Source organism: Chrysemys picta, chromosome 4 (assembly GCF_011386835.1).
Source record: "Chrysemys picta bellii isolate R12L10 chromosome 4, ASM1138683v2, whole genome shotgun sequence".
Lineage (NCBI taxonomy): Eukaryota > Metazoa > Chordata > Testudines > Emydidae > Chrysemys > Chrysemys picta.
Genome location: NC_088794.1, coordinates 125,039,520 through 125,310,086, shown reverse-complemented (window position 1 = coordinate 125,310,086; position 270,567 = coordinate 125,039,520). Strand labels below are relative to the sequence as shown.

The 270,567-nt window shown below is 41.8% G+C and overlaps 3 protein-coding genes across 16 annotated transcripts; all 3 read left to right on the top strand.

Moving 5' to 3' along the window:
* The first annotated feature begins 5,298 nt into the window (after positions 1 to 5,298).
* Positions 5,299 to 54,972, top strand: TC2N (tandem C2 domains, nuclear). Of its 6 annotated transcripts, none has more exons than XM_065595627.1 (13): positions 5,299 to 5,509; positions 18,866 to 19,025; positions 29,676 to 29,801; positions 30,434 to 30,664; positions 34,359 to 34,526; positions 38,536 to 38,627; positions 39,228 to 39,303; positions 40,979 to 41,079; positions 42,223 to 42,339; positions 45,213 to 45,404; positions 46,915 to 47,029; positions 47,517 to 47,716; positions 51,683 to 54,972. In XM_065595627.1, exons 3-13 carry the CDS (start codon positions 29,735 to 29,737, stop codon positions 51,791 to 51,793), a joined length of 1,470 nt encoding a protein of 489 aa, XP_065451699.1. In that variant the 5' UTR covers positions 5,299 to 5,509; positions 18,866 to 19,025; positions 29,676 to 29,734; the 3' UTR covers positions 51,794 to 54,972. The 6 variants fall into 6 exon arrangements, with proteins under 6 accessions (XP_065451699.1, XP_065451698.1, XP_005285466.1 ...); XM_065595628.1 differs by lacking the exon at positions 5,299 to 5,509 and adding an exon at positions 5,526 to 6,083; XM_042858618.2 differs by lacking the exon at positions 5,299 to 5,509 and adding an exon at positions 5,528 to 6,242.
* A 41,615-nt stretch (positions 54,973 to 96,587) lies between these two features.
* On the top strand, positions 96,588 to 174,102 carry CATSPERB (cation channel sperm associated auxiliary subunit beta). 2 transcript variants are annotated; one of them, XM_065595623.1, is made up of 20 exons: positions 96,588 to 96,634; positions 112,869 to 112,961; positions 117,304 to 117,336; positions 117,932 to 117,998; positions 122,960 to 123,006; positions 123,793 to 123,945; positions 125,188 to 125,340; positions 125,973 to 126,117; positions 126,862 to 127,013; positions 129,506 to 129,660; positions 131,620 to 131,813; positions 136,335 to 136,694; positions 140,431 to 140,570; positions 145,068 to 145,265; positions 149,045 to 149,155; positions 157,160 to 157,270; positions 158,604 to 158,742; positions 162,632 to 162,732; positions 165,080 to 165,154; positions 173,036 to 174,102. In XM_065595623.1, exons 2-20 carry the CDS (start codon positions 112,959 to 112,961, stop codon positions 173,243 to 173,245), a joined length of 2,547 nt encoding a protein of 848 aa, XP_065451695.1. In that variant the 5' UTR covers positions 96,588 to 96,634; positions 112,869 to 112,958; the 3' UTR covers positions 173,246 to 174,102. The 2 variants fall into 2 exon arrangements, 1 of the variants encoding a protein (XP_065451695.1); XR_010601140.1 differs by lacking the exons at positions 158,604 to 158,742; positions 173,036 to 174,102.
* An 11,163-nt stretch (positions 174,103 to 185,265) lies between these two features.
* PPP4R3A (protein phosphatase 4 regulatory subunit 3A) lies at positions 185,266 to 265,353 on the top strand. 8 transcript variants are annotated; one of them, XM_065593512.1, is made up of 16 exons: positions 185,266 to 185,312; positions 191,511 to 191,611; positions 209,344 to 209,399; positions 223,013 to 223,111; positions 225,920 to 226,537; positions 244,733 to 244,810; positions 244,895 to 245,011; positions 245,619 to 245,735; positions 250,914 to 251,045; positions 251,161 to 251,263; positions 252,319 to 252,477; positions 255,266 to 255,435; positions 256,764 to 256,906; positions 259,410 to 259,600; positions 260,172 to 260,398; positions 264,302 to 265,353. In XM_065593512.1, exons 1-16 carry the CDS (start codon positions 185,281 to 185,283, stop codon positions 264,413 to 264,415), a joined length of 2,457 nt encoding a protein of 818 aa, XP_065449584.1. In that variant the 5' UTR covers positions 185,266 to 185,280; the 3' UTR covers positions 264,416 to 265,353. The 8 variants fall into 8 exon arrangements, with proteins under 8 accessions (XP_065449584.1, XP_065449585.1, XP_023958926.1 ...); XM_065593513.1 differs by lacking the exon at positions 185,266 to 185,312 and adding an exon at positions 186,820 to 186,877; XM_008165728.4 differs by lacking the exons at positions 185,266 to 185,312; positions 191,511 to 191,611 and adding exons at positions 197,006 to 197,293; positions 263,909 to 263,975 and having other exon boundaries at positions 264,302 to 265,165.
* Positions 265,354 to 270,567: the final 5,214 nt, after the last annotated feature.

Sequence of the window (270,567 nt, the reverse complement as noted above, 5' to 3'; positions counted from 1 at the left end):
AATAAATATGAATGCAAATAAATGGTTCAATGCACTAAAAATGTGGCTATCTTAAAGATGTCATCTTGTCAATAAATGGTTTGGTTTTGCATTAATAACCTTGCTGACACTTGTGGCAGTAGTTCTGGAGCCTGTACTTTCAGGTGAGTGAGTGTGGACAGCTGCAGCTGTCTGTACACATTATACAGCATTATGCCAGAGAACTCTGCCAAAGTGCCAAATATTGTAATAGCTGAGACATGAGGTTTTTTTTTATTAAAATAATATCTGTTGGTAAGTGTTGAAGACTGGGAGTCAGGATACTTGAGTTCTCTAACTAGCAGTGATACTTGATTCACTTTGTGCTTGACTGTAGGCAATTCACTTAACCTCTGTGTGTTTCACTATACCCATGTGTAAAATGGGGGGGGAGCAGCTCCGTGTGGGAGGGAGGGGGAAGGAGAGTGACTCAGGAGGGCAGCTCCACATGGGAGGGAGGGACTCGGGGGGGGGGGAGGAGGCAGCTTTGCACAGGAGGAATATGCTCTGTGCTCACCTGATACGGCTTGGCCAGGGGGCGGGGCCTCAAGGGGAAGAGGAGGAGCAGGGTGGCGGGGTCCCGGTAGGAGGGAGAGGAGGAGCAAGTGGGGGGCAGAGTTCTGGCTTGCGGAGGGGACCCTCCAATTGTTCAGGGCCTCTGGGCACCAACCCCATATGGTAATCCACCACTGATCCTGTTTTACACCAGCTGAGGATCTGGCCCCATACTGCAACATGGCATGGCTGTAGTAAAACTCTTGGTAGGCTTCCACTTTGAATAGAGGCTGCTCCCTCTTTGAGAGTATTATGCATTTATTTCTTTAGCTTCTCCTTTTCTTTTTCTCCTTCAGTAGCAACCTCCAGCATTTGTATTTCTTGCAAGGTTCAGATGTTAGGGAGAGTACAGTTCTTTTTAAGCCTTGATTATGCATGTACTACTTAAGTGCTCTCCTGAATCGGGGCCGCTATTACCAAGCTAATTATGACTGCACTACTTAAAAACACAAAGACTTCTTTGTTTATAGCTATTGTTCCTTAACATAACTTTGAGTCACCCTAAGTAAAGTAGCTCTGTGAGATCTGTTATGTCCCTGGCTTAAAAAATAAAATAACTTTTTACTAGATTACACTAATATTTTGTAATTCACTCTTAATATTCAATAAAGCTCTGCACAATCCATCCCACAGGAGGAATATGTGCCAGATGTCAAACACATTTGCTTCAGATACCAGAGTTCATGAGCTTTCATGTTTGTTAATGTGATGCCATGGAAATTATTTAAAAAAAAATAAAAGTATAGCAGAATCAGGTGTTCTTATGGGCAGTTTTCAATGATATAATCTTTCCTGGAACAGGTCTTTCCTGTTTTTTTCCTAAGCATTCAAGTATTGGGAACAATTGTAACCTTACTATTGAACAGAGTCCAACTGTACTATGATTTGCACTGAAATAAAGACAACGTCAAAGATATCTCCAGTTTCAAAAGTTTCCTCCTGTGAGCTGCAGATTACAACCTCCTGCTTGGTTCTCCATTCCCCTGGTATAGTGGTTGAAAATTGTAGTACAGGTAGCACAGTCATGTGGTGCATAGGTTGGTTTATAGCATAATATCAGAATAAGAAACTATTTTAACTATACTGATTAAAATGACAAAGGTGGTATGCCCACTATTATTGACTGTTTGTATTACTATAGTGCCTAGGAGCCCTAGAGGTGGACCAGGACCCCACTGTGATTCTTGGATGTAGTGTACTAGGTCTTAAAGTCAGAGACCCTCCGCCTGGCACATTCTCATAGACTTAAGATGCCTTGAAAAGGTCCTGCGATGCCATGGGCTCTGTTGTCAACCATATGCTGATAGTATCTAGTTCCATCTCCTTGTCAGTAGATATGACAATGGCATCACAAAGCCTACATAAGATCAGTGCCCAGATGAAGAGCAGCTGGCTCATACTGAAGCCAAAGAAGACTGAAATGATACTGTTGAGCAGTGCCAGAACATGGCACTGACCTCTCCATCAACCTATCCTCCATTAATCAAGATGGTATGACGTCTCATGGTCTTCCTAGTGTCATCACTAATCCTGGATGCCCAGGCAGAAACAATGTCAAGAAATGCCTTCTTCCATCTCCTTCTTGCCAAGAAACTGCACCTGTTCCTTTCAGATGATTATTTCCCCACAGTGACCCATATGTTTGTCATTCTCTAGGGCTGAAGATGGAAGCAAGATGGAAACTCCAGCTTACCCAGAACTCAGTGTCCAGCCTTGAGAACAAATCACATCACTGTCCCACATACCCTGCCCTCCACATGCCATCCAATTCCTGGCCAATGCCAATTTGAGGGCTTGAAGAAGGCCCAGCTACCTCAGAAACAACCCCGCCAAGCACAACACATCAGTACAGCTGAATTTCCATGTGTCAGAACACAAAGCCCAGGGTAAAACTCTTGAGAGACAGAGATAAGGGTTTTTTTGTCAAGAGCCTTCAGTAGTGGGATGACATACCAGCATCAAAAAGACTGAGCCCAACTTGGCTTATTTTCAGAGCATGTTTTATAGTTTTTCATAAAAGTTTTCTTGCTATAACCAAAGGCAAGGAATTAGAACAAGAAGACAAAACAAACCACCCCAAAGACACAGTTAATCAAGGCTGCTGAACCAGGGGAGGCAAAGCAAAGAGACTGCTATGAACAATTCTGGTGAATCTTCCTACTTAATTATTTGATGTTCTGTGCTCCCTAGAAACACTTTAGATATACTATCTATATCTATATAAATCTATTAGATTTGTGTTGCAAAAGCATTGCAGTATTGAATATCTGGCAGCCATTGCAAATAGTAACTAGAAATCTCAATGAGAAATGTCAGAAAAGTATTAAATTAAATATATACTTGAAAAAAGGAAACTCAAATGTAATCGCTGCTGGTTGAATTATAACAGCTCTATATAATGAAGGGTATGACCCACACCTTGTGTCTGGGGGAGAAAAGGTTTAAACTCTCAATGAGCAGAGAAGGGAAGCCCATTGTCTGTTAAACTGCAAAGGTTGCACTGGGGTGGAAAAGGTGGAATCCAGCGGAGATTATTCTTCATCAGGACAGGCAGGATGGAGGGACGCAGTTTGGGGTTCCTCCCAATGAGAACTCAAGGGACAGAGTCTGTCTGAAGAAGTTTTTATGGAATTGAAAGACTCTGGCTGCAGAAGTTGGCTGCAAGGAAGGTGTATTAACTTCTTACAGGCTCTGGCTGAGAAGAATTTATATTCTTCTGTTTAAATACCTTGCCTGCTGGACACTTTTCTCTCTCAGAATGCGATGGATAAAACAGCTTTCTTTAATCACTAAGCACAGACCTGGGCCAGGCACCCTTTGCTGTGTGTCCCCGCAGAGCCCTAGTTTTAAATCCTGAAAGCTGGACAAGGAATATATGCTGATGTACGCTTACCAAAATAACTGCTATATGCCCAACTCACCAAAGGAAAAAGGAAACGAGGAGGCCAAAAGAAATGCTTTAAAGACACACTCAAGGTAAACATCAAGAGATGTGGCATCGACACCGCACACTGGGAGACAGCACCCCAGGATAGGGGTAACTGGCGAAGACTTGTCAGAGAGGGAACATCTACTTTTGAGGAAAATCGCCTTGCCCTGGTCTCAGAAAAACACCAGAAAAGAAAAGAAAGACAACGGTCATGCAGCAATCGCGGCCCAACCGTATGTTCCAACACCACCTGCAATGTCTGCCAATGACGCTGTGGCACAAGAATCGGACTCTTCAGTCACCAAAGGACCCATGAAAAATAAAACCTGTGAAAGAGATCATCCTTGACCATGAGGGATTGCCAACGACGATAAATACCTATATGGGGAACAACTATCTAATAATAGGCTCTTCAATCTAGCACACAAAGGTATAACGTGATCCAGTGGCTGGAAGTTGAAGTTGAAGCTACAGAAATTCTGACTGGAAAAAAGGAGAAACAATGAGAGTAAATAATCATTGTAACAACTTATTAAGGATCATGGTGGAGTCTTCATCAGTGACAATTTTTAAATCAAGATTGGATGTTTTTCTAAAAGATCTGCTCTAGAAATTATTTTGGGAAGTTCCATGGCCTGTGTTACACAGGAGGTCAGGCTAGATGATCACAATGGTCCCTTCTGGCCTTGGAATCTGTGAAATCAACTGTTGTCATGAACAGTAAAAATATATTGTTAAAATCAATTAAATGTAAAGTGATGCCTTGAAAGATTTATTTAACGTAAGCTTCAGACAAACAGATGTTTTAGAAATAGTAGCAAATTACTTTTATGTCTTTAAAATATTGCAGCAGACTAGTTAGTGTGCCCTCTGCTGGAGAGAATAAGGGCTGCTCAACCACGTGGGGGTTGGCTCTGTACTAGTGACAGAGATTAAGAGCCTATGCTTTAGGAGTGGGAAGAGTTGAGGCTCTGAAGTTTCATGTGGCTATGCCACATAACATGGTGACAGACATGATATTCATAGTTGGCATCAGATCTGTGACAATATGAATTTTAAATATTCTAAAACTGGGGAAACCTCAAAAGCGCTATAGTTCAGGTGCATTTAGTTTGAGCACTCAAAATTTGGAGGCTTTTTTTTTTAAACTTTCCAAAATTATAGATTCTGCAGAATTGCACTGGAAATCCTGAGTGCCTGGTGTCTCTATTTTCCATTTCTACAGCTGAAAATGCCACAAGTAGAGCCTCTCTCAAGGGATTTTGTCATTTCTGGTTTTGATCTTTGCCAGAACTGGAAGGGAGGAAGGGGAAGTGGGGGAAAGAGAGGACCTACCTGAACACTGAACCTATGTAAACGTTTTGGAATCTCACGAAACATTCAGTTAGTGATTGAGTCTAGAAATGAGCAAATGTTTTTGGGGAAAATTCTGAATTGCTTCACTATATAGACTGTGAAGACTGGGGGGCTTTACAGTACAGTGCCTAGCACAAGTGGGAGCTGTTTCCTGTCTGGGGCCTCTGGGCATTATACCAATATAAATAATAATTCACCCCTCCCTAAATATTCTCTTCTACAGAGGTTTTATTGCACTCAGCACCATAGTATGTGGGCCCAATCCTGATAATAAGGGCCTAATCCCAGTCCCAATTCGTTTATCGGGAATGTTGCCATTGACTTCAATGGGAGCAGGATGGGCACCTACCTACCACAGTAACGGGGAAGTTAATTTAATGACATGTTTCCTGAGTTTTGCCCTTCTGAGAAATCCCGTAAGCAGCTACACCTGTGAGGAGCTGCGGTCAGCCTCGCAGACTGGAAGTTACCAGGGGAACCAGCTCCCTCCTCTCCTAACAAGAGCGATCAATCACTGACCAAGGGGAACCGCTCCACTGAGGGAGGACACCTGAGGTTTACAGCGGGCTGGGACTGCAGCCCTGGACTTGTCAGGCGTTAGGACCCAAGGGAAAGGCTGCTGCAGCGGGTGTCAAGGAGAGCGCTGGGCAGGTAAGGAAGCCAGTGCCTGGGGAGACAAGGGAAGAGGGCAGAGAGCTGCGGCACCAGAATCGCTTTCAGGGGGAGACAGGCGGGGAGCGGCTGAGCCCAGCACCAGCTGTGTTACGGGGGCAGGCGAGGGAAGCCCTGGCAATAAAAGCTTACAGCTAGCTGTGTACAAGAAGGCTGGGGAGAGGCTGTAGCTGGGAGGGAACCGCACTGAGCCTACAGGTAGCTGGGGCAAAGTCCAGGAGGTGGGTGCCTAGAGCCAGCTGTGCAGAGGAGGCTGGGGGATAAATGCTGGGCATTGAGTCCTAAAGCCAGCTGTGTGCAGGGGACAGACGCTAGGCACTGAATGCTAGAGCCAGCTGTGTGCAGGTGGGATCATGGGACAGACGGAGGGTATTGAGGGCTAGAGCCAGCTGTGTGCCGCGGTGGCTGGGGGAGGAGCAGGTGCAAGCGCCGTCCGCTCTGCAGCATGGCGAGGAAGCCTAGCACCCAGCTGCCAAGTGTCCTGCCCGCCCAGAGGAAGCTCCGCAGCGGTTTTGCCAAGCCCCGGCCCCTGTGAGGAGGGGAGAAGTTGGCGGTGAGTCTCACACAGCAGCCAGCCCCCAGCCTCTGCCTGGCCCCGGCGCCCTGGGGAGGAGTCAGGTGTCTCCAGCGGGGCAGCTCAGCTGCGCCGGACGCCGCTACACCTGCCGGGAGGAGGATGAGGAGCCGCCCTGCCCGAGGGGAGATTGCCGAGGTAACCAGCCCAGTCCCCAGCGGCGCGGCCGCTGCGCGGGGGAGCCCGTCTTATTGGGATTTTTGCCTGACGCGGGGATCTTGCTGGTCTGTTTGAGGAGGCTCTAAAGTCCCACGGGGTAAAGTTCTGGGCTCTCCCGCCGTCAGCTTGTCCCAGCCTCGCCACGGCCCTTTTAGCCCTCCACGGGTTAGAAGGGTTTTCCCGTTGCACTAAACGTAACCAAAAAGTGCAGCCGAAGCCCCGAACTGAAACATGACCCCTCTGTAAAGGGCTAACAGCAGCATGTGCTTGGTTACTTTACCCAGTCTGAAAACCCGGGCAGAGGTCTTCTTTAAAACAAAAAATTACTCCCTGTTAGTGCGTGATGTTGCTCTGTCCTTCAGAGGCCTAAAAATGAAAACCACAGGCCCATGCGAGCTACAACCCCATGTCTTGTATTCTTGCACTCTAACATTAGGGAAAGTATCCAGGGCATTATATTGTGATATTGCCTTCTCTTTGTCGGATGCAGCCAGCCTGCTCTCTTTGGCAAATTGCAGGAGTGAGATGGCAATGTAGCTACATAACTGATAAAATACTTATTTTGAAGGAGTGTCAGACAATCCCCACAGTCAATGGTTGGGTTCTAGAAACAATTGAGTTAATTCCACCCCTCCCCCTCTATATAATCACTAATCTGAAGACTAAAGTTTAGCTCTACAGGTTTCACAAGAACTACATTATTGTAAACCCACACTGCAACAGCAATGTGCTCTGTAATTCATGCTGTGCCTGGCTATTGCAAGAAGTGTTCCCTAAGAGTAACTAGGAACAGAGTTAGGAGAGGGTGTTGGAGACATTCTGATTGGGGCCAGCCTTTAACTGTAACCACTTGGTTTGTTGGTATTTAAAAATTTAAATATTAAGAGCTGATTGAAATGTGAATTGACGTGTGCATGCATTAGGTTTATATACATACAAAATGTAAAATATTAGAGTGCAGATTATCATTCCATGCTGATATATACAAGGTTCCTGTGCAAGGAAAATAAACTGTGCTTAACTTTATGTATGAGACTGTTCATGTGTGTAAAGTTAGACATGCATAAATGTTTGTTGGATCAGGGCATTAGTTTTTATAACTTCACTCAATCTTTGTCACTTTTGCTAGTGGGATAAAGGTAGTTCTGTGTAACTTCAGCTGGCAAAGTATCAGTTGTAGACATTGGTAATCACTTATCTGTTCATGAGAGGTGCTGAGGGCTCACAACTTCCATTGACTTGAGTGGGAAGTCAAATTGAGTCAATGGGGCTGAAGAAATCCATCTATGTGCTACAGCTTGCAATATTGGGGCTTTTGTTTTTTATTACAATCTCATATTAGTTTTAAGCTGACAGTATCCCATTAAAAATCTGCTTGCAACAGGTCTTTCCTTCAAGTTGCAAACAGCCGAGAATGGAGCTTGATGGTGGAACTAGTTACTACATTCAACTATAGAATCATTAACTTGGCATAAATTATGCCATAGTCCATTTGTAATTCAGAATTCTCACATTGAATCAATTACTAAATCATCATTACTGCATGAAGTTGTTTGACTTAAAATTAAAATATTTCATGTAAACCAAGACTGATTATGACCAAAATCCAACTGGGCATTGTTCATTCTTAAACTCAGACAAGGAGCATTGTAACTAATCTAATCACATGCAAAGGAGCTCTTTACAGAACTAGTGGTTTAGCCGAACCACAAACAAAAGTAGAGTATTGTCAATGAGGCATCTCTCCCTTATTAGCAACAGAACACACCTCATATCAACATATTCCAAATTTATAATATGCTTTGTCTATTAACCCTGGTCTATTAACCTCCAGGTATCATTTGTGAATTGGAAGTGGCTTCAAAACATCCTGTTCTAAAGCCCGGCTGTCCTTTTGTTAATGCATTCTGCATGCTTGGGTTATTGGGTGTGTTCAGGCACTCTAGTCATTAAAGTAGCACTGTAAGAATAAAGATTCGTTGTAATTAAGCTCATCTTATAACTTTCTTTAAGCATTAGGCATGCTGCCATACTGAAAGCAACACATTTCACTAGTTAAGAATGAAAGGCAAATATTGTGGCACTGAATCTCCTCTAACTTACACTGGTGTATATTGGCAGTAACTCCACTGAAGTCAATGGAGTTGTAACAATGAGAGGAGGAGAACTAGGCTCTGGACTTTCCTCACTAGCAAATCTGACAATAATACTCTTAACTTTGACTTTGCTTGATTGATTGAAATGACCCACTGATTGAGATGTGTGTTTTGTTTTGTTTTGTTTTGTTTTTTTCTGACCATTAGCAAAACTACTCATTCCCTTCTTACTTTGGGCTTTTATTTAATTTTGCAACCTAGCTAACTGTATTTAGAGCAAGCTAGTACATTTCTTCAGATGCCTTAAATCTGGTAAATATCCTCACTCTAATCTTACTCAGACAAATCCCTAACTCCCCAAACACAGAATTTGGGACCTGCTCCTTTTGAAGTCAAGGGTCAAACTCTCACTGACTTCAAAGAGAGCATTGTGTTAAATCCACGTGTACCCAGAAGCCTCCTGCTACAAGACAGGCCCAGAAGAGAAACCAACAGAACTCCACTGGCCATCACCTACAGTCCTCAGCTTAAACCTCTCCAACGCATCATCAGTGATCTACAACCTATCCTGGACAATGATCAGTCACTTTCACAGACCTTGGGAGGCAGGCCAGTCCTCGCCCACAGACAACCTGCCAACCTTAAGCATATTCTCACCAGCAACCACGCACCGCACCATAACAACTCTAACTCAGGAACCAACCCATGCAACAAACCTCGATGCCAACTCTGCCCACATATCTACACCAGCAACACCATCACAGGACCTAACCAGATCAGCTACAACATCACCAGCTCATTCACCCGCACGTCCACCAATGTTATATATGCCATCATATGCCAGCAATGCCCCTCTGCTATGTACATTGGCCAAACTGGACAGTCACTACACAAGAGGATAAATGGACACAGGTCAGATATCAGGAATGGCAATACACAAAAACCTGTAGGAGAACACTTCAACCTCCCTGGCCACACAATAGCAGATGTAAAGGTAGCCATCTTACAGCAAAAAAACTTCAGGACCAGACTCCAAAGAGAAACTGCTGAGCTCCAGTTCATTTGCAAATTTGACACCATCAGATCAGGATTAAACAAAGACTGTGAATGGCTATCCAACTACAGAAGCAGTTTCTCCTCCCTTGGTGTTCACACCTCAACTGCTAGCAGAGCACCTCACCCTCCCTGATTGAACTAACCTCGTTATCTCCACACTGATTTATACCTGCCTCTGGAGATTTCCATTACTTGCATCTGAAGAAGTGAGGTTCTTACCCATGAAAGCTTATGCTCCAATACTTCTGTTAGTCTCAAAGGTGCCACAGGACCCTCTGTTGCATGTTAAATCCTGTTATCCACCCACTGAATAACAGTACTCAGTTTCCCTGGCAGCCTGATGATTGCATCAATGGATGAAGCCCCTCTTCCTCCAGCTATCTAGATGGTGAGAGAATTAACGATAATGGGTGGTGTGTGTGTTACGATTAAAATGTTCTAAATAAATTTTACTTGGATAGCAAACAAACATAATTTGAAGATTTGCATTGTGACCCTTAGGGCTGGTCCACACTGAGCCCGCAGTTCGAACTAAGATACTTCGACTTCAGCTACATTATTCATGTAGCTGAAGTTGCGTATCTTAGTTCGAACTTAAAGGTACTTACTGTGGGTCCACACGCGGCAGGCAGGCTCCCCCGTCAACTCCGCCTACTCCTCTCACGGAGCAGGATTACCGGCGTCGACGGCGAGCACCGGGATCGATTTATCGTGTCTAGCCAAGACGTGATAAATCGATCCCAGAAGATTGATTGCTTGCCGCCTAACCAGCGGGTAAGTATAGACGTACCCTTAGGGTACGTAGCTGAAGTTGCGTATCTTAGTTCGAACTGGGGGCTTAGTGTGGACCAGCTCTTAGAGAACAGTCAGCGATTGGGGATACATCATGAACTCTGAATACATTTTATGTAAATATGAGAGGTGGTGGCGCGCGTGTGCACGCGCGTGAGATTGGATTCTGAATAAGAATCTGCTTAGGGATTTCCCAGAGGACCTGATCCTGCAAATAGTTATGCACATGCTTAACTTTACTCATAGGAGTAGTTCCATTGAACTGCAAAGGTTTATTTGTGAATATAGTTAAACATGAGCATAAATATATTTAGGATTGGAGCCTAAACTGGGAGGACAGTCAGATCCTGGGTTTGGTTTGAACCTATCTGCATAATGTCTCCTAACTATGTTAGCCCATCAGAACATACAGAATTCCCTAGGTCATGTGTCTTCTGCTTAGTATGTGTGTTTGTCTGCCTGTCATCTTAGCTAGGTTTTACCTGGTCAGTGCTTTAATAATTAATAATAAAAACCTAAAACCACCCTCACTATAAATGCTGATGCTTATTTTCTCTCTGGATTGCACCCCTGAATTTGTTCTGAAATTCTGTACTCTAGTGAAAATTGAAAATATTTCCTCAGCTCTAGTGAGGAGTTCATTTTCTTGAGCTGTCCGTCCATACACCAAAAGTATCTTAGGTGTGTCTTACATAGTCTTGTGGCACCTTAAAGACTAACAGATTTATTTGGGCATAAGCTTTCGTGAGTAAAAACCTCACTTCTTCGGATGCATAGAGTGAAAGCTTATGCCCAAATAAATCTGTTAGTCTTTAAGGTGCCACCAGACTCTTTGTTGTTTTTGTAGATACAGACTAACACGGCTACCCCCTGATACTTTACATAGTCTTGGGGCTCAAGAGATCCGGATTCTATTCAATACTCTGCTTAGTGTGTTACTTTCAGCAAGTTACTAAGGGACACACTTTCCAAGTTGGGCCCTCAAATCTAGCCTAAGGGTACGTCTTCGCTACCCACCGTATCGGTAGGTAGCAGTAGATTTATCTGGGATTGATATATCACGTCTCGTTAAGATGCGATATATCGATCCCCGAATGCGCTCACCGTCGACTCCGGAACTACACCAGAGCGAGTGGCGGTAGCGCGGTCAATAGGGGAGCCGCGGCCGTCGATCCCATGCCATGTGGACCCCAGGTAATTTGATCCAAGATACTTCAACTTCAGCTACGTGAATAAGTTGCGTATCTTGGATCGATTTCTCCCCCCGGCCCCCCAGTGTAGACCAGCCCTTTGACACCGAAGTGATCTCTTCTGCCTACAGTATTCCCTCCTGGTTATAGTGTTTGTGAATGCTTACAAATGGCTCCAGTTCTTCAAGTATCAAAGGCATAGCAAAATACCTGATAGTTCTATTCTCTCGCTACTCTTTTTCCATCTCACGTAAGAAAGAGGAGAGAGAGACTTCTGGGTGCAAAAACATCTTGGAATCACAATAAATTTAGAACATGTTAGATAAAGTAAACCCCTTATACTTAAACTACACCTCTACCCCGATATAATGCGACCTGATGTAACACTAATTCGGATACAACGCAGTAAAGCAGCGCTCGGGGGTGGGGGTGGGGGTGGGGGTTGCGCACTCGGCAGATGAAAGCAAGTTCAATAGAACGCGGTTTCACCTATAACACAGTAAGTGTGGGTTTTTTGTTTGTTTTTTGGGGGGGGGAAGCTCCTGAGGACAGCGTTATATCGGGGTAGAGGTGTAGATTATAAAGTAACCATTGATGACTAGGATAAAGTCAATAGTCTGCTGGGTTAGAATGGATGAAACTTCTCATGTTGGAACTACTGCCACATTTTCACTAAAAGTCATAAAAAGAACAGGAGTACTTGTGGCACCTTAGAGACTAACAAATTTATTAGAGAATAAGCTTTCATGGACTACAGCCCACTTCTTTCGTAGTCCATGAAAGCTTATGCTCTAATAAATTTGTTAGTCTCTAAGGTGCCACAAGTACTCCTGTTCTTTTTGCGGATACAGACTAACATGGCTGCTACTCTGAAACTAAGTCATGTTGTTCTTGCAGAAGTTTCATTCTCAGTTTTCTTTCATTGCTAGCCCCCATCTGAATCTGAATGATCATGCTAGCCAACATAATGGATTCATTCATTTGCATTAACCACCTCCACAACTTATTTCACTGTCCTTTCTTGTCCAAGTCAGTGAACATATCTCCAGCTCTCAGGAACAATGTTATCAATACAATAATTGCAGTGGTACTTGCCTAATGCTGTGTTAGGCACATGGCTATAGTACTTCTAACAGCTATTACAGGCCATGGTTGGGGCGTGCATGTTTCAGTATATTTAAAAAAATAGGTCTTAAGCATTATCATGGGACCACTTTATAATGTCCTTTCCTTTATATTTGAGCTAATCTTGCATGTGAAGAATTAGTTGAGATTTATGGATATTATGCTTTTGGCCCTTTTTAAACTATATTAATCCTCTGGTTATTAGGACTTGGATGATGAGTGTATTTAAGAACTGCAGGTGCAAGACTATAATGCTAACTTAAAAAAAGAAAGTGATTTGGACACCAGCAAACAGCTGCTCAACTCACTGGAGGCTCCTGTTGCTGCAATGTTTTCCTCCAAGGGTTTTTTTTTTTTAAAAAGTCTTGGCTTAAGATGCTCTTTCACTTTTTTTCCGTTAATTTTTGTCTCTCCAAAGCACACTGGCCCAGCATCAGGGGAAGATTGCCTCCATTCTTGTGACTATTGGGATGCGGGGGAGGGGGGTGTGGGTCAAAGCAGAGTTGTCATTTGGGGCCATGTCACAGGAACAACTGCCCATAGTATTCTCCTGCCAAAGTTTAGTTCCCCCTTCTCGGAGGGGTGTCTTAAGAGCAGAGGCAATTGTTCTGACAGCTGCAAAGGTTCAAACACACACTTGCTCAACTTTATTTTTCTTCCGGGAAGTAGCCAGCAGCAATTCAGTTTTACTTTGTGCCTTATTACTGTGCTGGTGGTCTGTTCCTGGGCTCTGTGCACAGATGTATTGGTTTGGGGTGGGCGGGTGAGGGGTTTTATCTGCCTTCCCCAGTATTTGCGCTCTGTGCCTGACGAAGCAGCTGCTAAACCCATAGAGCTAAAGCTAGAGTACACAAGTCCTCATCCTGCAGAGTTCAGTTAAAGGCCCGCCTGGAGGGAAACATGTACGTAGATCTTCTTTGTAAGGGCGGAGACGTCTGAACAAGTTACTGTTGGCCAAGCACGGTAGTTAAGAGGTGTCAGCTATTCTGATGCAGGCAAAACCCTGTTCACAGGCCACTGTGGTAGTTCAGCTATATCTATATGCCCCCTCAGCACAGGAGCCAGTGAAATGAATAGTAGAACCACAGTGAACCGTATTTCTGTTATCAACAAACCAGCTTCCTTTGTCTGCACATGGATGTTACATCAGAGTAACTGTAGTTTGTTTGCTTCACAGTGCCAACACAATTTGGGGGGGGGGGGGGAAGAAAAGTTAAGAAAATTCTTTGGTGTCTTAGGCTGCAGCAAGTAATTCCTCTTGGAACAGGAGTAACTCTACTTTTGCAGTGAGTTTATTCATTTAAGGTACAGGTGGTCCCTTTCCTAACTATTCCACTGCTGGCAGTCTTCCCAATGCTATCCTACACTGCCCTGCATCACACCTCTAACAGCCTGCCTGTGTGCCCTCCACTGCTCCAGAGTCATCATAATTGGGTGTCATCTCTCTGTTTAAATGTTAGTGTAATGCTGACAGACCCTGGTCATCAGTGGACAGGATCGAACCAGGGACCTCTGGAATTTAGTGCATGAGCCTCTACTGCAGGGGTAAGCAACCTATGGCACACATGCCAAAGGGAGCACGTGAGCTGATTTTCAGTGGCACTCACACTGCCCGGGTCCTCGCCACCGGTCCGGGGGGCTCTGCATTTTAATTTAACTTTTAAAGGAAGCTTCTTAAACTTTTTTAAAAGGTTACTTTACATACAATAGTTTATATGTTACAGACTTATAGAAAGACCTTCTAAAAACGTTAAAATGTATTACTGACACATGAAACCTTAAATCAGACTGAATAAATGAAGACTCAGCACACCACTTCTGAAAGGCTGCTGACCCCTGCTCTACTGCATGCACTAAAAGCCAACTGGCTGTTAGCTAAGGCTGCAGAGCAGACTCATTTTATCTCTCTCGCTAAGTGGTCTTGGTGCCACTAGATGGGACAGAACACCACACCCAGGAGGTGTGTGGGTTACATTAGCACTTAACCAGGTATAACCCTTATGGATACCAGGTCACACACCTAGTTGTATACCTGTTATAGCAGCTATGCTCCCCCGTCCCTGCTTCCATGTAGACCTTTGCAAAGATCCTGGAATTGACTGCCCTCTTTGAAGAGCTGCATGTTCAGTCCAATCTGGAGAAGTCACCAGAATGCAGACATCTACCAGATGCTTTCTGAGCAAATGAAGATGAGGGAAGGTGGGGCCAGTTCCTGGTTCCTGGAGGTGGGGCCAGTGCTGATTCAAAGCCCAGGAGCACCAGTCCAAGGCAAAGGACCAGAACAAGACTTCTAGTAATGCTCTCACTGCCTCCCCATAATGTTAGTACCTGGAATTTCATTTTTTGAAGGGATGCTCATGCCACCGCCACGACACAAAAATGATGTGATGGAAAGCTTTCCAGAAAGCAACCAAAATCCACACGGGTGCTTTTGACTGCCCTAAAATCCAGGGGATCCAAGTAGGAGGGATTTTTTTTCTGGGTAGGCAAGAACTGTGTGACCCAGCAGATTCAGAGATTACATGGGAACCCCATGCAGTGGAACAGAGCTCTTCCAGCAGCCAGCCTGAAAATGCTGCAAAGGGGAGCTGTAGCAGTCAGTATTATGGGCTGTATTACAAAACAACCTTTTCTGGGTACTAGCTGTCCACCACTATGTTTGATGGAGCTGGGAGCCTCTCTCCAGCTGCTTGGCATTTTAACCCTCACCCTATAACTATGCTCAAAATGGCATCTACACCAGAGAATCGACACTATCAAGTTTTAGTTCCCTGTAGTATCCAATCCCACAATCACTGGCCCCACTTGCCACCCCCCAGTCCGCTTCCTGAGCTGCTTGCTGTTGTGGACCCCCTTTTGCCCCTCAAGCTATCAGCACCATGGTGATTAAAAATCAAATGCTTTGCCTGGCAGATACAGTCAGAAACGGCAATAGACAAAGTAGCTTGGCTCAAAGTTCTATAAAAGCCCTCAGCTTTTAGCTAACATGAGAAATTCCCCCAACCAGCCTTCAAAGATATTTCAGAATGCATAGACATTTTAAGCCACGAGGCATTCATTCCTGGCTATCTGGAACTCTTGGGTTCAGAAGAATTACTGCAGTTTTATATATTTCGCAGTGCACCTTATACTGAGGGGAGAGTGTCATAAAGAGAACTTAAGACAGACAGTGCTCTCTTGGTGCGCACAAATTACATGGAAGGATGGAGAGGTTGGATGGTCCAATGGTTAGTACCCTAGTCTAGGATTTGAGGCACACTAATTCAGTTCCCTGCCCCACCACAGACTTCCCGTGTGACCTTGGCCAAGTCACTTAGCTTCTCTGCATCTCAGTTTCCCATCTGTGAAATGGGAATAAGAATAATCCTCTACCTCCACCGGGGTGTTGAGGCATTTGATACTATTGTGATAGGGGCTATATACATTCCTAAGACAGAAGGCAATGCACCTCTGCTGGGACACCTGTATATAGCTAGTGTTTCCCTCCTTCTACTCCTGCAACAATTGGAGCATCACCCTCCTAGCCAATAACAGGGCTGTATAGCTTTCTGGTTTGCCCATTGCCTTTTTGAATAAGACCCTTCTGTGTCTCCTGGGGAATTTGTCTCAGAAGGACATATGACAGCCTGCAGAAGTGCACATGTAACTACTAGCCTGCCTATGCCCACCCAACATTTTTACAGTGCTATACAAGGCAGGGGAAACTTGGAAAACACAATATTGTCTCAAAGCAAACCCCAGTATGGGAAGAAGAGATGGGAATGGCATCCCCAAATGGTGGGAAAAGCAGCCCTTTATCAGTGCTGGCACAGCAACTAGGATTGGGAAGATAAATACTTGGTCTTTTTCTGACTTCCCTCAGCACCTGCAATGCCCCAGCTTGCACATACAGGGGACTTACTACTTGCTGAGAGAGGGACAAACCTCAGAAGGAGAAAAAGGCAAGAGGCGGTGTTCAAAGGATGAATGACTGCAGCCCAGCAGAGGGCTGGGAAGCCCAGAAGTGTGGAGGGAATGGCTTCCTGGAGCACACTCAGAGGCTCAAAAGGGAGCGTGTGGTCCTGGAAAATGTGATGCAGAGGCAATAGCTGCAGTGCAGCACCTTCTGTTACAAAGGTCAAGCACAGCGCCTGATCCTAGCACTGTCCTGCAAGCTATGGGGAGCATGCCATACTGGGATCACCCTTTCAAGCAACTAAATTTCAGGTTCTTCCCACTGCAATCCACCCCCTGAAACTAAAAATAGCTTACAGGAGCGTGTGAGCACGCTACACTTTGAGCATGCCACAGTTCCATTGGTTTTGTGTTTGCACCATGTTCTTGGTTATTTTTTAAGCTCAAGCAGTGTTATCGGTTACCTATGAAACTTATACATGGTTTTTAATATAACTCTGCTGATAAAGTTTGAGGAAATTGAGGAGGGGAAAAAAAATCATCCTGATCACAGTGCATGTCTTCCATGCTGTCTGACAGCAATGCGAAAATGGCACTGGCAAAATACAGATGCCAGGAGAAGAATGATGAGAGTTTGATACTAGGTCCCAGAATTCCTTAAGTTCTAGTAGGCATTCCACAGCGCACTGCGAGAATACCACTGTACACACTGAGTGGCAGAACGTTGTACCACGGGATATCTACCCAGAATGCTTCATAGTTAATTTAAACAAGCATAGAGCGGTGTATGCAGTGATTCATAAGGAACGTACTTTAAACCAGCATAACAAAGCGGTGAGAGTTCAGTTCAATATAGTTGAACTGGGATTGTTTAGTCTCCAGAAGAGAAGAATGAGGGGGGATTTGATAGCAGCCTTCAACTACCTGAAGGGGGGTTCCAAAGAGGATGGAGCTCGGCTGTTCTCAGTGGTGGCAGATGACAGAACAAGGAGCAATGGTCTCAAGTTGCAGTGCGGGAGGTCCAGGTTGGATATTAGGAAAAACTATTTCACTAGGAGGGTGGTGAAACACTGGAATGCGTTACCTAGGGAGGTGGTGGAATTTCCTTCCTTGGAGGTTTTTAAGGCCCGGCTTGACAAAGCCCTGGCTGGGATGATTTAGTTGGGAATTGGTCCTGCTTTGAGCAGGGGGTTGGACTAGATGACCTCTTGAGGTCCCTTCCAACCCTGATATTCTATGATTCTGTGATAGTTAGTTCACTGTTTCTAGAGGGAACAAACTAATCCAATGGAACATCTTCATGTACACAGTGCCTTAGAGCAGTGGTTCTTAACCAGCGTGTGTGTAGCCATGGGAGTACGCACAGGTCTTCCAGGGGGTACATCAACTCATCTAGATATTTGCCTAGTTTTACAACAGGCTATATAAAAAGCACTAGTGAAGTCAGTACAAACTAAAATTTCATACAATGACTTGTTTATACTGCTCTATATACTATACACTGAAATGTAAGTACAATATTTATATTCCAATTGATTTATTTCATAATATGGTAAAAAGGAGAAAGCAAGCAATTTTTCAGTAAGTGTTCTGTGAAGCTTTTATATTTTTATTTCTGATTTTGTAAGCAAGTAGTTTTTAAGTGAGGTGAAACTTGGAGGTACGCAAGACAAATCAGACTCCTGAAAGGAGTAACAGGTCTCTGGAAAGGTTGAGAACCACTGCACTAGAGATTTGCTCAGAGTAGGGTCATCAAGAGTCTCCCATTCGAGGATTCCACAGAAGACTTTCTTTTAAGAACATTTCTGCTTTTGTTGCATTGCTGGACAAACTATTGTGTGACGTTATCCATCTGGAATGATGTTGACACTTTAAATGAGGCCTCTAGGTTTGACTGTTAAGAATTGGGATGCTAGAAAACCTGAAATGGTTTCGGCAGCACAGGGAACTGCAGTATCTGTATTTGGCCTGTGATTTTTGATTGCCTATTATTAGCTCTGTTGCACAATAGCAACATAGAGTTTATTTGTATATTATACCCCAACTAAAGACTGCTTCCTGAGCTGATGCTCTTCCTCCACCTTGGCTGGCAACCTTCTAAAGTTGATAGTAATAGCAGTACTTTCTAGACACATCCTGAATGCTAGCAACAAAATGCAGGACAAATCTGTTGGTCATGAATACTTTTTAAAGTTTAGTCTAATTTTAGCTATGGCTGTCTTCCCCTGGTGAACATAGCAGTCAGCTCTATCTGAATCTGAAGGTTCTGTCTGAGGCTGTTAATGGAGGGATGGGGAAGATTGGAGATCATTCATAATGGCAATGGGATCATTGGGCTAGGAAACGAGAGTGAAAATGACTCTCTAGCCTCGTGATTAGGACAGTCACGTAGGATGTGGGGAAACCCACATTCAAGTCAATGCTCCAATGATTCTTTATTTACACACAGTGGAACAGCTTCAACGGGAGAGTTGGAGGGAGCTCTCTGCCAGAATATCCCCTAGCCCTATGGCTAGGGTGCTCTCCTACAAAATGGGAGACCCAAGTTTAAATCCCTTCTCCACATCAGGCAGAGGGGGGGAGTTGCACCCAAGTCTTCCACAGCCCAGGTGAGTGTTCAATTCACTTTTTTTTTATTGCAATTTTTGGATTTGGTTTGGGTTGAACCAAATATATATTTTTAAATGGGGCACTGCCAGCAAACCAAACAAAATCAGTTATTCTCCCAATTGTAGGTTTAAATTTACGTGGAGGACTTACTGTGGGAGACCTAAGGAGCTCAATCTATTTATCAAAGAGAAGGCTAGGAGGTTATTTGGTCTATAAGTGCCTATGTGGGGAGAAGATATCTGATATTAAAGATTTCTGTTAATCTAGTGGGCAAAGGCATAAAAGATCCAATGGCCGGAAGTTTAAAGATAGACAAATTTCAAACTGAAAATTTTCAACCCTGAAGGTAATTTACCACATTCCTTGATTATCTGTTCCAATGGTTGATTCTGTTGTCCAGTCTTGATATCAAGACTCCATCTTGCTGAAGGACTTGCCCTAGTTCAGTCATATACTGCACTGGATGCAGGAATAACTGGATGTAATTCTCTGACTTGTATTATATAGAGGGTCAGACTAGATGGTCGCAATGGTCCCTTTGGCCTTAAAATCCATGATTCTGTTGTAGGTGAGGGTTATCCTCATTATGATTGGGAAGCATTCTGGAGAGGAAAGTCTGGTGCCTGGAGAAGTGTTGTTGGTGTTGTGGTCTTTTGTTTGTTTTTGTTTTTGTGTGTGTGCGCAAGTTTCAAGCAGAGGACTCGCCAGTGGAAATATGACGGGTGGGCTGCATGCTGATTAAGAAGAGAAACAGAATGGTGGGCATGCTGAAGACTATCAAAGCTATGTCCTGCTGCGCAACCTGGAAATCCAACTACTTGTATGCACAGAAGGAGAAAATATCTTTTGTGGTCAGGCCTCAGAAGGAGCCACTTGTCAGGCTCAAAAGAAAAAGCACTGGGAACTCTATGGACCCTCCCATCCTGCATCAGTTTCTTCTTGCTCCCACCACTCTTGAAAACTAAACGAAATAAGAATGTTCCCTCCGTTTCTATGGATCCAATTATAGTGAATACACATAAGAAAAATCTCAGACATTTTAACTTTAAAATGGATGTTATGAGTAGTATATTTTAAATGTAGTTTTAAACTTCAGCCTCCTTCCTCCTCTGACCCTGAGGTTGTGAGGTGGCTCTGGTTGACTCATCACAGTGGCTGGCACTTAAGCACCTGATACAAATATGTAGTTGTCTATGTCCTGGCAGCTGCTCAGCAAGCACCAAAGCAGCACTTCCAGAAGATCAAAGGCTGAGGTAGCCAGGGGCCCCCGTTTTCCTCATTACAGGATATAACTCCTGCTGACTTCAATGTTACTCATATCCTGCAGTGACTCTGAGCTAGCAGATCAGATCTACATCTCACAGTCCAGGACGTTCATTTCCAGTGTCCGGGTATCCTCAATGCCTCTCTTGTATTGAGGATACCCGAACATGGATACTGCCATGCTGCTGCCGACCAGTATTCCATCTAGTCCTGTATCCTGTCTCTGACCATTGCTAGTACCAGATGCTTTACGTGAAGGTATAAAGCCCCCACACTGGACCATTATGCAATAACCTAAGCAAGTGGGACATTTCTTCCTAGCCCCAGGCAGTTAGTGGTTTGTTTGCAGCATGGTGTTTTCTCTTACCCTGTGTAACTGTATTTTTATTACTCATATTTATATGGGATTTTTTTAAACCCTGCTATGCTCTTTGCCTCAGTACTGTTTTGTGAGAGTCCATCATAGCTTTGTGTGTGTGTATATTAAAAATTCCACAACTTTTTATCAGTTGGAAATTTATTCTTTTATGGTGTGTCATCTTGTTTCTTGTATTATGAGAGGCTTAATAGCAAAGCCAGATTTACTCTGTTCATGATGTAATACTTGGTCACATTGCCTCTTATTTGTCTCTTCCTCACATGGAAGTCTTTCTGCCCGTAATAATTTTCATTGCCCTTCTCGGGAACTTTTCTATTTCTACTCTAACCCTTTTGGCATCTCTTCCAAGATCTATTGGTTTGAGGGGCTACATCTCCTGTCTCTTCTGGGGATGGGAACAAATGCCCTCCCTGCATTTTCCCAAAAGACACAAGAATTGGAAAGAGACTCTGTATGCCAACTCCCAGGGTTTCCACGCTTTTAAGTTATATCTATGTAGGGAAGAATAGGGTCCTTGGTGCATAGATATTGTAATGTACCACTAGCTTGCTATAAGCATTACTGGCTGTAGGGGTTCTGCTACTCTAGGCAAACCTGCAAGCATCCCTCTCTACCAGGCTGTAGTTACATACATAGTAACTTCTACCAGCAGAATTCAGTAGTCTGATCACTTAAATTTTTACTTGTTTAACTTGAATTCACTAGAATTGAGTAATGGTAACTTGGACACAAGTGTTTGTTCCTACTCAGACAACCTTCTGCTGCCTAGGATTAAACTCCACTAGGAACAAATGTTTGTGTCTGGCCTATTAACAATTGTTTGTACACAATTAAAAAGTCAAGTTTAGATCTACCCGAAGTGACAGCATATTTTACCTGTATGGTCTGAACCAGCCAAGCCTAGCTACAGAACTGAAAAAAGACTGTTTGTTTGTTTTTTAACCACACACTCACTTTGGCTTATAGATGTTGTGAACGACGAATACGTGTACTTACCTTGCTGCTACTGTTGCAAAACATCTTTGTCTGAAGGCAAAATTCTCAAAACCATTTGCTCTGCTCCTCCAGTTTCTTGATATTTTAATCTGGGAGCCTTCCCTTTCCAATTGCCTGGTCTCCCCAGCCCAGCGTCACTTACGCAGCTACTCCCAACAACCCACCCGACATTCGGCTGCAACCAGTTGGTCCTGCTAAGACGTGCACGGAGTGTCTGAGGGAGCCTTTCCAGCCTGCAGTGGAAGCAGTTTTTGCTGTAGTGAGTTTTGTTAGACCTCCAGTGATGTGTGGTGTTACAGCTATGCTCTTTGCAGGATTTACAAGGCTTAAAGTGGACTGGATCTCCTAGGATTGAGATCCAGCCAGCAGAGAAAACAGAGGCTTGAGTGATCAGTCCCTAGTGAGGGAGTGGTAAAGTCCAAAGTGGCACTGTTCAAGGGGCAGATGGTCAGCTGGCATAAATGCTCCCAGTGCCAATGAAGTCAGTGGAGCTATGACCACCTATGTCAGCTGAGCATTTGCCCCCAGATGGCTAATAGGTACTGACCATTCCTCCTCCTAGTTAGTTTGCTGAATACTTCCCATTTTGTCAGGACACGTTACTATTTGCAGTGGTGCTGTAATGTACTTGTGGAATGAAAGTCTGGGAATGAGTTGTATGTATTTCAGGCTCGAAATAAATCTCATAACTGTTTTGGTGTGTCCTCTAAATGTAATCCTTTGGGAAACTGCAGTATGGCAGATCCAGTCAGGGATCAGAATATTTCACTTTTATCTTCCTTTAAAAACACATGTCCACCTCCAAAAAGCAGTGGTATTATTAAATAAACAAGCTATTTTAGCTCTAATTTTTTTAAATAATATATTTGCATCATGGGACAGTAACAAGTCTGACATTTCTTTGAGACCACTTCCAGCCTTGAATATTTATACTACATTCAGCTATTTCCGATCCTGTTTAGTTTATTTAATGAGTTGTTGAAAATATTTGCATCTCTGTCCAAACATTTGTGTCTCTCATCTTGCAATTATTCTGAAAGCATCTGGGAGTAAAGTCTTTTGATATCCAGTTTATCTGATTTAACTCATTTAAAATTTCTATCTGAGAAACCTGGAAATCATTAAGGTAATTATCTTCTCCGGGCTAAATAAATTAAAAAAGCAGTGATTTAATTCTCTGGATTGTGTGTGGTGGTTTTTTTTTTTTTTTTTTTTTTTTAAACAATTCTTTCATCTTGTCTTCTATGTTATTAGGGGAATAATTGGACTTTCACTTTATATGTTTTGTTAGAGTATTATCACTGAGTTATATTGGATTATCCAACTGTTGGATGATCGGGGAAGATAAAGCTTACTAGAGTCAAATTCATATTGAGATGTGGTGTGAGGAAAGATTGGGCTTTGTGGATAAAGCACTGGATTGGCACTCAGGAGAGCTGGGTTCAGTTTCTGCTCTGCTACGGTCTTCCTGTGTGACTCTTGGGCAAGTCACTTAATTTCTCTGTCCCTCATCTGTAAGTTGGGGATAACAACGCTTCCTTTCCTCCATCCTCTTTGTCTGTCTTGTCCATTTTTACACTGTAAGTTCTTCGCATCAGGGACTCTCTCTATGTATAGACCTAACAAAATGGGGCCCCAGCCTCAGTGACTGGAAGATAAAGCAGGGCAGGATTCCTGATGCTGACACAGCCTTTCTTTGGTGCAGTGGGACATCAATCTCTCATGTGTGCTTAACATATATTTTTGCTATTTTATAAGTGTTTCTTTCAATTGGGGCTAAATATAGATTGGCCCTCATTTATATGTGAGTATAGCAGTGAGGCACTGTACTGAAAATTTGTAACTAGATGTCTGAGCAAAGGGTTCTGGTTTACAGAATCCTTCCTCCTTTAGAGCCAGCACCTAAATCATGCAGTACTTGATAATTATTGGAACATAAAGGACAGGCCTATACTACTCCCCAGCAGGATTTTTTTTATTAAATAGTGTATAAAACAGAACTTCAGTATTGCCAATCTTAAGAGAACCAAAATCATGAGTCAGAACCCTCTAAAATTGAGATGCCCCAAAAAAATCACAAGATATTTTTAAACAAACCAATCCTTGTGTGTTTTTTAGTCTCTTTTGACTTTTTAACTCCTCTCTATTCCTCTGCCACTGCGTGTGTGGGAATTTCAGGTTGAAAAGTCAACCTTTAGTACAAACCCAAATATACACCTCTCCCTAGCTGCTCAGGTGGTGACTCCTTCCCTCATCCCTATGAGAGGGAACAGACATCCATTTTCTAATACTCTCTGGGACTTCTCCATCCAGGATCCACCAGCATCACCCTTCCCCCATTCTACTGACCCAGGTCCCCCTCTCTGCTCTAGGACCATACATGAAGGTAGGGCTTAGTGGCAGATCGCCATCACTATTCTCTGCCCCCACCATTCTCCTGCAATTCCATGATCAGCCCCCTTCATTCTCCCCATCTTCCTTTCAGAATTTCTACTATTCCTCACAGCCCCGGTGTCCTGTCTAGCCCTATGAACCCTGGAGTGGCAGCCATTTTGCCTATATGCATTGCTTAAATCTCACTGAAAACAGTGGGAGATCTCAGCCAACTTTCTCAGGCAGCCTCACTTCCATGTGCACACAGACTGTAGGGAAGTATCGGCCATATTGCTGTCCTCAGCCCCATGGGCAGTAACCTAAGATATTTTCAATTTTGAATAAGAGAAGATTCATGAGTTAGCAGCTTTTGATCAGGTTTTCATGAGAAGTTAAAAACATGCCAGAATTGCTAAAGTCCTGATAAAATTGTGGGAGTTGGCAATGCTGGAACCTGTTAACAAATCTCTATCCCACATAACTTCACTACTACTAGATTCATAAAATCAGTGGCAGTTGTGTGGCTAATCCTATATGACTCTTTGAAAATGTAGGAGTGAGAAGCTAAGTGCACTGCAGACTGGTAGATAAATTATTCTGAATTATTTTAACTGCTACTTAGTTTCTAAAGTGGAAACAAGGGTCTGTAACATCTGAATATAGCGAAAGGCTTTACTCTCAAATTCAGGGTATTCTGTTGTTCATGGTTAGCTTTAAAAAGTAGTTTTTAGAGCATCCACTTTATCACACAGGAACCATGTCAGACACGCTAAGCAACATAAGTCAAAACCATGTTTTAGATGATCAGTCCCTCAGCAAGCCTTCAACATGCTTCTGTAATGTGCTTGTGGCACAAGCAGAGGCTTCAAAACTGCATCCAAAACATGCCACCTGCTTTGAAACCATTATGTTCTTTAACACACACAATGCTAGCACAAACATGGCTTTTAGTTACCCATTTGCTCTAGGAACTTTCTTTTTTTTAAAAAGTCTAATTTAAACTAATGCTGTGATGTAGACATTAAGTACGTGTCTGTATACTCTGCAGCTTGCCATTGATATTTCTCTGCCAGTAAAACATTAATGTGTAAATAGCATTATCTGAGCATGTTTGTTTCTGTACAGTAGATGATGAATTACTCTTATACATACTTACAGTACAGAAATGTGTGGCTGGTCCCACACTGGACTTGATCTCCTGTTTTCATTAATGAAATGATAAAGTCATAGTTTGTTTTAATGTGGCCTGATTTCATTTAAAACAAAAATCTGCCTAGGATGCAGAAATAAGATACTACTATTATTATAAAGTCCATTAAAACAATGCTTATGTCCTTCCTCCCAAGCAAGGGACTCAGCACAGTGGTGAAAAGGATAATTTTGTCATTGGGGTAATGAGTGGGTATAACTATATCTGTATCACAGTGGGTCCTGCTCAATAATGTTAGGGGTATGAGTTAGTAGATCTGTTATGTACCAGAAAAAGTTCAGTACATGTGTGGAAAATTAGTTTTTCCTGCCCTTGGAAGCCTGGGGCAGTTCCAAAAGACTTTTGGTTTCTGTGCTAGTGGTGGTGATAAATTCAGTCTGGTCATTCTAAGATAGAGAATGTTCTGCCCAAGCAAAGTGTTGTCAAGTCTTAGGTACCATTGTTACAGAGGTTAGAGCAGGGGTGGGCAAACTCTTTGGCCTGAGGGCCACATCGGGGTTCCGAAACTGTATGGAGGGCCGGTTAGGGAAGGCTGCGCCCCCCCCCCCCGCCAAACAGCCTGGCTCCCATCCCCATCTGCCCCCTCCCACTTCCCTAGGGTTACTATATTTCAACAATCAAAAAAGAGGACGAGAGGAGCCCCGCCCCTGTCCTAGCCCCGCCCCTGCCCCTTCCACTCCCTCCCACTTCCTGCCCCCTCAGAACCCCCAACCCTCCCCCCCACTCCTTGTCCCCTGACTGCCCCCCAGGACTCCACCCCCTCCCTAAGCCTCCCTGCCTCTTGTCCCCTGACTGCCTCCTCCTGAGACCTTCCCCACATCCTAACTGGCCCCCTAGGACCCTACCCCCTACCTGTCCCCTGACTGCCCCAACCCTTATCCACACCCCCACCCCCTGACAGCCCCCCCCAGAACTCCTGACCCATCTAAACCCCTCTGCTCCTTGTCCCCTGACTGCCCCCTCCTGGGACCCCTGCTCCTAACTGCCCTCCAGAACCCCACCCCCTACCTAAGCCTCCCTGTTTCTTGTCCCTTAACTGCCCCCTCCTGAGACCCCCCCCACCTGTACCCTGACTGCCCAAAACCTTACACCCCCAACCCCCAGACAGCCCCCCCGAACTCCTGACCCATCCAACCCTCCTCCCTGTCTCTTGACTACCCCAGAACCTCCCTGCCGCTTCTCTGGCCCCCGGCCCCCTTACTGTGCTGCAGAGCAGCGCGCTCGGAAGCGGGGGAGGGGAGCAGGCTCGGAGCTCCAGACGAACGGCCGGCGATCTGTGAATGCAGGGAGGGAAAGGGAGGGAGAGAGAGGAGGGGAGTGGTGTCAAGTTTCAGGAGAGAGGAGGGGGAAGTGCAGGAAGGGCTCTGGCTCTGGCTGTCGGAGCCCCGGCTGCTTTGTAAGCCGCGCGCACGCTCTGCATGGGGGGGGAGGGGGGAGGAGGGGAAGTCCGGACATTGACAAATTCCCCCCGGACGCTATTTTTAACCCGAAAAAGCCGGACATGTCCGGGGGAATCCGGACGAATGGTAACCCTACACTTCCCGGCCCCTGACTGCCCCCCTCAGAGCCCCTGACCCATCCAACCCCCTCCTGCTCCTTGTCCCCTGACTGACCCCTCCCAGGACCCCCCACCCCTAACTGCCCCATGGCACCCCAGCCCCTATTCAATGCCCCCTGACAGGCCCCCAGGACTCCCACGCCTATCCAACCTCTCTGTCCCCTGACCGCCGCCCTATCCAACCATCCCCTGCCCCTTCTCCACCCCCTGCTCCCTGCCCCCTTACCATGCCGCTCAGAGCAGCAGGACTGGCAGCCGCACTGCCCGTCCAGAGCCAACCAAGCCGCCACGCTGCCCGGCAGGAGTTCACAGCCCTGCCACCCAGAGCGCTGGTGGCATGGCGAGCTGAGGCTGCGGGGGAGGGTGGATAGTGGGGGAGGGGCCAGGCGCTAGCATCCCCGGCCGGGAGCTCAATGGCCGGGCAGGATGGTCCCACAGGCCGGATGTGGCCCACAGGTCCTAGTTTTCACACCGCTGGGTTAGAGCAAACTTAGCAGCTGTTACAAGCCCAGTTTAAATACTGTGAAAGAGAGAAAAGAATATAGGCTCCAGTTGCATACTGATAAAAACTGGGAAGGAAAATCAGCAAAGTAAACCTCTAATTCCACAATGCTTAGCCAAGGGATGGTATGGGCCTGAGGGGTAGGGGCAGTCAATCAGATTTGGTGTTGTATAGTATCTTGCTTCCCTTCATCAACCAGATAAACAGTTAAATTCTTATACTGTACATCTTTTTAATTGATGTGCAGAAAATCTATTGGTGTAATCCATTGGTAGTGTTCTAATGTCTGAAGATTGTAGATTCAAATCCCACATGGTAAAATGAGCTCATTAATGATTCTGAGGCCACTTCCTACAGTATATATCACTTCCTTAATGCTCAATGAGAAGTGTTCTCTTTGGAATGGGATATTAAACCAAGGTCCTGCCTATCGTTGAAAGTTAAAGATCCCGTAACTCCTTTTCCAAAGGAGCAGAATATTCTCCAGTTTCCTGGGTAGCATTCTGTCTTTCAGCAAAATATGTCCCATATTCAGGCTGCTTCTGAGCCAATAATAGTTACCATATTTGAATATATAATCATTGGGCTACTGGTGTTTAACTCGGCCCACAGTGAGATCTTGAGCATGAAGGGAAATAGATAAGAAACCATATTAGATGAAGTTGTGGTCCCCAGCTTCATTTCTGAAAATAACCACAACCCTTCAGAGAAGTTAAAGTAAATTAAAATTACCATAGGCTCTTGCCACACTGGTGGAACATTCACTGTTGTGACTTACGAGGGTTTCAAACACCTGAAACTAAAAGCAAGAGGGCTATATGGACACGTATTTCCAACCACAGCTCCCAGTTGAGAAAGAGAGAGAGTTGATGAAGCAATATCCATTTGCAGTTAGCCATTCTGGACCTTTTATGCAGCAATTGTAATAATGACAAACCTTTTTCTAGAGAGAGGGCATTTCCATTTACTTTTCACTTACATTGCCATCTTGAACTCATGTATTCACAGCCTTCTAAGTGAAGCCACTTGTGGGTTATGCATGATCATGGCTAACAAATTAAAACATATATGCTATGCTTGTCATTAGTATAATTAGGTACCCACTGGTCACTTATTTCCCACTGATAGGTACAGTTGAAAGAAAAGTCTCACATGGCAAAATGCCTGTGTGTTTCATCTTACTTAGATGAAATTTATACAATTTACAATGGCTCCAGAAGGAATTTATTGGAATATTTGGTGGCATCTAATAGAAACCGTATTTGTTAATAGAATTGACATTTAGCAATAAAATCATTTGATCAAAGTGTGTGGTGCTCCCTAGCTGTCTCTTTGCATACAAAAAAAAAAAAAAAGACCAAACTGTTCAAAGTATACATGGGAGTAGTCTCTATACTGGATCATGAAAATGTTCAGCATAATTTCCTGTGACTAAGATAACCAACCATAAGTCTGTTTTCGTATAACTCCCATCTTTTCTCTTTGTTGTCTTTCCCACCCCGTTGCTTGTCTCCATGTTCTGTTTGACCTCATCTTGTAGCTCCAAAGGGAGGGGATTGTGTCTTCACTATCTTCTGTAAAGAAATGCACATTTGAGATGTGTGTAGATAATAAGGCAGCTAGAATATGGGACAGGAGGCTGTGCAGCTGTTTGTCTCTCTGAAAAGAGATTATCAGCATATGAGTAAAAGAGACATTTAAATAAGAGGCCATTTATTACTGTCATAAAGTACTTTTAATGTTAACCGACTGTTATAGGTTTGTTTTTATTCCTCTCCACTTAGTTTGCTAGAGGCTGTCAGCAATTTCCACTCTTCTATATGTGTGGCGGACACAGTTGTATATGAAATCGGTCTTCCATTTGATACATAAACAACCTGAGAAACCAGTAGTTCCATGGAAAAAGTAATTTTTGGTATCCTGCATAAATATCACGTCAATATGTAAAACATGGAATTTACACTGAGTAATGTAAAATTGTGTGTGAAAATATTGGACAACAAAAGGACTATGTGAACAAAGGAAGTTGGATAAAAAGAAACATCTTGTAACTGACTTGACTAATGCTAATAAACTCTGTGGAGCTTAGTGGCTCATATGAATGTGAGGAGAGCATTCACACTCTTGAAAAGAAGCATTTTGTTTATCTTCAGTGTCCCAGCCTTAAAAACACCAAATCTTATGATACTTTTCTCCATCTCCATGCTTTATGTATAAGAAAAACTAGTTAAAATACGATAAACCTAATGCTGCTGCTCTTGCTCCTATTGAAGACAATGGCGTTGGCCTCAGGATGTGATGTGGCAGTAATTTTAAAATAATGGTGTTGCATTTTAATTTCTGCTACTCTCATGTTGTGTGTTTTCAGGGTTGACTTCTGCGTTGGAGCCTTGTTTGTGTTTCACTTAAGTTGAAATATTAGAAGCTATGGCGAAAGAATGCCTAAAGAACTGCTGCAAAGGGTGTTTCTACGTGGAGAAGGAAAAGAATGACTGTGAGTTTCACACCATAATAATAAACATGCAGGTTAATAGTTTTGATATTGAAGCTTCATTAATAACACTTCCCAGAGATAAAATGTTAAATCATCCACTTCTTTTGGATTAACTTGAATTATTTTACAGCATCCAAACTATAGCCTCGATTTGAAAGTTAGCATATGCTGATTAACATTTATTAATTGGAGACGAAAATGACAATTGTACAAAGACTGCTGCTTGTTGTATTTGGCCCTGGAATACCAGCAAAAACAAAAACCATTGTTACACTAAGGGTCATGTAAAGGTCTTATTGCTCTCAAATAACAAAGGCTAGAATTCAGCGCTCTACTTTCTGGAAGCTTGTAATCACAGCTTTCAATTGGTATAGTGTATTAATCACTTTTCTTACTGGATCATGATACACTGTATGGTGAAGTCTTGTAAGAACTGAAGTGAAAGCAAGGTGCTCATTACAATAAAGTCTGGGTGGCCACACATTTTGGGACAGAACAAATGCTTCCAGAATCAGTAAACTTTCCAGTGCTGCTCCTATATGCAATGACAGTAAGGAAACCCTCTGAATCCTTGATCCTGTTAAACCCAAAAGATCCCTTCAGACTGAATGCACTTTATTTTTTTTTAACAGTTTCCATGGAGAAGGAATCTGAAGCTGCAGCTGAAAACAGGCAAAGCATTGTGGAGAAACCTCCATTGTCTTCTGTGTCAGTTAAGCGTCAAGTTGGCTGTTCCGAGGATTATCTCCTTGCGAAACTGCCATCGGATGGCAGGGAGGTCCCATTTGTGCTCCCTCAGCTTAAACTAGCTTACATACAACCCAAGAATCTTGGCAGTTTGTCGCACGTTGGGGAAATTCAAGGTAAACTAAATTTCACAGTGGTGAAATAGCGCCAAAAAAACCCAGCAGAAAAATGACACCATTTCATTAGATATTTTAATTAGGTCTGTGCCCAAGCGATGTAAATCAAACCAGTCTCCAGATGCTGGTTTGGATTCCAATGCTTCCTAACCAAAATTTGAAGGTAGGTCCAGGAATTTTGGTTTTAGACAATCTCTCTGTTTCTAATGTTTAAACTAATTTTATCTTGGCATTATAGCAAAATGAGGGTTTGGTGTTTTATTTAGGCGTTTTTTTTTAACATTCTTAGTAAAAATCCATGCATCTAGAAATTAGTTAATAGTTAATAATATATAGGTCCCAGAAACTGCTGTTCAGCCATTGTTACATCTTGGAGAAACCAAAGATGCTGAATGCCCCTTCTGTAAATATTCATGGCAGATTCTGAGATTAAGAATTTCTCCAGAAGCCCAGTCTCCTGCCTTTTCCTCAGTCATTGCTCTCTTGCCCTCCACAAGAGCTGCTTTGAGGAACACTTTCACAGTATGGACCCACTCATTCTGCAAGATGAGAAATGTTCAACGTTGACATCCATCAATAAAGCCCCAAAGTCTCAAGTTTCACTCAGAGTAGAGAAGGACACCTGGAGGAAAACAAGTTACCTGCAAAAAAGCAATGTGAAAAGGCAGTTTTGTAAGGTCTGGAGACCAGAAAAGGCCTTAGACATCCACACCAGCCAAACTTCCCATGTAAGGAATGGGGTGCTGAGACCCACCGGCAGCAGTAGTGACTCAGTGGCTTTCTCTCCAAGGACAATGACCAGTGTAGGCCAACATTTGAGTTAGCACACAGCTCTCCAAAGCAAGCATATGTATTTTAATGATGCAAGCACACAGAGAGAACCTTAAAATGTCCTGTATATCTACTAAACGTGCCAGGAATCACCCATCTTCCATGTGGAGAGTTCAGTAGGCAAATGGCCTTCCAACCTTTCAGCAGAATTGGAAGAAAGCGCACATCCATTTGTTGGATCAGGAAGTCTGTTTAAATTCAGCTTTTTATACCAAAAACACATTACTTGTCTCCTAGTTGTTGGAGAACCCAGTCTGAACGAGTATATGTAAACCACATGTGGGGGGAAGTACCTCTCTGGTATTGTTCAGTCTTGGCAACTTGCCTTAATCACAGCCTTCCCCATCCTGTACCTGGAGGAGCTGTGATAACCCTCCCCCATGAAGTAGAACAGTAGTGTGCAAACTGTGGGGCATGAAGGAACATTTGGGGGGCAAGCGGCGGCACCAGGCAGCTCGGGCTAGCCCTGTGTGGCGGGGCCTGCACCAGCCCCCACCAGGGACAGGGAGGGAGTGCTATCTCCACCCTGACTCACCTCAGCGGGCCACCCAGCCTATGGGTCAGGGTGTTGCACCGATTTCTGCTCCTGTCAGTCTCTGTGCCCAGTGCTGGCTCCGCCCCCAGAGATCATCACGTGCACCTTCTTCCACCCTGGAAACCCGAGGGGGAAGGGGCAGGTATTGGTCCTGCCCTAGGAGTGCAGGCTGGCTGCTGAGGAAGCCTTGACTGTGCGGTAATGGAGGGGTGGCATGGACAGATTCCGTTAACGATAAGGGAAAGTTTGCTCGCCACTGGAGAAGAACACAATCCTATATAAACCATTCATAAGTGTAATGCAGTGGTCCCCAAAGATACTGCATGGGGTTGTCATATCTTTCACAGTTGCACTGTCAAAACATTTTGTATTTTGAAAATGGCTAGTTGCTATGACGTTTTGCCAACAGAGAATACCAGTGCTTTTCGACTAGCTGCACTTTTGAGGGCCACTCTGGGCATAAGCAGGAAGCTACTGGGGTGGGTGGGTGTGGGTGTGTGTGGGTGGGTGTGTGCGCGCGCAGGAAAACACCTCAATTATTCAGTTGTAATAATACGTGGTCCACTATAAAACAATACTTTTACTCAGCTTTGATTGCTTTGCTTTGTATGTTCAACAAACAAATTTCTTATTTTGTAAGCATCATGCTTTTGCAAAAGTGTAGACCTTTAGACTTTTTTTTACTATACATCATGCTACTATCAGGTGACTTTTGTTCATTGGTATCTGGGATCATTGTTTTCTGGAGAGCTCAGAGATGTGCTATGAAAAGTGTCTCTTCACAAATATGCCTCATAAGTAAGCATTTAATATAAATAAATATATGGAGATATACCTATCTCATAGAACTGGAAGGGACCTTGAAAGGTCATTGAGTCCAGTCCGCTTGCCTTCACTAGCAGGACAGAGTACTGATTTTGCCCCAGATCCCTAAATGGCCCCCTCAAGGATTAAACTCACAACCCTGGGTTTAGCAGGCCAATGCTCAAACCACTGATCTATTCCTCCCTACTTAAGTATAATTCTTATAGCAGATAAAAAGCTGTGTCTTTCTGAAATGATTATGTTCATTCATAGCAGTGAAAATGTATATTTATATTTGGGAAGGACAAATAGCTTTTAAGAGTTGTGAACGCTATTTGTGTTAAAGGCAAACTGTACTTTTTTTAGGAAGATTTATTGAATTTAGAGAAATGTGCTGCAATTCCTTCTTCACTACAATGTAACACTAACTAAAGCACTAATATGTTAAAGAGAACCATTAGAGTACCTGGTTTTCAGCCATAACAGTCCAAACTCTGCTTTTAATGCAACACCATTTTCTATATGTGTGATTGTGTATTTTCCTTTCTTTAAACAGGACATGCTCTCAGAATTGCTGCTTGCATCTTTACTGAAAGTGATTATGCTCTGGCAAATTTTCTTTGCAAGGCTTGCAACAGTTTGTCTCGTGGTCTTACATGAGAAGCTAAGCTAGCGAAAGGAAATATCAGTTTTTGACCCCATATGTTAATATTAATATTCATCTAAAGGGCTGAATGCTCTGAACTAATTTAACTTTCTGGTGTTAGTGCTTCCATCACACTTGAATTCCTGAATGATCATTTTTTTAGTTATATAGGATTCTTTTAGTTATTCTCTATTTTTATTCATTCTGACACCATCTAGAGGAATGGATGGGGGGCTTCAGATAAATAAAATGAAATTATGTCAATCTGTGTTATTGTTCTGTTTACCAAGACCTTAATATTTTGCATGAACTCGTTAGAAGAAGAGGAAAGAAAAGTAGAGCAGCTATGGTCTAATGGACTGAGCATGCAGGTGGGAAACAGGGATTCTATGGTCTATTCCTGACTCAGCCAATGAGTGAGTGATCTTGGGCAAGTCATTTTACTTCTCTGTTCTGATAGGTATCCTATTGAAATTAAGCGAAGAGTATACACAGCCACAGGCTATATTCTCTCTTCTTCCTAGACCCTCCTGAAGGTTCTGGGACTAGTATAGCAAAGTGAGATGCCCCACTGGGATAGAGCCAATGTGGAAGCACAGGTTCTCTGCATACATGGCCCAGTTTCCTGTGAATATTTGTCTTGCTCTCTGTCTTTGGAACTATCTATGTATAAATCAGGTTAGGTTTATATTAAGGAACTCCAAGGGGTGTGTGTGCATGACTTCTCAATGTACAGTTTCATTTTTGTGCCAGTAATTCCTAAGAGTGCAGAAATCTGACATAACCTGTTGAAAGGCATGTTGCCTGCTTCGTGAACCGTGGCAATACGTTCATTAACTGCTAAGACTCTTACACGTGGCTTATGTTGTGCTTCACAGGATCTGCCAGAGCATTTGTTGGTGACAGGAAAGCAGAACTTTCCAATATATACCAGCAGGGGCCCCATGGTGACGTGGTGTATAATCCATTCTATAGGCAGCAGAATATTTCACCGGATCTGACTAGGCGCTTCCCAGAAAAATCGGATGTGAGATTATATGGATCAGGTAAGAACTCATCCTGTTCTCTTTCCTTTCTGACCAGAAGGTTTAAATGCAGAAGAGAGCACCCATTGGGAATATGGAAGGTATGTCTGAATACAGCAATTCCCAAACTCTGGTCTGTTGGCCACAGAACTAGCTGGTCATGCGATACGGGCGGCTCCTCCTTGTTCCCAACAACTCTGCTTGCTTCTTGCCTCTTCATAGCCTAAAAGACCCCATATACAACCTTTGGTACACACTAAGAAAATATTTGACACTTGATCTTAATATTAATAAACCTGAGAGCAAGTACTATTGTTCACTAGACACTTAAGTGAAAGAGTTGAGACTATTTATTATTGGAGCAACTTCTGCTGGTGAAAGAGACAAGCTTTCAAGCTTACACAGAGCTGAAGAAGAGCTCTATGTAAGCCTGAAAACTTCTCCCTTTCACTAACAGAAGTTGCCTCAATAAAAGATGCCAAACAGTGATATGTACTGTCATTAACCATTTCCAGCTAACCAGGAGACTCTGCCCTTCTTCTCAAATGAGGACCTTGCTATTGTGATATCACACTTTGTCACCTCCCCGTTAAACTATTGCAACTCGATCTACCTGAAGTTTATGTATAGATGAAACATGAGAACTGCACTATTAATGACCTTATATACATTTTTCCTTTGCAAGGTTTCTGTCACCTCTTTCAACAGCTAGCTGGTACTCTCCTAAGCCTGCTGTGCTGCAGCATGTAGAAGTGCCACTATGTTGCATGCTTGGGAACTTAAAACTAGAACTGGTTTAAAAAATGTAGAAGAGAAAATTTATTTTTGAATTTTTTTTCATTTCATAGGGTTCAAAATAAGCAGTTTTGAAAATGGGTTAATCAAAATTTTTGTTTTTTATAAAATGAAATTTCACAAAATTTTAAATTGTGGTTACCAATTTTTTGTGAACATTTTTTGTTTTGGAAAAAGCCACTCTTTTTTGTCAGTCTGTTCATCTGAAAAATGTCAACCAGCTGTACTAGAAACATACTGTAAATATGCCATCTTCAAAACCTCCAACTGATTTGTAATCCTTTTCTTAAGCTAGAAGAGTAAACAATTTGATAAGTTTCCCAATAGTCTATGAGAGTTCCTCTGTTTTGCATATAGATTATATTTCAGTAAATATATTTTCACCTTGTATTAAATCAAGTTATGGGCTTGCCTCCGCTCATTTGCTTCCATTACATCAAAACTATGTTTCAAGGGCTTGCATGTTTCTGTAACCCAGTATTTCTGTATAAGATTTTGTAAACGGACCAGAAGTCCTGTCTCTCTCTTGCAAACAAAGAGAGATAATTTGGAAGTGATCCCAGACCCACAGATCTTCACTAAAATGTATCTGAATACTGTTACTGCTTTCCCCTCCTTCCTCCAAGCCAAGTCAGAACTATTTTTTTCCTTTTTGCCTCTTTCTCCCTCTCGGGAAGAACATTACTCTGTCATGACCGCTCATACTAAGCAAAATTGATTATTTCCTTTGGGAGGTAGTGAGGAGGCAACTGAAAACGACAACATCCACATTTTCATTGTGTCCTCCTTTTGAACTGCGAATAATGGAAATCTCTTGAAATACTGGAAAATACAGACCAGGCAGTAAGGAAACCAGTGTAACAAGTGGCCTTCTAGAAGGTTTAAAATTGGAGATTAGTCAACATGGTGGAGTTAGAGGTATTTTCAGGCCTCTTGAACAGTGACATTGGGATGGAGTTGAAAAGCTTCTGAAAAACAGTGACAGTAACTCACCCATGTTAAGGTGTATTTTCTGTTATCGATGTTGGGGTATTTGGCTGGTGCACAGCCACTCTGCACGGCTTCTGGGCAAAAAAAGATGCCAACAGTGATGAGTACTGTCTTCAACCATCTACAGCTAGCCAGCTCTCAAATGAGGACCTTGCTATTGTGATATAATACACTTTTGTCACCTCCCAGTTAAACTGTTGCAACTCGATCTACCTGAAGTTAAATGTAGATGCAACATGAAAACTGCATTATGCAGCAGTCTGCTCATTTAGCAAGAAAGGTTAATGATAAATTACCTCACTGGTTCTCTGTGCCACTATGGCCTCCAGACTGACTTTATAGTCCTAATTCTAATCTACAAAACTCACTAGGAACTGGACTGTTGAGACCAGTTTCCCCATCTGTGACCCAGCAACACAACTATGACCTACAGAGAGACTGCAGCAGGCACAGCCAAGGATAAGACTCCTTGGTGCAGAAGACAAAGCACTCTTGGTGATGAGACCCTTGTTGTGGAAAACCTTAACTAAGGAGGTCAGTTTGAACCCCAAGCCTGACCAGCTCTAAAGATCAGACCCATCTCTTTGCTAAGACATTCCATAAGCAATGCTACTTCCTGCCATTGGGGAGAGAGAAGCGCATGAAGAAATAAGGAGGCAGCAGAGGATGTCAGTTTGGTATTTGGCACATAGGTATTTCTAAGGCATCTATCATTTCCCTTTTTCTGCTTATATATGTAGTTCTGTCTATTGCAGTTTGATCTTATAAAATTGTGTGTAATGCAGCAGTGTCAACTTTGCTGCTGAAACCTTAACTCTTGCACTTCCTTATTGCTTACAGTGTGAACTGTGCACCCTTGTGCACGTAGCCTGACTGGATTTGCTGAGCACCTAATGGCTTCTTGAATTTAATAGTAAAATAAAAGCTGCAGAAACGTTTGGAAATTCTCATTTCCTTATGTCTCTTTCTTCATGATTTATTCTTAAACTATAACTAGCTTTTCATTTGAAAAACAATGACCAGCTCTTTCTCATCCAGCAATGGGTTTTTTCCCTCCCCCAAAGAAAATTCATAAATCACTGACTCTTTCAATCAAAACTCCATTTTCAGTACCCCTTTTTGGTAAAAATGCTGGTTTTTAAAAATGAAAGGGAGCTGGGTCTTAACCTTTCAAAATGGAAACAGTGTTGCAATTTTTCATGATTGGTCCCACCCCCTAGGCACTTTTAATGAACTATATTTTAAGGGTTATTTTAACTTGTTCAGCAAAAGCCACAGACAAGTTTTTTCCCGCTCCAGGTATGAACTGTCACTAACCTAGACTTTGTTTTGTAGCAAAGTGTATTGTATGCTGTAATTAATATCCCTACGAAAGTTATTTTTCATGCCCTCTGCAGTTACAATATGTAACCCTGTAGTTAATATATTAAAAAATGCAGTGATTTGGGTCTGGCTCTGGGGTACGCAGGGCCGGCTCTAGGATTTTTGCCGCCCAAAGCAAAAACAATTTTGGCCACCCGGCCCCCTGATTTAATTACCCCACCCCCGGCCCCGCCTCAATTCCGCCCCTTCCCCAAATCCCCAGCCCTGCCTCCTCCTAGGCTTGAGAGCCTGGGGGGAGGAGGGAGGGGGAGAAGCGGCGCCGCGCTGCGGCCACTTGGAGTCTCCCCCTCCCTCCCAGGTTTGAGAGCCTGTGAGGGAGGGGGAGACCCCGAGCCGCCGCGGCGCGCGAAACAGCTGATTTGCGCGCCGCTGCTCCCTCTCCCTCCCAGGTTTGAGAGCCTGGGAGGGAGGGTGAGTAGCGGCGCGCGAATCAGCTGTTTCGTGCGCCGTGGCAGCAGCAGCGGAGGTGAGCTAGGGCGGCTGGGGCACATTTTTAGGGGCGGCATTCTGGCGCCGGCCATGCTGCCCCTAAAAATGTGCCGCCCCAAGCACCAGCTTGTTTGGCTGGTGCCTAGAGCCGGCCCTGGGTGTGTGTGTGTGTGTGTGTGTGTGTGTGTGTGTGTGCTCTACCATGCAGAACATCCACATGCACCTAAATGGTTATGAATGTTTTCAAACTTATAATTGTTTGTTTGGCTTGAGACTGGATGAAATAAGCAAGTTTAGGGATGGACAAACATTAACTTGGCTTTGAATCTGGCATTTACTAAGAACTACTTTCTCTTCTTTTCTTTTCCTGCCAGTAAAAATGTTAGTTGTTCCTGTTGTTCAAAGTAAATATGTTTGTCCCTTTCTGTTTCAGTTTGTGATTTAAGGAGTAGCACACTTCCTGGATCACCTGGTTTAAGCCATTCGCTGTTTGATCTCACAAATCCACCCCATCGTGTCATCCAGGTGAGTTTTTAATAATTTAGGCTACACCCAGAACTCATTTTCTTTTGTACCTGTGCCTGATACCATCACATTTCAAGAGTAAACATTTAAGGGCCATTCTGATGTGCAGTGGAAGAGCTTGAAGAAAAAGTTCAAAATCGTAAATAATTTCACTAGGTTCTTTCCTAATCCCTCCCTTCTCCCCCACAGTATAGTTGGGACATTTGAGTCAGTTGGTTATCAGAAAAGTATAAGCAACTGTGGTTCCCTGTTTTGCACTTCCCTTGCAAAATATAAAACTGGACAGTGGGGTGATGTAAGGGGTTAGTTTTCCATTGGTGCAGCAGGAAATAAAGATCTTACTAACTCCCATTTATGCAAATGGGACAGAACCTTCATGCATCAGTAGGGCAAAAAAAATCAATGGTAACTGTGAATGCATTTTATGTTAAATCCCACCACCAAGGAATTCTGCACTACCAGCTTCAAGGGTTAGTAAGGAATGAGAGAACTTCAATTTACATCTTCCCAATTATCAGTGTGTCCCATCTTTTATGATCAGAACTTGCTGGGCTCTTTGTCACACTCACTGCTCTGATTAAAGAGGCATTTTCTTTGCAGAGATATGATTCAGTCTCCAGTGTACCCAGTAGTACCTCCTCGAAGAAGGATTCGCAAGGCAGTAACAGGAGCCTGGGTAATAATTGTTTGTTTTTGAAACCAGCAATGGAATAATTTCCTTCACACAGTGATATCTAAAATATTACACTGTGTTTCTGCAGACAGTGGTTTTATGGATTGGTATTGAGGAGCAAAATAATTGGTGGGTAGTTTGTAACTTGACGTGTAAGATGCCTACTTTACTCAGTCCTCCATCTGCAGCTTTCCTATTGAAAGAGATTGAACATGGGATTTTTAAGAGCACCTTAACGACCCAAGATATGGAGATGCCGTACTTGCAGCTTGTATGATTAAAGCTAGCTAGATCGGTGAAGCTGTGGCAGCGCAAGCTTCAGCTTGGGCTAGCCCCGTGAGTAATTACCCAGAGGTCCAGGCATGCTTATACAGCCCCTGTTGAAGCATGTACTGCCACAGCTTCACTGCTCCAGGATCTGAGTTAGCTAGATTAAAGCTAACTCGGGTATGTCCGCTCAAGCTGTAGTTGCACCCTGTGATATACAGTATAGAGATACCCATAGGAGCACAAGTTTCAGTGCTCAGGAAAATCCCATCCTGAGTTGACTAATATCCTAATTAACTGGCTAGTTAACTCTGGGGGGGGGAGGGGGAAAGGGGAAGTATGGTAATAGCTCTGGTCCTTTCTCCTCCTTTTCTAATGGAGAAACTTGCAATCCAATACCACTGTTATTATTGAGACGGATAGTGGAATACTGCATACAGTTCTGGTGTAAACATTTTGAAAAAGGATGGTGAAAACCTGGAGAGGGTGCAGAAAAGAGCCACAGAAATGATTTGAGGACTGAAGAAAATGCCTTTATAGTGAGAGCCCAATTTGTTTAGTTTATGTAAAAGATTGAGAAGTGATTTAATTAGTGTATAAGTAAGGCTGTAATTTTGTCATGGAGGTTGCAGAAGTCACTGAATCTGTGATTTCCAGAGACCTCTGTGACTGCAGGTGGTGGGGCTGGAGCTGTCAACTGGGGGGCTCCCCACGCGCAGCTCCCTGGCCACCGTGAAAAGTGGGGGACCCCAGAGTCCCAGCAGCGATGGGTTCTGGAGCCTTCTACCTCCCCATTTTGTCACTTATTTTTAATAAGTCAGCAGCAGGTCATGGACTTCCGTGAATTTGTCTTTATTACCTGTGACCTGTCCATGACTTTTTCACTAAAAATATTTGAGACAAAAATCTTAGCCTTATGTATACGTTCATTGATGGGGAGAAAATACCAGCTAGTAAATGTCTCTTTAGTCTAGCAGAAAAAGGCATAACAAGAACCAATGGCTGGAAGCAGAAGCCAGACAAATTCAAGTTAGAAATAAGGCACAGGTTTAACAGTGAAGGTGGTTAACCACTGGAACAGACTCCCAAAATAAGTGGTGGAGTCTCCATCTCTTGATGGTTTCAAATCAATACTGGATGCATTTCTGGAGGATATGTTTTAATCAAATATACATTATTAGGCTAAATACAGAGCAAATGGGTGACATTTAATGCCCTGTAATATACAGGGGATCAAACTGAAGCTCTATTGGTCCCTCCTGGCCTTAAAATCTGAGCTGAGCTATTTCAAACTCAGTTTGAGAGAGCTTTAAAATATGCGGGTCACAAAACTGAACAGCATCCCAGCTTTTCAGAATGGGCGCTAAGATATTGCAAGGCTTTTAAAAAGACTTGTTGGCTTTTTCCCCAGATACCATTACGTTATCAGGTGATGAACGAGACTTTGGAAGAATGAATGTGAAACTGTGTTATGTTCCTTCTGCAGAACAGATCTGGATCACAATCTTGCATGTAAGAGAATATTGCTGGGCTTGTATAACTGACTCAAATGGAGACTTTATTGTACACCTCTACCCTGATATAACACTGTCCTTGGGAGCCAAAAAATCTTACAACGCAGTTTCACCTATAATGCAGTATCGAACTTGCTTTGATCCGCTGGAGTGCACAGCCCCGCCCCCCCGGAGCGCTGCTTTACCGCGTTATATCCGAATTCCTGTTATATCGGGCCGCGTTATATCTGGGTAGAGGTGTACTTAGTAATCTGTGGTATCCGTTCTCCCAGCTAGATTGGACTCTTTGCTTCTGTAAAACAATCTCAAAACTGAAGTATCAAAATATACCCTCCGTTTGGCCTAACTGTGATACACCTTTACGTGCTTCTTTTAAGATGTCGTCTCCTCCTGGATTCTTACTGTTTTAATCACTAATCCCTGCTCCCTTCCTATCCTCCCCCCAAGATTTAGTCAGAGGTATATAGTACAAGTCATGGACAGATCACGGGCCGTGAATTTTAGTTTACTGCCCGTGACTTTGACTAAAAATACCTAAAATGTAGCCTTAGCCATGGTTAGTCATGCTGGATAGTATGACTGCTTGTGGAGTAAGGTAGTGTGCAAGAGTGGCAGAATCAGGTCCTATGTGATTGCTTCACTGCATCTTATTTCAAGAGCAAAGCTATGTTTAATTCTGCCAGTACTTCAGTGGCAAAACCACAACACCGATATTTTGGGATGTAACTTCTTGTGGCTTTTCTGTTTGTGTGTGCAGCAAGTGTTTACACAATTCCATGAACTGTGAATGATTTTGCGGTCGTGGAATTTTGAATAGCCAGGGTCCCTGCAACTTTGCATGGAACAATACACAGTGCCTTAGGGGCATTTTCCTGACTGACTACTACTGTAATGCCATATAATTAATTCACTAAAGTTTCCTGGATAACTATTCTACCTTGCTGCAGAAATTGATTATCAAATACTTCAAAAATTAAATTCTAAAGCAACATGGACATCACACGTGGTCTGATTTACCTTAAAAATATATCCTGGAGCTTTTTCCTTATGCCATACAGTAAACAAGAATGCATGCTTCTGTGTTAGCCTAAAGCTAGGGGCTTATGCTGTCTAAAGTGACTCTCTGTTTTCAATGTCGTAGTGCAAAGATCTGAGTTGGCCTTCTAGTTGTGGAGAAAATCCTTATATTTCTGTCAAAGGAATTCTGATGTTGCCTAAGCCAGTGCAGTTCAAATCTTCAGCCAAAGAAGGTTCCAATGTAAGTGGTGGCAGAAAAACATCAATACATTTTTTTTCTGCAAACATAAATTATTTTGATCCTGTTTCTACTTCATTCATTTTCTTTGCACCATGTTTTCCATAAGAATTGTTTAGTGTCAGGACATTATCACTATAGGCTTCTAAGAAGTTAAAAAAGGGACAAATCTTGTTTCTCTCGCCATTCCTCTCTCTTTCACAGACCCGCTTTTTGCAGGCGTAGAAAATGCTGAAAAACAGCAGAGTTGTTGAGGCCCTGCTCAATTAACAGTACACTTTGGAAAATATGAACTAGTATTGGGGGGAAGTGGAGGAGCAAAACCTGATTATCTTTGTAGGCAGTGTTGTTGTAGCCATGTCAGTCCTAGGATATTAGAGAGAGAAGGTGGGTGAGGTAATAGCTTTTATTAACTCCTGGGAGAATTCTGTGCCACTGCGCATATGCAGAATTCTTGTTATCCGCAGATTTCTTTGCTTCCATGCAGAAAAATGACTGCTGACAGGGAAGCAAAGGGAAGCCACAAGAGTAGTCATGTACCCTTCCCCGGCAGTTCAGGCACCTAGAGCAGCAGGTAGAGACGTAAACCACTACTGCGGGGGGGAGGAAGGAGGCTGGGCAGTCATGTGTGTGAGAGAGTGCTTGCTATTGCAGCACACTCCGCGTGGAGGGGTAGGTGTGGGGCAGGTTCTATCCCCTCAGGCAGAGCAGAATGTAGCAGCCTTCCTTCTTAGTGAATTCCCCCAAGAGTATAAAACAGGTGTAAAAGTTATAAGGCTCCTTTACATTGCCAGAGTGGTGTAAAGGAGCCTTATTGTAAAGGATAGTGTGGCCTTATAAATGCTTATGGTGCTTTATTGATTAGAACTGGTCTAAATTTTTGTACTGAAAAAAATTTCCTCTCAAAATGTGCTCCATAAACTGTTTGCTACTGACCTTTCTGGAGATGGTAGCCAATATAAATTGTGAGTTTGATTGCCACACTTGCTCTTCAGTTGCCTATGATGTAACACTGAGCATGTGGCTGCATATATTTGTTGACTAATAATTAGAAGTAACGGGTCAAACCTAGCTACATTACTATTACGCAAAGGAGGTTTGGGGATTTCCTCCCATGCTCCCCACTCCCATTCTCCATCCATTGTATTGTAGTTTAAATAAATTACCAAAATAATTGAAACCGGCGTGATTACATTGCGTTAGTTTGACAAATGAAATTTGCAGAATTTTAAAATATGGTGAGCAGAATTTTTGATTTTTTGGCACAGAATTCCCCCAGGAGTATTTTATTGAACTAACTTCTGTTGGTGAGAGAGACAAGCACAAAGGAAACCTACACACCACTTTCAAAAGATGAGCCTTGGAACTTAAATTCATAACTCTGCTAGACACTGAAAATCATGACCTGAACAGAGATGCTGGATTTAGGGCTTATTACAACAACCTATAATCTACTAGCAACTCCCCCCTACCCCACGTTCCTTCCCACCCCCTTCCTTTCTCCCTTATGATTGGAGGTGTGTTAACAGACTACTTCACCTGGAATGCTCCCTTGAAATATGTGTTAACTACTTATGTTAAACAATCTGTTCCACCTTATATGTAGCTGTGACACTGAGTACTTTCCCCAGACCTGAAGAAGCGCTCTGTGTAAGCTCAAAAGCTTGCCTCTCACCATGACTATCTTTGGTGATATTTAATTATTAAAATTGGGCGTGAAGGGAGAAAGTGGCACAGTCTGAAATGTTACCCAACACGTCTAGATCTTCCCAACCCTTCTAGAGAAATGTGCAATTTAACCCTTTTTTCTGAGTTCCCTTCTCTCTGCTTCTTTGTACAAATATGAATTGGGGACTGTATCATTTGGTGCCTTAAATTTTACTCTGCATTTCTCATGTGTCGGGGTCCTACTGGCTGATTAATGACTGAGCGTCCACTTCGACCTGTCAGGAGGGCTAAATGGGAAAAAGACAGGCCTAGATTCACCTTGCTTGTGCAAAGGGGATAGAAATCCTAAAGTTAGGGGCCTACTTTGTGGAAGCCAATCCCCAAACTCCTACTGACTGTGAGAGCATAATGATATGTTGTGGTACTGTCTAGAGGTCAACTGAGAATGGGACCCCACTGTGCTGGGTACTGGATAGGCAGAGTAGTGGGTAGTCCCTGTCCTGAAGGATTCATAGTCTAAAAGAGAGGGCAGACACCCGGAAGGAGCCAGAGGTGTAACATACAAGCAGAGGAATGGTTTGTAAACATCCATGTTGGTGCCACAAATTTTTTGTTTGGTTTTGTTGTTGAATTCCTTTTGGGGGGTTGGTAAGGAGGTGATTAGCTATATAGAAAGTCATCAGAGATGGTAAAGACAGGTGGGGCAGAGAGGGCAGGTGGATTGAGGCTGAAGTGAAAAGAATGAGAGAGCTAGGGTGGGAGGGGTTGGCACAAACAGCCAATCAGCACCAGGCAGAGAATGTCGTGACTGAGAACTTTGTAAGGCTATGTCTTCACTGCCAAAAAAAGGTGTGTTTTTACAATGAGATAACCAAGGCGTTTTAATTGTCTCCTAGAATTTTATAGTGAGACTCGGTGAACGTAGTGTATTTCTGCAGTGTATCACACAATTGGTCTCTCATGTGCAGTTGACCTTGCCTAGTTACACTGCAGTAAAAAGTACAGAGCGTTCTCTCTACTAGGATTTCACCCGAGATAGCTAGTCCATGTTAGTTATCTAGCTATAAAAACACACCTCTGTAGGCAATGAAGACAGCCTAAGAATATTTCCAATTACACCTTTTGTAAGGCTTAAAACATTTTTTCCCCTGGGTTTCATGGTGTATAGGGCTCTTCATTGTTGTATTACATATGTTCCTTTCTTTTAGGACATTGAATTCATGGAAACCTTTGTGTTTACTATCAAATTGCAAATTCTGCAGACTGTAAGACTAGTGTTTAAAATCCAAACTCAGACTCCCCGGAAGAAAACAATCGGAGAGTGTTCCCTGCCACTACGAGAGCTCAATTCACAGGAATCCGATCATTGGTTGGATATAATGCCTCCTTCCAAAGTTTCAGTAAGTGACTGATCGCCAGTTATGCACCATACGCCATGGTAGCTAGTGTTATCACATACACTAGAAAGAGAGCTGAAAATTAATGGGAAGAAAAGTAAAATCACAAGTGTAAGGTTAATTCTGGAAATCTGAGTGTTATAATTAATATCTTCCTGCGCTTTGTATTTCATTCCAAAAGACTTTACAACTGTACACTTTATAACTAAGCTCCTGAAACTCAGCCGCTTCTGGGGCAAAGGGCTGCAACCAGCTGTTACGCGGAACACACACTGTGGCAACTGGGGAAATTTTTGACCAATGACAAATTCTCAGCCCTCAGATCTTTCTTGTTCACACAAAGTAGACGGCCTGAATTCTTATGGATTAAAAGTACTAAGTAGTATTACTTGCTCTTTATTGATGTTTTAACCATTTAAATGTGTTTGTATTCAAGCTGCATGCTCTGGAGCAATAATTCAGGCAGTTAACTGAGCAATAAACAGCAGGTGGTTGCTAAGTGTTACAGGAAAGAATAATAATAACCGGGGTTAATTTATAGGACCAGTTAAATCAGAAACTACAGTAAAGCTATCTTTTGAGAAATGTAATAAAAGGTTTGTTTTACTGTCTATTCCCAAGCCCAGTGCAGCGACACACCCACAGTATGGCAGTTGTTACAGAACTGCGTGTGTCACAACAGCAGGATCATCTTAATTTTCGTTGTGGGGTTTTCCCCCTAATATGTTTGCCATGAAAATGTGTGCAGATGCTAATACTTTTTATAAATCAAATTTGAATTAATGATTTTGGAAGCAAACTGCATCTGAATAAATCCGTAATGTTCTAATGTAAATGATACTTGCCATGTGTAGATATTGTTATTGAATAACCATAAATGCTCCTCATGCTTCACCTGAATCTATAATCCCCTCTGTGTGTGACATCAGAGAGCATTAAATAATTAGTGGTAGGATTCAGATGAACTCGTAAACACAAGCAGCCCCACAAAGAGCCAACTCCTGAGGCTTGCCTGGTTACAAAAACCTAAATTTTGCTTCCAGATTGTGTTCATGAAGTTCCATCCTAATATTTCAAAATAGGGAGAGAGATACTGGAAATAATGTATGATCATAAGCATTATTTTTTATAGAGCTTTCTAAGATACTCCAACAGGTCTTAAAGTTTGTCCTGAGCATTTCATTTGTGTAGTGTTCATTAAACTCCGAGATCTTATTACATTTACACTGTTTATTTATGGCACAAATACATTTTACATAGTAAAACTCCAAAGCCTCTGGTCATCCATAATCATATTGGGTAAGTGTCAGGGTATTTATGGAATAAAGTGATATTTATCTGTCTCTACCTCAGTATACAGAAATGCATGAGGAAAGGGTCACCAAAGCACGTTTTGGGTGCTTGTGGAATAAATCTGGTTTCTATTTCAATATCCATATAAGTAAATTCATGTGTTTCATGAGTTTATATGCAACTTAATCCAGAAATTAAAGCAACATTCTTCTTTTTATAGGTGTGCAAAGCAGAACTTCAAATAGGAACCTGTTTTCAAGCAATAAACAGCAGGATTCAGTTACAGATTCTTGAAGCCCAAAGCCTCCCAAGTTCATCTACACCACTCTCTTTAAGTAAGTACATCAGCTGTCTCATACCTCCTGTCTAGAAGCATTTGTAACAGGTAGAGTACTGCTTGAATGACCTGGCAATTCATAGCATTCCGCACAAACCTCGAGCTAATATTACATAGCACAGTAGATTTCCATTGCCAAGATTCGTTTCCATAGATGTCATACTAGATTAAATTTGTTGTTTGGTTTGATGCTATATTGGTGTGTTTGGGGTTTTCTTTTGTCCTAATATTAATTCTGACATGCAAGAGCATTAGCCTGCCCTTGCCATTTGGATGCTGTGTTAATCAGTTCAATGTTATGGAATGTATTAGGCATGTGTGATTTTAATGAAAGCTATTGTATGGTTCTTGCAATGTTTAAGTAAATATGAACACATTTGGCCCAGCTTTTAGGTAATTATTAGAATATAAACTACACACATGGCTCTTGTCAGGTTTTAGTGCACTAACCCCTTTGCGTGTCACACATTTTTCCTTTATCCTAGATTTCTTTGTGAAGGTTTCAATGTTTACTACAGAAGGGTTGATTTATAAGAAAAAGACTCGTCTATTGAAACCCACCAATGGCCAAGTGAAGTGGGGAGAAACAATGATTTTTCCAGTTAGCCTGAATGAACAAGGAATTAATTTTCTCATCAAACTCTACAGCAGGACCTCAGTGAGAAGAAAACAGTTCCTGGGACAGGTTGGTTTTTATTCTTTCCAACCCCCAACCCCTGGTAACTAGCATAAAACCAGAGGTTAAAAATTTACTCACCAGGATCACTGCTTAGCTACTAAGTTACGTAATCTCTGAATGTCAACCATTTTCGTTTAATAAACAGCCAGTAGCAGCTTTGGGCCCTGTCCTACAAGGACCTGAGCGTCTCCTGAGTGGTGCTGTGCTCCTACACTGCCCATGCAGTGGTAGTTGAGGGTGCTCATTGCCCCTCAGAATGCACTTTATACCTCACAGGATTGGGCTCATTGATTATTCTTCCCCCAGAGTCCCACCATGTGAAATACCACTCTCTCTCTCTCTCACACATACATACAGATAAACTCCTCCTTGCTGAATACCTAACCGACTAAAGCTTTGTCGGTCTTTTGTCAGTCAGAGGTGTGGGGAAAAGAACACCTTCCTGACCCACAAAAGTTTCACTGCCAAAAGTGCCGGTGTGAACAGCGCTATGTCGGCTGGAGACGCTCTCCCGCCAACATAGCTACCGTTGCTCATTACGGGTGGTTTAATTAAGCTCATGGGAGAGCTCTCTCCCACTGCCATAGAGCATTTACATGGGAGACCTTATAGCAGCGCAGCTGTGCCACTGTAAGGTCGGTAGTGTAGTCAATAGCTTAGACTTTCTAAAGTAAAGCAAATCTGGCATTCACAGGAGCACTGCAGCTCTGAATAGCCTCTACAAAAAGAGGGTGTATCAGCTTGCAGTGCTCAGGCAAGTATGCAGAGAAGGAAATGTCAAGAGCTTAAATGACTGCCTCCCCTCCCGTCCCCTACCATTAGAACATTAAATGTTACCTTTGCTTCCGTCTCAAGTCCCTGAAAGGGAAGCAGGAAGCTCAGGAATCTATTGCAATGGATGTTGAAACTAGCACAGTTCTGAGTACACAAGACCTAATCACAATTCCATTGTTATCTTGAACCTCATAATGATATTTGTTTGTCTGTTAGATAAAATGCTTGAGGGGAATACAATATTTTCTTTTATGGTAAAGTTGGTGGTTTCCATTGCATCTTCCTGAAAGTACCGTGTGGCTACATTTATTTTACTAACCAAGAGTTTTTAGTTTGGCTTTTTAAAATCTCCTCTCCCAACTTCCTGTCTCTTCTGTCCTCCTTTCTTTCTCTAGTGGACCACAGGCCGGTCTTGATAACCTACTCTCAGTGCTGTCTGATCTGTTCCAGAGCCCTCAATGCTAGGTAGTGGTAGTTGTCTCTCTGAGAGCCATAAAATAACATGTATCTGAAGGGTAGCCGTGTTAGTTTGAATCTGTAAAAAGCAACAGAGGGTCCTGTGGCACCTTTAAGACTAACAGAAGTATTGGGAGCATAAGCTTTCGTGGGTGAGAACCTTTCACCCACGAAAGCTTATGCTCCCAATACTTCTGTTAGTCTTAAAGGTGCCACAGGACCCTCTTTTGCTTTTTATAAAATAACATATGCACCTAAATTTTAGAACCCCAAAATGTCTGGGGGGTTTTGAGAGCCTCACTACCTTTATAATGACAGGTTTCAGAGTAGCAGCTGTGTTAGTCTGTATCCGCAAAAAGAACAGGAGTACTTGTGGCACCTTAGAGCATAAGCTTTCGTGGGCTACAGCCCACTTCTTCGGATGCATGCACGCATCCGAAGAAGTGGGCTGTAGCCCACGAAAGCTTATGCTCTAATAAATTTGTTAGTCTCTAAGGTGCCACAAGTCCTCCTGTTCTTTTTACCTTTATAATGTCCACATCCCACTGAGGTCCTATGCTCTTTATCACAGTAAACATGTAACTTACCATTGTATCAGTATACCTTGTGCTTATGATATTAGAAACGTGCACAGTTACTGGAGAGCTGTAAGTGCTATGGAGGCCGTATCCTAGCATGAGTGATTGTAAGGTGAGCTTCTCCATGCTGGATGGAGCAGCATTCCACACTTGTGCTGGATCTCATTGTGATACTGTTAGTAAAACTATATTAAAAAAAGGGAAAAAATAGGCTTGTGCTTTCTAGCTATTTTAATTTGGAGTAAATAACGTGTGCATGATGCTGCAGTTATCAAGCTTTGTCACTTCATCTTGATTTGTGGGGCTGCTTTTAATAATAAACCTTGCGGGGGGGGGTTGAAGAAAAAGAAAAGTGCACTACCTCTGCTCTTGAGAGCTGATTTGGAAAGGCTGGTTTAGGCTGAAACAGGCAGACCCAAAACATGGCCATAGGAAAAATGTACTGCGAGCAATTGGCTGTAGAGCTGGAAAAAGATGAATATAGCTGAATCCAGTAACTTCATTCTTTAGAGAATGTGATATTTAATTGGATGACATTCTCAGAAGACAACTTAAAGCTTAGACTGTGCTGTTTATAGGTATGTCTTTGATCATAAGCATGACTATTTTAATGCATAAAGGAATTTATTTGGTGATCTTTATTTGGGGACCCAATCCTTCAGTCCTCTGGCTGGCAAAATTCCCACTGACTGCCCTGAGAGCCAAAATTGTGCATGCATAGTGTATTTTGACAAAAAATCACATTTTAATCATTGGGATTTGTATGAGCAAGATTGGTCCTCTGAAGCACGGAGAAAAGAATGAAAAGCCTTCATAAATATTGATAGAGTTCTGTTTGTCCCAATAACTTTTGTTAATGGAAGGGCGGGGGTGTAGGAGGGAAATGATTAGACAGAAACTTCCTTCTTTGCTCTGCGCTTTATTTCCTCAGTTTGTATCTGCCATCTGTTACTTGAGCACTGCTGACAAACTGATTTTTCTCGCATGATTATACATGGTATGGGCACATTCCTTCACATGTTGTTCTGGCCACTTCACCTGGAATGGCCTTTTAGACTATGTGTTAACCACTTTTGCTAAACAATCTGTTCCACCTTGCCTTTAGTTGAGACTTGCTGAGTTCCTTTCCCAGACCTGAAGAAGAGCTCTGTGTAGCTTGAAAGCTTGTCTCTTAGTCTTTCATCACCACCAGAAGTTGGTCCAATAAAAGAGATTACCTCACCCACCTGGCCATTCGGGCAAGAAGTCCATTAAGTTCAATGGAATGCACAGTTAGGCCATATCTGTTTTTTAATTGTGAATTTAAATGCATTGTGCACTTTCTGAGAAAGTGGATAAGGAAAAGTTATTTACTTATTCCCATAATATAAGAACTAGGGGCCACCAAATGAAATTAATAGGCAGCAGGTTTAAAACAAATGCAAGGAAGAAGTTCTTCACGCAGTGCACAGTCAACTTGTGGAACTCCTTGCCTGAGAAGGTTGTGAAGGCTAGGACTATAACAGAGTTTAAAAGAGAACTGGATAAATTCATGGTGGTTAAGTCCATTAGTGGCTATTAGCCAGGACGGGTAAGGAATGGTGCCCCTAGCCTCTGTCTGTCAGAGGATGGAGATGGATGGCAGGGGAGAGATCACTTGATCATTACCTGTTAGGTTCACTCCCTCTGGGGCACCTGGCATTGGCCACTGTCGGTAGACAGGATACTAGGCTAGATGGACCTTTGGTCTGACCCGATATGGCCTTTCTTATGTTCTTATATTCTTATGTTAAGTTCTGTAGAGCCATTCCGAGTCCTAATGAGTTCTGAGACTCCCCCTGAGTGTTGACTTGCAGTACCCATGGAATTCAGAGATCACAAACAATGCTCAACTGGCTGTGTGTTGCCCAGTCGAGATATGTATGTTGCCTATGATGAGTCCACCAAACTCCTAGTCACTGTCCGGGACAGAAATTGAACTGAGTGTTTTAATACCCTGTGCTCCCAGCCTGGGGTCAGACCATACTAACTTTGACAGATTTTTATTATACTCTGCAATACATGCTAGCTTTCATTATATGTATGCAATGGTTAGAAGTAATGTTGAGGGGATTGGCTGAGGCTGCCAGTAATGTGTTCTGTATGACAACTCAGCTGTGGTGTGTTTTTTCTTTTCTTACCACAGGTCTGGCTAAGCTCTAATAGCAATAGTAGTGAAGCAGCAGATCAGTGGAGAGATACAATCGCAAACCCCGAAAAGGTAGTCATTAAATGGCATAACATAAATCCATCCTGAAGATGTCAGAGATGAATTCAGTACTGATATGGACTTGCTACAAGAAACTCTTGCACTCTTAAAATGAACTAATACAGATAAAAAGAGGGAAAATACTATCTACTTGAATGTTTCAGGAAGTCTGGAATTGCATCACATATTGTTAACTGGAATAAGCCAAAAGGAAAAGGGATCAGAGCTTTCACAGAAGTACTGCTGGCAAAATACTGATATGATAACAGGTGGGAATTAGTGAAACTGTACACTGAAGTAAAACACCACCTTGAGAAGTGAACTGTTGTTGCTGTAGTTTTTCCAAGAAGGATTATATAATATAGTGTTTATGTAAATTTAAAGCCTATTTTAAAAAGGGGTGTGTGGAATTGAACTCATGTCCTCTTGCATTTTAAACTTCTTTATAGAAGGCTTGAAAGGGGTTTTGTGTGTATTTTTGGTTTTGTTTTGGGTTTTTTCCAAAAGGATTTCTCTGAACTTTTTAAGTAACAATAGAAACGCAGTTCTCATCTCCCCTGGAAATGTCTATAGATGACTGGAGAACTGGCAGGATTATATCTTTGATACCAAACAAGTGAAATCATACTGAAAGGGAAAGTGTTGTTTGTTTGTTCAAACTACTTATAACTATTTTTCCTAAAAGGCAACAGAGAGTCCTGTGGCACCTTATAGACTAACAGATGTATTGGAGCATAAGCTTTCGTCAGACGCATTTTTTCTAAGTAACTCCTGAATAAACAGGAGAAAAGATGCAACATCACACTTCCATTAAGGGTTGAGAATTTTTCCCTTCCTCCTGAGACTTTCACAAAACCAGGGAAATGAAGACATGATATTCCTGATATTTCAAAGACAACACAAAAGCAGCAGAATTTAAAAAAATAAACAAACCCCTTTTAGGCCTTTTTATTTTATTTTATTTTATTTTTTTTCCCTTCTTTTTTTTTTAATTAAAAGAGGCAACAAACTTTTTTTTTTTTTTTTTTCCCCTTGCAGATTCTGTAACAATGTTGGTATCAAGTCTCTGAAAGCAGAAACTTGATTCTGATTTTTTTCCCCATTGTTCTCTGTCATGGGTCTACATGTGAAGCCTTTAGTTGGGCAGGCTCACATTGACATCAGTGGGAGTCTGCCCACGTAGGTACTTCCCTTTTGGGGACCCTCCATTAAGATCGAGGGGGTCGCATGAGTATTGACTCCATTTGAATGGAATGAAATGAACATCTCTACAAATGAGCAAACTTCAGGGGGTAGAGCCTCAGCTGTGGCCTTGGAGCACTTAGCACAGCTAAGGAGTGGGGAACACACAGGGATCCTGGGGTCACCCCAAGCAGTAGTCAGAGCCCAAAGACTGCTCTGCCTTGTGCCAGTTGGCAGCAGCCACAAAGGGTCATTACAGCAGCCAGGGATAGTGGTGGGGCACAGACGCTCTTTTTTTCTCCCAGCTGCCTCTGCTATTTTGACACAGGGAGTGGAATAGTGCTGTAAGAGTTACTATGGCTACTCTGTGCCACCCAAGGATCTCCCTATGCAGGCGAGGTACTGCAGGGGCTGGATCTGTTTGCTTTAGGGCTGCTTTGTGCTGGTGGAATGGGGAAAAGTGGCCAGAGCAAGGCCTGGGATTGGGGCCAGCATTTGTGGATAAATTTCTCCATTTGTATTTTTTAAAACCATAAACCACTTCCTATCTAATCAATGATGCTGTAGTGTTTACTTACATTTTTTGAAAGCCAGACTAACCTGTACTGTGGAACGAGCAAATATTTACTGATCTAGCAGTGCTTATAAAATGTTCATTCGAACACAGCACACCGTAGGACTCGGGTTTTATTTAAGAGGTAGGCCGAAAGTGAGAGAGAATTTTAGTACAGCTATAAGAATCTGAAGAGTAACAAAATTTGAGGTTTATCTTCAGTGCAAATGGCACCAATATTTATTTATTTTTTTGTGGTGCCACCTTGGCACGCCATAGCCAAACCTAGCTTCTTTTCATTCCATATCTTCACATAGCTGTTTATGAAGAAGAAGAATTTCCACTCTGGTCTTTAATTTGATAAATAAGCTGCATGTATAATATACAGACATCTAAAACCCACAACCTTTTTGCGCTCCTGTAACTTTTGGAATGTTAAAAAATAAATCTTTAAATACGTATTTACACGATCACTCATCCCTTACCAATTCTTTATTTGCTACCTATACAGAGTGCACAGACACTGTCTGCGTACTCTATATAGATAGACAAAATGAGTTTACCCTATTGGTTTAACTTCAAATCCACTCACACATGATGGGTTTGCATATTTGGATTTGAATGAGAATGTTTTTGGAATATGCTCTTCTTAGAGGAGAGAGAGGCTGTGGGAAGGAACAGCTGAGGGCCAGAGAAAATAATCTAATGGAAGAACACACACCTTGTAAAGACAGTCCTGTAATATTTGTTTACGAGTTTGACACGGGGGAGGATTTTCATGAAATGTCAAAAAACTGGAAAGACCAGCTATATTGTTGGCTGAAACTTTTCAAATTTCAGCAAATTTTCATTGATGTTTGAACAAAAAACAAATGGGGGAGAATGCAACGATTTTGTGTGTGTGTATTTCCACTTTTTTCACCAGTTCCAGAAAACAACTAAAACAAGATTTTAATATTTTAGCCCTGGATCCTCACCGTTGGGAGACAAATATTGAATCCTGCTCCTGTTGATGTCAATTGCAAAATTCCCATGGGGCCCAACTCATCCTAGGTTATAGTACTCAGGATCGCTCTAGGTTTTTTGCTGCCCCAAGCAAAAAAAATTTTGGCTGCCCCCCACCACAGCCCTGGGCTCTCTCCCTCCCCCTCTCCCCCCCCCCCCCCCCCGCACCCTCCTGCCGCCCCAGCCCTGGGTCACTGGTAACTCACTCCCAGGGCGGGTCATTCAGCAGGAATTTTGGATGTGCACAGAACACAGTCAGGATTGGTTCCCATATGGTTACAGAACAGCAGTAAAGTGGAACAATTTTCAGCTTGTGTGATTGGAGGATATCTGGATGCGTATTATAAGACTGTCCTACATAAATGAGGAAAAGTTGAGGTGCTTTTATTATCCTTTTGTTCCACTCTTTGTTTCTATGGGGAATGCACTATCCCGGTCTTCCTTTTAAACAAATAAAACTAAAACTTAAAAAAAAAAAAAAAAAAAAGAGCAATGGCTGTTGAAAATAGCTTCCAGTTCTAATAACCACTGGGAAGCATTTCTTGCTCAATTTATTCTACTTTTTCTACAGCAAGTTACAGTGGATCAGTATATTTGATTTGGGGGAAATGAAGTAACAGCTACCCAAATTGAGCTTGAGCACTCCTGAATTTTGAGGGTGTTCAAATCTGGAAGGCAGGTGCTAGATTCCCTTTCTGAATATTAGCTACATCTGGAAAGGAAAAGTCCAATTCTGCTTCCATGGCTCAGAAGTGGAAATCCTCCTACGTGCCTGGTACTGTATCTAAAGCTGCCCAGTCTAGTAGAGCCTCCCCTCCCTTACTTTGCATTTTAAATTCTAGTGAGATCCACATACCTCCCTTGCTAGGCTTCAGAAAGAGAGGTGCAATGTCCACTTAGTCCCCCCCAATTCCTTCTTTGGGGGAGAGCCCAGGGCTGGGGTGGCAGGAGGTGCGGGGGGGGGGGGAGAGAGCCCAGGGCTGGGGAGGCAGGGGGGGTGGGGAAGAGCCCAGGACTGGGGCAGCAGGGGAGTTCAGGTGGGGGCCAGAGCTCAGGCAGCAGGGGATGTGGGCGGGGGAGAGCCCAGGGCTGGGGCAGCAGGGGAGTGCAGGTGGGGGCCAGAGCTGGGGCAGCAGGGGGTGTGGGCTGGGGCAGCGCCCAGGGCTGGGGCAGCAGGAGAGTGTGTGGGGCGGGGGAGAAGAGCCCAGGACTGGGGCAGTAAGGCGGTGAAGGTGGGGGCCAGAGCTGGGGCAGCAGGGGGTGTGGGCGGGGGAGAGTCCAGGGCTGGGACAATACAGGGGTGCAGAGGGGGTGGTGGCAAAAAACCTAGAGCTGGCTCTGTTCCTACCATTCACAGCAAGCTGCAGATTTCAGTGCCATATTCCTTCCCCCACCCTTTCCTGTTGCTAGTGGCCAAGGGAATGCTGGGAAATGTAGTTCTTTCCCTGTTCGAGGGCTGGCTCTATAGGCAGGGAGCTAACCAAGGAACTACAACTCCCAGGGCCCCCTGTTGGTTCTCAGCTCCCATGCTGGATTCTTGCGCCCCTTGCAAATCTGCTGCCCCAAGCAACTGCTTGCTTTGCTGGTGACTAGAGCCAGCCCTGATAGTACTGATTTATGTCTGATCAATTTGGCCTGCTGACTTCAGTGAGAACAGGATCGGGCCTTCACTGATCTTTCTGTAATCTCTCTATTTTAATATGTCCGATGTATCTCCTTTCATGATAACAAAAGTATTGTAAGCAGCAGTGCTGAGTATCTGATGCTTCATGCAGTCCTGGTCAGCACTACTAATGGGGGAGGGAAGGAGAAGGGCAAGGAATGTTCCAACATTTTGGAAGCCACAATTTATTACAAAGTCTTCTCTAAAGAGGAGAATTAGTAGTGTTTAAAATTACTTATGGTTGTCTTCAGACACTGAGCCTTGTTTAAAACATAACTGGTCATGTTCCCTTCTTGCTATGTTGACATTTTAATATATACCTTTATGTTAACATTTTATTCCAAATACATAGGTAATAAACAGAAGTGTGGTGTTAAATCTGATTTGTTGTTGTTGGTTTCTCTAATGCTTACCTAGTCCTCCATACTCCACTACAGTTCCTACATTTTTCTCTACCAAGCTCCTTTCAGCTTGGTAATTTGTGAGGGGGTTGAGGTTTTTAATTAAAAAGGGGTATTTAAATTAAAACTGCAGTTGTGCATGGTCTCTGCATTTTTGAGCAGGTGCTCAGCTATCACAGCAGTAGTGTAAGTGTCTATGCAGAATGTACTGATTCCCTTGGCTCACACAAAATGACCCAGAGCTTTAAAGAGCTGTACTTAAGGCTCTTCGTACTATTGTGTAACAGTCGCATAACATTCTTAGTAGCTAGAAAGATGAACAGAGCAGTGAACTCCACTGTTGACCTTAAGGAACATTACTTCTCTGAAGTCACTTAACCATCATGGAGAAGAGGTTTTACAGCATCATCTATGTGGAATTGACTTGGCAAGACTCGGAAACTAACTAAAATGCATGGAAACACCATCTCTCTGCCCCTTCTCAACACAATTTCTTGACTACGTCCTCAACTGCTTCCAGACCCTTAGCATAGATGAGCTTCTTAGCTACAGAATGAAGATCCAAGACTACCTTTAAAAAAAAAGGGGGGGGGGGCAAAAGCTTATTGTGGGTCTTATTTTTAATTATATATAAAAGCAGTTGAGCACCCACACCCCTAATTAAACTTTATAGCAGTTATAGGCACTCAGAAGCCCTGACATTGACAATCAGTACCCTATGTACTAACCTGTTTCTAGATGAAGCTTCCCTGTGCTGTCAACTGCTTTATACATTTCCGTTCAGTGGTGCTTTGTTCTACTCTGGTCTTTATACATGGAAAGTAGGAAAATTTTAGCCATGTTACACATGCCTTTTTGGGGTTTCTTGATCTGTTGTAAGATTGTCCAGTCTAAGCTTCAAGCACAAAAGGATAGGGTGTAAAAGCAATTATCGGACTCCCTTTTGTAGCACAATATAATACTACTACTTTATAGGGTAAAGAGGACTCTCTGCAAGTTTCTTGAAACCATAATGTTCAGAAGAAGGTGGGTGGGGGTAGAGGGGTGTGTGTGTGTGTGTGTGTGAGAGAGAGAGAGAGAGAGAGAGAAATTGGGTGACAAGGTCTTCTACCATCTAGAAAGAAGACACCACTGACCACATACAGCAATTAATATTTTCCAGCGTCAGTATTTTTTTTCCACTGACAAACTGGAGGGGCTTCACATGAGTCCTATGTTAAAGGACTACTTGTTTGGGGCTCTGTAAAGGAAGATCTCTCATTTAAAATTAGAACTTGATCTCTCTTCATTGCCAAGGTAGCCTAGAAAATATAATCAATGCAAACTGATTAATAAGATTGAAAGGAATCTAGAGCTGTGTGATTCCTTTGCATTAGGAAAGTGGGGGAGGGGGAGGAGAAAGGGGTGGAAGATCTTTTCTCTCTCTCTTGCTTGCTCTTTTTTGTGTAAAATAGATCAGCCGAATTGGGAGTTTAACCCCAAGAATCTTTCCCCCTGGCTATGTGGTGATCTGGATGCAACCAGGTAAGACAGCTGCTCACCCAATGCAAGCCAGAGACTGCAGGATGACCCACCTGACAACACTGCTGATGGTCTCAAGGAACAGCTACCAAGTAAGGGAGTTGCCTACAAGAGCTTCTATGAGGTGCTGGGAAGGGGAAAGAATACAGTGGGTTGGAAGGTACTGGAACAGAGGATTGGGGTAGGGAGGGACTGATGGATTTGGAAGTATGGAGTTGATTTTTATTGTTGGGAATGGGAGAAAAGTGTGGTGCTGACTGGATACTTGGAGAGGGGAGAAGTATTTTACCCAGGGGACATAACACCCTGAAGTGGAATTTTTTTGTGTGTGTGTTTCCTGTTAAAACAAAAAAGGCAGCAAATTGTAGTATTGTAAATGCCAATAACTCAGTTCTCAGATAGGGGGGATTCAGGCAAGGTCCTTGGAGCAGATGCAGCAGCAGCTAACCCATGATAAACCATGAATCAACTGGGAGGTGGCTGATGAAGGACTCCATCGGCAATGTAGACTAGATGGGCAGTCTGTTTAGGGAGGCAGCATGAGGATGGTAGATCAGAGACTGAGGGTGTGGTCAGGACCACAAGGAAGAGTCTATGTAGAAAGGCTTGATGTACACTAGGGGAGTTGAGCAAAATTTTTGTGGCTCTGGGCCTGACCTAGATCCTGAATTTCCTCCCACTGAAATCAGCAATAAAACTACTATTAATTTCAGTGTAAGCAGGAGTTAGTCCTCTGTCTTCATCCACACATAGGCCTCAAAAGCATTTACAAGTTATTGCAATGTTATTAAGAGAGCAACTGAACACCCCAGGTAACTTCTCCTGAAAGCTTTGGCTCTTTGCAGCAATTTGTAATGAAAGAGGTGCTGGGGCTCAAGCAATTATTTTACTTTCACAACTGACTCAGCAAGCCCTGAGGTGCCAGCGTTATGAACTGCCAAGCCCAGGCTCAGCCCTGGGAAGCCCCGGCACAAATTAAGCACTGCTTTGCAGGAGAATGCTCTAAATCACATGCAAAAGAAATTAATCCCTAATGGGTTTTTTTGAATAGATTCTCTTCCTCAGCTTGTCTTGTATATTGTAAAGAAGTTAAGGTGAACACAACCAGGGCCAGTGGAAGGATGTTTCGCACCCTAGGCGAAATTTCCACCTTGCACGCCCCCCCCCCGGCCTGAGGTGCCCCCCCTGCGGCAGCTCCCCACCCCCCACTGCCAATCAGCTTAGGCGCCGCAAGCCTGGGAGGCGGGAGGAGTGAAGCAGTCACGGCGTGCTCGGGGAGGAGGCGGGGCAGCGGTGAGCTGGCTGGGAATTCCCCTGCGTGCCGCGCCCCCTCTCCCCCTTGCTGCAGGCGGCCCTCCCTGCACTCCACTGCCCCAGTTCCCTCCGCCTAAATGCCGGCGGCGACCGGGGCGGCCGAAGATCCGGTCTCTGCCGAAGAAAATGGCGCCCCCCAAATCCTAGTGCCCTAGGCGACCGCCTAGGTCGCCTAAATGCTTGCCCCAGCCCTGAACACAACCAGTTACTGACAGCTGTGTGACTACCTGTCGTGTAAAAGAGAGGGTTCTGCAACAATTTTATAGTGGGGGTTTGGAGAGCCATTGAACCAAACTGAAAACCCTGTATGTAATGGAAACCACTTCAAGATGGGGTGCAGCAGCACCCCCTCACCCTGCTAGTTCCAGCACCTATGGTAAGAAATCCTGCTGCTTAACTCCAGAATCCTTTTTTTTTTTTTCCTCAAGAGCTGGTAGCTGCCATGCTATCAGGACTTGTATGAGACCCTGATCCCATTGAAGTTGATAGCAAATCTCCCACTGACTTCAATGGGGGCCAGGATTTCACCTGTAAAACTGTAATAGTGGGAAAAATAGCCATCACTTTAGGAGCAATCTTCTGACACCAGTTAGTGAAGTCACATGTACACTTGATGTCTACTTCTGACCATCCAAAAAAGATGGAGGAAAAGGGAAAATGTAGCAAAGAGCTTTCTTTAAAGGGGCAATCTAAAAACATCACTCTTGCATATGAACATTTTAAAACTACTTGTGTTACAAGTAACACCCAAGCTGGCTATCGCTGAAAAGGCTAGAGAAAATATTTCTCTTTATTTCAGTTAGTTTACTTTGTGCATTTGGCAGTAGGTGGTGTACAGTCACTTTCACCATTTCTCCTATATGTTAGTTTGATTCTCTCACAGCAACAAAGGGGAGAGAAACACTTTTCAAAATGTAATTGTAAAACCACAAACAATGGGAAGAGGATTTGGAAGACACACCAGGGGACCGCCACAGCTTAGTTTATCAACAGTGTCCCTCTCTGTAGTCCAGGAGGAAAACCTGCTCTCAGGTGTCAGCTGTTGCCTTTCTTGGGTGGAGACTTATGTGTCTCTCCCTCCTGAATGGGGTATCTCAGGCTGATCAGTTCCCTGCCTTCACTGTGCTAAAGAGAGTCTGCCTCACCTGACCTGTTTCACTTCTCTCCTCAGAGATGGTACACAGTGTGATTGCTACAGTTATAAGGTACCAAACATCATTTCCTATGCAAGCCTATTTTATTAAGGTGAAAGCACTACAGAGAAAACATGCTGAAAACAGTAAAAGAACTTGCATGCATGCTAATAAGCTTACCAGAGATCACCCCCTCCAACATGGGCTCTGGGAGGAGCAATCCTTCAAAACCCCACCCAAGGGTTTTCCTGTGATTTCAGGTTCATCACACCCTTTGCTCAGAAGAAGAACCCAGTTTTATGAGGGCCTCTGCAGGCTAAAGTCCCTTCCAAACCTTCCCTAAGGATTGGGACCCTCCATGGTCCTGTTCATCTGCTGTATCAGAAAGAAGGCCCTGAATCAGTTTAAACTCAGGCTACTTATTCAGAAGTCCTTTCTTTGTCTGTTGGTCCCTGGAGAATCCAGTGTGAGTCTTTGAACTATCCTTATGTAACAGGTGATCAGCAGACAAAAGGTCTCCTCCTTCAAAGGCTGTTCATAAGTGGGGGTTTGCAATTCTCCCACCCCAAAACCCAGTATTTCCCAATAATTCCACTTCACACATATAGTCCCAAAAGGTCAGTTGTCTGCTACATTATTAAACAGTCTTTTTTGAAGTTCACAATACCCCAAATATTGCATTAATCCGGTCTTCCTCCAAAAGTACTTCCATATATCCCACAATAGTATGTAAACATTTGCATTTTTAATACAACCAGCTCCCAAAATACTTAAACTACATTCAACAAGGTTTAACTTACTTCACTAAGGTTTGTCCAGGAAATTGCCCTTACTCACAGAGCCAAAGATTGGTAGCTGTCACTCTAACAGACCCATATCCTCGGTGGGTTTGATAGGGACATGTTTACACACACAGGGACATGTTTACACACACATACTTCTGGACAAAGGAAGTTCATCCAAAGGATCTGAGGTCCACAGTAGCTTGGTTCCCAGACATAAACTCTTTCCCTCTGTGGATCAGCATAGAGGGAGATCTGTATCATGCATTGACCAGTGGGTTACAAGTGCATGGCCTTGTCTTAACTCAGAGGTTGCACCAGTACAACTTAAATCAGTTTGAAAACAGACGTAGTTGAACAGGCACAGACACCTGCCTGGGCACACTTTTCAGTTGAACACTGGCTATAAACCAGGTTTAAACAGACTTTTAAGAATATACATACATAAAGTTGCACCCAGTTTCACTAAATCAGTTTAAAATAAACGTTTAGTTGATGTAGACTTGCATCTAGACCAGGCCCATGAAAATGCACATAACTCTCTAGCTTTCAATTTGATGGTGTTCCTTTGAGAAAACAACACAAGATTCTTATTTTAAAGATGGTTGAATGTTGTATTGAGCTTATAAGTCATAAACTATTTTAAAAAACCCTCAACTCCTTAAGTGATTGTTTTTTATAATTAGGGCAATAATAGTTTGTAATTTTCTGTCCTGGAAAATCCATTTGATAACACCAGCTCCTTTGTTTGTTGGCAAGACATGTGTATGTAACGAGATAATTTCTAAACATTAAAATAAAGACACATGCTGCTTAACTTGACATTTCTGTCTGACACACGTAGCTTTAGCTCTGAGTTACGAGTTTGTTTTGCAGCCAGAATGTATGGTTGATTACAAACCAGGAGTGAGGGTGTCCTCCTAGTTGCTTTTAGTCTGGCAAAATATACTTTGCTTAGTTACATGGGGGGGAGGTTGTGGAAAGCCATGATTTATGCTGAGAGTCACCTTCCTTGTTTTTCCAGCTTCTGCTGTAAAATTACATCATAATGTAAATACAACCCTTTACATGATGTAATGCTTGGTGCTGCTCTTAGCAATGTTTTTTTTCCATGCACTATGTTCTACAAACATTGCTTTAGATGGCTTACATTCTTTTACCTAGCTTACACTAAGACCCCAGTCCATATCCCATCAAAATCCTTGACACAACTTCCATTACATTCAATGAAAGCAGGACTGGTCCCGAAGGCTATTTTAGGTATCACAGCATCACTATGGTATAATTTATCTCCTAAAATAACGTGTCTCCCGTAATTTTTTACATAGAGAAGACTGTAGAAGGGCTTCTGTCTTCAACCATATTTCTATAGATGTACATAAGATATACAATTTTGTAGACAATGGGCATATTAAATACCTGCTCAATCTCCATTTCGGTGCAGATTTAGATCCCTACAGTCCATGGAAAAGTGCCTTGACTATTTTTTTTGTTTAAAACACCGAAGTCATGATGCTTCCATCTCTTTCCTTGGGAGAATATTAGATGTCCTAATAGATCTCACTGTCATCAGCCTCTTCCTAAGAGGGTGATTCTAAAGCTTATTGAACTCAATGGGGGTCTTTCCACTGACTTCAATGGCCTTTGGATTAGGTCCTATTACTGCTAGAGCTATGTAATCCCTTTCCTTGCTTTAAATTATTTGTAGACTCTTTTGTGCACATTCCTCCTCTTCCTGCCCCCCATTCTCCGTTGATCACGCTCCAGTCCCTGGATCATTTCTCTTGCTCGTCTCTTAACTTCCACAATTTGGTCAATATCTTTGCAGGTTTGGGGAGCTGAGGAGCAGCTGGTCTCTATGGCATACTACTTAAGAGGCCATAATGAGTTCCAGTCTCTAACCCACCTGCAAGTAACAGCCGCAGTGACCTGCAATAACTGATCCTGTGTATCTGCAAATCTCCCTCTCCACCAAGATTTTCTTTTTCCTGCCACTGATAGGAATGCATGGTAGATTGATTTCCAAGACACATGTTGCTATACTAGAAGGGAACATTAAAGGAACTGTGCTGAGGCCCAGAGCCTCCAGGCAGTTGTGTTCCATGTACAGCAATGTCCCCAAATCCACATGCTTCTTGGGCTAGTTATTAACTTTAGAAGGTTGAACCCCTGCCAGGTGTGCTGAGGAAGGAGCAATCACGCTGCTTATTGTACCCCCAGGGGAAAATCAGGGAGAAGCTCTTATGGTGTTTCCTGGCATCTACATAAGGAAGTCCACGTAGGAATAGCATGTGACTCATAGATTTCTGTGCAGTGAGAACTCAAAGCATGAAATATTTGGGGACTACTTTTAAAATAAGTATGCTAAGAATCCAACTTTTCCTGATTTGTAGCCAGCGTTTATCACTACCATGACAAAAGAATGGACTTTGTCCTGCTAGTTTGTAGCTCTAGAGGAATACTTCGCATCGTTCCCCAAATCAGATGTGGAATCAGTGACATGGGAACAAGGCAAACCTAGTTGCTTTCTCGCCTTTCTTGTCCTGCAAAAAAGAGGTGCAGGTTGGAGGGAAATTATTGCAGGAACAAAAACAAGGGTTTGTTTCTGAAAACAGTGCAACATACTGGTAACTATTGACAGTCTTTTATTGCAGTGATTTAGTGTTGGTGATTTTTAGCTGTTTATTTAGGAACTTTCAATAATTTCTCAGCTTTGTTAAATCCCAAGTACTTCCTGATGCTTCATTTTGGTGCTTTTCTTGGCATCTATAAAACAAAAAATGGCAGATGACATCACTTTCTGCTCTTCATTAGATTGGACTGCATTAGCTGAATGTGAATGTTCAGTGGTGGTTAGAAACTAGGATACATCCTTCCAGAGTCTTGCTGATTGTCGCAACTATTTTATAATGGCCAGTGGGCAGAAATATTGAATAATGCTGTAACTCTTATAACACTTATGCATCAATCTCAAAGCATTTTACCAAGGAAGATAATGACAGTTATCTAGCTTATATTATGGATGAGGAGGTGCCTAAAGCATTTGTGAACTTCAAAGCTTGTCACGGTGGATTTGAACTTTTCTCATAAAAATAACCCCTCTGTGATAATCTCAAATCTTACTAGATGTGGAGAGTTAATTTATGTTGGCTTGTAAGAAATGCTTGCTAAGTTTGATAGGTAATATAATGGCCAGTGGCAGCATTCACAAGAATGGCACCATCACATGCACTCTTATCTGATCTGAGAATTCTTTAAGGTCCACAGCTAGCCAATGGTAACAACTTTTCTTTGCTACCAACCTATGCCTCACATGAACCAGTGAACTGAAAATGAAAAGTGCAGGGCAATCCAGTCCTCTCCAGTCTAGTGTGTATCTATATTAAAAGATGGCTGCCTAGACAGAATTCAAGTGCAAGCTCTTCTGCTGAAGTATAGTCTTTGTTTGGCACTCTCCAATTCGCAGTCCATTTTCAGCTATGCTCCTTTCCTCCCTAGCCTGTGGAAACCATCCCTTGACTAGTCAAGTACGAGTTGACTTGAAAATTCATAACTATATCTAAGTTATACAAGCCAGAGTGTTAACTTTTTACCACAGCTTCAAGACTTGCCCTGGGATCAGGACAGAACCTTAGAAGTGAAGTTCTGCCTCTCATATCTGTGTAGCTTGAGGCAATGTTGTTTGTTTTCAGAGCACATAAGACTGCATCTCATTGGGATCTTGCAAAAAAAAAATGCAGGCCTGGGACACGGCTTTTACTACAAGACCTTTCTCAAAGTACCTCATGATGGACTGATGTGAGAATGCAATAAGAAACTGGAACTACTTGAAAATCAAGTTTTTAAGTGCAGCATATATAGATACTGGGAATCATGGATGGTGAAGGTGCAACATGTGCTTGACATTATGATGAAATACTCCCAGTTTTCAACAGTAAGCTGATACATCTTTGTAGATAGAGGAATGCCTCAAAGCCCCTACAAAAGAAAAGTATGAAATGGGATAGTTGCACTCTTACAGAGAAAATGCAAAAAATTAGGATAAGTATATTCTCCTCCTCAATGTACAAATGAAGAAACTGAATCTTGGAGACGTTAAGTGACTTGCCCAAGCTCTCGCATTACGTTGGGCTGCAGTTGGGAATAAAACCTGGGTCTTCTGAGGCCCAGTCCTGTGTTCTAACCCACTAGACTTTGCTGCCTCCATCCACACCAGGCATTTATGGGCCATGCAATGTTTATTCTCTAGGGGGGGAATTTCTTGAGCAAACTATATCCCTTTTTTTATATGACTGATTTCAAAGCAGGTTATAATTAAAAGACTTATGGTATTAACTTTGTTTTCAAAGCCAAAGCTCACAAAACACAGAATCTGTTACATTTCCTTTATTGTCCATGTAATTCTCCAACACCTTTCTGAGATATAGCAGATGCTGACATTCTCACCCAGCTCAAACCAGCCTGAACAGTACTCAGCACCTTCTGATTCTCAGCTACTTTATTTCCTCAGCACCCTCTTTCTCCTCCCCACAAATGCACCTCTGCATTAGTCACCTGACAGGCCAGGGGTAGTCAAATATGTCCAGCTATTACTACTACCTCTAACCTGCCAAATAGTTATCACCCCAATGACTTACTTTCTTCTATCCGCTGGGAAATGTTTGATAATTTATTTGCAAATGGTCAGCTGTATGACCAGATCAAAGTGGTCTACAAAAGCAGCCCGAGTATCAACCTTGCCACCTTCATCAACACATCAGCTTCTGGCAGAACATGTAAGTGAGAAATTTGACTCTGAGCTAGATCACAGTTGATATAAATTGGACTTCACTTCAACAGGGCTATGGCAATTTAGCTCAGAATCTGGACCTATAGAGATGAATGAGCTCTCAAATCATAGAAACAACAGTCTTTGGTTACAAAGGGATTACCATGGTTACAGCAATGGATGCAAGAGTCACCATTCCTTACCCAGCAAGGCTGCATTTGAAGCTCAGAAGTGGATATTATGGGATGAAAGTGCAGCTTCAAAGTTATAAGTATGAGGAAGGAGATGCATGGCAAATGTTTCAAATAGATGCTGATTGATTATTCTTCTCTTTTCCCTTTCCCATGAAGCTCCATGAACTATCTGAGCTGGATATTTTAAATACTAGTAGTTAGAATATGGTTTTATGATCACTTAATAAACCTCATTCATTTTTTTTTAACTTGCTGAACAAGATTTCTTGTTGGGGGTGGGGGGGGTGTATTGTAACCTTTGTCAACTGTTTAGTGAGATATTTTGATCATTTTTTCTGACTGACAAAACTCTGGTGTCAGTGAGCTGCAGGCTGACCCCTTTGTTCTTTGTTAGCTGAAGGATGGCCTTGTGGGTAAGGTACTGCAACACAAAACCCCAAGGTTTTATTCTTGGCTCTGTTCTATTTTTTGTGATTTTGGGAAAACCACTGAATCTTTGTGGGCTCACAGGGATGTTGTGAGGCAAAATTGAGAAGTGCTCAGATAAATGCCATGGGGAAAAAAATCTACCAATAAAATACATTATTTGGAATTGCAGTAAATACTACACATATTGTGACATTTGTACTATTTAACAGGTTAGGACTTTTAAACCTTTTCTTTTTTTTTTAAACAGTTTAGATCATTAAAACTGCAAGCATTTTTAAATGTTTATTTTTCCCTATTTATGCTGTTTGTTAAACTCTTGGATTTCTGAGCTCAATCAATGCAAATAGACTGGTCAAGTTTACTTTTTTGAGTGAATTACACTTTTCTTCATACATGAACAAAATGTTGCAGTGTTTGGGCTACTGGGTGTGACATTCCCCAGGGTACAATCTGGACTGTTGAACAGCTGTGTCCCCTCTCACTCTCCAGTCTGGGATACCTTTTACACTGTTTGCCTTTTACACCATTCCTGGTCTGTTCACACACAGCCTGTAGCATGCAAAATCACTCCCAGCTGAATATATGAGTGCTTCTAACCAGCCACTCCTGAATCATATTACAGAGCGACATCAGCAAATTCCCAGTCCCAGACTTGTCCCCAGAAACGTGCATCTTGTACTGCCCAGCTCTTTCGTTCTGTGCACTACAAGCTCATAGCAAGTCTGTCATTTCATTAGTAGAAAATGGTATTCACAAACCCTGTTTCTCAGTGGAGGTTCTCAAGCCCTTCAATCCAAACAGACTTGCTTAGATAAAACAAGTTTAGTAACTACAGATTTTAAATGATTACAAATAATGAGGCATAAAAGAATTGGTTACAAAGAAATAAAATGTAAAACTAATACCTAATTTATCAAGCTAAGTGAACTCAAAGCAAAGATTTCTCTCACTATAGGCTTACAGCAGTATGGCTGGATCTCTCAGCCAGGACCACTCTCCCAGTTCAATGATTCTTCTTTTGTCTTTCAAACATTTTGGATGCCGTGAGTAGAGATGAGGGGACAGAGGTGACTTGTGTTCTCTGTTCTCCCTTGTTATAGCATTTCTCTTCTTTGAGAATCATCTCCAGCTGTGGTTCAGGCGATAGCAAGTCTGACTGCCAAGATGTAAATTTCTCGCTCACACCCTTTCTTCCTACTCAACCCAATAATAATCCATTTGATTATGCTGACAACTCGCTGAGGTAATAGCTAACCTTTTGTCTCTGAGGAACTGGTCTGTGCCTGCTTTTCTAAACTTGGAACATGTCTCAATGTCATACCGTAAAATCTTATAACTTCACATGTAGTGTTGCTATCCACATTTTACCAGGATACTAGTGCTCAGTAGATTGGGTTTTCAAAGGATACCTTACAAGGCATACTTTGTACAAAATTTATCAGAGTCTTGTAAAATTGGTGAATATAAGGGTACAATCTGTGACACAGGAGCATGTTTATTTGTTCAATAATTGTTTAAATGGAATTTCCCTTTAAATGAAGCCTCTTTATCACTGGTAGCTTTTGTGGAAGTTTGTTCCAAAACCTGAGTTTGCAGTTCAGTTTGACATTGCACTGTCCATTTAACTGCAATGAGCCAAATAAAGTGTGATGTAAGCATGGGCAGCGTGTATCGTAGGCTGGGGGAGGATATACCTCCCCCAAGGAGCCCAGCATGGCCCTGCACACGCTCTGTCTGGAAGGCCCCCTCTTGTCCTGCTTGCTCTTCCCCCTTGGCTCCAGCCCAGGCAGGCTGGCTGCTCCTCTTAAAGGGAGTGTGCTGGTTGGTACTATGCATAGGGCTAAGGTGGCTGCAGCCGGCCGGGCCAGGACTTGGGGTGACTGGGGCCACCCAGCGCTTGGGGGCCACCAGGGTGCTGGGGCTGTGCCACATGGTACTCGGGGGAGGGGGGAGGAAAGACTGTTGGAGCTGCTCGCCCGGCTCTCAAGGGTTGCGGGAAACTCTGGGCTCTAGTGGGGATAGGGGGGTGGGGCCGGCCAGGGGCTAGCTTCCCTGAGCTGGCAGGTCACCTACTGCCCATGGATGTAAGATTGGTCAGATGTGAAGTCTATCAGTCTACTCCAATGTTGTAAAATATTATTGTGAGTTGGATAAACCTTGTCATGGGTTCAGTTAAGCCGCATTGAAACTGATGGGTGTGAATGTGTGCTTCATTTAAGACTGCTTAAGAGATAGTTAAGAAGCCTCACCTGAAACAAAGCATTATGAAGTCTGCCCAGGCATTTGCACTGCTGGGTAGAGGGGCTTAAATGAGTATTGTCTGGATGGGTATGTGGAACAGACAGCACAAGAAGTGACGCTCAGGGACAGAGAGAGCGCACAGAGATAAAACCCAAGCAGACACAGCCTGGAAGCAAAGCAATGTGGCCCTTAGATAAAGCTAAGTCCTGGTGTACACTTAAAATTTAGCTCAACCTAGCTATGTTGCTCAGTGGTGTCAAGCCCCAGAGTCAAGCCAATCTAATTCCTGGTGTAGATGCAACTAGAACGATGGAATAATATCCAGGTTGAGTAAATAGACTGCACATCTATTTAAACCATACTACTTTAAAAATGCAGCAATATTTCCATATTTATCTATTGATAAATTAATCTTATTGCTGAAATCTACGGTAAGGATGTAGGAAAGCAAAGGAAAAACAGCAACACACTAAATCTATGGAGCACCATGTTCAAAACTCTCATTTTCAGCAGAGGAAATAAGTTCTTTGCTCTGAAGTATGTTTATCTTCATTTTTTCCCACCTGCCTTTGCCCTACCTAATTCTGTGTTGCACATCACACTCCTACTCAGCATGGGATGGTTTAAATTCTTTTATTCAGTTAACAAAACAGTACTTCACAACACGAGGAAAAAAATCAATATTAGAGGGTGTCTCTCAGCTCTTAGTCAGAACCTAAATGACTTTAACACATAATAAAGCATTACAGCTTGATCTAATAAGGGAGGACTTCACTTTCATCACAGATTCTACAAAACCATTGCTTTCAGTAGCTCAACCCAAAATGTTCTGTTTGCAGCAATTTTCCCAGTCCCCTTTAGGCCTGGTCCACACTAGAATAGTAGGCTGGCATAACTACATTGCTCAGGGGTGTGAAAAATCAACATGTCTGAATGGCAAGAGTTAAGTTGATTTTAATCACAATGTAGACAGCACTAGATTGACAGAAGAATTCTTCTGTCAACCTACCTACTGCCTCTCAGGGAGGTGGATTACCTATGCCAACAGGAGAATCCACTATTGAAAATTTTCTTTACTCTATCCCTTCTCCCTGGCCCCTTTCCAGATATTGGTACTGTGTACTACCCTGGGGGCTCTGTATGGGTCACTATAAATATTTGAAGGGAACATATCCAATGTTTAAAAGACCATCCAGATGATGAAAAGCACTTTCAACAGGAAAGTAACACAATTTTAAGGGTTGCAGTTTGCTTTAATCAGGTAAAATGTTATGCAATCTTCAGATATGCAAATCAGGCCATTCACTGAGGTGTTATATGGGTTTAGGTACCTAATTTCAAACTCTTGTTTAGGACAGTCTAAGGCCATATAGTAGGTCAGTATCAGAAGTTGGAGTAGAATGCAGGACTTTCTGACTCTCTCTCCCATGTTGAATTCCCTAGGCTCTAATTAGCAGGGAAATTCTTTACCACTTTTCTGTAAAACTTATGCTGTTTCATCAAATGCTGTTTTAAATAGGTACGGCTATTCCTGCCTTAATGTTAGTCACATACATTACTTTGAAACTGAAAAATCCACAGAAAAAAGGAAAGTACTTTAGAAATACATCAGCTCTTTAAATATATATGTAAATATTGTAAATCCTTTTGGGAAGAATTTAAACCAGAAAATCCGGAAGCCTGAGATGTTTGTATGGTATATCAATGCAGGGAAGAACGCAGCTGTTAGCCTTATCTCTGTGCATTAAAATAAAGGCAACACCAAGTCCATCTGTGACTGCTGTTCACAAATAAACGTCACCTAGAGAGTCTCTGTTTTTACCTTTAAACTGTCTTCACCCCTCTCTCGTTAGTGTTTAAACAGCTAAGCAATGTAAATATGTTGGTGTAACCTGAATGCCACAAAAACTCACTTATAAAGAATAAAACCTATAAAATCCTTCCTTTGGGAATTTACATTCTGCTCAATATAAGTAATTATCAGTCCGTTAAGTAACTTTAATGCCACTATTACCATAGTATATAGGTGTAGAGTATGCCAGACCCAGGCTCTGCATACTGTGCCTCATCCACTAATTCCTCATGGTCTGGGTCTGGGCCACATAAGATGTTTAGCTTTGCATCATAAAAGAAATGGATGAAAGTTTAAAATTGAACTCTACTGACTTTCTTATTCTTGGGTGCTATCCTGTCTTCTTTGTCCCTCCCCCCTCCTTCCTTGATTTCAGAGGGAGTTTGGGGTGTGCATGGAATGTATTTTCAGGCCACTCCTGCCTTACTATGTACTCCAAAGAGAGCTAGTGAAAGTTTTTTAAAGCATTTATTCAATGTCACTTTGAACTTGCTTTGGAGGATTTTGTATTGATTTCCACTGACTCTATCCCTCATCTGCTTAGCTGATGACAAAGATGTTTAATAAAAGAGGATAACTGTGTCCACAGAAAAGCTGCAGTGGTATGCAATTGAAGGGGGATTTGTTCCAGCAGCGTGAGTTCTGGCTGCCTCCTGGACACATCCAGGACTGGATAGAAATCGGTGAGAATGCTTTCTTTTTTTTCCTTTGAGAGGATGTCTCCACCCACACCTACTATCATTTTCTTCTTTCACTTAACAGCAAGAATCTGAAATCTCTGGTATTATGCATCTCTGTGGGAATTGCAACTATTTATTCATGGAGAGTAAGTTAATAATGTGGAACACAATACAGACAATAAAAAAAACAATTGTTCTGAATTCAAAGCAGGAGTGAGAAAAATGTGAGTTGTTTTAGTGTGTCGAATTGGTGGTAAATTTAAACCTGTTTCTGCACAGGCTTATTAAAGTTAAAAGTGTCATTCTGTGGTAATTTATGCCCTGAAATTTAAGATTTTTTTTTTTTAAATGCAAGTCCTATAATCAACAGGAACGTTTTCATAAAGTGAATTTCAAAAAACAGCTTGTGTTGAAACATGGTGTTCTTATTGTACTTGCAGTAACGTGGAGCTGAAAACTCTGCCAGCCCCATGGCACAGTGGTATTGAGACAATTTAGATTTTAATGCCTAATATTTATTACGCATTTATTATTTCCTTTTCCCTCTTGGTTGAATGTTCTTGAATTTTAAAACCCTTGTTGACCTAGCCTGAATATCTGTTTTATACATAACTTTTAAGGTCTGATACTGTGGTCTTCATTCAGGCAAAATTTCCACTGGCTCATCTGGGAGCCATCCCTGACTGCCCCAAGTCCAAGGGCTGCAGGGCTAGGCCTAGAGTGTCTGTGTTGACTCAGTGATGATCCTTTATTGTACCTTACTGACATACAGAAACCTTTTTCCTTTACAGAGCTTCCTGCTGGCACACGGGATTTTCTGAAAATACATAATCTCGGCTAGTTATGCAATATAGTGCAGTCTAGTGCCAGCTCTTTGTTTAAGAAGGGTGTGAAAGGATTTGACCAACGAGAAGGTGATGCCAAATGTTAACTGCAACGTCATTCAAGCACCTGCCTCATGAATAATCCCGGATCCTCTCACAGATGTACGTACACTTGGAACTTTTATCAACTTAAACATGAAACCAGCCATAAAAATCACGTGACTCCTTTTTAACTGTAGTTACTATACTAAATAAGAACTAGTTTTTGTTTTATATGAACCATGAATGTAAAGGACTTATCAGACACTTAATACTTATCAAACTGCTTTAAACTCTATGTTCTGGACAAATTCCAACTGTAATAATTATTTTGACATTTGTAAATTTCTCCTGCTGTTTCATTTTGGTACTGCAATCTTCACTTCCTGTCTTAAGCTATTGTGTAGTGTTGCAGGGTGCTGCTAAACAACTGAGAGACACATCGGGGTGGCTGTACTTCACTAGTTGTGGGTTATTCCTATATATCCCTTTCTTGAAATAAAAGGTTGTAAAGAGCTTTGGTTGTGCTTTACCAATGCAAAATTATTCAGCAAGGCAACAGCTGAGAGTCTTTTTGCAGGACCTGATGAAAATGGATACTGAGTAGTCACGAGATTTTGGTTCAAAATTTTATTTTCTAACAATTTAGGGCCCTCTGCCTTTGCATGTTTCTATTTATTTAGGTTCAAAATGCCAAATCTTCTCTTTGTTACTTTGGTGTCTCTTTAGTAATTTCATTGACGTATAACTGAGTGAATTTGGCACAAAAAGCAAACTTCAGTTTTTGTATGTGTTTGGGCATATATGTAGTGAGTACTTTTAGCAATCTTTAAGATTAAAAGCACTGTGTGACGCTAAGAAAACAGTACAGATTTTAAAAGATTTACTTCTGTATTTATTGTCCATCTTGTCAAGGGCTGGGATTTTTTATGTAAATAAAGTTTAGATATGAACAGAGAAAGGGATTTAACAAAACACTGATTGCAAGTAAAGCTGCTTTTTGAAATAGTTGGCTTAGAGCTCAGGCAAGTGTTAGGACTCAGGGTAGGGTCCTTCAGTGAACAAGTACTGCCTTCGCTATTCAGTCAGTGATTATGAATCTTTTAGAATTGTCAGTATGCTCAGCAATGTAGAATTCAGAGGAAGAGGGTCCTTGCTGAAAGGTGCAATTTTGTATTAGAATTGTTTAAAAAAAAAACAACTCAGATTTATAACACAATGAATTTTTTAAGATGGGAAAATATAATATAGGTGTGAATTAGTGAAACCATTATCCCCTGATACAACAGTTGAATATGCTTCAAAGGAGACTGAGGTTTGTCATATAATTTCTGTGTTTACACACACACACGTGCATCTCTGGTATACTGCACATGTCAGACTATAGGATTCTCTGTTACAAAGCTCTGTGTGTATTTATAAAATGAAGTTATAGGTGGGGCTGGTAGTGTTTCCTGTTATTAAGGTTGCCTGACACTTCCCATTTTAAGATCCTGTTCTCAGTTGCTCATAACTTTGCTAAATTTTTATGGGCGAGGCTAACATTTTCCTTGCTGGGTGTCTGCCTCATGCTGAATTTGTTCTGGAAGATTTCAGTCAAACAGTTCAGCTGATTCCAAGAATAAGGCCAGGAAAAAATACATTGTTTTGCTCTTTTTTTTAAACAAGAGACCTTTTACTTGAAATGTTGAAGGGCCCTCTATTTTAGAGCAAGGACTTGAAAATCGGTAAGGGGGGGATGACCTTTGTATCATGGATGTGCCTTTTGCCATCCCGCAAAAATCTGTCCCAATTTTGACAAGTTATAAACTTTTGAAAAATCACAATGTGCACATGCCTAGACACTTCTTAGCTTTTAACAGCTTAAAATCTCCAATGTCCATCCTCTCTGAGCATGCTCCATCCCCTCTGCTGACTAGACTGCACATGAGCAACTGAATATGCTCCAAACCAGGGATACAGATGCGAAGCAGGACTTGCCCTGTAATTGCTGCTACCAGCTGCTCCTGTTAAGGGCCAGGCACTGAGAATAAGGAGCCTGTTGGCCCTGTGCTCTCAATGATCCGCCATCCCTGCGGGCACCCAGGCATAAGGAGAAGGAAGCCATCCGATTCAAATGCAGAGGAGACAAAAGCCAGACCAAAGGAAAGGGAAAGAAGTAGATTTGGAAAAGGAGTCTGATGAGATTGGGGTGGAAGGAGAGGAAGAGATAGGGTTGCCAATTTTGGTTGGATGTATTCCTGGAGGTTTCATCACATGACAGTCTTTACTTAAAGATTAATCGTTAATTCCTGGAGACTCCAGAACAATCCGGAAGGGTTGGCAACCCTAGGGAGAGAAACTATGACTGACAGTTGGAGGGACAAAACTGGGCCTGGCTGGTCAGGGAGCATGGGATCAGGAACCAGTGGGAGGGAATAGGGCAGAGGGGTAGGAGAAGAGAGAAGTCTGAGAAGCAGCTGGGGAGAAATGGAACTGGCTAGGCAAAAAGACTGGGATTGGAAAGGAAAGACAAGAGACTGAAGGAGGAGAATAGGACTGGGTGGCTGGGACAGGAAGCTGGTGTGGGGAAGAGATAAGCCTAGGACAGGGACAAATTGGAGGGGGTGGAATAAAAAGAGTCAGAATTGGGGAAAATGGGCAATAGATCTGTGTTAACTAGAGCACACTCCCCACTGGAGCCTGGAGTGGACCCCAAGATGCCTGAGTCTCTCCATTCCTCTGCTGTGAGCAAATACCTGTGAAACACAGTGGCAAACTGAGTGCTCCATCCCCCACTAGTGCTGGTCCACATAGAGGATGACAACCTATTATTCCTAACATTTTCTCCATTAGCTCAAGTCTCCATTAGCTCAAAATCTCAAGCAGAGGTCTGTGCCTTGGATCTAAAAGTTCAAACCCTGCTGATGACCCATGTAAGTGTCAATAAGATGCCACATGCTGGAATTCTTGTGTTTTTCATTTTGCTTTTACAAAAATCTAGGATATTTCACAGGAAAAATGTTAGAAGAACATTAAGGTTGCAAAGTCAAGCACTCAAAAGTTAGGAAATACAAGAATTGAGATTGCCCGTGTGCATTATAATATTATCTTTAATTACATGATCACATACTATTTTTTTTCCACCGGCCCTCCACCTCCTTCAATACACAATGTAGACCTGCTTTTGGGATGGATCAAGGTTGTGTAGTGAAGGTGACTGACCCCTTGCTTTGTTTATTGCGTAAGATGGAAGCTGTGTAGTGAATGAGGCAGGGGACTGCAGAAAGAAGAAAATATGGTCTGATGGTTAAGGTAGTTAAATGCTGCTCTGGGAAATTGGATTCTAACCTTGACTCTGCCACACTGTTCCTATGTGATGCCAGCCAAGTCACTTAAACCAGACTTTTCAGAAGTGGTCATTAATTATATGTTCCTCATTTTATGTGAGTTTGACTTCAGACCATGAGGGTCTGATTTGCAGAAGCGCTAAGCATTCACACAACTCCATCTGACGTCAATGGGAGCTGTATATTGAATGTAATACTAAGTACTCTTTTAAAAAAAAATAATAATAAAAAATCAGGTCGTAGGTATCTCACATTCGGCACCCAAAATTTGTGATGCCTTTGACTCTAATTTCTGTTTCTCTACCCATCTGTAAAATGAGGATAATAACATTGTCACCTCACAGGGGATTTATGAAGATAAATTGTTTCTGAAGCATTCAGATACTATACTGATGGGTGCCAGAAAAAATCCCATGAGGAAGGGGTGAATAGTGTGCAATAAATAAGGCATGAAGCCACATGTGGAAAAATGAGGATAAAACAAAATATTGAGTAGTTGCTTATTAAATGAGCACTGTCCATCCTATGCACTGAATAAGGCAGGAGTCATGTAGAAACACTAGAATATGATCATGTAATTAAAGACTGTATCATATGCATACACACAAGGGCACAAATTAAGGTTGCCCAGGTAACTTGAATTCTGACATTTCCTAACTTTTGAGTGCTTGACTTTTCAACCTTTAATGTTTTAACTTTTTTTTTTATGTCTTATATGACTATATGGGGGGGTGTCTGTGTAAAATATATATAGGAGTCAATAATTTTAAAAATGGTTAGTGATTTTGGGTCCCAACTTAAGACAGTACAAAGAGCCTGATTTTTCAGAACATGGCTATTCAGCTCTTTCTGAATCACAGACCCCTTTAAAGTGTCAGATCATCTCAAATGGGCACCCCAAATCACTATCTCTTTAACATGTTTGGATTTCTTTTAAGTTTAACCTTAACTCTGGATTGATAATGCTTGGTTTTGTGATTATTATATCATTCCTCATTCCTATAATAGATTTTACCCTAAATTATTGATCTATATGCTCAACCTACCTGTATCTTAATTTAGTTTTTGTCTGGGAATATAATTGCTTGAGTTGGTGGAAAGTTGTCTGATGAAAATGTTGAGGTTTTTTGCCAGAAAATTGGATTTTTGACTAAATGCAATTTTTTTTGGTGAAAGTTGCCTTTCTGTGGAAAAATTCAACTTTTAATTGAATAACCAAATACCCCAAAACTATAAAGTTTTTGATTTTTGGCCAAAACCTGAACATTTTCTATTTGGAATTGCCAATGTGAAGCATTATTGGAGTTGTAATTTGGGTTTATCACTCTCCTCAATGGGCAGGGTTTCCCAGCCAGACTACATCTCCCAGGATACACTTCAGCAGATCATGTGGTGTATCTTGGTAGTTGTAGCCCAGCCAGGGATCCCAGGTCATAGAGGAGAATGGGAACATGAGGTATCTGAACTATGAGGCACCATGATAACATGTCTGAATTTAATTTTTTTTTTTTTTTGGATGAAAGATTGGGTTTTTTGGGTTGTGGCTGAAAATTGTCACATTTTTAAGATTGGTTTTTTAATTATTATTATTATTATTATTATTATAAAAAGTCAATTTTTTCCATCAGTGGGTGGGATTTCCAGCCAACCTTACAAATCACAGTAGAAATAATGAGCATCATCTCCCTCCCACTCTCCAGTCCCATCATCCTTACTCTTTCTTTAGATATTGCCTTCTCTGAGGTTGTAAATGACCCTCATTTGTACATTTTAAGCTTTTCGTTGAAAGGAAATCCCTTCTAAAGTGTTAGAGTTGAGAGGACTTGGCATCTTTCAGGATTGGTGCCAATATTTTCAGCTAACAGTTCCTCCAATTGACAACTAATTTTAATAGTTTAAAAACCCACTAGCTCAGGGTCTGTTTGTCTTATAATGATATTTTTGAAGATGTAAAGTACTACATAAATTTTAAGCAATGTACAAACATGATCTAATCCTCAGAATATCCATTTATGAATCGTAAACAAATAGTCTTACCCTCATTTTACACTATCCTCTTCATCTACCAGTAATTCACACTCAACATCTGGTTTCATCTGGAAAGAGCAAACTTACCTCTAGAGTCACTTGACTCTGGTCCAAACAAACAATAATTCATGACAGAACATCTGCCTGAGAGACTCCCCACATTTTATGATAGATGTTTAATGGGCCTTAATATGACACTTTTTATTTATATATTTCTTGCTGGGTGTCGTTTAATCTCTCTCTAAGTATTTCAGACAGACATTCCCCCAAAATATTAGGCACTCTGTTTTTTTTTTTAAACAAGTACAGCTTAGCTTTTTATTACATGTCAGAGAAACCATGACCCAGGTCCCCTGTATCAGAAGCAAATTGGATCTATATTTTGCAACAAGAACATAAGAATGGCCATACTGGGTCAGACCAATGGTCCATCTAGCTCAGTATCCTGTCTTCTGATAGTGGCCAATGCCAGGTGCTTCAGAATGTGTAACATTCTATACCTTGGGGGAGCATCCTGTAACCCCCATATTCCTCATTTATATATAATTGTGATATTGCATATATAGCAGGCCATGTGAGCTATCCAGGGAAAGATTATGATCTGCTGAAAATCATTTTTCTATCATTAATGCATATGAAGTTATGAGAATGTGTTGTATGGTTGTCACTAAAATATACTGTGGGTTTGGGAGGTGCCAAGATACTAGCTTTCCAGAGACAATATCAAGGGAGGTAACCAACACCTGGGTGGGTGCTGAACAGACATCTCCAGCAGAGAAGGTACAATTCAGTGACTCACTCACAGGAGACACACCAGGGTATTGCTTCACCTTGTGACTCTGCAGTGTCCACCAGACATGCCTGGACTTGTGTTCTCCAAGCACATGGACTAAAGGTATAAAACAGAACAGTGGCCACATGCTTGGCCTTTCTCCTTCCTCACCTATGCTGCAAGCAACAAGGACACTCAGAAGACTGAAGACTCCAACAGAGGGGACTGGCCCAGGTTTCAGGAGTGAAACCTGTATACTGTGAACTGCAATATCCAGTGGGGTGAGAAAAAACTGCTTAATCTAGATGTTGCCCAGTCTAATAGGATTGAGAGTTTAGACTGCATGCTTACGTTTTATTTTCTTTTGGTAACTAACTCTGACTTTTTGCATATCACTTAAAATCTATCTTTTGTAGTCAATAAATTTGTTTAACTGTTTATCTTTACCAGTGAGTTTGCCTGACATGTTTGGTAAGAGTGGCTCTGGGAGCATTCATGCAATCTAGCTGAGTGTGGGGCTCCACATGTGGTTGTGCTGAGTGATAACAGTGCCTGGAGTGACAAGCAGCCAAGCCCCTAGCAAAGCATTGTGAGAGAGAACCCAGGTTGGAGAGTTAAGGGGGCACAGCAGTCTCAGGCTGCACCACAGAGGAATGAACAGAACAGGGCAACCATCAAGTGATCCATCCTGTTGCCCATTCCCATCTTCTGGCAAACGGAGACTAGGGACACTTCAGACGCTGCATTCTGGTGAGACGCAATGCATATTCTGCAGCAGCATTTAAATTTAAAAATGGGAGTTTTAAAAATGAATAACATCACAGGGACATCTGAGAGTCATTTTGATAATAGATTCCCCACCAAGTGAGGCAGGTTGGGCTAGGGATAGGCACACTTGATGGATATAGCTGCTAAAATGAACAGCAGTGGAACAGTTAAGTGTTGACATTTATATTAGAGAGACAAGGTAGGTGAGGTAATATCTTTTATTGGACCAACTTCTGCTGTGTAAGTTGAAAGCTTGTCTCTTTCACCAACAGAATTTGGTCTAACAATAGATATTACTTTACCCACCTTGTCTCTCTAATATCCTGGGACCAATAGGACTACAACAAGACATTTAATATTGTCATCTTTCATTTTCAGAGTCAGAGTTTATGGGGCAAGTAATTTGTCATGATTTTCTTCAGAGCCTTAAGGACTAGATTCATAGATTCATAGATTATAGGACTGGAAGGGACCTCGAGAGGTCATCGAGTCCAGTCCCCTGCCCGCATGGCAGGACCAAATACCATCTAGACCATCCCTGGTAGACATTTATCTAACCTACTCTTAAATATCTCCAGAGACGGAGATTCCACAACCTCCCTAGGCAATTTGTTCCAGTGTTTAACCACCCTGACAGTTAGGAACTTTTTCCTAATGTCCAACCTAGACCTCCCTTGCTGCAGTTTAAACCCATTGTTTCTGGTTCTATCCTTAGAGGCTAAGGTGAACAAGTTCTCTCCCTCCTCCTTATGATACCCTTTTAGATACCTGAAAACTGCTATCATGTCCCCTCTCAGTCTTCTCTTTTCCAAACTAAACAAACCCAATTCTTTCAGCCTTCCTTCATAGGTCATGTTCTCAAGACCTTTAATCATTCTTGTTGCTCTTCTTTGGACCCTTTCCAATTTCTCCACATCTTTTTTAAAATGCGGCGCCCAGAACTGGACACAATACTCCAGCTGAGGCCTAACCAGAGCAGAGTAGAGCGGAAGAATGACTTCTCGTGTCTTGCTCACAACACACCTGTTAATACATCCCAGAATCATGTTTGCTTTTTTTGCAACAGCATCACACTGTTGACTCATATTTAGCTTGTGGTCCACTATAACCCCTAGATCCCTTTCTGCCGTACTCCTTCCTAGACAGTCTTTTCCCATTCTGTATGTGTGAAATTGATTTTTCCTTCCTAAGTGGAGCACTTTGCATTTGTCTTTGTTAAACTTCATCCTGTTTAACTCAGACCATTTCTCCAATTTGTCCAGATCATTTTGAATTATGACCCTGTCCTCCAAAGTAGTTGCAATCCCTCCCAGTTTGGTATCATCCGCAAACTTAATAAGCGTACTTTCTATGCCAATATCTAAGTCGTTGATGAAGATATTGAACAGAGCCGGTCCCAAAACAGACCCCTGCGGTACCCCACTCGTTACGCCTTTCCAGCAGGATTGGGAACCATTAATAACAACTCTCTGAGTACGGTTATCCAGCCAGTTATGCACCCACCTTATAGTAGCCCCATCTAAATTGTATTTGCCTAGTTTATCGATAAGAATATCATGCGAGACCGTATCAAATGCCTTACTAAAGTCTAGGTATACCACATCCACCGCTTCACCCTTATCCACAAGGCTTGTTATCCTATCAAAGAAAGCTATCAGATTGGTTTGACATGATTTGTTCTTCACAAATCCATGCTGGCTGTTCCCTATCACCTTACCACCTTCCAAGTGTTTGCAGATGATTTCCTTAATTACTTGCTTAATTACTAGAAATTTCCTTAATTACTAGAAATTTGTTTTATTTTTAAATAAGTGATTTTGCAGCAATGAATAGATCCTGTTACAATTTCTCTAGCCACAGAATTGTGGAATATAGTATAATATTATAAATGAGTATGAATAGAAGTTGCACTTTTAGTTAGGCCATATAACTGATGGTCATTTATTAACTTAACTGTCTGTGCTTTGCACTGTACAATGCAGATCAAAACAGTCTGACAGTTGAGAAGACATGAAGAAAAGCCAAATGAACATAGATTCCTATGAAGAAGTTAACTTGGATAATATTTCTCTCTTCTTAAGTCTTTTCATTTATTCCACTTGCAAAATACTCTGTTCTTTGTACAATAAGGGCCTGATTCCACATTCCATGCACAGCTGAAACTCTCCTTTAGTGTTAAACAGGAGATTTGGGTGTAACAAGAAATGTGGGATCAGGCCCAATATTTGTGGATTTTTACACTTTTTTGTGTAAGTAATAATTTTAGTTGAGCTGCTTATCAGTTTTCTCAGTACTTCTGCTGTCCCACTGATTTCTCATTGCTCTATTACCCAGTTTTATTACCTGTTTAACTTGTCACCCTTACTTGGAAACTACTGCACATTTTAAAAAGGCATGGGATGGGTGTGAATTTGTTGCTCATGAAAGTGAGGAACTGCTAGCATAAAACAGGGAACTCATCCCATAAAAGGGTCAGCTCTCCGGCCCCAGTTTAGCAAATGACTTTAAGCATATGAGTTGCCCCATTGGCTTCATTGCAACTAATCACATGCTTAAAGTTAAGCATGTGCTTAAAAGGTTTGCAGAGTCAAATCAGATGGCTTAGTGCACTAAGTGACTTTTTTTACTCAGAGAGACTGAAGAGTTCTCACTATTGAAACAATGCACAAGTTGGTAGGACAGAATCCATCTCCTCATACTCGAACCCAGAGGTAAGGTGTCAATCTACTACTGAAAGCTCCAAAACACGAAGCTGAACAGCCACATCTTGCCGTGTCCTTTACACAGTTTCAAAAATAAATAAATAAATAAACTCCTGTGTACTCAATTTGCAGGCTGTTTACAAACTTACATGAGTTTCGTGTTTGCAGGAAAACTCCAAACCTTGGTGATTTTGCCTGGTTTCGCATTTCATTATGAGTATTTCACAAGGCTGTGTTTAACACTATTCTCCAACCACAGCCTGGTTTAGTTCTGAAGTGTATTTTGGTGAAATGGCCGTAGGGGGGAGTTAATGGCAAAGCTAGTGTACTGTGACCACTGCTTACTACACCAGTCATAATTGTCTCACTGTTTCCTTGTATTCCTCCACATCTGTTTGTTATAACTACCTGTTGTTTCTCATCATATACTTTGGGGCAGGGACCATCTTCTCTTTATATGTGTCTACAAAGTGCCTAGCACAACGAGTCCTTGATCCATGGCTGGGGCATCTAGGCTTTCCCACAATACAGAGAGTAGTATTTCATTATTATTTAGACAATTGACCAGGACTTATTTACAAAACAAAGTGCTTTTCTTAAATCTCTGATGATCATGTGCAACATTTTATTTTAAATTATGATTAAAATGCTTGTTCTCAAGACATGTTTCTTGCTGTAATGTATGTGAATCGCCAGCTTTTATGCTGCTGAGAGAACGGTCTTTTGGGTTTTTTTTTTTAGGCCTCAGCACTTAATTTTACGCATTACATTAGCCTGGATTTCCCCACATTTTATCTGCTGCCCTCTTTGGGGAGGATTGCATTTAATTTTATTTTTTCAAGCCATTTTTGAGTTTTGCCTGGCTGACCAGCCCCTTCTGACATGTCCACCTTCAATTCACGCAGCCTCCATGCCTAGAACCACCTTCCTGGCTTCATCTTCCTCCTCAAGGTCCTTCTTGAAACACACTTCTTTAATAAAGTTTTGTATAAACTATAGACATAAGCATACAACAACCCCTTCCCCGTCTTCCCTGGTGTAATGCTCGAGACGTGTGCACTAACCTAGCCAAGCAGCAGCATAAATCTATTTTCTTCACCTTCCTTCACGCTATTTTATTTGCCTTCTCATGGTGTACCTGTTTTCTTAGTAGTACTGTCTGTAATGTATTTATTGTGGGAGTGCACAGATGCCTGAATCGGGATCTCATTATGCTAGGAACCCCACTTCCCCACTCCACCCCACACACAAAAGATGGTTCCTGCTGGCAAAGGCTTATAATCTAGGAGAAAGTTTGAGCACTGCCCCATGTATGAGACTGTCTGTTGAAATGTTGGCCTTCTAGTGGGGAGGAAAAATAGTTGTGTTCTACTGCTACACAGTGGCTGTTGTAAAGAACAGCAAGGAAATTTAACTCTTGTCTAAGCTACTTATAGTATTGGAATTATGATAGGGACTGCCAGAGCTGAAATCCAAGACCTCTTGTGGTCGGAGGTGTTAGACTAAATAAAACAGTCCCAGCAGTGCAAGACAGAGCCTTATAGCCTCTTGTAATGGAGATTAAATGACGACACAAAAATTAGCCTCCTAGCTCTGGCTGTGGAATTCCAGTACAGGTGCGTGTCTTCAAGATTTGCTCAGGTTGGGGAAGCTGGTTTCTCTACTATGAATAGGTGAAATAGGCTAGCAACAATCAGTCTCTCTTGATCCATAATATCTACAACTGGATTTATGTCTGAGAAGACAGGTCCCCAAAGAAATCTTTGTTTAATGATCATTCTGGCAGGAAAAGAGATGTGTATCAATCTTGGAGGGTCTGATACACGAAGTTCAGGTAATCCCAAAGCTGGGAGATGTTTGGAGACAGTGTTCCAGTTTGGCTCATAGAAGAGAGAGCAGGAGAAATTAAATTTGGACTTGGATCAGGATCAGAGTTTTTGGACCCATTGTTCCATTTCAGGCCCATTTCTGATTTTGTTTTGAAGAATTTCTGTGCTTCCCTGAAAAAAGAGCACTCTTAAATTTAAGGGCATCCACTCTGCATTCAGAATTTTTTGTTTAATTAACTATGGCATTATTTGTATTGCCCAAGGAATTTACAATCTAAAAACATAACTATGTTATTGAATTGGTTGGGAAGTTTTCAGCGAATCATTTTTATCAAAAAATGCAAATCTGTCTGGTTTTGAAACAGGGTTGGTTTCAGTGAATCTCCCAACTTGAAGAAAAAGTATCAAAATTGTCTAAACCTTTTGCTTTGATGCTTCCTAAATGAAAAATTCCAGTTTTCCAATTCAAACTGGTTTTGTTTTGAAATTAAATAGACTGAAAAAATGTTTTGGAAAAAATTAAAGGAAAAAAGAAAAATGTTCAAAATAGAAGGAAAATGTTTTGCAATTATCAAAACAAAACATTGACCCAAACTGAACTCTATTTTCAGTTTTCAATCATGAACATTTTCAAGATTTTGACGTTCCAGATTTGGGATGGGAAAACTTTTTTTTAATTCTTGAAAATATTCATGAGACAGGATAACCAGAAGAAAAAGTTTCTGTCCAAAAGAGTTTACAATCTAAGTGTGAGAGAAGAGTCATCTGCTATTGTTCTCTATTCCAAGGAGACAATTTGAGTGCCCACAAACTCTAAACTTAAAGGAAATCCCATTGTATACAGTAGTTTTAATATGATGTGATCAGTACACTTATTCTGGGGTAGCACAAAATAAGTCAATGGTTGATGTACCAGAGTTAGTTGTAGAGTAAACTTTGGAAAAAATCTTACATAGATCAATTTACCTGGCTGTGTTGAAGTATACAAACCCTACACTGGGATGGAAGGGGTTAAAGGGAACTACTGGGCCCAACTAGCCCCACCCCTCCAACCCTGCAGCTCATGCTCCAACGGGGGACAGGGTTGAAAAGGCAGCAACCCAACTCAGAAGGCTGGAGAGGAGTACAGACCTACCCACCCCAGGCTCCCACCAAAAGGGGCTAGAGACACTTCCCTAAAGTACCAGGACTATATACTGAGCCCAGGTGGGGTTGATAGTTTGTTTTCCTTTTTATTTTTCCTTATCTGGGACCAGAAGTGTAGGGAACAGTGCTTGAATTAGAAAAGAGGATTTAAATCCTAATCAGAGAAGGCAGAGACACAATAATACTCTGCAGAGTACAGTACTGCCTGAAGAATAAGAGCAATAAAAATATCAAAGGTAACTAGATAGTCAACCCAATTAATATTAATAACAAGGGGGAATGAACCGCAACCCAAAATAGGGGAAGAACGCATTAGCAACTTATTTGGATAAGTTAGATGTATTCAAGTTTGCAGAGCCTGATGCCATTCCCTGCACCAGGTTACCCTTCCCTGTCAAGGGATTCATCATCCTTTGAAGTAGCTGCTGCAGCGTGTGCAATTGCTTATAAAGCCAATCGTGGCTTGTTGTTGTTTTTTTTGCTGCTTGGGGTGGCAAAAACATTGGAGCTGGCCCTGATCACTGATTTAAGTGCTCACACTGATGTTGTGGTCTCTATTCTCCAACCATACAAGAATAAAGATGGGCACCTTTACAGAAAGGTGGCATGTTTAGAGGGAAAATATATAATGTGAGAGACTTTGGGTTTGCATTTCACTTTTAATGATTCCCATTTGATAAGAGGTGTAAGAAATCACCCTATGAACTCAGTAACTTTCATGAGCAGATCAGGAAATCCCATACCTCATATCAAGTTATTTAAAACTCATCCGGTCTCTTTCAATCCCCCTTCTTGTGTGGACTGGGGAGGGGATGATTTAATATTGATTCACTCCTTTCTTAGTGATCCCAATCTGTAGTTGTCCTTCCTCCCAAGTGAGGAATTTTGCTGTCTTTAATTCAAGAGCCTCTTGGAGCAAAGGGGCTTTGAGCAGGCAGAGAGAACAGAGTATCAGTCGAGAGAGCCATCGTGTGGATCCAAGAGCAGAATTTTGTCCTAAGTTTTTAGCTCTCTCTTTGTCATGCAGTGTGTCTGTTTTAATTATGAACAGAAAGAAACAGCTCCTGGCCTGGTGCAGGAGCAGCCTGTGTTACAGGATAAGAACCAATGTGTAGATTAGCCTGTGCTCCCTGTTAACTCAGTAATAAAGACATTAATTAAGACAAGCCTGTTGTCAACTATGTGAAAGGGGGTGAACATAATGGGCCCCATGCCAGCCAGGGATCTGCACTACAGTTCTCACTGGCAGGGACTTCTGAGAGCCCTATACCTGCTGCTCATGGAAGCACGGAGCAGAAGGGCTGCCGCTGTCTATCTGAGGGGACAGTTGGGAAGGCCAACTGCCATCCTTCAGAATCCTGAAGCTAGTCCCAGGTTAAGGAACTGCTGATTGGCTGCTGCGGAAGATAGGCATGACAGCACAGCCATGCAGATGGGGAAAAAATGGTGAAGAGGCCAGTGTGGGGTTGGGGGAAGAGAGGACTGGGTCTATTTTGCTCGCTGTTTTAGAGCTGCACTCAGAGGAAATGAAGTGTCTTGAATACACACAAAAACAAGAATAAAGTGAGCCAAATGGGGACAGCATGAAGAAGAAAAGATTAAGACATCAAAGGGAATTATTAAGAGTTGGGAAATCCTGATAGTTAAATGCTGTATATTTTATATAACACCTTCTATCCCAGGGTATCAAAGTGGTTTATAAATATTAGTTCTCACAATGCCCCTGAGAGTTCTCATTCTACAGCTGGGAAAACTGAGGCACAAAGAGGCGAAGTGATTTGCCCAAGGTCACACAGCTAGTCAGCGGCAAAAGTTAAACATAGACCCTAACTACTAGTTAGTACTGCCTGTTCTGCAGCATTCTCTCTACAAGAGAGAATTGCATTGTGGGACACTGCAGGGTAGGTAGCGTAATCCAAATAAGGAAAAGTATGGCATAGAGAAGTCAAGTGAGTTGCTCAAGGTCAGGCAAAAAGCCAGTGATAGAGAAGGGAGTAGACGCCAAGAGTCTTGCAAGTCTCTAGCATAATTTTTTGTGAAATGGCCTCAGTTTCTGTAGAACTGATATAAGATTCCCATAATATGTTGTTAAGATTATAAAATGAGGGTGGTTGTTTTGTTTTGTTTAAACAGATGGACTCACTGGTTTTATATATTGCAATTGGAGCAATTTTAAAGATGCCTAATCTATCTTCAGGAATCACTTATAATGTGGAAGGCAAGTTGTGATATAGCTCTATCAGGGGGCTTTCAGATATGTTAACTTACTGGTAGTCAGTGCAGGAGAATAGTTACGGACTCACATTCAGAGATGTAAAGTGGTAATATTGAAATTATCAGTACCATAGGCCCATGATGACTTACAATGCACTGTCTTGTATCATGTGGCGAGGTACCATAACATTTTTATACACATTTGGCCAAACCAGTCTTTTGTTCAATCTCATTTGATCTCTTTCCCATGCTGATCACTACAGCATTTGAGCGCCTTACAAAGATTATATAATACCAGTAGTCATCACTCGCACTGGATCCCCAGATACTGACACAGGTGAGATGCTTTCTTCCACCTTCAGCTTGCTAGAAGACTATGCATATTCCTTTAAGATGAAGACTTGACAACAGCAATCCATGCATTTGTCACATCCAATCGAATTAATGTAACATTGCTCCTAGAGTTGAAGGTGGAAGTAATACAGAACATCCAGCTCGTGCAGAATGAAGCAGCCTGTCTTTTCAGCAGAAGAAGCCATTGAGATCATACGACAGATTTCTGCATTCCCCTCTCCCTCCCAATTTGTTTTCAATGCCAATTTCTAGGTTTTAGCATTGTTCTACAAAGCCATCAATGGATCACAACCCAGCTTCATTACAAAATACCTAGCTACCCACAACACCCTGAGAAAACTGTATTCTGCTGGAAGAAGACAGATAATGCCCAGAACAATGGCTAGTGAGAGTTTCCAAATAATACCTGCTTGGTTGGGTTGTGAGTATTTTGTGGTTGTTCATTATAATAGGAAAGCTTTTGTAAAAAGATGCATCTGGACGTATCCTTTCAAAGCAGTCAGACTTTGGCTCAGTCTAGTAGCCTCTGGTATTTCATTCGAAATCAGTGCCCTTGGACACACACACACTCACAGCCTAACCAAGCAGAGCTCCTAGATTGGCAAAGAGTAGAACCCAATATGAATGTCCATTATGGGCAAAAATATGCAGATTTAATTTACCATGTTCATTATTCAGATACCCTTGTGGGGAGTGTTGTAGAAATGCCAGACAAAAAGAGCTCTGTAGAACTTTTTCTAATTCATACCTGGAATTTGTCAGGAACTAGAGCCTTAAAGATTGCTTTTAATAGTCACATGAGGTTACTGGCGTTATAGTGGACCACAAACTAAATACAAGTCAACAATGTAATATTGTTGTAAAAAAAGTGAATATCATTCTGGGATGTATTAGCAGGAGTCTTGTAAGCAAGATGGGAGAAGTAATTCTTCCACTCTACTCAGCACTGATATTCAACTGGAGTATTGTGTCCAATTCTGGGCATCACGCTTTGGGAAAGATGTGAACATATTGGAGAAAGTCCAGAGGAGAGCAACAAAAATGATTAAAGGTCTAAGAAACATGATTTACAAGGAAAAACTGAAAAAACTGGGTTTGTTTAGTCAGGAGAAGAGAGGAATGAGGGGAGACGTGATAACAATTTTCAAGTATGTGAGAGGTTGTTATAAAGAAGTGGGTGAGAAATTGTTCTCCTTAACCACTGAGGACAGGACAAGTAATGGGCTTAAATTGCACCAAAGATCAGACGGTAGGAATAACTTCCTGTCAGGGTAGTTAAGCACTCAAACACATTACCTTGGGAAGTTGTGGAATCTCCGTCATTAGAGGTTTTTAAGAACGGGTTGGACAAACAATTGTCAGGGCTGGTCTGTTTACTTGGTCCTGCCTCAGCTCATCTGGACTAGATGACCAGGGCTGGCTCCAGCATTTCTGCCTCCCCAAGCAAAAAAAAAAAAAAAAGCCGCGATCAGCGGTGGCAGTTCAGCGGCAGGTCCTTCGCTCCTAGAGGGAGTGAGGGACCTGCCGCCCCGAATTGCCGCAGGTGCCGCCCCTCTCCCTTGGCCGCCTCAAGCACCTGCTTGTTAAGCTGGTGCCTGGAGCCGGCCCTGTAGATGACATATCAAGGTCCCTTCCAGTCCTACATTTCTATGATTCTATGGTCAGGTCCTGATAGATGAGTGTAATTTTTTTCAATGTGTTTGCTAATTTTCCTTATACCTAGTACAAGTTAGTACATTATCTTTTTCCTTTCCAAAATTAATATTTAGCTTTAACAGACATTTCTACAAAGGATATTTCAATGATTAAACTATATTTTTGTCTCCCTCAGTGAAGGAGAATTCAAGTTTCTCTTGCTATACTGAACCATTAGATGATGCAAGCCCAAAGCCCAAGGTCATTAAATTGTACCTTGGTTCACAAAATTTGGTAAGTTCCCAAGGTAAGCTTTATATTTGTAATTGTTCAATGCATATGGATAAAAAGGACAGCACTGTGGTTTACTATTTTATTATAATTCGAGGACTGTGAATTAATTCCTCTTAGGAGTTGAAAGTATTACCATATGTGTAAACCTGTCATGTATAATAAGGACTTCATTAAAAGTGAAATAATTCTCATTAGATTGATTGAATGATGACCTCAAGGTAACAAATTAGATTTGAGAGTTGACCTATAGCATTGAAGAGTGCAGTGATCTGGTATCATTCAAAAAGGTAATTTTCCCTAGATTTGCAATGGATTACTGCTTTTACCTAACATCTCAGTGACCAAATAATCTGGATATTTCTTCATTGGCTTACTTTTACTAATGGATATATTTAACAATAGTCTGAAATTATCCCAGTAGAGCTATTCCTTCCGATGAAGAATGGATATATGAAGAATATCCAGATTATTCAGTCACAAGTTTTGGTCACTGTGATGGGGTGAAACTCACCACTGCTGCGCCTCCTACTGGCTGTCTTGGGAATTAGTTCTGCACCCTCTTCTGGTGGTGTCTCTCCCACCGTCACCTCTGCTCTTGGACCCATGTCACTCTCAGGACCACAGTGTCCTCTTCATGATGCTGCCCTCCAGCTGCACCACACTCTGGGTTCACCACTTTTGGGGGACCTGCAATCTCCATCTAGCCACTTCCCTCAGTTGCAACTGCAGTCCATTGTCCCAGGGCCGCTTCCCATGCAGCTCCAGCTCCAGCACCCTCTTTTGCCCTTACCATAAAGCCTCAGCCTCCAGACTCTAGCAGCCAGCCAGGAGCTCTCTCTAGCTCCCCTGTCTGCAGCCCTTCTTATATGGGCCTGCAGGGCCATGACTGGCTATTCCTCTTTCTAATTGGCTGCCTCCGGTGCAGCCTCCCTAGGGCTGCTTTTAACCCCTTTTCTGCCAGTGAGGGGCAGCCGCCCCGTCACAGTCACCAATGTGACACTAAAAATGGCACATTGGTATACTGCACATACACCGTACCTCTTTTAAAAATATATTTGGAGTCGTATGCACTTGTATTTCATAGGCAAATATGCATTTTCTACTATTGTAGCTCCAAAGGCTACTTGACTGCAGAACTGCATTCTGTTCTGTCTCATGCATCAATGGCAAGCTTTCCAGATTTAAAAATCTTACAGCCAGATCTTGATATTTAAACTCAAGCCTGTACTTTATAGGTGTGTAATTGTGCACCTGCAGTCATTTGCAATTGTAGTTTTTGCACACTATCACTTGTATCGCTTTGATCATTTGCCTGTACATTTGGATGACCCTGATTGTTAGACTTGCTTGCACAAATTTGTTTTCCTTTTACAGTTAGTGCATAAAAATGATAGCTGTAGTGTGTAAAACTTACATATAGAAGTGATGGTGCATGTGAAGTTGCTTTCACACAGATAGATAGAGGCCACATTTTGAAAATTAAAGTTGTAATAATATAGGGGTTTGTGTTTAATTAATTACATTGTAATTACCGCTACTGACAGAATCTGAACTCTTCAACTGACCCTGTCCTGATAACTATTAATGAAGATTCTCCTTCAGCTCAAGTGGTAGGGGACTGTGCTTCTGGAACTAGAGGATCTTATTCCTATGCCCACAGTTGACTTGAAGTTCAGCATGGCTGTAATGTGCATTGTAGTGATACTATGAAGCCCTAGCTGGTCATGGATTTGTTACAATGTGTTGATTTGCAGGGCAAATTGATATGTGCAATCAAATCCCACAAATTAATCCACCTAAACTGGCCTGTTGAATGTTTGATCATTTTGGTAACTGAAGCATGTTGGGGGAAGAAAGGTGTTCCCCTGCTAAAAGTTTGTGGGTTTTTTCCTCCTCAAAGAAAATCAGCTGTCATTTATATAATGTAAATCAGGAGGATACTTTGGAAAACAGAAAAAAGCTTCTTCTGCGATATACCTCATCAGGGCTTGCTCCCAGCATTCAGATCTTCAACAGTACCTATTCTGGGATCTTCTACTTCAGAATGAAACTGGTAACATTTTGTTCTTTTTCAATGCATGTTTGATAAACAGTAATTTGGCAAGCACTGGTCAGTGTAAAAAAGCAATTTTAGCCTGTTCCTCTCACTTAACCCTTTTTCCTTCCTACCAGGCTGTTGGATTACCTTTGCATTTCTGTCAGAATTAGATACAAATACAGAAGAACTGCACTTAAATAAGGTTGAGTCCAGTGTAACCCCTTCATTCCTGATACTTTTCTATAGTTCAGAAATGAAGCAGGGAGAAATGGTAGTAGCAGCTGAGCGGTCAGGTCAGGTGCATGGTGGCTTGGGCTATTTCTGAGAGATGAGGTGCGGAATTTGGAGAAGTAAGAATGGAATGTGAGAGGTAGGTGGAGAGAGGCGGCGCCATAGGGAGGCATGGGCAGAGAAACAGGAGGTAAAGCAGCATTCAGGAGAAGCTAAAAGAGCTAACTACAGGCCAGCAAGTCAAAAGACTAGCAAGCTGCAAACCAATTGAGAAGGAAATGCATTGGGTTGGGATCTGGATGGAATGCCAGAGCCTTATCTGCACAGAGAAAGGAAGTGCTGCAACCTTTCAAAGTTTCAAGCTATTCTGAATGCACCATTTTAATGGCAGATAGGAATTAAAGCGCTAAACCCAGAAGAAACAGGTTCCGGATGCCACCCTTCTTCCCCACGCTTTGTTCAGGCTTTGCAGGCATTTCAGAATAGTGGGTTACAGCCCAGAATAAGTATGATACAATCTTATTTCTTCCATTTTTGGGACATCAATTGATGAGTGTCTGAAATTTCAGCAGTGTTGAATCAGATCTGAATGCTAGTCCTGCTGTGGCTACTTATTCAAGCCATCCCCAGAGCTTTAAATGAGGCCTTATCTCTACACACAAGTTGTACCACTATACTGTAACCCCAGGGGGTGACTGCAGCGCAAGCTGGCATACCTGAGCTAGTTTGAATCTTGCTAACTTGGGTACTGGAGCAGGGAAGCCATAGCAGCGCATGCTTCAGCATGGGCTTTACAAGCCCACCTGGAACCCTGGGTAATTACTCGTGGGGCCAAGCTCACTCTGCCATGGATTCACGGTGAGGAATGGAATCATGCTTATTCTTTTCAATGAGTTTTATCCGTCATCCATGTATAGATATAAAGTGTGGATACAATGAATAAGTACCGTAAAAGAGAGAATCTGACAGCAGCTTGTGTGATTGCAGTGCTTCCATTTCATCACAGATGATTTAACCCAAAGTTTTGACACCCTTTGAAAATAATGGGAAAAAGGGCAAAATAAAATGTGTGACTTAGAATCACAGAGAAACAAAATATTTCATTGATTTTTTTTTTAATGAAAGGAAGAAAGTCAGTCTACCTGGACTATTGATATCCCCAGAAGAAATATTACATATAATACAGGTAAAAACTATATTTTTAGTTACATACATATCACTATCACCATGTTCTCCCTCAACTTCAACTGAAGTTTTACTCTTCTTAATTTCATCCCATTACTACTAGGTTTACCTGCTCTTTGCCTCATGTGGGGAGGGGACGGGGCTAGCCCTAGGGCCAGAGACTGGGACAGCTGCATGCAGCACCGGCAGGAGAGAGACATGACACTGAGCTGGGGTTGGGAGGGGCGGGCGGAGCTTGAGCCCCAGTGGGCTCTCCCGCCTTATGGGCTCACCCCACAGTCTGTGCACCCCAGGTGCCTGCTGAGCAGGAAAGGGAGTGGGGGGAGGCAGACTACCCCATCCCTCCTGCCCTCCTCCCCAGGGCACTGGATCCTTTTTGTGGTCCCTCCCCTTCATGCCAACTATCCCTCTCTCCCCCCCTCCAGGGCAAGGAATCCCTCCTGCGGTCCCTGGTCCTTCCTGTTCCCCTTCCCTCACCCTCCCATCATTGCCTGCCCACCCGAAATCCAGGGCCCACCTAGTTTTTCTGTCCTAGCTACACCGCTGCTTTGTACCACCTTATATAAGTCCTTTTCATTCTTGGCCCCCCCCTCATATACTTGTAGATCATGTCCTCATATAGTAATCTCTGACCCATTCTGTAAATAGTTAGCCTTGTTAGTCTTTCCTTACAAATCTAGTAATTTTTATTTTCTTCACCTTCATTTAATTTTTAATATCTTTTTGATATTGAGTTATGCAATTCTGAATGAATTTCAGTGACAGCTGAAGGTGCTCATCACTTAACAAATGAGAGTTATTTAGGTGCCTAATTTTAGGCACCTATTTTTGAATAACCTTTGCCAATGACTATCTTCTCCCTGGTTGAGATTTCATGACTTCGTAGACAAAATTACACTGGCATATTGCATTGGAAACTCCTGTTTGTTTTCCTTTATCACCTCTGTTTCTTATAGAGTTGTGGCTTTCCATGTTCATTCCCTGCCTTGTGTATCTGTTTTTCATATTGGTTTCCCTCCTCTGTATTGGTTTTCACTTTCCCAATCTGAAGCTTTTTTTTTTGTTATGTTCTGTCCTCCTTTCTAACATATCTAGGAATATTTCTCTGCTGTCACTGTTGTTCACAGTTCCTCCTAACATCCAATCTCCTAGAACTGGAAGGGACCTTGAAAGGTCATCGAGTCCAGCTCCCTGCCTTCACTAGCAGGACCAAATACTGATTTTGCCCTAGATGGCCCCCTCAAGGATTGAACTCACAACACTGGGTTTAGCAGGCCAATGCTCAAACCACTGAGCTATCCCTCCCCCCTAGATTAACAGATTAATATAATCTGTTAATTTCATTATTTGGTTTACTCCCACTTCCACTTATTTAAAGATGTTAAATAAACCCATGTCAGACTAGATAGACCCACAGCTATATTAGCAGTTTCCTAGTTGTTGGTCCTTCAGCAATTTTTCACTCTGTGTGGCAGTGTTTGTATCCAAGACAATGCAGATAAATATTTTGACTAGGAATCAGTGAGATACTGTATCTTTAGCTTTTTAAAAATCCAAATATACTTCATCTTATATATTCTATGTATTATGTCACCTTGCTATGTGAAATGTTGAGAAAAGAAGTCACATAACGAATAGTCTTTGGGCCAGATCCTGATGCACTTTACTCAATTTTATTCAGCACTTATTTAAGAAACCTTCCCATTGACTTCAATGAATGTTTTCGCTGAATAAGGCTTCAGAATTGTTTGGTTCTTTTTATAAACAGGAATGTCATGGGAAGTTATTCAGTTTGGGTGGATTCAAGTTATGGGAAAACCATTGTATGAAGGCAGACTGAAGTATGAACAAAGAACCTTCTGTGCGAATCACTTTTCTGTTGTGTTTTTAGAAGACTCTAAATGCTGTCCATTTATATTCACTTTATGTTCAACCAGATATTGCTCCAATAGAGGAATGGTTTGTAAGATTCACCATGCATCATAGATTAAACATGTTTACTACTGAAGGAACACTACTAGATATTTTTAGAGGTAAGATACATTTAGAAAGAGAGAATCATGTAGAATTTTTTTTTTAAATACCCTGTTAAAATGCAGTTAAGGATGATATTAGTCTGAGTTAAGCTTACACTTAAATCTAAACATTTTAAGATATGGAAACATACTGCTAAGGCACACAAATAACCTTAACTCTGCCCTTTAGTGACACCATTAGGGGAAAATTGAAAAAAAAATCTTTAAAAATCAGTTTCTTCTACACATGCTAAATTGCCTTAATGCCTTAATCATATTCATATAGTTATTGTACAACCTCAGTACAGGACAGAGTTCATCTAAAAAGTTCTGTCTGTGGTAAGGTATAACAAGATGATCAGTGCACCTTTTTCAGTTAATTTTATTAGAAAACTATGTCCCTTCTGTAGAGCAAGCTAAAGAGCCTTCCTAATTTCTTTGTCAAGACTATTGTCTTGTAACATGGTTATTATTGGCAACACTGCCTAATTAAGGTTGCCCATACTTCCCATGAAAAATCTCCTGTTTTCAGTTGCTTAGAACTTTGTGAAATTTCAGTGGTTTGGGCTGAAGTTTTCTATGCCTGGTGTCTGCCTCAGGCTGATTTTTTTTTTTTTAATTTCAGCCAATATAGTTCAGCTGTTTCCAAGAACGAGGCTAAGAGGAAAATATGTTTTTCTCCATTAAAAAATACTTTGAAATGATCTGAGAGTCCCCCTGCTTTGGAACAGAGACTTAAAACTTGGCATGGGAGTAGCCTTTGTGTCAGGCCAACCCCTTGTGCTTTTTCCTGACCCTGTGAAAATCTACTTGAATTTGGCCAAGTGTCACAGGGTGTCTCTGTCACTACCTGGTGAACCTCACTGCCTGGCCAGTTCAGATGGTTCATAATCTCAAACGTACACCATGCCGTTTATCTTTCACCAAAGTGTGAATTTATTTCCCTCTTTCTTCACAAGAATATGCAACACAGGCTAATAGCAAAGACCGGCTTCCCTGCAGCCCTCACTCCCGAGCCCTTGCTCACCCTCTGAGCTTCCTTCTGAGCTGAGCTCCTCTCGCACTGCCCTTGAGTTCCCCTTGCTTCCTGATCCTCCCCTTACAGTCTCCCCAGTTACCTTGTTAGCTCAGTGATTGTCAGCCAGTTGCTCATAATCCCCAGAAAGTTACCCTCAGCTAGGTCTGTAATGTCAATAATCAGGGTGCTGCTGATAGCATCCTGTCACACCAAGTTATAAACCTTTGAATGAATTCTTCCATCAACCTGGCTACCGCCTCTCATAGGGGTGGATTTACTCTAGTGAGGGGGGGAAATCCCTTCTGTAACACTGTAACAAGTGTCTATCCTACAACAGCACAGCTGCAGTGCCGGAGCTGTACCTCTGTAGTGTAGGCAAGCCCTTACATATGTCCTCGTCCACGTGCACATTCTTTCTCTATTGCACTCCAAATGTGAAGCCACTTTAGGTTCATTTCTTACTTAGTCTCTTATAACCAATTACATTTGTCTTCTGTTTATCCATGAAATATATAGGACAAGTGGCAAGGATGGTTAAATAAACATGCAGTGTATTCATGCTTTGTATATTTTAAACATCTAGACTTTTTTCTTCCGCAGAGCCTCTTCTTCAGTGGCATCTTGGCAAACCAATAGGCTCTACTGAAATTGATGTTCTAATACCAGATGTAATAAATATCACGGTGTCAAAATGCCCCTGTGCTAATGATGTGGCAGTAATTGCTCTTATATGCAACGATACAGTACATGGTAAGTTGTGTATCTGTGTGTTTGAATATATTCACCATAAATCTGTAGACCAGTGCAAGGCAACGTAAGTTGGATCAAACAGTTTGTACTATTCACATACTCTCCCTGGTTCTGAAATAAATAGAACCTCTCGCATTACCTTATGTAAACATCTGTACCCTCCCTTCCAAAATTAGACAGGTCAGTGACATTGTCTGGCCCCGTGTGCAATCACAGCCAAAAGGTGAAAAAATAAACCTCCCAAAAATACTATATTTCGGTTATGCAAATCAATGATACCTCCTCGCTTTGACTGCTGAATTTAGGCTGCATCCCTTCATTTCAAAAAGGCAAAGCAGAAAGAGAAGAGGTCTGGAAAAAAGCAACTGAAATTATCTGAGACATTCAGAGAGATTTAAAGGCCAGCACTGTTTAGAGGAGAAAGAAGGAAATAGGATTGTCACCTGACCTAATGAATGGTATAGAAAAGTCTTAATTGGCCACTTTTGTTTTGCTCATTCCCAGAAGAGGGCACTCTGACATGCTTTTTTACGCAATACATAAATTACTTGTGGGTCTCAGTGCCTCAGATTACCGGCTGTAAAAATGATCTGAGGCACTGAGGAGTGATGTAACTTGACCACAATCACTTAGCAAGTTGATGGTAGAGTTGGAAATAAAACCAAAGTTGTCCCCCAGTCCAGTACCCCATCTAATGCATCATGCTCCCAGATATATTTTGATCATCATTTGGGTTCAGGAAAATAATTCCCAATAGGGTAGTGTTGCACACTTAGTTGAATTATGAAGGTTTTAAACCTTCCCCTGAAGAAGCCAGCAATGAACCCCTGCTGGAGGATGGACCATTGGTTGATTGTTAGTATGACCTTCTATTATTAGATGTCTTTTGGTCCTGATAAACTTGGTCACATTTAGACAATCACTCTGAGGGTATGTCTACACTACCCGCCAGATCGGTGGGCAGCGATCGATCCAGTGGGGATCGATTTGTCACATCTAGTCTAGACGCGATACATCGACCGTCGAGCGCTCTCCTGTTGACTTCTGTACTCCAGCACCGCGAGAGGTGCAGGCAGAGTCGACGGGGGAGCGGCAGCAGTCGACTCACCATGGTAAAGACACCACGGTAAGTCGATCTAAGTAGGGCCGGCTCCAGGCACCAGCTGAGCAAGCTGGTGCTTGGGGCAGCAGATTGTTGGAGGCGGCATTCTGTCCAATCCTAGGGCAGCACGGACGCTTTTTTGTTGTTGTTGTTCTTGTTCCGCTCCAGCCGCCCTGTAGGGGATGGCGGCACGGAGAACCAGAGCGCCCTGCAGGGCAGTCCTCTTCCTTCCCTCCCTGCTGACCGGAGAGGAGCCCTCGCGGCAGGAGGCGGCGCAGCGGGAGGGGCCGTGTGGCAGCGCCCCTGCTGTAGCCCTGGCCGCCCCCTTCTCTCTCTCTCCTGCCCGCTCCCCCTCCCCTCCCCCCCCCAGCCGGTCCCCCTGCACCTGCGCTCCGGCCGCGCCGCAGGTGTGGGGTTTTTTTTTTTTGCTTTGCTGTTCTGGCTGCCCCGTTTTTTTTTTTTTTTTTTTTTTTTTTGCTTGGGGCAGCCAAAAAGCCAGAGCCGGCCCTGGATCTAAGTACGTCGACTTCAGCTACGTTATTCATGTAGCTGAAGTTGCGTAACTTAGATCGATTTTCTCTCCCTCCCCCCCAGTGTAGACCAAGGCTTATACTCTGTTGTACAGTATGGTGAAATTAGCTTTAATATCTCAGACAGACGAGGACTGAGATGCAAATAAAAGTGAGCACTGCCATCTAATGGTCGATGTAGGAAATGCTAAAAAGTAAAACGAGCACAAACTTGCTTGACAGTAATTTTGTAAAACAAAAAACAAAGTAAAGATAGAGATATTCAGTAACTTACTATTGTTTAGCTGTATCTGTTGGAAAAAGCAGCAGAGTTTATGGGTAATCTGGTCTGTCACACCATTATGGGAAGAGCTACCAAACCAAATGTTAATCCATTTTAGAGATGGACAAAATGGTTTTATTTATTTACTATTTATATAGCACCATTGGTATCAAAGTTGCTTTATAGACATGTAAAATGATAAATTCATAGACCCAAAGATTTTAGAATCCAAATTAACAAAATAGAGGTAGGACAGGAGGGAAGAGAAGCAACAGAAAAGCAAAACGATTGAGCAATTTTAAAAATTGTCTTCGCTCACTTCTTGTGATGAGTGTTCTGAATCTGATGAGTCATCCCTGAGCCTGCATGTTCTGAACCTCACACATCACCTGAGATAATTATCTGTGAGTCCTAAGGATCCAGCCAATCAACAAGCCAGGGTCTAACTAGGTGACAGCAAGGCAGGTATAGAGGTTGCTAATGAAAGTAGCCACCCCAGTCTGCTCAACATCACTACCTTGTTCGGGATACTCCCAGCAGCCTGGTAGTTCTGACAGACTGCTCCTGCTCCAGTGACAGTCAGATGCCTGCCTGCCTGTTCTGACACTTCTTAGCAATTCCATGGTGCATGGTTTTTTTAATACATATTGGCCTGAATCCTGAAGTTACTACTCGCTTTTTACTCCATTTTTACTCAAATCAAACTCCTTTTGGCATACATGGGAGTTTTGACTGAGTAGAGACTTCAAGATTCAGTCCATTGTGGTCAAACCATAATATAGAGTAGATGAAAGGATTATGAAGAGAGGTCTGAGAGCAGGGATGAGTGAAAGCCTTGCTGAAATAAATGGATTTTGAATAGGGATTTGGAGGAAGGTGAATTTGCAAGGCATGCTAGATCAGGGAATCTGTTTCAGGCATAGGAAGAAGCATGGAAACAGGTAGTCTCACAAGTGGTAGGAGATGAGAGGTGGTTTTGCACTTGCTTGTCTGCATATAGACTCACAGACTTATAGACTTTAAGGTCAGAAGGGACCATTATGATCATCTAGTCTGACTTCCTGCACAATGCAGGACACAGAATCTCACCCACCCACTCCTGTAACAACCCCCTAACCTATGTCTGAGTTATTGAAGTTCTCAAATCGTGGTTTAAAGACCTCAAGGTGCAGAGAATCCTCCAGCAAGTATCCTCCATATATTCCAGTGTTGGTTGTCAAGATGAATATTTTTGCTCAGCAGTGTCTGTTGGGACCGCACTTGCACCCTATGTGTCTTCGTGCCTCCAACTGAGGGCATAAAGAGTTGTTCCACCCGTCTGTTCCATCTCAATATCTGTGGCTACAAGTCAGTCAGAACTTGCAGTGTCTGAGCTTTTTCTGAGTTGTGTGGCCTTTTTCTGTATATGTGAATAGTCGTAAGTAGTCGTAGTAAGCACATACTTAGTGATTAGTATAGTTTGTCTTTTTATAGCATTTCCTTTCATCTCTTTGTGAGGAAACTAGTTTTATTTTGCTTGGGGGAGGTACTTTCAGCACTGAGTTCAGTCACTTTGTTTGATCATAAACCCCAGGCTTTAAGAATTGCCCTTTGTATAAGGCCATAGTGCCTTTAAACTATGGGCATCCTAGATGCTATTGTGTCTAAGGGAAGGGCACATCACGGGAGAGATGTGCCAGCTGTAAGTCACGTTCAACCAAAGAGCCAGGGAAGCTCAGCTAAAACTTTTTCTGATGGAGAGAATGATGCATCCTTCCTCTGATCATGGATCCTGGGTTTCCAGGAACAGAAACATCTGAGCACTCTCATCTGAATGTGCTCCTGCTGCCTCTTTCACTTGTGTCTCTGATGTTCCTGTGCTGAAGGATTTGTTCTCTTCTAGGAAAACATTGGATGGCAGTAGGAAGAAGGAGCTTTTAGGGGAAAAAGACAGAACTCCTTCTCTGGGTCCTTCTACTTCTAAGGCCCATTAAGCTTCTTGAGCATCAGAGGCCAAGGATAGCTCATGAGACAAAAAAGGTTTGACCAGTGCTCATTCAGGCACCAGTCACTTTATCTCAGAACCTTCATCTTTGGTGCTAAAGAGATCACCTGATAATGACGCCTCAGTGCCAAGGCATCTGGTACTGATGTCCCCAGTACTGACTCTTCCGGTATCCTCTACCCCAGTACTGGCAATGGCAGCTTGCTTATCATAGGCACTGTCATATTTAGTACCAAAGATTTACTTAGTATCCAAAGACCTATCAGTCTCCTCAGTAGCGGACTCCCCCTTGTTACCAGTGGTAAAGTCACCATTGCCAGTACTGGCCACTGTCCCAACTATGGTACCGAGTGCATTCTCTGTGAACTAAAACATTCTGTGGTGGCTCCACACAAGCCTACTGGTACTGCCTCTCCTCTTAAAGAGGAGTATTCTTTTTCCTCTTCTAGTCTGAGGACAGTAGAGAGCCTTCATCAGCTAAATTGCTAAGGTCAAGGTACTCAGGAACATTTACCTGTGGGAGAGATTCTAGGGTTGATTCCTATTATCATAGGCATAGGTATGGACACCACTCCCTGGAGCTCTCTTCCTTGGCTACCAGTCCCTTATGCTTACCAGTACCTTTGGCCATATTGAATTCTGTGGGGAATAACTTGAACAAAAAGACCTGAACCAGCAGCCCAATACAGGGCTAGACCCAATTGTGCACCTCAAAAGGGGTATCCATCATCAGCCCATCCTATGCCTTCATTACCTGATCTCACTGTCTGAGCTTTGGATGAGGATTCCTAGATTGGAGACCATCTGGCCCCTATACATTTGTCCTCATTAAGTCTGGATGAGGCATTAATGCCTGAGTTATCAAGTGCCACCCCAGATGATGACAAAACATTCCAGGACCTTTTGAGGAGAATTGACAATACGTTGGAAATTGCTGTTGAGGTGGCTCAAGAAAAATCACACAAAGTCCTGGACATTCTCCAAACGACAACTCCTGGATGTCTAACTTTACCAGTAAATGATAGACTTTTAGTACCTTGGTGAGGTCTTTGCAGATGCCTGATTCTCTGGTTCCAACATCGAAGAGAGCAGACTTCTGCTATCACATTCTCTCAATTGGGATTTGAGAAATTTTATATTCATTTCTGGGAGTTGCAGCAGCCAATCAGAGGACACATCAGTGTCAAAGATCTACTCTGAAAACCACAGCCCAAAAAATTGGACTTGTTTGGAAAGAAAAATTACTCAACATCTACCTTCTAAATGAGAGAGACTGGTAGTCTTTGCAATGTGGCTCGGCCCTCTGACTAGCTTACATTTGGTCTCAGCCCTTTTGGGTAAACAAAGGTTTTCACTCAGTATTCCCAGGACCTCACACTACGTCAACAACTCAGGTCCAGGCCCAGTAGACTTTCTGGCACCTTGTGTTTGGGGTTTTCACAGGCTGGCTGACCTTTTAAGGCATACTGGGCTCAGCTTTGCCTGTGACCAGAAAGCTGTGTCCCAGCTGAGTGGGGTGGAGACTTAATCCCAGCTGCAGGGGATCAAGAGAGGACTGCCTAATCAGAGCTGTGTACTCAGTCTAAGGGAAGAGAGAAGCAAAGGGAGTTTCTGCTCTGGGAAGGGCCTGGGGAGGTCAGGCTGGAAGAGACCCACAGGAAGCAGGTTAGTTCCTGTAAGGAGCAGGGTGACCTCTGAGGTCCATGAACTCTCTGCCAGAGTCCATGGGGAAAGGAGGCAGTGGACGAATCCTTTTGGGGAAGAAGAAGAATAGAAGGAATTCTGCAAGTGTAAGGGCAAAAGCAGAAGATTTTAGAGTAGCTCAGAGAGGCAGAAAAATTATTAGTTTGGCTTTATTTGGATTTATAGTTGAGCCTTTGTTATCCCAGAAGGGCTAGAACTTTTAAGTGACCTGGCTGGCGGGCCAGGCCACAAAAGATCCTTGGCCCCATGATAGCCTGTTTCTGTCTGGAAGTGGCCACCAGAGGGTGTTAGAAGTGAAGTATCCTGCAACATAGTGCCCTGATGCCAGGGAGTGCGACAACAGTAAGAGCAACTGCTTACAGGGGTCTTCATGCTAGTCTCTTTGTGAGGCTGTAGGGAAACCCTGGTCCCTCCCTCTACCCTGGGTTCTAACTCAGGGACCCTAGTAACAGGTGGTTACATCTGTCTGGTCAGACTTCTTGCTTTTTCTGTGGACTACTTCCTACGTTGACCCAACTTCTCCTCAAAGAGCTTGTATTCTCAGCAGATGTTTGCCTTGGTGTCAAGTCCCTAATCTCAGGTCTCAAAGTAACAAAGGAAAGGAGACTAAACTAACAGAAATGAACTACAGGACCAGCTCCTTTGTCTAGCCAAGATCCTTCTGCTGTCTGTCCTACTCTCTGTGCTCATGGGTAACCAAAGGTAGCATGGTTCTTTGCTGTGCTCCTCTCTGGGAGCTGAGGGTGAGAGGTCTGCCCATCTCATCAGGCTGGGCCCTTCTGAACTGGGTGTTTCCCTTTTTAAGGCTCCTCCTCCAAGACTGGCATGCCTTGAAGGGGCAGGGCAGGGCTGCCTGCACTCAAAGCTGCTTTTTAACTCCTCCTTGCCTGTTGCAGGGTTTATGCACCCTGTCACAGGTGGGCTCATCCATCCAATTGCAGACCCTCACCCACGTTCCCTGTCCCTATTCAAGTACCCGTCTCATGACAGCATGGTATTTCAAGAGGTGCAATCACTTCTCAGTCTTGCAGTAGTACTAGAAGTTCCTCAAGAGTATAGGGGACAGGATTTTTAGTCTCACTATTTTCATATTCCTCCAAAAAAGGAAGTTTACAACCTATTCTGGTCCTGAGGCAACCAAACACCTTCATCCAAAAGCTCAAGTTCAGGATGGTTCCCTTGCCTCTATTATCTCATCCCTTCATCTGATCAATTAATATGCTGTTCTTGATCTTCAGGATGCCTATTTTCATACCATGATTCACCCAGCCCTCCAAAGATATATCATAACTAGTACAGAGTATTCCAATCATCATGTCAGCAGCATCCAGTTTTCACAGAGTGCTTCATGGTAGTGGCAGCTTCCCTCAGAAATCTATCAATTCAAGTGTTCCCATACCTGGATGATTGGCTTATTCATGGGAAATTATACCAGCAAGTTGTGGGCTCCATTCAGCAAACTGCATCTCTCTTTGGACTGGAAATAAACAAAGACAAATCAATAGTGACTGGAAAAAATATAAACCTCTTAAGAGCCAGTCTCTACTCCACAACAATGGTGGCTTATCTGCCATCAGAGAACAGAACATAAGAACATAAGAGAGGCCGTACCGGGTCAGACCAAAGGTCCATCTAGCCCAGTATCCTGTCTACCGACAGTGGCCAATGCCAGGTGCTCCAGAGGGAGTGAACCTAACAGGCAATGATCAAGTGATCTCTCTCCTGCCATCCATCTCCACCCTCTGACAGACAGAGGCTAGGGACACCATTCCTTACCCGTCCTGGCTAATAACCATTAATGGACTTAACCACCATGAATTTATCCAGTTCTCTTTTAAACTCTGTTATAGTCCTAGCCTTCACAACCTCCTCAGGGTAAGGAGTTCCACAAATTAACTGTGTGCTGCGTGAAGAAGAACTTCCTTTTATTTGTTTTAAACCTGCTGCCTATTAGTTTCATTTGATGACCCCTAGTTTTTGTATTATGGGAATAAGTAAATAACTTTTCCTTATCCACTTTCTCCACATCACTCATGATTTTATATACCTCTATCATATCCCACCTTAGTCTCCAGCTTGGAAAGAGAAGAGTCCTAGCCTCTTTAATCTCTCCTCATATGGGACCCGTTCCAAACCGTTAATCATTTTAGTTGCCCTTTTCTGAACCTTTTCTAGTGCCAGTATATCTTTTTTGAGATGAGGAGACCACATCTGTAAGCAGTATTCGAGATGTGGGCGTACCATCGATTTATATAAGGGCAATAATATATTCTCAGTCTTATTCTCTATCCCCTTTTTAATGATTCCTAACATCTGTTTGCTTTTTTGACCGCCTCTGCACACTGCGTGGACATTTTCAGAAAACTATCCACAATGACTCCAAGATCTTTTTCCTGACTTGTTGTAGCTAAATTAGCCCCCATCATATTGTATATATAGTTGGGGTTATTTTTTCCAGTGTGCATTACTTTACGTTTATCCACATTAAATTTCATTTGCCATTTTGTTGCCCAATCACTTAGTTTTGTGAGATCTTTTTGAAGTTCTTCACAATCTGCTTTGGTCTTAACTATCTTGAGCAGTTTAGTACCATCTGCAAACTTTGCCACCTCACTGTTTACCCCTTTCTCCAGATCATTTATGAATAAGTTGAATAGGATCGGTCCGAGGACTGACCCTTGGGGAACACCACTAGTTACCCCTCTCCATTCTGAGAATTTACCATTAATTCCTACCCTTTGTTCCCTATCTTTTAACCAGTTCTCAATCCATGAAAGGACCTTCCCTTTTATCCGATGGCAGCTTAATTTACATAAGAGCCTTTGGTGAGGGACCTTGTCAAAGGCTTTCTGGAAATCGAAGTATACTATGTCCACTGGATCCCCCTTGTCCACATGTTTGTTGACCCCTTCAAAGAATTCTAATAGATTAGTAAGACACGATTTCCCTTTACAGAAACCATGTTGACTATTGCTCAACAGTTTGTTTTCCTATATGTCGGACAGTTTTATTCTTAACTATTGTTTCGACTAATTTGCCCGGTACAGACGTTAGACTTACCGGTCTGTAATTGCCGGGATCACCTCTAGAGCCCTTTTTAAATATTGGCGTTACATTAGCTAACTTCCAGTCATTGGGTACAGAAGCTGATTTAAAGGACAGATTACAAACCTTAGTTAACAGTTCCGCAACTTCACATTTGAGTTCTTTCAGAACTCGTGGGTGAATGCCATCTGGTCCCGGTGACTTGTTAATGTTAAGTTTATCAATTAATTCCAAAACCTCCTCTCGTGACACTTCAATCCGTGACAGTTGCTCAGATTTGTCACCTACAAAAGCCAGCTCAGGTTTGGGAATCTCCCTAAAATCCTCAGCCATGAAGACTGAAGCAAAGAATCCATTTAGTTTCTCCGCAATGACTTTATCGTCTTTAAGCGTTCCTTTTGTATCTCGATCATCAAGGGGCCCCACTGATTGTTTAGCAGGCTTCCTGCTTCTGATGTACTTAAAAAACATTTTGTTATTACCTTTGGAGTTTTTGGCTAGCCATTCTTCAAACTCCTCTTTGGCTTTTCTTATTACATTCTTGCACTTAGGAGCATAAACACTGCCAAATTTTCTATTTGCCTTACTAGGATTTGACTTCCACTTTATAAAGGAAGTCTTTTTATCTCTCACTGCTTCTTTTACATGGTTGGTAAGCCATGGTGGCTCTTTTTTAGTTCTTTTACTGTGTTTCTTAATTTGGGGTATACATTGAAGTTGGGCCTCTATTATGGTGTCTTTAAAAAGTGCCCATGCAGCTTGCAGGGATTTCACTTTAGTCACTGTACTTTTTAACTTCTGTTTAACTAACCCCCTCATTTTTGCATAGTTCCCCCTTTTGAAATTAAATGCCACAGTGTTGGGCTGTTGAGTAGGGTTACCATATTTTGAGTGCCCCGGCCCTGCCCCCAGCCCCGCCCACGCCCCAACTCCACCCCTTCCCCAAAGTCCCCGCCCCCTCCCCTGCTTCCCGCGAACATTGGATTTGCGGGAAGCCTGAAGCAGGTAAGGCGGGGTGGGGGGAGGAGGCGCGGCCCAGTCTGGCCCCCCCGGCGTCTCCAGCCTGGGTCGGCTTGGGCCCTGGGCCAGCCCCCGGACGAGCACCGCCGGCCCCCAGCTCAGCACCGCCGGCCCGGTCCCGGCCCCCGGCTCAGCACTGCCAGCCCCCGGCTCAGCGCCGCCGGCCCCCGGCCCGGCCCTGGCCCCCGGCTCAGCACCGTCTGCCCCCGGCCCAGCACCGCTGGCCCGGCCCTGGCCCCCGGCTCAGCACCGCCAGCCCCCGGCTCGGCACCGCCGGCCCCTGACCCAGCACGCCCGGCCCGGCACCGCTGGCCCCACCCCCGGCCCGGCCCAGCACCGCCGGCCCCGCCTGTCCCGATTTTCCCGGACATGTCCGGCTTTTTGGGATTTCCCCCCGGACGGGGATTTTGAGGCCCAAAAAGCCGGACATGTCAGGGAAAATCCGGACGTATGGTAACCCTATTGTTGAGATGTTCTTCCCACCACAGGGATGTTGAATGCTATTGTATTATGGTCACTATTTCCAAGTGGTCCTGCTATAGTTACCTTTTGGACCAGCTCCTGCACTTCACTCAGGACTAAATCTAGAGTTGCCTCTCCCCTTGTGGGTTCCCGTACCAGCTGCTCCATGAAGCAGTCATTTAAAATATCGAGAAATTTTATCTCTGCATTTCATCCTGAAGTGAAATGTTCCCAGTCAACATGGGGATAATTGAAATCCCCCACTATTATGGAGTTCTTAATTTTGATAGCCTCTCTAATTTCCCTTAGCATTTCATCATCACTATCACTGTCCTGGTCAGGTGGTCGATAATAGATCCCTAATGTTATATTCTTATTAGAGCATGAAATTTCTATCTATAGAGATTCTATGGAACATGCGGATTTGCTAACATTTTTACTTCATTTGATTGTACATTTTCTTTCACATATAGTGCCACTCCCCTCCCTGCACGACCTGTTCTGTCCTTCCAATATATTTTGTACCCCAGAATGATTGTGTCCCATTGATTGCTCTCAGTCCACCAGGTTTCTGTGATACCTATTATATCAATATCCTCCTTTATCACAAGGCACTCTAGTTCACCCATCTTATTATTTAGACTTCTAGCATTTGTGTACAAGCACTTTAAAACTTGTCACTGTTTATTTGTCTGCCCTTTTCTGATGTATCAGATTCTTTTTTATGTGAATGTTTATCATCTGATCTGGCCCCTACTTTATCCTCTTCCACTCTCTGCTCCTGACTATAACCTGGAGATTCTCTATCATTAGACTCTCCCCTAAGAGAAGTCTCTGTCCGATCCACATGCTCCTCTGCAGCAGTCGGCTTTCCCCCATCTCCTAGTTTAAAAACTGCTCTACAACCTTTTTAATGTTTAGTGCCAGCAGTCTGGTTCCACTTTGGTTTAGGTGGAGCCCATCCTTCCTGTATAGGCTCCCCCCATTCCAGAAGTTTCCCCAGTTCCTAATGAATGTAAACCTCTCCTCTCTACACCATCGTCTCATCCACGCATTGAGACTCTGAAGCTCTGCCTGCCTACCTGGCCCTGCGCGTGGAACTGGGAGCATTTCTGAGAATGCCACCATAGAGATTCCAAGCCATTTTAGACCTATGTTACCATCTAAGAGTTCAGCCCAGGACATCAGTAAGAACTTGCCTCAGACTGCTGGGCCACATGGCTTCCTGCACCTTCATAGAATCATAGAATATCAGGGTTGGAAGGGACCTCAGGAGGTCATCTAGTCCAACCCCCTGCTCAAAGCAGGACCAATCCCCAACTAAATCATCCCAGCCAGGGCTTTGTCAACCCTGACCTTAAAAACCTCTAAGGAAGGAGATTCCACCACCTCCCTAGGCAACCCATTCCAGTGCTTCATCACCCTCCTAGTGAAAAAGTTTTTCCTAATATCCAATCTAAACCTCCCCCACTGCAACTTGAGACCATTACTTCTTGTTCAGTCATCTGCTACCACTGAGAACAGTCTAGAGCCATCCTCTTTGGAACCCCCTTTCAGGTATTTGAAAGCAGCTATCAAATCCCCCCTCATTCTTCTCTTCCGCATAGCTCAGCATGCCAAACTTCCCCAGTACTGTATGCAAGGGTCATTGAAGTCTGTATATCAGCCAAGCAAACATCAACTTGTCATGCTGTACGTATTCCACCATGACTCCAGTCATCATTAAAATGGTGGATGGATCCAACAAAAGTCTGCAGTGAGGTTCCATTCTCCCTCCTCTTCCATCTAAGGCTGGTGATTGATGCTTCCACCTTCGGGGAGCCCATCTGGATGACTATAAACACAGAGTTTATGGACTCCTCAAGAGGAGAAGCTCCACATAAATGTCCTGGAGTTGAGTCATTTGTCAAGCATGCTCAGTTTTCCTTTCAACCCTCAAGAGCCTCACTATAAAAGTCATGACAGACAACTACTGCAGCCATGTTTTATATAAACTAGCAAGTGTGAAGGAAGATCCACTTCACTATGTCAAAAGCCTGCACTACTTTGGAACTTACGTAATTACTGTGAAATCACCATGAGGGCAGTGCATCTACCAGGAATACAGAACATGATTGCATATTGCCTCAGCAGACAACCATACATGGCCCATAGATGACAATGTGATTTTAACCAAGTCGGTTTCTTGCCATCAGAGAGAACGGGAATTATCATGGCTTCTGCTCCAGATGGGGGGCAAAGCCTGGGATCCATTTCAGAAGCAATCCGGATGCCATGGTCCTTGGACTTTTGCTATACATCCCCCCAAATTCCATTAAAACCAAGAATTCTCAGGAAGCTCAAGCAGGTCTCGATCAAGATAATCATGGTTGCCAAGGCAGTTTTGGTATTCAGGTCTCAGAAACCTCTCCATCTAAATACTGATACACTTAGTTCTACTACCAGACCTAATTCTCAGTATTGTGGCCAAGTCCTGCCTTCCAATCCATGCACTTTCTATCTTGCGGCATGGATGTTAGTTGGTTGACAGCATCAGAGCATGTTTGTTTGAAGCCCAGGACAACCTTATCTATAGTAGAAAAGACTTTATCAGGCACCCATGTTCTGCTATGTGGAAGAGATTTATAAAATGGGCCTGTCAGGACTTAATTGTCACCTTTCAGAACTGAGATTCTACACTATCTTCTGGAATTAAAGAATTCAGGACTATCAATGAGCTTGTTCGTCTAGTAGCTATGTGATCACGCCACCTTCCAATTCATGGATATGCTACATTATATCGTCCCATCATGTCTAGATTCTTAAAGGGGCTTATGAGAGTCTAATCCTCCCTCCCTCTTCTTCCCCCTCCAACCCCCAACCCCCCCACACCCCGGTTAGAGAACCTATCCTTCTCTTGGTTGTAAATATAGTCATAGCAGGGCTGATGTGACCTCTACCTGAACCCAAGGCTACTTGCTCTTTGTTTCATCTTTCTGTTAAATCAGTATATATATATATATATCGGAAACCTACTGACCGCTACACTTACCTACATGCCTCCAGCTTCCATCCAGGACACACCACACGATCCATTGTCTACAGCCAAGCCCTAAGATATAACCGCATTTGCTCCAATCCCTCGGATAGAGACAAGCACCTACAAGATCTCTATCAAGCATTCTTAAAACTACAATACCCACCTGCTGAAGTGAAAAAACAGATTGACAGAGCTAGACGAGTACCCAGAAGTCACCTCCTACAAGACAGGCCCAACAAAGAAAATAACAGAACACCACTAGCTGTCACCTTCAGCCCCCAACTAAAACCTCTCCAGCGCATCATCAGAGATCTACAACCTATCCTGAAAGATGATCCTTTACTCTCACAGATCTTGGGAGACAGACCTGTCCTCGCTTACAGACAACCCCCGAACCTAAAGCAAATACTCACCAGCAACCACACATCACTGAACAAAACCACTAACCCAGGAACCTATCCTTGTAACAAACCCCGATGCCAACTCTGTCCACATATCTATTCCAGTGACATCATCATAGGACCTAATCACATGAGCCATACCATCAGGGGCTCGTTCACCTGCACATCTACCAATGTGATATATGCCATCATGTGCCAGCAATGCCCCTCTGCCATGTACATTGGCCAAACCGGACAGTCTCTACGCAAAAGAATTAATGGACACAAATCTGACATCAGGAATCAAAATACTCAAAAACCAGTGGGAGAACACTTTAACCTGTCTGGTCATTCAGTGACAGACCTGCGGGTGGCTATATTACAACAGAAAAACTTCAAAAACAGACTCCAACGAGAAACTGCTGAGCTAGAATTGATATGCAAACTAGACACAATCAACTCCGGTTTGAATAAAGACTGGGAATGGCTGAGCCATTACAAACATTGAATCTATCTCCCCTTGTAAGTATTCTCACACTTGTTATCTAACTGTCTGTACTGAGCTAGCTTGATTATCACTTCAAAAGTTTGTTTTCTCTTAATTAATTGGCCTCTCAGAGGTGGTAAGACAACTCCCACCTGTTTATGCTCTCTGTCTGTGTGTATATATATCTCCTCAATATATGTTCCATTCTATATGCATCCGAAGAAGTGGGCTGTAGTCCACGAAAGCTTATGCTCTAATAAATTTGTTAGTCTCTAAGGTGCCACAAGTCCTCCTGTTCTTCTTTTTGCGGATACAGACTAACACGGCTGCTACTCTGAAACTTTTCAAAAAGCCCACTCTATGAGAGCACAAGCAACTTCTGTTGCCTCTCTGAGCAATATACCAATCATAGACTTTATAGAGTAATAAACATGGCCTTTAGTTCTCATATTCATCCAACACTGTTCTGTCATGGAACATCCAGACCTGATGCAGACTTTGGCAGAGTTTTCCTATGGTCATCATTTAGGTAGACTCTGAGAACTTACCATCTATAATTTAGATCACAAGCAACAAAGGAGAAACAATTGCTTACGCTACAGTAGCTGTGGTTCTTCAATACATGTCCCTATATATAGATTAGACTAAATACATTCCACAATCTGCCTCAACCTCTTCCCCATACTTGGTGCTATAGAGTCTGTTAACATCAAGATTTCATGGGGCAAAGAATCTGAAGGGTGGTTGGGGCAACACCACTCTTCAGTCAGAGGCATAAGGATATATAGGGCATAGACTCCCCAACAGACAATGCTGGTTAAAAGAATCCAACTAGAGTGCAGTTGGTACATGCGCTCAAAAAGTGGAATATATATGGACAACACATCTTGAAGAGCCAGTTATTGTAGGGTAAATAACTTTTTATTTCATGAGGTAGCAAAGCCTGAAACTTCTCCCAAAACTAAAACTAAATCAAATCTATAACTTCTTTGCAATTTTTTTTTCTTTTTAAAACTTTCCATACTCCTCTGCACTTCCTGCTTTTTGGCCAGGACGGGAAAAGGAAATCTAATGACCACAATCATTAATGTCACAGCATTTCAGAGCCAGATGATCTACTAGAACTCCAATAAAGCCTGTTTTGTTAAGATTTACACATTAGTTTTCAGAGTCTGGGGTAACAAAAACACTATCTGAAACTTTTTGCAGTTTCTTAGTCACTAATTTCAATGAAATCATAACACAGTGCTTGAAATACAGACTGAGACACCTGATAGGAATTCCCATTGAAATATCTATTGTAGCTGTTCCAAGCTTTCATCACAAACACTGACAGTGGTCAAACTCAGCTGAGGAAAAACCTAATCCCATAAAAGTGAATGGTAAAACTGGCTTTTAAGGGACCAGGCACTTCAATAATTCATGACAAACTCAATGTGTACATCTTTCACTCTTGTTAGATACACCCTTCCATCTTCCCTTTTTACCTCTGTGCTGAATGACTACTCTCATTCCATTGAAATGCTTCCTGAACTTTCAACAATATCCCTCAAAAGCAAGATGTGCTTAGTTAAAATCAGGGAAGAAATCTGCACCACTGTAAGTCTGGACCTTCATCTGGGCAGGTGCATTGAGCACAGACAGCATTTAATAAATAAAAATCACAGCTCAGTCTGTGTTTCTAAAAAGTCTGCAAATCCTTAAAATGAGTTCTAGTCTCCGTTTCAAAATAAAATAGGAGTCTCATTTATGGTTTCATATCAAAACTATGTGGTACGGATTGATTTGGAAAGTCAACATCTGAACCTTATTGTGGTTTCCAAATCACAGTATGAAAACAGGTAAAACTTGGCAGCTTCAACTGAGCTTTATTTTTGATTTTGGGGTTTCAGACCCAAAATTCAAGTTAAAAGCTCCGAAAAGTGGTTCAAAACCAAAGACAATGGAGTTTCAAACATCTCTGATATCTGTAGCCAGATCCCGGAGTCCTTACTCACTTGTCATTCACTCAAAAGTTACACAGAAGCTTCTGTATTGAAGTGATCAATAGAAGACAGCATTTCCAACCCTATAATCAATCCTATGAAGTCAGTGGGAGTTTTTCCAGAGTGAAGAGTATAGGATTTGGCCTCATATGATTGTACCAGAAAATACTTTTACAAATTGTGAGACATCTGCTTTTAGATTGTCCTTTTTCCTTTCATTGCTACATCAATCTTCTTTTTTTTTTTATTTGTAGGAATTTATTTAGGAGTTACCAATTCTGGATTTATATCTCGAGATACAAAGTGGTTCAATATGACAGACAGCCTGTGCAGTCTCCTAGACTATGGTAATTCCTTCTTCTTCTTCATAATTTAACAAGTGCAGTGTTCTTGGTTGCTTGGGTGGTACATTCATTACACTGGCATGTGAGAGACTCAAGTCTGCACTTAGACTTGTGTTGACAGAACCGTGGTGGGGTGCCCTGACCCATTTCTACCCACATTTGCTCCCCTTGAGGTCAGTAGAGATCATCTTGAATTACATCAAAATATAGCATAATGTGTATGTAATTGTCAATAATAAAACCAAAAAGCTTAAGAAATAATAATAAAACCAAAATTTATAAATCCATAACAGGCATGCGTAGAGAAGGAAGGCTTGCTTAGATCAGTGGCAAGTAGTAGAAACTAATTTGAAACAGTCTTGGTCCCTTGCTTGACCACATTCTCAATCCAGACAAGAGAAAAGGTAAATATCACAGGTGGTGCTTTGAACCCTGTCAGATTGAAGAAAAGGACATTACAGAGTTGCCACGGTGGTCCCTACAAGCTAACTGGAGTGGAAAGTGTGCTCTGGAAAGGGCAGTTTTCCAGTCCTTTGTAAGATAAGAAGTACTTAAGTACTGGGTGAGTGCTGAGTTGACCTAGGAAGCTCTTAAAGAGTCCGTGCTATAACCTGAAAGGCAAAAGGAATCATCAGTTCCTATGGGAAGAAAGATGTATGGTTTGTGAAGCTATTCTGAAGCAGCAAAAAACCAACCCTAATTCCACACTACCTATCCTTTTGGCCTTATTTTCAGGTACAGGCTGGCCAGCTAAATGGCGTTCGTGTCAAATTCTGAAACACATGATTTGTAAAAATGTCTTTAATTTTATATGCTGAATCCAGAGGGGAACCAAGCACTTGTAATGATACCCACAAATGTTCTGAATGGCTAAGTGATTCTTTGGCTTGCGTGTTGTAGACTATAGTCATGACAGATGTGTGAATGCACAAAACAAACAAAGCAGTGATTATTCATAATGCTGTTTTTTCTCTTCCATAAGACTGTGCTGGCCTTTCACTTGTGAATATAATCTTAACGAATAATCATTTAATAATCCTCACTACATTGGGCCTTTTTATCAGTCAAGATCTACGCTATCCAACTGGAAGGATTTTAAATGTATGTGAGTTTACTTATAAATTAAGTAACTTTTAAAGGCATATTTGCAAAGCGTAAGACAAATAAAAGTTTGCACAATTGTGCAGTTATTTTTAGAGAAGTCCTCATGGAAATATAGTAAAGGAGATTTTAATTTGTGTGACTACCTTTTTCTCAGCCTTTTAACATGAGATTAGGAAATTCAGAATAAGGGAAGATTCAGGATTGTTAAAATTCAGAATAAGGACATACAACTGTCCCATAGCATAATAGTTAATTTGTTGAGTAATCTTGTTGTAAAAATGCTTTGTGAGAAATGTAGCACATTTAGTCATGCTCCTTTTAACTATTTATTAGATTAATAAACTTTAATGCCAGAAGAGATCTTTTGGTTCATCTAATTTAAACTATCCATACAAGAAGTTCCTTTACTCTTAGTCTGAAGGCAGGGTTTTTAATGGACTTGCTAACTTATATGTTCTGAAACCCACATATGTATGGGTTCACCAGAGTTGCTTTGTCACCATAGCAAAAGGATTGGATCCATCTTTTGCAAATGATTGGCTGTGCCACAAGTACCGTGGCAAGGCCAATTCATTTGATCAGCACTAGTGGTAAGTGGAAGGTTGGTTGATCACTTAGAACTTGATGCTGCAAGATGCTGAGCCTTCTGGTCTTCATCCAGAAAAGCACGTAAGCACGTGCTTATCTTTAAGCATGTGAATAGTTCCATTGAAATGAAAGATATTAATTCTTACTTGCAGGCTCAATCTTTTTAGTCACACGCATATACTCTCTATAAGAAACTTATTTCATTATGTCCCTAACTGCTTACAGTGGACCAAATTCTGAAATCTTCTGTTTTTAACTCCACACTATGATGCTTTCCCAGGGTGTCCAGGGCTAAGAGTCACCTTGTTACCCCCACCCCTGCCTCAGTGAGAGAGATGTCCTGAATTGGTTGTCTGCTCCCTAACACCACCAGTCTGTTAACTCAAACAATCTCCTTAAAGCTCTACCAGCCCTTACTTTCAGGGCCGACTCTGGCTTTTTGGCTGCCCCAAGCAAAAAAACCCAACCCCCTCCAAAAAAAACGGGGCGGCCAGAACGGCAAAGCAAAAAAAAAAAAAAAGCCTGCGGCGCAACCAGAGCGCGGGTGCAGGGGACCGGCTGGGGGGGGCGGAAGAGGGAGGGAGCGGACGGGAGAGAGAAAGAAGAGGGCAGCCAGGGCTACAGCAGGGGCACTGCCACGCAGCTCCTCCAGCTGCACCGCCTCCTACCGCGAGGGATCCGCTCCGGTCGGTGGGGAGGGAAGGAAGAGGAGTGCCCTGCAGGGCACTCTGGTTCTCTGCACCGCCGCCCCCTACAGGGCGGCCGGAGCGGCACAAGAACAAAAAAAAAGAAAGCGGCCGTGCCGCCCTAGGATTGGGCAGAATGCCGCCTCGAACAATCTGCCGCCCCAAGCACCAGCTTGCTCAGCTGGTGCCTGGAGCTGGCCCTGCTTACTTTGCCTTGCAGGTAACAAAAGGTAGACCACCAGCTTCTCAGCCCCTCTAAAAGCAACCCCTGCAGTGTTCAGCCCCATTACTGGATGCTTTCAGAAATTACCAGGTTCGCTGTCACCAAAGGAAACTATATACAGTACACATCAGCTTGTTTGATTCAACTGAGACTTTGCTTAATAACACAGCACTGAGATGTATTTATAATAAAAACAAGAATAAGTTTATTCACAAAGAACAGAGATTCAAAGACTCAAATGAGTAAAGAGTAAGAATATTGGAAACAGAAGTATAAGATGCTTCTTAGAGTCTAAACTTAACGTTAACAGGCTTCCTTGTCTAATGTTAACAACTTCCCAGCACCACCACCCAGCATGGCTAGGATACACTTTTTATGAATGCAAAATGTGCTGTCCTTTTTGCTCCCTCAGTGATAGATAAAAAGCTGTCCCTTTCCCCCAGATATCGTCCAGTAAACCTTTGAAGTGTATTCTTTTGAAGTGCAACCCCATATAAAACACTTCTCACCCATTGTTCATTTTCCTGTATGCTCCTTTCCTGTTGACTTCACAGGTCTCTGATGACTTGGAATGTATTTGCCTCACCATGCTTAATTTACATCAGAGACAGGGATAGGTGAATAGGCATGCTTCGTCTGGCAGAAAACCCATTTATCATCTCTGCCTTGTTACAGACTTTACAATATATCTTCAGTATGTATACATAACTCCTTATACAGTGTCAGTACATACATTTCACAATGATATTAATGACAAGTGTGTCACTGGCTTTCATTTAATACCTTAAACGACCCTACTTATGGATTAATACCATGAAAGCAGTGTGTTAGGTGTAGTGAGTGCATCAGGTTTGGTAGGAGTTACTGTTACAGAACAGCGAACTCTTTGTCAGTCGGCGTTGGTGGTTCTGATGGTCACACTCACTCACTAAATGGTAATTTTGTCTGAGTAAGGATTTATGGATTAAGATTTAATGATTTGGCCTGATGTGATTACTAATTTACCTTGTTTAAAGCTCAAAGTACGTGTCACTAGCCAAATTTTGCCCTTATTTACACCTGAGGAAATCAATAGAGATTTGTGTGGGTGTAGCTGCGAACAGAATTTGGTTCCATGTGCTTCTATATACTTATAAAATGAAGCTATGAGAATAAAATTAGACTGACTGTAACTAAAATATTTATATAATTAAAAACTCCTAATTACAAGTTGTCAAAACAAATCCTATTAACTTTTAAATAATTTGTACTGTACATGTTTCTACAACTTGTTATTGCATACTGGATAGCCAGTGATTTTCAATGAGTTTATATTGGAGATAGGCCTGAATCAAAACCATGGATTCAAATGTCCCAATAACTTGAAGAAATTCAAAACCAAATTGGAATCTGAACTCTGGAGCTCAAACCCATCTGTCATTTCTGTTAATCATGAACATATTTAATAACTGATGGGAAAAGCATTTCTTGATTGTTAATGACTGCTGCAGAAATTGAATATGCTTAATATTATTGTTCATGAATTGCCAAGAAATGCCCTCCCCTATTGATTTTAATATGTATATTATATGCAAAAAACTATGCTAAAAGAACATTATTAAGTTGCAAAGTCAAGCATTCAACATTTAGTAAATACCAAAATTAAGGCTTAATTTAATCCCCTGGTGCACATGTATTATGATAATCTTTAATTACATGATCACATACTAGTATTACTAATTTTTTGCTTTCTGTTTTTCCCTAGTTCACCAAACCAAGCTTCTGTGGCTTTGAAAGGGTGAGAATCTTGGAAAAGCAGTTTTCTTAATTTTCTGTTTGTTTTACTTGTTCACAATCCAAGATCACTTTACACCAGTGAATTAATATTTAAAAAAAACCCAACAAATATTTTAAATTTCTGGGTTAGAACACCACAATTGCCTAACAGTTCACAAAAACATTTTAAGTTAGGCCAGCCTACTAAGAATAATACAGCAGAGGGAATTGTAGGCACGCACAATTTACTTTCTCAGATTTGAACTTGGCTGTAGACACTGAGTAGCATTATCATGGGATCTTTTAATGACTACCACTTATCAAGGCTTTGGTTTCACATGTTGTTTGAAAAATTACACCTCCAACAGCTTTATGTTCAGGCCTTGCTTATTCCTGACTTGGAGATTCAGGAAGTGGCTGTATTCTCCAACTCCTCTTTCCCCATCAACCTGTATTTATTCTTATCTACATTATTGATCAAGCCCAACCCTCCTTGTACCCTCCAGTGTCTTTGCAGGATTCTTTAATGCAAACTAAGCTATTATTTATGTACAGAAAAATTACATCACAAACGGATGCAATTATTTTAATTATGTATTTCCCTCTGTTTCTCATAGGATGATTATTTCAGCGCAGATGTATGGTATAATGTGCAATGTCTAGCTAACGCAGAGAGCTATGAAGGTGAGAAGTTCAGATGTGAAAATTTTTAAATCTATGAAACGGAGGGAGAAAAGAAAAAAAGAGTAAAGCATAGTTATGAACTGAGTTGTGTTCGGGTTAATCACTTAACTTGGGGTTTTCACAGGAGCCTAAGGGAGTTAGGCACTCATATCCCACTCAATTTCCATGGAATTTGGGCATCAAACTCCCATAGGATCTTCTGAAAATCCCAGCCTTAACTATAAAGTGTCTGGTTGGGGGATCAGCCCCTAAACTAAATTCTCCCACAAGTTATGTACCCATGAAAAACGCTAAAAAACAGTAGAAGTGCTGTGGTTCTTCAATCCCTGTGGATGTTCCACTTTAGGTGCGCATGTGTGTCTGAACCTTTGATGGGAGATTTTCTCATTCAACAACAGCGAGATTCCTAAAAGGATTTATCAATCTTTTTCTGCAGATTAGAGCCTCTACATAGCTTTGGGATCTCAGCCTAGTTCTTAACTGTCTCATGAAACAATCCTTTGAGCCATTAGCTACGTGCTCGCTACTACATCTGTCTATGAAGGCTGCCTTCTTAGTGGCCATCACTTCTGCTCTAAAGGTTGGGGTGGGGGTGTCTCGAATGGCCGATGCTCCCTTACCTTTTCCTTGGAGAACAAAGTAATTTTTATAACCTCATCCAAAGTTCTTACCTAAAGAGTCCTCTGAATTTCATATCATCCAAACTATTCACCTTTCTTTTTTTCCTAAGCCACAGTCTACGCGGTAGTCTGCTTTTCATGCACTAAATGTTAAGAGGACATTAGCCTTTTACTTGGATAGGACTAGGCCATTGAAGAGGTCCCCTAGGCTCTTTGTTTCTATTGCAAATAGGTCTGAGGGAGCACCTGTCTCCACTCACAGACTTTCTAAATGGATCTTTGGATGTATTTGCCTTTATGGATTAGCTGAGGTCACACCTCCTGTCATAACTATAAAGGGAAGGGCAACAGCCCTCCTGTGTACAATACTATAAAATCCCTCCTGGCCAGAGACTCCAAAATCCTTTTACCTGTAAAGGGTTAAGAAGCTCAGGTAACCTGGCTGACACCTGACCCAAAGGACCAATAAGGGGACAAGATACTTTCAAATCTTGGTGGGGGGAAGGCTTTTGTTTGTGCTCTTTGTTTTGGTGGGAGTTCGCTCTTGGGACTGAGATGGACCAGACATCAATCCATGCTTTCCAAATCTTTCTGAACAAGTCTCTCATATTTCAAACTTGTAAGTAAACAGCCAGGCAAGGCGTGTTAGTTTTATCTTTGTTTACTCAACTTGTAAATGTACCTTTTGCTAGGGTGTTTACCTCTGTTTGCTGTAACTTTGAACCTAAGGCTAGAGGGGGGTCCTCTGGGCTCTTTAAGTTTGATTACCCTGTAAAGTTATTTTCCATCCTGATTTTACAGAGATGATTTTTACCTTTTTCTTTAATTAAAAGCCTTCTTTTTAAGAACCTGATTGATTTTCCCTGTTTTTTAGATCCAAGGGGGTTGGATCTTGATCCACCAGGAGTTGGTGGGAGAGAGGAAGGGGAATGGTTAATTTCTTCTTGTTTTAAGATCCAAGGGGTTTGGATCTGTATTCACCAGGGAATTGGTGAAGAGTCTCTCAAAGCTACTCGGGGAAGGGAATTAGCACATTGGGAGTGGTGACAGCGGACCAGATCTAAGCTGGTAGTTAAGCTTAGAAGTTTTCATGCAGGCCCCCACATCTGTAACCTAAAGTTCAGAATGGGGAAGGAGCTTTGACACCTCCCATAAGAGTGACTGCACAGTCTACGTCTGTAGCTCTACTCAAAGACATTCTGGTTGCTGAAATCTGCAGGGCTGCGACATGTTTCTTGGTGCAAACGTTTTCCAACCACTGTGCCCTAATTCATGCTGCAAGATCAGATGCAGCAGTAGGCAACACAGTTCTTTCTTCAGTGGTGGACTCTGTTCTCAAACTCCCACCTTCTTAAAGGGTTACTGCTAGGAGTTCTCCCAGGGACACTTCTCGAAGAAGGAGAGGTTATTCACCTTGTGCAATAACTGGAGTTCTTCTATATGTGTCCCTGAGGGTGTTCCACTATCCACCCCATTTCCCCCGCTTCGGAGCTGTCTTTGTGGGGTTTGCGATAGAGAAGGAACTGAGAGCAGCTTGCCCACATAGCCCTATATAACCTCGGTGCAGGGCACAAGGATGGGTAGGACACATGCGTGGGCTGAACAGGCACTGCTACCAAAAATCTCCAATCAAAGGTGCAGGGATGAATGTTCCCCTAAAGTGGAGCACCACAGGCACATACACTTCTCAAAGAACTCCAGTTACTGCCCAAGGTGAGTAACCTCTCCTGCTGCACGAGGGATAGGCGGTAGAGAAGCTTCATGGAAAGAAACCTGTGCTTTCTCAGTGCCCTACAGCACTGCTCTGCACCAGTTCTCTGCAAGGAATGGGCGGAGAATCTATAGACTTCACAGATCTACTGATCAGAAAACTATTTAGTGGACACAGAGCAAGCAGTAGCTGCTCTTATAACCCAGACACTGCTGTAGTGGCCACATAGTGGCTGCTCTGAAACCCGGCTCCAGGTTAGGATGACAATTCTTCCCTAGATCCCTGTGTAAAGCCCATTCACTCAAGCTTTGAAAAGGGAGCAAGAATTTAACCCAGACAATTACACACAGGTTTAAATTATTTACAGGTGTATTTGTGTAAACACTCACAAGAGGTCTCCTCATCTCCCATCCTTCGCATGAGCACATGGGGTAAAAGAGGTTTTTTAACACCAATGGATATTTTTTATGTTCTTAATTTTCATTTGTACTTGTATGTGGGTGCACAGTAGCTACTTTAGACAGGCAGATTGAAATCAGCATTCCACAAATTCAGTTCACAAACTCTGTTCCATGTAAATGCAGTCTATAGAGTAAGGAGGATTTGCTTGTCCATATCCCACAATTGTCATTTACTTTACTCGTTTGCTCAGTTGGTTATAATTTCCCAGATTAGTGGTTCTCCTTTTATTCATTCTGTGGACCACTTTAGTGTAAGAGAGGGGAGTGGGGGGAAAGGATTAAAACAGGAGGTATGGAACAGAATACAGTAGAACCTCAGAGTTACGAACACCAGAGTTACAAACTGACCGGTCAACCACACACCTCATTTGGAACTGGAAGTATGCAATCAGGCAGCAGCAGAGACAACAACAAAAAAGTAGACTCCAAAGAGAAACTGCTGAGCTCCAGTTCATTTGCAAATTTGACACCATCAGATCAGGATTAAACAAAGACTGTGAATGGCTATCCAACTACAGAAACAGTTTCTCCTCCCTTGGTGTTCACACCTCAACTGCTAGCAGAGCACCTCACCCTCCCTGATTGAACTAACCTCGTTATCTCCACACTGATATATACCTGCCTCCTAGAGATTTCCATTACTTGCATCTGAAGAAGTGAGGTTCTTACCCACGAAAGCTTATGCTCCCAATACTTCTGTTAGTCTCAAAGGTGCCACAGGACCCTCTGTTGCTTTTTACAAATTCAGACTAACACGGCTACCCCTCTGATACTCAACAAAAAAGTAAATACAGTACAGTACTGTGATTAAATGTAAACTACTAAATAAAAAAAGAGGAAAGTGTTTCTGTGCTTGTTTCATTTAAATTAAGATAGTTAAAAGCAGCATTTTTCTTCTGCATAGTAAAGTTTCAAAGCTGTATTAAGTCAATGAAAGAACAACCATAACATTTTGTTCAGAGTTACGAACATTTCAGGTTTACAAACAACCTCCTTTCCTGAGATGTTCGAAACTCTGAGGTTCTACTATACATATATCTTCTTGTAGATCCACCTCCCCTCCAAATCTCTTCATCAAGGGGAAATGAAAGAAACAATTATCCTAAAATTGTTCCCCATGTAGGTAACTGCCTTTTTGCAGTGCTTTCTGACCTTTCAGCCATTTCCTGTTCTCACTTGGTGTAATGAAGGCTTAGCTGCAGGAGATTTTAGCTTTGCAACAGAGAGCTTTTCACTTTTTCATTTATAGCCTTTTCCAGTTATCCTTCGACTAAAAAGTACTTTTCATATCTAAAAAATATTGATTTCTTTATTTTACTGCTCTAATCCTTAAACTCACAGATTTTGAAGAAAGAAGAACAGGAGGACTTGTGGCACCTTAGAGACTAACAAATTTATTAGAGCATAAGCTTTCGTGGACTACAGCCCACTTCTTCGGTTGCATCCGAAGAAGTGGGCTGTAGTCCACGAAAGCTTATGCTCTAATAAATTTGTTAGTCTCTAAGGTGCCACAAGTCCTCCTGTTCTTCTTTTTGCGGATACAGACTAACACGGCTGCTACTCTGGAAGATTTTGAAGAATCCTCCTGAGGAGAGGGACTGCCACTTAAAGGCTTCCTGTCTCTCCACTGGTGCTGAGCCAAACTCCCAGCAGTCTTCTAGGAGTTCCCTCAGCCAAAGATGTTATTTGAACAGAACCCTGAAGGGGATTTTCAAATGGTGGAGGGGGACACAATGTAACTTACCTAGACTCTGGTGGGATGGAGAATCAAGTGGAACCGGAACCCTAAAGAGAACCCATGAAAAGGTCTCTATAGGGTTGGATGAAATGTGGCACATACCACAGAGGTGATCGTTCCCTTTCCAACCTGCCGAAACCCAAAACAGCTTGTACAGGTTCCCCCTCTGTATAAGGAACAGAGTTGGTGTGTGTGAGGGAGGGAGTATACATTTATATATATATGATATATATACATTATATGAGCTGATATAAACCTTTATTTTCAAAAGTGCTGAGCATGTTGGGTACTGAGCTATTTTGAAGAATTGGCCCCAATTCTGGGAAATCTGTCCCATAAAGATGAAACCATATTGGTCTTTTTATAAAACTATATTACAGCTATTACATGCTGACTTTGATGTTTAGATAATACCTTTGTTTTTTCCCTAGTGGATTACATTAGCCTCTCGTTCAACAAAGATAAGACATTAAGCCAGGTATGGTAATGCAGTAAACCAGGTAAGGTTTGCATTGGTTGATCGTAACTGCAGTACTAATGCAACAGTATTCCCACTGATATCAGTCTATATTTTTTAACTTCCTATTTCTTTGCCATTTTTCTGTCTGAACATGTAAAGTCTTGATGTTATAGCTCATTAGTAAAAAGTTGGCATGCTATATGTCCCCTAGTTAGTTTCCTAGCTTTAAAATTGCTTTCCAAATTAATATGCAATACCATTTAGCTCATACTATGACCCTGTTGATACTTCCATTGGGTAACATTGGTGGCCCCAGCACCAATGTGGATCCCACTAAAGTCAATTAGGCTCCACATGGGCACAAAGGGCTGTCTACATGGATCTAGTTGCAGATTAAAGGGCCTAAAGTTGCAATTATTTACTTGAGCTGCTTCCTTAATACTCCAGGAAAATTCTCATTAACTTCCACTTACTTACTAGTTCCCATTTGTCCATATCACAAATCCAACATAGAGGTTGGCTTGATTCCAGATAGTTGTCAATTTCTGCCCAAAACAAGAAACCCAGGACCCGAGTAAGACTGAGTTTGGTCTTGCTGAAGGGATTTGTGCAAATGCTTGTGCAGTTTTGTTAGTCTCATGCTCACAAGCATTTCATTGAAGTCAATGGAGCTGAGCCAGTTTGCACCAGCTGAAGATCTGGTCCTCCATTCTGTTCTGAAACCAAGCTTATGATACACTACATACAAACCCATTCAAACTTTCACCATATTGAGTTCCTAATCACATATTTCCTTCCTCTTAGGTATCTACCTGTTTCTATAGTAATGATCCATACACAGAATGGTACAGTTGCTTGCCCCATAGATTTCATGGTGGAAAGACACTTTCTAGACGAGTAGTGGCATTTCTTATTGACTATCAGCAGAACACTGGAATAGGTCTTATAACTGTTCAGGTACAGTATGGAACCCCAGGCATAATTTCTGCCGCTTAGCACATCTGAACTTTAATTTATAATTTAAATTAAATTGCCCACCCTTCCATGCCATTCTGTTGTTTGTTCAAGACAATGTTTTTTGGATTAAAGAATGCCAAACAGTATCAGTGAGTATTAGAGGAGGGGGACTGAAACTTAGGAGATCTGAGTTCTATCCCTGACTCTTTCACTGGTTTGCTTTTTGGGCAAATCACTTCACCTTTCAGTGCATTAGTTTCCCCATCTGTAAAATGAGGATAATAAAAATTTATTAATCTACAGTGACATTCTCCCCTGTGCTGAAGTCCAGAGCAAGGCCTGTGTTGAGTGGAAGTGGTGCATTGGCTTGGTGTTGGACTTCTGCACAAGGATGAACTTCATCCTAGTGTTTGCAGGTGCTTTTTGAAATCTTTGCATGGAATGTGCTACAGAAGTGTGAAGTAGTAATGGTATATTTCTCCTTTATTTCTGTATATAAAATGGGTCCTTCTTTAGGTGCCTTGCACTGAAAAAAGGTTATCTGTGCAAATGGCTCTTCATGAGCAACTATATTTTGACAAGGAAAATTGAACATTTAATTGCAGTTCCCAGGGTGTTTTGTAGCACAGCTGGAAACGAAACCCAGCTCTCCTGGTTCCCAGTCCTCTGCTTTATTCACAACCCCGTTTCCCGCTCTTCAGAACTTAAGTTTCCATCTTTTCTAAATGCCACAAAAGTCTTTTCCTTCAATTACTAGAAATTAGGGAATGTTTCTATTTGACTGTAAAAAGCAACAGAGGGTCCTGTGGCACCTTTGAGACTAACAGAAGTACTGGGAGCATAAGCTTTCGTGGGTAAGAACCTCACTTCTTCAGATGCAAGATTCACTTGCATCTGAAGAAGTGAGGTTCTTACCCACGAAAGCTTATGCTCCCAGTACTTCTGTTAGTCTCAAAGGTGCCACAGGACCCTCTGTTGCTTTTTACAGATTCAGACTAACACGGCTACCCCTCTGATACTCTATTTGACTGGTCAATGAAAAGCAAAAATTTGTGCCCGGTTACACAATAATGTGCAGGTTTCTCTCTCTAAATTCCGTGTATTACTGTCACTTGCCAGACATAAATTTATAACCACTTAAATGTGCTGTACATTCTGTCTCTTATGATATTCTGTATGCTAGTGGTTTAATGATTGTGCAAAAATCTTACCTGTCTATAGTTAATATTTTTTTCTCTTTAGAATAAAGCAATGGTCTCGGTGTACAAGTTAACAGACCACAGATTGAACAGGAAAACAAAATTTCCAGTATTCTGGTTTCCAGACCCTAAGTTTTTGCCTTTTGGAATGTTTTTTCACCCAGGAAGTCACTTTCTCTATATTTATGGAAGCCAGGTGTGCATCTATGGGAATATATATGGAAGTGAAGTATAATTTTTATGGTGATTTTTAGGAATGAAAGGTCCAGTTCTATCCTTCTTGATGAAATTTTGTAAAACTCCTATCGACTTCAGCAGAAGCAAGATCAAAATGAGAAACTGTCATGCATTTTCTAACTGTGGGAAGAAATAACTTCTCACAGGGCCTCATTCTGCAGTGCTTGCTACCACTGAACAGAGTCTGTGAATGGTCTCATTTAAATCAAGTGTGACTTTGTGGAGTGAGGTACTGCTCATCTTAAGTAAGGATAGGCCTAATTCTGGGAGGTGGAGGAGAGAGGAAATACTCAAGAAGTGAATTATAGTTAATTATGAACAAATTTTAGTTACAGGGAAACGTATTGCCAGATAGGGGTTATTTTCTAAAAACATCAAGTTGTAGATTTTGTGACAGGCTAGTATTTCTGTAATACTTATGTATGTGTGCAATAAAATGTATTGCATTTTTATAACTGTGAGGCTGGGGTGTTTACTTTGATTATTTCCAGCAAATGTTAATTTGAAAAAGATTCTGTCTCTATAATACTCTGTGAGCAAGCTATGAATGCAGATAGCAGTTCAACAGTCACAATTGTTTCTTTTCCATAGGTCTGGTTTTCTGACGATGGAGGCAACACTTTTATGTTGTTAATCACTCTGGAGAATGAAATAATTATAAAAACAAATATGTGTGTTTATAGTCACTCAATTGCATTTGTGACGGACAAGGGAAACATCTTCTTTACTAAGGCAGGTGAGGAATTCAGAATTAGTTCTGCAGTGGTTAGGAACTGACCCAGGGCAGCTGCTTTGCTAACCATGCTCCGGGAAAAACAATTAAAGCTAGTTCTTCGTTACCATTATTTTACAGTACATTGGCTGAAGGGATACAAGAAATCTTTTAAACTGCTACAAAAAATAATGTATTCAATTCATATCTTCTGTTAAGTTCTGAACGAGCTGTCATTCGGTTGGAAAAACTCTGTGTTACTAACATTAACATACGCATCATTAACTGCAAAGCAGATAATCTGTTTGGGCTGAGTATCAATAATGGTATGCTCCACACTATGATTGAAGTCAGTGGGAGTTTTGTCATTGACTTAACTGATTGCAGGACTGAGCCTTGGGGCTTTGAGCCTCCAATCAGCATGCATGCATGGATCCCTTGACCCAGGCAGAGCCTCTTTGACAATAATGGACACAAGGGCTTATCCCAGTGCTCAGTGCAGGATCAGGACCTTAAATAGGAGATAATCATTCAATTACATTTGTTTGTGATTTTGTTATAAACCGTTTTTATTTATTAACTTACCATAAGCTTGTTTCTTCAGAGATTTTTAAAAACAGAGGCCTCATCCTGAGCCATCACAGCTCCCTCGGAAGTCAACAGCAGCCTTCAGCCCTATTGCAATAAACCTAAGCTCACTATGCTACCAAGTTTTGCTTGTGCAGGTGACCTATTTTCAACATCTTGTCCTATGTTCTTTCTCTGTAGGTTTAGAAAGATATGCCAAGCTTACGACATCAGCACACAATGTTTTCAATTTGTACTATGACCACTTGGGGTCTTTAAATATAATTTCTCTGAATGAATCAGTCTCTGATAGTCTGGAAATACACCTGCTTGATGTTATCACTCTAATACAGGTTAGTTGTATAACAAAATTATCAAACTCTTGTAGAATACTTTTAAAACCCCTCCTGCCTCGCCAGGCACAAAGTTCAAGGAAATTGGGTTTCATGCGAGGAAGTGGATGGAATCCACCCTGAGCCTTTGGACAAGCTGCAACGCTGCTGTGCAGCCCCTGTTTGGGTATTTCTAGTCCAGGACCTGGAATAAGTCACAGACCTTTCTTCACTTTTATGCTGAGTACAATTAAGTGTGGATCCAGTAGTCCATCTCTCCATTCCACCTCAAACATCATCGTCTGACCCTCCTATTTGAGTTCAGCACAGGTTTGCACAGGCCTTTCCCCACTAGCAGATGGTGCAATGCTATGCTTGAATAGAGCAGAAGGCTTTGAGTGTGCTCTTCACACACGAGTGGATTTCACCTTAAATGGAAGAGAGCTGAATCACCCAGTGCTGCTCACACATAGAGTGGGTGCTGGTAAATTGTATTTCTTTTTATATAGTATCTTTTATGCAAATTTATTTCCCAATGCTTTGCAGAATTTGAGTTTAAATAGTAACATTTTAATTAAGTGAGCAGAGCAATTCCCAAGCATATGATGAGACAGAATTGTGACGGGTTGGATCACAGAAACCTCCTTGGGAGCTACCACCCGATGTGCAAAGACTACCCCTGCTTCTGTTTTCCCTGCCAGCTCAGGACTCCAGCACCCTGTCTTGCTGAGCCAGACACACCCATCTGCTCCAACACAGACCCAGGGTCTGAATCACTTGTCCCAAAGCTGCAAGTTTACCTGAAAACAGCTCACAAAAGTGTGCTTGTCCTTCGCACTCAGATGCCCAACTCCCAATGGGGTCTAAACCCAAATAAATCTGTTTTACCCTGTTTAAAGCTTATACAGGGAAAACGCATAAATTGTTCACCCTCTATAACACTGATAGAGAGAGATGCACAGTTGTTTGTCCCTCCTCCCCCCCCAGGTATTAATACATACTCTGAGTTAATTAATAAGGAAAAAAGTGATTTTATTAAATACAGAAAATAGGATTTAAGTGGTTCCAAGTAGTAACAGACAGAACAAAGTAAGTCACCAAGTAAAATAAAATAAAATGCGCAAATCTATGTCTAATCAAACTGAATACAGATAATCTCACCCTCAGAGATGCTTCAGTAAGTTTTTTTTCTCAGGCTGGACACCTTCCAGGCCTGGGCATAATTCTTTCCCCTGGTACAGCTCTTGTTCCAGCTCAGGTGATAGCTAGGAGATTCTTCATGATGGCTCCTCTCTTCCACCCCTTTATATATCTTTTGCATAAGGCGGGAACCCTTTGTCCCTCTGGATTTCCACCCCCCTTCACTGGAAAAGCACCAGGTTAAAGATGGATTCCAGTTCAGGTGACATGATCACATGTCACTGCAAGACTTCATTGCTCACTTGCCAGCACACACATATACAGGAAGACTAACAGGTAAACACAGCCATCTGCAGACAATGGTCCTGGTTAATGGGAGTCATCAAGATTCCAAACCATCATTAATGGCCCACACTTTACATAATTACAATAGGCCCTCAGAGTTATATTTTATATTTCGCGTTTTAGATACAAGAGTGGTACATTTCTACAAATAGGATGATCACACTCAGTAGAGTATGAGCTTTGTAATGATACCTTACAAGAGACCTTTTGCACGAAGCATATCCCAGTTACATTATATTCACTTATTATCATGTTTTTATAAAACCATATAGATTGCACAACATCACAAGAATAATGTACTGAATAATACCAAAAGAAGAGAAGGCTTAAGAATTATGAGGAAATGAACTTTCTTTCACAGTAATAGAGAGAAGCGCATGATGCAGGAATAAGAAGTGGGAGGTTGAGTGGAGTTTAGTCACAGAGGTAAAATCTGATCAGTCTATGGGCCTAAACATAACATGGTTAACCTAAAAAAAAATCACATTTCAATTATAAATATTCCAGGAAATGTGACCCTGGTCCGTAGGTGCTAATAACGATGCAATAAGAAGTTGGCATAATACCTATTAAATCAAATGCGTAACAAGTAATTGTCCAATAATATAGTCCTTATACTTACTGGGTTTTTTTCTTACTATTTAAAAAAAAAATCAGTAAACTCAAAATAAATACCTTTGTTGCCATTTAAAAACATTTGCCAACAGTTACACATCTCAGATGCTGCAGTTTTCCCTTTACTTAGCAGAGGAAATAATTGCTGTACCTCAAATACCACTCTCTTAAGCTTGGTTACTGTTGCCTTTTTAATAGGGTGGTCTCTATATTTAGAGAGTCCTGTAGGTGTTAGAAAACATTTGTAACATTTTATGTGGGGGGAAGAAACAGATTATTTGAAATGTCCTTATTTTACTAATTTGTCTTTAATCAGTTTTCAAGGCATCAGCACAATTTTATATTTTACATTGTTTAGGCAAAGAAGAATAAAAAGAAAAAGGATAACCACCAACATTTTCCCTTCATTCTAGGAGGACGACATAGGTTTTGATGGCCCATTGTCGCCACAATACATCACTGAACAGCAAATGGTAATTTTTGAACATATCCCATTGAATGGAAAATCAAGAAGTATTCAAAAGTCAAGATTTTATGGTCTGCACAAAGGCAAGGTGTTACAATTTCGGTAAATAGATGAACTCTTGCTATATTATTAGTATCAAAGAGCATTCAATATTTTCATGTTTTAATCATTTAAAAGAGCATTGCTAAATACTTTTTTTCATAGTTTGTATTTTATTAAAAAATTTTAAATACCATTTTAGGAACGTGGAAACATTGGGCAAAGAGCTGCCCTCAATCATACTTTGCAAATCTATTGGCTTCAATAGGGTTACCAGGGTATAACCAAGGGCAGATTTTAGCTGGATATAGATTTTTCTGTCAATTTTTACTTTTTCCATTCTGCAAAGGATGGGTCCAGTCTTGGTATACTGCAAGCAAAGCTTGCACTGAAGTCCAATAGATGCTCAGTGGCCTTCAGAAAGCCTTTCTTTGCCAGATGGCTAGCAGCAAACATTGCCCTCTAATTGTCCAATGGAGCAACGTCGGCAGCAAACAATCTAGGTAAAATGGCAGAATCATGAAGGAGAGTCATAAGTGGTGTTTACTAGGAGACCATTAAGACATTGGGAGTTCAATGGTAGTTTTATTTGATTTAAGACTGTAGTATCTAGCCCTTACATTTGTGTGTGTGTGTGTGTGTGTGTTTTAATGGAGCTTGGATTTATTGCAGCTTTTTATTTACTTCCTTCTTGTGTACACTAACATCATGTGTTAAATCAGCACACCACTGGTGCGAAGGGTTTTTAGAGATAGCTGAGAGCACATAAAGCTTCATTTTGGTCTAGTTCCTGTATTGTTTGTGGTTATTTTTGGTTTTAAATTTTGTAAATGAATGTAATGCTCATGAAAATGTCCTAATACTGCTCTGCCAGTTTACATCAACTCTGCTTCTCCAGCCCAGTGCCTCATTTGCATAGCAGCAGACAGTCATAACCTAATTGTGTGTTGACTTTGTGTTGAATATAAATGTCTGCTAGAGCGTTCAATATCATTAGAGACAGTTTCTCTGGCTAATGGGTTAAATCTTACCTTCTGATTGCTGTGTGAAGGACATTGTGGCAGTACTAGTGAACAGGCACTCACCTGACACAAACCGCCACCACTACAATTCTTTGCTTGTATCAGCAGACAGGCAAAGGGCTGCATAGGTAAAGACGCTAATCAATGGTGTCAATCAGCAGTTATGTTTTAAATATGCTTTGAGCTCTGCAGCAAACCAAGCTTCCCCACTCTACCCTTGCCAGCAGTCACCTGTCTTTCTTCAGAAATAACAGTAGAAATCATCAGTACAGCCTCTTTCACTCTTCTTTCCCTTTGCATCTGGATTGATTTTTTTTCAGCTGCAGCTTTCTGATGCACCAAGAATTTACTTCAAGCTTTGTCTACACTATGGACTTGATACAAAAAAATTCCTACCGTTTCTAAGACCAGTTCAGCTGCAGTGGTGCTGAGACCACTGGGAACTCTAGTGTGGATGTTTCTCTGGCTCTGGCAGCATTTTTAGCACCATGTGTGTTAAAACAACATGGTGATTGAAAACAGCTACCATCGTAAGAGAGCCTCTGCGCTAAGTCCTCCAGAGGCAGGAACATAGTAGAAGAGGAACAGAGTGGCAGTGTCTGCTTTTGTGGTCCATGGGCTGGAATATCAACTTTAGAGGGGTTGCACTGAAGCTCCATAGCCTGCCTGCAGGTTAGGAAGTGAATTCTATCTCTGCTACACGCACCCAACATTGTACACAGTCCAACTGTTCTGGCTTTGTGTTGGAGACAGACTTGGGTAATTTCTACTCTACTGGACCTGACTAGCACCTTAGTTCATGAAAGCATATCCATTCAGGAATAGTGTTTAAACATATGCTTGACTGTCTAAACTTATGCTTAAATCCTATTGAAGTCAATTGGATTTACATATGTTCTTTAAGTACTGTTGTGAATAGGGTTGGACTTAAGCATGTGTAAATTCTTTAATTAGCGAATTGTCTAATGTAATAACAAATATATGCTTCCTGCCCATGTAGGCCAAGCGGATCAGCTACAATAGTCAATGTTTTCCATCATGAATATCCTCCACAATATTTATCCTCTGTCATCGTAGACGTTCTGGAGAGGTTTCCCTTTGAATCTAAAGATAAAAGCTTCTTTATAGATAATTCTTTAAGTATTTTGAAGGCGTCAAACACCACCAGAGTTAAGCTTCAGCTTGTTTCTGAATGTAAGTTACAGATATCATTGATTCTGTACAGTAATGAGGTCCTTTTTTTGGAAAATAACCTCTTATATGACCTTTTACAAAAAAAAAAATCCCCATTCTAGCTGTCTGAATGTACACTATATTTAACCTGCAGACAAAGGAATTCACATTTCAGTGGCGTTAGTTCTCCAAAAGTGTAAAACTGAATTTCTTTTCTATTTCTCCATGGCTAGATATCTCAAATTCTTCTCTGAGTGCTTGTCTTTGCTTTGACAAGCAAGCAAGTCCTGGGCACCAGCAAAGTGGTCGGTTCTGAAGAGTTATTCAGTATTGGCTAAATCAATGATTTCACTACCAGTACCAGCTACTTCTTTCCATGTAGGATTAATATAGCAAGTGCCTTCTCCTCAATTGACACCAGCACCAGATAGATTTATTCTACCCCAGGATCTCCTAGTACCAGAGGAATTGGAATCCCTTCTTTTGTCAGGAGACATGCACCCGTCAATATGAGTCACAAGACTGTCATCAAAACCAACTGAATCTTCAGTACTGACCAGAGCTTAGACCTTACCACAAATTACTTCATCTTCTACTGCATGCTCCACTTTTGAATTTTATGTCTTTTATCAGATTCACAACATACAGATGAGAACACACAACCTTATTTTTCTAGGAGTCCCTCCCCCAGAATATCAGTCAGAACGGGTATCTTGGGTGTCCAGGCAGGATAGGGATGCACAATTCCACCCACAGCAGAAAACCTTCTACAAGAAGGACATATGGAAAATAGAAGAGGTTCTACATTTGGTCTGCTTCCTCTTGAGTCACAGCTATCTTCTGTTTTAGATTACTTATTCCTAAAAAATAGGGGGCTGTCACTGAGTTCCATTAGAGTGCATTTGGCAGCTATTAGCAGCTTTCCCCTCCATTAGAAGGTTTCTTGTTTGTTTTTTTTCCCCTCGCCCAATGACATAGGTTTATCAAGTGGTTACTGAAACTTTTTCTACCTATTGGGATCAAAATTTGGTCCTTATAGCACTTGAGGCCCCTGTTTAAGCCTTTAGCAAGATGTTCTTTCCTACATTTGCAGTGAAGACATCTTTCTTAGTAGCTACTATGTCAGCGAAGATGAAATAGTATCCAAATTCTACCGTAATTAGGACATTCAATTACCAATAGTTTACCTTAAATTTCATGCCAATCTTGAAGAAGCAAGATTTCACTCAGTAGAGAGTATTAGCCTTTTATCTCCAAAGACTAAAGTCCTTAAGAACTCCCGGATGCTCTTTATTTCATTTGCAGAAAGGTGCCCCTGTTTCTACTCAGATTATTGAAGTAGGTTTCAGGGTGAATAAGAACATGCTATAAAATCATGACTTTAGACCCCTCCCCCCAGACTATTCTTAGAGTTCACTCCACTAGACTTTGGTCTACATCTGCAGCCTTGTTGAAAAGTATCTCTATTATAGATATTTGTAAAGAGGTAATTTGGGGCTCTATTCACACCTTCTCAAGGCATTAGGCTAGAAGTCTAGAGACTTCTGGATTGGAATCCTCTTTTGGCAGGACAGTACTTCATCTGTACTAGATAGGATGCTGAACACCCAGCTCCATAATTAGTTTATTGCTTGGGAGGAACTTACAGTGGAAAACCCACAGGGACAATTGCTCAGAGAGTTTACCTGTATAGTAACTGGTGGTCTTTAAGATGTGTTGTCCCTGTTGATGTTCTACTACCCATCTTCCTTCACCTCTGCTTCAGAGTCCCTAGCTTATGCTGGGTACTGTGATGGAGTGGCGATTGGTCCTGCCACACTGCCCTTTATACCCTTGGAATGGTGCACAAAGATAACTAGGATGCATGTGTGGACCAAACAGTTATTGCTGGCAAAAATTTCTGATCACAAGCATAATGCATGCATGCATATCTGAAGCAGAACACCCATAGAGACAACGCATCTTGAAGAACTCCAGTTACTGTATAGGTAAATAACATCTCTTTTCTTTTCCAAAATCTTAAATGTTTGAATATCAGACAGGTGATGATTTCAAATTGCATTCCTCTATTCTCTGCCCTAAAACTCCATACAGGTAATGTTCTCTAATACTTAGTAGTATTTCTAGTTAATATGATTTAAAAATTTAATTTAAAACTTGCTAGTTTCACTTTTATTTCGAGTTATTAACTTTTAAACTCCATCTGCCTTCTCTGATCAACTTACTACTTCATTACATATCTGTCTTCTATAGAAAAGTTGGGGGACAATTATATAGGTTTATTATTACTTAACATTTATATTGTGGTAGCACCTAAAGGCAATAACCTCACTGAGCTACTTTGTGCCAGGCACTGTATAAATACAAAATAAATGATTGTCCCTGCCCCAAAGAGCTTACTGTTTAGGGCCAAATCCTTTAACTTGGAGAATTCAGGACCCGTGTAGCAAGGAAGGGTGGAAACATCTAGAGGAGGGGGAGCAGGAGCGGCTCCGAGAATGGGAAATGTAAGACCCAGCCTCCGATTTGGAAAAAGATGACTCTCCTTTTGCTGACCACAGAGGTGCCATTCCAGATGGTGCCAGCAATTGGTGCAGAGGAGAGGTCCATAGAGAAGTGAACATCAAGGGTTTTATCATTCACGGTACCAAAGTAAGAGCTGTCAGGGGTACATGAGGCTGGCATGGTACCGAGCTCTGTAATGATCCTGCTGGTTCTCCTGTGTCCACCAGCACCAATAGCATTGGCTCTTGTACTGCTGGCGATATTGGCACTGACAGGGTCAGGAGCTCCCTGGCAACCACAAATGCCTCTAGCATGGCCAGTACTGAGATAGTGTCAGTATGTGGTGTTGTGCCACAGATGTGGAAGGAGTTCCTTCTGACTTTGGACTTGATGTCACCCACCTAGGTGCCAGAATCAATGGTTCCATCTTCTGCGGTACCGAAGCAGAGGAGTACTTAGACTTAGACTGCACTCTACTCTTATCCCCATGCCTAATAGACTTCAGTGCCAACAATCTCCCCTGCTTCTTATGCCTCTTCTTAGGCACTGGTGATGGTAAAAGCTGTTGGGACTCAGACATGGTATGCACATGTGCATCACTCAAGAAGAACAAAAGTATATATACCAATTGCGGGGAAGGATAGCTCACTGGTTTGAGCATTGGCTTGCTAAGCCCAGGGTTGTGAGTTTATGGATCCAGGGCAAAATCAGTACATGGTCCTGCTAGTGAAGGCAGGGGGCCAGACTCAATAACCTTTCAGGGTCCCTTCCAGTTCTGTGAGATAGGTATATCTCCATATATTATTAATTATATTATAATTATTAAACAATGAAATCAGAACTGTTTTAACAAATTTGAGACAACTTTCTCTTGCTTCATTGTTAATTATTACTAAGAAATATTCATATATAATGCTTATATTACATAGTGTCCAAAGGCCCCATAGTGCTAGATGATATACAAACACATATGAAGATCTCTAAACCCTGACGATCTAAGGAGACAAGTGATATAAAAAGAGTGGAGGGAGAGAGTGTTGGAAGCACAAACGTGCTTAGAATTCTGAGTTGTTTGCAGACTTCCTCATTTTTCTTTCAAAGTGGCCAAATGAGCAATATTACAACCACCGTTAACATATTTTGAAAAGCCATTGTATTCTAAACCCCAATTTTCACTCCCTCTAAACACTTCCTTTGAGTCTGTAACTCCACATGTTTTTTTCTCAGCCTCAGGCTGAAACTGGATATTTACAATCAGTTCAGATGAGCTGTCCTGGAGTTATACAAGCATGAAAAAAGTGTCCGGTTTTTTTATATAGATATATAATCTTTCAGTGGAATCTAGCTTGAACTCCACTCAAAATGGTTTGTTTGGTTGCTTGTTTGTTTGTTTTAAAAAATGCCATGGACTTAGTCATTTTTCCTCTGGGAAAACTATGACATATTTAAAGAAATTTTATATACAAATAAATTATAAGCAATTGAAATGGTGCCACTGAAAGAGAGTGTATTGCCACCCTTAAACTTATTCCAGAAATGGTCATTTGTATCAATACTGAAAGCTGCAAATTCACCCACCCAAAAATGCCCTTCTGTAAACCTAGGGCTGGGATGCTGCCTCCTCCTGCTGTGCACAAAGCAGCTGCAAATCTGGCTCAAGCAACTACCTGAGGGTTTCCTCAGTATCAAAATCCCATGTTAGAGTAGAGCTGAAGGTGCAGCTCTTATGTCATGGTAAGAGGAGGATCAGAGCCTATGTTTAATAAAATGTATCGCAGTTACAACAAACACAAATGTTTGAAATCCAATATGAGTTTTTATTTCTAAACTGTTACTTATGAGCATTCTTTGTTGTAATTATGAGCCAGATTCTGACACCATGATTCACACTGAATAATATGTTAATTTACATGTGGTCATACCAGTGAAGGAATAAGGTACTACTCAATTTTAGTAAGGGTGTCATAATCTGGTCCTAGATTTGCGTACTAAAAATTATTGAACAGAAAATGTAATTATTCTGTTTTCTTAATTTAGATTATAATCGTTCGGTGAAGGTTGTTTCTTCACGTCTTAATGTATTTAAACCTTCTGATATTGAGAAGACTGTGGTGATTCCTGGCTTTAGCAGCTTCCTGATTGTTGAAATTCTAGATGGTCTGAATGCTTTGGCAGATGCTACCATGCCTGAGAGAGTGCCTTTCAACAAAACCTTTTCCTCAAGCATGTGGTTTGTGCATGACTTTGGCACTAAGAATGGAAGAAAATGGAAGATTATAGTAGACACCTGTAGATACTGGGTACGAGAGCTTGATAATCTACCACTGAATGCCATTAAATACCTGGATCTTACCCAAACCTTCAATTTTGGATTCAGAGTAACCCCTGTTAATCTAGGTGAGACGTTTTGAATTTTGTTTTATTTCTTGAGCTCTATAGTCTGAACACAAAACATTAAATAGCTATTAGGCTGGTTTGGTTGAATTTTACATGATAATGGCCAGATACTGATTTCAGTTACATGTAAATTTGGAGTAACTCCAATGAAGACGATGTTCTACATTTCAAGCCCCTGCCACTTGCTGGAATTATAAACTGAAATTATACATGGTTGGTTTTGGACAAAAGGAAATTTTTGAACCATATTCTACTTACCTTCACTCTCTCTTCACACCCAAAACCAGGCTCCTTAGTATGGCCATTGTAACATTTACAACATTTTGACAGATGGTTTCTCTTTGCACTCATAACTAGGTTAATTTTAAAACTTCAAACTTGCTATAGGTGACGGGTTTGGTCACAGAGACCCCCTTGGGACTGTCACCTGATGTGCTGAAATTACCTCTGAGCCTGTTTTCCCTGCCAGCTTGGGACTCCAGAACCCTGCCTTGTTGAGCCAGACACACTAGCCTGCTGCAGCACAGACACAAGGTCTGGGCCACACCCCCAAAGATGCAGGTGTTAAGTGAAAACAACTCTGCAGGTTACTTGACTCCAGCACCCAGATACCCAGCTCCCAATGGGATCCAAACCCCAAATAAATCCGTTTTACTCTGTATAAAGCGTATACAGCATAAACTCATAAATTGCCCGCCCTCTATAACACTGATAGAGAGAGATGCACAGCTGTTTGGGTTTACTAATAAACAAAAGTGATTTTATTAAGTATAAAAAGTAGGATTTAAATGATTCCAAGTAATAACAGACAGAACAAAGTAAGTTACCAAGCAAAATAAAGCAAAAACATTCAAGTCTAAGCCTAATACATTAAGAAACTGATTACGGGTAATATCTCACCCTCAGATGTTCCAATAAACTTCTTTCACAGATTAGACTTCTTCCTAGTCTGGGCCCAATCCTTTCATCTGGTACAGTCCTGTTAGTTCCAGCAGACATCTTAGGTGTTAACTGGGGGTTTTCTCATGACTGGCTCTCCCTTTGTCCTGCTCCACCCCCTTTTATAGCTTTGGCACAAAGTGGGACTCTTCTGTCTTTCTGGGTCCCCACCCCTCCTTCTAAATGGAAAAGTACCAGATTTAAGATGAATTTCATTATCAGCTGACATAGTCACATGTCCCTGTGAGACCTCATTCTTCATTACCCAAAGGCTGGCCCACATGTACCCAGAAAGGCATGCAGGTAAATAAACCATTTACAACCAATTGTCATAGTCAATGGGAGCCATCAAGATTATAAACCACCATTAATGACCTAAACTTTGCATATTTCTAGCTTCAGATACAAGAATGATACATGCATACAAATAGGATGAGCACACTCGGTAGATCATAAGCTTTGTAATGATACCTTACAAGAGACCTTTTGTATAAAGCATATTCCAGTTACATTGTATTCACATTCATAAACATATTTTCATAAAGCATATGGAGTGCAACGTAACACTATAGACTTAAGGCATGATCCAAATTTCATTAAGTCAGTGGGAGTCTTCCCATTGACTTCAGTGAACTTTGTATCTTGCCCTCTGTTCTTAGCAAAGACAAGTAGCTTTTGGCGTCCTTGGAAAAATACGGTTGAAGAAATTTAATGCAAAGGTGAAGCTGATTTTTTTCTTTTAAAATGTGTTTTCATTTATTTTTCAATTACATATAAGCACTAGAAGATACCCTGACTTTTGGACCCTATTTTTAAAATAGTTGGCCAAAAATAAATGTGTGACTAAATCAAACCAATGGAATAAAATAATAAGAGGAAAGAGAACAGGAAGTGCCAGGGGCCACAATGATTAAACACAATTTTTCATGTAAACAGTACAGTATGGGCACTTTTTCCACTTGTGTGTTAATCACCAGTGTCACTGGGCCAGGCTTCTCCCCACCTCCAAAATATATGTTGCCATGCCCATTGTCTTGCAAGGAGGCTTACTTTCTTAATAGAAGCCATCAAATAAGGAGAAAAACAATTTTAACTCAGTCCTTGCTTTCAGGTTTCTGCTCCACCTCTCTCAGGGCCCTCTGGCAGGTTCTCAGTTCTGAGCAGCCACAGGGCTGTCTCCTTGAGCACCAACCCCCACTTTGTTCCAGGGGACCTACCAGGAGTTAGCTGTATTCCAGTGTGGCTCTCCCTCCCCAGGCACAGCCTGTGTCAATCAATCCCTCCTCTTCCTGCCCACTACCAACCCTTTATAAGTACTGAGTTGGCTCAGCCCTCTTTAACTGGCTACACTGAACTCACCTGCTTGGTCCAAGGGAGCTGGGCCTAGTCTATCCTCAGGGACTAACTGCTTTGTGACGCCCAGTAAGAATCAAAGAAAATTAAGCGTTGGTGAGAGTGTTAGAAAATTAGTGTCAGTACTTTAGGACTTGTTCCTGCACAGGAAGTAGCTTCAGTCACATGAAGAGTCTCCTTGACTTCAGTGAGTGTCCTCACATAAGTCAAGTTTCTCACATGTGTAAATGTTTGCAGGGTCAAGACATTTAAAAAGATAACTATCAGAATCCCCGGTATAGATCTCTCCCATATATGCCAATGTAAGTGAATGTAGTTGCATGGATGTATTTGATAGCAGAATTTGACCCTAAATCTGCATTTCAATCCCAGGTTGAAAACTTTAACCATATGATAGTGTTGTTGATGATGTACAAAACAAAGAGCAGCTCAGTACCTAGGCAAGGATTTTGCATCCTAAATTAGGGGTACATAACACTTCATACACATCCGGTGGGATTTTCCAAAGCACTCAGAGAGAGATAAATACAGGTCCCACTGGAAATTTAATGAGACTTGTGCTCCTAAATTCCTTAGGCACTTTTGAAAATCCCATCATAGTGCAATATACTAGCAGAATATATTAGCACAGGATGGTCAAATTTCAAAGTGATGCAGAGTTCTTCTTCCTTTTAACACACACACACACACACACACACACACACACACTGCATTGATGGATTAATGTTGGTAAGCTTTGTGGCAGAATTCTGTTTTAACAAAGAAATGGAATGAAGAATGATTGTTTGGAAAACAACAGGATGCATGATATTCTAAGCAAAAGAGGTGGCATGGAAAAAGGTACAAAGGCCAAGGTGGGTGAGGCATACCAAAGCTGCATTGCTGAGGGTAACAATATTGGTGAGAAATGAGAGCTGAGATACAGGCCAGCATAGAATTGTGCAGAGCACTGAGAATGAGGGCGAGAAGCTAGATAGTGAGAGCATGTCTGATTCAAAGACAACGGGAGTGACGTGATCGAGTGGTGAGACGGGAAAATGATTTTAACAGCGGCACAGACTGGAAAGAGTGGGATAAGATGAGATGCAGGAAGGCCAGAGAGAAAAAACTCAGGAAATTCTCAGATATGGTTCCCACAAAAATCTGCACTCATCCGTGTAAAGACACATTACAGTAACAGGTCAACTAACCTGTTCGGCCAAACTAAGAAGCGACTACTAACATTGAGGAGGAGGGCATTCAGAGCTGTGAGTAGGAGATAACTCTTCCCTGTTCACTCCATATGGACACACATCTTTTCCCTTTGAGTGGAGCATTAGATGGCAACTCCGAGTTCAAACTTTGAGTCTTGTGCTTAATTGTTCCTCACTTGAGTTTTTCCTATAGTAAGGGAGCACGTGGCTCCAAGTAATTATGATCTTCATTTCTGTGTTTGATTTCACAGCCTATCCAATCTTTCACATGCCACTAATGAAGCTAGCAGTTGGAAATCCATCTCTATTTAAAGTGAAGACAAATGATTACTGGGATGACACTGATAGTTACACGATGGAATTCTCTGTTACTAACAATTTTTACAAACAAGTAAGAGCAGACAAGTAGTGAGTAACATACTGGCTCCTACAATAGTATCTTTCATTTTTTATTTAGCAGAATTATGATAAAGGGGGGCAGAGCAGATGATTATACATTGAGAGAATTTACACTTATGTAAAAAGAACAGGAGTACTTGTGGCACCTTAGAGACTAACAAATTTATTAGTCTCTAAGGTGCCACAAGTACTCCTGTTCTTTTTGCGGATACAGACTAACACGGCTGCTACTCTGAAACCTACACTTATGTAGTGACTGGGTCATGTAGAATATCTTTGTTAAAGGACTTTGCTATGAAACATTTTCAACATTTGATCAACATTTTGTGAATATCTATTGCCTGTTGACCCTCAGTCCTTGTGTAAAGTTCTCATACATGTCACTGCGAGTTCCACCTATGGAATGAATATGGCTCAAGAATCTATCTACCTAGTATATATCATGTAAAATTACTTCCAAGGGCCATATTCCTTTTCACTTGTTTCTGTTCTCCCTCACATCTTTACCCTCAGTGTAATTTGTTATGCATTCATATTATTCATTATCAATGCAGTTTATTTTCTAACTTCCTCCAGGCAGAGACCTTGTTATTCTAGTTGTCTGCATGTGGGTCTACATGAGCATATTGCCTATGAGGTGTAAAAAATTAATGGAGATCAGAATGTAGGCTTTGGAGCTGATTAATATTAGTGTGAATACCCCATGGGGAAGTGAAACTGCCATGCCAGAACATGGAAATCTTAGATTAATGATGGGAGAGTTACCCACCAGGTTTCACCTTGACAGTCTCTTTTTTTCCTTTCAGTGTGTTTGGTGTTGGGGTAAAGTCAATGTTTGTCAGGTAATATGGAGCAACTCAGGGGAAAAATTACCCCTTTGTAAAGTTTTTCTTTTTATTCTTTCACACACACACCCTTCCATTGCTGTGGGCTCTTTCACAAGCATGACACAAGCACATAAAAATAAAATCAGCACTAGTGAAATAATGACTTGTCTACACAAGTTCATATGCTATATGTACCCACATTAATTCTATTAATCAGAACATCCCCTCTTATCATGTCATAATCCTTAATTCACCTCCTTCCCCAAAGTATCCTGGTTTTAAAAAAAAAATGGCCTTGACGTTATGACCAGAAAATTAACAAGTGTGGGCTGTGGTAGATTAAGTGGAAGAGTGAATTCCTGAGTCAAGGACACCTCACAGAGCATGTCCTGCCATCCCCTCCCCCACCCTTCCCCTTCCCATCTAAAACAGGTAGGTTGAGTACCCTGCTGATCACAACCATAGTCCTATTACATGTAGAGAGAGGCAGCTGTTGTGGTAATTAAGCATATACATTTATCACAATTGTGAGCTCAACTTTGAGAAGTGAGTGCAAGTTCATAAACGGTCACAATAAGCTATACAAATATTGATGGGAAAGGTGCAGAAGGGAGACAGACTGAATTAGTCCAAACAAAAAGGCCTACTGATCTAAGTCAGGGACTTTATTAAGATCATGCTTGGTATCCAAGAGAAGTGTGGGACCAGAAATCAATGAACCAAAATCGATGTGTCGGAAATTAGTCCTATTGGACAAAATAATGAAGAGATGGGCTATTTCACCTATCATCCCTTTTGGGGTTCTTCAAAAAAATAAGATTTGGGGAGGGAATTCAGATGGATGGAAGTGAACACAATAATTGCTGACTGCATAATTGTAACTGTAATTGCACAATTTCCTGGTGCAACTACTGGAGGAACCAACCAGGGCAGTTCTCCTCTTGACCTGCTGCTTACAAATGGAAGAATTGGTAAGAGAAGTAGAAGCAGGTGGCAACCTGGGCATCAGTGACCATGAGATGGTTGAGTTCAGGATCCTCACAAAAGGAAGAAAGGAGAGTAGCAAAATACAGACCTGGACTTCTAAAAATCAGACTTTGACTCCCTTAGGGAACTGATGGGCAGGATCCCCTGGGAGGCTAATATGAGGGAGAAAGGAGTCCAGGAAAGCTGGCTGTATTTTAAAGAAGCCTTATTGAGGTCGCAGGAACAAACCATCCCGATGTGCAGAAAGAAAAGCAAATATGGCAGGCGACCAGCTTGGTTTAACAGTGAAATCTTCGGTGAGCTTAAACACAAGAAGAAAGCTTACAAGAAGTGGAAACTTAGACAGATGACTATGGAGGAATATAAAACTATTGGTCGAGCATTCAGGGGTGTAATCAGGAAGGCCAAAACACAATTGGAGTTGCAGCTAGCAAGGAATGTGAAGGATAACAAGAAGGGTTTCTATAGGTATGTTAGCAACAAGAAAAAGGTCAGAGAAAGTGTGGGACCCTTAATGAATGGGGGAGGCAACCTAGTGACAGATGATGTGGAAAAAGCTGAAGTACTAAATGATATTTTTGCCTCAGTCTTTACAGACAAGGTCAGCTACCAGACTGCTGCACTGAGCAATACAGTATGGGGAGGAGGTGAGCAGCCCTCAGTGGTGAAAGAACAGGGTAACGACTATTTAGAATAGCTGGATATGCACAAGTCTATGGGTCCAGATCTAATCCATCTGAGGGTGCTGAGGGAATTGGCTGTTGTGATTGCAGAGCCATTGGCCATTATCTTTGAAAACTCGTGGTCATCAGGGAGGTCCTGGATGATTCGAAAAAGGAAAATATAGTGCCCATCTTTAAAAAAGGGAAGAACAGGGGAACTACAGACCGGTCAACCTCACCTCAGTCCCTGGAAAAATCATGGAGCAGGTCCTCAAGGAAACCATTTTGAAGCACTTGGAGGAGAGGAAGGTGATCAGGAAAGTCAACATGGATTTACCAAGGGCAAGTCATGCCTGACCAACCTGATAGCCAGTTATCTCATCCTAGAATGTACTGTAGATATGGGGAAGGCAGTGGACGTGCTATATCTTGACTTTAACAAAGCTTTTGATACCGTCTCCCACAGTATTCTTGCCAGCAAGTTAAGAGTGTGGATTGGATGAATGGACTAAGAGGGGAATAGAAAGGTGGCTAGATTGTCGGGCTCAATGGGTAGTGATCAACAGCTTGATGTCTAATTGGCAGCCAGTATCAAGCGGAGCACCCCGGGGGTCATTCCTTGGGTGGTTTTGTTCAACATCTTTATTAATGATCTGGATGATGGGATGGATTGCACTCTCAGCAAGTTCACAAATGACACTAAGCTGGTGGGAGAGGTAGATACACTGGAGGGTAGGATAGGGTCCATAGTAACCTAGACAAATTGGAGGATTGGGCCAAAAGAAATCTGATGAGGTTCAACAAAGACAAGTGCAGAGTCCTGCACTTAGGATGGAAGAATCCCATGCACTGCTACAGGCTGGGGATTGACTGGCTAAGCAGAAGTTCTGCAGAAAAGGATCTGGGGATTACAGTGGATGAGAAGCTGGATATGAGTCAGCAGTGTGCCCTTGTTTCCAAGAAGGCTAACGGCATATTGGGCTGCATTAGTAGGAGCATTGCCAGCAGATCGAGGGAAGTGATTATTCCCCTCTATTCGGCACTGGTGAGGCCACATCTGGAGCATTGCGTCTTTTCTTCTGTTTAATAAGAATTTGGTTTAGCCAGTTGGGTCTATATATTTTGCAACTTTGCTATAAGCTTGTGATAAGAAAGGCACTTAAAAGCAATAGCCTACCTTGCCCCGTGCTGGAACAAGTATGCCAGGTTTCCAAGTGGCTGAAAAGATTGTTTCTTCAGCAGTGTGACTGCAAGTGAGATTCTACACCAGGGACAGAAGCTGCATTTTCCATCTTGACTGTTATTTTCTCTTCCCTCTTGTGTGTGTTTTGTCATGTTTTGTTTCCTAGGAAAGGGGTTTGGACTTTAACAACAGCTCCAGCCCATCACAACTAAGTTCTTCTTTTCTCCAAAAGGACAATTATTACCATCTTTAATTCCATCTAAGAGTCTGTCAGACAAGGGTGGTAGGGGTGGGGTTCCTTCTAAAGATTCTCCCCCACTAAAGAGAAAGGGAACAAGAGATGTTGTTAAAAGGAAACCTTCATTTAATACTTTACATTTCAAATGCTTTAACTATTTTCCCTTCTGTTTCTGTATTTTTAATAAAAGGTTAAAAAAGATTTGTAATGTGTTTGCCCTGGTACTAAGCAGGCTGAGGTCTCTGTATACCAAATCCCGAACCTTGTTTAAAACTGTTTAATGTTGAATGGTGAGTGGGTCATGTTAACAACTTTGACTTTTTGGCCCCATATATTCCATCTAAATTAATGCAAAAGTCTCCAGATAAATGGTGTCAAGTCATATAGGTTAAAATTTTCCCCTTTAACTCCACCCAGCCAACCAATCAGAACAAATTATGAAGCACTGCTGTGTCTAATGGTACAGACCATTCCTGAAGAAGACTGTATGAGCTATAGGCCATTTCTAGCTTTATTTGCTATTTTCATTGTAATGGTATATTGTATATGTTTTGGATGTACTCATTTATTTTTACCATATGAACTTCCACAGGGTAAATCTTCAATAGCTGTCATTCTCACAAAAGCATCACTTGTTTGTGGTGTGTCAACAATTGTGCTAACACTGAAGAGTGGCTGTTCGTACAGTAAATCAATGCACTACATTTCTCCGGTTTCAATCTCTGCCCAGAGTTGGCTGCATGGGGACCCAAAAGACCCATATGGTTTCAAACTCTTAAAACAGTTGCCGGTAAGAAAGCTAAATAGTCAGCAAATCTATATCCAAAGAGAGTAATGTTCAGCCTCCCATTTTGTGCATCCACTTTTGTAGGAGACACTGATTTCACAAGAAAAAGTGGAAGCATGCTTATTTGCACACAAAAGTTGAGGAAGTGAATACATACACTGGTGTCAACATATTTTTGTAGATGATTTAGTTGTGCACAAAAATGTGTGTGTAAAATTAGAGGCCAGGGCTTGAAAGTTAGATAAAAAATTATTATATTTTGTTACAAATATGCTATCAGTATTTAGTATGTTTAGGCTAAGTAAATCAAAATGTTTGTAGAGTCCAAGGCCAGAAGGGACCACTGTGATCATCAAGTCTCACCTCCTGTATAACAGGCCATAGAATGCCTCCAAAATAATTACTATTGAATTAGGGCATATATTTTTATAAAACATCCAAATTTGATTTAAAAATTGCCAGTGATGGAGAATTCACCATGACCCTTGGTAAGATGTTCCAATGGTTAATTATTCTCACTTCAAAAACTTTTACACCTTATTTCCAGTCTGAATTTGTCTAGCTCCAATGTTGAGCCATTGAATCATGTTATACCTTTGTCTGCTAGACTGAAGAGCCCATTTTCAAATATTTATTAACCATGTAGATACTTACAGACTGTGATCAAGTCACCCTTAACCTTCTCTTTGTTAAGTTAAATATATTGAACTCCTTGAATCTACCACTGTAAAGCATGTTTTCTAATCCCTTAATCATTCTCATGGCTCATCTCTGAACCCTCTCCAATTTATCAATGTCCCTCTTGAATTGTGGACACCAGAACTGGAGACAGTATTCCTGCCGGGGTCACACCAGTGCCAAATACAGAGGTAAAATAACCTCTTTACTCTTACTCGAGATTCCCATGTTTATGCATACCAGGACTGCATTAGCCTTTTTGGCTACAGCATGTTTGGCTGATTATCTACCATGACCCCAATATATTTTCAGAGTCACTGCTTCCTAGGATAGAGTCCCCCATCTTGTATGTCCAACATTCATTGTTCTTAGATGTATACATTCACATTTAGCCATATTAAAACTCATATTTTTTGCTTGCACTCAGTTTGCCACATGATCCAGGTTTCTCTTTATCAGTGAACTGTCCTCTTCATTATTTACCACTCCTCCAATCTCTGTGTCATCTGCAAATTTTATCAGTGATGATTTTATGTTTTCTTCCAAGTCATTGATAAAAATGTTAAATAGCATAGGGCCAAGAACTGATTTCCCCCACTAGAATCAGCCCCACTAGACGTCCATTTGATGATGGTTCCCCATTTACTGTTACATTTTGAGATCTATCAATCAGCCAATTTTTAATCCTTTTAATGTGTGCCTTGTTAATTTTATAACATTCTGTTCTTTTTAAACGAAGAATCACATGGTATCATCTCAAATGTTTTGCAGAAATCTAAGTATATTTCATCTACACAATTACCTTTATTAATCAAACTTGTAATCTCATTTTTTAAAAAAGGTATCAAATTAGTTTGAAAAGATCTGTTTTCCATAAACCCATGTTGACTGGCATTAATTATATTATCCTCCTTTAATTCTTTATCAGTGAAGTCCTGTATCAGCCACTCCATTATCTTGCCTGGGACTGATGTCAGACTGACAGGCTTATAATTCTCCAGGTCATCCCAATTTACCCTTTTTAAATATTGGCATAATGTTAGCTTTCTTCTGCCAATTCCCCAGTGTTCCAAAACTTATTGAAAATCAACATTTACCATCCAGGAAGTTCCCCCACCAGGTCTTTTAAAACTCTTCAGTGCAAGTTGTCTGCTGATTTTAAAATATCTAACTCTAATAGCTGCTGTCTAACATCTTCCTGAGATGCTAGTGGAATGGAAATAGTGTCATTGTTATCATCATCATCATATGATATGACAACATCATCTGCTTTTCCCCAAATACTGAACAGAAATATATATTGAATACTTCTGCCTCTTGTGCATTATTATTAATAATTGTATCATTTCCATCTAGTAATGGACTAATACCATTGTTAGGTTTCTTTTTGTTCTTAAGAGTAATTTTTTTTTTACTAAAAAAACTAACTTTATTATTGTCTTTAACTCTGCTGGCCATAAATTTCTCCTTGTGTCCCTTGGCTTCCCTTATCAGTTTTCTACAATTCTTAGATTCTGATTTATATTTATTACTATTGACTTATTTTTTTCTTCCATTTGTTATATATCAGCTGGGAGGAAGAATTTAATCAGAAAAAACAATGATAATTGGGAATTGTCTAAGATCTAATATATAATTGTTCTTAAACAATTCCCAATTGTCATTGTTTTTTCTGATTAAATTCTTCCTCCCAGCTGATTTGGTTCATAATTATTTTCAGCTTTGTGAAACTGATCCTTTTTGAGCACAAAGTATTACTGATTTGGACTTTTTTTCTGTTGCATATTACAAATATGATCAAGTTATGATCACTTGTACCAAACTTCCATTAATTTTTAGTTCTGTAATCAATCCCTGTTTATTTGTCAAGATGAGGGCTAATATAGAATTCCCCCATGTTGGATGCAACACTGAGTTAAGCAATTGTCATCTATAATATTTAGAAATTCCAAGGATGTTTTAGTACTGGTAGCATAAGACGTCCAGCATGTCACTCAAATTGAAGTTCCTCATGACCTCACAGCTTTTTTCCTGACACTTTGTAGATAGGCACTACAGGAGTAGGTCATCCTGTTCTCTAGTGTGATTTGGTGGTCTGAAGCAGACACCAATTAGTATCCTCTCTTGTGCATTATCATCTGTTAGGACATTGAGCTCTAAGCATTCAAGAGCATTTTTTTCCAAGTTGTCAGTGACTTGGAAACAGGTAATGCCATTTTTGGCATACAGAACCACTCCCCTCCCCTTTTGCCCACTCAATGTTTTCTAAATAGGTTATAATAATTGCTTTTAACATTCTAATCATAAAAATCCTCTCACTACATGTTAATTCATGATTTCAAGGCGACTACTGTCCTCCAGAATATTTTGTTTTTTTCTCTCAAGATTCCTAAACCCCACAGTTACAGGAGCTCTGAAATGGGATTGGAAGCAGGGATAGGGGCAAGATAGAAAACCAAGTTACCGAGTTATGATATTATTAACTTGATCATTGAATACCTCTTTCTTAACATTGGTTATCTTATACACATTGCCAATTCATATGATTGAATGGTTCATTTTCTAACATGGCTTTTTAATAATGTGAAATGTTCTAGATCAGACTTAATATTGGACAATTCTGTAATATCTTAATTGTATTTAAGATACAAAATACGCAAAACTTTGCATATTGTTAGACCCATATTTCAAACATACATGCCTAAATAAGACAACCAAATCCCCTACTAGGATCAGCATATAGACATGTCAAATGTGTATGCATATTTGTCAATTTAAACATTCAAATATAGGATCTGAATGTTCCATTTAGATGCCCATGTTTGAAAATTGTGTCCACTTGGTTTATAATTCATTTTATTAAACATTATAATACATATATTTTAAGGAGATAGATACTTTTCCATTTGGGACAACAGTGGACATAGAAATGTGATTAAAAAATAAATGAACAGGTCTGTTTTTCGTCCTCTATGGTATTAATACCATATACATTTCTTCTGCCAGTTATACTGACATTAAGAAATTCTTGTATCATCCTTTTGACTACATCTGAATGTGTATTTAATTCCATATCCATTTCTCTTCTGTTGTATTATATACAGGTAAACTACAGGCCTCCATCGAAACTGGGAATAGCTGTTCCACTCACTGATAACTTTTATAATGCTGACCCCAGCAAACCTAGAATGAGAGATTATTTTGCTGGATCAAAAGTAAGTCTTCTGTAATCATTTCACTGCTGCTGAATGTTCTGGGATCATGCATGTTTTCTGAGGCTGTAAGCTAGCTAAGTTGAGGAGGTAAACATGCCACTGACAGCCCAGCCAGCGGGTGGCTGAAAACAATGGCTAAAACAACATGGAAAACCAAGTCTCAGTTCTCGGCCCGTCCCTCAATCCCCACTCCGGAGGCAGTGAGGCATTAAAATGACGAGAGGCTGCAAAGAATCTCAGATGCCAGGTCGCCAAAGGGAAACCGGACAACTCTCTCAGTATGCACTTATAACTGCAGAACACTGACGAAGGAGGAATCGATAAACCATCTCATGTAGGAAAAGACAAAAACAGCCTGCAATGTGCTGGGTGTTTGTGAAACACAATGAAAGAAGGAGATGGAGGTCAGCTGGAGGGACAGAAGCACGGTCATTCTAGGAAAAGGAGAAGGCACGAGGACAGTTGGAGGAGTCGGATTCATCATAAACAAGGAATGGTCTTCGAAAATTGTCTCATGCCATTTGAAGTCATCGCGTATCAGGGTGCTTTACCTCCGATTGAACCGAAATAGTACCCTCAAAATCATCCAGAACTATGCTCCCACAAGTGCATGCAAAGATGATGATGCGGAAGGAGGAAACCCTTGTTCAGAGTTCTACATATACAATTGTGATGGGAGATTTTAACGCCAAGGTTGGAAGAGGGAGAGAGGGCGAAAAGTTCATAGGAAGGTGCGGTATAAGAGAACGAAACGCGTGAGGAGAACGACTAGCTATATTGACAGAGATGAGGAGAAAGTTCATTAGGAACACCTGGTTCCGAAAGGAGGCCAACAGAAGATGGACCTGGATTGCACCAAATGCAAAGACAAAAAATGAAATCGATTACTTTCTGATCGATAGACAATGCACGGTGCAGGATATTTCAATAGTGCCATCATTCAATATTGGTAGCGATCATTGCCTACTGAGAGCCAGACTCATGTTCACTGTGAAGGTGGAGAAAAAGGAGCTGTGTATGGTGAACAGAAGGCACCAACCGGCAGCTTTTGACGAGGCAATCCTGAAGGAAAACATTTCTAGGGAAGATTGGAGCCTCCTGAATGACTGCGATGACGATTATAAGAACTTCAGTAAGAGACTGAAGAGACTCAGCTGAACATGAAAGACCAAGAAGAGCTAGCGGAAGAATCTTAGAGAATACAAAGACTTTATTGGAGAAGAGGAGAAAAATGAAAATAAATGGTAGCGACGACTCGAGTACTCCCTTCTCTGCAAGCTCATGCGAATGAAGTTGAAGGAAGACTTCGAGAAATTTCTAACCAAAAAGCTCCTAAAGGCTGCTGAAGATCGTAAAAGTCTCAAAAAATACAAACAGGAATTGGCATTGTACAGGTCATCATTATCGGCGTTGAAGAACAGGGACGGAGAATCAGTAACCTATTGAACAGAGATGGAGGCAATCTGCAGGGATTTCTATACCCAGCTGTTTGCATCCTATATAGACATCCCAATGCCATCACTTCAAGAAACCGATGAACACATACTTCTGGTTCTCATTAGCGAAGTCTGTCATGCAGTCCATCAAATGACAGAGGGGAAGGCTCCAGGTAAGGAGGGTCTGACAGCAGAAGTGCTTACGACAGGAGGTCAGGAACTTTGGAAAGCTCTCGCCCAAAGGTTCAGCCACTACCTGGAAATCCAGATGATACCCTCCAGCTGGAAAGAGTCCAATACCATCTTGCTGCATAAGAAAGGCAATCGAGAAAATCTAAAGAACTATCACCCGATCTGCCTGCTTTCGCATATCTATAAATTGTACACTAAAATAATAATAAATCAACTGTCGCGAAACCTGGATGAACAGCAGCCTAGAGAGCAGGCTGGCTTTTGAAGGAATTATCACACGATAGACCACCTCTTCACTCTAAACCAACTACTAGAGCGTTGAAGGGAATACAAGCTCCCTTTGTGCATTGCCTTCGTGGACAACGAGAAGGCATTCGACAGCGTAGAGACTAACACCGTCTTTGAAGCTCTTTCAGAACAAGGCATCAGCGCGAAATATATCACATTACTAAAGGAAGCAAACTCTGGCTGCAGCACTGACATATCGCTGTTTGATACTCCCCTCCGAATCCCCATCGAGAAAGATGTGAAACAAGGAGATACAGTTTCACCAAAATTATTCACAGCCTGTCTTGAATCAGTTTTTCGACAAGCAGACTTGAAAGGTGGGATTAATATCAACGGCGAGTGGCTTAAACCATCTCAGGTTCACAGATGATATAGTCCTGATAACCAAAAATACAGCCCAGCTTGAGAGAATGCTTAAAGAACTGAATGCAAAAAGTAGTCAAGTCGGATTAAAAATGAATCGGTAGAAAACAAAATACATGAGATCAGATGTTCTGCCAAAAACCCAAATAACTCTTGGAGGAGAGCCAAATCCAAGAGGCTGATAAATACATTTATCTGGGTCAGGAAGTCAACATGCGACACCATCAGAAAGGCGAACTGTCACACAGAAAAAAAGCTGGATGGTGTGCATTCAATGACATCAAGGACATCCTCCAAGGAAAGATCAGCAAAACAGCTCGTGTGAATCTTTTCAACTTGACCATGCTTCCAGCAATGTTATATGGCAGCAAAACATGGTCACTGACAAAGACTGAAGAACATCAACTATCTGTCACACAGAGGGCGATGGAACGAACATTTTTGGGCATTTTGCTCCGCGATCACATCCCCAATGAAATAATTAGGCAGCAGTCTGGAATGCAAGACGTTGTTGTTGAAAGCAGGTTCAGCAAAATGCAATGGACGGGACATGTGGCCTAATTCAGTGACAACAGATGGCCCGCAGCTATATCCGAGTGGTATCCGCGAGAACAGAAACGGCCATGCGGTCGGCCTCCAAAGAGGTGGGATGACTTCCTAAAAAGGAGATATGGACAAGCATGGCAAAGGATGGCCAGAGCAAGAGAAGATTGGAAGACGTATTGTGATTGGCTCAGTTTCAACTGATGAAGGATCGACAGGCTACGCAGTATACTTTGATGGAAACGGCAGTGTACAACTGTGGATTCTGCAACAATAGAGAGGAAGGACAATGGAAACTGACTGGCACTAGAGCTGTTGGAGACTTTTTCAATGGAAAATGTCAATTCCTCAGAAATATCCATTTTGCTTAAACTTTTTTTGGGAAGGTTTTTCAGATCCAGGATGGAAGTTCTGGTGAAAAATGAGGTGAGGGTGAATGGAGGAAGAGACCCATCCCAGAGTAGCCAGGTGGTTGCAGCACTCATGTAGGATGTGGTTCAAGTTCCTGCTCTGCCTGCTTTGGAACAGGGGCTTGAACATGGGATTCCCACATCCCATGTGAGTGCCCAACTAGTGGTCTATTGGATATTTTAGGGTGGGAGTGGGGGTCTCTCTCTCTCATTAACTTGAAGACAGGTCTGGTCAATTTCACAGCTTCTATTCAATGGTGAGCAGAAGTGAAACTGACAAGGATCATATTTATTTCAATAGCCGCTACCAGACCTTCCGGCATTCCCAGCTTCACTGCAGTGGGGGATTCTAGGGGAATATATTTTGTTTTGGAAACACTATGCGCTTCTTCAAGTGGTTGCAGAGATGTATTCCACTCAGGTGTGCATGTGCCCAGCACGCCAAAAAGGGAGAACTTTGCTTAGCAGTACCTGTCAGGTGGCACAAGCACCCTCATACCTCCTTTTGGTCCTTCTCAAGGTTATATAAGGGTGACAGTGCCCCAGCTCTCCTCAGGTCCTTCTCAATCCCCACAGCTTGAGTCATAGCATTCAGCGTGGTCACATTTTGGTGTCACAGTGGCTTTCTCTGTGAATGCCTGTAAATAGTTATAGATAGTGGTAGTAGTAGTACTCTTACTATTTAGTTAATTAGTGTGGTGCTGGTAGCACTGGTGCCAGCTCTTGCCAAGGCTGTTGGTGTCAGCTGAGCACTGACAAATTCATAGCTGGAATCCAAACCAACTCACGTGTATGTTAGTATTATTCAAGACCGGTATTACATTTGTACAAATGTGTTTAGACTCTAAAATGCTTGTTAATTGCTTCATGCATTAATCTTGTAATGTCTGTATCCCATGCTATAAAGTAGGGCTGTCTATTAATCACAGTTAACTCACGCGATTAACTCAAAAAAATTAATCGCGATTAATTTTTTTGAGTTAAATCACACTGTTAAAGAATAGAATACCAATTGAAATGTATTTAATATTTTTGGATGTTTTTCCACATTTTCAAATATATTGATTTCAAGTACAACACAGTATACAAAGTTGACAGTGCTCACTTTATATTATTTTTATTACAAATGTTTGCACTGTAAAAATGGCAAACGAAAGAAATTGTATTTTTCAGTTCACCTCATACAAGTACCATACTGCAATCTCTTTATCATGAAAGTGCAACTTACACATGTTAATTTCTTTTTGTTACATAACTACACTCAAAAACAAAACAATGCAAAACTTTAAAGCCTACAAGTCCACTCAGTCCTACTTCTTGTTCAGCTAATTACTTAGACAAACAAGTTTGTTTACATTTATGGGAGATAATGCTGCAACACTCTGATGCAGAAACTACAGAACCCAAACTACCAAAAAAGAAAATCAACCTTCTGCTGGTGGCATCTGACTCGGATGATGAAAATGAACTTGCTTTGGTCTGCACTGCTTTGGGTAGTTATTTCTTTTAGGGCTAACCCAAGTTGTTCCTAGGATGTCTCTGCTTTTGTTTCCTAGCTCCAATCCTGGGAGAGTTCAAACAGGAAAGTAAAGAAAAATTTCCTGTTAGCTATCTTTCCCTCTTCCATGGGTTTATCGGACACCTTCAGATTTGCTCTGCCTCTCTGTCTCTGTCTTTCCTTTAATACAAGCATTCAGCTGTGGTGATTTCTTCTGCAGCCTCAGGACTGCCTGAACTGATTTCAGATTGTGCGCTGTTGCCAGTGCTGCCTTCAGCACTGCTTAAAAATCAGTGTGCAGAGGCAAAATCAGTTCCTTTTACTGGTACAAAGAGATCCCTTTGGCACTGATGGCAATGTCGCCTTGTGCAGTTTCAGTGCAGACCAGATCTACAGGTTCAATACTAACATTTGTTCCAGTGCCAACTGTCTGTGCAGCCTCAATATCTCTATTGGTACTCAAAGCGCTGGTTACCATACCATCTTTAATACCAATGTGGCCCACGTTTTGAACCGCAGTCAAGTATGGGTGCTTGCTGACTCCACCAGGGCTGGCTCCTCTGTTGTCATCAGACTATTTCGAAGATTCCTTGCATTTGAGCTCAAGGTCATCTACTGCCTCTCTCTGTCCTTCCAAGTACCAATCTTGAAAGTCTTTGAGGCCTCCAGGGAATCACTATCGTTACCGGAACCAGCACCATTCCCACAGTAGTGGTAGGGGCTGGGGACCCATGTGGCTCCCCTGAGTTCCCATCAGACTCCACTTCAAGTTGTTTATAATGTCTTTCTCTTGATTTCCCTTTTTAAGCTCCTCCTCTCCAGGCACAGCAAGCCTTACAGATGTGCCAAGTTAGTGCTGAACAAGCCCAGAAGAGCTCATTAGTCTCCTCTCTATTGCAGTGAGGGTGAACTTTGGGATGCTTCTCAATCTTCAAAGACCCAATCCTCTGCTCATTGCAGAGCAAGATCACTGAACCCTCCTATTGTCTCACTTCCCGACCCAGCTAGACTGGAGACTCATACTCATTGCTCCCTCTGAGCTATTACAGTCTGAACCAGTATTGCAGGAGTGAGCTTTGCTACAGGAGATTCCACTGGCTCGTCTTCCTTCCTCATCTTCCTCACTGGATGATTCCATAATGTTGGATTTGTCTTCTTCTGTTACTCAAGACTGTAAGTCTTATCTGCTGAGGCAAATGACTACAGCCTTGGGCATTTAGACAGAGTTTGCTCAGGAGAATACCTATAAGTTGGTGGACATTCTCGAACCATTAGCTGCAGGAGCTCTCCCTGTAAATGAAGCTCTTTCGAAACACACAAAGCATATGGATAAGCAATACTATGTCCCTATGCAAGGCTTTGAGAGTTTCTACTCCCATTCCATCCCAAACTCTCTCCTCATAATGGCTGCACATGGGAGGCTGAGACAAGAGAGATTCAAGCTGACACCTGAAGATAAGGCGACTAAAGGGTTAGATTTAATGGGAAGGAATATTTATTCTGCCTTGTCATTACAGATGCACATTGGTAATCAGCAGGCACTGTTATTGAAATATGACTTCCTAAATTGGAACGCCATGTCTAAATTTATAGATAAATTGCCAGAAAACTACAGAGTTCAAAACTGGCTGGCTTTACAAGAACCAGGATCCAGTCTTTCATGAAAACACCCCAGCTCCACAAGATATTTCCTCAGTGAATGGATCCAGAGTGCCTCTTCCTATTCTGTGTTATACTGAAACTGTCTTTTGTCCCTACTCATAGGCAATGTGATCCCCTGTCTGTTGTAATGTTCCTTTTTTACATCTAGCTGGTTTCAATTGTTTACCATTGTCTCTGATAGTTTTCCATTGGTAGCCTTGCTCCATCCCAAAATTAGATAGTTGCCTTGCATCACTGGCTAGCCAGGGAGGGGTGACAACTCCCGCCTGTTCGAATGTGCCATCACCAAGACATATTTTTATCCCTTGATAACTAACTTCACTCCAAGACCATATAGTTACATTTTCCCTTAAATATTACCCATACATACTCAATGATTATAGGCCTTGTTACAAGCTATCTGTCGATGCTTTGCAGGTTACACCTATGGATAAATACTCTTCAAGACATGTTTGGAATAGTGAGTTTGTCAGGCCTGAGACGAGAGTTGTTTTCAAAGAAGAGAGGATCCTTTGCAAAGGGGTCTCTGTGTCTCAATGGGCCACATCGTCACAAGAAACCAAGCGGCTTCGGTCACGTTTGTCAGTGACGTTTCCATATTGGACATTTGCTGGGTCACTACCTGGTCTTCTGTGCATACCTTTACCAAACACTATACTACACTATTATGACTGCATCTAGTCTGGATACAAATTTTGGAAAGTCAGTTCTACAGTTGCTGTTTAAATAGCCTCTGAATCCCACCCCCTTCTATTACTGCTTGTGAGTCACGTGAGCAGAATACATGTCTGCAACCACTTGAAGAAGAAAAAACGGTTAGTTACTGGACTGTAACTGTTGTTCTTTGAGATTCGGATGCAGATGTGTATTCCATGGCATATTCTCTATCCCTTCCAGTGCGAAGGAACTGAGGAGGGTCAGGGCAGTTCCACCCTTAAATAGCCTTGGGAGGGACCAGAAAAAAAGGCATGAGGGCACATGCACAAAGTTCTCTGTCTTCAGCACGCTGGGCATGTGCACATCTGAGTGGAATACACATCTGCCCCCACATCTAGAAAAACAATAGTTATGGCACAGGTAAGTAACTCATTTTTTCAATGTTTCTGAAATAAAATATCATGGGATTTCAGTTTTGGGAACATTTTTGAAATTTTGGCTTTTTGTTTTAGTATAGAAAAAAAATTTTTCCCCCAAACTCAAAAACATTCACAAAATTGAAATTCAGCTTCCTGAACAGCTCTAGTTTATATAATGTAACATAAAAGTCAAAATAATACGGTCAAGATTAAATTAAGCATTAATTAAATATTTTTGGAATATTGCATTTCAGGGAAAATTCTGAGATTTTGGTTTTTTCAAAAGCACATGAAATGGAACCATACTTTGCAACCTCAGAATTTCCCACAGAATGGAAATTCTGAATTTTGACCTTCTCTAATACCCAAATTGGTCTCTAGCAAATCACACATTTACATTTTAAATCTCTCTGATAAATGCAGATTAAATAATTGCATTTGTTTACTCATGTTCTTTCTTTTAAAAAAAAATTAAATCTTGTTTTCAGAATTTAGGTAGGAAAGTGAGGTAAACTGTTTTTATGTCCTTTCTGCAGAATTCTGGAGCCTACAAGCAGTGTGCTAACAAGTCAACTCGAGCAGAATGTAACTGCGATGACAACGAGAAACTTTCCTTTTTTGTTGCTTTCTCAGATTGCAAAGAGAAGGTGAGAACTGTAACAAGGCAAGCTTGAAAATAAATTTTTATTAAGACTGAATTCTGCTCTTAGCTATGTCTAGGCAACTCTCCTGACTTGAGTAAGAATTTAAACAGGGGCAAAAAATCTGACTCTGAAGGAGACATCCTAGCTCATCATTCTAGGTATGTGAGTGTGGAAGAGTTGACTCACTGTTAACACTTCCCTCCTAGCTGGGCATGATGTAGCAGCTCTTTCTGCTCTAGTGATCCCCTGCCAACAGTCATTCTGGTCCTGTGGTGGTCTCATCTTGCAATTCATCCTCTGGCCAAGTCACATTTTAATTGCACCCCATCTGGTGTAACAAAAGTACAACTGAAAGTCCAAAATTGTTGCAATACAAATTATCCTTTTGCCCCCTCTTGGGCTACTATTTAGCCCTTTCTTGAGGCTCCATCTTCGGCCCAACCCTGGGCTAAACAGTCCTTCTATCAGGCTTGCACATGCTTTCCTCAGGGCTGATTGGAGAACTCAAGCACACCTTCAGCTCTGTGTTCTGGCCTAGAGGACCCTGTCTTAAGTAGCTCGGTCTTCTTCAGACATACTGCTATTTCCCTGGGCCCATCCTATCTCTGATTCCTCCTGTGCTACTTCCCAGCATCCCCACACAGTCTCTCCTCTGTTTAACCAGCCCTCTAGCTTCTCTCTAGGCCTTCCCAGCTCCTCCTTTCTCTGCTTGAACACCACTCCTTCAGGCAGGGCTGGCTCTAGGTTTTTTGCCGCCCCAAGCAAAAAAACCAAAAACCTCCGAGACCGTAACTGCCAAAGCAAAACAAAAACAAAAAAACTCAGAGAACGCAATGCCGAAGCAAAAAAAACCCTCCCGGAATGCCACCCCTGGAATTGTGCCGCCCCAAGCACGTGCTTCGTTTGCTGGTCCCTAGAGCCAGTCCTGCTTTCAGGACTCCTCTGTGCCATGCTGCCTTTCCAGGGCCCACCACTGGGATTAATTCCATCCCTGTAGCTTTCTTCCATCTGCTTTCCCCAGGCCCTTCCCAGAGAGGGAACTCACTACCTTTTCTCTCCTGGTTTCTCTGTCTGGGATCCTCCCCTCTAGCTTTCAGTTCCTTCTTTTATCCACTTATCCCCAGCTGGGTCTAATAACAAATCAACTCTGACACATCCTTCAGGTGCATCAGAGTGGGCTAACTGAGCTCTCAGATGCCTGTTAACCTTTGTTCATCTGTATGGGATAGTCACCCCCATCACAGTGAGGCTTCAATATTTAATGAGTGAATTAAAGAAGCAAAACAATCTTTTATTTTAAATTTAACTAAATAGCAATATACAACTTCAATTTTAGGCTTTGAGGATGAAATATCCAGTTACAAGACTTCCAATCCATTTCAGAGTTGACAGTGAGAATGAATATACACCACTGGCATCTCCTTTTTTTGTCACAGTCACAGAGGTTAACCATAGGACAAACTGGGAAGTTGCAGGTATGGATAGAGGATTTGCAGAAAAGTTCTTTTTGATAACAGACAAGACTAGGAACAAATGTTAAGATCTGTAAGACCTCTCTAAATGGGCATTTCTGCTGGAAGTTTACCTTTCCTTTCTCATCTGTTTTCTTAACGGATCCAGGCGAGGACTCCTGTTTAGACCCTGATGTATGTACCAGATCTGTCTCAGGGTCAAGTAGGACAGCAGAGGGTTGTGATACTGAGCATTGTCTGATTTCACTGTTAAAAAGACAGAGTAAAAGATGCAAGAGGCAAATGTAAAACCCCAGCCAGGCTGTTTTGCTGGCTCTTTCCACTCATTTACCATTGAGTTAAATGGGAGCAGGATTCAACCCCCTAACATTTAAAGTATCGCATAGGACCCAATTGGGCAGTCTCCTTCCACAGACACATTGAAGACTATGGGAGTTTTACTTGCCTGAGGTACTGCAGGGTTAGAGCTATTGAAATTTTGGCCCAATAGAAGTCAATGGCAAAATTCACAGTAGATAGGATTTCACCCACGGATTTTCAAATTTAAAAATTATGCAAGCTGTTCAAGGCAGGGCCGCTGGCTTTAAGTGTATTTGTACAGAGCCTAGTCCAATGGGTCCTGATCCTGATTTGGTTCTCTGAGAGCTATTGTAATCAAATAAAAATTAGCATCATAATATTAGAACAGAAGGATTTAAATTTGTCCAAATTAGGACGCAGAGTGTAATCAAACATATTAGGTGCCTAGGTTAATCCATTACCATTACTAAAAGAAACGATTGAACAAAATTGCCATTAAATCATTTCTGTTTGGGCCATATATAGTAGCAAAATACCTGGGAACCAACCTCCTTTCTGAGCATTGCTTAAGAACAATTGTATATAAATAATGAAATAATGCTTCTGCAAGAATATTATTCCCTTTCCCTTGTTTTCTGTTATTTCTCTTGCTTTCCTACTTTCACTATGATTTGTTTTTATTCATTGGGGTATCAGTATAATTTATTTTCTAACCTCCTCAGGGCAGGAACCATATTTTTCTCTTTGTCTATCAAGAAGCATGAAAACCTGTGGAACAACAAAAATAATATTTTTATTCATTAAAATTGAGGCACCATATTATAAATAAAAAAAAATTGAGAGAAATATTAGGTGACTCACCTTACACTCAACTCTCTTGCATTTCTTCTTGCTTGTCTGTAACATTGTATGTAAGAATCTCTCCAGAGGCACTGTTGGAAGAAGTGAGCTCTGGGGAGGAGGATTAAAAAGGAGGAGGGGCAGTCACATGATATATGGAACTATGGACATACTTCTGCACAGAATGGGGAATAAAGGTGATGGGGTGGATACAAAGGGGAGGTGAGGAGAGAGTCTTGGGTGAGTGAGGGGGGAGCAGGAGGAGATACAGGAGGGAGTGGAGCTGGGTAGGTCCTAGCAAGTGAAGAGAAGTCTGATCTTGATGCAGAAGTATCAGGGAGGGCAGTGCAGGGATCTAAAAAAATGAGTGACATGAGCAGAGTGGCAAGGGAAGAAGATAATTTTAGCAGCAGCATTTTAGCTAAGCTGAGGGGAGCAAGAGGAGAGGTACTGAGGCCAGAGAAGAGAGGGCCGCAGGAGTAGGGTGACCAGATGTCCCGTTTTTAAAGGGACAGTCCTGTTTTTTGGGACTTTTTCTTATATAGGCACCTATTATCCCCCACTCCCTGTCCCATTTTTTCACAGTTGCTATCTGGTAATCCTATGCCGGAATCAAATGAAGAGATGACCAAGGCAGGGAGCAGAGGTTGAGGGGTGGGGATGGAGAATAGAGGGGATTCAATAGCGGCCTACCGCTAGGTGACACGATGGAGTAAAAGGCTGCGTGGAGATTGCAAGTCTGAGTGGTGGGGAGGTCAGGGACATACCGAGGAGCAGGAGGGGCTCAAAATAGCAGGAACTGTCTGTAATGAATCTCATTTTCCTTTGTCTCCTGTTGGCCTAGAGGGAATCCCCTCAGGCCTGGAAAGCACTTTGAAGTTCTCAGAGGGTGGTGCTCTTGGAGGCCAGGTCATTGAGGTTCAAGATAGAGACTGCATTCCTGCCACTTCCACACCTGTTTCAGCAGACAATCCTGCTGGGTCCTTAGCAATCACATACACTTTGGTTTGAAGGGTTGTGATTCCGCATAAGATAAGAGCATTGCAACATTTTAGGGAATGCTGTAGCCCTCAGAGGGCAGAACCCTATTGATTTTGGTGAAAATCAGAAAATCTGAAAACCTGATTTCCACTATGTAAGTGAGAGGAAAATCCGCCCCTCAGAGTTCCCATTTGGTGCTGCAGGTAGAGGAATCTTTATGGCGGCACACATATCCTAGCAGCTTAATATGCTGCTCTCATTCGGTACACAGCCTAGCCTATATAAGTATTAAAGTGTAAAGCCCTTTAGTTTGAAGTTGTCATCTGTAGCAACTGTCAGTGTTTCAGGATAACTGCACCTGTATTTCCCCTCCATGGTCCCTCGAGGGCACCCACTTAAGATTTCAGGCTCCCAGCCATCACGTCTCTTAGGTGGAGACCGGTGCCTCTTTCTCCCTCCTGATAAGGTGTTTTAGGGCTGCACAGCCCATGCCATCCACTGTAATATCCCCAGCAGGCCAGGTCACCTAATGGCCAGCATTGTCCAAGGACAATGTTTTTACCAGTGACCACACAGCTCTTCCAAAGCAAAGTACATTTATTCTTAGCCAAAAGCATCACAGAGAAAACATATAAAAAAAATCAATGAACAGATTTAAACATGCACTAAACATTCCAGAAATCAACTAGAAATCTTATGAGCACTAGTAAGCCAAAGTCTTTCCAACTTTTCAGAAAGGGCTGGGGTCCTCTCTAGGACCTAAGGTCCTGACCATTTTTTTGAATCAAATGCAAGAGACACACACAAGTCTTTTTAAACTCAGCCCTAACCCAGTATTTGCAAACCACCCCATTAGAGAGTACTCCTCTGGAGCTATTTACAATCTGTGGGACTGTAGTGATCACACACACACACACACACACACACACACACACACACACACACACACACACACACACACACACACGTTCTGAGTTCCTGGAGGAGCTCTGATAACCTTGTCCCATGGAATTGCATACAATCTTTGGCCTACAATAATACATAAACATTTGTAAACTTTATACGATAAGGTCTCCAAAGATAGTGCAACTGCATGCAGTATCTGCCACAGCAACCTTAAAGTACACCTCTACCCTGATATAACACGAATTCGGATATAACGTGGTAAAGCAGCGCTCCAGGGGGGCAGGGCTCCGTGCTCTGGTGGATCAAAGCAAGTTCGATATAACGTGGTTTCCCGTATAAAGCGGTAAGATTTTTTGGCTCCCAAGGACAGCGTTATATCGGGGTAGAGGTATATGTTCCTTTATTTTGCTTTTTGTAATACTGTATAATTGGAGTCCCCAGTCTGTATGTTTCTGTGGTTGCAGGGAAATTTTTCAAGAAAAGGGAGAGTTTTTTGTTTTGGTTTGGTTTTTTTTTAAACAAGGAGGCAAAAATTGTCCTAATTATCCTTTCTCTGTGATGCTCAGAAACTCAAGGATATGTGAGTGATTCATAAAGGCTGGATCCTACAAGATTCTGAGCACCTCTCCTAGTACTGAGGGCCCCTAGCTCCCATTTTCTTTAATGGAAGTTCATGGTACTTAGCATCTCACAGGAAGCTCTCACCATCTCACAGAGACAGGCCTTTAGACTAAATGGGCTAAAACACTCCTCTTCCCTTGTCTGTCTGCGAGTCATAGAACCTATATTACCCGTAATATAGAAAATGGAATTATTTAAAAAATGTGGGGGAAAGAAAAAATGGAATAACTCTACTGTTTTACAGGTACCAATGAAACACCAAGCATGTTAAAAATGAGAGCGTATTTAGCTGATAAACTCAACATTACACTGTATAATCCAGAAGCCCTAGCCCTAAACATATATGTAAGTTGTTTTTTTTTATTTCAGATAAAAATAAATATTTTGGACAAAAAAGGCATGAATCGAAACTACATATCCAAACACCATTCAACTCTGGGGCAGTTCTGTTCTGAATCCAAACTTCCTTTCCATATAAAACCCAGATCCAAGCACACCCGTTCATAGATCAGACCCATCTGTAATCTGGATAAACTGTCTTTTATATTTTATGACCATACCATATGTAGCCTTTAAAGGCGCTAATCCTTTAAATAGTAAAGAAAGTATTTGGTAGTTGTTTCATATATGATCCTTTTGACTATGTTACTTTATAAGTTTTGTTCAAGACCTTACCATCACTTATTTCAGCAGCCTGTTGTATATGCAGTCACCAAGATGTTCCTTTGGAAAAAATCCTGATTACTAAATAACGGCATATTTGATCTATCAATCTAATCTATTATATCTATCTAATCTAATCTATCCATAGATTATGTTTTCTAAGCAGTTTTAGTAAGCCTCTAAATTGCTCCTGGTATACAAAATTCTGGGTACAGTCTTTCAAAGCCACTTTTGAATATTTTGCCTAAACTTTTAAATATCAAAACTGCATATTAGAGCTGAGCAAAATTTGGAATTTCAGTTCTATCCCATAAGAAATTTTGGGGGAAGTTCTATGACTTGTATTATGCAAGAGGTCAAACAAAATGATCACAGCAGTCCCTTCTGGCCTTAACATTTTGAAAACATTTGTTTTAATCCTGAAATAGAAATTTCAAAGTTTCATCCTATATATTTTTTTTTATTTTTTTTTGCTGAATGGAAAATATTTTTTTGCTGAAAATTTTCACTACAGAAACTTCAAAATGTTTTATTTCAATATTTTTCATTTTTGATCGAATCAAAACATTTTGACATTTCTGAAATCTAAATGTTTCATTTTGTTTTGTGGAAATGACCCAAAAGCTTCTCTCAAGTCAGATCAACATTAAATTCATTTCCCTAGCTTGGTGAGCTGGATCCACGTTGCATTGTGGGAGATGTAGTCTTCCAGGGAATCAGTCTACAACTCCCATAAGGCTATGTGCTAGGGAAATGCAGTTTATATCTTTTATTAACTGATCTGAAGTTAAATGTTTTGGGGCAGTTCAGTAAACAAAAAATTCTAATTCTGGTTAAACTGAGTCCAAAAAAATTTCATTTCATTTTTTCTATGGAAAATCAAAAATATTGGCATAACTTTTTATTTTTGTTTTCAGTTGAAAAATCATTCTAATGAAAAATTCTCAAACAGCTCTCCTGCCTAGTACTCTAGCAGCCCTTTCTTCCAAAATGCTTTTTTAAATAATTTTATTAAAATGCAGTAGCATTTTATTAAAAATATGCTTTGCGTATTTTAGCTTTTTTGCTTTCTTCTAAAGTTTTCAATAAAAATATTAAAATAATATTAAACACAGATTAAAAATTAAATTTTGAAAGATTTTGGTGTGTTTGGGAGAGTCCTACACTTTTCTTCTGTATAAAAGAGTATGGGCCAAATTCAGCCCAGGTGTAACTCCAGTGAATTTATGGCCATTTATACTGGGGCTAAGATTAGCACTTGGTTTTTCACTTAACTTCTTTCAGAAGTGAGATTGCCCTTTCAGAACTAGGCCATTTATGGAAGCAGAAACCAGCATTGGCATCTCCTAGTGAGGTATTCAGGGGACCAGTTATGGCCCCATTTCCTAGTAAATCTACTTAGAGATGCCACTTTCTGAGAGCAATCTGCTCTGCATGTTTTGGAGCAGCAGAATGCATGTCCTCTGCCCCTTCAAAATGTAAAAAACACTCTAATTTGTCCTAGCGTGCTAATGGGATTGGAAAATACTCAGTCTTTTGATTTCCACATCAGCTGTTCTGAAGTGGAATTGGAAGTAGACAAGAGTATTCTGTTCCCTTTGCCCCCATGCTGTCCTGCTGCTGAGTCTTCTCTGATAATGAGGGAAATGAAGATGACCCTCCAGATTTTAGGAGCAACCTATGGAGAAAACAAGCGGTTTGCAGTGGCTCTCCTCATGGTCTGCTCCCCACCCCATGTCAATTTTACATTGATGCACACCACAATCAAGAAATAACACACCGTTAAAGGAAGATTGTCAGCCCACTGATGGCCCCAATTAATCCCCTGCCTTACTGCATCTGCAAGCAAGATAGGTTTGTCCCTCACTAGTTGCTCTTACTTTTGCCAACTTTGCATGCAGTTGAAAATGCTTTCTGTGCATGTTTCTGCTCAACGGGGCCTTCAATATGTATTTTCTTTAATTAAACAAATTTTGTTCTTAAAACAAGAGCTCCATCAATGCTGTTTTGTTTTGTTTTGTTTTCACAGGGGTCTGAGCTTTTTCATTTCAGGGTAGCAATTATTCCTGGAGTCTCCTTTTGTAATCTACTTGATGAATTTCAGGTACAGTAAATACCCCATAATTTTAACAAATGTCACTTTAAAAAAATGATCACAGCATTTCAAATGAAAGAGAAGAGCTATCACAAAAGGTGATTGGTAAACTTGGATTTACACAGTTTGTAGAACAGGGATACTGCCCCCCACATTCTGCCATTCACACAACTGGTCTTCCTCAGATGTGTCCCAGAATCTAAAATTTCCACCGCATTTTATGGAAGTTTCTGGGCCCTGCAGCTCTCCAAAGGAGGTATATAGGAGTTGCACGATGGCAGCTGAGGATGACCAGATTCCAAGTGACTGAGCAAATTAACAGGAAGTAGATACTGGCAATAAAAAGTGAGTTTCAGCTTCCTTATATAGCTGGCCATTCCACTTTTGGTGGTCCTAAGCCAGAGGAAGAAAGCAAGTATCAAATGGGAACACTGTCCCATCCATACTAAGCCACTACTTCTCTGCAGCAGGTATGGGACTCCTGCAGCTCTGTCCTGGCTCTCTGGTCAGTATGGTGCCTGGCCTACTCATTCCCAGAATTCACACTTCAAAAGGGATTACAAAAGGCATGGAAAGTTAATGAATGCAAATTAATACAATCTCCAGTCCCCTTCCTGTAACCTTTGGGTGGGCCAGAGTTTACTTCATTGCCCTTCTTCAATGCCTAAAAACCCCAACTCCCATAGAAAAGTAGCTGGAGACCCAGAGTTCAGTCTCTAAGGATTTTCAGCAAAGATTGCACAGGGTCAACCTCCCCACATTCAAGTCCCAAAAGGAACTAAAGAAATGAATTTAATTAAATAACTTTGTTTCTTTATAGTAAGATTTTATAATCTAATTTTTACAGCATAACATGGCTATTTTATAATCCACAGATGTTATCTTCACAGTTTTACATAAATATAAATAAAGAAAAAAAATTGAGATCTGAACAGTTCAGTCCCCAAAAGCTTAGGTTTAGTTCACCTAAGTCTCAGTTACAGTTTTTGATCAACAAATCTATACACCCCTCCACTTGTTTATAGGAAGATTCAGTTGGAATCCATGCAGACTCTTCTTCTGCTGAAATCACTGTTAACCAGTCAGCTAACTGATTAACCAATCACTCAGTTAAGTGTATAGATTTAAAGAAAACCCTGTTACAAGAAAATACAAAACTGAGAATAACAAAATATAAATGACTCTTTCCCCATTACTACAGTTAAAGAAAAGTTGGTGAATCATATTAGTTGAGACAATTTAACTAGAACAATTTAGCGAAAATCAAAACAACATTCAAAGCATACAACTAAAGTAGAAGTTATTTTCCCTCCCAATTTGCTATAATTAATTTTCTATACAATATAAATAAAATTTGCTGTAATTGACATTGCCCATGCTTCCCTTTTAGAGGGTTAACAATATCACTAATCTGCTGCAAAATGCTTCAGAGTTAGGGACAACCGCCTGCTTTCTGCTCCTGGCCTCAGCTTCTCTTAACTCATACAGGGACATGGCCCTTTGTAAAGCAGCTGCCCTGACTGCTTGCCCTCATGGAATCTGACCCCAGCAACATGGAACCTATTGGAGCATACCCAAAACTTCCACACCAAATCCAGAAGCTTCTGGATGGGGAGTGCTAAATCTGCCGAGCAACAATGATCCAGACGCTACTCACTTCTACCTCCCCCAATGAGTCTCTTAAAGAGCTATCTCCCTATTAGGCACATGGGTTACATTCCCACTTGCAGATGCCCACATGTGCAGAGAACTCTCCAAGTGGAATGCTATTGCTGAGGCAGCTGACCCTTTTTCCATGTGGAGTGAAAGAGCTGCACATGCAGAGGGTCCGATTTATGTGCATATTATTAATTATTCATTATTTTATGTAACTACTACTACTAACAATAATAATACATGAGTACTTCTATAGCGCTTATCCATAGATCTCAAAGCGCTTTAAGAAATGGTCAATATCATTATCCCCATTTTACAGAGGGGCAACATAGCACCTAGAGGCCCAAATCAGGATCAGGGCTCCATTATGCTGAGTGATATACAGATCCATAAAATAGAAACATAATCCCTGCTCCATAGTCAAAGAAGACAAATGATCTATTAAGGGTGGGGAGAGAGAGTGTATATGAGAGACTTGGTGGGACAATACACATGACTGGAATGTCGGTATAGAAGGGTACAACTCACTCAGGAAGGACAGGCAGGGAAAAAAGGAAGGAGTCGTTACCTTATATATCAAGGATATATACACTCAGACTGAGTTTGAGATGGAAATAGGAGACAGACTTGTTGAAAGTCTCTGGGTAAGTTTAAACAAGGTTAAAAAAACCCAGGGTGATGTCATGGTAGGGGGTCTTCTATAGACTACCTTTTCAAGAAAAAGAGGTGGATGAGGCTTTTTTTAAACAACTAACAAAATCAGTCAAAGCACAGGACTTGGTGGTGATGGGGGATTTCGACTTCACAGACATCTGTTTGGGAAAAAAATACAGCAGGGCACAGATTATCCAACAAGTTCTTGGAATACACTGGAGACAATTTTTCATTTCAGAAGGTGGAGAAAGCAACTGGGGAGAGGCTGTTCTAGATTTGATTTTGACAAATAGGGAGGAAGTGGCTGAGAATTTGAAAGTGAAAGGCAGCTTAGGTGAAAGTGATCATGAAATGATAGAGTTCATGATTCTAAGGAGTGGTAGGAGGGAAAACACCACAATAAAGATAATGGATTTCAAGAAGGCAGGCTTTAGCAAACTCAGAGAGTTGGTAGATAAGATCCTATGGGAAGCAAGTCTAAGGGGAAAAACAGTTCGAGAGAGTTGGCGCTTTTTCAAGGAGACATTATTAAGGGTACAAGAGCAAACTATCCCACTGCGCAGCAAAGATAGGAAGTATGGCAAGAGACCTGGCTCTTCTAGCAGATCTTTAATTGTCTGAAACTCAAAAAAGAATCCTACAAAAAGTGGAAACTAGGTCAAATTACAAAGGATGAATATGAACACACAAAACAAACAAAATTAAAAAGGCCAAGGCACCAAATGAGATTAAACTAGCTAGAGACATAAAGTGCAACAACAAAACATTCTACAAATAACATTAGAAGCAAGAGGAAGACCAAGGACAGGATAGGCCTGTTATTCAATGAGTAGGGACAGACAATAACAGAAAATGTGGAAATAGCAGAAGTGCTAAATGACTTCTTTGTTTCGGTTTTCACCCAAAAGGATAGTAACAATTGGACATCTAATATAGTGAAAATGAGGTAAGATCTGAGGCTAAACTAGGGAAAGAACAAGTTACATATTACTTAGACAAGTTAGATGTCTTAAAGTCACCAGGGCCTGAGGAAATACATCTTAGCATGCTCAAGGAGCTAACTGATGAGATATCTGAGCCATTAGCAATTATCTCTGAAAACTCATGAGATGAGAGAGATTCCAGAGGACTGGAAGAAGGCAAATATAGTGCCAGTCTATAAAAGGGGAAATAAGGACAACCCAGAGAATTACTGACCAGTCAACTTAACTTTACTAGAAAGATAATGGAGAAAATAATCAAGCAATCAATTTGCAAACACCTAGAAAATATTAAGGTGATAAGGAACTGTCAGCATGGATTTGTCAAGAAAAAATAATGTAAAACCAACCCAATAGCTTTCTATGACAGGGTAACAAGCCTTGTGGATGGGGGGGAAGCGGTAGATGTGGTATATCTTGATTTTAGTAAGGCTTTCGATACTGTCTTGCATAACCTTCTCATAAACAAACTAGGGAAATGCAATCTAGATGGATCTACTATAAGGTGAGTGCATAACTAGTAGGACAACCATTCCCAGAGAGTAGTTATCAGTGGTTCACAGTCAAGCTGGAAGCCCATGTCAAATTGGGTCCCACTGGGTCCAGTTCTGTTCAATGTCTTCATTAATGATTTAGATAATGGCATAGACAGTACACTTGTAAAGTTTGTGGATGATGCCAAGATGGGAAGGGTTGCAACTGCTTTGGAGGATAGGATTAAAATTCAAAATGATCTGGACAAACTGGAGAAATGGCCTGAAGTAAATAGGATGAAATTCAATAAGGACAAGTGCAAAGTACTCCATTTAGGAAGGAACAATCAATTGCACACATACAAGATTGGAAATGACTAGCTAGGAAAGGAATCTGAGGTTATAGTGTATCACAAGCTAAATATGAGTCAACTGTGCAACACTGTTGCAAAAAAAGCAAACATCACTCTGGGATGAATTAGCAGGAATGTTGTAAGCAAGACACAAGAAGTAATTCTTCTGCTCTACTCCGTGCTGATAAGGCCTCAACTGGAGTATTGTGTCCAGTTCTGGGTGTCACATTTCAGGAAAGATATGGACAAATTGGAGAAAGTCCATAGGAGAGAAAAAATTATTAAAGATTTAGAAAACATGACCTATGAGGAAAGATTGACAAAAATGGGTTTGTTTAGTCCGGAAAAGGGAAAACTGGGGGGGAGGGGGGGAACATGATAACAGTTTTCAAGTGCATAAAAGGTTACAAGGCAGAGGGTGAAAAAATGTTCTAGTTAATCTCTGAGGATAGAACAAGAAGCAATAGGCTTAAATTGCAGCAAGGGCGGTTTAGGTTAGACATTAGGAAAATCTTCCTAACTGTCAGGGTAGTTAAGCACTGGAACAAATTGCCAAGGGATGTTGTGGAATCTCCATCACTGGAGGTTTTTAAGAACAGTTTAGACAAATACCTATCAGAAATTGTCTAGTTATTACTTAGTCCTGGCTTGAGGGCAGGGGACTGGACTAGATGACCTCTTGAGGTCCCTTCCAGTCCTACACTTCTATGTTTCTGTAACTTCTACATAATTGTTTTTATTTACAAAAATACATTTCCCCACTCCATCTTCTCACTGTGCTTCCCCACCCAGCTTTGAACCTAGCTGTTCTATGCTGGAATATTTGTTGTAGGTGTTGCGACAGAGATGGGTCTAGGAGAGAGATTTGTAAAAAGGGATGAGTAGTGGCTTTATGAATCAGTTTAGGAAGAGCATTCCCTGTTTAAAGAACAAAGTGGAAGAAAGTGTATAGACATCTGTCTGAGAAGCTGAATATGAGACCTTGAAGCTGGCATCACTGGACGAGCAGATGAGGCAGGGAGTGATGCAATCCGAGATCAGAGCAGATAGGTAGGGAGAGGGAGATCCATAACTGGTCTTGAAAGGAAGAACAAGAAACTTGAACTTGATACAGTGGCTAAGTGAGCATAGGTGCTGGAACTAGGAGTGCTGGGGGTGCTGCCGCACCCCCTGGCTTGAAGTGGTTTCCATCATAGACAGGGTTTACAGTTTGGTTCAATGGCTCTCAGCACCCGCACTCTACAAATTGTTCCAGCACCCCTGAAAGTGAGAACCTCATGGTAGGAAGGATCCAAAGAAGGGATGATGATGTGGTCAAAACCATGGCCAAGGAAGATGGACATTAGCAGTTGCTTTTTGTACAGACTGGGGAAGGGTGGGGGCTGATTTGAATATGAGGGAGGCCAGAGAAAAAGAGGTTGCAGTAGTGAACATGGAAGATGCTGAGAGCCGGGGTCAGAGCATTAGCGCAGAAAGAAATGTTCAGATTTTGGAAATGTGATGGAGGCAGAAGTGGCAGGGTTTGAACATAGCCTTGATGTGCGGGTCAAGAGAAAGGAAGGAATCAAAGATGACCCTTAGGTTAGTGAGCAGTGAGGAGGCTGGTGATGGTGGTGACAGTCAGGAAGAAAGGGCAAAGCAGAGAGGGTTTCAGATCATGAGTACAATCTGTTGCTATGTTCCTAACGCAGCTCAGTTCATGGCACTGCTTGATTAAGAACTAAGTTTTTAGGGCAGTTTTGCCAGTCTTCCAATGCAGCTGCTTAGAGAACCAAAGCAATTTCAGTGATGGAAAACCCAGAAAGAAAGATTAAATTTACTGACCATAAATTTGTGCCTGGATATTATGGTCATGAGTGTGTTAGAAATACTTAGGTGGTCAGATTAGATAGCAACAGCTTTTATATCTTTAAGAATTATAGTTAGGATTTGATAGACATCAATGACATATTGGAAAAATAGGTGTTTTGTTTTTTGTTTTTTTTACAGCAAGATAGGTAACACATTGTAAAGTCCTAGTGTAATCATGTCAAGATGTAATTTTACCTCTGTGTAGCTGGTCAAGATGAATCATAGGCTAAGCAGAATTTCTAAGAGGAAGCTGATGATGAAGGAAGAGATAATGTAATATTTAGCCAAGGAAACCATTTTTATGAGAGATGAGTGTAAAGAAATATTATACTTGTTTAAGACAGACTGTTTCACAACTTCAAAGATCTTAACAAACATTAACTAACTAGTAAAGGGTTGAAAGCATGGAGTTTTATGTAAAAGGATTGCAGTTTTTTTTTTTAAGTGTGGACTCTTATTTCACTGAAGCAATTGCTAGAATATATTTACAGCCATAGCCATGGCAAATTGCATTCATTAAAACAGTGGTTTTGAAACTTTTTCTCTGGCGACCCAGTTGAAGAAAATTGTTGATGCCCATAACCCAATGGAGCTAGGGATGAGGGGTTTGGGGTGTGGGAGGGGCTCAGGGCTGGGGCAGAGGGTTGGGGTGCAGGGGTGAGGGCTGTGAGCTGGGGCCAGGAATGAGGGGTTCAGGGTGTGGGAGGGGGCTCTGGGCTGGGGCAGGGGGTTAGGGTGTGGGAGCGGGTTAGCGATCTGGGCTGGGGGTGCAGGCTCTGGGGTGGGACCAGGGATGAGGGGTTTGGGGTGCAGGAAGGGGTTCTGGGTGGGGGCTTGGGGCTGGGGCTGGGGCATGGGGTTGGGGTGCGGGCTTACCTCGGGCAGCTCCCAGTCAGCAGTGCAGTGGGGGTGCTATGGCAGGCTTCCTGCCTGTCCTAGCACTGCAGACCGCCCTGCACCTCATAAGCGGCCAGCAGCAGGTCCGACTCCTAGGCAGAGGCCCACAAGTAGCTTTGCGCAGCTCTCACCTGCAGACACCGTCCCCCCGCCCCCCAGCTCCAATTGCCCAGGAACTGGCCAATGGGAGTGCTGAGCCAGTGCTCGGGGCAGGGGTAGTGTATGGAGCCCCATGGCCCCCTGCCTAGGAGCCGGACCTGCTGCTGACCACTTCCAGGGCACAGCGCGGTGTCAGAACAGGTAGGAACTAGCCTGCCTTAGCCAGGCAGCACTGCTGATGGGACTTTTGACAGCCCGGTCGGTGGTGCTGACCAGAGCCTCCGTGACCCAGTGCCTTACATTCCATGACCCAGTACTGGGTCGCGACCCGCAGTTTGAAAACCACTGCATTAAAGGACATTATGGTCCTTAAAATAATATCTAAAATCAGTGTTCTCTGTAGGAGAAAAGTATTTCCTTTTATATTGTACAAAAGCCTGTCCAGAGCATAACAAATGCAAAATAATGCTTCACAAAAAATGATAGTCTAGAGTATACTAACCAAACTCATCCCTGTTATAACTTCTTTTGTGGAGTCATGCCCGGAATGAATCAGACCTAGTAAACCTTCTGTGAAGCCTATCCGGGTTTGTTAATACATCAAAGTAAGAAGGCATGTGCATAATCTGACGTTAGCCCACTTTTATGTAGTCCAAAATATTATATCTGAACTGTTTAGGTGTCTAATTTAATCCCCAACATTGGTCCCATTGAAGCAATGGCAAAACTTCTGCAGATTTCAATGGAGCTGAACGGGGTCCTATGATTGTCAGCTCCCAGGGAACAGAATCTCCCTTTATTTTCTCTTTGTTGAGCACACTAACAGTATTAACAAATAATAAATAAGGACATGTTAAAACTTTGATATAATATTTTAGTAGTTAGGCTAAGACAATATAAGGATATGTTAAATGTTTTCTGTTGCAGATTTATGTTGATGATGCTCCTTTGGCCTTCCCAGGACAATATCTTGTTAGCACAGTAACCGCTGTATTAGTAGGAGGCATCATCTTTGTCATATTTATGATGCAAATGTATGAAATAAACATATGGAACAAAGTGAAAAGTAAAGTGAGGAAAAAGAACAAAGTATCGGTGTCTGAAACCTCAGCAACTGTTACTTCTACTTCTTCCTAGGTTGGACAACCACACTTCTAAATGAAATACAAGGTGACACCCAATAGCAAGTTATTCCATCCCCCTTTATTAAATCTATCTCTTACTTACATTTCCCAAGACATTCGCTGAAAGTAATTTCCTATTTAATATTGTTATGTTATCTATCTTCCTTCATTGATATTTTGACATATGTAATTTTTCCATCAGAATTTGGTTTCTTTGTAAATGTATGTATTGAAATCTACAGGAAAACCTATTCATTTTCAAATTATTTTATTAGGAAACTGTTTTCAGATGTTGTAAAGAACATCATTTGTAATAAGGCGCCACTTAACATAAGTGAGAATGCCAATACAGTAAAAGTGTGTAACAACACTTACACTTTGTTATGAAGAGTGCTGGTAAGCCTTGGCTAGGCAGCGTTGCAAATGTTGTTCCGTTTATTCACCTCGGCGAAATAAAAATAAAAAGAGACCCGCTCACTACAATATTGACCTCCCATGGCTCAGCAAATTCTCAGGTCCCGAGGGTACCAGACTAGAAAGGTTCAACCTGTATAAATTACTCAAACTTGTTGTATTTGGCTATTAAAGGGCAGACCCAAGAACAGACTTGGCTAATTAGTGTTCTTCCATCCAATGGTTGGATGTGCTTGCTGTGTGCATGCCCTGCATGTTGCTGCAGCTTGCAGCATAATCCTGTCTGCACTATCCAAATCTCAAGATTTTGTTGGTCCTAATTGTTATGAGCACTAAACACACTCTTAAAACTGAAAAAATAAAACCTGTAGTGGGTGAGTAACTACCAGTAGTGGGTGAATAAAGATTGTTTCAAGATTCATAGCTAAAGTTCATTCTTCTTGAGAATCCTCACAAGTTTCTGGCATTTTGTTACTTTTATCTATTCAATAAAATCTAATATGTGGTTCACCTATTTCTCCAGAGGGACTTGATCACTTTCACTTTAAATCTTGAGTACTGGAGCTTGAATATACTTTAGAGTGCAATATAAAATTTAGGTGTTTGAGTTTTAAAGTGGATTCATGGAGCTCAGTAGAAGAAAAGCTGGATCCAACAACATAATTTTTAAAATGGGGAGAGAGAAAGAAGGCTGGGATTAGAACTAGTTGGGAATTTTTTGACAAAACATTTTTCATAGGAAAATCCAATTTGTCAAAACCAAAAACTTTTTGTGGAAACATATTGGTTTCAACAAAACATTTATCAAAGATAGAATTTCAATCAAGAGAGGTATGCACACACCCCACCTCCATAATATCCAATTGTTCAGTGATTAGGACACTCAGTTGGATTGTTGGAGATCTACGTTCAAGTCCGTGCTCTGCCTAATTCACGGCAGGGACTTGGACTGGGATCTCCCACACACCTGTTGAGTATCCTGATCACTGGGCTATAGAAACAATGTTCTCCCTTGCATGAATGCTCTCTCTCCCTCTCCCTCTCCCTGCCCGCCCCCCTTTATATCATTAATATAAAGTGGAACAACTCCAGTTGGTGAGAGATTGAGGCTATAGCCCAGTGATTAGGGCACACTCTTGGGATGGTTATTGGATATTCTGGGGTTGGTATCACCCCAGCTATGGTTATTGGCTCACCTAGCATGAGACAACTCATCTGGAATGGTTATCAGCTATTCTGGGGTGGGTCTGTCATAGTTTTTTTGTGACATTTTTTTTGAAAGGTCTCATTTTCATTCTGATGTGGAACAAAAACAAATGTTGAAATCTTGAATTTTTTTATAAAATAAAATTTCCAGTCAGCCCTAGTTGAGATGTGCACTACAAGGAAGTGGGAGATAAGAAAAGGGAACTAGAAGGAGCTGGTATGACAATACATGAAGGCATTTAGAAGAGGGGAGAAGGGGGGAGGGATAGCTCAGTGGTTTGAGCATTGGCCTACTAAAAAAAAAGATAGTATATTTGGAGGTAATGAGGGAGGTCAGGGCATGTTAGGTTACAGTAGAGGTCTGGTTGAGGAGGGATCTCCTTAAATTAACCTAAAAGAAGACCATCAGTACTCAATAGGTTAGCCTGATTAGTTATCTGGAGAATGACACAATGTGCTTCCTTGCTCAAAGAGCTGAGTGTAATGCTTAATATTATGGAAGTTCCATATATATATATATATATATATATATATGGTAAATGATTTTACTTGGCAGGTTTTGTATGTTTATCCAGTTTTGGGGAAAAAGTAAACCATGGGTCTGAAACAATCTTGCATGCTTTCCTCAAAGATTTTCCAAAGACAGTAGGCCACAGTACTGCATCTGGGTATTGTCAGAGGGAACGAAACAAGAATGCAGCACACCAGAAAGAAGCCACAGAGCGGCTCTTAACAGTTATGGAGCACCAAGTGGATACATTCCAGGAGATACTAGCTCTTCAAACTGAGCAGCCCCGTGCCCACCCTCTCCTGCAGCTGCTGTCGCAAAACTCTTTCCCATGCGCCCTCTCCCCCTTCCCCCACCCACTGCCAAGACACTCTTATCAACCTCCTGGCTCCACTCTCTACCCACAGCATTCCTCTCCTCCCTCCTCACAGTCCAGCAGTGTGGAATCCACTACCCACTGCACTCAACACCCATCCCTCTGCAGTTTGGCCCTGTTGAAGTACAGCACCCACTGCATCATACTCCAAAGGAGAAGGTTGGGTATGATCCCTGGACATACACAAATCTGTAGCTATCTTGGGACCCCTCCTCCTCTTGAGACCTTCCATTCCCCCATTCCTTCCAGTCCCACCCCCCGCCCAATTCCTCTCCCTGCTGATGATTTTTTTCATTTGACTCTCTCCTCTGGTTATCTTTCAATAAAAGAATTGTGTGTGTTTGAAAGCAATCTTTATTCTATTAAGTGAAAGCAAAAAGAGCACTGCAAAGCAACATACATACAACTATGTTAAGGCCCCTTCTTGCATCACGTGCACCAATCACCTCCTAGCATTACAAGCACTGCAATCCCAAGTATAGCAACAAATATTAGTGATTTTCAGCTTCAAATTGCTGCCTAAAGCATCCCTGATCCTTATGGCCCCATGCTGTGCCCCTCTAATAGCCCTGGTCTTCGCCTGTTCAAACTTGGCCGCCAGGCTCTGACCCTCTGCGGTCTAGCCCTGAGTGAACCTTTCACCCTTCCCTTCACAAATATTATGGCGTGCACAGCACACATAGGAAGCATAAGCATAGGAATATTATCATCAGCCATGTCCAGCTTCCCATACAGGCATTGTCAGCAGGCTTTTGAACGGCCGAATGCACACTACACAATCATTCTGCACTTGCTTAGCCTGTTGTTGAACCGCTCCTTGCTGCTGTTAAGTTGCCCCGTGTATGACTTTATGACCTACGGCATTAAGGGGTAGGCAGGGTCTCCCAGAATCACAACAGGCATTTCTATTTCCCCCATGGTGATCTTCTGGTCTGGGAAGAAAGTCCTTGCTTGCAGCTTCTTGAACAAGCCAGTGTTTCTAAAGATGCATGTGTCATGCACCTTTCCGGACCAGCCTGCGTTAATGGCTGTGAAATGCCCACAGTGATCCACAAGTGCCTGGAGAAACATTGAGAAATACCCCTTGCGATTAATGTACTCGGTGGCTACGTGGGCTAGTGCGAGTTCATCACACAGTTCCATGAATGTGGCTTTTCTCATGCGAAAGTTCTGCAACCACTGCTTGTCCCCACAGATGTGCATCACGATGTGATCCCACCACTCAGTGCTTGTTTCCCAAGCCCAAAAGTGGTGTTCCACAATGGTCAGCACCTCCATGAATGCCACAAGAAATCTCGTGTCATAGCTACTACGCGTGGCAAGATCAATGTCGCACTCCTCTTGCCTTTGTAGTTTAAGGAATAACTCCACTGCCACTCGTGACATGTTGGTCAGTGCAAACAGCATTCTTGTCAACAGCTTGGGATCCATTTTTGCAGCCAGAAAGAGGCAGGGTAGGGCACGCAGTACACAAACCGTTGAAAGATGGCGCCAAATGTGGACGGAAGCACAGGGATTGCTGGGATATGAAGCAATGCATCATGGGGTATTGGGACAGGACCCAGGATGCCCCATGACCCCTTCTGCCTTCCCACAAGTCTTAGCAGCAGCAAAAGAGAAAGAGGTGCTCTGTGGGATAGCTGCCCCGAGTCCACCGCTCCGAATAGCGCCACAAGTGTGAACACACTATTGCGCAGGCAGCTGTCAGTGTGAACACAACAGCAGTGTTCCTTCGGCACACTCTGAGAGGTGCTGTAACTGCCGGCGCTGTAACTTTGTCGGTGTAGACATGCCCTGACTTGCTGTGTGACCTTGAGCAAGTCAAATAACCTATCTCTTCCTCAGTTTCCCCAGTAGCTTTTACTATCTTTAAAATAGTGATAATTACCTACCAACCTCACAGGCTGTTTTGAGGCATAAATAGCTAATGTTTTACAGCATTTTGAGTGTGTAAATTGTAATGGCAGCAAATTTAGGCCAACACTGAGTGCGTCTAAACGTTCTACTCAAAGTTCAAAGATGAGACATTGTGGATGTGTATTTGCATAAAGGCATGGAATAACCTATCAAATAAGCAACTTATACTATAAGAAAAAGTTAATCACTCATGGAAAGTTAGGCATTCTTCAAATGTAGCTGCAACAGTCCAAGGCAATATAAATAAGTGATTCAAAGTTCTGTAAACAGAAATCATACGTGTAGTAACATTTTGGAAAAGTTTTATTTCTGAGAATGATTTAACATTCTAATAAGCTTTTATTTTCATGATCCATGTAACCTCATTTACTAGCAATTTTCTAATATTTACATATTTACATGACTTAAGTGAATAGTATAAATAGTGAAACAATAATGGAGGCCTGTTAAAATCCATAGGGAACATCCATGTCAATCCCTGAAGTTACCAAAGAGCCAAATTCATCCCTTGTGTTCAAATGTCATATTGGGACCCAGTTTGGAGAAGCAATGAATGTTTCTTGGAACAGCTAGTTCTGGAGCACACAAGTAGTCTATACTCTTGTTGTAGGATAATTGACTGCCCTGGTGGCTGATTAGTAAATAAGCACCTGGATCTAATAGTGGTTAGCCAAGCTCATTTAGAGAAACTCCAGAGGGAGACAAGAGGCTCCCATAGAGAGGAGCTCTCAAGAGGAACCTGAGCCAGAGGGCTGAATACCTAGAAGGTAAACTCTCTGGGGAACCTGTTAGGCTGGGGAGCCTGTAAGAGTAGCTACTGGAGAGGAGAGCCTCCGAGACAGAAGGCTTTACCATTCATGCCTCCAAGCCCAGCCTGGCAAGGATCACCTGCTGTCCCTGGAGAAAAGTTGCAGTGGATAGACCTCCCTGGAACCCAGATTCCAGAGAAGAACATTACTCTTGTAGGGGCAAGAGACCTAACACCATGGGTAAAGGCTGGAACCAGGGAGGAAGAGCATGGGTAGAGGTGAATGTGACTCAGGTGAGGAACATGGACTAAGAATGACCTGGTCACCCCACTGGGATGTTGGGGTGAAAGTTTTGTTTATGTTCTGCATTGGCTTTTTTGCTAATAAATTAGACCCTCCACAACAAGGGCCTCTTTAGCACTTATCTGGCTGTTTGGACTTATTGATACTTGATTTTCCCCTTGGTCAGGGTAAGGGCTTGTCTGTAACACTGTGCCTGCTCGCAAGGGGCTAAGCTGGGTCAGTGTGGAATGGTGACAGGTAGGTTTGTGAACACCAATGCTGGACAAACAGGAAAGGTTTATGATGCTAGGGCTCTCAAGAGAGTGGAACTGTACTTGAGAAGGGAAGAAGAGACTTAATTCCCCAGAAACCACATGATTCTCTAAGGTATTTCTGTACCAACAGTTAATTTGGGGAACCCCATATACCCACTTCTAACTTGGCTAATGTAACAAAACCCCAACATCAGTGATCCAACAAAAAGGGAATTTGGTTACAGACTGAGTAACTGCAGAATGGTCATAGAGTGAGCATTTGGGCAGCTGAAAGCTCATTGACAATGTCTGGATGCCATTGTGGCCAACACCCTTTGCATAATCGTGACATGCTGTACCCCTCAAGACATATGTGAAGGGAAAGGGAAATAGTTCAGTATGGAGTAGGCACAGGACCAGATGTGCCAGAAGGGCCATGCGCTTCCCCCCCCCCTTTACTGGTCATAAGGGTGAGCAACAGGGGGAGGTGTGGAGAGAAGCGAGTGGTGGCTCATGAAGAAGGGGTGGGGTAGGGGCTCAGGAAGGAGGAGTGGGGCAGGGCCTCCAGAGTCATGGCCATCATTCAGGCGCCTATGGTCCCTCCCCCACACACACTTTTAGGGTGCTTCTGCCACACCTGCACAGTGACAGGACAGAACTAGTTTGCAAAGCTTATACTAACAACTGGATTCCATCCATGTGAACGCTAGTCCTGGTTCCTGTTGGGCAAGTGAAATCCAGGATGCTATATAGTCTCACATCCTGAAACAACAGGGAGGGAAATAGTGCCCTCAGCAGAGGCAGAAGTCACTATCTCATCCTGAGGAGCCACTTTTAAAGCACTAGAGAACACTTGCATAGAATTGCGAGACAACATAAATTTTTGTAGGTTTTGATTTCCTACAGCCAACATTCTGTACCTATTGACCATAGGCAATTGTGTGAGGGCACCTCCTCAAGGTTAACACCTTTAGCCATGTGTTTGTGTGCAGAGAGTGCTGACACAGTTCTATTAACATAATACAAAACATTGCACAATTATGGCAACACCTCTGTTAAGAAGTTCCTTATCAAGAACAGTCAATTAGTTGTAAACCACTTTAAAAACAGTTCTATAAGTGGTTGTGAGGGGCTTCAGAATATTTCTTTTCACTATTCACTGATAGCCTTGCCTATAGCATTTATCAGCTGTTATTCCTGACTACGCCCAATGTTTAAAGTGATCAAGGTTTGTTGGAGTTTGGGGGAGGGAGGGGCCATTTAAGCACTGTTTGGTGTCTGATGTCTTTACTGTTAATTTAATTGTTTCCTTTTTCTGTATACTAAATTAATATATTAACCAAGCCACAAAGATATGTATGTAAACTTTTCCTATATGTTTAATTCTGCTGCTAGTGAAAGTATTCAGCATTCTGATCACACTTTACTTTTCATATTCCGTCGGTGGGCTTTTTAAAATTATGATATTTAGGGCCCAGGGAGTGGACATGGGAGAGAGAGGGAATTCTTTGCAGTGTTAGGGCTGCAGTGATTTATGGAAGTCAGTCATGTGCTGTGTATTTTTGGGCCCGATGCCAAATCTGGAGAAAATAGCCCACTGATCATACTAGAAATGAGGGCCTACACACAAGTCAAGGGAACAATAATGTTACAAGTGACCCATGGAACATTAAGGGGTGGGGGGGAAATCTTGACAGAACTGCAAATCCAAAAACAATGGGCCAGGCTCCCTGAGCAATGTGCACACATTATGTGCGTGAACCTGTTTCCTCGTCCTTTCCCTCCCACTCCCCATACTCCTGCAAATGGTAGTGGAAAATTGTCCCAGCAGGGACATCTCCTGTGTGGAGTTAAAGAGGCAGACACAAGCTGGGTTTCAGAGAGTGCCACAGGCTCATTGTTCCCCTCCTGCGTGCTCAGGGGGGTTCCCCTGTAAGGGGTTTCAGGTGCTGGTAGAGGGTGTTGTGCCAGGAGTCCTGAAGGATCTTCCCTGTCACTCAGGAGGTTGTGTCCTCCACCTCCACAGAGCCCTGGGGAGCAGCTGAAGGAGAAGTAGCAGGAGGAGAAGGAGATGGCGCCAGTTCCCAGAGAGGCACAGTGGCCCTGGCTGGTGGGGCCTTAAATTCGTTTGGCTACCAGCTGAATGAGTGACTACATCAGGGCTTGATTCCATTCCTTGAGGCATGCATCCTGCTTTGGGAACTGGTTCATCAGTGCCTTCTCCTGCCGAAGAGTCTCATACTCCCAAGCCTTGAGGAACTCAAACTGCTCCTGATTTCTCCTGTCCATGCCACTGCGCAGGACCTCCATGGTCCTTCTTCATCTGTCTCTGGGGTGCTGCTCCTGCCCTCCTTGCAGAAATGGTTTTCATTTGGCAGTGGAAATTCCTGCCAATTCAAAGGCAAGGGTAGCATTACATTTTTATTTCCTTTGAGGGAAGCTAACAAATTCTTCCATGCAACATAACTGTGTTGCCAAAGGCCTCAATATTGATACTTTTTAGCAGTTCAGGAATGTGACTGTTACACTCTCCTTCAGTCTCAAACTTCTGCAGTCCCCTAGGAAGGAGCAGAGGTTAATATAATAGTAAGATACCTGTAGTAATGTGTAAGCAGGGTCTGAATGAGCTCTCCTGTGCTGGAATCGGGGGCCCATGCCCTCCCCCTTGCCCCCTCACCACTTTTTAATAAAAGAATCACATGCACTGTGGGGAAAAAACATGATCATACTGCTAAAGGCCAAGATGCATGTTGTACTCCTGGGAGAATTTAGCGCAACTGCGCAAGTGCAGAATTCATGTCCCCTGCAGATTCTCTCCCCCCACCCCTCCCCAGAATAATAGATTCTGTTGGGGAGGCACTGCAATTACATCTTTCGCCTACCAGGGGCTGCTGTAAATTCCTGCCTCCTCCAGCCTCCTTGAAATCTCCCAGCTCAGGTGAATGTTCCTGCTGCTCTAACCGCACATTGTGATCCACGTCCAGGTATGCTTGGCAGACAATGCAGCTGGAATCAGAACATGATCTATGTTCACCTGTACTCATCAGAAGAGTGCAGCAGAAAACTGTTCTGAAGTGGTCAGCCAGTTTGCTACTACCACTGGTAACAGAGTCACAAGGCTTTTATATAGATGTGGTAAGGGTCAAGCAGAAAAGGGTTCACTGCATTGTAGGAATGGGTCTGGAGGAATACTGAAACTTGGGATCTGGATCTTGCCCCGTCCACACACTACACTGTACCATGGGTACAGGTCCATGCTACAATGGAGGCATGTGCATACCCATGCCCTCAGGCATGCTAGCTTCCTCATCCTGTACTCTCTTCCAGACTCATGCTTCAGGGACTTGGGGGGTGAGTGTGTGTGAGAGAGAGAGAGCGCTATGGCACAACAATGTACATGGAGACATGTACAGTCACTAGTATTGTAGTCTAAGAGATATTGTTTTCCAGGGTACAGTCCCCCATTCTGTTGGTATGACCTGCATTCTTTGTTCCTAAATGTATGATGCTGTACTTGGGTGTACAAAAATGCATTTTATTTATATGGTCCCAGATTAACAAGTGATCCACATTACTCTATATGACTGCTCTGGCCTCATCATTATTTACCACGCTGCCAATCTTTGTGACAGCCACAAATTTTGTACACCATGAGTTTACATTTACTTCCAGATCATTGATAAAAATGTTGAATAGCATTAGGCTTAGTAATGATCCCTGCAGAACACCCCTAGAAACACCACATTCAATAATGATTCCCTATTGATAACTACTATTTGATATGTCAGTTAGCCAACTGATATGTCAGATCTTACCTCATTTGAGATTTGCTGCCCTGGCAATGAGAGTAACCTGTCTCTTGGTCAAAACTAAAAACTTAGCCTGCCTCTCTGACATCTCCTTATGGATGTCTAGCGATCAGCTCAAGTTCACCATAGCTAAAATAGAGCTCTTAAATCTTTCCCCCCCAAAGCCTTCCTTCCACCACTTTTCTCGATCACTCTGGACAACATCATCATCCTGCCTGTTACTCAGGCCCGTAACCTGGGCATCATCTTTGACTTGGACCTCTCTCTAGGTCCTTACATCCAGGCTATTTCTAAATCTTGCCAATTCTTTTTGCAAAACATGTCAAAAATATTTCCTTTCCTATCTATTCACACAGCTAAAACTCTCATCCAAGTTTTCATAGTCTTGTATCTTGATCTCTGGCCTTGATGAATGCTCATGTCCATTCTGCAAAGATCATTCTCTAGCTCATCTCTTTGACCATGTGACTCTTCTCTTCAAATCCTTCCACTGGCTCCCTCTTCTCTTCTCTATTGCATTAAATGTAAATAGCTTATCTTCACTTTCAAGACCCACAACAGTCATTCTCCATGCTATTTATCATCTCTTATTGACTACTGAGATGTCAACTCCTGCCTCCGATCAGTTCATGATGCCAGTCTCCATTGCCCATTTGTTAAATTTTCAAACAAGCACCTTTCTACTTTCTTCTAGGACACCCCTGATACTTCGGAGGATTTCCCTGTAAATCTCCACAAAACGAACTCATTATCACCTTCAAATCCCTACTTAAAACTCTCCTTTGGTGCGATGCCTACAAAAAATTTGACAATGGGTAGGCCATTGTTATGCTGAGCCCACTGCCTGTCATACTTGATCAACGTTGCTCTGTTGTTTCCTTGTGCTCCCTCATCTGCATATCTATATCTATCTAGTGTCTCTTGTCTTCTACTTAGATTGTAAACTCTCGAGAGCTTGGACTGTCTTTGTCCTGTGTTTGTACAGAGCCGAGCACAATGGGATCCTGGTCCATGACTGGGGTTCCTAGGTGCTACAGTAACACAAATAGCAGCCTGCACCTTGTTTATGTTAATTTTCTCACATCTTCTGCTACTCCCCGTTCTCCACACCATCCCACCTCTATGCTGTCTTTCCTAGTATCCAGCACCCCAGTCTCAGGAAATGGGGTAAACCTTTTGCTTATTTTCCTACCTTGCTCTGCTCCCTGGTTTAGTTGCACATTTCCACAGGTCTGTAGAGTATACCAGTTCCTATTTGTACGTTTGATCTCTCCTGGATCTCAAATGGTCAGTCCTACATGGCAATTGCCAATGCTGTTAGATGTATTGCTTATGTGTCAACAGTGTAACACTGTTGCAAAAAAAGCAAACATCATTCTGGGACGTATTAGCAGAAGTGTTGTAAGCAAGACACGAGAAGTAATTCTTCCGCTTTACTCCATGGTGATTAGGCCTCAACTGGAATATTGTGTCCAGTTCCGGGTGCTACATTTCAGGAAGGATGTGGACAAATTGGAGAAAGTCCAGAGAAGAGCAACAAAAATGATTAAAGGTCTAGAAAACATGACCTATGAGCAGGGCTGCCCAGAGGATTCAGGGGGCCTGGGGTCTTCAGTGGCAGGGGGCCCCTGCTGCCGAATTGCTGCCAAAGACCCAGCACTTTGGCGGCGGGTCTCAGGGCAGAAGGACCCCCCGGGCCCCGTGAGTTTTCCGGGACCCCCAGAGTGAGTGAAGGACCCCGCTCCAGGAGCCCCGAAAAACTCTCATGGGGGTCCCTGCGGGGCCCGGGGCAAATTGCCCCACTTGTGCCCCCACCCCCGGGGCGGTCCAGGCTATGAGGGAAGATTGAAAAAAATGGGTTTGTTTAGTTTGGAAAAGAGAAGACTGAGAGGGGACATAACAGTTTTCAAGTATGTAAAAGGTTGTTATAACAAGGACGGAGAAAAATTGTTGTTCTTATCCTCTGAGGATAAGACAAGAAGTAATGGGCTTAAATTGCAGCAAGGGACATTTAAGTTGGACATTAAGACAAACTTCCTAACTGTTCAGAGTAGTTAAGCATTGGAACAAATTGCCTAGAGAAGTTGTGGAATCTCCATTATTGGAGATTTTTAAGGGCAAGTTAGACAAACACCTGTCAGGAATGGTCAATAATACTTAGTCCTGCCATGAGGCAAGGGACTAGACTAGATGACCTCTCAAGGTCCCTTCCAGTCCTATGATTCTATATGTCTTGCCTCTGGGCATGGCATGAGGGTGATAGTGTTTGGGGAGATCAAAGGAACCACAGAGTAATAGGCATGGTCTGTCGTGTCACTTGTTTTCACCTTATATGTACTTTTCAGTGTTCTGTATATTACCTTACTATCTTTTTTTTTTTTTCCCTCCCTTCTAGCATCCTATATTAGGAGATGTAGTATGGGCTCATCTCTGCCAGAGGGACAGGCCACTGGTTCCTTCTATGGTGTCCAGCCAGTTTACCCCATCCTGCCTCTCTACCTAGTTCCAGTGGAGCTGCTTGTGAAGACAGGGGATGACTACCAGATGGCCAAAAACTATAGGAAGGTAAGTGTCCTTCCTCAAGACTGTTTCAGATGAGACCTGGGGAAGGAGCCCACACTATGCTCTTTCATTGATGTACTAATTATAACTTATGTATATCAGCATGCTGGATGGCTTAAAGTGCTCCTCCAGAGACGCCTGAACATCCCACATACACCAGTTTCAGATATGTGTCTTTTGGGGTGGGTGGTGGTTATGTGGCATCCCAAATCTGTCTATCTTTTAACGTGTATAGTTAATCATCTTGGTTGAATTAGTTGTTTTTCAGACTGAACCAGGGAACTGTTCTCCCTCCTTCTTTCTAATACAAAACAAAGTTTTAGTTTTGTATCAGCTCTGTGTCTTTTCTTTACTTTCACTATGGCACCAATACTGCCAACCCCAAGCATTCAAAAATCATGAGACAGTACCCAAAATCATGAGATTGGCCTAAACATCATGAGATACTTTGGGTGCTTTTTAGAACCTAAGAATGGCCATACTGGGTTAGACCAATGGTCCATCTAGCTCAGTATCCTGCCTTCTGACAGTGATCAATGCCAGATGCTTCAGAGGGAATGAAAAAACAGGTGATGGATCATGCAATAATTCCCTTGTTGTCCAGTCCCAGCATCTGGCAGTCAGAGACATAGAGACACCCAAAGTATGAGGTTGCATCCCTGACAATCTTGGATAATGGCCATTGATGGACTTAACCACCATTAGCTTATCTAATTCTTTTTTTTAATCCAGTTATATTTTTGGTCTTCACAACATCCACTGGCAATGAGTTCCATGGGTTGACTGCATTGTGTGAAGAAGTACTTCCTTTTGTTTGTTTTAAACCTGCTGCCTATTCATTTAATTTGGTGACACCTGGTTCTCATGTTATGTGAAGAGTTTTAAATAACACTTTCTTCACACCATTCATGACTTTACAGATCTCTGCCATATCACTTCTTAGTCATCTCTTTTCGATGAACGGGCCCAGTCTTTTTAATCTCTCCTCATATGGAAGCTGTTCTATACCCTTAATCATTTTTGTTGCCCTCCTCTGTATCTTTTCCATTTCTAATATAACTTTTTTGAGATGCGGCAACCAGAATTGCACACAGTATTCAAAGTGTGAGCATTGGATTTATATAGGGGCATTATGATATTTTCTGTCTTCTTATCTTTCCCTTTCCTAATGGTTCCTAACATTGTTAGCTTTTTTGACTGCCACTGCACATTGAGCAGATGTTTTCAAAGAACTACCACAATGACACCACAATCTCTTTGTTGAGTGGTAACAGCTAACTTAGACCACATCATTTTGTATGTATAATCAGGCCTGGCTCTAGGCACCAGCAAAGCAAGCAGTTGCTTGGGACCGCAAATTTGCAGGGGTGCAAGAATCCAGTATGGGAGCTGAGAATCAACAGGGGGCCCTGCGAGCTGTAGTTCCTTGGTTAGCTCCCTGCCTATAGAGCCAGCCCTGGAGCAGGGAAAGAACTACATTTCCCAGCATTCCCTCGGCCGCAATTAACAGGAAAGGGAGGGGGAAGGAGTGTGGAACTGAAACCTCATGCTGCGGCTTGCTGTGAATGGTAGGGACAGAGCCAGCTCTAGGTTTTTTGCCACCCCCGCCCCGGGCTCCCCCTGCACCCCTGTGTTGCCCCAGCCCTGGACTCTTCCCAACCCCCCCCCCACACACACACCCTACTGCCCCAGCTCTGGCCCTCACCTGCACCCCCCTGCTGCCCCAGCCCTGGGGTCTCCCCCCACCCGCATCTCCTACCATCCCAGCCTTGGGCTCTTCTCCCCCACACACACCTGCACCCCCTGTTGCCCCAGCTCTGCTCCCCCCCCACCTCCTGCCGCCCCAGCCCTGGGCTCTCCCCTAAAGAAAGAATTGGGTGGACTAAATGGACAGTGCACCTCTCTATCTGAAGCCTAGCAAGGGAGGTATGTGGATCCCACTTGAATTTAAAATGAAAAGTAAGGGATGGGAGGCTCTACTAGGACCTGGGCAGCTTTAGATACAGTACCAGGCACATAGGAGGATTTACACTTCTGAGCCATGGAAGCAGAAATTGACTTTTTTTTTTTTCCAGATTTAGCTAATATTCAGAAAGGGAATCTAGCACCTGCCTTCCAGATTTGAACACCCTCAAAATTCAGGAGTGCTCAAGCTCAATTTGGGCAGCTGTTACTTCATTTCTCCCAAATCAAATATACTGAACCACTGTAACTTGCTGTAGAAAAAGTAGAATAAATTGAGCAAGAAATGCTTCCCAGTGGTTATTAGGACTGGAATTGCTATTTTCAACAGCCATTGCTTTTAGTTTTATTTGTCTAAAAGGAAGACAGTGATATTGCATTGGCAAATTCCCCATAGAAACAAAGAATGGAACAAAAGAATAAAGGCACTTCAACTTTTCCTCATTTATGTAGGACAGTCTTATAATATGCATCCAGATATCCTTCAATCACACAAGCTGAAAATTGTTCTACTTTACTGCAGTTCTGTAACTATATGGGAACCAATCCTGTCTGTGTTCTGTGCACATCCAAAATTCCTGCTGAATGACCTACCCTGGGAGCGAGTTACCAGTGACCCAGGGCTGGGGCTGCAGGAGGGTGCAGGTGGGGGTTGGGGGGGGGGGGAGAGAGAGCCCCGGGCTGGGCGGGAGGGGCAGGCAAAAATTTTTTTGCTTGGGGCAGCAAAAAACCTAGAGCCGGCCCTGTGTATAATTGAGATTATTTTCCAATGTGCGTTGCTTTGCATTTATCAACATTAACTTTCATCTGCCATTGTGTTGCCCAGTCACCTAGTTTTGCTAGATCCCTTTGAAACTCTTAATTAAGTCCAAAGTAGACTGCAATCTTGAGTAATTTTGTATTGTCTGCAAATTTTGGCACCTGACTGTTTAACCCTATTTCCAGATCATTTATGAATATGTTGAACAGCACTGATCCCAGTACCGATCCTTGGGGGAAGCTGCTATTTACCTCTCTCCATTCTGAAAACTGACCATTTATTCCTACCCTTTGTTACCTGTCTTTTAACCAGTTGCTCATCCATGAGGGGACCTTTCCTCTTATCCCATGACAGCTTCTTTTGCGTAGAGTCTTTGGTGAGGGACCTTTTCAAAGGCTTTCTGAAAGTCCAAGTACACTATATCCACTGGATCACCCTTGCCCACATATTTGCTGACCCCCCCTCGAAGAACTCTAATAGTTTGGTGAGGCATGATTTCCCTTTACAATAGCTGTGTTGACTAAACTCCAACATATTGTGTTCATCTATGTGTCTGATCATTCTCTTCTTTACTATATTTCAACCAATTTGCCTGGTACTGAAGTTTGGTTTAGTGGCTTGTAATTGCCAGGATTGTCTCTGGAGCCTTTGTTAAAAAAAATTGGCATCACATTAGCTAACCTCCAGTCATCTGGTACAGAAGCTGATTTAAGCTATATGCTACACACCATAGTTATGCAACTTTATATTTCAGTTCCTTCAGAATTCTTGAGTGCACACTATCTGGTCCTGGTGACTTATTACAGTTTAATTTATTAATTTGTTCCAAAACCACCTCTATTGACACCTCAATCTGGTACAGTTTCTTAGCTGTTTTACCTAGAAAAAGAATGGCTCGGGGTGGGAATCTCCCCCACATTCTTTGCAGTGAAAACAGATGCAAAGAATTTGTTTAGCTTCTCCACAATGGCCTTATCTTCCTTGAGCACTCCTTTAGCATCTCGGTCGGATAGTGGCCCCACTAATTATTGGCAGGCTTCCTGCTTCTGGTATCCTTAAATTTTTTGCTGTTAGTTTATGTGTCTTTTGCTAGTTGCTCTTCACATTCTTTTTTTGCCTGCCTAATTATACTTTTACACTTGACTTGCCAAAGTTTATGCTCCTTTCTATTTTCTACAGTAGGATTTGACTTCCAATTTTTAAAGAATGCCTTTTTGGTTTTAATCACCTGCTTTATTCTGTGTTTAGCTATGGTGACTTTTTTTGTCCTCTTACTATTTTTTTTAAATTTGGGGCACACATTATATTTGAGCCTCTATTATGATGTGTTTTAAATAGTTTCCATGCAGCTTGCAGGCATTTCAGTGTTGTTATTTTACATTTAACTGGCTTCCTCATTTTTGTGTAGTTCCCCTTTCTGCAGTTAAATGCTAGTGTGGTGGTGGTCTTTGGTATTCACACCCCATCAAGGATGTTAAATTTAACTACATTATGGTTGCCATTAGTGAACGGCTCAGCTATATTCTCCTCTTATACCACATCCTGTGCTCCACTTAGAACTAAATAGAGAATTGCCTCTCCCCTTGTAGGTTCCAGGACTAGTTGCTCCAAGAAGTAATCATTAATGATGTCTAGAAATTGTATTTCTGCATCTCATCCTCAGGTGACATGTACCCAGTCAATATGTAGATAGTTGAAATCCCCTATTATCATAGGCATCGACTTCCCCTCTTTCCCGTGGGTGTTCAACCCCCCCCCCGTCTCCACCCCCATTCCGCCTCTTCCCACCCTTCCCTGCCCCCATTCCAACCCCTTTGTCAAAGTCTCCGCCCCCTCCCTGCCAATATTCCAACTCCTTCCCCAAATCCCCGCCCCAGCCCTGCCTTTTCCCTGCCTCCTCCCCTGAGTGCGCCACATGCCCACTCCTCCCCGCCCTCTCAGAGTGTGCTAACACTGCCAAACAGCTGTTTGGTGGTGGCCGGGCAGGAAATGCTGGGAGGTAGGCGGAGGAGCAGGGTGTGCTCAGGAGAGGGGAGGAGGTGGGGCGGAGGGTGAGGGGAGCTTGGCTGCCGGTGGGTGTAGAGCACCCACTAATTTTTCCCCGTGGGTGCTCCAGCCCCAGAGCACCCAAAGAGTCAGCACCTATGCCATTATTATTGAGTTTTCTATTTTTATAGCCTCTCTAATCTCCCTGAGCATTCCACAATCACCATCGCCATCCTGGCCAAATGGTTGGTAGTTTATTCCTACTGCTATCTTCTTATTATTTAAGTGTGGAATTTCTATCCTGTGGTACTGTTTGATTCTTTGAAAATTTTTCCAATATTTGACTTTATGCTTGCTTTCACATATAATGCCACTCCCCCACCAGCATGACCTACTCTATGATTGCTATGTATTTTGTACCATGGTATTACTGTGTCCCACTGATTATCATCATTCCACCAAGTTTCTGTGATGTCCATTATATCAATATCATTTAATATCAAGCACTCAAGTTATTATTCAAGTTAGTATTTAGACTTCTAGCGTTTGTATACAAGCACTTATAAAATTTGTCAATATTTATTTGTCTGCCTTCATGTGATATAACTGAATGGGACTCTTTTTTTTCATTTGACGGTTTCTTTTCAGTTCCTACCTGTACTTGATCAACTTCTATCCTTTCCTCTTTTCTAGGATATAGAAAATCCTCATTAATAGATCCTCCCCTAAGGGATGTCTCTGTTCAAACTGTGTGCTCCTCCACACCTGTTGGCTTTCCCCCAGCCCTTAGTTTAAAAATTCTTCTGTGATCTTTTTAATTTTACATGCCAGCAATCTGGCTCTATTTTGGTTTAGGAGGAGCCCATCCTTCCTGTATAGGCTCCTCCTTTCCCAAAAGGTTCCCTGGTTCCTAACCTAAAACCCTCCTCCCTACAGTTACTCTGCAATTCTGCCTGTCTAACTGGCCCTGTGCGTTGAACTGGAAGCATTTCAGAGAATCTACCATGGAGGTCCTGGTCTTTAATTTCTTACCTAGATTTATATTTAGCCTGCAGGACCCCTCTCTTCAAATATCTTTCCCTATGTCATTGGTACCTATATGTACCACGTCTATCAGCTCCTCCCCAGCACTGCACATAAGTTTGTCTAAATTACTCAAGAGATCTACAACTTTTGCACCCAGAAGGCAATTTACCATCTGGTTTTCCCAGTCATCACTAACCCAACTATCTGTATCTCTGATGATCAAATCTCCCATTACTAATAACTGGGGTTCCCTCCCCTGGAGAGGTATCCTCAGTGTGAGAAGACATCATGGCATCATTTGGTAGGAGGGTGCTAACTATGTGATCATTTCTCTCCATTCCAGCTTGATGTTCTCCTTCCCAAAGACTTTCATCCTCCTCAACAGCACGGAGGCTGTCAGACTAGGGATGGGACCATTCTACTGTGTCCCAGAAAGTCTTGTCTATGTACCTCTCTGTTTCCCTTAGCTCCTCCAGTTCAGTCACTCCGGTCTCAAGAGCCCATACTTCGTCCCTGAGGTCCATGAGCTGCTTGCACCGAGTGCACTCATACGCCACCTGTCCACAAGGTAGGTAATCATGCATGCTGTGTTCAGTACAATAAGCTAGATAGCCCAACTCTGCTGCTGGGCTTCTACCTGCATTATTTTTACTCCTGAAGGTTTTATTGGGGGAGGGGTTGTTTTTGGGGGGGGGGTTTCAAGAGGGGTGAATATTGGCCCAAGTTTAAAGAACATCAAGTATAGCTGGCTCTCATGCTCCTTCTCTATACTCTTTCACATCCTGTTTGCTGCTTCTGTTCACTAGCTCCTTTGGTCACTTAGGAGCTGGCATTTTAACCCCCTGTTTTCCCTGAGTAGCCCCACCCCCTGGTTAACAGATCCTAAAGGGATTACAGATCAAAGCCTCATTAAGTAATTCTCAGCCTTGCCTAACAGGCCACTAGGCTCAGCCACACCCTCCCCCCAAACAGACCACACTGTAGGCTTCAGGCAAGCAGAAAGCACTCAAAAACAAACTAAGAGACAACAAACTCACCCCAAGGGTCATATAGTTAGTTGCTTCTCCTTCACCTAGAGAACTCCCTTGCAAAACTCCCCTGTTTACTAGCTCCTCTGCTGGTCTCTGATGGTCTTTAGTCACATTTTTGAGCTTTTCTCTGCTATCACGAGGGCTAGAAACTTATTATAAAATTGAGATTCTCATGTAATCACATGAATCTGGGAGCTGAGGCATCACGAAAAAACAAATCTGAGAGTAGGCAATGCAGTGACACAGACTCAGGAAGGGTGATTTTTTAAAAAAAACCAACAGAGTCTGGTATAAAGAAACTTAAGACAAAAGTTAAGAAATTAAAGGTTATAGACTCCACATGGAGCCTGGTTGAGCATACCATTCTGTAATTGCCAAAAACTGAAACAAAGAAACCACAATAAAATAAACCTGGGTCCACATTTATTCCCATGGCCACAAAGGGGTGCAAATTGCAAATAACCACTGCTCTCCCTCAGATTTTCCTTTGGCGGAAAGCAACTTCAAATTCCAGCCAGGATTCTGTACAGAAGCCCTGTTGACAGAGGGTGCTTGGGACGGGTGATGAAGTAGCACATCTTTGGTTAGACTGGCCCCAGTGCCTCCCAGACCATCCCTGTATACTTGTGGCATTGTGCGGGCTTCAAGCCTTCTATCAAAGTGGAGGTTATAGAAGGTGGATAGCCTGGGTGTAATTAAGGAAGCCCTGCCCTGCCATGGGGATTGGCTATTTAAACAGGAAGCTGGGCAAGAGAGAAGGAAGTAGAAGTTATGTTGGTTGCAGCAGGTGGCGATTTGTGTTTCAGGAGACTAGTCTGACTAGATTCTAATACTTCATGTGAGAGCTCTGAACCAGGGTGAGGACGTTAGGCATTGTTTCATGTAATTGTGCCTGTCCTGAAACCTTATTAAAAGGGGATGTACACGTACTATTTTGTTAGTTTGTGTTGGCTTTTCCTTGCCCAGATCTTATTGATGACTAATCAGGGGAAGTAAGGTGGAACTCCCCTCCAGTGCCGCACCTGGCTACACAAGTGCCTTCAGGGATGGCCTACGCATTTACAGGTAGTGTGCATTTCTGTGCACCTGCTCCAGGATTTCCCCTGGGCACAGATCCACAACACATGGTTCTCAAAACACCAATAACACGTTATATTCACTAGTCAAGAGAACTATGGCACAACTGTGTCTCTAGTACAATTTCAGCCATACTATGGATGCTTTTTTATAATAATTATAATTAATAATAATTAATGGAGATATCCCATCTCCTAGAACTGGAAGGGACCTTGAAAGGTCATCGAATCCAGCCCCCTGCCTTCACTAGCAGGACCAAGTACTTATTTTGCCCCAGATCCCCAAGTGGTCCCCTCAAGGATTGAGCTTACAACCCTGGGTTTAGCAGGCCAATGCTCAAACCACTGAGCTATCCCTTCCCCCCTTTAACATGCTTGTCTTCATAGTCAAGTATCAGAGGGGTAGCCGTGTTAGTCTGAATCTGTCAAAAGCAACAGAGGGTCCTGTGGCACTTTTAAGACTAACAAGTATTGGAGCATAAGCTTTCGAGGGTAAAAACCTCACTTCTTCAGATGCATCTAAAGAAGTGAAGTTTTTACCCACTAAAGCTTATGCTCCAATACTTGTTAGTCTTAAAGGTGCCACAGGACCCTCTGTTGCTTTTGTCTTCATAGTGTAGATGGAGATATCGTCACAGCCAGCTCTAATCCACAATTGGATCCCTGCTGAAACCTAGAGGTGGGCCCTAACTAAATGTCCACAACTGGACTTTGGAAGAGTTCACATATGGATATAAATTTTGTGGTTAGCTATAAAAGGCCAAACAAAAATGTATGACAGTGATGTGGAAATAGTGGTGATTGGATACCTCCTCATGAATAACTGTTAATTGGGGAGATTGTGGCACATTAGACCCAGCAAAATGCATTTTATTAATAAATACAAACATCCATTTCATAAAAAAATAAAATACATTGAGCTCCCATGTGTAGCTAGAATGTGTCTTGCAAGACACTCTCCCCATACAGTGATGGGCCTATAAGGTCCCCAAAGCTCTAGTGTTTTTGCGTATTGTTTTCAATTTTGATGCAGCCTTAAAAAAAAATCTGTCAGACATATGCTCTGATGTTGACAGCAGCAGAGAATCAACAGCGTCTGTTTGTTACTGCAATTGTTGGATTGCATCTCTGTTTGGTGAATCCAACAGCCGTTCTACCAGAAGCTGTTTAACTTTCTGTACCATTCAGGGAGCCTCCTGAAAAGATGCCTTTGCAGCAGGATCACTCCAGCTTTGCTGGACAAAATGTAAGCAAACTGATGAGGAGAATGTGGGACTCAGATCAGGGAAAAAAGGGAGGTTAGAAACTTCCTGGAACTCACACTTCCTGTTCAACCAAGGACATTTGATCACCAGTTGTCAAGGTAGAACAAAGCCTGGGTTCATGCTGGGCTCCTCCCCAATGCTCCTGGACCCACATTTTGCATTTTGGGGCAAGGAATGATTTTCACTATCTTTGAATGGCCAGAAGACTCCTCATCTCTGAGGAAGGGGTGGATCTTGCCACTGTGATTCATGTATTTGACACCTCTGGGTTAGACTTCATATTTGATATCCCTAAGGAAGCCAACAGCTACTGTACAACTCATAAGATGTAGCTCTTATACCATACAGCAGCCTGCTTTGAGCAGGGCCGGCTTCAGGGTTTTGGCCGCCCCAAGCAGCCAAAAAAAAAAAAAAAAAAGCCGCGATTGCGATCTGCGCCAGCAATTCGGCGGGAGGTCCTTTGCTCCTAGCGGGAGTGAGGGACCATCCGCCGAATTGCCGCCGAATACCTGGACGTGCCGCCCCTCTGCGGAGCGGCTGCCCCAAGCAGCTGCTTGCCAGGTTGGTGCCTGGAGCCTGCCCTGGCTTTGAGACCAACAAAGGGTGGGCAGGAGCTCATCACACCGGCACTCTCTCTCACCATTGTTGATAACTTCAGAATGAATTTAAAGTCTTAAGGCCCAATGTGTTGTTACTCCTGAATCTGGACCCAAACAGAGGTAGTGAAACAAAGGTGACTTTACATCACTTTGGTAGTTCCTCTAATATAGGGCCAGGCTGGGGGAGGGTAAAGTATTTCCCAGCACTATACCATTAGTGTCATTATACACACTAAAAAGAACAGGAGTACTTGGGGCACCTTAGAGACTAACAAATTTATTAGAGCATAAGCTTTCGTGGGCTACAGCCCACTTCTTCGGATGCATATAAGGTGCCCCAAGTACTCCTGTTCTTTTTGCGGATACAAACTAACACAGCTGCTACTCTGAAACCTGTCATTATACACACTGAGCTTTGGGTTAATGAATGGCTCCTGCCCTGTGATGCCAAAACGAAACACTGCAAAATAAGTGAAATATTATTTGTTATGGTTATTTGGTCCTCCTGCATACCCACTGTTATGTGGGGTGCTGCATGGGTGCCACCCTTTGGCTCAAAGGTAGGGTGCTGTGGGTAGGGCTACTGCTCTCACACCCCAGGTTGAAATACACTGTGAAGGGTGGGGGTGGTACCCTAGTACCCAGGGGGGCTGCACCATAAAGAGTGGGGGTGGTGGGCAATGGGCTTCTGCCTTTTCAGCCAGTGGTGCTGTGGGGTACCGTTCTTTTACACCCTTAGGTGCTGTGTAGTGATCAGTGGGGTACTGCATTGTAGGGCTGGGCCCTGGCACCCCAGGGTGCTGTGGGGTCGCGGGTGGAGTGCCACAGTGATCAGTGGGGTGCTTCATCGTGAGGGGTGCTATCCTTGCCCCTCAAGCTATGGCCTGCTGATGAGTGGGCTGCTGTGTGTTTCAAGGTAGGGTGCTACCTGGGGGGTGCACACAGTTTGGTGACGGACGCGCCTGGGTGACACAGGCAGGCGCTGCTCTCCCCCCTAACAACCCCATCCGCTCCCTGAGCCCATGGCTGCTGCTGGCCCTTTAAATGCTGGCGGGCGGCCCGTGCCGCCGCTGGCTGGGAGACCCCGCGCCTCCAGTGAGAGGTGAAACCAAGATGGCGGCCGCGCAGTGACTGAGGTGGAGACAGAGCCAGTGGGAGACGGACGGGCCTCGCCGCGCCTTAGCCAGCCAGCCCGGCCCGGGAGGGGCCTTGCCTGCCGGGCGCCCGGAGCGGAGCCGGCCGGACTAGCGGAGCGGGCCGAGGAGCCGGGGCTGAGCCGCAGCAGTAGCGGGAGGAGGAGGAAGAAGAATATGGCGGCGGAGCCGGGCTGGGAGTGAATTTGCCGCGAGCCCATGGGGAAGACGGGGCGCTGAGCCCGGCCACCTTCGCACCCCGCCCGGGACAGGCAGCGCCCGCTGGCCGCCCACGAGCCGCGCCGCCTCTATCCCCCGCACGGACGAACTGCGAGCGAGGGGGCGTCGGGCCTGGGCAGCGCCCGCACAATAGAGCCGAGCGCTGGGCAGGGGGTGAACTGACCCCGCTCCCTCCCCCTTACCGCCGATCTGCCACCACCCCTTGTCCCCTCTGCTGATCTAGCTTCTTCCTGTCCCCTTCCCCGGCCAGCACACTGTCCTCCCGGCTCACCCCTCGCCTGGCACCCCTGCTCTGCAAGCCCCATCCCCTGCCACCCTTTCCCCCTGCTTTCCCCCCACCCACTTCTAGTCTCCATAGCCATCTTTCCTCTCCCATCCTCTCTTACCTCTCCTTCACCATCCCTCCGCTAATACCTCTGCTCCCTCCCCACGCTGCCCCTTCGGCCTGTCCCTTTACCCCCGGCAGCCCAACTGCTCCCTAGGCTTTCCCTCCTGAATAACACCTCCCTGGTCTTCTAGCACGCCTCGTAAATAGCTTTCCACCAACCACCCCCTTCCCCAGCACTCTGCTGTGTCTCCAAATATTGGGGATGAGGAGGAGAGTGCCCTAGCAGTGAAGAATAAAGAGAGATCCGGGGTGTCTGTGTGGACTGCTACCCTCTTTCCTGCTCCGCTCCTTTGAGGGGGGCCTAGCCCCCCACCAACCTCCTGTTCCTTCAGGTGTCACAGGCCAGGGTGGTGGCTGTGGTGTGGCAGGCGACAGGATGACAGACACCCGGCGGAGGGTGAAAGTTTACACGCTGAATGAAGACCGCCAGTGGGATGATCGGGGCACCGGACATGTGTCCTCTGGCTACGTGGAGAGGCTGAAGGGCATGTCCCTGCTTGTCAGGGCAGAGAGCGATGGTAAGTGTGTGAGAGCCTGCCAGGTATTGGTAGTCTTCTTTTCCTAATACACCTAAAAAAGAAAGAGGGGAACTGGCTTTGTATATCTGTTCCATGACACTATCGGCATAATTTGTATGCAATTCTGAAATGGGGGAGGCAGCAAATATGGTTAACTGTTGTTAGGCCAAGGGACAGGGTTGGAAGATTAGGACAGAACTCTCCTACCCATCAGGTACAGACTTTGTGCATATTGGACACACAGACATAATGGTGCGTACCAAATACGCTTAGTCCACAGTATACACACTATATTGCACACCAGTATCCTGCTTCTTGGCCCTCCAAAATGATCTTTGCCACAAATACTACTTGCGATCTCTTCTTCAAATAATTGATAACCCCCAAATTAAATAAACTGCTCACAGTTTGAATTATGTTTGTTGAACATAAAATATTTTAAAATTCTTTCAATGTAGTGTCTAACCTATTCAGCTCTCAGTAATTGGGTTTCAAATATATTTTTCACTCTTAAACATCATTTTAAACACTTTTAAATACTTTATGTATATCCACACTTCATAAAATTGTTGATTTCAAGACTGTACAAAGAACAAAACAATATTGTCAGGATGTATTTTAAGCAGCTAGAGTATTCTGCACTCCTGCTAAAACTGCTTTAGAATTACCCCTTAAATAATAAATTCACTTAAAACAAAGCATATCACTTGTTTTTCCTCACATTGCAAGCATATTTCTCTACAGATCACTCTACATTATGGTAGTTTTTTTTTGTAAGAACTATCCATGATTATTTGATCAATTAGTTAATGGTTGCTGTAGTTACTGTGGATTAAACTTTGAAGTATATCTGGCTTTATTTAACACTAGTAGTATGAATGAAGTCTGTCATATCTCATTTAACCATATAGTTGCATATTTGGTGATGTTTTTCTGACCTTAGCTATTTCCAGGCTTTTATCTTACATCTGGTTAGGGTGGATCATTCTTGCAGAGTGCTGTCTACAATTGATTGTAATCTCCCCTCTCCCTCATGTTATTTGGCTTTCCTTTTGCTGATACTGAATGATAGAAAACTTCATTGAGGTCACTTACTTAGTCGAGTCATTGTTGAGGAAAGTTCTGAGAACGTGCATTATAAGGAAATCCTAAATTGATATAGTAGGAATCAAATTTAGAAAATTGATTATTATCAAAAACATGTTTAAATGCTAATTACATTGATTTGAGTCTTTTAAATTGCTAAATTATTAATAAATTATGAAAACCAAATATGTAATTGATTTTACGAAAGAAAATATCAAGACTGTTCTCCCAATTCTTTACAGCATGTCTTATTTCTTATGTAAGATGAACTCCTTGAGATGGCAATGGACCTCTACTATTGAATTTAAGGGTGAAAGGGAGCATAGTGGGGGTGGGAGGTGCGAGGGGGCGAATCACCTTTGTAAACTGGCTTATTTTACAATGGTATAATTATAGCACTCACCACCACCAGGACAGCTTTCAAGAGCTGAACAAATGAATAAAGTACAACTGAAACATCAAATGAAAGAGTGACATTTTAAAAACAAATATAGTGGTAATATTTTAAAAATATAATGATGTGGGTAGAATTTTTGAGTATAAAATGCTGCAGGTTGTAATCTGATTGTCGAGCAGTCGGTTCAGGCTACACAGACTTCCACTTTCTTTTATAGATTTAAACAAGCTCATTTACAGCAAATAAACTACCAACATCAATCTTCATATGCAAATCCCACTGAAATCAGTGGAAGTATGAAATATTGTAAGTGTTGCTTTAAGGTTTATCTAGGAGTTATTGAATTTTAAAGATTATCCATATTTTTAAAAATATTCAGCAAATTAATATTTTTACAAATTGAATAACTGAAATTAACATATAATAGTTTATTTAGCATGTACAGTTTATAGGATTATTAGATAATAAAATGCTCTTCAGAAACTTATGTTTTTTGATCACTGAGGCTAATATATCAATCCTTTTAGGCAAACATGCCCTCTAGTAATTGTTTGTTTTCTTATTCTTGTCACTTTACCTTATCAGATTAATATTCAGTTTTTTCTCAGTGTCAGAAGTCCGTGGCCAAGAAAGTTTTGAAGGCAAATTTGTATGCAATGAAATTTAAAAAAAACATTTGGTGTATTGTATGAAATGTTTGTAAGTGTGAACAGTTAATTCACACACACACACACACACACACGTAAGGATCAAAATTAACAAGTACTGGACACCCTACTAGTGTTCCACACGTCTTCGCATCCCTGTGTAGTTCTTTCATCTCCTTTCCTTGACCGTTCCTCCCTTTTCCATCATGGTGTCTTCTGCCTCCAAACTGTTTCCTCCTACAGTTTGGGGGTCAGGACTCAACTTCCTCTTATTTGGGACCTTATTTAATGGCTTACACACAAGCTAATAGACCAATTTAGGTTTCAGAATTCTCTAAGGGAGAATGCAACCAATAGTCAATTTTTATCTGTGGCCTGTTAGGACACTATAACCACTTCCAATAGATGGAACATAGGAATTATCATACCAGATCAGGTCAGTGGTCCATGATGTGTCAAGTGTCCTGTTTTTGATGGTGGCCAGAAATGTCAAGTAAGTTCAAGAATCCCTGGTGTAGACAACTGAGAATAACCTGTTTAATACAGGAAATCTCTTACTGTACCCAGTTAAAGGATGGCTTATGCCCTGAATCATGAGGGTTTATGTCTCCTAATTGTTCAAAATCCCATCTATTGTAACTGAATGTTCTTGTCGTTATCTGTGTAAATGTCTAGTCCTTTATTTGGATCCTGCAAAATTCTTTCCCTTAATAATACCTAAGTGGCAATGAGTTCCACATGTTGGTTTGCTTTTTTTGAGGAAAAAAGTGTATCACAGTCAATTCTAAACTTGATGCCTTTTAGTTTCACTGCATGACCCCTTGTATTTCTGTTGGAAATTAGGCACTCCTTTATTGTCTACTCTTTTTATCATTCATTTTTATAAATAACTGTATCCTATCCTCCCTTGTCACTTCCGTTACCTAAACAGTCCTATTCTTCATATGACAACCTTTCTATGCTTTTAAATTTTCATTGCTTGTTTCTGAACCTTTTATTTTTGTTGTTTTCTTTTTTGAGGTAAGGTGTCCAGAACTGAAAGCAATATTCCAGATGAGAGTATACCATTCACGTAATGATACAAATATTTTCTATCTTAGGGATTGAGAAAATTATCAGGCACTTACTAGTATAAGGACTATGCTTATTTGCCTTGTCAGAATACACTGATTACCAAGCCATGCCTCCTCTTCTGCCTCATCGTCTTCTGGGCAACACCTCCCTGCTGCTTGCGCCTGAAGACCCTAGCTTCCAGGTTGCTGAATTCTGAATCCTAATTAATTCTGTGCCAGTCCTCCCACAAATACCGGTCTCTACCTACCTGCCAAACAGTTGCAGCAGACAGGTCTCCTCTGCCCCGTTACAGAGGCAGGAAGCTACTTTGCCCCCAAAAGCAATGGTGGCACTGCTGCTATCTCTCAGCACAATTAGGAAGACATCACTGGTTTGACTTAACTTCCAAATGGGGAGGAAGTATTTTTTTGTGTGTGATCACAATGGCTTGAAACTTTTTTTTTTTTTAAGTAAAGTTTAGGAATCTGCTAAAGTTGATGGCACTTGCCCAGGAAAGTTTGGTACTCACTCTGGAGGAGCTGATTTTTTTTTTTTTTCCTCTATCCCCACCCAATCCCATTCTCTGTATATCCTAATGCTGTTTTGATTGCCGCTAATCACTGAACTGATTTGTCTGTAGACCATGACTGGAGTGCATGGTAATGCCCGTTAGTGGTGCTGATCTACCTGCCCTGAAGGCTTAAAGGGTGATTTTTTTTACTAGCCACAAAGAGATCTTATGTGGCTCTGTAAGGCAGGGTTCTCAACCTTTTTCTTTCTGAGGCCTCCCCATCAACATGCTATAGAAACTCAAATGCCCAGTGTGGGTGGGGGAACTCGGGGCTCCAGGCTGGGGAGGACCCTTGGGCATAGGCATAGTTTGACTTCTGTTTTCTTTGGGGTGGGGCAAGGGCCAGCTCTGCACAGTGGGGTCCAGAGAGGGAGTGCCACCTCCACCCCCGACTCACCTCAGGAGGTCACCCAGCCTGTCTGGGTTGTGGGGGGGATGCAACCAAAAAATATAACCCAAAGGGGGGACTCAGCTTAAAAAGTTTGAAAACCACTTGCAGTGCAGGGAGAGGGGAAGCTGGGGGTTGAGTGCAGGCAGGGGGGTAGCTAAGGGTGAAGAGAGAGAGGTAATTAGGGGCTGCATGCTAGGAGTGCTCCCCTTGTGGTGGCTGTTTTCTTAGGGCTCTGCTTCCCTGGAGTCAGGTCCCCCTGCCTGGGCAGCTCTTACTGGTTGCATGAGCAGTCAAAGGGGACTGGGAGCTGAGGAGCAGCCGCAACCCCAAACACCAGTAGCAGATGGGAATGCCACGGCTGCCCTCTCCATGGCACCACCAAGCAGAGGAGCATCTGTCCCGCATTACCTGGCTCGGCTTCCCACCTATGATCTGGCCAGAGTACGGGGCCTGAGGAGGACTGGCGGAAGGGCGGGGGGAGCTGCCCCCGGGACAGCTCCACTCTGGGTAAGGCACTGCAGTTTGGGGGAGGCAGCACCCCCCCACGCACGCACTCTGCACATGGACTCTGCTTCTGCCCACGGGGGGCACCAGGGCTTGGGACTTCAGCCCCGTGCTACTCCTGGCCTCAGACTTGGGGGGGAGGGCATTGGGACTCCCCCACCGCTCCCGGCTTCAGACCAGGGGTGTGTGTGTGTGTGTGCGCCAGGGCTCCCGGCTTCAACTCCACGCTGCTCCCAGCTTCAGTCCCGTGCTGCTCCTGGCTTCAGACCAGTGGGGCACCGGGGCTCCAGGTTTCAGACCAGTGGGGCACTAGGGCTCCTGACTTCTGCCCTACATGGGGGCACTGGGGCTTGGGGTACCAGGTTTCAGCCATGAGGCCCTGTGGCCCCCCAGAAAGGGCTCACGGTTCCCTGGTTGAGAACCGCTGCTGTAAGGTTTCATCTTGCCTCAGAAACCAATTGAACAGCTGAGAAATTTGGGTTGTGGTACCACTATTGACTGGGAAATAAAAATTAAATAATTCTGTGGTAACACACTTCAGTCCTTTTGGGTAAAACTGGGAGTGATGGGTTGAAATTAAAAGAAACGTTTAAGATGGAAAACGTTAACACATCTATTAGACTGTGACATAGTCTCTCAAGGAAAGTAGTGTATGCACTGTAGTTTGTTCTCCTGTCATTGTGTGGACCCCTTATAAGAGAGCTTATTATAGACAGAGCTACATGAATTCTATAACAGCAGACTTTACTGCAGAATCCGCCTTTTGCGCACACTTTCCTCCAGCATTATGCTCCTAAATTGAAGTTCTCATTTAAAAAAAAAAAAATAGCCCTCCATTGTTGTGAAGAAAACATTGCCACTTTTGCTTATGTTAATGATGAAGTATTTTCCCAAGTCTGCAGGCAGTCTGCACTAATAGTTGAGTAGTGTGAATTGCGTTGTTAACTAATTTTCATTGCTGGTCACTGGTAGCTGAAGCATCCAGCTAATTTTTAGGGTTGTGGGAAAAGCATGCATCCCCAAGTGCCACCTCCAGCCTCCCTTTCAAAACACAAAGAAGGACACTGAGAACCACTGGCTTAACATATTTAAAGTATGTTTCTTCCCTAAACAGTAACTCTCAATATGCTATTGTGGAGTTTTGTAGTTATTCTTGCTCACTTCCCTATCAGAATTGTTTTGTTTTGTGAATCAAACCATTCCCACTAGACCCACTTCTGCAAAGCTGACCTGAGCTGGGTTCTTTCCATCTCGCATACAACTCCCAGTACTAGAGGTTTGCTAGACTAAATCTTACTCTCCTCTCCACAGGTAACCCTGCTGTCTTAAACTCATTAAATGGGTTTGTATAGATGTCACTTAGTGCATCATTTGGCCTGCAGAATTTTTTTCTTGTGGTTATGTAAAAAATGCAGCTTGATTCTGAAGTTTTAAGATGAGTTTTCAGGGCAGGCACTTCAAAAAAATGTTTAGAAAAATGAGCAAACTTCATATGGAGTCATTAGTGAACATGGAATCCTGATGACATTTTAAAAAATGTGCTTTACAGGCTATAACCATTTTCAAAAAGTAGTGTGGGTAAAGTCTTGGAAAGTATTCTTAGGGGCTTGTCTACACGTACAACAGTGCAGTGTGTCTGGTGAAGAGACTGTATGCCGACAACAGAGAGCTCTCTTGTCAACATAATAAAACCACCTCTGCCCTAGGCAATAGCTGTGCTTCTCCCGCCGACATAGCGCTGTCCACACCAGTGCTCATGTCAGAGTAACTTATGTCACTCAGGGAAGTGGTTTATTCACACCCCTGAGCAGCATAAGTTATGCTGACAAAAGCTGTAGGATACACATAGCCTAGGATAGCCCCAAGAAATGGAAGGTATATTTTACAAATTTATTAGACATGTCTAACAAGATTGATTAAACCCAACAAAACAATTTTTTAAAATGTTTTTAAGTATACTATTCAAAAGACCAGGACTGGAATCCAGTATTTTGAGTGGAGAATTTATGTAGTTAAAAACAAGACATTTTATTAGCTGCAATCTGACCTATTAAATGAAGGTTGACATTGTTAATGTTTCTATTATCACTACCATACCTAACTATTATTTACTATTTTTACTATCCACAAATGTGCTTCAGGTTCCTCCCTCCAAAGAGCTTACTGTTTGGAAGCCTTATCCTGCAAAAGCTTATGTATATAAGTAGTGTTTTTTTCACGAGTAGTCTTATTGACTTAACTACTAGAGTAGTTTATTAACTTGAGTAACTATCTGGAATGTCAGGCCCGTTACAATATCCTCACAAGTCCATCATATTTCCTAGGTGGAGTGGAATTGAGGGAGGTCATGGGTTACAGAGAACTCATTTATTTGTTCTTACAACAAAATGTGTGGTTTAAATGTTTTGAGTCTCTAAAAAGTGTGAAAATGCATACTTTTGTTAGGTGATACTGCATAAATGAGTAGGAGTGAGTTGAATCGTGAGTTTGGAGCCTTGACAAATAAACATTAGAAGGCTGTTGCAAGCATCAGGTACAGAATAGAAGAAAGCAAGATTTGTGATAACAGTAGAAAAGGGGTATAAAGCCTGATCTTTTTGATAGTCTGGAAGGATGAGCCTGGAAAGAGGTTATGTCAGACATAGGCAAAGACTTTATTGTCTTAAGTATTTGTTTTGAATAATTTTTTCCACATTCTGTATGCTGTCTTGTCAGTCATAGAAGTAATCACATGCACAAGGTCATCTTGCATATTCCCTTAACTTTTTTCAGGAATCCAGTATCTATAGAATTTGTCCAAAAGGCATTCATCAAGACACATAGCTTGATGATTTCTAGTGGCTTTCAGTTCCACCATCCCTTTTGGAAGTTGTTTCCAAGTCTGATTGTGTCACTCTAAAGCAGGGGTCGGCAACCTTTCAGAAGTGGTGTGCCGAGCCTTCATTTATTCACTCTAATTTAAGTGAATTGCGTGCCAGTAATACATTTTAACGTTTTTAGAAGGTCTCTTTCTAGAAGTCTATAATATAGAACTAAACTATTGTTGTCTATAAAGTAAATAAGGTTTTAAAAATGTTTAAGAAGCTTCATTTAAAATTAAATTAAAATGCAGAGCCCCCTGGACCAGTGGCCAGGACCCAGGCAGTGTGAGTGCCACTGAAAATCGGCTTGCGTGCTGCCTTTGGCACGCGTGCCATAGGTTGCCTACCCCTGCTCTAAAGCCTAGTATGTCTGTTTAATCAGTGTGAAGTGATGGAAGCTGCTACAAGCTCATGAGAGCTCTTTTTGTTTAAACTATCACCAGGTTCAATCCTCACTGGGATTTGTGGTCCATTACTGTCAAATTGTATGTTTGCACCCATTTTGACTCTACAAATTACACTGGCACAAAGCATGGGCTTTCAGTTACAGTAAGGTATATATTTATGCCATGCCAAGAGCCCAAGACCATTATGATATCAGAGGTAATTCAACCGATTACCACCCTTACTCTACAGCTAATTTGCATGCAACAGTTCAATTGGTTGTATGATGGAGACTGAACAGATGGTGGGTTACTTGTCCCAGCTGCTATCCTTACAGCATCCTTATAGCTTTCACCTAATACAAATTAACTTACATTGAACACATTCCCAGACACTGCTTTATATGGTACCCTTGCATAAGGGAATAAAAACCAACTCAGACAATGTTTCCCACTCCATATTGTAAAAGAGATTATTTTCTTTTGATAATGCTGAATTGTTGCCTTTTCACAAGGATGGCAGTTAAAGGAGCACTGCACAAAAGCAAAATGAGTTGTATAGAAATAATCTCCTACCACAAGTTGATATTTATGACATCTATCCATCTAAATGGGACACACGTTCTAGTTCTTAACATTTCTGGTTCAATTGTTCATTGTAGAAGTTAGCTAAGTTAAACGTGGGGAAAACATACATTTGCATGTAATGTATTTACACATTTTTTTAAAAAGGACTTAAAATTAAGGTCTGCCACACAAGTAAATTACATAGCATTACCGCAAAATTCTGTTCTGCTCCCTTGTGCTATTAGTGTTCTTTTCTGTTGTTCCTACTTACCAAGGTGAGTGTTTGAACAGAAGCGCTCTTCTTTATAATGAGATTCCTCCTCCTCGATTCCTTTACAAATATAAAAATATCGAGGAGACCTCTATAATAGTGATCCATATCAAAATCCTGAATTAATATCAAATAGCTGAATTAGAGTTCTTTTAGGTCTTGTCTGCACATGAAGATATTCAGGAACAGCTATTCTTGAATAATTCCATGTGTGGACATTTCCAGAATGAGAGTGCCCTGTTGAACATGGATTGAGTGTGCACACATGGAGTTATTCCTGAATAGGTCCATGTGTAGACAAGCCTTTAGTCTTTCTACATACACTTTTACAGTAAAAAAGGACTTGTCAGTTCAGTGGGTATGTGTTTTTATTTTATTTATTTATTTATTTTAAAGTCAGTGTGTGACAGGAACTTCACAGATGGCTTAAGGCTGTTTATAACTTCCTTAGAAAAAGAAAGAATTGGACTAGCAGGTATGATGAGCTGACAAAAGAATATTTATATACTGCAAAACTTCTGAGAGGAAAAAATAGTTCAGGTCTACAGAATGTACTGTGTGAACTTCAACTTGCAAATAGCTTTACATTTTAAAACATATGAAAATCTGTTTCTCCTCTTCTTTACGTGTCCACATCTGAGTTGAGGATTCTGTTATGTAACAGTTGATGATATATGAACAACCATCTCTCTTTGGAATCATCAACAGTTCATGAGAGTTTTTAGGTGGTTGCAAGGCAAACAGAATCCTGAACTTGGGACTTAGGCTTTGTATACACTACATGGTTTTGTTGACAAAGGGCAACTTTTGCCAACAAAACAGTGGAGATACACATGCTACTTTTGGCAGCAAAACTCTGTTGTTTTGCTGACAAAATAAAATCACCTCAACGAGAGGCATAGAGCTTTTTGTGGCAAAGTTTAAAGTGATAAAACATCAGTGTAGATGCTGCCATTCGTTATGTCGACATAACTTGCCTTCCCCAGTATCCCACAACGCCTAGCATGAGTGCTCTGCTCACTCGTTTGAACTCTGCTGCCCTGCATTTAGCTACACAGGCATGCGTCCCTCCCCTTTCAAAGCTCTGGGAAGCTTTGACATTCTTCAGCATTTGTGAATAGCTCACAGAACTGCTGAGGATACCACTTCTGGTAGCTGAGGAGGCTGTGAGAGAACTCAGAGAGAATCACAGAACCATTAATGTGGAATTGTCTGGCAGGCAGGCAGAGTGGGCTGCTGCTGAAGGGTGGGGGGAGAGACTACTGCTGTGCTGTGCAGAACCAGGGGCTGATGGGGACTGGGGTATCCCCTCCCCGCTTCAGGATTTGTTGGTTCTGGCAGCTGTCTGAACTTAGACAGTATTCTGACACTCGCTCCCCTCCTACCCCTCCCAACACACACACACACACTTCCTAACACACACACTCTGTCTCTCCGGGAGCATACACATACACTCCCTGTCACACACTTTCCCCACCATCTCCCCCCACTTCAGTTGAAAAGCAGCTGGTAATCTAGTAGGATGCCCATGGAACGATGAGATTGATGCGCATCATGTGACGCTGTACCTGTCCCATGAGGCATTGCAAACCTTTCCCAAAGCACCCTGTGGCCAGTTGCACAGTGGGATAGCTATCCATGGTGTACTGCTCTGTGTCCATGCAAGAGCTCTAGTGTGGATGTGCTCTGCTGACACAAGGAGCATAGTGTGGAGGTATGACAGTGGTTTAATTTAAATCACTTTAATTAAAGCGCCATTAACTTTTGTCAACAAAAGTATAGTGTAGACAAGGCCTTAGAGTTAATAAGTAGTACTCGGATTGCAGGTAAGTTTAAAAAAAAAAAAATACACTGTCTCTCCTTTAAAGTGAATGTATTTGTAATTTTTAAAAACTACATATTCTGTTATTGACTTGGTTTGTGTGCCTCTTGTTTTGAACATCAACATTTTGTAACATTCTAAATTTAGAAGGTAAGAAGCACTTTTATCACGGGAGGAACTATCATTAACATTGGTATTCAGTTCTACTGCTTTTAGTAGCCATCTTGCTGAAAAAGTAATGTATGGTCTCATTCTGCAGTCCTTATTTAACCAACGTTCTTATTGAAGTCACTGGAAATTCTTCAGATAAGGACTGTATGTCTAAACCCAGGGTTTGTGACTGACAGTGAGAGAAACAAGTGTAAGATTCTTTCAGTAATTCTCTCCATATTGTTAACATGGGTTTTTAAAGTATGGATTTATAATTAATGAACTGTTCAGGTATTGAACATTAATTTCTGGTGATCAGTTCAGAGAGTTGGCTCCCACCATGAGATTCAGAAATGACCATTTTAATTACAATTATCCTTTTCAAATTCTGTTTATTCATGGAGAATTGCTTCTCACCTTTTAGAAATTTCAGAGATTTGCACTAAGAAAAATGGATTTAAGTATTTTAATTTCTCCTAAATTCCTGGACAGTAAAGTTCAGTGGAGGTTAAGCCTGCATACCACTAATGTATGGGTAAGAGTGACTAATTTAAAAAAAAAAAAATAGTGGTGATGTAATTATACTAAAAACCCAGAAAATTCATAGTTAACCTTAACCTAAAATAAGTCCAAACAGGTAAAGGTATTGAAAAGCACAGTTAAGGCACCCCATACAACTTTAACTCTGCCTGTTGTCACAAGGTTGTATGGGTGCCTTAACTGTGATTTCCATACCTTTACCTGTTTGGATTTCTTTTATTCTTAATTCCGGGTTTTATAATGTGATTGTGTGGACTACTTCCCACTGGTGATAGAAAACATTCTTGTGGCAACTACAGTAACTGCTTCCATGGAAAAAGTAGTATCAAGAAGTTGACATGGATCATGAAGTTTTTAATGAGATTTAGCAGATGGAAACAAGGAGAGCCAGCGTCATGTGACCAGTATCTGTAGACCACCAGTAAGTGCTTTGTGGACCATATCTTAAGAACAGTTTATTTTTCTAATTTGGTCATCTCACCCATAAATGCTGTTTGGGGGAGAAAATAATGAAGTCAAAATAGATTATGGAGATTAAGGCCAAATCCTGCAAATACTTATGCGTGTTCTTAATGTTCTTTGTGAGGAGTCTTGTTGGCTTCAATGAAACTACTCATGTGAGTAAAATAAAACATGTGCATACCTGTTTGCAGGATTGGGGATGAAGTTCTGAACATAGTGTTAGGTTGTGTGTATTTTTAATTAGTGTATCAGTGATTAAAAAGAGAATTTTCAATCCCCATTATTGAATTCACAATGCAACTGTAGAAGTAAAACAGAACTTTCTTCTTTTTTTAATTCCTTCAGGTTCTCTTCTTTTGGAGTCCAAAATTAATCCAAACACTGCATACCAGAAGCAACAGGTAAACTTTAATTATTTTACCTTTTCTTTCTTTTTAAAGGGAGACTATTATTTCTTTAATATGAATGTTCTATGAGTTTACTACCCTTTATTACAAGTAATGCTACCAGTTACTATAACTGAAAGATGAGAGGAAATACTTTTCAGTGTTTTTGTGTATGATCCTACAACCAATCAAAACATATGGAAAAACAGCAGTCTGATTGTAAAATTACAAATTAGCCACCTCTTTCCAAACAAATAGATGAAATATTGATGCCTGCCTGCTTTTTTGCGATCCTAGGGTTGACTGTTCTTTGCCAATAAGACTTTCACGTCTTAAACTAGTTAGTTGTGTGCATTGCTAGCCTGGAGAGTCTTTTTGCTTAAAGAATTAAAATGGAATTTGATGGGTGTGTCCTATTGAAAAGCACAATATTTTTCAATATTAGAAACTATACTAGAAAAGGACAAATGCTGCTGTCTGCTGGTTATTGTTATATTGAACTTAGTTCATGCAAATTAAGCCTATTTTCTAATCAGTTTTATACTGTGTTGCAGATCGAGGCTAGCTTCAATAATGCAGTTCATGGTATCTAGGAAAAATGTCCTAAAAACTTTTCCCCCCGCAGCAAATAAAAGTCTAGAGCACTTGTAAGTCTGGAACTTATTGCTTGATTAGGAGTTTAATTTTGCACTTGTCGAAGGGAATCTACTTACTCTTCCTTTCTGTGAAATGAGAGATGGGATTCCAAACTTTTAGGAGGACAGGCTTATTTCTTATTTTCTTTTGGCTGTAATTCCGATAATCTGATACCCTTTTTTGAACTGGATCAGTAGCCAAAAATATCATTTAAAATGACAAATTTTCTAGTTTTTTTTTTTTCTCTTCATTCTCTTCCTCCCCTCCATTCTTTTTGTCTCAACTCTTTTTAGGTTTTCCCCTGTCCAGTACACTCTACGCACACCCTTCTAAAGGAACTATTTCCATCACTACCCTTCTTCCTGCTCCAAAGTCTCACCTCACATGCAAAGTGGTGACTCACTCCAGCTGCGGAGGGTTAGATCCTATCAACAATAACTTTTTCTTTCATCCAGGGATACCTTATACCAATTAAATTTGCCATGTTAGCCACTCTGTGATCTCTTTAGCATGTTTGTAACACTTCTCTTGTCCACACAGAAGTGCTCCTGCTGATGTGCATGATTGGCAACCATTGCTTGGATTAAATTTGCTTCCAGAAATGCTGTCTTGTTGTCCCATCTGAATTAGTGTCAGTGTGAACAGAGATTACTAGCATAACACTAGTGGTACAAATATTGCTATCCAAGAATAAATCTGTTTACACTTTAGTGACAGCTTTCACAGCTCAGACTCTATTGTCACTTGTCAAGTTGGTTGTATGCAGACCCAAAAACAGCTTTTGCTGGTTTTGCTCTCTCTGGTCCCCCAGCCTCCAGAGCATCAGTGAAGGACACAAAGATAACAGAACTTTATTATACCAGATTTATCAGATCTGTGGGTTTTTTCCTGGAAAGCCAAAAGCAAAAGTTAGCTTTTATTTTAGTTTGCATTTACGTATACGTGCAGAGAAATGCCACAACATAATTATTTTAATTGGGGGCTGACTCAGCTTTTTAACCCCTGTTAGGGCTATTTTCCACATCCTGGAGCTCTGAAAAACAAAACTGAATGGGGAAATTGGTTAGCAGATGCACATCAAGCCTATTCCATGTGCCTCCTCTTGCCTTCAAGTCAGGGTGGATTTGATTTAACTCATAATTTAAATCACTAAATCGAGTCCTCCTGACTAATCATGGATTTCTACATAAAAGTGCATTCTTGTTGGTTGTTATAATCTTAATACATATTCTTCACGACTCAGAGATGTAGGTTTCATTTTTTAGAAGGTACACATTATACATTTTTAAAGTGATGTTCCTTTCATCATCTTCAATGCAGCTTCCTCCTGAGAAGGAAACTTCTCATGTTGTTGTTTCATTTGGGCAACAAGGCCTTGCATTTCTTTGTTGCATTGTTTGCATTTTGCACGCGTACCTGTCTTACCCACAGGGAAAGGAACTTCATTAAAATATTCCCAAACTGGGTCTCTTTTACAGCCTGCTGCCATTGTAGGTTTTCCCTTCTAGTGAGAGAATGGGATGGTAGATCTCAAATCAATGAAGGCTACACTCAGACTTCAAGACTTCTGGAATATGCTGCTCAAACAGTTTCCCTTTTGTTTCTACTGCCTGTCCCTCCCTTCTCACATTTATTTCCAGGCTTCTTCTCCTTGTCCAGATCTATTCTGCCCCCAACAGTCATCTATTATTGAACTTTTTGAAACTTTGCACTTTTAGAGAGAGGTAAGGGATCGACTCTTGTGTACACAAATTTGCAGAGGGACAATAGGGTTGAGGTCTGTTATTTCTCACCTCTATATATCATTTATTTATTTCAAAACATTTTGTTATCTTTGGAGACACAAATCCACAGTTTGAGAACTGCAAAACTAAGCATCTCTGATGGTATCTTCTAGACTGAGCACTAGGTCCCATTGGGTAGGTAGAAAGATTAACCTAAATAATCTATATAGAAGCCCCTGGAGTCCCATAAGATTAGGTCCCTAATCCATGAACTATTGGAACTCATTTATAAAACTTTTTTTAAACATTACATCAGGGGTAGGCAACCTATGGCACGCGTGCCGAAGGCAGCACACGAGCTGATTTTTCAATGGCACTCTCACTGCCCAGGTCCTGGACACCGGGCTGGGGGGCTCTGCATTTTAATTTAATTTTAAATGAAGCTTCTTAAACATTTTAAAAACCTTATTTCCTTTACATACAACAATAGTTTAGTTCTATATTATAGACTTCTAGAAAGAGACCTTCTAAAAACGCTAAAATGTATTACTGGCACACGAAACCTTAAATTAGAGTGAATAAATGAAGACTCAGCACACCACTTCTGAAAGGTTTCCAACCCCTGCATTACATGAATATATTGTCCCATACTATAGAATTAGAATTTATAATCCCTATTCCATGGTGAGATACATTATAGCTCAAAGCTATCTTAATTAAAACCATCTTTAGATAGGGTTTTTCCCTCAAAAATCTGATTTTTTTTTTAATTAAAAAAAAAAATCATTGATTTTTATCCACCCTGCTTCAAGTACAGCAGTATATCTCTCCATGTGCTTCCAGAGCTACGCTTCCATGCTGTCCACTCCCCCTCATTTGGCTGGAGGACCACTATATCCTTGGGGGCTTCACTGAAGTAGGTGGGTGATTAGGAGGTGAGCGTGGAAATTGTCTGAGCTATGTCTAGGGGCCTGGAGTGGGGGATATCACCACCACCAAACCTGGGCCGTGATACTACCTGTTTCTGAATAATATAGGGAAACATGAACAATTTTTAAAAAAACAGCAACAAAAACTGTAGCAATAATTGAATCAAGCACCTTAACTTGAGTGTTGTCAGATGCTGGGCCTCCAGTCCCAGAGTTGGCCTGACATAAGGAACTCCTGACTCTTGGCCATGACACCTGTACAATGTGTGATGGTATTCTTATGCCTCTCACAATCTATGTGGTGTTCTTGTGCAGGAAGTGGATAATGGAATAAATCAGAAATGAGAGTGAACAGGTGCATGTATATGCTATATACTGTAGAGATTATACACTTGCTGGAAAAGCCGTGTGGGAGCAGTGGGATAAGTACGCAGAGAGCAGTAGAGTTGCTGTGACATAGCAGAGCACTTTTATGTGGTCATTAAGCCAAACCCTAAAGGATCAGCACCAACAACAGCATGACTTTTGTGGACATAATGCATTGTTGATGCTTATACCAACGCAGCCCCACCGTTCGATTACAGTTCAGTTCTGTAATGTATATTCCAGAGTCCATCTCTAAAGAGCAATCTGAGCTGTTTTTTTCCTAGCCCTTTTTCTGTCACCAAAAAATTAAATGCTGCAAGTACAGAGCCTACTGGCCTAGAACAAGGCACCACTTGTTGCTGAGCCACCTGCTCGTCACCATTATAGTGCAGCTCCCCCATTTGGTTTGTATGCATTTTCACCCTTCCAGTCTCTCTCTTCATTTCTGCTTTTCTTTTCCTCCAATCATTCTGTACACAGCACTCCTGGAAAATGTCTGTGCTGCTGTTCCTACACCCATTGCTTTTCCAGGGGGTACTGGCAAGAATCTCTGAGTGATCATAGAATATCAGGGTTGGAAGGGACCTCAAGAGGTCATCTAATCCAACCCCCTGCTCAAAGCAGGACCAATCCCCAATTAAATCATCCCAGCCAGGGCTTTGTCAAGCCTGACCTTAAAAATCTCTAAGGAGGGAGATTCCACCACCTCCCTAGGTAACCCATTCCAGTGCTTCACCACCCTCCTAGTGAAAAAGTTTTTCCTAATATCCAACCTAAACTTTCCCCACTGCAACTTGAGACCATTACTCCTTGTTCTGTCATCTGGTACCACTGAGAACAGTCTAGATTCATCCTCTTTGGAGCCCCCTTTCAGGTAGTTGAATAAGGGCGGATTTGATAGCTGCTTTCTTCTCTTTTGTAGACTAAACAATCCCAGTTCCCTCAGCCTCTCTTCATAAGTCATGTGCTCCAGCCCCCTAATCATTTTTGTTGCTCTCCGCTGGACTCTTTCCAATTTTTCCACATCCTTCTTGTAGTGTGGGGCCCAAAACTGGACACAGTACTCCAGATGAGGCCTCACCAATGTCGAATAGAAGGGAATGAGCACGTCCCTCGATCTGCTGGCAATGCCCCTACTTATACAGCCCAAAATGCCATTAGCCTTCTTGGCAACAAAGGCACACTGTCGACTCATATCCAGCTTCTCGTCCACTGTAACTCCTTGGTCCTTTTCTGCAGAACTGCTGCCTAGCCATTCAGTCCCTAGTCTGAGCAGTGCATGGGATTCTTTCGTGCTAAGTGCAGGACTCTGCACTTGTCCTTGTTGAACCTCATCAGATTTCTTTTGTCCCAATCCTCTAATTTGTCTAGGTCCCCCTGTATGCTATCCCTACCCTCCAGCGTATCTACTGTGCTGCCCAGTGCTGTCGTCTGGGAACTGACCTTGTTCATGAAGACAGAGACAAAAAAAGCATTGAGTACATTAGCTTTTTCCACATCCTCTGTCACTAGGCTGCCTCCCTCATTCAGTAAGGGGCCCACGCTTTCCTTGACTTTCTTCTTGTTGCTAACATACCTGAAGAACCTTTCTTGTTACTCTTAATATCCCTTGCTAGCTGCAACTCCGAGTGCGATTTGACCCTCCTGATTTCACTCCTGCATGCCTGAGCAATATTTTTATACTTCTCTCTGTCCAATCTTCCACTTTTTGTAAGCTTCTTTTTTGTGTTTTAAGATCAGCAAGGATTTCACTGTTAAGCCAAGCTGGTTGCCTTCCATATTTACTATTCTTTCTACACATCGGGATGGTTTGTTCCTGCAACCTCAATAAGGATTCTTTAAAATACAGCCAGCTCTCCTGGACTCCTTTCCCCGTCATGTTATTCTCCCAGGGGATCCTGCCCATCAGTTACCTGAGGGAGTCAAAGTCTGCTTTTCTGAAGTCCAGGGTCCGTATTCTGCTGCTCTTCTTTCTTCTTTGTGTCATATGTGATATTGATCCACTCTTATTAGGCTTTGTTTTAGCTTGTCCAGATTAGTGTCTTCCTCAAAAAAGTGTGCTGAAATGGGAGAATTAAGTCAAAAATTCAGTTTAAACTTGTGGTGATTTTCACGTCTCTTCTCATGAGGAAGTAGTGCTGGTACAGTGGACGTGTAGTGTGGTATCTCATTGATGTGGAGCCCACAGATCTACAGAAAATGCTTGCTTGTAGATCCCTGGTTATTCACATGGACTTCTCGTCCGTTGTATTACCTTCCAGCTGCATCTTTACCTAGCAAAATAGCCCATTTGTAGTTCAGCTGCCATTGTCCCTCCCTTCTGTGCTTGAGTTCTATGATCGCTCGTTCATAGGGTTAGATTCTTGTACCTGTAAGTAGAGGATTCTTAACAATCAGCTGGGGTAAGGGAGCCAGAAAGCTGGCTTTATTCAGCAGCAGAGATTTCCTCTGAAGTGGAAGGAATCCCTGGCTGATTGTATCAAACCTCCTTGCAGTTCCAGTCACGGGGATTGTTGCTGGACTGCTCTTGCAGTTCCAGCAATCCTTGGCTGGCCTCTTGGGAATTGTTACCATCCAGGACAAGTTAGAGTAGCCTCAGGGGATGCTCCAGCATGTTCTCAGGGCTGAACTGGTTCCGAGTCCGTTCTAGGCTTGGCATACCAGACAAAACATACCATAAAAATCATGCTCTAAAAGTTTAGCAATCCTCACTAAAGGGTTGTTCTGCCATACATTTATGTGTAAAGTTCAAGTCTTTTAAGGCCTCCTACTTTAAGCATATTGGCAGAAGTTCTTCCTGGGTATATGAGAGTAGCAAGCATTTGCATGTTCCTATTTACTTTTAGTTCAAGATGTTTATGATTGAAGTACACGATAGCAGGAAGAACATAATCCATTGCTTAACTATACTTTCATTAGCTGGAAACGTACAAATACTCTGCATTTAAAAAAAAAAAGAAGCCTAAGAAGGCATACTTGATGTAGTAATCCTATGTAATATGTTCAATTTTGTATTGAATTGTATGGAAAGATTATTAAGATTTTGGATCTTCTAGACACCCTATCCAATGGCAAATCTCCTGGCATGCCTTCTTCCTTTAGGAGTATTTTAAATATAGAAAATGAGGTTTCTGTTAGAGGCAGAAATAGCTAGGAAAAGAAACGGAACTCCTTGAAATCCCTTCTCTGAGCTATAGGGAGAGAAATCGAACAATTGCTACCTTCTGCTCCTGGCAGTTCCTCTGCTGTGGCAAGATATGTCCCAGAGTCATATGACTGAAGACTGACTTGACCAATAAAAAAGACTTTTCTTTTTTTGGGGGTGGGGGGAGGAGGGAGAGCTCAGTGGTTTGAGCATTGGTCTGTTAAACCCAGGGTTGTGAGTTCAATCCTTGAGGGGGCCATTTAGGGAACTGGGGTAAAAATCTGTCTGGGGATTGGTCCTGCTTTGAGCAGGGGGTTGGACTAGATGACCTCCTGAGGTCCCTTCCAACCCTGATATTCTATGTTTCTATGATTATTTAATCCATTGAAAAAGACACGGTCCATTCACTAAAGAGTTTATATTCAAATGTAGACAGGCACTACAGTTCAGCTATGTAATACACTACCTTTAATCCATAGATAGTAATGTCTATTTTTAATACTATACTGTTAACGACTAGAGTTCATTTTTTAGATTATTTTAAACCAATTATCAAAACAATTGTAAAAATAAATAAAAAGTTAGGATTACAACCAGAAAAGGCAGATGGAAATGGTTAGTCCACTAAATAAAGAAAGTACACTCAAAGGTTGATTGGAATATCCCAGTGAGTATGGACATTAAACAGATTAATTTTTTTATTTTTAACTCTCATTCCTAGTTCATGCTTTTTATTTATTTATATTGTTGTAGCAATTTCTTGGGTGTTCTCCACACATACAGGAACAAACAGTGCCTTCCCCCAAAGAGTTCACAATGTAGACATGGCTATTTTTTAAGGAAGAGATGCTTCCTTCTATCCACTCCAAAAGAACAAACAAAAAAATAAAGCCTCTTCTATGAGAAATAGTAAAGCATGCAGTCATGCAGACTTTTGCATGTACTTTGTTCAAGGATAATTATGACAGTGGTCCTACCAGTGATAGGGCAGTAAAATATGTAGTTCAGATATCTTTAATTGTATTTCAGATGCACCTGAAGATACACACTACATTTCAGCTAGTGTACTATCTACTAATGAAGTAATTCAGAGGCAACTATGGCTTTAATGTTGAAAAGTAGCCATGTCAAACTATCACTAACATGAGTTAAATTTGGGGGAGGTACAAAGAGAGAGACTTGTGAGGAGATTGTGACAAAATGTGCAGAAAAGAAGAAACTTGTACTTTTACCAATGGGACAAACCTGAAATAATTGAGACAGTAGGAAATAAAACGTTTGTCCCTATAACTAAAGACAATTTAGAATATGGGCTAGGTAGTTGTTGGGACAGAGGAAGTAGAGCAAGAGAAGATCTTGAATGCCTCCTTTCTAATAAGAGCGCAACATGATGCCAAATTGGTTCCTTCAGCCCAACGTAAGACTTGACAGACAAATTTCTTTTTCACTATTGCTGGACAAAGCTGACTAAATAGATAAATCATAAAGGGAGTACCGCAAGGCCATATTATGGAATCAGTAAACTGAAATATATTATTCTATCCCATGTTCTTGAAATAAACTGCAACTAAAACCAAAAGTTCCTATTGAACATAGGAGCTAATAGAGCAAATGCCAGAAAAAAAGATCACCTGTAGATATGTACTTGATATTTTTTGCAGTTTTCAGGATACCCAAAGTGATTTTACATAGCTAGGTACTTCCAGGTTAAGCAAATAATATGAGACCAAATTCAGAATGAAAGTATTAGTGTCAGTCATACTAGCAATATCATCAGAAGATTACTTCAGTAGGTATCAGCTGAAACTGTCTGTTCATTCCTATCTGTTTGAGGGAACGTGGTGTTCTGGCTTGACATAGCTGATGCCTCAGAGAATATTTTGAAACTTGGTTTACCAGCAGGTCAGGCTACAGCTTGTCATCAGAACCTCATGTCACTGCATCCATTAGATGGTAGATTATATGACTGAATAACATTAAGGTGTCTTTATTGTTACATCCTCAGAACTGACACTAGATGCCTGAAAAGATGGCTGATGATCCTTTAAACATGTTAGTACCAGTGCAAGAAAGGACTGCAGAACACCGTCAGTTTTCTAGAATTAAGATCAGCATCTCTTGCTACAAGATTCATCTCACTGCAGAATTGTTTCCAAGGCAGCAACTCTTAAGAAATTACTCATTCTTACAAAGCCCCAACTCTTCCACAAGCATAATTAGTAGCCATCTCACTAACACTCAAATGAAATCACTCTAGAATCTGCTGAAAAATAGTGTGGTAGGGGTTTTTTTTGGTAGGGTTATGGGGAGAAGAAAGTGAGAATATGATGGTAACATGGAGCCAACACTGGTCCCGCTTAAAAAAACAAACAAACAAAAAAACCCAACCCTTTTTTTATTTAAAAAGGAACTTTTAAAAATGAGTAGAAATGAATTGACAGATGTCAAGGGGTGAGTAAATTCTGGATGATAGCCCCGCTTACTTGCGGCAAAGCAGCAATCACCAGCAGATTTGATCTGCAGTGGTGGGATTCCTAAAACATAGTGTCTCCAGAAAGATACGTCCGGTTGAGGCTTAAGAAAGAGATCTCAAGCGTGGCCATCGCCTCTAACAGGGATCAGCAACCTTTGGCACGCGGCTCGCCAGGCTAAGCACCCTGGCGGGCCAGGCCAGTTTGTTTACCTGCCATGTCTGCAAGTTCGGCGGATCGCGGCTCCCACTGGCCGTGGTTCGCCGCTCCAGGCCAATGGGGGCGGCGGGAAGCAGCGGCCAGCACATCCCTTGGCCCGCGCCGCTTCCCGCTGCTCCCATTGGCCTGGGATGCCGAACCGCGGCCAGTGGGAGTCTCGATCCGCCAAACCTGCGGATGCGGCAGATAAACAAACCGGCCCAGCCCGCCAAGGTGCTTACCTTTGCAAGCTGCGTGCCAAAGGTTGCCGACCCTGGCCTATAATGTTAGGGCTTTAAAAACTATCATCTGTCACTTTAAGCAGCCAAAGTTTACATATGATGGACATAATATGGTGGGTGATGTCAAACCAGCAACTAATTATTGTGCTGCATTCTGAATTAAATTCAAGAGATAGCACTACCCTGTTGAAAGTGTGACAGTAAATCAATCCTTATGTTGATAAGTGCAGAACAGGTGCAGCCTCTGCAAATAGTGAACCTGAAAATATTTAAATTCCATGTCCAGTACATAGCTTTCTTTAAAAGGGACATGGTCAGAATTCCTGGTTGGGATTTTTAATTTTACCACCTCTGACCAAGTATTACCAGTATGAGGATATGAAAAGGAGAGATCGCTATTGACTACCTTTGCCAAACAGCAAAACTTCTCTTTTCCCAGAACAAGGCAGTTTTGACTCATCCACCCATCACAAAATATTTCTTCAAAGCAGCGAGCAGACGTGCATGATTCTCAGCGTTGAGAGAAAGAGTTAGTCAGCAGTAGCTTGCTGATAATCTTCTCTCATGCGTTTAGATAGACACTTTTTAGCAAGAACTTATCACCTATCAATCGGTCCTTCAGCCCTCATATAGATTGTGCCGATCTCAACAAGTTGTCCATTCTTCTCTCATCCTGGGCTTCCTTCTCTATATGCTCCCATGCCTTTTCATGATAAAATCTTCCTATCTCTTTGGAGATCGGCTGAGTGGTGGTTTCAGTTCCCATGGGTACCACTTGGTGACAGCTACAGTCCATCGATTGTCAGTGAGCCTCGCTATATGCCCTGCCCATTGCATTTTATTGTACCTGCTTTCAACAACGACACCCTGCACTCCACTCTGCTGTCTGATCACTTCATTGGGGACTCAGTCACAGATTGAAATCCCCCCAAATTCTTCTTTCCCCCCTCCTCTCCATGATAGAGGAGCAACAATTGTCTATCTTCATTAGCTCCCATGTTTTGCTACCGTACATTGCCAGTAGTACTGTTGAGTTGAAGAGGTTGGCACGTGTTACCTTTTTGATTCCCCCCCCCTCTTCCCCTCCCTCCCGGAGGACATCCTTGATAGAATTGAATGTGCACCAACCAGCTTTATTTCTTTGTGAGAGTTCGTCTTCCTAATCATGGTGCATGTTAATTTTTTGGCCCAAATAAACTTATTGCTCAACTTCTGTTATTTGGACTTTTGGCAAGGCATCAGACTGCATAAATTTTGTTTTCTGTAGTTTGTTAGTGTTTTCAGTAATCAACACAATATTGTCCGTGAATCTGAGGTGATTTAACTGCTCTCCATTGACACTGATTCCACCCTTCCAGTTAATTCACCTCATTACCATTTCGAGACAGTCTGTGAAGAGTTTTGGTGAAATAGTGTCTCCTTGCTTCACACCTCTTTTGACTGGGATGTGAAGGGGAGTGTCGAACAGCATTATACCTGTAGTGCAGTCAGAGTTTCTTTCCTTTAATGGTCTGTAGTTTGTGTCGATGCCCTACTCTGCAAGCGCTTTCAGCAGTCCATTTAGCTCCACACTGTCAAACGCTTTTTCATAGTTGACGAAGGCAATGCATAAAGGGAATCTGTATTTTCTTGAGCACTCCAACAGCTGGTTTATAGTGAAGATATGGTCCATTATGCAGAAATTCCTTAAAAAACCTGCCTACTCTCTCAGCTGCTGCTTGTCCAGACTCTGCAAGAGTCGGTTTGTTATTATTTTGGTGAACAGCTTGTAGACATGTGAGAGCAGGCATATTGGATGATAGTTCTTTAGATCTTCACTATCACCCTTCTCGTACAGCAAAATGGTGTTGGACACCTTCTAACTGGAAGGTGATCTTCAGCATTTCCAAGTAATGGCTAAACCTCTGAGCAAGGGTTTCCCTGATTCTTTTTGACAAAGAGAGGAACGATCCTTTTGGGATGCTCCACATAAAATCCCCTAGCCATGAGACACTTGTCCATCTCATTAGGTGACAGCAGCACCATGTGCTGTCAATCTACCACCAAAGAATTTGCACTGTAATCTGTCTCGCATGAGGATACATCATTCATTGCAGCTTTTTCCCTTTTGTATTTTGGAGGTGGCTTGCTAAATCTCTTCCTTCTGTCCACCACCTCTTCCCCAACCCTTTGGAAAAGGAAATGGTAAACTGCCATTTGCAAGATAAACCCAATGGTATATTTGAAGCTACTCTGGTAATGGCAAAAAGATATTATTTTCTTGATTGACTTGCTCACGGTGGAGCAGAATAGTAGTGCTGTGCTATTTGACTAGTTTATTTTTTTTTAAAGTGTTCGGGATTGCTTAATGGGTAGAGCCAAAAATGAAGATATTTTTCTGGCAAGTGCACTTTAAAATAAAAATGCTCACTTTTCCTTTACGGTTATTATCCATTTAATGCTTGTTGAAGTAAACAAAAACCCAGTTGACATATGAAATGTTTAATTATGTACGTCTCTTGTAACTTCTCACTATGATAAATTTAAATTAACTCCTTTAAAAATGAGAATAGTAAACTAAACAAGGTTATGCATAATGTAGCATAGGTATCCTGTTTTATAGCATGCTTCAGATTTAAATGTTGAATTTGATCAGAAAAGAGTTTCTGATGTTTTTAATTTTTTATATATCCAATGAGTGAGTGTATATTTTTGCATTTGACTACAAAAGGTGGTCTTTTATCAGGCCAGATGTAGAAGTGTAATTCATATTTCTGTTAAACCGTACAAAAGAAAAAGGAGTTCCTAAATGACACTCTGGTTACTTTCTCCAGACTTGAGGAAGAGCTCTGTGAAGTTCAAAAGCTTGTCCCTTCCATGAACAAAAGTTGGTTCAATAAAAGATATTTCCTCACCTTCCTTGTCACCCTGGGACCAATACAGCTGCAACACTGCAAACTAAACTTGAATGCACTACTTAAATAAAGTAGATTATACCAAAATGCATGTAAAGGGAATTATCAACAGTCCGTTAATTTTAGCAATATGTTGCCTCATAGCCCAGCTAAGAGAGAGAACTGATATGTTTGTTTGAAAAAGTACACCAGATTATCAGCTTCTACGCCTGTTTAATACCCCTGCATGTACTATACTGATTTCCATAAACTACAGGACAACACTAGGACATGGTCACAGGCTTAGGATAGTAAGAGACAAGCACAACTTGGTGCCATTTTAACCCAGTTTTGTGGTCTTACAAACCGGTAAAATGTTATATCCTTTCAGATTTAAAATAAAGGTGGGGAGGGCATACAATTGAGTGTAGTGGTAGAAAAAGACATTCATGCAGCCAGTAAATTAGCTCCATGCTTATCAATAGTTTTGTCATAGTTTCAAATTTATAGGCATTTTTAGAAATACAACTCCGTGGTATTAGACACTGCATCAGCATAGCACTTTCTGGGGTATAACAGGTCTGGAAGCTGACTGTGACCCTGATCCTGCACATGACTTATGCATATGTTTAATTTTATGTCATTAGTCCCAGGAAAGTCAATTTACTTTAACTGATGTATTGTACTTGTTAGCATGTTTTATTAGGGAGGGAAGAAGAATAATTGCATCCTGAAGCTAAAGAATGATATTTACATTATTCAAATATAATTTTTAGGTGCGTAAAGTAAGATTAAAACAGTTTTCAGTATTATTCTTTGACTTTATTTTGGTTTGTATAAAATGTGACTATTTCAAGATCCTAGAAGCTTCAAACATAACTTTAAAATATGATGATTGAATAGGTATTGTTATACTGTCCTTCTGGTTTTTGGTTTCACATTTGCCTTGTTAAATTAAGTGATCGATCACTCTTTAAACAATTTTAAAGCCTGTTATAGCTAAAATATAACTTGCCTGAAAGATACTTCTTCATCTCTTTCAAGGACACTTTGATTGTGTGGTCTGAAGCTGAAAATTATGACTTGGCACTTAGCTTTCAAGAAAAAGCTGGATGTGATGAAATATGGGAAAAAATATGTCAGGTATGTTTGAAAAATGGAAGATTATCTGGATGTTGCAGTGTTATGCTTTTGATTTTTATGAACTGTTTTTAGCAATGAGATTAAGCATAGTACTTGTAAGTAAAAAAATACAGAGGAAAAAATTACATATTTGGTAATTGAGAAACTGGTGCTTTCCCCATAAGTCTGGTGCTAAGTTTAACAGTTATATTTGAAAGCTCTCCCCAAAACTGTGTTTAAAAGTATCTTTGAGATTCACCCACACTTTCCCTAAAGAAAGTTTGCATAAAGTACAAGTTAATGAAACACGTTAGACAAACACCTGTCAGGAAAGGTCTAGTTTTACTTAGTTCTGCCTTGAGTGCAGGGGACTAGACTAGATGACTCTCAAGGTCCCTTTCCAGTTGTACACTTCCATGATTCTATGAGGTTTTATAACAGTGATTTCATTAGTTACTAATTACTTCATTTTTTTTTAAAGTGGGAGATACTTCAACATTAAAGTGCATTTTGAAGCTGATTATAGAACCATAGACTAGAGGTTGTATTTGATTTAATCTACCTGTTTTCTTTTCCATTTTGTAGGTTTCTTAATGCTAGTCTGTTTTCTCTCCTAATTCCCTGTTCTTCATATACATTTTTCTTATCTGAGCATTTCTCTTCCTTCTCTCTCATACCCTCCTGTTTCAGTTGCCTTTCTGCTGTAACAGAGAGAGGGGAACTTGGTTAATTTACTTGAGTGGATTGTTCTTCTGCATATATGTGATGGAGTCCCTGTGGTGACTGGCAGGGGTTGAAAGATTTATTTGACATCTTTTAGGTTGGGAGTCAAATCTGTACCTCTATATTCTCCGCCAAAAGTCCTGACCTTTTCAATTTAAAGCAGTTAAACTGTTCATCGTACACTGCATTTTATTTGTGACATGTCAATCAACTTTCTATTTAATACAGTTTTTAATGTATTTTACTAGGGCTGATTGAATAGCAGAAAATATATTCACTGCATGTATCTGCTATATTCCACCAGTGTTAATAGTATTTGGCCAGCTATGTAGATGTTTGAATACCACCCAAAGGATTAATCAAATAAATTCATTGAATATTATTACTAATGTCTCGTTTGCTTGATGTTACTTTCTCTGCTTCCTAGCTTCACTCTATTCTTTTTCTTTTCTGTAATAAACCATAGTGTCTCTCTTCTTCCATCTCTGCTTCCCTTTTTTCTCTCTGCCTCTTATCTCTCCCATCGCTCCTTTATCTGTCTCTTTCCTTTCTTTCCTCCTCTTCTTTGTTCTACATTCTGTCCTGTATATTTTGTCTTATTCCTTCTTCCTCTTCTCCTCTGCAGAATCAATATGTCTTCATACATCTCTTTATACACACATGCATATCATACTCATTTTCTATTTTAGCCTATTGATCTTTCCCACCCATGAACCCACGATCGGAAATATTGCCAGAGGATTAAAACTGTTCGCTATAGACAGATTCAAAAGATACGGTGGCACCCACTGTTCCTGGGGAATACCCAGGTGAAAAGCCAATCATCCCCAGCTTTGGGAAAATTGAATGTGCTAGTGTTTTTGCCAGGTTGTTTTCCTTGGACTGTGTTTTGAGGCCCCACCTTTTATATCCACCTGTGGCTGGAGGGCATCCAAATTTGAAGCCTTCGAGTCTCTCTCCCCGGCCTTCTTTGGCTGCTATGAGGATGGCGAAGTGTTCTCACTATTTTTCCATCCTCTTCCACAGCCTTCTGGCTGCTGCAAGAATGAGGTATTTATTGCTATATATCTCCACTAGCCTCCTGGCTGCATCAATGGGGTGAGAGTGTCAACCTCTTCCATTCCCTTAGTTTTTTGGCTACTGCAGATATATTGAACAAAGGCAGAGTATTCGAAACAACCTTCACTTTTTGGGTCCTCTTTCTCAGTGAATAGCACTAGTGCTTGTCTCTGCTGATGTTCAGTTTTCCCAAACTGCAGCAGAACAAAACTTGACTAGATTCTTGTAATTGTCCCTACTACCCACAGGTGTAAGAAATAGCAATAAAAGCTGACAAGACTCTGGTCAGTTCATTCTGGTGTAGCTCATGGAAAGCTCTGATCCGCAGCAGAGATAGTTGAACAAGTTGTATATAGACTTAAGAAGATTGTGCTGCATCAGTTTAATATCTGTTTGTGTTAGAACCTTATATTCAAAACCTTAAGTGTTCGACAAATTTTTATTTGTAATTGAAAGTTTAGATTCTGCAGAAGATGTTGTTCACCTGGGAACGCTTCTTATTCACCTTGGGCAAGGGGACCTTTCAAGCTCTAGTGATGGACACCCGAGAAGTGCTAATAATAATAATGTCTTCCTTTTTCCTGAAGTATTCAGAAAATTCTGCTATTTCTCTATTCCCTATATTTCCAGTTTCCTGACATTTAAGTATTCAGCTTTATACAAACTAATACAATTAAATATCTAGTCCAGAAAATTACTTTGTTTCAAAATCATATATTAATGAATGTGTTCAATGTCCCATACTGTGCCTTTTATGCCAGCATTCAAAAGCACATCAGAACCTGAACTGCATTATATTTAAATGGCAGACTTATTCATGCATTTATTTTTGGCTCCAGGAAGTAGAATCATTGATATTCCAGATCATGCTTTTAATAAAAATATAATCAGAAGTCTTTCTACCATCAAGGAGCGTAATGCGGCTTTTGGCTTTTTTCCTTCACCCTCTGTCCCTTACTGGAAATGCAGTTTTAGAAATATTTAAAAAAAAAAAATGCCAGTAGAAATTTTAAAAAATTACTTACAAAAAATGTCTCATTGTAATAGGTTCAAGGAAAAGATCCTTCAGTGGATATTACTCAGGACCTTGTAGATGAATCTGAGGAGGAACGTTTTGATGATATGTCATCACCAGGTCTAGAATTGCCATCTTGTGAATTAAATCGGCTAGAGGAAATTGCGGAACTTGTGGCGTCTTCACTGCCTTCTCCATTGCGTCGTGAAAAACTCGCACTAGCTTTGGAAAATGAGGGCTATATTAAAAAGCTCTTAGAAATTTTTCATGTGTGTGAGGACTTGGAGAACCTTGAAGGACTACACCACTTGTATGAAATTATCAAGGGAATTTTCCTTTTGAACAGAACTGCACTTTTTGAAGTAATGTTTTCTGAGGAATGTATAATGGACGTAATTGGATGCCTAGAATATGATCCTTCTTTATCGCCGTCACGGAAACACAGGGAATTTCTGACAAAAACAGCAAAATTTAAAGAGGTGATTCCTATATCTGATCCAGAGCTGAAGCAAAAAATTCATCAAACATACAGAGTACAGTATATCCAAGATATGGTTCTACCCACTCCCTCAGTGTTTGAAGAAAATATGCTGTCAACACTTCACTCCTTCATCTTTTTTAATAAAGTGGAAATAGTTGGTATGTTACAGGTAAGTCTGAAGCTCTTACTTTTTAACGTGGAAAGTTGACTTGAAACTGGCTTTCAGCATCTTAAGATTTTTTTATATATATATTTTATGCGAGAGATTAACAGAGTTTGGAAGACTGAGCGATAAAGTTGATATTCTGCAATTAAAATGTGAACTTTAGACTTATTACTGTAGAACTTATGTAAATGTAACAAACTACATTAGTACCTTATTGAGCACAGTTGAATTGAAGTTAGCAAGGTGTATTGAGCATTCTTACCCAGTTGTTAAGCCTTTACTTGTTAAGACTCCAGCCTCTGTAACTAAGAATGAATCTGCCCTAAATCTTTTCATGATTTTATGCCAGGGTAGAATTTTTCTAAAGGTTGAGGCAGCTCAGACAAGTTGTTTGAAAGATGCACGTTAAAAAAAATAGTGGTGACTTAGTTTCTTAAACATGTTCCTAATTATTTTGGCTCATAATTGCAAAATGGTTTTGCCTAGAAACTCCCCATCTGTTCTAATGTGTGTCTTGTTTTGAATTTGTGCATTTGTTGAAAAAGTTTTAATGGAGAAATTTAGATATTAAAAACAATTTATTCATGGTGTTCTTACCCACACACATTGCTTAAGTATTCACACCGAACTCTATGAACTGGGCAGAAGTATCAACTTTGTGTAGCACAGTGAGTGCTATAAGGCTTTCATCAGAGCCAGGCAGCATTGGTAAGGCGCACAGATGTGTATTTTATTAATATGTAGTCAGTGGATGCCAGCTTCTTAAACCAAACAAAAGCAAGAAGGATGGAGATAATGGTCGTTTTCCTGGTAACTATGTAGTCTGAAGAAGTGAGCACAGTGCTAAACGTTTCTGCAGACTTGCTGTGACCGGGGTCCTAGTGGGGGCCAGCTATGGTCACTCAATTAGGATGAAAAAATGGGGCAGCCAAACCCCAAAAAGCTAGTGAATATTCCAGTACTTAGATTTACCAAGCCAGCGTAAAACAGCTTCTTTATTACCTTACTGGTTACTCAGAAGTCCAAACAACACAGTTCCCTTAAAGTGATCCAGCCTCAGGCCTCCATCCAGGTACCCATGTCAAAATTTCTGTAAATCTTATTTCATCATATAAAAGAAAAGGTTTTACCAGTCCCAAAGGATTGGACACATTACCTCTCAGGTTAATGAAAGTTTCAGATCTTACCCAAATACACGCTACAGCAATTCTTATTAACTAAACTAAAATTTATTCAAAAATGAGAGTATGGTTAAAGAAATCAATGTACATACAGACATGAGTTCAATTCATTTAGGTGCAGATTCATAGCAGAGATGGTGAGCTTTGTAGTTGCAAAGAGTTCTTTCAGAAATAGTTAATAGTCCAATGTCCAAATATCGTATTCAGGGCATACCAGCAATACTGGTACCTCAGTCTTGTGAGTCAAACTTCCCCTGATGAATCCTAAGCAGATCTGAGATGACAGAATCAGGATCCAAGGATCTTTTATACAATTTCGTGTCTTTTGACAAGTTGGAGTTCCTCAGGGAACAAAAGGTAATTAGGATGACTTTGAAGGAGGTACATAACCGGTACTTAGCTATACGAATTAACATAAGGACATTTGTTTGTTCCTCCATCATTCACAGTACATTTCAAAGAGAGATGAATACCAAGATATCCCATGTTTACAGTTTATTTAAATGCTAGGATCTTCTTTTGACCTCTGAATTATCAGAAGACAGCATAGACAAGGGACTGTTGATCACATTGTCGATCCTACTCCTACTATGTATTTACACAAAAACAAATATCATCTCCCCACATGTCTTTTGAGGGTTATTTATTTTGCAGGATATCTAACCCTTTCTAGCAATGCGTCACACTTGCCTTATCATTTTAAGTGTAGTTTATTTAGATGAGCCTCGAAACACCCTGTTGAATATCGTTACCCCCATAACAGATGGGGAAACTGTGGCTGAAAGATTAAAATTACTTGCCCATAGTTACATGGGCATCTCAAATCCAGGTCTCCTGATTTCTAGTCGATCTAACTCACTAGACTACGATGCTCCCCAGCTGAATCACTTGATCTCTGAATGTGTTTTCCTGTAGAATGGGGAGAATGATATATGGCCTAAATTTTCAAAAGTTGACTAATAATCTTGGGGTGGCCAGCTTGAAACACTTTAAAGGCCTGATCTTCAGAAAGTTCTCAGCACCCACCCTCTGAAAAATGCCCATTTAGGTGCCTTATGTTAGGCATCCAGGCTCATTAGTCACTTTGAAAATCTTGGCCTCTTTGTCCACCTCACAGGTGCTTACCCTCCCCCACCCATTCCCATCTTACTTATTACAAAACTGGAATACTGTTTGCTGATGGTCATTTGCTGACCCAACAAACATCAACCACTGACTCCAAGTTACATGAATTGGATAAGCTTTGGGGAGGAAATTTGGGCAAGAGGAGTTAGTACTGCAACAGTCTCAAGCAGCACGCCATGCATCACGTGTGCAGCTGTCAGAAATAGGAGTAGTATCTGTTGTACAGGATGAAGAAGTTGATAGAATAATAGCAAACTAGTTTCTTCTCTACTGTTGGTTTTTGGCTTTAGTCAATGGTGATAGTGTATTGCATGTGGAGTATGGTTGAGGAACTTGTATGCAGGGGGCACAATGAGGCTGGAGTCTTGGTTCTGACATTGACTTACTATATGACCTTGGATAAGTCACTTGAACCCCTCCTTACTTCTGTTTCTGTTGTCTGTAAATGAGAATAATGCTTATCAACCTCACAGTGGGGCTGTGAGGATTAATGATTTACCTTAAACACACAAACTTGAGTCCTATTAATTGCCCTCTGCAGCTTTGAAAAGCAGAGAGCAGCACTACAGAGCAGAAAAAACACCCTTCACTATATCCTAGCTCTTCTGACTTCCACAAAGTACCAAGAGGAAGGGAAAATTCTCAGGTATATAAATTGGGAAGGATTAGAAAATGGAAGATGTTTGGCAGAAACATCAAATACTGCTTCTATCTGGAGAAAATAAAAGAAGGTAAACAGAATAGTAATGGATGTTTTACACTGTGCTAGAGGGAATGGCTTATTTGGTACATTTTTAAAAAGCTTGAAAAATTTACCAAACATTACTAGCCCAAAGTTTAAACCTACTAACCTGGCTTAAATACAGCTGTGCCTCAAGCCATGCCCCTCCCAAACTGTGTTATCTGAGATTTTAAAACAACAAAAGGCTTTTGAACAGTTAAACTTATCAGGGTGGCAGTCCACCCCCAATAAATTAATTTATGCTGCCCTTTCCTCTTCTTCCCACGCATAGTAAAAAGGTTTGGCGCAGTGTTTTTTAAATTTCTTTTTTCTTTGTGTGAGATCAAAGACTCTGAGATGAAATTTTAAAACCAACAAAGCTGTCTTTTCACTCTCATCTCTTATATCTCCTCCATAGTTCAGTTTACATCTTGATTGATTGATTGACTCATTCATTCCACTGCTCCACACTCTTTCTTGCTTCCCTTCCCTACTCTGGGAGAGGAGAAAAGGCAGTGGTGGAGCTAAATGAGGTATAGTTTATGGTGGAGATAAATATGGGATCTGGCTTGAATGAAGGAAAAAATATTGCTATTCACTAGCCACTTGGAGCAGCAGTAGGATAGATGGGAGAGGGCTGCTTTCCCATCTATCCTACAGCTGTGCCAAGTGGCCAGTGAATAGGAATATTTGAAGCCCTCCTTCCCACCACAGCTGCTGTGGCTTATAGTCTGAAGGCTAGCCTTTCTTCTTCTCCCTTTCTCTTTCATTCTCTCTCTGTAAAATGAATGACTACTCTAGCTCAAGTTTAAAAAACATACATGAGTATAGTCTCTCCCACTTTAATTTCTCTTCCACTAATGTACCTCCCTCATTCTTTTCTAACCTGATTTTTATAAGGTACATACGTCCTCAAGCTGCTCACCTCTGGGATTCTTGACTCCTTCTGTCCTATCCTGTTAAAGTAGCAGTGGCGCTTGGACTGCTATTCTCCTTTCCTTTCCTCCTGAGAAATAGCATACAGCTCCCTGGTTCCACTCACCAGGCAAAATTACTGCTCAGCCTGGGTGAGTAAGTTTTTTTTTTTTGTTTTTTTTTTTTTTTTATGCCTTATAAAAATCAGGTTAGAAATATTTACCTGGAGATACAGTCTGGTTAGGGTTGCATTAGCAAGGCAAAATAAATGAGTTCCATGAAGTTTACTTTGGATTTTTTTAGACAGGACTTTAAAACTGAAGGTCTGTCTGCTCTATGTGAATATAAAAGCCCATTGTTTGTTAGAGTAGAGGCTTGTCACAATGTAACTGAACAAAATTTTCCTTTCTGACTGTTGTTAATCCTGTGTATTAGTTGGTGGTTGCTGTCCATTGTGGAAGCCATTGTAGTTAGTAGAGTGTCTGGTTCTCTCTCTCCTTTCCATCTCACCACTTCCTGATGGAGACTGGTGCTGCTGGGGACTGGGGTCTTTTTATAAGCTACCTTTTAATTGAAGAGACCCCTGGACTTGATGTTTGGGGTGCTTCATGATCGTCCAGTGGGAGCGAAGGATGGGGGGTGCTGCGTGCTTGGCTGTCTTCTGTGGACCATGGTAGTGCTTGTGGTGGTGATACTGCTGCTGTTGATTGTAGGTCAACTTTGGACAAGTCTGGGCCCAATGAAGGTGGGCTATACAGGAGCAAAATGGTTCTGCTTTAAGTTTAAATCAGGAATGGGCAAACTACGGCCCACGGGCCAGATCTGGCCTGCGGGATTGGCACCCCTGTGGCGCTGCGGGCCCCATGCCGCTGCTGGAAGCAGCTGGCACCACGTCAATGTGGCCCCTGGGGCAGAGGGTTCCCCCCCACCCCCCGCAGCTCCCATTGGCCAGAAATGGGGAACTGTGGCCAATGGGAGCTTTGGGGGAAGTGCCCACAGGGGAGGGCAGCACACAGAGCCCTCTGCCTCTCCCCCCACGTGTCCTCCTCCCCCCTCCCCCCCCAGGCCGCAGGGACATGGTGCTGGCGACTTCCGGGAGCGGCGCGGCCAGGGCAGGCAGAGCAGAGCGCCTGTCTTAGTCCTGCTGTGCGCCGCTGCCACCCCAGAGCCACTCCAGGTAAGCAGCACTGGGCCGGAGCCCGCACCCCGAACACCTTCTGCACCCTGCACCACAACCCCCTGCCCTGAGCCCCTTGACGCACCTCTCCTGCACCCAACCCCCTGCCCCGAGCCCCCTCCTGCACTCCGCACCCCCTCCTGTACCGTAACTCCCTTCCCTAAGTCCCCTCATGCACCCTGCACACCACCTGCGCCCCAACCCCCTTCCCTGAGCCCCTTCTCACACCCCACCACTCCCTCCCACACCCCAGCCCCACACGCATGGCCCTGCATACAATTTCCCCACCCAGATGTGGCCCTCAAGCCAAAAAATTTGCCCACCTCTGGTTTAAATACATGAAGTTATTTAGAATGTATGGCATTATACACTCCATCCACAACATCTGTGCCTCTTCTCTTGCCACCTGTGCCTTTCTTCCCTGACATAACCCTGCCGTTCACACCAGACTCGGACTGACTGTGACGAGGAGCCTGGGGTGGGTGGGAAGGGCCTGGCTGGAGTGGACAGAGGTAGAAGGGAATCAGGCTTAGGGGGAACAGGAGCTCAAGAGTCCACTAGAGCAGTGGTTTTCAAACTTTTTTTCTGGTGACTCAGTTGAAGAAAATTGTTGATGCCCACGACCCAATGGAGCTGGGGATGAGGGGTTTGGGGTGTGGGAGGGGCTCAGGGCTGGGGCAGAGGGTTGGGGTGCAGGGGTGAGGGCTGTGGGGTGGGGCCAGGAATGAGGGGTTCAGGGTGTAGGAGGGGGCTCTGGGGCAGGGGGTTGGGTTGCGGGAGGGGGTCAGGGCTGGGGGTGCAGGCTCTGGGGTGGGGCTGGGGATGAGGGGTCTGGGGTGTAGGAGGGGGCTCCGGGTTTGCGGGAGGCTCAGGGCTGGGGCAGGAGGTTGGGGTGCAGGAGAGGTTATGGGCTGGGGGTGCAGGTTCTGGGGTGGGGCCATGGATGAGGGGTTTGGGTGCAGGAAGGGACTCAGGGCTGGGGCAGGGAATTGGGGCACAGGGTTGGGGTGCGGGCTTACCTTGGACAGCTCCTGGTCAGTGGCACAGCGGGGGTGCTAAGGCAGTTTGTTGCCTATCCTGGCACCGTGGACCATGCTGCGCCCCGGAAGCAGCCAGCAGCAGGTCCGGCTCCTAGGCAGAGGCGCGCAAGCGGCTCCACACAGCTCTCGCCTGCAGGCACTACCCCCCTTCCTCCCAGCTCACATTGGCCGGTTCCCAGCCAATGGGAGTGTGGAGCTGGTGCTCTGGGCGGGGGCAGCGCGTGGAGCCACTTGGCCCCCCCCACCTAGGAGCCAGACCTGCTGCTGGCTGCTTCCAGGGCACAGCATGGTGTCAGAACAGGTAGAGACTAGCCTTAGCTGGGCGGCACCGCCGATGGGACTTGTAACAGCCCAGTTGCTAGTGCTGACAAGAGCCACGACCAAGTGCCTTACGTTCTGCGACTCAGTACTGGGTCACGACTCGCAGTTTGAAAACCACTGGACAGTGCATGCTATTCTACAGAATGTGGAATGGAACCCTAGATTCTTGAGTCTCAGTATTCCTCTGCTGTCAGAAAATATTTGTGGAACCAAGTGGCAAATTGTGTCTCATCCCCCTCTAGTGGCTGGTCTACACAGAGGATAACTTACTGCTACTATCAATTACTCCATTAGCTCATGTGGCCCTGCAGATGACCTATGTCAGTATCAGTATTATGCCACCCGATAGAATTTTGGTTTTTTTTCCAGTTTTTCTTTTTTAAAAACCTAAGACATTGCACATATAAAAGTATTAGGGCTATCAGACAATTTAAAAAAATAATCGGGAGATTAAAAAAAAGTTGCATTTAATCACGGTTTTAATTGGACTGTTAAACAATAGAATACCAATTTAAATGTATTAAATATTTTTGCATGTATTTCTACATTTACAAAATATATTGATTTCAATTACAACACAGAATAGAGTGTACAGTGCTCACTTTATTTTTTATTACAAATATTTGCACTGTAAAAAAGATAAATAGTATTTTTTCAGTTCACCTCATACAAGTAATGTAGTGCAGTCTCTTTATCATGAAAGTGCTACTTACAATTGTAGGGTTATTTTTTTACATAATGGCACTCAAAAACAAAACAATGTAAAACTTGAGCCAAAAGTCCACTCAGTCCTATTTTTTGTTCAGCCAATCGCTAAGACAAACAAGTTTGTTTACATTTACAAGTGATAATGCTGCCCGATTCTTATTTACAATGTCACCTGAAAGTGAGAACAGGCATTTGCATTGCACTATTGTAATATAAAGTGAGCACTGTACACTTTGTATTCTGTGTTGTAATTGAAATTAATATATTTTGAAAATATAGAAAAATTTCCAAAATATAATAATAAATGGAAATTGGTATTCTATTGTTGTTTAACGGTGCGATTAAAACTGATTAATAGCAACTTTTTTTTAATCTAGTTAATTTGTTTTGTGTTAATCGGTTGAATTAACTGCGATTGACAGCCCTAGTTGCAAAGTCAAGCATTCAAAGGTGAAAAAATGCCAGAATTAAGATTGCCCCCATGTGCATATACATTATAATACAGTATTTATTTACATGATGAGGCCTCAGCTGTGCCCAGTTCTGGGTGCCACAGTTTATGAAAGATGTGGACAAATTGGAGAGAGAGTCTAGAGGAGAGCAACAAAAATGATAAAAGGTTTAGAAAGATTATAAAAACTGGTCACATTTAGTCTTCAGAAAAGAAGACTGAGGGGGACTTGATAACACTCTTCAAATATTTTAAAGGCTGCTGCAAAGAGGACTGTGATCAGTTGTTCTCTATGTCCACTGAAGAGGTAATGGGTTTAATCTGAAGCAAAGGAGATTTAGGTTAGAGGAAAAACTTGCTAACTATAAGGGTAGTTAAACTATGGAATAGGCTTCCAAGGGAGGTTGTGGAATCACCGGCACTGGACGTTTTTTTTAAGAATAGATTAGATAAACACCCAGCAAGGGTTTACTTTGTCATTCATCAGCACAGGGGGCTGGACTTGATGACTTCTGGAAGTCCCTTCCAGCCCTGCGTTTCTATGATTCTGTAGTATTTTGTTCCACAGACCCTTGCTTCATTCAATGAATTGGATAGATCTGTGTGTAGTGAAAGAGGCTGTAGTCTGTAGGACTGCTCCCTTATTTGTTGCAGAAATTGGAAGGTGTGTAGTGAATAAGGTAGGGTGTTAGCAACTCGGTGGCAGGGAGAGATGTGATTTTTGGACAAGTCATTCAAACCAAACTTTTTTTTTTTTTATAGGTGAGCATTAGTTGTGTTCTTTGTTTTCTGGATGCTTTACCTGGGGTCTGATGTGAAAAAGAGCACTGAATCTGAAGTCAGTGTGCTTTGAACACACAAGTCATATAAAGCTAAGTACTCTCAAAAATAGATTGTTGGGGTGTCAAACTGAACTCTCAAAAGTAGTGGACACTTTTGACTTTTATCTCTCTGTTCTTCAGTTTCCCCATCTGTAAAACTCAGATGATAACGTCACCTCATCTCATTGGTGTGAGAATAAATTCATTCATGTTTGTGACGCAGTCTTCTACTATTGTGATGAATGCCATTGTAAATGGATGCATCTATTTTATAGTGCCCCTTCAGGCCAACTGTGGCTCTTCTGAGGCATGACTCAGTTTCTCTTTAAATCAGGCTCCCTTTTAATAAAGTCCACATAGACCAGATGTTGCAAACATTCCTCCTTTTGGGGTCCAATTTGGTACATCCAGTGCAAAGTCTTTCAAAAGAAAATTTAGACCTTCAAAAACTTCATCCCAGTTTCAGCTGAGCCCATCCCCCCTCTAAGGGCCTGTCCTCTCTGTAACAATTCAGTTCTTCCACCCCAATCCCAAATTGGGTGCACTCCCTCCTCCCCGGGGGCCTGTCTTCCTGCTCTCCAAGCACCTCTTGCTTGAAGTTTGGTCTTCTCCACAGGCCTTTCTGGTTGCTGCCTTTCCCCTGTTGACTCAGGGCCATGCAGAAACATCCTTACTCCCTGCAGTGTCTGCAAGAATCCCTCAGCACCTGCAGCTGACTCCCCTTCTATAAGGCCCAGGTGCCTTCCTTTATACCCAATTGGGCATCAGCTAATCTGTCCAAGTGCACTGGACCCTGCTCCCTTCCTTGCAGGGAGCAGTCATCCTGTCACAGCCATAAAAAAGCCACTGGGGAAATTAATACAGTACTGTCTTCCAAGCAGGGTTTGAATGATTTGCGTAGGACCACAAGCTGAACAATGAGAATAAAACAAAATATTAAACAGCAGCTCAATCACTGAGTATGGTGAACCCTGGGCACTGTCTAGGAAGGAGTATGGCAAAAAGGGATCTAGGGGTTATAGTGGACCACAAGCTAAATATGAGTCAACAGTGTGATGCTGTTGCAAAAAAAGCAAACGTGATTCTGGGATGTATTAACAGGTGTGTTGTGAGCAAGACACAAGAAGTCATTCCGCTCTACTCTGCTCTGGTTAGGCCTCAGCTGGAGTATTGTGTCCAGTTCTGGGCACCGCATTTCAAGAAAGATGTGGAGAAATTGGAAAGGGTCCATAGAAAAGCAACAAGAATGATTAAAGGTCTTGAGAACATGACCTATGAAGGAAGGCTGAAAGAATTGGGTTTGTTTAGTTTGGAAAAGACTGAGAGGGGACATAATAGCAGTTTTCAGGTATCTAAAAGGGTGTCATAAGGAGGAAGGAGAAAACTTGTTCACCTTAGCCTCTAAGGATAGAACAAGAAGCAATGGGCTTAAACTGCAGCAAGGGAGGTCTAGGTTGGACATTAGGAAAAAGTTCCTAACTGTCAGGGTGGTTAAACACTGGAATAAATTACCTAGGGAGGTTGTGGAATCTCCATCTCTGGAGATATTTAAGAGTAGGTTAGATAAATGTCTATCAGGGATGGTCTAGACAGTATTTGGTCCTGCCATGCGGGCAGGGGACTGGACTCGATGACCTCTCGAGGTCCCTTCTAGTCCTTGAATCTATGAATTCTGTGGAAAATATGGTATGTGATCATGTAATTAATGACCATATCATATGCACAAGGGAGCTGGATTAAGGTTGCATGAGCAACTTTAATTATGGTATTTCCTTCCTCACTTTTGAGTACTTGACTTTGTAACCTTAACACTCTTTTAACATAGTTTTGTGCATGTGTATTTATATGTATAAATATGTAAACTTTATGCAGTTCTCATTTTTTAGTGTTATGAGGGTGCCAGCAGCATAGAAAGGGTGCTTGTTGAATTGTGTACATATTTTATAAACATAATTATTTTGTTAAAAAAACGTGTGTAAGTAAAATAGATTTGGTGCTCTTTATTGAGAGAGAAAAAAATGATGCAATATTTATTTACATTTATGTAATCATGAGTTTCAAACTGGTCATGCGCAACCAAGCACTCCCATTATATAAGTAAAGTGACAAAAGAGGCTGTTTTTTGTCTCCTCCATGTTTCCATCCACAATCTTGTATTTCTTTGCAAATAGATTTTGACAGCTATTCAAAAATTGTCCAGTTACGCCAGCCCAGAGAGTGGGTAGCTGGACTTTGCCATTCTAGAAAGTAGTTATAAGACTACCTTTCTTTATTCTGGGCCTGCATAGAGGAATATTGGTAGAAACAAGCTGAACAGATAAGGTATTAGCATTTGAATGGCTGCCAAATTTGCCGAGGTAATAATACAGGACTGGTGGTATGATGGGACCTTGGCTGTACAGTAACTCCCCACTTAATGTCCTCTCGCTTAACATTGTTTTGATCTTATGTCCCTGCTCAATTACAGAACATGCTCCATTTAAAGTTGTGCAGTGCTTCATTATAATGTTGTTTGGCTGCCTGCTTTGTCCACAGCTGGCAGCCCCCCCACCAGCTCCCGTATGCGCCGCCCCTCCCCCCCTCCCAGTGCCTCCTGCCTGCTGGCAGACCCCATGGATCAGCATCTTCTCCCTCCTCCCCCGCCTCCTGCCTGCGGCAATCAGCTGGCTTGTGGCATTCAGGAGGGAGGGGGCAGGAGCGAGGACTTGGCGCGCAGGCTCCCCCTGCCTCCTGAACGCCGCAAACCAGCTGATTGCCGTGGGCAGGAGGCAGGGGGGATTCTGCGCATGGAGTCCTCGCTCCTCCCCCCTCCCTCCTGACCACAGCAATCAGTTGGCTTGCATTGTTTAGGGGGGAGGAGCGAGGACGTGGCGCACCTCCCCCCTCTTTCCCCTGCCTCTTGCTCATGGCAGTCAGCTGGCTTACGGTGTTCAGGAGGCAGGGGAGGGAAGAGGAGCCCGCATGCCATGTACTCGCTCCTCTCTCCCCTCCCCCCACCCCCTGCCTCCTGAACGCTGCAAGCCAGCTGATTGCCGCGGGCAGGAGGCGGGGGGAGGGAGGAGCGAGGATGCAGCGTGCGGAGTAAAGGGGGTGAAGAAGAGGCGGGTTAAGGGTGGGGGCTTGGGGGAAGGGGTGGAGTGGGTGGGCCAAGGGTTGAAGCCCACCGCCCCTGGTGCTTGCAGAGAAGGGGAAGCTGCCTCTGTGCAACGTGCTTCTCCTAGTCTACAGCACCTTCAACCTCCTTGCCTGCCTCATTGTCTCCAGTGCCAGTGGGCTGTGCCTGTGTGGGGTCAGGTGGAGCACCTCCCAACTATAGTACTGTACTGTATGGCAAAAAATAAATTTCCCTGGAATCTAATCCCCTATTTACATTCATTCTTATGGGGAAATTGGATTTGCTTAACATTGTTTCACTTAGTCGCATTTTTCAGGAACATAACTACAGCGTTAAGTGAGGAGTTACTGTATTATTTATGCGTTGATACAACAATAATATTTGGCAGTTATGTAGTGTGGTGGGGCAATGCCAGCCCCGCCCGGGGGGAGGTGGGCTCCAGCGGGGGTGGGTACAGGGCAGGGTTCCAGCGTGCAGGGATCAGTCAGGGCTTGGGTGAGCGGGGACACCAGTCTTGTGTGGTGGGTAGGCAGGACTATACGGTTGGAAGAATTAGATTTTTATCAGTAAGTGTCAGTTTCACCACACAAACTGATAAAAAGTATTTCCGTAGATGATGACCAAAATGTACAGATACACAAAGTAAGAAGAATGCTCCTTGGATTTAAGGCTATTTACTTTGACAAATGATGTTAGAACACAATTTGTCAATGGTTATAAAACTTTAACATTTTGAATCTCAGTATCTACTGTCATTACATAATTACTTGACTCCCCCCGTAACTTCCCACAATCAAGAAAATTAAAATCAATTAAAAAAAATCTTAAAACCCATAATTTTGCACAACTGTGAACACTTTAAGCTTTTTTATTTTTATAAATTTAAAATAAACAAAAATACCTATTAAAATTATAAAAAAAAAAAAAAAAGTTTTGCCAAGCCTATCCTTGGCCTGTGTAGGTGGTGTAAGAAAGGCATTCAGCACATAATTGAATTTAAATTCGTTCTGTTTTTTTTCCCCCCATTTTCTTTTTCATCCCCTCCTAACTGCCAACAAGCTTGGTGTACCAGCATGCCCTATTCTAGTGATATCACAACTACCAAAAAAAACCCTCACTGGAACCTGGAGCTGACTAATTTTGAGAATGGGGGGAAGACAAGTAAGTGGTGTTTTTACTTTGTGACGCTCTTTTGCAACTTAAAAATATTATTTTATACATTTCTTCTCCCATTGGAGGCCATCAGTCCTATCCCTTTGTATTATAAAATTTAAAAAAAACCCTTGCAAAACTGCGCCATAGAGTGAGTAAACACCATTTACTTGACCCCCATTATTGGCTGGTTCTGTGTGCCAGCAAGCTCCTGTGATGTTTATAATGTTGCCTGAATAAAGCCTGTTGTTGGGCTCACTTGGAGTCTGATTTGTGTTTTCTAGGGATCTGAAGAATTTAATAGAAGGGGAGGAGCTATTTGGGATGTTGAGTGCATGGCCTTACTATATTGTAGTTTTCCTTTATTATACTTCTAGATCAGTTTTCAAACAAAGCAATTATTTTTGTTTAAGCCAGTCTTTTAAAAAGGGTGGAATAAATACAAGATTCTGTACATGTATGTTTATTCTCAGAGTGCATCATCCTGCTACCAGATCCACATGTAGTAATAGCAATATTCTGCTCTTTATTTTGAAAGTGCTTTACAGATGTTAATTTGTTTTGCAGCACCATTGTGATGTGAGTATATATTATCTGTAGGTGATTTGGGGGGAACTGAGTTAGAGAAGTTTAGCGATTTTGTCCAGATATTAAAGGAAGCGCATCAAGTTGAAATTAGACTGTCTCAGAAGGATGCATGCTGCAGCAGTAGGCTCAGAAATGCCAGGTTTAATTTATTTGCATTTTGAAATGCATTTTACAGAGCAGTTTACCATGCAAATTATCTGCTGCACTAAAGTAAATGAGGGCAGTTTTCCAATGGGAAATGGTTTAGTGAAATGATACATGCAAGTGTTGTTGTATATTGGTGGTATCAGAACTTAGTTTATTCTTTCTTCCATGCTGCAGAAATAGTTTGGATGTGTATGCCATCTTGAAAATATGATGGGTTCCTGTTACTACCAAAGCTATGCCTAAATGATAATGGAGAAATGTCTTAAGGGGGAAATTACTTATCAATAGTATATTAAAAGACCTGTGTGAAGGAGGATAGCTCAAGATCAAGGGGATGAGGGCACTTTAATATATATCACAAACTTGTGTCGGATTGGGGGAGGGATAGCTAAGTGGTTTGAGCATTGGCCTGCTAAACCCAGGGTTGTGAGTTCAATCCTTAAGGGGGCCATTTAGGGATCTGGGGCAAAAATCTGTCTAGGGATTGGTTTTGCTTTGAGCAGGGGGTTGGACTAGATGACCTCTGGCGGTCCCTTCCAACCCTGACATTCTATGTGGGAGGGAAGGGAAGGGTTATATAAAGCAGGTGCAATATTACAACAGGAGCAGCAACAATAGCACTATACTTAAGGCTGATACACCGTTTCTGTTCTAGGAACTTATTTGCTTGTAACTTTATTAAATTTTCACCTTTTGGGCTGAAATCTTCCAGAAGTTATCTCAGGGCTTGTCTATACTTACGCGCTGGTTCGGCGGCAGGCAATCGAACTTCTGGGTTCGATTTATCGCGTCTTGTCTGGATGCGATAAATCGAACTCAGAAGTGCTCCCCGTCGACTCCGGTAATCCTGCTCGCCGCGAGGAGTACGCGGAGTCGACGGGGGAGCCTGCCTGCCGGGTCTGGACCGCGGTAAGTTCGAACTAAGGTACGTCGACTTCAGCTACGTTATTCACGTAGCTGAAGTTGCGTACCTTAGTTCGATTTGGGGGTTTAGTGTAGACCAAGCCTCAGACCAAAAGGGAATATGAAGAAAGCAGGGAGAATAGGGTTTTGTTTTTTTGAGTGAGGGGTTGGTTCTTGTCTGTTTTTCCACAGCTGTGAAGTGGATAGACGTTGAAAGTTAATTTTGTTTCACAGAAATAGCCCTAATTGAGAAGTGTGTTAAAATGTTCCAGCAGGGAAAATTGCATTTAATTTGACAATTTGTCATGCCTTTGAAAACTGCATATGGAGCATATGCAATGTATTTTGTATGAGATTTTTTGCTAAAGTTCATGAAATATATAGCTAAGGAAGTCTGAGCTGCACATAGGTACATTTCTAATGTTAACTGTGTAGTGAAAAGTACAGTGGGCTACAGTGAGGACTTTGCAGGAGACCTTAGCTCAGTCTCTGCACAGACTTTATAAGATGCCAAAAGGCTAAGAAAAGCTGCTGCAATCTTCCAGAAGCTTAATGTACAAGCTTAACTTTCAGCATAGTCCCACTGAGTGCTATAATTGTACAACCATGTTGCTCATGTCCATTCCAAGACCCACCTGCCTCCCCTCTGTCGGAGTATCTGGCAAGAAGGAACCGAAGAGGCGGCGGGTCGGCAAGGACCTATATACACGGTCATGTAGGCGCCATTCCAGGGGGCTTCACGGCCGATGGGTACCGCAAGGGAAAAACCTTCTGACAATGGCACACGCAGTATGCACACGCCTACTTGGAATGGACATGAGCAACACATCTTGAACAGCAGTTACAAAAGGTAGGTAACTGTTTTATCTTTCACTTAGCTTTTATATATCAGTTTTCTATAAGGTGCTTTTATATATAATATAATACAAATATTGTGAGCAATGCATACCAGTGTTGCTTTCAGCCAGCAACACACCCTTTGTTAAGTGCATTTAATGGGCTGAGCTGTAACCACAAAGCTAATTGAGTTACAGTCACAGGTGGCCTATATTTTTCCAGCAAGTTCTTCTGTTATAATAACAGCAGCTTATTGTGCACGTCAGATACAGGATTTGTATGCATACCATAGGATGGGATTTTTCAAAAGCACTCATTCTTATCTTAACTCTACAATGACTTAAATGGGAGTAGGGTTAGACCATGGTTGAGAGCTTTTGAAAAAATCTCATCCACAGAAAACACTGTGTTTAACAGAGGTTTGAGGGGGAAATTGTATATTATATTTGCAATACAGTTTCATAAATTTTCAGAACAGAAGGTACCATTATTAGATCTACTCTGGCCATTTGTGTATCACAGGTAATTACATTTTGCTCCGTTACCTTCATTTTGAACCCAGTTACTTGGGTTAGACTAAAGCATGCCAGTACTCATGAGACTAAACAGTGTGCCACAAGCAGAGAACAGAAGAGATTAAGATACCACCAATGCATGAGGCCTTTGCAGTGGCAGGCAGTTGACTCTGTGGAATATACCCAGATGATCCTAGCTGCTAGGAAGTAGATATAGTATGCGATCAAAGAATACTATATTGCAGGGGTTGGCAACCTACGGCACGGGTGCCAAAGGTGGCACGCGAGCTGACTTTTAATGGCACGCTGCTGCCAGCCGAGGTCCCGGCCGCCGGCCCCGCTCAGCCCGCTGCTCTCCGACAGGGATTTCCACCAGGAAGGGCAGGCAGCCGCCGGCCAGGGATTCTTCCCGTGGGGCAGTGGAAAGGCACCTCGGTGATCTTGGATGTGAGTTCCGAAGCCCTTGCCCACGGGGCTCAGGGAGCAGTGGGGGGACTGGGCTCTGGGAAGCAGCTGCGTTAGGGTTCCCAGATGCTGCATGAGTGGCTTGTGCGACTCTCCTGGCCCCTGGACTTTAAAAGGGGGGCCTGGACTGGTGCAAGGCACCGCGAGTCGCAACTGGCCCCCCTCTTTGCATGGCCCTGCTGCCGCCTCATGCTCCCACTCTCCTCTCCCCTTTTCTGGCACTGCAACAGTCCAGGAGGGAGCCGTGTCCCTGACGTCCCTGAGCCAGCCGGGCAGCGGTGGGGTTGGACGGGTTTTCATTTTCATTGAAAGTTATGAGATTTAGTCTCCTAAATCACTTTTGAAAATGAGATTTGGGCCTAAATCAGAGAGGCATTTTGAAAATTTTACCCTAAGTGCTAAAAGTTGCATATGCAACCATAACTCTATAACCCTCTCTGTATGTATTACAATATAGCAGGGGTCGGCAACCTTTCAGAAGTGGGGTGCCGAGTCTTCATTTATTCACTCTAATTTAAGGTTTCGCGTGCCAGTAATACATTTTAACGTTTTTTAGAAGGTCTCTTTCTAGAAGTCTATAATATATAACTAAACTATTGTTGTATGTAAAGTAAATAAGGTTTTTAAAATGTTTAAGAAGCTTAATTTAAAATGCAGAGGCCCCTGGACCAGTGGCCAAGACCCGGGCAGTGTGAGTGCCACTGAAAATCAGCTCGCGTGCCGCAGGTTGCCTACCCCTGCTCTAGTGTGCTTGCTGCTGCTCATAGCTTTGCTAAGCTTCAGCAGCATGAACGTTAATCAATCTTGACTGCTGCCATTAAGAACCTTGTGAGCAGCAGTGGAATTGATAAGAATCTAATAATTTTCATTTGGTTTTCAGCATTCGCCCCTTTCCCAAAATCTTGGTGTTGAACTCTTCCTTTCCTCTCGTATCATTCTTAAGCTACTGGGTATAGTTATTTTAAGGTCTCTGGTAAAATTTCCAGGCCCTGTTTGAGTGGATGATATGGATAGGAGAGAGTGATTGATCAGGGTAGTGTGTTTGTTTTTTTTTTTTTTTTTTTTTAAACGTGATATTGAGACAGAGTCAGATAGAGAACGATTTTTGGGGGGAGGGGAGAGACCGAATAGAGGGGTGATAATCAGACAATATAATGTGGGGAGATTTGCGGATTGAGAGAGACAAGGAAAAGAGAAGACTGACAGATGACAACATAAGATATACCACAATTGGAAAGAAAATCAAATGAACCTAGGAAAGAAAATTGCATATAACAGCAGCAAGGAAAGGACACCTAGTCAGTTACATGTCACCTTGATTGATCGGTCCTTCAGCCCTCGTATAGATTGCACCGATCACAACATGTCTTCCATTAGTTACGTGTATTAAGTGGAAAGTTGATTAACATGTTACAAATTAAAGGGAAAATACAATACAACTGTATTTTCCCTTTAAAATTACTCTTGGGGAAATTCTGTGCCAAAAAATTAAAAATTCTGTGCACAATATTTTAAAATTCTGCAAATTTATGCATATATAATATCACACTAGTTTCAATTATTTTGGTAATTTATTTCAAAATATCTGTCTAATACAGACAAAAATAGATTTCCCAAGTGTTTGGTCTTTTTTTTGACAAATTCCTTACTAGGCAAATTAATAGAGAACTTTGAGTAATACATCTAAACTACAATACAGAAACTTATTTCCCTCTCCCCTTAGAAGCAGTGCAGCGGCTTGGGGCAGGGTGCTGTGCTGAACACAGCCAGCTGCTGGTCAGCCGCAGCTATCTGTTCTGGCACCACAGTGGCCTCTGGTGGGCAAAAGGTGGAACCGCAGCACTTTTGGGCAGAGTTTTTTTTTCTGCACAGAAAATACAAAATTCTGTGCCGGACATAAATTCTGTGCATGCACAGTGGTATAAAATGCAGGAGGCATGGCTTTGGGGAGTTAATATTATGAGGGTTAGCTTCAGTATTGTCAAATAAACACATGGCATTATCTTACTTTTGTAGGAAGATGAAAAATTTCTGACAGAATTGTTTGCACAATTAACAGATGAAGCCACAGATGAGGAGAAAAGACAAGAATTGGTAAGCATTTGTAAAATATTCATGAAGTGACTATTCATTGTCTGAATTTTGTTAATCACTAGCATGTTGTTTTCTACGTTTCAGGTAAACTTTCTCAAAGAGTTCTGTGCATTTTCTCAAACATTGCAACCTCAAAACAGAGATGCTTTTTTCAAAACATTGTCTAATATGGGTATACTGCCAGCACTAGAAGTCATCCTAGTAAGTTAATGCAATATGTATTTTTTTGAAATGACTCTTTGTAAATATTTGTTGTAACAGTTATATTTTTTTCATTTCAGTAAAGATAATTATTTAAAAAGTAGTTACAGCAACACTGCAGTGTCATGGCTTTCTGAAGTACTTTAGTGATTTGTTTTGTCTGAAAGGGATACTGTCATCTTGAAATTCAGTCCACTTTAAAAAAAAAAAAAAATTAAAGTAGTTTTAGGTATTACATCACTAAGTCCCCCTAGCAGTTTTTGTGAATTTGCAATTTTCCCCCCAATCTTTATTCCTTTTTCTGGTCTGTTTCTGTGTTCAAACTAAAACAGGGCTATGACCAATAAACCAGGGAAACTGTTCAACTGATTGCATACAAAGCTATCAATTAAACCAGAAAAAAAAACGGTGGAGGGGAGCCGTCATCTCTTATATATGGTGACTTTAGTTATTACTTGTAACAGTAATAGTTAATAATAATAAAAATTCAGACAGAACTATGATTTCTGAAATTGCTTCTGCTCATTTAAAAAACTACTGTTATGCCTTTCAAGTACAACGATTTTTGTTCTTTAAAGTACTTAAACAGTTTTACTTGACTTTCCAGGGTATGGATGATGCACAAGTGCGAAGTGCAGCTACTGATATATTCTCATATTTGGTTGAGTACAATCCATCCATGGTACGAGAGTTTGTTATGCAGGAAGCTCAACAGAATGATGATGTAAGTAGGAGGTCCTCTAAAGCTTTTTTTAGAAGGTTCATATTTGTCTCTATTAGTGACAACTCATAAAGTAGGATTTATTCATTTGACAAGTGTGGATTTGAAATAGTTTTCTAGAACCTTTCCTTTAAAAACAAACAAACAAAAAAACTATGGTTGGAAGGTTCTCTCTCGTACCCATCATGGTAGTATTTACAATAATAATATTAATCACAACACAATTATATAAACTACAGCTTACCCTATTTTATCTATTAATCTTTCATATTTGGAAAGATGACCATATTTCCTCATTTGCATAGCCTTCTTGGACTCCAGTCCTGCAAACACCTAGTCATGTTCCTTAACTTTAAGTGTATGAGCAGTCCAATGGGGCCTGGGCACATTCTTAAGTACTTACAGGATTGGGGTGTTTAAACAAAAAGTAACTTTTCTACCCTGCCAAGTTGCTTATTGGAGTGCACCAATTGATGTGTATATTTTAGGGCTGTCAAGCGATTTAAAAAATTAATCACGATTAATCGCACTGTTAAACAATAACAGAATACCATTTATTTAAATATTTTTGGATGTTTTTTACATTTTCAAATATATTGATTTCAGTTACAACACAGAATATAAAGTGTACAGGGTTCACTTTATATTTATTTTTTATTACAAGTAATTGCACTGTAAAAAACAAAAGAAATAGTATTTTTCAATTCACCTAATACGAGTATTGTAGTGCAATCTCTTTATCATGAAAGTTGAACTTACAAATGTAGAATTATGTACCAAAAAACCTGCATTCAAGAATAAAACAGTGTAAAATTTTAGAGCCTGCAAGTCCACTCAGTCCTACTTCTTGTTCAGCCAGGTGCTCAGACAAACAAGTTTGTTTACATTTGCAGGAGGTAATGCTACCCGCTTCTTGTTTACAATGTCACCTGAAAGTGAGATCAGGCATTCTCATGGCACTGTTGTAGCCAGCCTCACAAGATATTTACATTCCAGATGCGCTAAAGCTTCATGTGTCCCTTCATGCTTCAACCACCATTCCAGAGGACATGCGTGCATGTTGATGACAAAGGTTCTGCTCAATAACAATCCAAAGCAGTGCGGACCGACACATGTTCATTTTCATTATCTGAGTCAGATGCCACCAGCAGAAGGTTGATTTTCTTTTTTCGGTGGTTCGGGTTCTGTAATTTCCACATCAGTGTTGCTCTTTTAAGACTTCTGAAAGCATGCTACACACCTTGTCTCGCTTAGATTTTGGAAGGCACTTCAGATTCTTAAGCTTTGGGTCGAGTGCTGTAGCTATTTTTAGAAATCTCACATTGGTACCTTTTTTGCGTTTAGTCTAATCTGCAGTAAAAGTGCTCATTTTAAGAACAACATGTGCTGCATCATCATCCAAGACTGCTATAACATGAAATATATGGAAGAATGTAGGTAAAATAGAGCTGGGGACATACAATTCCCCCCCAAGGAGTTCAGTCACAAATTTAATTAACACATTATTTTTTTAACAAGCATCATCAGCATGGAAACATGTCCTTTAGAATGGTGGCCGAAGCATGAAGTGGCATACAAATGTTTAGATATCCCGCACATAAATACCTTGCAATGCCAGCTACAAAAGTGCCATGCAAATGCCTCTTCTCACTTTCTGGTGACATTGTAAATAAGAAGAGGGCAGCGTTATTTCCTGTAAATGTAAATAAACTTGTTTGTCTTAGGGTACGTCTATACTTACCTCTGGGTTCGGCGGTAAGCAATCGATCTTCTGGGATCGATTTATCGCGTCTTGTCTAGATGTGATAAATCGATCCTGGAAGTGCTCGCCGTCGACACCGGTACTCCTGCTCCGCGAGAGGAGTACTCTGAGTCGACGGGGGAACCTGCCTGCCGCATGTGGACCCGCGGTAAGTACCTTGTAGTTCGAACTAAGGTACTTCGACTTCAGCTACGTTATTCACGTAGCTGAAGTTGCGTATCTTAGTTCGAACTGGGGGGTTAGTGTGGACCAGCCCTTAGCAATTGGCTGAACAAGAAGTAGGACTGAGTGGACTTGTAGGTTCTGAAGTTTTACATTGTTTTGTTTTTGAGTGCACTTATGGAACACACACAAAAATTTACGTTTTGTAAGTTACACTTTCATAATAGAGATTGCACTACAGTACTCGTATGAGGTGAATTGAGGAATACTATTTCTTTTGTTTAGCATTTTTACAGTGCAAATATTTGTAATAAAAATAATATACACTTTGATTTAAATTACAACACAGAATACTATATATATATATATATATATATATATATATATGAAAATGTAGAAAAATATCCAAAATATTTAATACATTTCAATTGGTATTCTATTGTTTAACAGTGCAATTAATCACGATTAATTTTTTTGAGTTAATCACGTGAGTTACGTGCGATTAATCAACAGCCCTAGTAAATTTTAAGCTTTTTGTTTACTTTCTTCATTTTTGTAATAAACCTCTTGCAACAACTGTCATTTTTAATATGCATCCAGAGATTTTTTTTACTTGAAAAAATACATTAAAAAAACTTTGTTTTTGTAATGTATTTAGCAAGCCAAGTTCTCTAAAATACTTTGGATTATAGGATCAGAAATTTAGGGATGCAAGAGATGTCAGTTTCAAGAATTGTTAAGAAATGTGAAACAGTTCAATATTTAATAGCACTTAAATGAATCCTTGAATGATATATTAGGAATTTGCTTGTACAATATAATAAACAGAAGCTCTTTAATTTAAGTAAGATAGTGTATTAGTGAACAGCTATAGAATTGGGGCTGGACTAAAGTAACTGTAAAGAGCAAAGAAGGAAACTGAAAGCCATAGAAAGATGGAATTTTGAATAAAAAATGAACCCATAGCTGTTTAAAAATGTATTCTGGATCTAATATGCTTGGTATATATTTTTAGGTGCTTTATATACCTGTCTCCCATAATCTTTTTTGTGTTAGCTAAACAAATAAATAAATTGTACTACCTTTTATTTGCATGGTAATTTAAGATGATTCTGATCATAGCTCTATTTAATTTCTGTATTGGTGGCTTAAGACCGTAATAAATAGTGGGATAACTAAAATATTTTTAGTTCATATTTGGCCAGTTTAGTAGAAATATCCAGTGTTTCAAGTTCCTTTTAAAACTTGTTTTGTTTCAGGAAATAGCTTACTTTCATATTGTACAGCTAATTTTGTTTCTGTATGGAAAACCTCCTACAAATATGGAAGACAAGTTATAAACTAAAGCCCTGATCCTGCTAACATAAATTTGCTTAATTTTATTTGTGAGTTGACCCTTTGTCTTCAGTTGACTACTCAGCTGTGTAAAAGTAAAGCATGTACATAAGTGTATGCAGAATCAGGGCCTTAACCCATTGACAGATGTCTCAATTTCCAGATGGTCCTGCTGTTGCTGGTAATAGGACATGCAAGCACTAAGGGATTATATAAGAATTAGGGTTACCATATTTAAAAAATTAAAAAAAAAGGACACTCCACGGGGCCCTGGTCCCGCCCCTTCCCCCACACCCGCCCGCCCCAACTCCGCCCATTCCCCAAAGTCCCCGCCCTAACTCCCCCTCCTCCCTCCCAGCCACGCGAAAAGGGCTGCCCAAGTGCTACCGGCTTCACGGTTTGCCGGGCAGCCTCCAGACCCTGCGCCCCCGGCTGGGCGCTTCCCCTCCCAGGCTCCAGCTGTGCTGGGGAAGCGCTCGGGCTTCGGGCAGCCTCTATGCCTCCGGACCCTGCGCCCCCAGCCGGGCACTTCCCCTCCCAGGCTCCAGCTGCTGTGCCGCCGGAGCAGAGCAGCTGGAGCCCGGGAAGGGAAGTGCCCGGCCGGCGGTTTGGGGTCCGGAGGCATGGCGGCTGCCCGAAGCCGGTAGCACTGGCTCGGGCAGCTTGGCTCTTAAACAGAGCCGAAGTCTGAGTCAGGGGAGGAGCAGAGCAGCCGCGGGAGAGGAAGTGCCCGTCCGGTATTTTTCCCGGACATGTTCGGCTTTTTGGCAATTCCCCCCGGACGGGGGTTTGATTGCCGAAAAGCCTGACATGTCCGGGAAAAAACGGACGTATGGTAACCCTACGTGACTGGTGCCTGGGGCCGGGGGCACAGCTCCAGCCCCAGGGGGACGCAAATCCGGACAGTGCCGGCTCCCCGTAACGCGCTGGCGTCCACAACCCCCCTGGGGGGCGGCCCCCAGCCCTGCGATGGCTGCCGAGCGGTGCCCAGAGACACCCCCCCACCCAAAGGACAGGGGCCCGCGCCCCCCCTCCCCAGACAGCTTGCTGCCTCACAGGGGCAGGTTGGTCGCGTCGCAGGGGCCGCTGGGAGTTGTAGTTCTCGGCTGCTCCCCTCTCCCTGGAGCGTGAGGCCCGGCCGGACTACAGCCCCCAGCATGCCCTGGGCAGGAGCCAAGTGTCTCACTGAGATGATGTCACAGCGGGCGACCCACACACACAAATTCGGAGCTCCCAGCCTCCCTATTTCCCCGGACATGTCCGGCTTTTTGGCAGTTCCCCCCGGACGGGGATTTGGGGACCAAAAAGCCGGACATGTCCGGGGAAATCCGGACGTATGGTAACCCTATAAGAATGGAAATTTTTACTCTTGAACTCCTATTCTGCAAACATTTAAGCATTTGAGTAACTTTACACATGTGAGTAATCCCGTTTAGTTCAGGAGTTCCGTTTTGTTTGCAGAAATAGGGCCTTGCGTTGTATTTTAAAAGGACATTCAGGTTAAAACTCCTAATTTAAAAAAAAAAAAAATTCCATAAAGCACATCATATATTCAACTTAAGAATTTTAAGCACGTACCTTCTCACCATTTATGCTGTTTACCTTTCTTTGTATTTTCAGTTTAGACTAGTCTATTTTTTTTATCCAACTTTTTTATTTATCTGCCATTTGTAGTTGCTCTGAAAGATTCTCATGGATGAGTATAGTGCATCAGTATTAGAGATGCAAATAGAGTAGGTTTTCATGAGCATTTTTAAAAATACATTTCAAGGAGCGATTTCTTTTAGTCCTAAATTTTGTCCTAACATCTTTTATTTTACAAAATCTTAGTTTTGGGCCAAATTTGACCTGACAGTGTCCCTTTTAATTTTAGTTTTTCTTAGTCATAACTAATCTCTTCATTTTTATATCTTCTCTAATAGGATATTTTACTCATTAACCTCATCATAGAACACATGATTTGTGATACAGATCCTGAACTTGGAGGGGCAGTACAACTCATGGGTCTCCTTCGTACTTTAGTTGATCCAGAAAACATGCTGGCCACAGCCAATGTAAGTGCATTCCCAAATTCAAGTATGGTTGGGGTTTTTTGTGTGTTAAAATGCTGTTGGTAATATAAGTTACTTTCATATTAAAATATTAATGATATATTTTTTTATCCTTTAGAAAACTGAAAAGACAGAATTCCTGGGTTTCTTCTATAAACATTGTATGCATGTTCTCACAGCTCCCTTACTGGCTAACACAACAGAGGAGAAGCCTAGCAAAGGTGAGACTACTGTGAATGTTGGCAGTCATGTCCAAGGCTATTGAATTGTAGTACATAGAATAGAATAACTGTCAAAGGATGTCTGAAACGCTGCATAATCAGAATAAGAGTATTTCAAAAGAGTTGTCTGATTTGAACCAGAGAGGTGACTCAGAGCCAGGTGAAAATATTGGAAGTGTGCTTTTCAGTTACTCCTTTTGAAATGCATCTATTCAACAAAGAAAAATAAAATATAATTTTGAACCAGCTTCCAGAAAATGTTGAAATTGTATTTTATTTTTCTTTGGGTCTCATATGTCTTTGGGTCTTATAAGAGTCTGTACCTCAACTATGTTTCAAATCAACTAGTTTTACGTTTTTTTAGACGAAGAAATCTGAGTTCAAATTTTCCATTTCTTTCTCTCTCGTTCTTTAACTTATCATTCTAATGGGTTCTTCAATAATTTCATCTTTGATCTAGTGTAGTCTAGAAACCTTTTAAAAAACAACAGCAAACAAACAAACAAAAAAAACATTAACTTTTAAAATCTCTTACCTGCCTTTTAACAAATTCCTTTAGGCTAGGTCCACATTAGAAACTTTTGCTGGTATAGTAATGTCAGTTAGGGATGACTTTTTGGTACAACATTTCTATACTGGCAAAAGCCCTAGTATAGATGCAGTTATGTGGGCATAGCAGGGCTTTTACTAGTCTAGTTTATTTTGCTCACCAAATTGGTATAAACTATACTGGCAAAGGCACCTTTTTTTGTGGATATAATCTGTGTCTATAGTATAGGAGTGTTTGCTTGTGGAACAATCCTGGCAAACCTTTTCAGGTGTAGACTTTGGGTTTTGGTGAAAATACCAAATCACTCCAGGGATTGTATATTTGTTTTGTAAAGGTCTAATCGTGGCTTCCAGTTATTTACCTAAACTAGTTGCAGGAGAGCACAATGGCATTTAAGCATCTAGTTATCTGATTGCATCTGCAAATTTGGAGTCACTTTCTGAAAAGTAGGCCCTAAATATTCTTAAATTCATGTTCTTGTTAACATTTTGTTTTTTGTTTATAGATGATTTTCAGACAGCCCAGCTCTTGGCATTAATATTGGAATTGCTAACATTCTGTGTAGAACATCATACGTATCACATAAAGAACTATATTATTAACAAGGATATCCTACGGAGAGTACTAGTTCTCATGGCCTCAAAGCATGCTTTCTTGGCATTATGTAAGTTTGAATTATAGAGAATAAATTATTAGCTGTGTGAAGATTAATATTAATTCTTCAATTTGTATTTTACTGGAAGAAAAACACATTTACAGAAGGATGACAGTTACCAGTTCAGTACAAATATGCTACCTTTACAACTAGGTCTATATTTCTCATAGCAATTTGTTGATATGTTATTCCTAATGATGAGACAAGATGAAATTGAAAGAGGCTGTATTAATTAAACTAGCTAGGGGAACACTCCATAGGTTTTAAATAATACTTGCTTTAGAAAAAATTTCAAAAGCATTTTTAATTGGACATGTGGATCTCTATCTATAATAAATGTAACATTTTAAAATACTGAGGATCTTCACTGTTGATGCATGTTCAGATGCTTCTCCTGAGCTAGTATTTAGAATCTAGTAACAGTACATTGGTCAAGATCAGCACTTTTTGGGTTTGTTGATAAGAGCATTAGTCCACACCAGAGATGTGTAAATTCTAGTGTGTTGCACATTAACTGGCCTGGTTTGACCCTGCTGGCACGTACTAAAAGTTCCTTAGCGTGTATTAACATAGTCCCATTTAAAGCAGAATTATGTTAACACACATGAGAAAACTTTTAATGTGCATCAGCATGGTTCACATTGGCTGGTTAGTATGTGACAACCTAGTGCACTCTAGAATTAACACCTCTCAGATGTGGAGTAATGCACCTTATAGACAAGACCTTTGTTGTGCTAATGATAGTACTTCATTCTGGAGAGAAAGCACTTCTGGTGGTAAATGTCAATGAGCTTTGCACAACCATGTAAAGAAAATTCATTTCATTGTCAAGACTAATGGTGTCAAGACCCACACTCCAAAAAGTTAAGTGACTAAGGGCTTGTCTTCACTACCCGCCTGGATCGGAGGGTAGAAATCGATCTCTCGGGGATTGATTTATCGCGTCTCCTTGGGACGCGATAAATCTATCCCTGAATCGACGCGCGTACTCCACCAGCCCAGGTAGGCGTAAGCCGGATCAGATACGTCTAATTCAGCTATGCTAGTCCCGTAGCTGAATTTGCGTATCTGAAATCGATCCCCCTCCCGTAGTGTAGACGTAGCCTAATTGAGCAGTTGTTACTACTTTGCAAAAAGTTACTTGTAAATGTGAATAAAGAGTAGGATAGAAAGTTGAAAATTCACAGGGAAATAAATAGCTTGGAGTGAGGAGAGCTTTTTGAGTGTTCCATTGAAAATCATTCTGTCAGAATCAAAGCCCTTCAGTAATAACATTTCACACATGCATAGCTGGTCCATTTTCATCGCTTTTCACAAAACAATGGAGGGAAGGTTACCTGCATTAGCCCTGGTCTACAGTACAAACTTATGTCAGTATAACTACGTTGCTCAGAAGTGTAGAAAATCCCCATCCCTAGGCAATGCAGTTATACTGACCTAACTCCTGGTGTAGACAGCACTATGTCAAGTTTATAGCTACTGCCTCTCAGGGAGGTGGAGTGCCTGTGCTGACAGGAGAAGCTCTCCTGTTGGCATAGGTAGCGTATTCCCTAAGACTACAGTAGCGTGGCTGCACTGGTGCAGCGCTGTAAGTGTAGAGAAGCAAGCCCTCAGTTATGCACAGTAAGGTGCTGTGAGACCTCAAATGCTAAGGGAGTGCTGGAGTTCCTCAGAAGGGAGAGCCTTGAAGGAGATGTAAATAGATCAAGTCTCCACTGTGCGTTTGAAAGAGAGAGAAAATGCCATTTCTCATTTTAAAATAAAAGATTTACATTTCAAAAACGAATACAAAAATAATGAAATAGATCAGGGGTCGGCAACGTTCGGCACGCGGCTCGCCAGGGTCAGCACCCTGGCGGGCCGGGCCAGTTTTATTTACCTGCTGACGTGGCAAGTTCGGCCGATCGTGGCCCCCACTGGCCGCGGTTCGCCGTCCCGGGCCAATGGGGGCGGCGAGAAGCAGCGCGGGCGAGTGATGTGCTGGCCACGGCTTCTCGCCGCCCCCATTGGCCCGGACGGCAAACCACAGCCAGTGGGGGCCACGATCAGCCGAACCTGCCACGTCAGCAGGTAAATAAAACTGGCCCAGCTCGCCCGGGTGCTGACCCTGGCGAGCCGCGTGCCCAACGTTGCCGACCCCTGAAATAGATTGAAGACTCTCATTGGAAAATAGAAATTATGAGCAAAAGTCTGATTGGAGGGAAAATATGTTTAGAATTTGGTCATGAAAGGGTAGATGGCACAGGGAATACCAGTAGTTTATCCCTGTCTAAATTCCAGTGGGTTTCTAAATCTCAAAAGCATAGCACAGTAAGGTTGACAGTGTCTGCTCCAAAATGATAAAAAAAAATGATCACATCATAACCCAACCATGAATATTGTCAATGATTCCTGCATTGTTAAATGTTTTTCTTTTAAACTTGAACAGTTGTTTCAGTTACACACTAGTAGTGTAATTATGAAATGTGCCTAATTTACAGCATTCTATTTTGTTAAAGCATGTTCACTGAAAAGAGATGACCTATGAATTTAGGATTACTCTGAAGGATTTTTCCCCCCAGTAATATAAAATGTCATTACATTTCAGTTCTAGTTTCAAGAGCTACTGTAGATTTAATCCACAGGGTACTGGATATTTGAGTACGTAATCCATTACCAACAATGTAAAGCTCCGTGAGAGTTGGGATTGGGAGTATCCTTCTTGTAGTCAACTTGGAACAATTGCTGGGTTTTTTTTGCTTTTAAATGTAAAATATTAAAAATTCATGGCTTTTTAACAACCATTTCTATGTTTCAGGTGCCCTTCGTTTTAAGAGAAAGATAATTGGGTTGAAGGATGAATTCTACAACCGCTATATAATGAAAAGCTTTTTGTTTGAACCTGTGGTCAAAGCATTTCTCAACAATGGATCCCGCTATAATCTGATGAACTCTGCTATAATAGAGATGTTTGAATTTATTAGGGTGGTGAGTACTGTCTTGAATTGACAATTTAATGTTTATAAATACATCATGTATACTTCGAGTTAAATAGACTTTAATTTATGATACAATTATGGATGCCCACTTACTTCTGATGGTGTTCAAATGAAAGCATCATAATAACGTGACCACTAGAAATCCATAATTTAAGTGAAGTTTTGTATGTACCACTGTTTGAAAACACTGCCTTTGTTGTCAAAGCTCTACATTCAGTGGATGTATAGTGTTGAAGTTGCTCTCCATTGTGCCCAGACTTAAAAATGCAACCGCTGTATAAACTAACTCTGGATTTAATTATTTTTTTCTGGAAAATATTAAAGAATAGATGTGACTTGAAATTTCACACATGGACACACTAATTGTGAGCTCTGGTGCAACTATAGTAATACTAAAGAATATGGAGAAGTGTGTTAATCTAACTGATATAAATGTTGGCCCCCAAGATTTCTGGCTGGGCAATAAGGGACTAGTCAGTTCCCTCCAGAGAACTGTTCCTCCACCTGCCACCTTCACCCAGACCCTAGCAAGATGCTGTCTGGTTTTAAGATCCACAAGGGGGAGGGGCAGCCTGATGTTGGGTTGGGGTAGGGGTCTGGAGGACATTCATCATTCCCCACTAGTTCTGTAGGAATTACTTGGGAAATGTAACATATCCTGGAGCTTTAGTAACTCTCTGTGATGGGGATCATCCCACTTACATGGGGGGGGGCCCAGGGTAGTCAAGGCCTGGGATAGTCATTGTTGGTAGCACCATTTCAGGGGAGTCAAATTTCCCCTTGTCTTCCCTCTGACATAAAGATATAATTTGTTTGTTTGTTTTCCTTTTTTTGTTGAGGGGTGATTGTTGTTTATTCTAGAGAGGGAGAGGGGGAAAATAAAGGTATTGACTTCCTTGTTTAGTTATTACAACAGATATAAGTAGACTGACTGACTTGTAAAAATATGTGTAAATTGCCATACAGAGATCTTAATTTTTTTTAGAGTTGCTTTCATTGTTTTTATACTGGCTTTGTAGACAGTTTTTTTTACTTAAAGTTTAGAAGAATTTATTAATACAAAACTGTTACTGTTCTCTTTTTATCAAATTATTTATCAGAAGTTAAGTACCAGATTTCAGCTACACTGGTATATACAATGGTTTTTTTAAAATTAAATAAATTAGTATGCCATACTTCGAAGGCATTTTAGGAATATTGCATCTTTTCCATATCTTTCAGTTATATCCTGCTGTATTTTTATTACAGTAACAAGATAAATTAATTGTCTTGAAGAATTAAAAAGTCACTGTGTTTTTGATTGTACTTTTCTTATAGGAAGATATAAAATCATTAACCGCTCATGTAATTGAGAATTACTGGAAAGCACTGGAAGATGTAGATTATGTGCAGACATTCAAAGGATTGAAACTACGATTTGAACAACAAAGGGAAAGACAAGATAATCCCAAACTTGACAGGTAAATATACATTTAAATGTATTCATTAATACTTCCGTGATAAATTGTCTTTGAGGATATAGGCGTTTGGATTTCTGTGCACTAGCAGGGCAGCCATAAATAATTCAGACCCTTTGCTGTTTGCAGCTCAGGTCTTGCTGAACAGATCTGATTGATAGTGTGATTTCCAGATCTGTGTTGCTCAAACACTTGGTCAGTGTTCAACCTGATATTTTTGAATTATTTATATTGTGGTTTGAACACATTGAGAACACATTTGAATGAAATTATGCATGTTACCCATTCTAGAAGTTTAAATTTCAGATAGAGTTGCCAACTTGGTAATATATAAAAACTGGACACTCCAGTGGGAGTGCCAGAACCTCCCCTATCCTCCCACTTCCCCCTGAGGCTCTGCCATGCCCCGCCTCTTCCCACCCAGGCCTTGCCCCTGCCCCACCTCTTCCTCCTGAGACTCTACCCCCCACTTGCTCCTCTTTCCCCCTCCCCCTGTCGCATGCTGCTCTTCCACTCTGCATGGGTCAGGAGGGACTTACCTGCTTAGCCGGTGCTGGCATCTGCAACTACCTGATGCAGGTAGGAGGCAGCCGTGGCTGAGTAGGAGCTGGCGCGGGTGATGACTCAGCACCTTCCAGTCTCTCCCATCTGCAGTAACTGAACTTTCGGTGTCCAGTCAGTAGATCTGACCGGACACCGTGAGGTCCTCTTTTCGACCGGCATCCAGCCACCCTAATTTCAGAACATGCTATGTTATTTTAATGTATATTTGACTTCATTCTGAGAGGTTTCTTAACTCTGATATTTCAGTTGAGTGTCTGAAAATTTAAGCAAAGGAGCAGGATTACAGCAGATTTGTTTTAAAATACCAGAACTGTTTTTAATAGAACTACCATGTTCTAGAGTGTGCTAGAATATACAGTACTTTGTGCTAATATGTTGTGTTACTAATAATTCAGAGTAATAATATTTCTCTAATGCCTGGTAAACTGAGCATTTCAATATACGTAAAACTCAAACCCTAGAGCTTTTATATTAACATGCGTGTGGGAGGGGCGAACATTCAGTCGTATCGTAGATTTCACATCTGAGGAAGCTGTTTTGTTGACAGTTATTCCCACATTTAAAGGCACCACATTATCTCTACTTCATTTATTGATTTGTCAGCATAGAAAAATCTGATTTAGAGGTGCATTCCCCTTAATTAAAAAAATAAACAAAATTCTCTTTGCCCCTTTATGGCATTAGCCTAACACAGAAGAAATCCCCCTCTCTTATTCAGTTAGAAAAAAACAAAACACTAAGAGCTAAATTGTCCTTTGCGTTTAGCCCAGGCTAAGGGATAGCTCATAGTTGTGCTGCCTCAGAGCAGCCCAAGGAAAGAATTATGGCCCTGAGAGGCACAGTTGGCCTAACTTTCCTCCTCCTATGTCTATAGTGGATATGGGGGCAGCCTTCCTATTCGGAGGCAGCATGGGAGGGGAATGTCTTGCTGTCATTTACATTCATTTGTGGTCTCGTAAGCCAGGCCACTAGCTGGCCCTAAGTGAAGCATGCAAAAATAGCAAAGATTCAATTATGTGGTTTAGTGCAAGAAGTACTTTGGTTAAGACAGGTCCACAACTTGGGAGAGTGTGAGCTCCAGAATACTCACAAGGGTGTAGGACTTAAGTTTGATTTAAGATGAAAACTTCTAAACTTATCAGAATTCTAAATTCAACAAAATTAAAAGTGGTACTGTACATACAGACACAGCAAGACCGCACTATTGCCCGTCGCAAGTATTAAAATATGAGTCAGGCCACAAAAAACATGAGAGGTTGAAAACAAAATGTTTTGGATTCTTTTTATTTGCCTCCTGATTTTTGAGTGTAGAGGGCTCATGTTTTTAAGATTTTTCTCTGCACTTGGAAGCGGTAGAAACTTACTTTTTTTTAATGAAAGATGAATGAATTTCCTGGCTCCAGGAGCTGGACTTTAAAAAATACACTAACCTTCAGATTCACAATAAAATTGTGCGAGTTGACAATACTGACACCTTGTTCATGACCTCTGTTGTTATAATATTTGTATAAATTGATTGAATTTTCATTTATCAATAAAGTATAATAATTTGCACTGTAAGACGATAATACATTAAAAATGTCCTTTATTTTGGCAATTGTAGATTAGTATTGTGACAGTACTCCACAATTTGCTTGTACTAGACTATTCTTAGTAATTTAAGACTTACAGCACCTTTGGAGAGAGTGGTGAAGTATGTGTGAATGTGCTTATTAGTGAGGTTTTACTGTGTTCTATACTAAAAAAATTTCTCTTGTTGGATTTCTTTATGTAGTCCACATGAAGTAAATAAATATACTTTAAAAAAATATATTGATAGTTCTTTTATCACATTATAAGCTTAAATTGTGTAAACGTATGCCGTGCTGGTTTATTCCAATATTTATGTAAACTTAAAGTGATACTTGAGTCTCAAAACCCTTAAAACCTACTTGTTCCACAGTATGCGCTCCATCTTGAGAAATCATAGATACCGGAGAGATGCAAGAACCCTAGAAGATGAGGAGGAAATGTGGTTTAATAGTGATGAAGATGATATGGAGGATGGCGAAGCAGTGGTGCCTCCCTCTGACAAAACTAAAAATGATGAAGATATCATGGACCCTATTAGTAAATTCATGGAAAGGAAAAAATGTAAGTGACTGGAAGGAGAATGGCCATGTATCTAGTTTAAATGAAGGCCTGGGCTTATTTTTAAGGAAGGATTATTTCTGCTATAGTCAAGGGTTTGCCTGTATTTTCATATAAAGCCTTATTTTTAGTTTTAGAACTTGCTACGTGCAACTAAACTCAAACCATTTTAGGTTTTATTCATATCTATATAAAGGCGTAATAGTGCAAAAATAATGTTCTCTGAATAAATTTGCCTGTTTTTCTTAAAGGACTGAAATGAAAAAATCCCAGCTGAATAATCAAGTTGTCCATATGCTATTTGCTTAATTTATATCTAGTCAGCTTCTTTGTACATTCAACAAATAATATCACTGAAATAGTACCCAATGGGGTCCTGGTCTGTGACAAGGGCTGCTAGGCATTACAGTAATACAAGTTACTATAAAAATATATTCATTTAACTCCTTCCACCAAGATAAAAGTGAAGTTAGACAGATGTAACTTTTGTAGCAAAATATTAAACATTTCATAACTCACATTTATTTACAAAAGTCACTGGGGTATCACTCAAAAGTATATTTCTTTTCTACAGTGAAAGAGAGTGAAGAAAAGGAGGTCCTTCTGAAAACTAATCTTTCAGGTCGTCAGAGCCCAAGTTTCAAACTTTCCTTCTCTAGTGGTACAAAAACTAACCTTACCAGCCAGTCATCTGCAAGTAACTTGTCTGGCTCTCCAGGATCGCCAGGATCACCAGGATCGCCAGGATCACCGGGATCAGTTTCTAAAAGCACATCTCAGATGGCAGCTATTACTACCAAGGTATTTTTCAGGTGCCATTGGTCAAATTTTTATTCTAGCAGATTTAGAGCCCATCTGATCACCTACATAAATTTGAGTTATTTCCTTCGTACGTTTTCCTGGTCTCTAGCACTTTTGAAGAGCCTTGACCTAATATAAACAAAAGGAGTATTTAAATAAATTTTTGTGCACAAACTTGTGCACAACTTTAAAAAAAAAATCTTAAGTATGAAGTATTTTTTTAATGTGTTTTCCATTTTCGTTTGCTTTTTATCGTCCACAATAAAAGTAATCTACATTCATTAGGTTGCATAGGAATACTGGGGGCGGGGGGCAGAAATAGTTTGCAGTTGACAGAGTTAATGGAAATATTACCAAATTTTGCTGCACACCAACATATGTCCCTAGCAGTAATTCTTACAGCAGTGTCGAGAATCCTACAGTTATTTTATTAGCTGTGGCCATATATTCTTGGAGACAGTTGCTGTATGCCACAACACACATGTGATTATTAAAATTTTGCTTTGAAAGAAATTTCAGCTTTTTTTTCAATTGACTGTCAGTTTTCAGGTGCAGCACACTAAACTAATAAAAAAATCGTTAAAAAGGATTATCAGTACTTACATAAGAACGGCTGTACCGGGTCAGACCAAAGGTCCATCTAGCCCAGTATCCTGTCTACCGACAGTGGCCAATGCCAGGTGCCCCAGAGGGAGTGGACCAACAGGCAATGATTAAGTGATCTCTCTCCTGCCATCCATCTCCACCCTCTGACAGACAGAGGCTAGGGACACCATTCCTTACCCATCCTGGCTAATAGCCATTAATGGACTTAACCACCGTGAATTTATCCAGTTCTCTTTTAAATGCTGTTATAGTCCTAGCCTTCACCACCTCCTCAGGTAAGGAGTTCCACAAGTTGACTGTGCGCTGCGTGAAGAAGAACTTCCTTTTATTTGTTTTAAACCTGCTGCCTATTAATTTCATTTGGTGACCCCTAGTTCTTGTATTATGGGAATAAGTAAATAACTTTTCCTTATCCACTTTCTCCACATCACTCATGATTTTATATACCTCTATCATATCCCCCCTTAGTCTCCTCTTTTCCAAGCTGAAGAGTCCTAGCCTCTTTAATCTCTCCTCATATGGGACCCGTTCCAAACACTTAATCATTTTAGCTGCCCTTTTCTGAACCTTTTCTAGTGCCAGTATATCTTTTTTGAGATGAGGAGACTACATCTGTAAGCAGTATTCGAGATGTGGGCGTACCATTGATTTATATAAGGGCAATAATATATTCTCAGTCTTATTCTCTATCCCCTTTTTAACGATCCCTAACATCCTGTTTGCTTTTTTGACCACCTCTGCACACTGCGCGGACATCTTCAGGGAACTATCCATGATGACTCCCAAGATCTTTTTCCTGACTTCTTGTAGCTAAATTAGCCCCCATCATATTGTATGTATAGTTGGGGTTATTTTTTCCAATGTGCATTACTTTACATTTATCCACATTAAATTTCATTTGCCATTTTGTTGCCCAATCACTTAGTTTTGTGAGATCTTTTTGAAGTTCATCACAGTCTGCTTTGGTCTTCACTATCTTGAGCAGTTTAGTATCAAATATCCTGTATGAAATATCCAGAAGGAGCATATTAAAACTCCAACAACAATTTGTAAATGCAGTTAAATATAATTTTAGGACAAAATGTAGTTAATACTTGTGTATTATCAAAATCGGTTTTCGCAGTGGGAAAAGAAATATATGGAGAGCAGAATTTCATGGTAATAGAAACCAACTAAGAAAACCAGAAGCAACTGTAGTACTGAATTCTTCCATTTCTGAAAAGTTGCTTGGATCTTTCTCTAGTCATGTGTTCTCCCGGAAGCCTGGAAATGAAGCCATATCATTAGTTTTTAAAAGTCTGGATGCTTTTTCTTCACCTCCAATCTCATTTTTGTTCTGTCTTACTAAAAGTTTTCTTCTACCAGTCATAGACCTGGAGCAGGGAATCCTGATTGGAAAGAGAACTATTGTGAGAGTCCCTTAAAAACGAGTCCTCCAAGTTCTTCTGTAGGGAAGAGGGGGGTGGCAGATTTGTCCCACCCATGGAAGAAGCAGTAGATCAGGTATTCATGGAATTTAACTCTGTCTCCAACAGATTCCCTATCCACGTGGAGGCTTTTGTTCCCTCACCAGCCTCTAGTAGCCCTGCTGCTCTCCCTAGCAGCAGAGAAGAGTTAAAACTCCGACACCTTTAGGACGTTCCTTACATTTAGTTGCTCTTCAGAACAGAGGGGATTCCACTAAAACATGAATACAGGGATTGCACATCTCCCTACCCCTCTGCATGCTTGGATCACTGAGTACGTGGAGGAATATGGGAGAGTAGGATAGTGCCACAAAGGAAGCTAATGGTTCTGTTCTGGAATAACGGTATCTACACGTAGAAAACTCCCCTTCATGTACAGATATTCGGGGAATGATACTGCCCTTTTTTTTTTTTTTTTAGTATTCTATAAATTAGTTTTTGTTTTATAACTCATAAGCTGAAAAGCCAAATCAAAAGTGAACCTTAACTACAATACTTAGTTCATTGACAGTTTCCTGATCCTGACAACCCCTCTTCCTCGATTTCCCCCCCCCCCCAGCAATAAATCTAGCTGTAGATATGGTCTTGCATTTGAATTATTAGAATGTTTTAAATGTCAAATGGTCCACAGTACTATGAAAAGATTATATTTACACTACTATTGTGCAGTTTGTTGGGTTATCTGTTAATGCAATACAACAATGGTCTTTCTGTATAAGGTATCTTCCTCCTAATTTAATACAATAGTATGTCTGTGGATTCTGAACATTTTTCTCTAAAAATGCTGTTATCACTTTATTCTTCTATACACCCATTAGAAATAACATTGGAATTAGGTTTTCTAGTAACATTTATTTGCTCACATTATTTTATATAGATAATGCATATACAGTGTTATGCTGTATAAAATATGACTGTATATTGTGTATGTATATTGTATACAATATACTTGTTGCATTTATGCTTCAGTATGCAATGGCCAAAATTTTCTAACTTGGATGTCTAAAGTTAGGCACCTAAACAAGGGGCTTGATCTTCAGAGATGCTTGGTGCCCACAACTCTTTGTAGTCATGTGTTGACTAAATTCCAGAAATTGGAAAATTATTGTAGTAAGTGGGAGTTGTGGGTGCTTACCACCTCCTAAGATCAAGTCACATATTTAGGTGCCTAAATATAGACGTAGATGCCTAACCATAGGCATCTGAATTGGAACGTTTTGGTCAGTATGTTCAATGTAGATGAGTTAATGTTACTAGAGATACTTCTAATTTTGAATTTCCTAAAATTGTTTAAATTTTGTAACCTTCACATCATATTAATATAGCTACTTTGCATATAATAAACATATATTTAAAATTACTATTACTACTTTTAAATTAGTGTTAGTAAAAAGAGACCATGTTATAAAATTATCCTAATTGATAATTCAATTTGAAGGATGTTCCATATTGTCTCTGAAGTTCTGCCAGATCGCTCATTGCTGCAGTCCAGTCAACTATCCTAGGTAAAGGAAATTTCCATCTTTGTACAGATAGAGCTGCAATGACAATTTTTTGCCAAGTAGTTCGCATTTTCTTTAATTTCTACCCAAATTATCCCCATAGGTAGGATTGTTTGGAGGGGTAGAACTTTTTTTTTTTTTTTTTTTTGACTTATTGTAATCAGCACTTCCAAAAGACATTGCTTTTGTGCATGTTGGAGTTGGGTTTTTTTTTTTACAAAACTTCAGACATCAATATTCTTGTGGTAATAACATTTTCTAGTTCTCTGGGATTGAGCAATATTTGGTTCATTTTTGTGTACGTCTTAATTATTTGTATTTCTTCACAGGGAGGCCTAGTGGGGCTTGTAGATTATCCTGATGATGATGAAGAGGATGATGAAGATGAAGATAAGGAAGAAACTGTACCTTTGTCAAAGAAAGCAAAACTTGAGTCGTCATAATGGCAACTGTCTAATATCAATTCCAGTTGGGGAAGGAAAAACTACTAATTTTTCAAATTAAAAATAATAATACACAACAAAGCAGCAATCTTTTGTGAATTACTGTGTGTGACACAGTTCAACCTATACAAATGGATTTCTGCTAATCAAGTGCCAATTCAAAGGAGCAGAAGAAGGGGAAAATATTACATTTAGGGGGAAGACTTATGCCTTTGAGCTCTCCAGCTTGGACCACACATTGCCCTTTTCTCAGGGAAGGAAATGGAAAAAATAAAAAGCCAACAGGGCAGGAGTTTTGTTCATGGAACTCTGGATTGGCTGGTCAGTTACTACAATCAGAGTATGCTTTCTTGGACAATGTATGAGACTTTTGAAGAAAAGGCTGTCTTGCCATAATTCTTCACTAAGAATGCCAGCAGTTTCTTTGTATAAAGAGACCTGCCTTTGAAATCATACATTCTGAACATTTTAGTCAAGCTGCAACAGGTTTTAAAAACCTCTATGGGGGAGGGCCTGAACATAAAGTTTCCTCTTTTTTTATCTGTTCCCTTTTGCCCTTTAAACTGCAGAATTTTTTTGGCGGTGGGGGATTTGTCTGTCCCTTCTTGATTAAAGATTGAGTGGAATTCTAGATGTGGTCACTTTTTGTGTCATAATTTTATTTTATTTTATTTTATTTTGCCCCCTGAGTGTATGCTTAGTTGTTGAGTATATATTTGGGACCATTAAAAATTTTTTGATGTAATATAATCTCACTGTTGTGCTGGTACCTGTTTCACCCTGTGTAATTTTGTTCTGCATCACAAATCTTAATATGTGTAGGATTTTATGGAAGATGGTATAGTTTTTATTGAAAAAAATGATTCTTGCCACAATGTGCATACAAAAGCAATACTATTTTGTGACTAAATATTTTATATTAAACTTTACATCAGCAACTGTCTTGAGAAACGATTCAGGGAAATAGGGTGGAATTTAAAAAAAAAAAAGTTGAAGAAACCTATAAAGATGAAATTAGTATTCCAAAGAGATTTTGAATATCATAACTGGGAACAGTGATGGTATACTTACGAATCAAAAAGGATGATGGATGATTTAGGAGCACCAGTATATTGACACATTTGACTTATGAAAATAAAAAAAGAAATAATTAAAGGTGAAGGAAAATCTGCATTAGTGGTATTTTTTAAATATCTGACTCCCTTTGGAATACCAGTTTTAGTCATGTTATGAAGATGGTTCCAGGATTATTCACTTACCAGAATACCATCCGTTGAGATCTGTTCTGATACTTGGCTGGAAAACAATAATGACACTCAGTAACCAATAATAAGCGTATCTTGTTAGTTAGAAATTAGTTTCATTCTTTTCCAAGCAAAAGATACCTGCTTAATGAGAAGTCGATTGCCCTCTGCTCATTCACATCACCAGACTGTCACAAGTACAAGTATGCCATTTTATAGTGGGACAATGATCAATGGGGATCCAGGATTTGACCATAGATAGCAGCTTAGCTTTTAGTGTCTGTAGGTGGAATGTTGCATGGAAACTGACATGTTGCCTGTAAGGTGCCTACAAAAAATACTTTTCGGATTGTGTGCCAGTTGTCAGTGTCGAAGCATTTGAGCTTCATCTTTATTAATACATACGTAATTGCACAGTAATTCCAGATTTAAATGAGAAAACACAGTGCGGGGAAAAAAGTGAATTGGTTACTCTAGCATACAACGTGAGTTAATCTTTCTTTGCATTAACTACCTTTTCCTCAACAAGTTACTTCTCACATCAGTTTTTCAGGTCCATTGTTATTTTATAAGTTATATTCATAGTGTATGGTTGTGGGTACAATCCAGACTAATGAGCAGCTGTGACCCCTGTCTTGCAACCATGGGTGCATTACAATTCCTTGATGAAGTAGCTCCCATCTGGGCCACAAGCAGCGTTCCAGCATGCCAGCCACACTTGAGTTACACTTTGGCTATCACTAGCCTTGGTTATTCTGCAGGATGACTGAAACAGTCCTAGATTTTCCCCCAGAACTGTGTCCTGTTACTGCCTAGCTCTCTCCTGGACAGTATATGTATTTTAAGGAAACATGCCAGCTTATTGTTTCAAATAGTTATTCAGACACTTCAGTTTAAACACAGTTTTATCTAATCCAGTGTAAAATAATAAATATGAGCACCAGCAAAACAACTGCAAACCTGGAATTGGCCAGATTGGAGAAAGAAGCAAAGGACAAAGAACATGAATTCTAAGAGTGGCACCTGAGATGAGAATGAAGGATCAGGAAGCTGCCCAAAAACAAGCCATGTAGCTGAATGAAAAAGAAAAAGCAGCCCTCCAACAAGCCTGAGAAGCTGAAATAGAGAGAAACAGCTGCCTGCAAGGGAGCCATGGAGCTGAAAGAGCAAGAGGCCCAAGAAAAGGAGAAGGAGCAGAAATATAATCTGAATTTGATAGGGGAAAAAACATGGACACATCCCAGAATCACCAGCCTCTCCCTCAATTTAAGGAACCCTCAGCTGAGACAGTTGTGTTCTACATACAAGGAATTGGACTGCATTGAAGAATACCTTACCACTTTTGAAAGGCATTGTAAGGCACCCGAGGTTGCAGGACAGGAGTGACACAGCTACTAATTAGTCTGGATACGTCACAATAGTGTTCTGTAAAAGGACAATTATCAATGAATTTTGTACTGATGAAAGGTGTTAGCCCAAAAAATGAAGTGATCTGTCACTAACCGAACAGGTACAACCCACAGTTGAAGTGTGAGTTTCCCCACATTGCCTTGCTGAAGTGGCTCAGTGGAGGGATTTATCTTTATGGATGGGGGGGATACTTCAGTCCATGTTGTTGGGGTTTTTTTTAATTTATCTGATCTGAAAGTCTGGCTAGCTATAAGCCAGTCCTGGAAATGTTATTGCTTGAAGACTATCGACTGTTTCACCATTATGATAGGTTAAGCTGTACCAACTAATTTGAAATGTGAGAGACACAATTGATGGTCATTGGACAACAATTTGAAAACCAATGACTTGGTATCTCTCTGGATGTGCCACTAAAGAAGGGCAGCCATCCAGGCAGGAACAGGTGCCACTGTTCATCAGCAAAGGGCCTAAGAAGATTCTTGGTATCTAATTGTTTTCATGCTACTGCTTGCTAGCAGTAGCAAGTGCTGCTGCTTTGAGAAGATGCAGCAGTGTATTTCACTTAGCTGTGTGCACACCCATCGTACTAGAGCCAGAGAATTTTGCCTAGCAGTACCTGTAGAGGGTCGGCGCTTGCATCTCATGGCCATCATCCCTCCCCTCGCTATATGAGGTGGTGCCACCCTGACCCCTCCCTCAGTTCCTTCTTACCACCTGTTGATGGAGTCTGCGCTCTGGGTGGTCTTAACTGCACAACCTCTCACTATTTTAGTGTCTCTCTTTGTAGTTGTATATAGTTAGTAGTACCCTTGGCGTTATATTAGTGTTAGTTGTATTTAATTAAGTATTCCTCTGTGATGCCCTCACTGGGGTTTAAATATTGCTCATCATGTGGGGAAGCAATCCCCAACAATCCCGATACATGATGCATGCTGTGCTTGGGCAAGGCCCATGTCAAGGAGCGGTGTTCAATTTGTTGATCAACAGACTCATGGCTAGGGACCTTTGCCTAAAGCAGCACCTATTCAAACAGACCATGCAGCCTGCTTCTGCACTGAGGCCACCTTTGTCTCTGTAGTTTTAACCTTCCACAACAGTTTGCGTGTACCTGAGGCTCTTAGGCCACATGTCCACTTGCACACAGGTGGTTGTGCCTTTGTCTTCAAATATAGCTCAGGACTGTTTAACATCCAACCCTGCACACTCTCTGGACAGGTTGGTCTGCCTCCCTCCGTTGATCCTGGACTCCTTGCAATGGTGGAAGGTTCAGAGGACTGTATGTTGAGGCTTGCCCTTTGCGCCAGCCCTTACCAACCAGGACTGTTGTCATCAGTACCTCCCTGGTAGGTTAGGGAGCACATCTGGAGTCGCTGAATGTTCCCAGCCTGTGATTGGAGCAGGAAGTGCAACTGTATATCACTGACCTGGAGTTTCAGGCCATCTACAATGCCTGTCTCACTTTCCTAGACCTCATCAAGGGTTCAGTAGTTCACATACTTGCATCACAGTGGTATTGATAATATTATGGGAACAGGCAAGGGGGAAGCACACTTCAATGCTCTGACAAGAGGTGATCAGGTTGTGGCAGTTCTGCATCAACGAGAATATCACTCTGATAGCCAATCACTTGTCCTGGGTCCAGAATCATCTTGTGGACAATCTCAGGAATTTTGCCCTGGACCACAAGTGGGCTCTGAAGCTCAGTGTTCTGAGAGTCCTCTTTGCAGCGTGGGACATCCTGACAGTTGACCTGTTCGCTACAAGGGATAATAGGAAATGCCATCTGTTCTGCTCTCAAGGGGGCTCTAGTCCAGGTTCCTGACTGACTCCTTCCACCTCAGCTGGCAATCGGTTCCCTGTATGATTTTCCTCCAATCCTGATCATTCCACAGGTCATCTTGCTCATCTTGCTCAAGCTGAAAGCAGATCAGGCCAAGCTCATCCTCATTGCCCTGGCACGGTTGTGGCAGTGCTGGTTTTCCAAACTTCTTGCAGTAACGATTCAGCCTCTCGTATCCTTTCCTCTTCATCCTGACCTGCTTACTCAGAATCATGGTCATACTTTATATCCCACGCTCAGCTCCCTGCATCTCACAGCATGGCTGCTCTGTGGTTGAATGAGGAGGAAGAGCAATGTTCAGCAACTGTTTGACAGGTCCTACTCAGTAGGATAAAACTCTCCACCAGGGTGGCCTATTGGGCAAAGTGGAAGTGTTTTTCAATATGATCATTGACCCGTGGAGTTTTCATAGATTCTAGGACTGGAAGGGACCTCAAGAGGTCATAGAGTCCAGTCCCCTACCCTCATGGCAGGACCAAATACTGTCTAGACCATCCCTGATAGACATTTATGTAACCTACTCTTAAATATCTCCAAAGATGGAGATTCCACAATCTCCCTAGGCAATTAGTGTTCAGACAATGCTGGCTGGTATCCAAGACCTCTTGAAGTATTTGCTGCATCTTCAGTCATCGGGCCTTACACTTAGCTCATTGAGGGTGCATCTAGCAATCTCAGCCTTTCATCCACCCATTCATGGATGATCACTATTTTCCAATGCTCTGGTGATATTGACCTTAATGCTTGTCTTAGTGCCCCCCCCCCCCCGCCCACCAAGCCGCATTCATCTCCAGAGGAGCAGCGTCTTCACATGCTGGATATCAGATAATGTCTGGCCTTTTATCTGGATGGGACTAAACCCTTTCAGGCTTCGCCTTGTTTGTTTGTATCATATGCAGGTCATATGAAGGGACAAGCAATCTCCTTACAGACTATCTCTAAGTGGATCACTTCCTGCTTCAAGACTGCATTCAAAACAGGAACTGGCCAATGGGAGTGCGGAGCCGGTGCTTGGGGCAGGAACAGCAGCAGCGCATGGAACCCCCTGGCCCACCCCCTAGGAGCCGGACCTGCTGCTGGCTGCTTCCAGGGCGCAGCACAGTGTCAGACCAGGTAGGGACTAGCCTGCCTTAGTTGGGCGGCAGCGCTGACGGGACTTCTAATGGTCCGGTCGGTGGTGCTGACCAGAGCTGCCGCAACCTAGTGCCTTACGTTCCGCGACCCAGTATTCGGTCACAAGCCGCAGTTTGAAAACCACTGGTCTAAGGCACTGCTGAACATCAGTAGTCAGTCTCCTTTACTCTGTGCTGGGAGATGTGTGAAAAAACTCTTTGGCATGGGAACAAACTGGCAAAATATCGGGGTGGAGGGAAACTGGCTTTTTGAAAAGCAGTGTAAAACAATGTTGATGAAACTACAACTGGCAGAGGGATAATTATGCATCATGGTTGTGGCTTTATTCTGAAACTTGACTGTTGCAACTTAGATGCATCAGAGAGCATTAGCAGTAAAGAATTATAATTTATTTGTATTCCATAGAAGCTCTAGACATGAACCAGTACCCCATTGTACTAGGTGCTCTACAAGCACAGAACAAAAAAGATTGTTCTGACCCAAACAGCTTAGTCTTGTCAGCAATTCTTGAATGATTTAGTTAA

Coding starts and splice junctions, on each gene's coding strand:
- TC2N (XM_065595626.1), top strand. CDS start 29,735: ATGGCGAAAGAATGCCTAAAGAACTGCTGCAAAGGGTGTTTCTACGTG. Junction 38,628..39,227: donor CACCCCATCGTGTCATCCAG/GTGAGTTTTTAA, acceptor TTTTCTTTGCAG/AGATATGATTCAGTCTCCAG. Junction 47,030..47,516: donor ATCTACACCACTCTCTTTAA/GTAAGTACATCA, acceptor CCTTTATCCTAG/ATTTCTTTGTGAAGGTTTCA.
- CATSPERB (XM_065595623.1), top strand. Junction 126,118..126,861: donor CATCTTCTTTACTAAGGCAG/GTGAGGAATTCA, acceptor CTTTCTCTGTAG/GTTTAGAAAGATATGCCAAG. Junction 140,571..145,067: donor CTAACAATTTTTACAAACAA/GTAAGAGCAGAC, acceptor GAACTTCCACAG/GGTAAATCTTCAATAGCTGT.
- PPP4R3A (XM_005285408.5), top strand. CDS start 197,152: ATGACAGACACCCGGCGGAGGGTGAAAGTTTACACGCTGAATGAAGAC. Junction 209,400..223,012: donor CTGCATACCAGAAGCAACAG/GTAAACTTTAAT, acceptor ATCTCTTTCAAG/GACACTTTGATTGTGTGGTC. Junction 244,811..244,894: donor AGGAGAAAAGACAAGAATTG/GTAAGCATTTGT, acceptor TCTACGTTTCAG/GTAAACTTTCTCAAAGAGTT.